Below are 231,246 nucleotides of genomic sequence, written 5' to 3'. Positions count from 1 at the left end.
ATGGAGACTTGACCTTTGTATAAGCTAGGGCTGCAATATAAAGCAATTCAAGTTTATTTCAAATCAAAAACACCTATTTTATAAAAGGGAACTTGTACTATGCTAAGTCAGATTGTAGTCTGATTTCAGTTTATCATGTTGTGTGAACCCAGCCACTGTTCACTATAATTTAAGCCAGTGTTTCTCAACCTTGGCAACTTCAAGCTGTCTGGACTTCAACTCCCAGAATTCCCCAGCCAGCATTTACTTGTTTTAGGTACTGTTTGCTTTGTTTGCCTTTTCTTTCTGGGAAACAGGTGCTATGTAGACTTTAAAAATAAAAATGGAACAAAATGTTTATTTCCTGCTTTCCATCCAACGGTCAGCTGAGATTATGTTTCTCCATCATAATGACCTCCTCAAAGGTGGCACATGTGAATGGAGGGAGAATCTTTTCAGCAATGTCTCCTCACCTTTGGAGGTAAAGTTGCCCCAGAAAGCATAGTCAAAACATCAGAGGCCCACTTAAAGGTTTCGCGGGGGCTGTTAGGCAAAAGCCCTTCTCTTTCCCTAGGCTGTTAAAAAATTACCTCCAGCCTCTTACATGCACTTACCTTCCTTACTTGGACTGAATGCCTCAGTGGGAACATAGTGCTTTTTAAAGAAAACCTACAATACCAGCTTGAAATGTCCCTGCTCACTCTCTGCTGACTAATCAGCAGAATGTGCAAAAGAGTTTTAGCAAGCAGGTAGAAGGAGAAAGTGGGTGCAAGTTATAAAGTTTGTAAGAGCAATAAATCACAAGAACTCTCTTCTGCCAAGCCCAGTGAAATAAACAGGAGCGTGCAACAGCATTGCTGGAGGGAGGCATGTTCAACTGCTGGGTAACAACAGCTCATAAGGGTCTGCGTGGGGAGGTGATAAAACGTGTCATGACGTATCACAAACTCCATGACTTCTTGCATGCTTGCCTGAGACATTGGGATATAAGTACGCTAGAGCAGAGTGTGCAGAAAGTCACTGTTCAAACGTTGTCATTTTAAACGTAATCTTGGTCTGCTGCAAGTACCAATGCAACAGCTACGATGGGTTTGTTCTGGAGACTAAGTCAGAGTTCCATTCAGGGCCACAACTGGGGCAGCAAGCGGGGCATGTGCCCCAGCCGCCGTGCTAGTGGGGGGGCACCAAAATGGGCATGGAATCCGTGTTTGCCCCGGGTGACACAGACCCTAGTGGCAGCCCTGGTTCCACTTACGACTTAGATAACCTTGAGTGGCTTGGGAGCAGATTGACAGAGAGGCCATTTTCTCCCATATAGACTTGCTCAGTTCGTATTTTTATAGCCTTTTTCTCAGTGGCTGCATTTACAGTGCCTTCAGAAGCTCACTAATTTCCTTCCACCAGAAAGGAATTTTTATTTAGTTAAATAAAGTGCTGCCAAATGAAATGGATTTTTTTTTCGTTTGTGCGTTTCAATTTACAGCTTTTCTAGTATGTTTTGAAGGGGAAGATCTGGAGTGTTACTACAGGTAGTTTGTTTTTAAAATGTTGTTATGTGTATTTAAATTGCATTTTTACTGGGATGTTAAATGTAAACAAGGGAGTTATTAATTCAAATAATAATAACAATAATACAGGTTTGGTTCATGGCCAGCTCTTGTTCATTCCAGGAAAATGATCATAGCAATGGAAAATTGGGGTTGAGATTTTGGTTTAAGGAAGTAACAGCATCCTTCTGCACAGTCAAAGGCAGGAGATTCTCTGCTGCTAGAGTCTCTGGCACCCAAGGCAACTGCCTCAAGCTGTCAGGCAGTACAGAGAATCCTGTTAACTCTTCCACGGAAACCAGAGCAGTTCCCCTAGGTTAGTGCTAGTGAATGTGGCCTGCAAAAATCTGGACAGCCACTAGAGGGAAGTAGAATTAGCATTTTCTGGATCTCTTTGCTGCCCTCTAATGGTCATATCAATTTCTGTAGCTTAGATCTGGCAGCCTTAGCTTAGATAACTCTCTCTGATTACCTAATTACTTTTTAAACCCAGTGCTTCCTATTGAATCTCAGTAGGGAATCTGAACAACTGTTTGTAGTGTTATTTTTGTGATTTTTGAAACACTGGAATCTGGCAATATATTCCTTCTCTTCCTTGCTCCTATTTGGATTGCACAATACATAATACACAATCTTTAGCCATCTGGATTTTATCACATTTTATATTTTTATTGTCTATTTATATTTATGTATTCATTCATTTATTCAGTTTCTATAGTTGCCCATCTCAGCAAGTGACTGAGAAATTCAGTACCATTATAAAAATAATATTTATTGTTTTATAATGGTATTGAATTTAAAATTTTGTGCTTGTTGTAAACTGCCCAGAGTCCCTCCTTTGGGGGGGGGGAGATGGGCGGTGATAAAATTCGATAAACAAATAAATCCAAGGCTACGAGATCAGAAGTTCTTGAACTTTACTCTCCCATGGGTCACTGTTTTTAATTTTCTTGCTATTTTCAATCACTTTGATCCATTATTTTACTGGATGGGTAGGGAACCTTTGGCTCTCCAGATATTACTAAAATGCAGTCACCAAACTTCTTCCCCATTGGCCTGGCTGACTGGAGCTGCTGGGAGTTGTATGTGGAAGCCAAGGGTTTCCCATAGGTTTTACAGTATTCCATAGATTTAGTGCAATGTGGAAAGCAAGACTATTTTTTTTTCCTGGCCAACAGACATCTTAGCAACCCAAAAACAATGTACACATTCATTTCCCTGGTACCCCATAATTTAGTACAGAATACAGATACACTGAGTGCAGAAAATCTTCTGAGTTTCCTAGTGTTAATTATGAATACTCCCCAACTAGAACAATAGTCTGCCTGAATCTTAAACTAATTATAGTACTTGACACTGTAGAAAATTTAAAGTGCAAAAGAAAATGATTTTTTTTCCTGTCCAAAATCTCTAACTGAGCTAGAAAAATATCATTTTTTGGACTTCTGGGGAGGAAATGGCAGACTGAAAATATCTCCATGAAAAGCAGAGCTGATGACTGTGGTGGAATGAAGAGGCGGCAAGTAGGCCAGCTCTTCATTAATTCCTCTCTGGACAAGGAGAGGACTTGAGATCACCCACAAGTGCTCCAGACAGTTGCTCCTCGCGAGGAGACCACAAGACAGCAGTCTCTGGTGGGTTTAGAGCTCTGGGAGATGAGGGAATGGCCATCTTGCTCAAACCACAGTCAGCACCTTTGAAAGGACACTAAGTTCACATACTTCCTTTTCTAATCACTTTTGGAAATTGCTTGTTAGCTGCTTTTCAGCTATCAGAAACCTTTGGATCAACAGGTTTTACAGCATCGGGTGAGTTTCCTTCAATCCTTAGCAAAAGAGGTTTTAACTACAAGTTTAAGAACTTAAAAATATTTGGGACAAACAGCAAAAGGGTGATTCAAACTTTAATTTTAGAAAGTTACAAATGGACTAAGGGTCCAGATAAATTTGGAATAAGATTTTGGAATTAACTATAAAGAATCCTTCCCCTGGGAAAATGCTTTTGTTTTGAAGTTTTAAAAAAAACAGATTAAGATAAGAGTTTAAAAATTGGACACTAGAGGGAAGTAAAGATTATACATAAAGGAGAAGAACACTCAAACTTGACTTACAATTACAGAATGAAGCAAAATATTTTAACATAGGACATATTGAAGGATATTTTTGAACAATGGACCCAGAAGTTAATTTAATAGTGTATAGGAACAACAACAACAATAGATAGACTGTGTTTAAAAGATGTTACGGAAGAACAAGTTCTACCTGACAAGATCAAGACTGATTTGAAAGATTTAAAAATAACAGGCGAATGACATGGAAAAAGATGTTACACTGGACATACAAAAGAAACCAGCTGATGTCTGAATAATTAAAAGGGACATACAAATAACAAACCAAGAAAGTGACTTGGATAGTTTTCCTACACTGGATTTACAAAAGAGGCTTGTTAAAGTTTTGAAGAATTTTGTGAGAAGGAACAAGAAAAAATGAAAAGAAATCAAGTTCTAGGACATTATTTGAAGGGACTAAAGATCAAGATGGTTAGAAATAAAAGGAAGGAATATGAAGTCGATTTATTTGATCAAAGTTAAAAGAGATAAAATAGATATGTTATTATCTCTGGTAACCCTTAATGGACTTTTGCTGACATCAGCACTGAAATGACAAGGCTTTATGGATTTGTTTATAGATAAGAGATGGGACCTGGGAAGAAGATATCATTTGTTGTATTTTAAGAGAAGGTGATAAGTTACTAAAATTGTTTATACTTGTTGTGATGAAGGGGAAGTCATTTCTTTATATATTTCTTTTTCTTTACTATATTTCTTTTTTTTCTCTTCCTCTTTTTCTCTTTTTTTTCTTTGCTGAACCTTCTTTTTTTTTTTCTTTTTTGGTTTGTATTAGTTTTTACTGTTCTAATTCTAATCTTTAATAAAATTACTACTAAAAATACAATTTTTGGTTGTATTAAAAGTGCTAAGTTTGTCCTGTTAATCTAAAGAAGCCCATTATTTTTCCCCACTTCAAACTTTGCAAGTGTCTCTTTAAAAAAGTCTGATCGTTTTGGTCATCTAGCTAAGTTCCTTATGGCCAACCTGGCAACTGAGTGCTCCATTGTGCCACAGGTCAGTAATCTTTGTTCCAGCTTCTCTCTTATCTTTATAGCTCTCCTCAAAGCGCCTTCTAAAAAGAATCTCCCAGAGGATCTGACCACGGCAGGGACTGTCAAAAAGTCATGAGTGATGTCTAAGTTACACATTTAGCAGACCTCATTGTTTGCTGTGTCTCCTTGAGATCTTTGGCAGCCTTCTTCTGCTGCTTGTGGTGATTAGGACTTATGTTGTACCATAGTTCTCTTTCAGATGGGAGATGCCAGGCGGTGAGAGAGGGCTTTGAAGGAGGGGAAGAGGGGGCTGTTGGCTTGAGAGCCTGAAGCCTGCAGAGGAAATTCTTGGAACATGGAGAGATTGCTAGAGAATGGGCTCTTTCAAGACTTCTGTCAAATCCTGCAAGCAGTGAAATGAAGGCGGGGCAACTCTCCTGTGGTGTTAACTTTCCCTTTAACCATATTTTCATGCCCTGCAGCTGTTTGCAAAAAGGAAGTTTACTGCTTATTTTCCACTTGAAAGTGACAAGAAATCTGCCTTAAAAGATCAGTAATAAGAAGTTGCAGAGCAGTTGCAGTGTTTCCTATTGCTACTGGACTGGACCATTGAAAATGGAAGGATTTTGTAGAGAAAGGAAAAGAACCTTTTTAAAGAAGGCCTCATAATTTGCCATCATAGACATCAGTTCTGCTTGTACACAGGAATCAGCTCTTATCACTGCCATGTCGACAGGGTTATCACGCAACCCGAGAACAGACTACAGCAATTAACTGCTCAGTCCTAGGTGGAGGTAGACATGCATAAGGTCTCCTTCGAAGTGTGGACTTCAAAGTCAACAAAACTCTGGGTGACTTTATGGGCAATGTCCACGATTTCTTGGCAGAGGTACAGAAATGGATTGCCTTTGTCTCCTTCTGGAATATTTTTTCAACTTCCTGGTCAGACTGTTCTGGTATTCCCCAGAACTTTGTGCTTGATGCTGCATAGGATGAACTGTAAAATGGCAGGAGGAAGGCAGAATCTTCCACTTGAGATAGAGAAAAAAGCTTTAGAAGGTGAAGATGGATGGTGCTCCAGCAACAACATTGTGAAGTGGGAGAAACAATAGAGATTTGCAAAATGTCAGATAATGTGGAAGGCATAACAAGGAAGACATGTCATGCTCCTTTTCAAATCACAAAAACACAGGACCATCCAATGCAGCTTAGCAGCAGCAGGTTCAAAACTTAAAAGAGTATTTAATGCAATGTATAATAAATATATAGAATTTATTTATAAAATGTATGAGTTGTGTTCTCTGCAGAGTAGCATCTAAAAGGTACACATACAAAATATGTAAGTGCACATATAACATCCACCGTTAATATACTCAATAGTAAAGGTAAAGGTTTCCCTTGACGTAAAGTCCAGTCGAGTCCGACTCTAGGGGGCGGTGCTCATCTCCGTTTCTAAGCCTTGGAGCCGGCGTTGTCCATAGGACACTGAGTAGACCTATTGATCTACTCACATTTGCATGTTTTCGAACTGCTAGGTGAGCAGGAGCTGGGATTCCGGAAGTGTCCTATGGACAACGCCGGCTCCAAGGCTTAGAAACGGAGATGAGCACCGCCCCCTAGAGTCGGACTCGACTGGACTTTACGTCAAGGGAAACCTTTACCTTTACTATTGAGTATATTAACGGTGGATGTTATATGTGCACTTACATATTTTGTATGTGTACAATAGTTATGCAGAAAACTTTGAAAACCAAGGTTAAATACAATCTATAAGGTGTTAGCTTAAAAAGAAATTAGCCAAAGTCATGTTTGGCTATTGATTGCTAGTTTATCTCTAAGCAGAGGGCATTTCTGTAAAACCATGGACTATTGAAAAGTTAGAAAAAATATGCAGTCTCCCCATTCCTTGGAAGGCAGGAGAGGAAGTTGTGGCCAGAAAATAAAATGATTTTTCCAGGGGTATTTGCAGGGGTATTTGCAGGGTGTGGTCAAAAAACTCAAGATGGCAGCCACAATGGTGCAATCAAAGCTCCAACTGTTTTTTATGTGTTGCACATTCAACACGTACAATATAAAAACAGGCAGAGCTTCAGTCATACCATCGCTGCTGCCATATTGACTTTTTTTAAAAACCATTCTCTATGGACACCTCTAGATTTTTCCAACAGCTTTGCTTCAGGAATTTAAGTTACTTTTGCCAAGTTCTATGATTTGATTTAGAATTTTAGGTTAGCTTCTGCCTAAAGAGAAACAGGTCCACCTAAGAATCAACTACTGCTTTATATATATAAATGTTTATGTTTGGCTTGATGAGAATTTTGCTGAGAGCCCTACCATCATGGGAATGATATAGTATTATCATGTTTGCTTAACACACTGAACCACAAGATAATCAACCACATCTTCTGTGTAATTAATTTGTGTCAGATGATGGTATTTTTTAATCATAGTAAATGTGCCATGTAAATATAGCTTTGTTCTATTCCTGCCAGTGGATTCCACAAATCTAGTTTCTTGCTCTGAACCTATAGGATGAAATGAAAACAGACAAATCAGGCTACCATGCCCTGGCAACATTTTTTTTTCCTGCCTTGTCAGCATGACATTGCTTTCATCTTGTCCCCAGATTATGAGTGAGACAAGTTTAAGTCATCCTTAACTCTATTAGGATTAAAGTAGTATTTTCCCATTTAATCACCAGAAACTGCAATTTCTATAAAATTTTGTTATTCTTCAACATCCATTATATTAGACACAGTCAGGCGTCCAGTAGCAGGTGGGTTCAGAGAGGTACTTATGGACTGTTTCCAGCTGCGGCAGAAATGTCCCCTTCTCCCTCAGTCTGTGATCATTCTGCCACCATTTTGCTGTTTCTCGAAAGAGTTGGACGCAGAAGCACCATGATAGTTCACCTTTATGGAACAGGGCTGTGTTTTTTAATGAAAGGATTCCTTCTGTATTCCTTTGGCAACCCTGCTTTAAATGCTTGCAAAATGCTTCCCTGACACAAGCACATGTCTTTCCATACAGCCCAATATGGTATGTACATGTTGCCATTATACAAACCTCTATAGTATGATAGAAGGAATTGACAACTGGTACATTAGAAATAGTGATCTTTTAACATTGCGCAATAAAATAGAGGTGGAAAGAACCTTGCCCTTCAATGGCTCTTGGATGAATCTGGCATTTTTTGGATGATTCTGGAATTTTCTGCCTATATAAAGAAAGGGAGAAAAACTGAGTAAAACTGCTTTTTGTGAGTTGGTTCTATTTGTGATTCCAATTTGTTTTGTTTTGTTTTAACTTAACTCAGGGTATGACAGAGTGGGGCAGGAGCAAGGGCACAGGAATGAAGATGAAGATGAACATGTATTAAACATGTGTGCTGCCCAACTCCCAATGACTGGGCAGCTCACAACAATCAAGGACATGACAATAAAATCAATAAAAGATAGAAGTTAGCAAATGAGGCAGACCAGATGGAATGAAGCGCAGGCTCACACTCCCTCACCAAAGGCCTGGGTGAAGAACCAGGTCTTCATGGCTCTTCTGAACAGCAGAGTGGGGGCCACCCAGATCTCAGGGGGAACCTCATTTCAGAGGGCAGGTGCTACTACAGAGAAGGCATGCTTCTGGGTCCCAATAGATGACATTGCAGCACCTCCTTCCTCACAGACGTACTGATGGGAAATGCTTCACTTGTTGCACTTCTATTTATCATACAAGGAAGCATGCTTGTCTTCTAACATTTTGCAATAGAATTAGGGATACATTTTACAAGTCGTACCATTATTTCCACACTGCCTCCTTGTAATTCTATACTGTATTAATTGAAGTTTTCAATAGTTAAGCCAGCAGTGATGTTTGTTCTCTAAGGTGAGTGAGAAAACACACACAACTATCTTCCAATCAGTTATCAAGCTGAGCCTCGCCAACACGTGGCACGACAGGTTGTTCTACAGGGCACCCCGCTACATATGCAAGTCTTTCGTAATACCCGCGTGAATTAACAATGCCTGATCCAGACAAAGGGTCTCAAAATGTTTTCACCGAATGAGTATTTTCCTCCCACTCCAACTTCTCTGCGGTTAGTTACTGCTGAAATAATAAACTAGTGGAAAGAAAAACCCTTGGAAACTTTTTGTTTAGTTTTGTAAAATTGCATTTTTATTTGTTTAGCCACACTGTGCTGCTTTATAACCTTTTTGCTTTGGGAAAACAAAGTATAAGCCCCAAATAAATAATACCCGTCTTCAGAAAACTCTCCTCTGCGCGAGTTGTAGCTTTTAAAGGCGACCGAAAATTTTTCCACCTTAACACTTTCACATTTTCTCACGGCTTCGATAAACGAGCGGATAAAAGGAAAACTACATTACCCACAACCCCTTGCCCTCACGGAAACTTTGAGCATGTAGCTCGGGTTTCCCCAACTTTGTGGTTTCCCTCGCTTGCGAAGATAAGGATTATTTCCGACGCAGCCCAGAAGTGGAGCTTCAGAGCTCCCCGGAGGCGGGATGGCGGCTCGGACCGCGCTGCTCTTTCTCCTGGGGGCGGCGGGAGTGGGTCCAGCCCCCTCCCAAGGCTCGCGGGGGGACCGAGAGCCCGTCTACCGGGACTGCCTGGCTCACTGCGAGAGGCGCAACTGCTCTGAGGCCGGGCTGCGGCACTTCCGCTCTCGCCAGCCGCTCTACATGAGCCTCACAGGTACTGAACGGCCCCGCGGATTCACCCCCGCCGAGGCAGGGCCACGCCCACGCCGGGGATCAAGCGCGGGGGTAATTGGAACGCCTGTTTTGCATATCCCCGCCCACCAGGAATGGCCCCTCCCAGTTCCTCTTAGGCAGGTTGTTCCCTCCGTGGTGCCGCTGGCTTGATTTTGTTAAGGCTGTTTCGGCGCTTTCCCGCTGTTGCTGCCTTCTTGGGTCGCCGTAGTAATGGTGGAGAGGAGACTATCTGGCCGTGTACGTAGCGTGTTCTCACACTGGCAGGAACCATCCCTAGAAGTAGCCTGTATTCATGGGACACGCTGAGCCACGAATGAGCCAATCATATTTTAACCCAGTATTTATTGTGGGAACCCAGCCTCCCTGGTTACTTTATGATTCAGTGGATCCGGTACACTGGGCAGTCCAGTTAATTAAGCTGTGGTTCAGTTAACCAGGGGCAAGTTAGTTGTTCAAAGATAATCACTATGTCCCATGTCACACCTATCCACTTAAGTCTGCAAACTGCAATAATGTGTGCAGAGGACAGCTCTTGCAGATCTCCATCTCTTATTCCCTTGCCTGGAAGAGTAAATAAAGTTCTGGTGAAGCCTCAAAGAAATGGAGTGGATCCATTTTCAGGTAGTTGGGAAGCTTACAACCATCCAGTTGGCTAAAGGCAAATAGGAAAACTAGGTTAAATTCACAAAATGTGGTTGGTGAAAATATGGTTGGCCAATTTGTAGGGGATTTCAGCAGGTGGCAGCACCTGACTAGCTTTTCGCCGCTCTGAAGATAAGCTGAGTTGGGACTGTGTAGACCACAACAGATTGTGGACAGTCCTTAAAAACATGGATGTAGCAGTCCACTTCATTTGTTAGAATGGAATATAGAGTAACTAAATGGTTCAAAATTGGGAAAGGTATGTGTCATCATTGTATACTACTGCCTTATTTAATATAAGCAGAATGTATCATGATAAATGTTTGATTAGAAAAAATAGAATTTGAATTAAAATTGCTTGAAAAAGAATCAGTGACCTCAGGTATGTTGATGGCAATGCCACTTTGATAGCTGGAAATAAGCCTTAACGAATCTTTTGTTGAAGGTGACAGAAGTTGATCTGCTACTTGGTATGAAAGAAGCTAAGAATTTGTCAGTGCCATCCCAATGCAAATAGGCAGAGAAAAAGCTGAAGTACTGTAGTAACATACTTTATCTTCCTAGACTCAAAAATGTACAGGTATGGTAACCATGAAATAAAGAAACATCTACTTGGGAGAAGGTCTATGAAAGATCTAGGCAAAATATTGAAGTGTGGCACTGACCACAAAAGTATGTGTTTTCAAGGCCATGGTTTTCCCAGTCGAAACGTGTCTGTAGCTGGATTATCAGACAAATCAAACAATGAAAAAAATGATGCCTTTGAATTGTGGTGCTGTTATTAATACCCTGGACCCTAGATGGAGTAAAACCAAACTGCTCACTGGAAATACTAATAATGAAGCTAAAGTTTAACTATTTTGGACACACAATGCAAAAATAAGAATCACTGATGACCTTGATGCTTGGAAAAATCAACTGAAAAAGAATAGAAGATGAGGCAGCTAGATACTATCAGTGAAGGCATGAGCAGAAGCTCACAAGAACTCAAAGTAGCATTACTGACAACAATCCAAGCAAAAACTTGTCACTAGGCCACAAAGAATCAGAAGCAACAGAACAACTGCCGAAAAAGAAGTACTAGGATGGGAGACGTCCATTGAATTCCAGAGCTGTAGACTAAACTGGGTTGTCAGAAAAATATCTCCAAAAAAGACAATGGCAAACTACTTCTAAATTTCTTGCTGTCAAGAAATTTACCTGCATATTTAATGTCTGTGTAGTCACTGGAGTCAAGCCCAACCTGAAGGAGATTTTACTTTTCAGTTTTCGTGTAACTGAGTGTGCTACATGAAGATAGCGAGTATAGTTAGTTTATGGTGCAATGTGTTAAGCAAAACTAGCCAACTGGGTTAATATAGTAAGCCATTGTTAAGTAAAGTTTGGATTAGCATACAGTATTATAATCCTGCTTTAATGTTTTTAAAGCTTATCTGAGTAGAACTCCACCTCCCAATTAGCCTTTTTCCCATTGGATTTATTTCTCCCAGGTTTCTTTATGGATTACACTACAGTAGTAAAGTAGCCCATTTTAGAATATATGCAACCTAGTCCTTTGTCAGCCATTAAGTTCATTTGAGGTTATAGTGTTACGTGAGAGGAATCACAGTTCTTTAATCAGTCCTTTGTGAGTAGTATAAAAGGTTTACATGCAATTGGATCCTGTATATATTCATTTAGCAATTTCAGTTTTAAAAAAACAAATAATTGTTCCAAGTAAAAGTATTGTAATGTTTAGAGTGCTAGACTAGAGCTGGGGAGATCTAGTTTCAGATCCTTATTCATTATGAAACTCGCAGAATAACTTCCAGCCTTAATCTAATTCTCAGGGTTGCTGTAAAATAGTAGTAGTAAACTGTGTTATGGTCATTGACCAGTTCAAAAGCAAAAACAAATTCTGAGACAGCAAATAAAAATCAGTGTAAAACTTAATTATAAAACTGATATGGTCAAAGTGTAGCTGTTTTACTTAAAGCAAAACAAAACTTAGCCACATTTAGAGAAATCAAATCACATTCATCAGAGAGTAGCAACAGTAACCTGTGACCTGGAAATCTAACCAGACAGGGAGTTACTAGCTGCAACTAGGCATCTTTGTAAGAAGGGCAATATAGGGAAATATGTGTTCATGTTTCAGCAGCACTTTCACCACAGTAGCAAAGGTTTTGTTCAGATGGGATACCCTGTAATTTCTCCTCAAAAGCTGCTGTTGGAACAGCATTAAATCTTGTCAGAATTAAGGCTCTGTGGAATTTGGGAACTGTTACTTGGTTTAAATACTTTAACTGGCTTGGAAAAAAGCGACTTCCCAAGAACACATCTTTGGGCATGGCAGCCAAATCTGATTGGCCTTCCAAATCCTTGACACCTTGTTTAAGGGCTGCCATTGCATGCTCATATCCCATCATCATGAGTACATTGGCTGAAAAATCATAGTACTGTATTTCAGTTCTCTTGCAGTGTCCTGTTCCAAGATGAAACAAAGTCATCAATTAAATGGGGGTGTCAAGCCTATAGGGGAAAGTAATAACTTTATAGGTAGTCCTCGCTTAACAACCATTTGTTTGGTGATGGTTCAGATTTATGACGGTGCTGGAAAAACCTGACTTATGACTGGTCTTCACACTTACCACCTCTGTAGCATCCCCTCAGTCACATGATCACAATTTGGGCACTTGGCAACCGGTTCGCATTTATGACCATTGCAACATCCTATGGTCATGTGATCGCCATTTTCGACCTTCCCAGCTGGCTTCTGGCAAGCAAAATCAATGGGGCACCGTGTGATTCACTTAATAACCATGTGGTTCACTTAAGGTAGTAAAATTGGGTCGGATTTGCTTAATGACCACTTTGCTTAACAACTGAAATTTTGGTCCCAATTGTCATTAAGTGAGGACTACCTGTAGCCACTAGGAGAGGGTGCATATCCAAATAAGAGTTTCAGTTTTGGTCATACCAACCTCATGGTTCAACAGCACATTAGGCACACTTTGTGGGACTTGAAATAGGTTCCTTTAGAATTTAGATTTGCACACTTTCTAATGAGATGAATGGTCCCAATTGGTCCCCAAATAAAAGTTGTACCTGTCCTCTAACTGACAATACTTTTAGTGCAGCAGATATGAATAATGTACCTCTAGTGTAATAAAAAGATTGCAGGGCTACTGCTGACTTTGTGTGTTTTGGACAATGTACTCCATATGTGTCCTGCATTTATGGGTAGCATGAAACGTTACCACTGAGTAGTTGAACATTTTGACTTGTTTGATTAGGTGCTCTTTCAGTTACCAGGCATGAATTTTAGGGTGCTTAACAAATACTAAAAATATAGTTTTGCGTAGTGAATTTCAAGTGCAGTGTGTGACTAAAGTACACAAGGCTCTCTTTGGACCAATTGGTGTCTAGGATAACAATACAGTATCACCTGGAGGATTGCAGTGTGTCTATCCTTCAGTTCTGGAGAATGACGAACTTGATTATTCATCTTGGCCACAAGAGGATTGATACACAATTTGAACTGTAGTGGCACCAAGATGCATCCTTGCCAAGAATTGTACTCCTTGGAAGAAAAGTGGAGTATAAATGTGATAAATAGCAGCACACTCATGTATTTCACTTAAATTTTAAAACTTGTTTTGCTTCGAACTACTAAGATCTCTTGGCAGTTTACAAATCAAAAATTAAAACTAGAGATATGTTTAAAACTCAGCAATTATAGCCTGTTTTTAAATGTGTGTTTCTAGTCTTCTTTTTTTAAGCCAACACAGAGATGGGGCCCCTCAACTCAACAGTAGGTGCCTTCCAAAAAACTGTGGCAACTACAAGAAAAGCCTTGATTCCGAGTTGCTGAGAAACAAATCTATAGCAACTGTAGACGATCCTCCCCAGATTATCACTGTGTCTTCTGTTGTGTGTATGCATTATAAAGAAAAATGGGGTCCTTTAGGTAGCCTGCACCAAAGCTGTGTGGACTTTAGAAGGTAATAAATATCACTGTATTTCACCCTAAAATATACTTGCTTTCAGCACTGGTATAATGTAGTCTCTCCGAGGTTTTCCAGAGACCAACTCACTGCTGAGTTTGTACTGATTGAAGTTTTTGGACTTGGCACAAAGGCAGCTCCATGTATACAACCAGTTATAAGAGTAAAGTTTGGAGTTACCAGGATATGCACCACCATTTCAAAATAATTTTCTTCCAAGAAGGGATGCAGTAGGCATATCAAAGAAAGCTGATAAAAGTTGCTCCTGTCTCTTGCCTCCAGCCAAAGAGAGGTCCAGGTGCCCAAATATTCCCCAGCTGTATCTGCTCCTTCTGGGAAAATGCAGCCCTATTCAGGACAGGGAGACTTACCACTTCTCTGGAATTGTGATCTTCACAATAAACATCTTCATCTCGTCTGGATTCAGTTTCAATTTATTGTCCCTCATCCAGTTGATTATTGACCTCAGGCAAACATTTGGGATCCCCCATCGTTACCTGATATTAAACAGAAATAGACCTGGGTGTAATCAGCATACTGATAGCACCCTGCTCTAAATTACTGGACAGTCTTTGCTAGATGTGGACAAAAAAAAAAATCTGCCTGACAAACTCTTTGCTGCCATCTTGTGGTAATCTGGATCTTGGCATCCAGATCTGGTCATTTTATTTCTTAGTGCTTTTGTGCAGACACTGAAAAGCATTGGAGTCCTGGGAGTACAAACAAGTACTTCTCACTCACAAACATTTACCCCCTTTTCCTAAATTATATCTCTATATCAGACTCAATTTTTAAATAAGCATTTAATTTTAAGAAATCCACACTGGATATCAGATCATGATTCTAAAATTAATATTAATATTTAATATAGTTAATATATAAAATTAATGTATTTGGATCTTAGTTTCCATTATTCCCAATAACGTAAGACCAGTTTGGAAATGTGTGGTGCAGTCTTAAAAGCAAAAGCAAGAAAATGAGCTGTGTTAGTTTCAGCCACGGGAACTTGGCAAGGACAATATAAAATCAGAGCGAGGCAAATCACTACACCTTAAAAATGATGGTTTTTGATCAAATAAAAATACTTTGCAAATCTGAGTATCTTAATCACGCCTCATTTCTTTACAATTACTGCAGTAATACACTGCTGTGAAGTATTGCCCAAATATATCACTTATCCCAATTTTACCAGGTTTTCCCTCTCTCACATTCTAGGGTGGACCTGCAGAGATGATTGCAAATACGAATGTATGTGGCTGACTGTGGGGCTTTACCTCCAGGAAGGATACAAAGTGCCTCAGTTTCATGGAAAGGTGAGCCATGTTTGTGAAGCCAGGTTGGCTCACCTGTACAGATCGGCTCAACGCTTTGTCCATTTAACTCAATGTCATCTACTTTGGCTGGCAGTTACTTTTCAGGGCTTTTTCAGTAGAGCCTTTACTAGTTCCGTTATGTGAGATCCAGGCCTTGAGTCTGCGGTTTTGAGCAAGCAAAACCTGCATATGCCAGAGAGCAGGGAAATATTTCCTTTTTGGTACACTAGCAAGGGAAGCAGAGAAAGCAACAAGGCAAGCCTCTGCCAAATGGTTCTGGAGTCTGTACCAGCACTTTGGGTATTTCCACCCTCTAAGCACCAACGAGGAGAGTAAACCAGTGAACTAGCTGTGACTATTTCTTGGCAACCACAATGTGCACAGAATACATGGCAACATAAAGAGAGCTTTAGCAACCTCCCAATCATAAGAATGAGAACTTTTTCTCTTCCCAAATCACCTCCCCGAAACTGCATTTCAGGGGAAGCTTCTACCGGCCTGCCCAATTGGCTTGGTCTGGATTGGGAATGTAGCAGGTGACCAAGAGATCCTAAGCTCCTGCTCAGCTATTTACTTATTTCAGAAATCAGCTGTGTAATTGTAAATGAAGTAGTCCTTGGTCAAAAGAAAAAGGCGGAAGCTCTCGGTTACCTTTATTTCTGGGGCCATTGGGGAAAAAACTGAGCTGCAGTTTCTCCTCTTCTCCGCCTACTTTAGGATTGAGTTTAAGCAATCATAGGAAAGTGTGCAGATACTCTCATTTTCAACTGATAACATTCTTTATCATCTCCTCCTCCTCCCCCTACCTCCCCCCATAGTGGCCCTTTTCTCGTTTCCTGTTTTTTCAGGAGCCTGCCTCTGCCTTTGCTTCATTCCTTAATGGTCTTGCCAATTTGGTGATGCTGAACAGATATAAAGCCACTGTCCCTCGTTCTTCTCCTATGTACCATACCTGTATTGCCTTTGCTTGGGTAAGTCATTTTTAACTATGTTTCCAGGTTCAAGAATCCTGGCTTCCTTATCTTCTTCACCAAGTGGAAGAAAGTTATTGTACAAGGTAGCTGGGCTCACATAACATCCCAAGCCATCATGTGACTTGTTTGAGTTAAATTATTGGCTGAGTCCAGCCATCATGATCTATAAACATGGTTTAGTGCAGCCGTTTACAGCATTCTGAGCTAATGATTGTACTTGGCCATTGTTGAGTATGGGAGGGGATATTCCAAAAAGTAAGGGGTGGGGCCAGAAAAAAATCCACATTTAATGTGATGTGGTTTAATTTAAATGTAATTAAAATTAAACACGCTATTTTCTAACATGTACACAGACATCTTTTTTCTTTTTATCATTAAAATGACAATTTGGTAAAAATTTGGAGAACTTTTAGGGCTGTATCCATTGAGAGACCGTTACTAGTGTTGTCTAGAGGTCAAGTTGTTGGAAAGGATGACCATAATACATTTTAACATAACATAACTAGGAAGACTTGGGTTCAAATCCACCCTCAGGCATGGGGTGATTTTTTGCCATTCACACTATCCCAGTCCAAGTTTTCTCACAGGTTTCTTTTGGTGGGAACAAAACAAAGGATATCTCCATGGAAGTTCTTTTACTTCCTGGGGAAAAGGTAGGATATTGTTCTGGCAGATTGTGGTAGTGGTACTTTCTGCAGCTGCTAACTAGTCTGGGCTTCAGATTGTGCACTTTTGGCTCATTGTGTTGTGTGAATTCAAGTAACTGACTTAGTTTATGAATTGTGGCGTAGTGTGATGTATGAAATTTGCAAAAGGAGGCATCTAACAGTTTTAAGACCTAAGTGAAAAGAAAGGAAATTATTTCAAGAAATGCCATTTGAAGGAAGTAAGAAAGAAGGTGTCCACTATGAGGGATGGATTCAAGGCATTCTATCAGTACTTTACAATGAAGATAGGAGTATCTTAGAAAATATTCCTGAATTAGCTGACATCTTTCAATGATGCTTTTAAACTTGTGATCTGTAACAACTAATAGAAAAAATTCTAGAAACTCTGTTGCTAGACCAGTCAGAAAGTGATAGGTGAAAGAAACCATGTGAGATCTTTTTTAGGCTTATTACATAGAGAAAACAACTCCAGCCTTTCTTCCTTCGATACTGGCTCAACCTCTTCAGAGGCATCATAGTCCCAGCCATCTAAAAGCTCCCTGTCCTTCTGTTAAGTCAGGAGTGGACAATCTCTGGCCTTTGTCTGGATCCCCTTGTGCCTCATTTGAAATTAGGGTTACATCTATTTTCATTTAATATATTTAATGGACAGTAGTATTGTTACCACTTGACTGTGAGTGAGAAGCTGAGATTCAGAGAGCATAACCTGTCTAAGCCAACAAGCTAAATAGAAAAAGAAACCTGGGCAAGAAGAAATCTAGTTTTTTAAACTTATCTCCAAACATCAGTGCCTAGGCAAGGAAGAAATAGGGGTTTGAGGAGCAGGTTTCCTCCTTAATCTTCATTTTTCAGCAGCCTATTCAGGCTTGTTGATATAATCAACAATGATATAAATACCATTTGATAGCCATATAGGCACTTAACAGAGTGGGCTATTTCATACATTGCTGTGTTTGAACTGCAGCTTTGTTGACTGGATCTTCTAATAGAAGGTAGTGTGTTCAGGCTAATTCTTTCTTGCACTTCTCCATCAGGTGTCTTTAAATGCCTGGTTCTGGTCTATGGTTTTTCATACTCGAGAAACAAATCTGACTGAGGTGAGCTTCTGTATTGTGATACCATGGATATATTTTTCAGGTGACATATAGCACTGAGCAAGATCTGGCCCACATCTCTAATTCAATTTCTCTTCTCATAGAAAATGGACTATTTCTGTGCATCAGCAGTCATCCTTTACTCAGTGTACTTGTGTTGTGTCAGGTAAGTTGCTGTGTAAGACCAAAGTTCACCTAATCTCTCAGTGGTTGTATCATCATCGTTATTTGATTAAAAATGTCTCTATGCCATTTTAAGATGTCTTGTTACATGGAAAGTGGTGTAGAATCTGACTAATTAATGTAAAAATTAGTCAACTGATGCAGGTTATATATTTTGTTATATCCAATCCTGAATTTCCCTTCTGCTTCTCTAGGGTAAGCCACCCAGAGTCACTTCCATAGTGAGGTGGACAGTGTATATATTTCATAAATAAATAAATAGAGTAGCCTTCCCCCAAGTTGGTGTCTGTTTGGTGTGTACCCATATTCCTGTTCACGTACGTGTAGCAATCTTTGTCTGTGTTGGCTAGGGTTGTTGGAAGAGGAAGCTCCAAAATATTTGAAGGGTCTCAGTTTGAGGAAAAGGAGAAGAACTTAGAGAAAGAAAAGCATAATCTTACCTGTTCAGGAGAGCCTCTTACAATACTTTACCATAGCATACAGTGCAGTCTGTATGAAATGGTGAGACATAAGACAAGAAATGTTTATTAATGAAAGCCCATGTATTTATATGAAGCCAATAGACTGCTCACTTAAGGGAATGATAAGTAAAGGCAAAACTGAAATACTTTGGCCACATAATGAGAAGACAGGACACCCTGGAGAAGATGCTGATGCTAGGGAGAGTGGAAGGCGAAAGGAAGAGGGGCCGACCAAGGGCAAGATGGCAGATGATATTCTAGAGGTGACGGACTCGTCCCTGGGGGAGCTGGGGGTGTTGACAACCGACAGGAAGCTCTGGCGTGGGCTGGTCCATGAAGTCACGAAGAGTCGGAAACGACTGAACGAATAAACAACAACAAAAAATGGGGATACCAAGTCATCTTGTCTGCCTCCTGAAGAATCTGTATAACGACCAAATAGCAACAGTAAGAACAGACCACGGAACAACGGACTGGTTTAAGATTGGGAAAGGAGTACGGCAGGGCTGTATCCTCTCACCCTACCTATTCAACTTGTACGCAGAACACATCATGCGACATGGTGGGCTTGAGGAATCCAAGGCTGGAGTTAAAATTGCTGGAAGAAACATTAACAATCTCAGATATGCAGATGATACCACTTGGATGGCTGAAAGCGAAGAGGAACTGAGGAGCCTTATGATGAAGGTGAAAGAAGAAAGTGCAAAAGCTGGCTTGCAGCTAAACCTCAAAAAAACCAAGATTATGGTAACCAGCTTGATTGATAACTGGCAAATAGAGGGAGAAAATGTAGAAGCAGTGAAAGACTTTGTATTCCTAGGTGCGAAGATTACTGCAGATGCTGACTGCAGTCAGGAAATCAGAAGACGCTTAATCCTTGGGAGAAGAGCAATGACAAATCTCAATAAAATAGTTAAGAGCAGAGATATCACGCTGACAACAAAGGCCCGCATAGTTAAAGCAATGGTGTTCCCCATAGTAACATATGGCTGCGAGAGCTGGACCATAAGGAAGGCTGAGCGAAGGAAGATCGATGCTTTTGAACTGTGGTGTTGGAGGAAAATTCTGAGAGTGCCTTGGACTGCAAGAAGATCAAACCAGTCCATCCTCCAGGAAATAAAGCCAGACTGCTCACTTGAGGGAACAATATTAAAGGCAAAACTGAAATACTTTGGCCACATAATGAGAAGACAGGACACCCTGGAGAAGATGCTGATGCTAGGGAGAGTGGAGGGCAAAAGGAAGAGGGGCCGACCAAGGGCAAGGTGGATGGATGATATTCTAGAGGTGACGGACTCGTCCCTGGGGGAGCTGGGGGTGTTGATGACCGACAGGAAGCTCTGGCGTGGGCTGGTCCATGAAGTCACGAAGAGTCGGAAGCAACTAAACAAATAAAAACAAACAATATACAAGTTACATTTATAGTTTATTTATTTACTGCAACTTGTTTCCTGCTCCAGTCCAAACAGGACTCTGAGCAGCTCGTATTCTTCAGTACAAGAACATTATTATATTGTCAACCCAGTATCCAAGGAACAACCAACCAAATATAGGAATCCCTCACTGGAGGGTTCTCCTCTTAATATATCTTCCCCAAGGCCTGCTGGAATAGTTAGGTTTTAGCGGCTTTCCCAAAAAACAACAGGGCTACAGCTCATTATAGTTCCTGACCCCCACAACTAATTACAATATCAGTTTCTCCAAAGGCCTCCCTAAATAGCAGCTCCCAAATCTCTAACTTCGAAGGGTTAGTTAAGATAAATTTTTCCCAATTTTCCTGAGGGGAAAAAAGGGGATAGTGGCGTCTTGGGGATGGGAAGTTGCCCCAGGCTAGAATACAACCCCTTATTGGAATTAATGTGGAATTTTCTCCTACAGCAGTGACCAATCTGTATGTATTGAGAAAAGTCTCTCTTTTTCTGTTTAGTCAAAACTAGGGGCAGAACATGATCTGTGCAAAATGATGTAGTTCTCTGAAATATCTTCAACTTCCTCTCTTTTCTTGCAGAACTCTAGGACTGAAACGTCCAGCTTTTGCCACTGCCTTGGGGGGTTTCCTGCTCCTTTTCTTGGCCTGCCATGTTTCCTATCTGACCCTTGTACGCTTCGATTATGGTTACAATATGGCTGCCAATGTGGCAATTGGTGAGACCCAAGGAAGCAATACTTTTATTTCATCTGTAAAATAGCGTTAGCCCATTTGTTTCAGTGTTTTTTCTAAAAATTAAATATTCTTACTACTTTATGAGACTTTTTTCTCTTCTGTTTGCCTTTTTACAAAGTTATCCTGTTCTCTTTTTTTCTGTTTCTTTTAGTCCTCTTTGTGCCTTTCTGCTAAAGATGGATGGGATGGGAGAATGACCCTTGGGTACTTTGGATGTTCTCAGCATTTAGTGCTGAGCGGGGAGCAGAATGATCCGGGTTATGGTGCTGTTGGAACCCCCAATGTCTGTTGCGACAAAAGGTTCTTCTTTATGCTGTGGCCAGTGAGTAGTAATCGTGATATTAACATGAAGTATTGTTCTGTACCTTGCAGGCCTCCTCAATCTCTTCTGGTGGCTAGGCTGGTGTATGCGGAACCAGCAACGCCTGCCCTATGTCTGGAAGTGTGTGGCAGTTGTCCTGCTTCTCCAAGCCTTGGCTCTCCTGGAACTCCTGGATTTTCCACCCCTGTTTTGGGTCTTTGATGCCCATGCTATCTGGCACATCAGTACCATCCCTGTCAATATCCTTTTCTACAGGTCAGCCTATCTTGCATGCTTTGTCCTTCTTCATACTTTCTTTGTGTGAGCTCTTCTGCTGGTGGATCTCTGAAAGTACTGTTGCAAAATATGAGAATGGCCCAACATTTGGGGAGAAGGTTGTTGAGATAATGGTGGCTGGCCAGCTTCACAGCACTCTAGATACAGTGGATTATCTAGACCAGGATTTCTCAGCCAGGGTTCTGTGGAACCCTAGGGTTCCGCGAGTGGTCTCTAAGGGTTCCCTGGGAGATCATGATTTATTTAAAAAATTATTTCAAATTTGGGCAACTTCACATTAAAGAGGGAAGTTCCATTCTTTAGTTTTCATTTTAGAACACTGTTAATGCATATATACAGGCCTACGCCTGAAATGAATTAATAATTTTGTAACTTCTGGCCTGTATTTGGGCCTGAATATGCAGGAGTTCCCCGAAGCCTGAAAAATATTCCAAGGGTTCCTCCAGGGTCAAAAAGTTGAGAAAGGCTGATCTCGACATTTTTTTAGCTCATGGCCTGAAAAAAACATGTCCATCCCTGTTCTGAATTTAATTAGCCTTAGTCCATTACTGATCATTCATCCTAGTAACTTTCTTCTTTTCTCTTTACAGTTTCCTTGTTGATGACAGCCTTTATCTTCTGAAGGCTAACTCCGATATTCTTAAAATAGACTAAAGCCTGTGATGGAGGGTAACCTGGAAAAGGCCATGGGCTGCCATCTACAAAAGACACCTATTGCTTTGGTTTCTAGCATCTGAGGAGTATGCTGTTCTAAGCCTACTTTGTTCTGAGAATTTGCTCTCTACTGCTTCTGTTTTTATATTTCAAAAGCATCCCTATCAGGATTCTGTTGCCATAGTGTAATAACCTGGCTGCCTTTTTTTCTTGAATGTATCAAGACATGCCTCTTGTCTCTCTGGGACTTGTTTTGGGCCCTTTCATTTGCCTTCCCCAGTTCTTCCTACACCTCTCTGGAGAGAGCAGGAAAGTTTTGTTTATTCTACTGTTTCTTTTTCCTTTTCAAAAAACTGGTTCTACGGTTTTGGCTGGTCCAATAGACTTTATTGAAAGGACTTTGCATGCCACTTGGGAAAATGGCAGCAGGTGTGGCAAACCACAATCCTTTTTGTGCCGTCGTTGACTTGAAATCTGAACTGTTTCGGACAAGTTGCCCATAAATGTTGCTTCACTGAGAGGCTCCCCATTTTTCAGGAAGCCATAAGCTGCTTAGCACTGTGCTAGCTACTTCCTTGCCAGTCATGAGAAAAGTAGAAAATAGATTCTATACTGCAGTGACTTTTTAAAATATCAATAATATGTGGTGCTGGGTTCAACTGTCTTCTATCTTCAAAGCTTTGTATGTGTATATATCCCATCACAGTAATCCTTACTCCTTGTTGGCATGGACTCTGTGTATGTTCAGTCACATCACTCATTATGTATTATTACTGTTGCTCCAAAAGCCCTGAGAACCACAACAACACCACCAGATTTATTGCTGGACTATCACTCAGAATGAGCTTCCAGCTGGAGGAGGAAAATCTTTGGGATTTACTTAAAAAATCTGTTGGGATTAATGTGTGACATTTTAAACTGTTCCTACCAAGCTGCGGAAGCTGTTTGAGAAATTTCAAGATGGAGTGCAAGCCAGATCTGGAGGAGAAATAAATAGCATTTCTCCTCTTCTCCACATCTGCTCCCTGTTTTTAAAATAGCAATACAGACACTGTAGAGTGGAGTGGGTGTTTTTTTTAATGTATGTGTGAGATAAGACTCACCTTGCCAAAAATTCCATCTTGGCCAGTGTTCTGTTTTTCCTGAACATTTGCTGCTCAGAAGGCCTGGAGGAAGTTTGCTGTCTCATCTTCTCCTTTTGGACTGCTATGGCTATGGCCCATTGCTGGACCAGTCAAGTCCCTCTGTCTTCAAAGGCAGGCCATTCCCGCAGCTTAAAATTCATGTCTTTTGGTGTTCATCCATTTTTTTCCCTTAAATTTGGAAAAGCTTTAAATTAAGGAAGAGAGGTCCATCTGGAGCTGAAGGTGACAAAGTGCCTGGATATTTATGCCAAGAAATGTTGATTGCTTGCAGAGGCAGATGACCTCAGGATTTTGTTGCTCATTAAATTTTCTCATCGCTGAAGCCTTTCAGGGGCATCAGATTCAGCAACACTTACAGCACTTAAAGAACTCGTTACATGTTGATTGTGAACACTTGAGCAATTTTCTGCCTGTGGGAAAATCAGAAAAAGTAACAGGAGGCCAAAGTGCCTTTTGCTTGAAGAGTGCCAAAGGGTTCAGAAATTACCCATGTCCAGAGAAGAATCAGAATAAAAAGTGCAATGGAGCCAGACTGGCTCATGTGGGTACTTTGGCTCTAAACAGCCGCCAGGTGGCAGTGCTTGCCAATTCACCTGTGATTTGGAAGGGGTGTTTAACACATGAGGGTTTGGTTCTATGGTTTTATTGTAATGTGGTGAATTTTAAACAGGGGAGCTGTTAATTTATTTAGATTATTGGCCTGCTGCACAAGAAAATTGGCAATAGCAGCTTGACTTGCCTGAACAACAGTTTGCTTATCCTCTTCCCTTATTCCTTGTAAGACACAGTCATGGGGAATCCCATCCACTCCTGGTTGTGCTGTTCTGCATAACTTGAGGGAGATGCTTTTGCTGGTAACCCCAGTCCTGAGGGATGTGCTTGGTATCTGGGTCAATGTGGAAAGGGTTTAGCAGGAGACTCAAAACCCTTATGTCTACCATATGCATTTTCACTTTCAGTACTGGAGAGAGAAAAAGATCACCTTTTATTATAGCTTTTCCACCCACCTCAGTTTGGTTAAAACTTTTCCACCTGCCTCCAGTTCTGTTAAAACTGGAGCAGAAAAGCTGCTCACCTCTTGATGTTTTGGACTATAATTCCTTTAGTCCTTTGTCATAGGTAATGCTGGTTAGACCTGATGAAAGTTGAAGTCCAGGATAGCTGAAGGGTACCTGGTTGCCTTCTCCTGGCACAAATTCAAGCCTTTCCAAGACTAACAGTGCAATGTTATGCATGTCTACCTACAAAAGAACCTAGTACAGGTAGTCCTTGTTTGGCAACTGCCTCGTTTAGCAACCATCCACAGTTACGACAATGATGAAAAAGTAACTTTATGACCAATTCTTGTACTTACGACCTTTGCAGGTCTGTAAAGCAAAGGAAAGCTGAAGTAAGCACAGTTGTGGTTTCACTTAGTGACTGCTTGGCTTAATGACTGAGTTGCTGATCCCAGTTGTGGTTGCTAAATGAGGATTACCTGTAGATGCATGTAGAATTGCAGTTTAAGGCAAGAGATCACCATCATGGAGTTCCGGATTTCTAGGATCCCCAAAATGAACAATAAAACAATAAAAGATAAAAAAACCCCACAATGCTGCTTTCACAAACGCTTGTGTGAGAATACCAGGTTGAGGTAATTAAAAGCAGATGAACTTTGATGATCTTGGGAGATTTAGATGATGATTATGATTTTAATTGGGAAAATCTGGGCTGTTTTACATGATTGCATAATGACACCTGGAAAAAAATAGCCGATCTTAGATTTAGCCTTAATGTGTGGCAATATCTAGCAGAGTTCCAGGAACGGTAGAGTTTTGTTGCAACCCATTTGGGGAAGAAGTAGGGTGGGGCCTGGTCAATTCTTGGATGGGAGACGTCTGTGGAATACCAGGATCACAGGCCAGATTGGGAAGTTGAAAAAGCATCCCAGCATGCAGTGGCAAGGCACTTCTAACTGAAGCGAATATTTGTAGCTCAGGGTTGAACTATGAACTCCTTGGTGCTCTCTGGACCTTGTTGTTTTCTTGCAGATGTTTCATTGCCAGACTAGGCACTGAAACATCTGCAAGAAAACAACAAGGTCCAGAGAGCACCAAGGACTCCACAAGCCACTTTTGTAATACTGCCAAGGAAACTACATAAAGGTGCCCAAGAATTTCCCCAAGAGTCAAGCTTGACTTGAAGAAGATTTTTATCCTGAAGGTGCTACAAGTCTCTGTTGTGTTTTGCTGCAGTTGGGGTTTTGGTAGCCCCTCCAGAGGCAATCAAACTGAAGCTCAGGAATGATTTCAAGCTGAAATACTAGTGTCGGTCTGGCCTTCTTGTTCTTCTGTATGACTTAGTCAAGCAGGATAAATCAGGCACATGAGATCTACGTACGTTTTTTCCCCAATCATAAACAGGTTGCGAGATACGTTTTGTTGTAGAGTGCAGAGTTCTTAAAATATGAAAGCTTAGCTGACTGAACCATCTGCTGGAAGCCAGCATTGTGTGTGTAATGATGAGGAGCAGGAAAAGCTGCTCAAAGTATAGAATTGAAACACATGAAAGCAGAAATATGAGTCTTAGTGGTCTGACATTGTCCTGGTTGCCTCCTGTCAGTCAGCACTTCTGTTCAAAAGTGTTGCCTCGCAAAATGGTGAGGCTGGACCAGAGATGGCAGGGGGGTCAAAAAAATCAAGATAACTGCCACATGCGATTGAAGGCCTATCCCTTTTTTACAAGCATCATAACATACTTTAAAAGAGGCGGGGCTTTGGTTGCATGGTTGTAGCAACCATGTTGACTTTTTTGACTCCCTTGCAGACACCCCTGAAGTGGGCTGAGCTGGAAAAGGACTCAGCAAGGGGAGTGGCCTGAGGTTCCTCAGAACCATACCTGGGAGAGATGCCTGCTTTTGCTGCCCGGATACAGCAGACACCACTTCTTAAATGCAGGACTGGGTTTTTCCATGCCTAATTTTATACAGTATCCGCCATCAGGTTAGATGCGTGAATTGGATTAACGGTAATCCTCTTGCTACTTTCCAAAAGTCACTTCAATCCCCCATCCTGTTTCTAAAGGGATGTACTTTCCACAAGCATTGCCAATCCTTTTGGCTGGCAGCTTGGAGCCTGGACAGCTGGAGGTGACCTGTTACTGGCTTTTGGGATCTATATTAGGCTGTACCTTAGTTTGGCTAACCCAAGGGAACAAAATGGGGTGTGCGCTTCTGCTTCGCTTTGTCTGTTTCAAGGTGGGTAGCCTGCAGCGTTCCAGATGTTGCTGAATGTTAACTCACTGCAACCTCTACCAGAAAGTTCAGTGTTAACTGACCAGTCCCTGGAGGGCCTCAGGTTGCCCATGCCTTGGAATAGATCAGTGTTTCTCAACCTCAGCAACTTTAAGCTGTGTGGACTTCAACTCCCAGAATTCCCCAGCCAGTATAAATGAAGCAAAAAAGGGGAGCTAAAAACGCTGATTCTGAGGCATGTTAGGCAGGCATTGAAATTCAAGATTGGTGGCTACCAGAATGGTTTCTAGTTGTTCCTAGGCAGAGCAAGCCTGATTGCCCCCCACTCTCCCCAACAGATCTGGTGCTTTAACATATGAAATGAACAGCATTTTTGCTGAAGGCCCAAGAGCTGCTTTCTACAACCTTTTTAGGGGAGGCAGGTGGTAAAGCTCTTTAGTTCCTGAGAGTGGAAAGCAGAAGGGGATAGGAAAAATGTCTGCCGAAGAACTACTACCAGGCTAGATGGACAAATGATTTGCTATCAGGCAGTTTCCAGTCCCTGTGACTAAATCTCATGGGAACAATTGTAATTGGAGCTGGCTGCCTTCTGTTCTAAAGCTGTTCTGGATTCTGTGCTGAGAATGTTCTGTTTTGCAAACAGAAAAAAAATTCCTTCCTTCCGCTTTGTTATGTGAATACAGCCTTTGCAGTTTGTGGACCATGAATACATGCCACATTGTGCAATTAAGCAAATTATAGTTTATTTAGTAAACCCTGAAAAAAACAAACCTTGGCTTAGCATGAACTCAGCCTTAATCTCAGTAGTACCACGCCTGCTCTCCTCACTGTACTCAGAAGGAGTCCTGTGAGACGACGCTGCCAGATCAGCTCATGCTAATTTTTGATTCCTAATGGGTTCTCACCAAGATCATAAGTGCTCTGGTGTCTCAGACTGCAAGCTAAATTGTAATAATGGGGCTTTTTTCATGTTTTCTGCTGCTGCTTTCCCCCCTCTCTTTCCCTTCTAGAAGAGAAATTTGATTACATTTTTTTCTTTGAAAAAGAAAAAGACTATTGGTATAACTTCTCATGTTTTCCCAAGTCTACTGCAGAAACAAGGCCAATAGACAGCTTTCTGAACCCTTCCATCCAGTCCTGTGCAGTTTTCCAGTGGGTGATATCCTTAGTCCCACTTCTGCTGGTCACTCTTGTTTTGGGGTGGAAATTATAGGAGAGGCATAAAAAGCACCCACTGTTTCTTCCGGGAATCTGGTATAAGATGCCTTAAAGGTCATCTCTTTATAAAATGTGATACCAGGATTTAAGTTATCTTAAGCAGCAGCATTTCCCTCCTAAAATCCTGCCTTGCCTTTGCAAAGAATGGTTTAAATAAAGGCAACCCCACTCCCCATCTTTGTTGAGCAGGATAAAGTTGATGGAGCTTCAGCTGTGAAACATCTCTGACTACCCTAAGATCATTGTATATATGTCAGGAAGGAAAAGCACCATTTGATTAAAATATTGCGTAAGAGATAAGTATATTCTGTTTAAACTACATCCATCTGTCCAGGCCTACACCCATCTCCAGGTACTGGGTAATTTTTTATTGTTAGTCCTGCAGGAAGATGGGCAAAAAGAACAGAGACCTGTTAAATTCCAGATAACATACTGGAGGGTCAACTGCATTCCTCTTGATGGGTTACATTGTACAGACTCTTCTGAGGGACACATCCCACTGTAATTGAATTTCTGCTGGTGTTTTGATGTGTGTGCAATTTCCAATAAAAATAATAATTCAATTTAAACACTGAATTCTTGATTACCTTATTTAGCAGTTTGCAACTGCCATGCAAATCCTCCCATCATATTACTATCCCTGTAATCTCCATTTGTCTTTGAAGCTCAGCTCAGTTAAAGGGCAGCTGCTGAAGAGAGCTCAAAGTTTCCCAGTTGGCGAAACACAGACAAGCAAGCCAGTGAACAATCAGGGCAAGCAACTCATCCCTAGAGAGGCAGCCCTTGATTTAGGAAAAAGGCTGCCTGTGGGCAGAAGATAGATCTGTTCCACCAGCTGTGCCAAGGAATGACAGTACCACCCTATGAGTAGCACTCTCACATTAGCCCCTATCTGCTTTCTCAAGTGGTACAACTCAATCACGGATTTGGAAGTGGAAAATTCAGCAGATGTAGCATTTTTAGTAACTCGCTACATTTTGGTTTTAAAAACATTTGGCTGTTAGACATGTTTAATTCCGTGATAATGTCTTTGTGTCAGAACCACCATAATAACACACACACTGGGGTGGGATGGAGTGGGGGGAGTAGATGCTGGAAATGTTGTCTCCAACACCACCATGCCTAGAACATAATCATTGCCAACAGCCTGGTGGTGTTTCTTCAAGGAAAGTACATTATGTAAGATCCTCTGCCTTTAGTGAATTCTCTTCTAATCTGAAAATAACTTTTGAGGGTTAAACCATACAATTTACAGAATAATGTTTACATACTGCTTATGTTTGAGGCTGCTTACAATGTAAGTGAAACCACAACACCTTCCCTGCTATTTGCATTTTATTGTCTTATATTGTTATACAATATATTGTCTTGTATTGTTATACACGCAAAGCCTAACGCCTGGTACTGTGCAGCTAAATTGGGCAAAGGAAAAACCAAGTACATCACCATTAGGTCCTTGGAGAAAAGGTGGAAAATGAAATGAAACAAAATGAAAATATTCTGGCTGAGTTCAACTCACCTTCCAACCAGCTTCTTTGAAAAAGGTTGGCAGTTCCCTCTAAATGATCCCATGGACACATCTTGGCAAACTTCTTTCCATTTAACAGGAGACAGAAAATAAATTTTAAAAACCTACTTGTGAATTCAAATTGGGCTCATACTAATTCCTCCATCAACATAAAGAGGAAAACAAAAAGAAATCTAGTAAGTAGGCAGCACATGGCATGTCCATAAAATGTTGGTTTTTAAATGAAAACCACCAAACAGCTCGCAGTGCGCCCAGACGTTTTTGATAACATATCCTGCAGTATTGATATACCTCTCTCTATATATTGGGGTGGATGCAGTTTTAATCATATTTTATATAGACCCATTGAAATCAATTGCACTTAATTTTTTTGTCCTGCAGTCCTCCTGGATCCTGCATTCCTTCTCCTTCCTGGTTTTCTACTCCTTCCTCTCCCATCAGGTAGTATTCTGTGCCCACTGAGAATGCTCAGTCTTCTGGGACACACAATGCATAATGTGACATATGAATTCAAGCGATGGAGACTTACCTAAACCATACTAAAGCAAATCGTTGCTTAGTACAATATACAAAACACATCAGTAAGTTGCTTATGGTGCACCTCCCTCCTTCTTAGAGGTTTTTCCCTAAAGCTTTTTAGAACTTGTGATAAATGTTCTTGGACTTACTATTTTCTTGTGGCTGTGAGGCTTGATTACTTAGCCAATGGTACTCATGCCTTTATACTGAGAACAGAAGGCACAGCAAAGTGAGATAAGCTTGCTTGGAAAACAGCCTATCTTCCAGTAGCAATTTTCTAATGCAATCAGCAGGGAATGTTGGGAAATCTTCAGTCTGTTCTACAGCACCAAAATTGGGCTCTTCTGCCAACCTCAAAATTAATGGAACAGGAAAAAAAACAACAAACCCACCATGAACCAACCAATTCCCACCTTCTTTTCCTCCAACTGACCACTATGGCAGTACAAACAGCATAATCTAATCTGGGTTGTGTTCATTTTATACTGAATCAGACTACGGTTCCTATTCTGCTGGATGCCAAATCTGAGAGCTTTTAGTTAACAACAGCTAGCTGCATATATACACTTGAAATATGGTTGGCTAGTTTGTGGCTAAATGTGTTATGTGAACCCAAGCATAACACAATCCCAATCATGAGTTAGGATGTGGCATCTGTCTGTCTATCATCTACCTACCTACCTATGTCTATATCAATATCTATATCCATATCTGTATCTATATATCATCCATCTATCTATTTCTGGCATGGATTGCTTCCCCAGCTTTGTTATCCAATATATTTGCAAGCTTCTCCTGCTTGCTGCCCTTCAAATATATTGGGTTCCAAATTCTATATCTGCCAGCCACCATGGTCTTGGAAGTCCTACACATCTGGAGGATACCAAACTGGAGAAAACTGCCCCCCCCCATTTTTTTTATTTTTTACTGCAGATACCAGAGATACAACCTTTGCTCTTCTAGATGGAAAATATGTACTCTGCCCCTGAACTGCACAATGGTGGGGTATAGAATTTGGGCAATGCATTATTTCATTCTTTGGACAGAAAAAGCTGAATAAAATCTGCAAAGGGATTTGGTTCAGATTACCGAAACTATCCCTTTTTGGCAGCAAACTTGAATTTAAATAAGATAAAACCAGAGAATACACAGTTGTAAGCATAGAGGGACTAGCACAAGAGATAATGGGAATAGAGCAAGCTGAGTTTTTATGCAATATAATGTTTCTTTGACAAGAGAAAAAACAGCTTCTAGGCAAACTGGAATCAAGCAAGCTTCTGCGCATGGATGAAGAAGATCCCTTGTACATCATCGACTCCAATCTTCAGGTTTGGTGGCATGTTGTAGGAACGGAAGTCATGGATGCGATAGCTGCTGTTTGCAAACGATTCCTTGATGTCTGCTTCACTCACAGGCACCACTGTCAGCTTTGCTTCTCCCGCTAAGTAGAAAGATTCTTCCAAAGCTCCAATCATGAGAAAATGGCCACCAGGTTTGAGGAGCCTGGTGACATTCTGAAGGGCTCGATCAAAGCTTGGGCGGTCAGGGCTCGCGGCCTCTAGGCAAAAAGTAGAGACCAAAGCATCAGCTGGCTGGCTGAGCAAAGAACCCAGTGGGTTGGGTTGGTGGATGTCAATGGGAAGGATCTTTTTCAGCTTCTTCTTCAGCTTTTGCTCTTTCTCCTTCCATGGTTCCCTATGGTAATCAGGAAAAAAAAAAAAGAATCAGATTTATGGCTGGTATGAGATTGTTTCTAGCTCCTGCCTTTTCCGTAAACCCTTTTTGCCTCCTAGCAGTCTCCAGATCAGCCAAGAATCTTCCTCATGATAGGCGAGACTGGGGCAAAATGGGCAGCAGAAGTTTGGCTAATTGGGCTGCAAACTATTAGCAAATTATACTGAAAAAGGACAGAACACTCCAGCAGGAACAGAGAGGAGGCCAACTGGCACAAATGCAACTGATGATGGAACAGAATGCTCCAGACAATAATCAACTCTTCTTCATTAGAAATCAGTAAACCAAGGTTGGATAGTCCCTCCTCAGGGTACCAGAACAACAGATTTCCAGTACAACTTTGATTATCTGGGTCTAATCTGGCTTGAACTGGGCAGACTGAGCAGACTGCACTATGCATTGTTGATGCTATACATGTGAAAATGGTTTAGTAAAAGATGCTGCATTTAGAGACTGTATAGGAAGTTGTCAGAGGTGGGCTGTTAGTGCTACAGTTTGTTGACCCACTTAAGCTGTACCCTGCTGCAACAAGTGTCCAAAAGAAATAAGGTTGTGGTGGGTGAATAAATGAGATGATCATGCCAACACTGGAAAGTGTAATTCTAATATACAAGTGCTGTAGCATTTGGCAAGTCACTGAGCTACGTGAAAGGACACAAAAATCAGTCTGGTTCCTGGCTCAGCCAGCAGAATTCCAGGTATCCTCCTCCCTTCCTTTCCCCACCCATCATGTTGGGCCCTCCTGACCATTCTCAAGTGGTCATAAATGCCAAGACTATATTTAGCTTCCGCCCCCAATCCAAAAGTGAGGTCCCTCCTTAGTTTCTTACCCTTTGCCCTCAATCTTACAAACATGCTGGATATAAGAGGACCACTCAAAGCCACCTTTTTCTTCACTGTGCACCCAGTTATGAATCACAGCCCGGTTCACTTCCAAGAAGTCAGTGGCCACAATCTCCTCAAAGTAGTCGCAGGCACTGAGGAGCTGGTAGATGGTGGGGCCTGTGCCAATATCGATAAGAGTGTGGCCCCTGATTTTTCCTACAAGGGATTTAGAAAGAAGAAAAACCAAGATATGGTTCATTTTAAACAATTTCACAGAACCAGAGATGTTTATTTAAATATCAGAACTTAGAAAGGTGGCCAACTAGTGGGAGTGGGGTGGAACTGTGTGGGGAAGGAGAAGGGGAAGGGGGAGGGGAAGAAGAAGAAGAAGAAGAAGAAGAGCAGCAGCTACTGCCACTTGGTATGATGGTGCTCAGATACACACTGAGAGACCTCTGTCATGCTTAATCCCACTGACTTCCTAAGTCCTACCAAAGAGCCAGCCAGAAAAAAAATTGTTTTGTTTTTCACCACAGAACTACAGAATCATAGGTGCATGTATGGAGGGAAAATTCTACCATCCTTGGAAAGCAGGGATTTGACACTGCTGAGTGAAGTAGAAGTCTTGGAGAAGTCAAGTGGCTTGTCATGGGATAGACCCTGCCATTTCCAGCCATCTCCCTTGGCCTTGAGCAGCAACAAGGAAAAGTCAAAAGCTTGTCTGCTAGGCCCAGGGCTGCAACTAGAGTCTGTGTCACCCGTGGCAAACATGGATTCCACGCCCATTTTGGTGCCCCCCCCAGTGCGGTGCCCGGGGCACATGCCCCGCTCCCACCCCCCAGTTGTGGCCATGGCTAGGCCTCCATCAGTAAATAACCAATTGCCCCCCTCTGTCCCCGGTCTCTGCAGCGGCCCCCACTCCCTTCTCAGCCCATTCTTCCCTGGCTCTTTCATGGAGATGGTTGCCCAGACCAAACAGTACAACTGCAGCAAGCTTATGATTTGTCTTTCAAGAACGGCTCTCAAATCCCCAGTGATTTTTCCTTTCTTCTCATTTCTTCTCTTGATGGATGGCTCCAAGAGGCTTATTACTGTGGTCCCATGAGAAGCCTCCCCTTTTGGCCCTCCTCTTAGCTTGTGACTGGTCAGCTGGGCTATTTTTGGAATCCAGCCAACAGCTATCCTTTGGCAGACCCAGAAAGAGCCCATCCCATTGTTCTGGATTTACTGGAGATTTTGGAATGCTAAGAATCTTTGTTTTAAATATAATTTCTATTAAAGATTTTCACATATGTAAAAGATAAGCATGAAATGTATATAATTGTGAAATTAAAAAAGTGGAATTAAAAAAGAAAGAAAGAAAAGATAAAAGAAAAAGTAGAAAAGAGTGCAGGAAGAAAAGAAACGAATTCCAACCTTCTTTACAGCAGTTACAAACAAATTCTCTCTTTAAAAGTTATAACATGTTCTCTTCTTCCCAGATTCAACCCCTTTTTCATCAGCAAATCCATGGATCACCAATTTGGTTTTTTTCCCTTTTCAGCAAAAAGTCTATAAGAGGTTTCCAGTCTTTTATACTGTAAAAGTACTTGTCTTACCCCTACTCAAACAGGTCAATTTCGCCATTTCCACAAGCTTCTTCATCTTCATGACCAAGATTTTGCACCTAAGAATCTGATGCTCCCAAAATGTTAGTCTCTAGGGAATGTCATAATATTAAATAGTAGCTGCTATTCCATTTCATTTTGAGGTTCCTCTTTAGCTCTGTACCTCTGCTCAAATGCAGTTATCATAAGAAATTAAGCAGTTGCCTTGACAGAGTTAGAGCACTAGCCCATTTAACATTTCAGGAGGCAGGCAAGTTTCAGGGATTGAATCAAGGACTTTCTGTATGCAAAGTAGGTATTCGGTGGATGTTAACCTACCAACTGTAAACATTGTTAAAGCAATATAACAACCTGAGCTAATAGAGGAAGAAGGGTTTGTATAAGACTTTGTATCTGTGCTGTCCTGCATCATTCATTTAACAGCAACTTGCACATCATCTTTACACCACCCAAAAAGTCAATATATCATCAGAGAGAGTGGAAAAGGTTGCCTCATATTTGCAAATAAATTTTTATTTATAAATAGACATGAAAATTTAGAAATCTTTACTATATTTGAATAGAAACACAATGTATTTGCGGGAAAGATGGGGTACAGTCTACCGTACAAATGTTGAGGGGTCACTTCAATCTGATCACTTCAATCTGGTCACTTCAATCACTTCACCTGATCTCCTTTCATAGCATTTGTAATTTTTACATTGTATGTGGATTTCTTAATCTTCTTTACATGGTGCCTTGAAATATACATCTGTTCTCTAATAGCAATTCAGTTAGATAACTACTTTTCATCAAGAAGAAAAGTGAATATACAGCCACACTAGGTATTCTGGCTGAACAAAATGCTAATGTACAAATAAGATTATTTGTCTTGTAAAACTGACTAGTAGCTGAGCTGTCAGGTAAAAGAGAGTGCTTTGTTCCAACCTGGTTGATTCCTGCCCCAAGTTTCAAAAATCAAACTCTCACTGATTTAGCAAGTGAGCATTTAAAAAAAAAGTGCCATGGATTCTCTGGCAGCAAATTTGGGAGTTCCACTATCTGCAGTTCCATGGATGGAATGAGTGCTAGTTGAAACCAAGTCCTATTATTTGTTCTTCCATGGGGAATATCCATGGTAAGATAGACAAGGATTGTTTGCTCAGATAGTTATTCCAGGAATTGTTGGGGAAAACCTACTCTTCAAAAGGTGTGGCATTACTGAAAACTGGGTAGACGATGATGGTGGTGACAATGATGGTAATGGTGATGCTAAGAGATGTCTCATTTACTTGGTCAGTTTTACCCTTACTTCACTCTGGTGAATTTTTCTAGTTAATTTCAAAAACTGGTATGAATAATTATCTTATCAAAAATCTATCTCAGAAGCAGGTATTTCCATGTCCACTCCCTCTCACTAGCAATAACCTTAATTTACTTAGCTTCTTTATAATAACTCTGCAAGAGAAGGAGAGGCAAGCAGGTCTATTGGCTCAGATTTTGCAATTAAAAAACATAGTTTTGAAAGAGCTAAATTGTTTTGCTATATGCTTTGTTCCAGTTTATCAAGCTTAGCATTTTGAAAGCTTATTAACAATTACACTGTTAACAGGAAGGAAGATAATCTAAGAGGGGAGACCATAGAGTGTTCAAGCCAGAGAAAGAGAAATAATGTTAAGTATCAGGAGCCCCTTCTAACCAATGGAAACCTTGGTAGTCCCCTACCTGTGGCAAAGGCATCTGCCAGGCAACGGAGCTTCCAGGGCACCACAAAATCCTCACTAGTGAAAGTGGCACGTGGTGGCATGTAGTTGTTCTGCAAGTAGGCTGTGGGGTTGAACTTCTGGTAGTTTTCAGCCATAGCTGCAACACCAACGGCATTCATGGCTTAAGAGACACTTAGCTGCATTCAGCTCACCTACTGGGCTTGGGGTGGACAAGTTGTGGTTTTATAGCCCTGTTTGCCCAAGGCACTAGAACAGGTTAATGGACCCAATGCAATTAGTGCCAAGTACTTTGAGCTGATAACATCAGAGATTCCCTGCAGGGTACCTCTAAATTGGAGTCATTTGTCCAACACATATCCACGCCCTTCCCCTTCCGTAGAGTAATTGAGAAGACCTTTCAGAGAGCTTGATGGAGGATCTGGCAAAGCAAATGGGGGAGGCAAGGGAATGGAGTGTTTATCTTGCACTGGATAGTCATTTAATAACTGTATTGAAAGGACACTTTATTGAGGTTGTACATCCAGTATAACAAAATTAGTGTCAGGAACCAGGGAGGGCAACATGGTGTGACAGACACCACTGTCCTTCAGGGAAGGATCTTGTTGGCAAATAATGCATAGCACTTGAATTTAATATATGACCCTCTCTCCCACTTGAGAGGCAGGAAAGAGCAGCTGTAAATCAAACTCCTCCTACATCATCAAATCACCCTAGACACAGTCCAGATGAGACAATGAGTCTCCCCCCGCCCCACCAGAAAGTGTCAATCTTTCATTACTTAGGGCCAGACTACACATTACACAGGAGATTTGCAATCAGAACTCCAAACATTTAAAAACAAAGCAGAATGAAACAAAAAATGAGTATCTTCACTCTCAGCTGCTCTTACCTGGGCAATAGTACTGGGGAAGAAGTGGCGTTTAATTCTGTATTCTTATGTCATGTTTCTGATTAAACTCATCCTCAATTCACAGGGCTGTTTAATTTTTCAGAGTTGGGATAGAAGTAAAAAACCCCATGCACCGTTAATCAGTTGTTAGTACTACTACATCTTCTAGGTGATTTTATGTACCTTTATTTTGATAGGTACAAAGAAAGATCGCTAAGAATGGCAAATTTGGATAGAACAATGAAAATGCTTATTGGCTGACATAATTATGACACCATTTTCTGCTGCCTATCAACGACTGATGAGGCCACTTGCATCTCCTGCTGACACTTTTCAGGTTGCAAAAAGTTATAGCCTTCTCTAAGCAGGTGCATCCAACTGCACTGGGTTACAATCCCATCTTCCTCAGCCAACAGCATTACAGTATGGCCGGTTGAGATGGCAGGAACTGTAATCAGAACATCTGGAGGGTACCAGATTGGGGGAGGCTGTTTTAGACCCAAGTCTGCAATGTCATCCTTAACATGAGTGGAAGATGTAGAACACAGAGGAAACCTTTGTCTCCCTCCCCTCCCCATCACATCTCTGAAAGTCTTAGGAAAGCATGGAAGAGTGGAAAATGAAAAGCTATATCTGAGTGACAGACAGAGCCATGAAGTATGTGGAGCTGAATGTGAATGTCTGAGAATAATCTTTATTGAAAAAGGAAGCCTACTAGATGTTCTGCTCTGAATTCCACAAATCGCCCCATCTTGCAGAATTGGACAGGAGAGAAAATACCACAACTGCTCCCAACTTGCTGACCTCCCCTTGTTGGGAATTCCAGGGACAAGGCAAAAGGTTTGTTGCAAAACAAAGGAAAGGGGTGGGGAGAAAGAGAACTTTGCTGTGACTTGCTTGCTGTGATAGGAAATACCTTATTTGGGGGGGAGGGGAACCAGATTGTTTCTAATAACGAATCAGTGGAACTAAATAAGTAAATGTCTTTTATGGAAGCTAATCTTCAATGCTGTATTTGTTGGCATTTCTTTGTTTTTGCTCGGACCAAACCACTAGGTTACTGTCATGCGCTGCCTACCTCTGAATAACACTCAGACACTGGTTTGCGGATCAGGCTCTGGTTTATTTGCAGGGCAGGTACAGCGTTGGTAGAAAAAAGCTGAGAGTGACAGGAGCGCGCCGGTGCGGGGTTTAAATACCCCGCGCCGGTCAGCGCCCCCTCGCTCACGGTCACGTCACCCCCCTTTGTCCCATGCGTTGCCCTGCCGGTGGGTGAGGGTTTCCGGGATCGCCCATCATCAGGTTTCCATTCCTCTGCTGATTGCTTTCAGCTGGGCGATCCCCGTTGTATTGCCGCTGATGGCTTGGGTGGCTCCGTGATCCGTTTAGCTATTGTTTGTTGGCCGTTAGTCGTTGTGGGTTGATGGCTACTTATCTTGTACCTCTTCCCCTATTTCCTTGTCATTGTCATGTGTGCCATTGCGCTGATGACTTTAGCTCAACGGCACTCATGACATACTGCCCCCTTTTCGAATAGTGTTCTCCCCCGGTTTTCTGGGTTTTCCCCGTGGAGCTGTCAAAAGGCCACATTTTTTTTTTTTTTTTTAAAGTTCCCGCCGGAGTAGTTGTCGCCCCTCCCTTTGCTCCTCCCTCTACCACGTGCCTTCCCAGGGTGTGTCCATGGTGCGCATGCTCGGGTCCTGACCTGGCGTGCGCATGCTCCAGCCACACCCTGTTTGTTTGGCTCAGTTCGGCGAGGCGAGAGGCGTGGCTGGTCGGGTGCTTCTCAGCTCCAGGTAGGGCCCTTCTTTTCTTATTTAAAGTGCGTCGCCTTTGTTGTGTCTCCTGGGCGTTGCTCCCAGGTTGCCCTGTTGACTTGCTTGCCACTCCCCCGCGGCCGGGGGGCGGGGGGAGGGTGCTGGCGAACGTTTGTCACCACCCCGTGGGCCCGGGGTGGGGGGAGTGAGTCCCGGGGGGGGGAGGTCCACCCAAGTCGCGGGCTTGGGGGGGGCCCTTTCCCTTGGGGCACGGGAGGCGGGGGGGGCCTGCGGGGGGGGGGGTTTGGTTTTGCTGACCTTGGTTGCGGTTTGTCGGGGTATGCCCGGTGAAATGCTCTGGTCAGGTCAGGCGCGTTAACGTTGTGCGCCGCCACCCATTCTGGGTGGGGGAAGTGTTTCCACCTGACCAGATAGTGTAGAGTTCCTCGTTGCTTGCGGGAGTCGAGAATGTCCCTTATCTCGAAGTGGTGTTGCCCGTCGATCATCACCGGTGCGGGCTGTGGCGTGCTTGGGTGCCATCGGGAGGTGGTTGCCGGTTTTAGGAGGCTGGTGTGGAACACCGGGTGGAGTCTCCGGAGGTTGTGTGGCAGGTCCAAGCGTATTGCTACCGGGTTCACTATTTGCGTGACTCGGAACGGCCCGATGTACTTAGGCCCCAGTTTTTTCGAGGGTTGGGTTGACTTTAGGAACTTGGTGGATAGATAGGCCATATCCCCCGCCTGGAACGTCGGTTGTTGGCGCCGGTGCTTGTCGGCCTGCTCTTTGTAGGCAGCCTGTGCCTCCTTCAGCGCCGCCGTGATTACTGGCCATGCTTCCGCGATCTTCCGTCCCCAGTCGCTAGCGTCCACCTGGGGTTCCGGGGGTTGAGGTAGCTCCGGTATGGGGACGAAGTCGCGCCCCGAGACTACTTCGAACGGAGTTTTCCCCGTGCTCGTGTGGACGGCGTTGTTGTATGCGACTTCGGCGAACGGGAGCAGTTCAGCCCAGTCGTCTTGGTGGTAGTTAGTATATGATCATATAAATTGCTCTAAGGTGGCATTAAGAACCTCAGTGGCTCCGTCCGTCTGAGGGTGCCAAGCCGTAGATAGGGCCTGTTGGGTCCCCGTCAGCTTCAGGAAGGCCCGCCAGAATTTGGAGGTGAACTGTGTGCCCCTGTCGGTCACCACACGTGCGGGACATCCGTGTAGCCTGTACACGTGGATGAGGAAGAGTTTGGCTAGCTGTTGTGAGGATGGGACCGACGTGCAGGGGATGAAGTGGGCCTGCTTTGAGAAGTAGTCCTTCACCACCCAAATGGCCGTTTTCTTCTGGCTGGGTGGGAGGTCCACTATAAAATCCATAGAGATTTCCTCCCATGGGCGGGAGGGTTCTGCCACCCGTTGCAATAGCCCTGCGGGTTTGCCTGGTGCCCGTTTGGCCCTAGCGCACGTTGGGCAGGACGCCACGTAGGTTTTTACGTCTCGCCTGAGCGCGGGCCACCAGAATTGACGCCGTGTTAGGTGTAGGGTCTTGAGGAACCCAAAGTGTCCCGCTTGCTTGGTGTCGTGTGACCTCTGCAAGATCGCCTGGCGTTGCGAGTCCGGGACGTAGATTCTGCCTTCCCCCCATGCCAGGTCTTGTGCCATCGTTACCTTGTCGGGGTTTGCCAGGAACCAGGGGTCGGTTTTGAGGGCGGCGGCGAGGTCCGTGCGCATTCCCCCTGGTAGTTGCGGTTGGCTTCTTTCCGTCGCCGGTTGTCCCGCCGTCGGCTGCGCCGTAGAGTCGAGCTGCCTCCGTGCGCCGCTTCGGGTGGTCACGGCCATCCCCAGTTGCGAGGCGGATAGGACCGTCCCAATGGTGTCTGGGGCGGGCTCTTCGTCTTGGGGCAGTCGGGAGAGGGCGTCAGCCAGGAAGTTCTTCTTGCCCGGCATGAACTTCAGCTGGAAATCAAAGCGGCTGAAGAATTGGGCCCATCGGACCTGTTTTGGGCTAAGGCGTCTAGGCGTTCGTAGGGCCTCGAGGTTCCGGTGGTCAGTCCAGACCTCGAATGGTTGGGTGGCTCCCTCGAGTAGGTGTCGCCATGTCTCTAGTGCCGATTTCACCGCGAAGGCTTCTTTCTCCCAGACGTGCCATCGCCTCTCTGTCTCAGAGAACTTCCTTGACAGGTAGGCGCATGGTTTCAGGAGTCCCGTGGGGTCTTTCTGTAGCAGGATGGCTCCCAGGGAGAAGTCTGAGGCGTCGGCTTGGACCACGAACGGCCGTTCTGGGTCCGGGTGCGCGAGGATTGGCTCCGTAGTGAACAGCGCTTTCAGCTTGTTGAATGCGGTCTGGCACGCGGGAGTCCAATTCAGCACTGTGCCTGGGTTCTTGGCGCGTCGGGTGTCCCCCACCCCTTTGGTTTTGAGGAGGTCCGTTAAGGGGAGGGCTATCTCAGCGAACCCCCGGGCGAATGACCTGTAGAAATTCGCGAATCCGAGGAAGCTCTGTAGTTGCCGTCTGTTGCGGGGCCGCTCCCAGTTTAGCACCGCTTCGACTTTTGCGGGGTCCATTTCGATGCCGTCCCCGGAGATTCGATACCCCAGGTAGTCTAGGCGCTCTTTGTGAAACTCGCACTTTGTAGGCTTTGCATAGAGCTGCGCCCTTCTGAGCTTGTCGAGGACTTGCCTGACTAGGGTTACATGTTCCTCGTGCGTTTTTGTGTAAATAAGGACGTCGTCGATGTAGACCAGGACCCCTTTGAACAGATGTTCATGCAGTACCTCATTGATGAGCTGCATGAACACCCCAGGGGCCCCCGCGAGTCCGAAGGGCAGTACCTTGTACTGGAAAGCGCCTAGGGGGCAGTTAAACGCCGTCTTCCATTCGTCCCCCTCCCTGATTCGGATGCGATAGTACGCCTCGCGAAGGTCCAATTTGGAAAAGACTTTGCCCGTGGACAGGTGGGCGAGCATGTCCTTCACCAGGGGTAAGGGGTATTTGTTGGACAGGGAAGCCGCGTTTAGGCCCCGGTAGTCGGTGCAGAGCCGTAGGGTCCCGTCTTTCTTCTCCCGGAATAAGACGGGGGCTCCGACCGGTGAGCATGCTGGCTCTATGAATCCCCTGTCTAGGTTTTTATCGATGAACTCCCGGAGGGTTGCCATCTCCTTCGGGGTCATCGAATAGATCTTTGGTCTAGGTAAGGGGACGTCGGGCAGTAGGTCGATCCGGCAATCCGTCTTGCGGTGGGGGGGTAGTTGGTCAGCCTCTGCCTCTCCGAAGACCTCGGAGAAGTCGGCGTATTGTTCTGGTAGGTCTGCTGTGGTAGCGGCGTTGTCTTGTGTGGTCGCCTCCGCTCGTCCTACCGTGGGGTTGCTTCTGCCTGCTGGAACTGGTGCTCGATACTCGCCGTCGCCGAATGTGAAGGTGCGGGTCTCCCAGTTGATCCGCGGGTTGTTTGTCGCGAGCCATGGCATCCCCAGGACTGCAATGGGCCGTCCGATGTGCGTGACTACGAACGATGTGCGCTCGGTGTGAGTGCCCATTTGCAGGGTGACCGGCTCGGTTTGTAGCGTGGCTGGTTTCCCTTCCGCTGTAGAGCCGTCCAGCTGGTGGAATGCCAGCGGCGTGGGGAGGGGGAAGCAGCGGAGGTCGAGTGTGGCGACTAGGTCGGGGTGGATGAGGTTTTTTGAGCACCCCGAGTCCACTAGTGCCGTGGCCGTGGTGGCTCCGTTGCCGGCAGAGAGTTGAATTGCTGCCAATATTACGGGGCTTTCGTCGTTTCGTTGAGGTGGTCCGCGTTGCTGTCCCACCGCCTGCCTCGCCACGCGTCTCAGGGCAAGCGGGGAGCATTTCCCGCCGGCTGGTCGGGGTCTGTATTGTCCTCTTCCCCCCAGTTAGCGTCCCAGCCCTCTTCTGGTGTCGCTGTGGCCACGGTCATTCGGCGGTGAGGGGGCGGCCCCGGGTTGGGTGGTTTGGGGCTAATTTTCGGAGTGGGTTTGGGCGCGCTGGTCGGCGGTCGGTTGGCGAAGCAATCCGCCGTCTTGTGCCCTAATTTGCCACACCTCCCGCAGGGCTCCCGGTTGAACTTCTTTTTTGGGTATATGGGGCCGGCCATCCCCCCGTGTGGTGCGGGTACCTTTTTCCCGGCATAGTTTGTGTCTTCCGTGGTTGTCATGAGGAAGGTGCGGTGCGCATGTTCGGCTTTCCCCGCGAGGTGGATCCACCCGTGTAACGTTTCTGGGTCGTCGCGGTAGAGGGCCCATTGGAGAACGTCGCGGTTGAGCCCCCTTTTGAACATTTCCAGCAGGGTGGTCTCGGACCAGTCGCTGACCTTCCCCGCGAGGGCTTTGAACTCCAGGGCGTAGTCAGGGACCGTGCGTGTGCCCTGTTTAAGTCTTTGGAGTGCGCTTTTCGCCCTTACTTTGGCTAGGGGGTCTTCGAAGTAGTTTTTCATCTCTTTGATGAAAGCAGGGAAGGTGGCGAGGGCGGGGGAGCTGGACTCGTACAGTTGGACGTACCAGTCCGCCGCCCTGTCTTGGAGTTTGATCGCCACGGCGGCGATCTTGTCGGCCTCGGAGTCATAGGAGTGTCCGTGCCTCCCCATGAACTCCCTAGCGTTGGTCACGAAAAACGAGAGTTTTGTGGGGGTCCCATCGAAGAAGATGGGGAAGTCCTTTGGGGCCCGGGCGTTTTGTGCGGCCCCGCCTCTCGCTTCCCGGGGTGTGGTGTCGGCCGCCTGTGCCGTCTGCTGACCCTCCGCTGGCCCGTGTGGGTTCGGTGCTTCGCTCGGGGTGTGGGTGTCATGTTCGCCGTTTCAATGTCTTTGATGCATCGTAACGTTTCGCATGTCATTAATTGGATGCGTGTTTCATCTTTCTCGGGAGGATGGGAACGGTTATCTTTTGGCTTTGCTTTGGAATGTATTTGTATTATCTACTGCGCTCAAGGTTACTTTCCCAGGCTAGCAACTCTGACGATTGCTAGCACCTGTGTCGGGCGGGACTGTTACGAGGGAGGCGGGATACGTTTGCACCAAGGGTTTAAGTTTGTATTTGGCGCGCTTTTGCTCATTCTCAGCTTTCTCTGTATCTGCCTTTAGTACTCTAAATAAATCAGATTTCATTTAGCAGCCTCTTGTGAGTCTGAGTATTTGGGGCTAGGGCAACCATTACATAAAGCTGAGAAAATAAGTTCCTAACTCCGCTGGCCCCTGTCCAGGAAAGACAAGCGTCTAACCCTGTGAGGGAGAGAGCCCGCGATGACTGAACCCGACATCATGATGATGGAGGAAGGGGAACCGGACTCGACCGTGAGGCAGTCCGGCCGACCGTCCCAAGGTGGGGAGCTGTCAGCCATCCGAGAGGAGGCGAGCTCCGAGTCGGAGAGTGAAGCCGGGGGGCTGAAAACGGCCCCAGAGACCACCGTAAATTCTCCGGGCGAGCTGCTCACCTGGGATACGACCCAAGGAGATGCCACGGCAGCGGGGGGTCCCTCCTGGAGGCAGAGATACCCATTGTCCCCCAACGTGGTGCAGGTGCAGCCAACGGAGGGCTCACCCACTCCGGATCGGATCCGAGTGTTGGAGTCCAAAATGGATTCGTTGGAGGCTATATTGAAACAGCTGAGCTTGGATGTGACCTCGTTGCGAGAGGTCCGGGAAGAATCAAGCCAAAGGCATTCAACCCCCTCTTCCCAGGGGCTGTCCCCGGAACGGCGACGGGTGGTGCGGAGGCGCGAAGGGGACCAGTCGGTCCGGATGGAAATCGCAGCATCGCCAGGGCGATCGCCCCGGGGCCCCGTGCCGCCCCAAGCTAGGGGAACACAAGCCGCGGCAGCACCGGTGGTGGGGCGCAGCGCGGCGGGAGGCGGCATGCGAGACTTCCCTGTCAAGTTTGATGGGGACCCGACCAAACTCTCGTTCTTCCTGATGAACGCGAAAGCCTATATGGAAGAATGGGGGGCGTTTTTCCAATCGGAAAAGGCAAGGATCATCACCATTGCCACCAAACTGAAGGGGAGGGCGGCAGACTGGTATGTCCAGATGTGCCAGTCGGAGGCGCCCGAACTGGACAGTCTCGAGGAGTTCCTCTGGGCGTTGAAGCAACACTTCGAGGACCCCTTAGCAAAGGAGAGAGCAAAGCGAGCCCTGAAGGAACTCAAGCAGGGGTTCAGATCAGTGGCCGATTATGCTTTGGAGTTTAAAGCGCTAGCTGGGAAGGTGGATGACTGGTCCCAAGCCACCATTATCGAGCTCTTCAAGGATGGCTTGAATACAGAGGTGCTGCGCTGGTCCCTGGGGAGGGACGACCCATACACGCTGTATGAGTGGATCCTGCTGGCGGGGAGGGCTGAACATGCACAGGAGATCTTTGCCCAGCGGAGGACCGCCAAGTCGGGGCGGGAGGTGAAGCCCAGCCGCCCATCGACCACCGGGGGGAAACCGGGACAACGACCCTGGGACGAGGAGCGGGAGAAGCGGTACGCAAAAGGCTTGTGCCTGAGATGTGGTAAGGAGGGGCATAGAGTGGCAGCATGCCCGAAGGCAAAGGTGGAGGAACGGCCCGGAAAACCGCCAGCAAAGTCCCCTGCATTGCCGAGGAAGCAAAAAGCTGCGGTGGCTGAAACCGAGGGAGACGATGTGATGTTCTTCGAAATTGAGGGGGAGACCGAAATCCCGCAGCCGGCGGGAAACGCCAGCCACCTGCTCTAAAGGGCGCCGCTGGGCAGGTGGTAGAGGATGGGCGCGAGCCTCCATCGCTTACTCAAACCGACTATTCCTTCTGACCGATGGCATCGTCAACCTCCACCTCCCACCCCCATCATGATTGATGGTCAGCAACACTTCGAAGTTAAAGAAATTCTAGACTCTAGACGCCTTCGCAATTCTTTGCAATACTTAGTTCGTTGGAAACATTTCCCTCATCCTGAGTGGGTCGCTGCACCAGATGTGGCTTCCCCTGTTTTGGTAGCCCGCTTCCACTCTGCTTATCCCACAAAACCGGGTCCCTAAGTGTATTTTTAGGAGGGCGGTATGTCATGTTCGCCGTTTCAATGTCTTTGATGCATCGTAACGTTTCGCATGTCATTAATTGGATGCGTGTTTCATCTTTCTCGGGAGGATGGGAACGGTTATCTTTTGGCTTTGCTTTGGAATGTATTTGTATTATCTACTGCGCTCAAGGTTACTTTCCCAGGCTAGCAACTCTGACGATTGCTAGCACCTGTGTCGGGCGGGACTGTTACGAGGGAGGCGGGATACGTTTGCACCAAGGGTTTAAGTTTGTATTTGGCGCGCTTTTGCTCATTCTCAGCTTTCTCTGTATCTGCCTTTAGTACTCTAAATAAATCAGATTTCATTTAGCAGCCTCTTGTGAGTCTGAGTATTTGGGGCTAGGGCAACCATTACAGTGGGCTTGTGCGGGGACGTCGTTGGGTGGCGCGGGGGGCATGAGCGCCTGGAGCATGGTCCGGAGTTCCGTCAGTTGAGCCCGCATGGCCGCGAGTTCAGCTCGTGCCTCCTCGTCCCGCGCCGCCGCTGGGGCCGGTTCCGTTGGCGCGTCCTCGGGGGTGGATTGCCGGCGGGGTTCCTCGTCCCTCTGCCGCGGGTCCGCTTCCTCCGCCGTCTGATGGGTGTCTCCGTCGTCCTCCTCCGTGTTGACCGCCGTGGGGCTGTCGCTCCATGCCCGTTGCTGGGGTGCGATGTGGGGCGCGGGGTCCTCCGCTGGTTTCGGAAGTCGTGCTGCTCCCTCCCGCGGTCGGGTTGCCTCCGTCGCCATCTCCCCTTGGGGTTGGAGCTGAGGCTCGGGTCGGGTGGGGCGGGCGTCCATGGCTCCGGGAGTCCGCGGTGCCTCTGGCCTTGGTCGGTCCTCCTCTGTCTCTTGCCGCGCGGCTCGCCCTCCTTGCTCGCGCCGCTCCGGCCTCATCTTGCTGGTCTTCTCGCCGTCTACTCCTCCCGCGGCTCGTTGTCGTCCGGTGGGGCTCGGCGAGGCTGAGTTTATGACTCTCAGCTTTATGTCATGCGCTGCCTACCTCTGAATAACACTCAGACACTGGTTTGCGGATCAGGCTCTGGTTTATTTGCAGGGCAGGTACAGCGTTGGTAGAAAAAAGCTGAGAGTGACAGGAGCGCGCCGGTGCGGGGTTTAAATACCCCGCGCCGGTCAGCGCCCCCTCGCTCACGGTCACGTCACCCCCCTTTGTCCCATGCGTTGCCCTGCCGGTGGGTGAGGGTTTCCGGGATCGCCCATCATCAGGTTTCCATTCCTCTGCTGATTGCTTTCAGCTGGGCGATCCCCGTTGTATTGCCGCTGATGGCTTGGGTGGCTCCGTGATCCGTTTAGCTATTGTTTGTTGGCCGTTAGTCGTTGTGGGTTGATGGCTACTTATCTTGTACCTCTTCCCCTATTTCCTTGTCATTGTCATGTGTGCCATTGCGCTGATGACTTTAGCTCAACGGCACTCATGACAGTTACCATGGTAATTGAGTACTTCCTTAAGTATCGGCAGGGTGAAGAGGTCGAACTTAATTGTCAGTTTGAGTGTTAATAGCTGCATTGCCTGGGGGAGGGCAGCTTGCCTGGGCTTGTTTAGTTTCACTTTTGTAGCCTGCCAGCCCAGTTGCAGCTCAGTCCTCTCTGAGCGCGTGTGAATGCACAGCTTGTAAAATATGTTTTTGTGCTTTCTGTAAATACATTTATTTTTATAGAAATGCCTGGTGTGTATGATTTTTCTGATCTCTTGAGCCAAAAGCTTTCCAGCATACTCTGACAGTATTGCCTCTTTTCTGTTGACTTGCTTAGCCATTACAACAACATTTCATTATTTAATAATGCAACAGTTAAAATGAAGAGCCTTGTGTGGCACAGAGTGGTAGGCGGCAGCATTGCAACGAAAACTCTCCCCAGGACCCGAGTTCAATCCCAGCAGAAGCTGGATTCTCAGGTAGCCGGCTCAGGTCGACTCAGCCTTCAATCCTTCCCAGGTCGGTAAAATGAGTACCCAGCTTGCAGGGGAAGGCAATGGCAAACCGCCCCGCTATAGTCTGCCAAGAAAGCGTTGCGAAAGCGGCGTCCCCCCAGAGGGTCAGACATGACTCGGTGCTCGCACATGGGACCTTCAACCTTTCACACAAAATGAAGGAAAAGGGCTTACCTTATAAGTCAGCCTAATATGCCCTTTTAAGCATGATCTCTAATCTGGTATAACTTGATGTTATCAAAATCTAGTGAGACTTGCTACTAAGTGTACAATGAATTGTTTGGTATAAAATTCAAGGTTACTGAAGGATTGGGGTTCCAAATTATTCCAGTTATACTATTCTTTTCTTTCTTCTGAGATACGCAGAGGAGAAACTCTGCTCTCTTACCACTCTTTGCTGGATACTTACCTTTGTCTTTGCACTGCTAGTTCTTTGCCCTCCTTTGTTTTGCCCATCCTAGATTGAGAAACGGTTAGAAACTGCATCTATCTGCAACCAGTTGAAAAAGCATTAAGATCAGATCAAGCAGAGCCAGGGGCAGTTACAATCCCCCCCCCCAACTTTCTTTCCCTTTGTAGCTGCCCACTGAAATAATCGTACATCGACTGTGTACAAGCTGGGTGGGGTATGTATGTGCGACTGAAAAAGCTTCAGGTCAAACAAGCTGTTCCAAAGCCATCAAGTCCACATCTGTCTGGGTGTCTGGGACCTGTCTCATATTCCAGTGATAAGGACAGGCTTGGAGGGTACATGACAGACCTGCCAGAAAACTTACTAAGAACAGTTCTGAGGCTGGGAGGAGTGTTTTGTTTGGAGAAATATGGCCTACACCCTTTCTCATTATTATAGTGAGCAAACAGCTGGTTTTAAGGAGTCATCTCATCTGTTTGCACGAGCTGCTATCAACAATCAGTGTCCAGCAACAAAGAACAGCTGATGGGTTTCTATAATCCATGTGCTAAATATCCTATACAATGCAGGATGAATGCCATGACAGGCCTTATTCTCTATTGTTGGAAATGTTACAGAACGATTAAAAAAGGAGTTAATAGGCATGGCTGTCACTTGAGAGCAATCCAATGCATATTGATTCAGATCTAAGCTCCTCTGAGTTCTGTGGGATTTTCTCATAGGTAAGATTGAATTGATACATTCACAAGCCATACCTGGGATTGGTTCACATATTACTTAATCCGAGGAAATAGTTCAAGATTATTTTCCAGCTGTAGAAGAGACTGAATCCCTGACCGATTCATTGCCTGGGTCGCTTGGGACAGGCAAAGCGTATGATGTTTTCATATCAATAGAAGCCAACCATGGAAAGGTTGGTTGAGCTAGAGCTAAATAAGAGAAACCAAGCCTTGTGCACCAGCATGTTTGCTCATCCACAGTAAGCCAATAAATCACATGTGACCATCTCTCATGCTTTTGAACTAATACCATTAGAAGTTCTTGATTCAAGAGCATGCTGATCCTTCTTCCTGGCCTGTGTATTCCTTCCTGCCCCATGTCTTTGCAGCACTGGAGCTTACACATGCTGCAAAAGTCCTGCCTTTTCTACGCCCAGCTCCTCCATGCCACTTGGTAGTGGCTGCTTGCCAAGTCAACATCTCATGTTGCCCCTGACCTGATCTACCCTTCAGGAACATGCAGGACATTTTCTCCCAGTTACACCAAAGTTTTGGCATTGTGTCTCTCTGGAGATGAGAGAACTGAGCATGAACTTGGCTGTCTGTGAGGGAGGACGGTGGTCCTGAAACCCGAGGGGGAGGGAAGGAGGGAGGGAGCAGAAAGGTTTTTCCAGATGACTTCATTCTGCAGACACATCGCACAGCTGTGCTGGCTCAAAGCAGGCCTTTCCCATCTTCCATCAACAAGCTCTGCAAATCTTCCCTCTGTCACAGAATGCTTTCCTGAATTACTGTCCCTTGCTCAAGGCTTCCAGTAGCTGAAATAATAATTTTTTTCAATGTCTGCAAAAGTTAAGGGCTTGAAATGAATTTGAAGTCAGAATCTCTCAGAAGAACTGATTCTGAATACTATCTGCATATACATTTTCTGCACTAATGCCTTCTAGAATAATGAGATCATAGTAGTGTTTGATGGTCAACATTCAATTGTATGTAGTCTGACAATAATGGGTAATATTAGTATTGAAGTGCTTATGAAATTACATATTGTTTGATGATGATGATGATGATGATGATGATAAAGAGGAAGAGGAAATGCCATTAGCTAAAGCTGCCAAATGCTTACTGTACTTTTCACAATTCCTTAATGCTGAGAAAATATTCACATACTGTACAAAATCAGAGGTAATTTTTCAGTCTCTGGGGCTGAGCTAAAGGCATTAAGAAGCAGTCTGTCTCCAAATACCCACTTTCCCTTTGAAAGAGACCTCAAATAAAGTTATGACTTCAGTGGATTTTAATTTGAAATATTAAATTATTTCCAATGTCCATCCAAGTTAAAGGTTATTACACAATGCTGTAGATTTGGAAGCTACGATCTTCCTTTTGATCTTCAGTGGCGAATTAATTGAATTACCAGTCCTTACTTATTGCCAGGAAGTACAGAGTTAAAAGAGCATTTTAAAAAATGTAATGTCACTAATTTGGATTCCAGTAACACATATATCCCAGGAGGACAAAGGGGTGGAGAAGAGGAGAGGTATTCAGTATCGGAATGCTGTAGCAGTGACTCTGCAAGACCAATTTAGCTCCAGCACCATCCCCCGGGAATTAGCACTGCAAAAGCTATATAAACCACTCTGAGCAAGGACAAAACACTAGGCAGAATTAAGATTTCCAGAGCTCAACTTCATTCAAACAGAACTTTAGACGCAAAGATGCACGGCAAGAGTGTGGTCCTCCGCAGCTCCGGAATTCTGTCCGCAGCTGAACTGGCCTGCCAGGTGTCTGAGAAGGATGAGTTCCGGAAGGAATCATTCAATGCTGAATGGAAAGATCTGTCTCTCACCTCAAGGCCTGAAGAAGGGTAAGTGTTTGGCTTTGATTAGGCAAAGATTGTGAAAGACTTGGTCAAGGATGGTGCATTCTGGCATATGGGAGGAAAGAGATTCCCCAGTCCTTTTTTGAAAACTGCAGGATGGTCTGCTGCGACTCCTGTTAGCAAGTCTAAACAAAGTCAAATCATGGTAGATTCATGTAAGAAGTGAAATAATCAGATCTTGGAAGTACTACATGCATTGGGAGATGGGAAACCGACTTTTCAAGAAGTTGATTTAGGAAACATCTTTTCTTTTTCTCAAAGCAATGGCCTGTGGGACTTTCATGGGGTTTGGTTGGGGTGCTGCTGAGGTTATGATTATGTATAGCACCAGAAATATGCCTATATTACACATAAAGGTAGAGAGAAGAGGCAGAAAGTGAAAGCCACACTTAAAGGATGAATATGAACATTTGTCCCCATGTGCTCTAAGCTTGTGTTTAGATTATGGCAATTTAGATGAATAGGTATGTGACATTAATTCACAGCATCAATAATATAGCACTGAAAAGGTAAGTTGGGTTGAAGGGAGAATGGCATGTTCATAGTTGCTGCAGCCAGGGTTTTTAAAAGTGGGTTTTCCTGCTTTTATTCAGTGCATTTCAGTAGATGGACTAGTATACATTGACTGCTTTGTTGGTTCAAAGCCAGGTTGAATGTAGGCAAACAGGACATGATATTGTTGACTGTCTTCTGATGTTTACAAAGATATATTACTTCTGACTGTAAGAGCAGACTTCTTTGACCTTGGCAAAGACCTGTCTACATTGCATCCTGCATCCTGTTTCACCTACAGTGGGCAGGCAGATGCCCATGAGAAAATTACATGGAGGATTCAAGGGCAATTACCCTCTCTCCTGGTTATTCTCCTGCAACTTACAGTAGAGGCATGCTGCTTCCTACTCGAGCAGGCATTGTGACTAATAGCAATTGCAAGGGGAATCTTCCATTAATTTGTCAAAATCCTTTTTGAAGCCATCTAATTTGGTGATAGTGAATGCCATACTTGAGTGATACATGTGCTGAGTCCCCACATCACATTAAATCACAAGTTGTTAACCATAGCTAGTTGGATAACCCCATGTTATTAATCATGGTTAATACCCTGCAATTGCACACAAGCTTAGCAACAAAAACGTACATGAAGGCTTAGTACAACATGTGAATTTTATCACTGAATGAAAGGGACCTCCTTCCCTGGATTTCTCAGATTCATTGAGCATTTCAAGCCCTACTAGCGTGAGACGGAGCAACAAAATTTTCTCTCTATCCTTTTCTATACCATACAGAATGTGATCTATGATGTCACCCTCCATTCTTCCTTTTCTTTCTTTTTTTTTTTTTAAAAATCAAATGTTACAATCTTTCTTTTTTAGGGGAATACAGCTGTAACATGTTCTCCCTTTTAAAGAATGCTGATGACAACTGTTTTACAGTATTCGAAATGCATCGCTGTTACATCACAGATATGTGAAAAGACATGATGCAATATAATTTCAGTCCCTTCCCTAATAATTCCTAGTATTCCTTCTCTTCTTCCTTTCTTCCTTCCACACTTGTCAGTCACACTGCCAGCTTAGACTCCATCTTCATATATATGAAGTTAGGATATTTATTAATCTAATCTGTTTGGAAGGTGGTGTATCTCCCTTTCATTGAGCTATATTTGCCACTGTGTTCTCCATTTACCCAAGTTGGAGAGATTTTTTGGAGTTCTTCACAATTCCATTTGGACCGAATCACTTCACTTCCATTTTGTAGCTGTCACAGCTAAGTATTTGCACTCAGAATGTCCTTCATGAACTTGTCCAATCCTATAAAGCCCCACTTGAATGTTCTCCTCCCAACAAACTGCTATCACATGAGAGAGAGAGCGAGAGAGCAGGAATGACTCTCTTAGGCCAGCTCCTGCATCTTTCCTTTTCACTGGCTTTCTCAATTTGTGGAGACAGATAGAGAACCCTGGAAGATCAGGGTTCTAAACGATGTATGAAGAGGGCCTCCAAGCAGAAATAAACCTCCTCCTAGTGTAGATGTTAGCCTTCTTAGCCCATGGAAGGCAGTAGGATGAAACGGAGAGACCTGAGATTGCATGCTCTTATCACATCACTAATTTCTTCTTTGTGGCAAGTGGAGCACAGACCTCAAACAGAACCACAGAGACTGAGACTATGATCTTGGATGGCAATATTCTTGATGGCTTCATTCTTCCAGATGAAAGAACCCAATCATATTTACCCTGTTTCGGCTAGGGATGGGATGGGGTTGCAATGTACATTGTATGGCTAGTTTCAAGACAGGATTGTTAAAGTATGTTGTAGGGTGGATCTCTAATTCATACTCTGTTCACATCCATATAGCTTTTCTCACTCTGAGGTGGACGATCAGTGCAAAGAAACCTACCACCAACAACAGGAGGCTTGGGCCATAGTTCAGCGATCACCATGGGGCATCCTCCGTCTGGGTCTGCTGGGTGAGCCTCTGGTCTCTTACCATCTGCCTTATCAGCGAGCTCTGCCTTTGCCCATCTTCACACCAGCCAAGCTAAGCACCAAGGCTGAACAGGAGCTGACACCAACTCCATCAGAGTCAGTGGAGTCACTGCCAGTCACAGGTGTCTGCCCTGATAAGAAACCTGTGTTTGAGATCACCAAAGAGTTGCCCCTTGTTGTCCAGCCAACCTGTCCCGACTTCAAAAAAGCGGGCCTGCCCCGCTCACTGTCCCGTTCTATGTCTCAGGAGGCCCAGAGGGGCTGAGGCAACTCAACTACTCTCCCATCTTGAACTGGCTTGGACGCCTTGGGACACTGTGCCTGTTGCTGCATGAGGACAATCTGAAGGGGCCCAGATTATATGTAGAAAAGACTGTAGGATTGAACTCTGGATGGCCTCCTTTTTCTGGGGATGGGGGTGGGGAGGCAAGGATGTTGGGTGTATCTGCTTGTATATATATAATTAGATGTATAATGTTCCATATTTCTATGACCAGTGCTTATTTTCCTGCATTGTTCTTTCTTTCTTCTTCTGCTTTTTTCTTTTTGTGTGTGTGTGCATGTGCGTTTGTTTAATATTACTTCCCTGGAGAAGTAAGGAAGGTCCATATGGATAAAGGAGAAAAAGAAAAACATAGTATCCCATTACGCAAGGTGATTAAGATGGCTGATAGAGATGATAGGATCCACAGTTTCTGGGTTTAGCAAGCGAGAGCTATGCTGGCTTACTCCCAAATTCAGGAAAATAGTGTTTAATGGTTAGTAGCAAGTAAAAGAATTTGGAGGAAATTGCTGGCCTTCTTGGTCTTGTTCCAGGAGGGAACTATGCAGAGTAAGAAGACAATGGGTTTAAGGATAGCAGTTGCCTTCTAGGATCCTATTCTGGTATTCACTCCCTAGTTCTGTGACTTAGGATAGGGAACCCCTAGTTAAACGTCTCAGTTAGTGAACATTTGCCATGAAAGATGGAGAGCAAGTATACCTTGGGAAAGTGATGAAGGGAGGTTGAATCAAAAGGTTTAGAGAAAGGATAGGAAGTGGTTTTAGTTCAGAAAGAACAGACGGAAGCACCAGATTTGGTCTATCACCTCCTTGTCCCCTCTGTCTCCAAGTAGCTGAGGAGGAAGGAAGATTCCACTGTGAATATCCCCAGTGCCTTCTATTTCTTGTCTTGATTTTTTCTTTTAAATAAATGATACATGGCTTTCTCTTGATTGTATTCATAAGGATTAATGAAATAAAATGATGGAATGTGTATCTCTTTCACTTGGATGCTAACACTAACAGCAGAAGTTTGACAAGATATCAAACTTCCTTTCATATTCAATGGGCACATTTTTGAATGCCAACCTCCACTGCAGTGTTTCTCAACCTTAGCAACTCGAAGATGTCTGGACTTTAACTCCCAGAATTCCCCAGCCAGCTATGCTGGGAGTTGAAATCCAGACATCTTCAAGTTGCTGAGGTTGAGAAACACTTCCCCACTGCATACATAAAAAAGAGAAATCTGTTGCTTGACTAAAGAAAGCTATCATAAAGCTGCATGCTAACCCGTGCTACCTCACAGGAAGAGTTTATTTAATACCACAGCCTGCCTTCATTATTTTCAGAAACACAAAACCAAATCAGGTGGGCTCTTCCACTTCCACTTCTATTGTTAAAAGAGGCAAGCTGCCATACTACACATTACCCAGCAAAGCAAAGGGACAGGCAGAACACTTAGAAGAGGAAAAAAGCATACTGGAACTTGATTAAGCAGCCCTTCCCTGTACTGCTTCTCAGGGGTGTTCGTGGGTGGGTGTCAAGATACGTGCTTGAAACCCCACCCTTCTGAATGTGCATTGTGACACACATAAAAGGGGTGGGGCTTCAATCACTTGTTGGTTGGCACCATCTTGACTTTTTGGCCCCCTGCTTCCTTTTCAATATTCAGCTTCTGAAGCTGCTATTCCTTTAAAAAGGGTATTGACTCCATCAAACTGAGTTTGACTCCTGGTCCATGAAGTGTTTTGGGTAGCCAGTATGCAAATGGTTTCTTTTGGTTTTCTTTAGGGATATTTGGGGGGGGGGGTCTCCACCCTGATCTTTCCTGGTGGCTTCCCACCGAATCAGGTCTAACTCTGCTTTGGTTATTGAGAACAGCTAAGCTCTAGGTTCTGCCACTTAGCTGGGCATTTCTTTAAGACTGGTAGGCTAACATTATGAGCACAATCAGGTTAAAGGACCAGAAAGATATTGGCAAGCTAGGCATGAGAATGAGAAGAATCTACTAGTCCTGAACAAAGTACCCAAGGAAAGAGTCATACCTTAACTGCCTCTCTAAAAGCCTGCAGGGTCCAGGTCAAGTGTATGTCGGGGAGGGAGGGAGGGAGGTTGTTCCAAAGGGCAAGGGCCACCACTAAGAAGGCATGCCTTCTGGGTTCCACAAGATGAGATGGTTTCAAAGAAGGGACCTAGAGTGTGCCCTCCCTATTAGAGCATGTGAGATGGGCAGATACCGTTGTGAAAAGGTAGACCCAAAAGTAACCTGGTCCTATGCTGTACAGGCTTTCTAAGTGATAGCCAGTGTCATGAATTGTATCCAGAAGCTTACAGGAAGCTAATACAGATTGTGGAGTAGGGGAAAAAAACATTTGTTAGAGTTTTGATTTATTTCTCAAAATAGTAAGATGCCACAGAGGAATGCTTAAAAAGGAAGAGGGGAAGGGACATTATCACCCCTCCACTTTCCCTTCAAAGTGCACTTGATGGAAGAACATTTGATGGTGGTATTTACAGCAACCCTTCAGCTCCTGATGGTAGTACCTAACCAGCTTTGGGAGCTAACTGTAGCTGAGCCTGATTACTCTTTGGATCAGGACCACTGAAAAGTTAAAAAAAAAGTCTTGAAATAAGAGAGTGTAATTCTTGCAGGATTCCTCGAAATCCTCAAGCTCAGGAGCGTCTGCCTTGTTTAACTGGAAAAAACAGTCAGCAGCCCGCCCTTTTAGTTTGGTGGCAATGGCATTTATCTTAGCCCTCTCGGAACGGAAATACGGTCCGAATTCTTCCATATAACTCCTTGCATTGGTAAGGAAAAATGACAACTTAGTTGGATCCCCGTCAAACTTAACTGCAAAGTCTTTAACCCCTGCCCTCGGCGGCCCCCTCGCCACATCTGGGCAGTCGGTCTTTCTTCTGGACCCTGGGGATCTCCGCTCTCGAGAAGATCCTGAAATTCTCACTCTGTGATATTTTGCCTCAGCCCTGTGCCATCTCCTACCTCTTTCCACCGAAGGAGGAGTGGGGGGAGAAGGGGACGAATACCTGGGGCTTGATTCTCCTCTCCTCCTCTCCTGGGGGCCCCAGTCCATTGACAGTTTCTTTAGCATATATTCCATCGACTCAAATTTGGCCTCCAATAGTCTTATCCTTTCAGGGGTTTGGGAATCCTCTTTCCTTTCCCCTTCCTGCCTCACCACGACTGGGGACATTGGGTACCGCTGCTTCCAGGACGTCTTGGACGTACCTGGTAGGGATCCCTGTGTTTCATCCCAAGTGATCAGCGTGCCTGGCGACTCTCCAGTAGGTTCAGGAGTTCCTTTTCCTCCAACCTCCTCTTCCGCCGGTCTGGAGCTCGAAATCTCCTGTATCTCCGATATTTCCCGAGTAGGAACCCTCTCCGTTCTCCTCACTGTGGAATCGGGTTCCCCATCACTCATGTCCTCGCTTTCCCCGGTTTGGGGTTTTGGTTCAGTCATCGCTAGCACTACTCCCTCACAAGATAACTCTGGAAAGGGGCTAACGGTAAATTTAAAGATTCTCAGCTTTATGTAATGATTGCCTATCCTAAGAGAACCAGACTCACAAGCAGGAACTTAATGAAATCTGATTTATTAAAGAATAGTATGCAAATACAGAGAAAGCTGAGAATGAGCAAAAGCGCGCCAAATACAAACTAAAAACCCTCGGCTCAAACGTAATCCCTCCCCTCGCCCTGCTGTTGCAAACTCCCCCCCCCCCCCAGGTGCTGGTAACCGTTTCTGCTGATGTCCTGGGAAAGGAACCTTGAACACACAAGATAACCCAAACACATTCCAATCCAGCTGCTAACATACAACAATCCCACGAGATGGAGTCCTCCTCCCCTCCCAGCCGAAACACACATCAGCCAAATGACATGCAAAACGTTACGATGCACCTTTAACATTGGAAAGGTGAACATGACAGAGAGTGGCAAATTATTACCATAGGACTGCTGAGAAATGTATATGGGTGTGTCCACAAAGTCACCAAGAGTCAAGCTTGATTTGTGCCACTTCAAATTGACTTCTGTAGTTTTTCACCTGACTGGAGGAGTCAGAGATGTCACTTTCCTGCTAGTACTGTTCTGTCCTCACTTTAACTCTTCTCTCAAAGCTAAGTTGTGCCACCAGGAAAATCACATGTGCTGGGCTGGACTCCTGTAGCTGAAGAATTTTAAGCAACAATTCAACAATAGCTTTATACATGTGCGTATGTTTATCTGTAGGTGTATATGGTAACTGCTGTGACCTTGCTTACTTTCATCACATTCCACTTGTGGAAAGGATTCCACTAGCAGATAAAACACATTTTTAATGCAACCAGCAAGGTTGAAGTTGATTATTACTAGTTCCTAAGTCCTAAAGTGTATGTGTATGATGTACCTACATTCCCAAACAAGTTGTGGACTACCCTAATATTCTCCAAACTGGCAATCTCGAAATATGTTTAACTGCAACTCCATATTTTTCCAGTGTTGGCAAGATTTGCTGGGATTTGGAATTGTAATCCAAAGATATCTGGAATGTGCTAGGTATCCTTTATCATATCCCATATCATGTCCCAGTAATTTGAGATGGTTTCCTTGGAGATCAACGATTGTTCTCTTCAATAAACGTTGTTATTTTCATGCAACACACAAGGCGTCATGACCCCAGGGAACAATTACAGTTTGGGAATTCAAGACATGAACCAAATACACTCACATCTCCAGGACAGTACACAATGAAACACAACATGAATGAGACCAAGCCCAGTTATTTCTTTGCACATGAGGCACAGTCAAGTCTGTCTTATTATGCCAACAGGACATCTAAAACCTAGAATAAAAATAAGGAATGGGGTACAATTAAAAGCCAACTTCAGCTTTGTTTGCACATTCAAATATCCCAGCCTTGCTCTCCTGCACCTTGAGTTAGAACAGGGAAAAGATCTGTTTGAACCCTGAAAGAGCTACTGCTAATCAGGGCAGATCAATCTCTCCCACTGGATGCTTTCCAAAATGTTTGGACTGCAGCTTCAGTCAGACACATCTGGTACATTTAGACCACCATGTTGGTTAGGGATTATGAGAGCTACAGAAGTTCCAGTTCAGGGAAGTGGGGTGTAGGTAAATACTGAGCTACGTAGAGCAGTCTGAATCTATTCGCATCACTACCTAATGAAGTGATGGCTATACTTACTCCATGCAGGGAAGGATAGACCGAGGCCCGTGTTTACTACTGTATCTGCATGAGAAGTAGGCAGGGGGAGGTCTATGCAAAACACAGAGTTATATTGGGCTTCGGTTGTGAGATATATACCAGGACAGCTGTAAAGACCACCAATAAATAGCCTGGGAGGGGGGCACAGGAGAAAATAGCAGAAAAGCAGGGAGATGTTGGAATGGAGCAACATGGTAAATAATAATAATAATAATAATAATAATAATAATAGTTCTTTTACATAATAATCCCTTTCCTCTCCTTGCATAAGCTAGGGGTCAGTTCAACTCTGCCCTGTTAGTTCTCCCTTTTCTACTAAATCCCCAACCCCAAACAAATCCTTGCAAATAACAACCGTTGGACAGATCAAGCCTGCCACAGCCAGTCCTCAAAATAGCTGGAGATGTAGGTTCACGTGTCTCTGCTCGTGTGCAGCCCAGAGCTCTAGGAACAGGACGGTTTGGCTGCTGGGAAGGTGGGCGAGACTTTGGGGAAGGAGGAGGAAGGGACAGCTAATCCAGGCTTTGGACTTGTTCACGATGCCAAAGCAGGGCGAAGGCACCTGGCAACCATTCAAGGTATGGAGTGATCAGTTATATAATTCAAGACAGCAAAGCTGCCAAGGATCTCCTTCCGACAACTAAACGAGGAAGGATCTGGCACACTTGAAGCCAACATTTTTTATACTATTAATAGTTTTAGGGAGGAACAAGGGAGCTACAGAGTCAAAGCAAAAAGTGATATTGTCTGTTTAGGAGTTTTCACCCAGAGTGATTCTATTCTCCTAACTGTGAAGATGAACCGGAGGGCTGCTAGAGGCAGCAACAGAGTAAGAGAGTATAGGTCAGCCTAAGAGGCAGGCTTGAAGTGCCTGTGTCTATACATGTTCCCTGTGAAATTCCCTCTCCCACCCCATTTTAAAAGGGCAGAAACCCCTGAGCAAGCTCAGCTCCTGATTAGGGCATCCATGCAGTTTTCTTGGAAGTGTTATGGAAGTGATTTGCCATCGCCATCTTCCAAGATGGATTTTTTTTACTTCCCAGTCTAGCTACTGGTCCTGAAATTCTCAGATTCTCGAAATAACCTTATTTAGTTTCCAAGTCAGCCAAGGTCACCTGGGTCCTGCTACTGGCTGAGCCCTTGTTTCTTCATTTTAGGTTGTCTTTAAAACTCCAACTATGCTTCCACCTACTTTTGGGGGGTCCCTCATTCCTGAACTATACACTTGCCAAGACCCATCCTCTCCTGGGGATGTCATAGAAGGATCTTGCAATGGCTTACTTCCCACATTAATTAGTGGAAAAGGAGGCAATGTGAGGAATGTTCACCTTGGGAACTTAATTGACCTTAAGAAAGAGCACCAACATTTCATGAAAGTCCACGGAGGTAGGGGAAAACCTCTTTTTGAGAATCTTCACAAATCTGATGGAAACTTTCCATTTCTCTTAAAATTTCCAAGATGTTTGCCTGAGAAGGGACCATTTCAGTTGTGTGAAACAGTCTTGCTTTCTTTTAAACATGGCAGTGCAATCCTTGTAAGATTTGGAGTGTGAAAGGCATGCAGTGAGGACAACTCTGTCTTTGACTATGGTTGGGTTCACACTACACCATAAACCATGGTTAACAAATCACAATGGCTGGGTATATTTATCAAATTTGTATGCCCCCAGTTTCATTTTACTCATGGTGGCTGATGGCATGCTAAGCCAAAACCAGACAAATCACATTATGGCTTAAAATAGTGGCTGGATTCACACAGCACAGTAAGAGTTTAACCATTATGATTTGTAAGTCATGGCTTGGGAAGTTGCAGGAAAATAGACATTGGGTGGCTCAGCCCCACTCCTAATACTTACAGGGTTCTACCATTTCTGGTTTAAAATGGTGGGGGCTTTGGCTTATACGATGGGTTCTTTTAAAAAACCCAGATTCTGTGAACACAGACCTTTAGCTTGTCAGGGACAGGCAATCTCACTTTACTTTTTCTGTGTCAGAGTCTGTTCATTAGTTTTGGGATGGAGGATGCTCACTCTCTCAGGTGAGCACCCACCTGCAGCCCACACAGGAACACAGTCCAGACAGGGGGTGTTTTTATAACCTTGGAGAGGTGGACTCTTCCCACATGCCACCGGGCCCAGAACCCACACACCCCTGCCATCATCAGGGCCATTTGGCCATTCGTTGTAATGAAGAGCCATATATGTCAGTAGCAACATACACAGTGCTGACAGTGTGGATGTTTACCAATATTGAGACCAGAAATTTGGAGCACCCTCACAAGCCCACACTGTTATCATCCCTGCCCTCTTGGATCAAAATGTGCTGCTTGTACTGCTGTAGGGGATTGGATGCTTTCTTTCATCCCTCTTTAAATGGGCTTTGGCTTTAAAAATAGAAGAGGACTTGGCGTGGGATCACCCACATGTGATATGCTGGAGAAGCAAACAGGGCGTGTGGTGTTTGTTTGGGTGCCAGGATAACTCAGGGCGGAGGGGGAGTGGCAGGTCCCAACCACCTCAGAAAACACTATAAAAAGTGAATGCAGACAGATTAACCCGCCTCCTGCCCCAGTGCACAGCCTTATAAGCAACAACACTTTATTTGTGGTTATTTTTAAAAAGCCCATCTCTGCCTAGCTGAACCAGGTCCTAACATATTGGCACAGATCTTCCAACGTGACCAGAGATGTGGCGAGCAAATGAAGCAGAAGGCTTTGGCAGAAAACCAACCCAGCAGGTCTCTTCAACTCATCCGTGCACTCCGTTTACTTCTATACCCAAAGGAGGAGAAAAAAGGCTTTAAATAATCAGGGTAACTGGAAACCAAACTATCTGAAGGAAGACTACCCACTTGGAAATATTGTCAATATATTGGTGTACATGTGTGCATCTGCTGTACAATTCAATATGGGGCCACGGTTCAGGGTCACTTTCAGTATATTGCAGTGCTTCTCAACCTCAGCAAGTTTGAGATGTGTGGACTTCAACTCCCAGAATTCCCCAACCAGAGTTGAAGTTCACACATCTTAAACTTGCTGAGGTTGAGAAACACTGATATACTGAATGACAGGTTCTGAACTCAGAACTCCTTTGTAGTTTATTGATCAAAGCCACAGTAGATGGAAGCACCTAGCTGACCCAGGCTGACCTCAAAATCAGCTGAGTTACCATTTGGGTGGACGCCACAAGGAAATCCTAAGGCTGTAAGGTAGACTTGGAAGTTGAAAACACCTGCTGAATGAAAGGTTGGAAACCTTTTGGTGTTGTTGCCAAGAAAACTATATGGATGTGTCCATTTAGACACCAGGAACTGAGCTTGACTAAGGGAGTATTCTTATATAGTTAGTTATTTTTATCAAAGGAAAGACAACAAGCCTTTAATGAAAGGAGAAGGCTGGTGTCTTGAAGGAGAGTGAGATTATGGAGCTCTCCAAACCTAGACTTATTCTCAATACATTGAATACAAAACAGGTAATGAAAGAGGTGCGGCATTAAAACATGGGATATCTTGTTGTCCTTACAGTTTTGAGGTACAATTTCGTAAGCTCCAGCAGTGTCCATTTACCAGGGATATTTGTCAGCTTCTACATTTGGGAAACAGAAGGAGAGAGAGAGAGAGAGAGAGAGAGAGAGAGAGAGAGAGAGAGAGGGAGAGAGGAATGCTGGGGCAAGGAGCAGAATCTAGTGCAAAGGCCTTCTAATAACTAAGGTGAGGAATTAAACAAAAACAAAACTATGGGAAGTTCCATGCACAGGACAGCACATTACTAAGTAATGCGATTAGCAATGGTTGCCAGTGCAGATGGTTTCAAAGAGGATTGGCCAAATTCATCAAAACTAAGGCAATCCATGGTTACTACTTATGTAAGCTGTCCTATTTCCTCTGAATACCAGTTCGTGGTCATATGAACAGGAGGAGCACTATTGCATCCATGTGCTCCTGGTGGACTTTCCATTGGCATACTGGGAACAGAACACAGATTCTCAATCCAATAAAGCTCATTTTATGCTCAGTGTGCTCAGCACGTCTGAGAAATGATGCCATAAAACCAGCACATTCCCTGTTGCACTGAGGACCTCTCACTTTCTGTGTGCTGTGTCCCTTTGCAGACTTTCCAGGTAATTCCTGCCTGGATAGCCAACAGATCCCATCCATGTATTTAATGTATGAGCAGAGGGAATGTTTTGGTTTCTAAAACTTACACTGCTTGAACTTTTTACATCTTAGCTTGGACACATATGCACATTCCTAAATGTATGTAACAGTCCAGCTTGGTAGACTTTAAGCAACTTCATATCCCAGCTGGTTTACAGCACTGATGTCTGGATGGGGCAAGTGCAAGGAATCACAAGTGGAAGGATGCCTCACTTTTCCCACATCTGCTGATCCTTCCTTCCTGCACGCACCCATGCTGAAAAATAATGGGTTGGAACATTTGCCACGATTAAGTGGAAGCTGTTTGGAGGCAATCTGCATTCCCCTTGTTCTAATCCTTACAGGCTTACAAGCACGTTGCGGTGTAAATGTATACAGTAGTTCTGTTCCCAAGTACCATAATGCACACAGCTGGCTGTTTCATTATGCCACAGCTAGTGATGTTTACTCTCAATCTTATTAAGCAGGATAACAAAATGAATTGAACTATTATTCTGGGAGTGGGGTGGGGATACGTTTAACTATAACTTACCCGAACTTCACTTTTACACTAGTCTCCAATAGTAGCTCTTATCTCAAGCTGTCCAAATGCCTCCTGCTTTCTGAAAGGACTCTTCCTTTGCTGTGCCTTATACGTCTGGACCTGCCTCACAGGATGCCTCCATCCTATCACATCATTTCCTTCCAGATGCTCCTTAAAAATCACATTTTGCTATGAAATTCCCCCTGAAGAGCAATCCCAATATGCTGTTCATTCGAAATAATCTCATTTGATCTTTAAATTAATATTAATGATGTTACCTTGATCCTCTTTTCTTGCCTACTTTCCAATAACTACAACTCCGCCTATCCATTGTAAGCAGTGTTTCTCAACCTTGGCAACTTTAAGAGGTGTGGACTTCAACTTCCCATGGCTGGCTGGGAAATTCTGGGAATTGAAGTCCACACCTCTTAAAGTTGCCAAGGTTGAGAAACACTGATTGTAAGGATCATCAAGCACAAACGTGGAACATCTTGGAGAAAATCACAGGCTGCCTAATTGCATTAAGTTCACAGACTTCTAAAGACATTGCTGGAGTTCTCAGAGCCATGTGTCCTTTCCTCATCCATTCTGGGCGATGCTGTCTTCTGCTCAAGCCCCACAAAGTGCTCAGGTTGAGATCAGTTTGCAAGTGGGTCCTGCAGCCAGGGTAAGGGTGGCTGCTGAAGGCCAACCTCACTTGGCTTGATCTGCCTCCAAAGCCTCTGCCCCTGAAACAGTGGATTAACTGTTTCTTCTTTATTCCCTTTGGGGGAGATCAGCATCATTTACTGCTAGAAACAGGATGCTGGGCTGGATGGAACTTTAGTCTGATTCAGCAGATGCTGTGATGTTTTCAGGTTGGAAGGGACAACAAGGTCATCTATTCTGGTTCCCTATCCAAAAGGCAGGGCTGAAAGCTGACCTTAGGAAAGGTCAACTTTCTGCAACTGGAGCTTCACCGGTGCACTTCCAAAAATCCCAATTGGTGTGACCAAAGGATTTGCTGGCTGGGAATTTTGGGAGTTGTAGTACCAATATTATCTGGAGAGCAACAGAATGAGAAAGCTTGGTCTAAAGCCTTAACAATTTTGTCTTGGCTCTGAGCAAAAGCCAGCGGCCAAGTTTCCTGATATGGCCGTGAGCATATTCTCCTAACCTCCAGATCTGGGTGACAAGTACCTGGACGACCACTACATGGAAGCAAAAATATGCAGAGACCTGTAATTTTGCTGCTATCTAACTGCAGTCCAGATTTGTACAGTCCCAATCTGGTAGCTGTACTACTAGAAACATAAAGAGTTCTAGTGGTCTCCTAGTTCTCTGCCCCCAACAAGTTTTTTTTTAAGAATTTTTATCCTGCCTTTATTATTTTTATAAATAACTCAAGGCGGGGAACATACCTAAATACTCCTCCTTCCTCCTATTTTCCCCACAAGAACAACCCTGTGAGGTTTGTTGGGCTGAGAAAGTGTGACTGGCCCAAGGCCACCCAGCCAGCTTTCGTGCCTAAGGTGGGACTAGAACTCACAGACTCCTGGTTTCTAGCCTGGTACCTTACTCACTACACCAAACTGGCTCTTTGAGTTTGGAGGTAAGCTGCTTCTGAATCCATTGCATGTAACAAATAATCATTATTGATAATTCTGTCCTCTATGAATTTCTTCAAGCCTTTTGAAGCTATCTCAGTCAAAGGCCACCACCACATCTTAGGCCAGTGAGTTCTGTAAGTCATTGTGTGAAGAGGTATTGTTTCTCTGTGCTGAACAGGCTATCAAATAATTCCACTGAGGGACTCTGAATTCTCAGGTTACAATGAATGAAAAGATCAAAGGTTCTCAACAGGAGATCTGCCTATGTCAGGTGGGACTTAGAAATAGTCTAGGTGGGATGCCAGCTAAGTGTTAAATCTTTAAAACTTATTGTAAATAATAAATTTAACAACAGAAATGCCTGTCAACATAATTTTTTTTCTTGGGAAAAATGGGCTTTTTGTTTTGATCATGGTGGGACCTAGGTCCTTTGATAGGGTAGTTTGGGGGACTTAAGAAATTAAAGATAGGGAATCGCTGCTACAGATAATGTGATAGATGTGGCTGACATCTCTCTCTACCTGTGTCTCTTGTTTGGTTCCAATTCTTCAATTGTTCCAATTCTTCTCCCCCTTTTAAAATCTGTCCTAACTATGTAATGTTTGTAGATGGCAGTCTAGAATGGTACACAATGTCTGGTTTGCGCTTAACAATAGATTATGATTAAATATTTCATGCATAAGTTTCTGAGTAAAAATTTAAGTGCTTTTTCTTTCATTCAAGTAAGGAGAAGAACAAACCACAATTCAGTTAATCGTTTCCCAATTTCTAGCGGTCAGTAAAAATATGAGCCAAGAATCATGATTTAAAACAAACACTAGTCAATTGCTACACAAGCCAACTTTAAACACTGTTTTAATAAACTAGAGTATATTTTAAGCCAGAATTTCTTATTCATATTGTTGGAAGAAATTAAGATCCCTTCCTGCCCTCCATGTTGTCTTCCCCCAGAACACTGTCTCCCTGCAATATTGCCTTCTCCTTGAGCAAGGTAATGAGTTTGATGCAAAACCTAATGAGTTTGATGCAAAAAGGAGATGCCAGAGATTAATATTTAAAAGGAAGCCCAACTGTTTAAACAAAGGATTCCCTTCCGATTCAATCAGAAACCTTGGAACACAAAAGGCCACTCCTTCACAGACTTTAGTAGAGCCCATTCAGGTAGACCTTTTTCCCCAGCCAAACAGATCTCCATAATCCAATCACAAAAGATCCCTTCCAAGGTGAACACTCCAAGCTAGGAGACAAAGCCACAGCCCAGCAGGGAACCCAGACGACCAGGACAGGAAACATCAACAGCAGGGGGCCTGACCACAGAGTGACTCCTCTCTGAAATCGGGTAAACTGCACTTTTCTCAAGTTCCTAGGGGGTGAGAACATCTGTCCTGTTCAGACTATGAGATGGCCAGACCGAATTATTATCAAAACTCTTTATTTAAAACAACTATTTACAGTAGTAAAGTCCTGGTGTATAATAAGGCAAGGCAATTCCAATCAAAACCACCCAGGCAATGATGGATGAACAGGCACGGCTGCAGGATCAGACTGTGGCAGAACAGCAAGACAGAATTCAGCTAACTCTCTGATCGAAGCTGTCAGGCTTGGTGAAGCTAGAGTGCATGGCAAAGCAGAAACTGGAGGCAAGGATCTGTGAGCTGGCACACAGATAGGCGAGACTGAACTGGAACCACTGGACAAGGCTTGGCTCTGGAGGCTAAGCTGGGCTGGGCTGGATATTCTAGGCAAGGCTGAGAACTGGAAGCAAGACTACACTGGACTGGAGACTCAAGGCAAGGCTGTGGGCTTGAAGCAAGACTGGACTGGACTGGAGGTCCTAGGTAAGGCTGAGAGCAAGGCTGGGTGTACACCTGGATTGCTTCAAAACATGGCGACGAGGTCCGGAGCTAGACACGAGGCTGTGCTCGGCAGGGATGGCAAGAGGAGGATCCACTGGAGCAGCTTGTGCAGAAGGCGATTCTGCTGAGGTAGAAGAGGCTGGCGCTGGTTCCACCCTGGCTACAGGCAAGGCATCCGATGCAGGTAAGGACTCTTCTGCAATGGCTGTAAGCTCGAAGGATTGGTTGCCTCCGGCAGCTTGTTCTTCACATGTCTGCCTTTTATGTTGATCCTTTCTGCGCCTTTTCTCTCCAGCAGCCAATCGAGCTGCTTTCTGATTCGTGCGCTTCTCAGCTCTCCTGTCTCGTGTGCTGATTGGAGAGTTCAAATCCCCCACCGGAGTTTGTCCAATCCGCGTTTGCAAATTCTCCCGCTCTGCTGAGTCACTTCCTGGTTCAGCTTCTTCAACCCTCTCCTGATCAGTTTTGGTTTCCCCCTCTGACTCAGATAGGTTTTGTTTTTGGAGTCAGATGCGGGCTGAAACCTCACAACACCTTTGCATAGCAACAGCCAAGCTCTCCTATATAAAGGGCTTGTGGGGGAAATACAGGTGTGGCCACCTTCCAACCAGCATACTCTGTACTCTGTACATACTCTTGGGAAATAAACTTCAACCTCTGTTCCAGCAACTGCCTGCGTTTTTTCATTCCTGGCTTGGGACGAACCCTGGTAAGAATTTCTTCTAACAATATAAAAAAAACACACCAAGAGTTTTGTTTCATTCCATCTCCTAGCACTTGAGAGGAAAAGAAGGGAAGCTTGGAACTCAATGCTCAGCTCAGATTGCAGTGATTCCCACAAGTAATGCAAAATCATAAATTTCCATTAAGCCCAAACCAGCCTATTTCAAAGCGACTGCAGTAGACAGTCATATACAAGTGACGTTCACACCAGTTTGATTCTCCCTATCTGTGAGTCCTGAAACCGCAGTGCAACAGCTGATATGCATTATCCTCACCTACACACAGAGAATCCCTTGCAGGAGGTCAAGATTGTTGTGAAAGTGCAAAACCACAAATCCCTTGATCAGGAAGGAAGAAGCCATTGCAGAGCAAGCTGGATAAAAGACTTGTTAACTATGGGTATTAGCTGACAGCTGGCAGCTGACAGAATGGATAGTGAGAGAAGGGGTGGAAGGCTGTGCCAGGAGGGACAAGTCTGAAAGATTCCTTAATTTCTTGTCACTTTTGGCTGACACTTGACCTCCAGGATATGGACGTTAGGAAGCAGCCTGCTTGGCTTTTGAGGGGGAAACAGAGGGGAACAAGGTGCAGGGAGAAAAAGCAGAAGAAGCTAAAGTTGTTGGACCTTTGCTCCCAAGGGACCAGAGGGCCTGCTATTTAGGAACAGGAGCCAGAGGGATTAATGGGAGCAGCCGCAATCCTGTCCCCAGGCTCAGTTTGTGTAACAGGGACAATTTGTACACAGAGATCATGTAAGACATGATGACAGGAGAACAGGTGGCCAGGAAGCAGAAAACTTGGACAGGCAACAACAGATAAAAATTAAATAAACAAATAAGTAAATAAATAAGAGAAAACAGATCCATCTTTCAAAAGACAGAGAAACACTATTTCAGAAGAAAGTATGGCCAAGATGTCAAGTTTGTATTGTAGACTAAAGCTCCCCAAATCATTCCTCTGCTTCATATACAAACATCGTTCTGTGCCAAAAGCTGAATCCTTTGTGCTGTACAGATCCTGCCAATAAACTCAAATGGCATACTTTGCAGGCTTTATTCAGCTTCTATAGGAAGAAATGATCTAAGTATTGTACATAAGACCTGTCTCCTTTCTAGTCAGAGTCTGATCATCTGAATTCATTTTTGAGCTAATCTTTTCCCACCTCCTGGAAGTCAATGGAACTTTCCCCATTAGAAATGTAACAAAAATCCTTTTTTTAAAAATTATATTTATTGAGAACTTTTTACATAAAGTAAAAGACAACTCTAAAGAAAAAGAAAAGAAAGAAAAAAGAAAATGGTGCAAGAAAAGAAAAAAAAGAAAACCAAAGTTATGAAAATAATGACTTCTGACCTTCTCTTCAACAGATATTGACAAACCCATCAGCCCCCCTCTCTCTTATCTCTTCCAGAAATCCCTTCAGCCCATATTAAATTCTCATCTTTTTCAATCATTAAATCCATAGATCATCATTTCACTTTTTTTCTTCTTTTAGCAGAAAGTCCATAAAAAGTTTCCAGTCTTTTTTTAGCACTTGTTGTTTTCTCCCTGACCAAACAGGTCAGTTTTGCCATTTCTACTGACAGTTTTATGATCCATTCCTCCCTTGTGGGAATTTCAGTGTTCTTCCACCTTTGTACATGTAATAATATTCCTGCCAAAGCTAAGAAAGATGCTGACATTTGGGTGCTTATATTCAAATTCCATACTCTGGTATCTGTGCACCATAGCTGCAAAACAAACACCCCCACCCCCACCCCCACCCCCCAATCATTTTTACAATGGTCTGAATATATTTCAGTGCTCAAAGTATTCTGAACAATGCAATGAGAGAAGTGGAATTCAACAGAAATAGGTTGGCAAGCATCTCCTTTGCATTATGTATTTTATTTGACATTCCTGAAGAGGGGCAAGGTGAGGAAATCATGCAGAGCCCGAAATCCTGTGTCTGGCTTCTGAACTTCATCAGGCATTACTATGTATAATGCCTCTTTTTAAATAATCAAAAGAGTAAGAAATGTACTTTTGAAAAGACACATAATAGAAATACATAGAAGCCAGGACCTTGACTTTTAACATACAGCAGGGTTCCTCAACCTTGGCAACTCTAAGCTGTGCGGACTTCAACTCCCAGAATTCCCCAGCCAGCAAAGCTTAGAGTTGCCAAGGTTGAGGAACCCTGATACAGTATGTGAACAAATAATAAAGGCTAAATCCTACAAGATTGTTCCCATGAGAAAATACTTCTGGCTTTGGCTTCTCTTGCATGGCCCACCCCAGGTTTGAAAACACAGCAGTCAATTTTAAAGTTGGTGACAGAACTCCAGGGTCAGGACTACCCTGACTGAAGAGGCACCATGGTGAAAATGTGCAGAATCAAAGCCATAAGCTGCCCCCAAGGTCCATGGTTGGTTTTGCACACTGTGCTCTGTGATGGTTTGTTTAGCAAAGCAGAAGTGTCTGGGCTCACATCCATGCTAAACTAGGTTGGGCAATGTTTTTCCAGGATAGACTGCTTTATTATTTTTTTAAGAGATGGCCTCTTAGGGCCATCGGCTGTGTACAGTTAGACGGTGGGAGGCAAAGCCAAATAGATTAGAATGCTGTGTGAGCCAGTGAATTCTGACTTGTTCAACAAACCATAATGAATTAAATCATGGCTTAGCATGATATTTGAAGCCATTTTTGCATGCAGCTGAAGTATTGTTGTATTACACAAGAAACTCTGATGTGGGCTTATTGTGTTTGGTAAGAAGGGTGAGTGTTGTGATCACTATTTTTGGAGAGTTTTACATTTCTCACCCTCAACCTCTATCATGTGTAAGACATAACCACAAATGAAAAATAAAATGGCTCTGAGCCTTGTAGACCAAAGCACAAAATAAGTTATCAGCACCCAGTAGCAAAGGGCAGTTTTGGGAAGACTAAATTATAGAAAAAGGAAAGATAATTCTGCTTCATTATTTACCCTCAAATGTTTACTACTTCCTTTTTTTTATCATTTAGGAGGGACAGTGACCTACCTATATTATAAACTTCAAACATTACTTTATATGTGCTATAATAACAAAAGAAGGAAATGGGAAAGTATGAGTTTATTCTATGAAAAAGAATTTTTTAAAAGTCCATAATTTAGTTACCTAGATTCAACGGATGGCATCAGTGGGACTCAGAAGCAGGCTAGATGGGACACAGAAGAAGTAGTTGAAATTTCAAGTCTTAGTGCAAATGAACTGTAAATGTACTGCACTTACTGTAAATGATAAATACAGTAACAGATTACTTGTAAACATACAGCTGTCGTTGTCAGCATATGGATTTTTTGTTTCTATTATGTGAGTCCTAATACTTTGGATAGGATGATTGGTAGAATTTAAGGAACGAAGTTTGAGAATCCCTGTTCTAATCCTTCATAGGTCCAGTAACTGATTTGAGTTGGTTCCTCTCCATGGTACTTTCCTCAGATTCTTCAATTTCTTCCTTTTTGCCTCTCCAAAATGTGATTATTCCTCATTTAATTCCCCCCCTCGTCCTCCTCGTCCTCCTTGTCCTCCTCCTCCTCTTGAGTTTCACTATTTAATTGGACTAAGATGGGACCAGGGGTAGGTAGTCCTCCATCACTAGAAGACATGTTGTCTTCTTCTTCCTCTGCAGGATAAAAGTGACGTGCAGCTGACAGGAAATCATCAACCACATCAAGGAGAATAAGCCGGTCCTGAAATTGGAATATGAATAAACGGAAACACAGTAAAGGTGAAAAAATACATCAGAAATATGATAAGAAATGGCTCAAGATAAATCACAACCAACCCCAGTTATCAGTAAATCCTAGATTACATCACATTTCTATCTTATAGAACTGTGTGGTATAGCAAATATGGAAATATTGGAAGAAAGGCAGTAAAGATTTTGAGTAGTCCTGGGGTTACAGGTCTCCCAAATATTTTGTTAAATATTAGTTTCCCCAGCTTTCATTATTTTACTTTTTAAAATACTGTACTCAGTGATCCCTCCACATTTTTGGTGTGAGTGGGGGGGGGACACAAAATGCTTAAAGGAATCCATCTGAGAAAATCCAAAATCCTTCCTAATGCAACTCTAGGAGCAGTTAGAAAATTAATATTTCAGAGGGACTGAAGGACTCCATTTAAGTCTTTCCTAAAGGGAGCACATAAGCAAATTTTATGTGGTCATAAACAGAAGGAGATTAAAAAATGTGGTCTAGTTAGCAGCAGAAGATGATAGACTGATATCTGTGGGGAGGGATTGTGGGGAGTACAGATTACCACTTAACACAATAAAAGCAGAATGACAAGCAATAACAAAGTTAATGCAATTAAGGTGATTTTTTACTGACATAATGTATTACTAAAGAAAGTATTCGGAAATGACAGATCCACATTTTATAGAGGAGAGAGAGGTCATTGAAATGAAACTGAGCTGAAAATGTCCCTCTACCTACCCTTCTGGAGGCCCACGGGCAGGCCTCAGGAAGGCAGAAGACCTTCTCAATGAGTTGTCTAGGGAGAACCAGACAAGTATGGGCAGCCAAGCAGCCTTTGGAGTTTTTAAGAAAATTTGCTGGGCTACTGCTTCAAGTAGCAACAGCCCTATTTCTACCAGTTTCTCAATTCTCTCCCTGTAATGGCTTGCTAGGAATGGCACAACCAAGTAGAGTGTTGTTCCAATGGCATTGTTAGAAAATGAGATTTATTCTCCTCAACAAATAATGCTCACCTAGATGGCAGCAAAGAGATACAGAAAACCCAAACTCTTTGCTGCTCTCTAGTTGTCATCCATAGTTTTGAAGCATAGATGTGGTAGCCTAAGTCCAGGGCCTTCTGTGGGAAAGTGTGTTTTAAAAAGATCAAGATGGAAGCCATGCCCATATAGTCAAACCTGCTCCTTTTTTATGTGTGTTGCTGTAATGGTATGTGGGAATGATCTTGGGAGACAGAAGAAAGAAATGCAGACTGGACAACCAGCACGTAAAAGGTATCTCAGACCACAGAAGGAGGGAGGGCATGGGAAACATTTCAGAAAGGACCCTTCCTAGTTTTTCAGAGAGTAAAAGGAAAGGAGGGGATAAATACTTGCAAGATTCTGTTAATGTACCCTTGCAGTAAAGATAGAGCTAGTACTCCTGATTGGGCTTCTTGTCAGGACTACCTTGGAGGTTTAACAGTTGCACAGGCGATGCATATGAAAAAGGGACCAGGCTTCAGTTGTGGGTCACAGACACCATCTTGGCTTCTTTGACCTCACTCTGGAAACATCCCTACCAATCCCAGCATCTTGAGGGCTGGACAATGGCAGCTGCAAATAGAATAAATTTCAACAATCCTCTCTACCCTATTACCTAATGTTTGTCTCTTTCTTCCTTTTGATATCTCACTGCTTTCCTTTTCTATCAAAAAGGGTACCTAAAATTAGACCTTGGGATTTCCCTTGTTACATTTTGCATCAACCTTCTATAAATACATTATTTGTGTTCCACAGGTAATGATTTCAATTAGGTTGATGATGGCTTAAGGATTAATTCTTACTGTTGTTTATGACCCTCTTGGGGTGACAGAACAGTAGCAAGTCTTATTAAAGTTGCCCCAAACATCTTCTAACACTTGTCCACTTTAAAATGGACTACTTTTGGCTCAGACCACCTTTCGAAAGCTTTTTTCTTTTTCCAGGCAATGCGCCACAAAGTACATTAGAAGCAATCAACTTACATCTGCTCCACAACATTGTGGGAAGACGTACATCAAGTTTCCATTAATTAGGAGGAATTCAGCTGCTGTTCTCACCCTCCAAAATAGTTTCCATGATGCTGTGAATAATATCCACAGCTTCTTCTGATATTGCATTGTGTAGGCAGCATATTCTCCACAGTTTTCTCCCTACTCACCAGGACAAAGAGATATCTCTCTGGTGGACCACCACGGTGATGACCGAAAATGGATGACTGCTCAGCCAGGGTAGCGTGGAGCCTGCGGGCCTCTTGAGGATTGTGGAGAGATTCATATGAAGTACTGGAAGTTACAGTGAGTAGCCCATCTGCTTCAGCTTTGAATCCTATATTGCGGAAATATCATCATTCAGAATAACTCACATTCAGAATAACTCACTAAATCTTCCTCTGTTGTATTTGTATGCACTGCCAGAGAATTCCAGCAGAAACAACATGAAAATACACTTTCAAACAAATATAAAAAGATATTTCACCGAATTTCAGGTTGCTATTTAGACATTCTCGAACATGTAAAAAGCCTTTATCTGACACCAAAGGGTCCTCTGAGGAAGATATTCTATAATCAACATGCTACAAAAGGAAAGGCTTCCATACAGTATAATCACCACCTTACTTTAACTACCATAAAACAAGCCATAGAAAATAATCTTAAAGTTCAGATAGTTCCAGCATACAGCACCAGGACATCAATTGCACCAAAAATGGTGTCTGCCATCCTCCCAACTGTACTGAAATCAAAAATAGTTTTCAGTGGCCTTCCTGAGATTGTGGAAGAGGGAGGTGGCATTTGTGGTTTGGAAAAGTCAGAGAAATCTCTACCTGAACTACTTAGGTTTTCAGTGTCATGATGCACAGACTGAAAGTGCAGGCGATAAAGCCCTGGTAGAAAGTGTCTAGAGCAGCCTTTCTCAACTCTTTGACCCTGAAGGAACCCTTGAAATATTTTCCAGGCCACGGGGAACCCCTGCACATTCAGGCTCAAATATAGGCCAGAGGTTATAAAATTATTATATTTCTTTCATGGGTAGGCCTGTATATATGTATTAACAGTGTTCTTAAACTAAAAATAAAGAATGAAACTTACCTCTTTAATGTGAAGTTGCCCGAATTTGAAATAATTTGATCTCCCTGGGAACCTCTAGTGACCTCTCATGGAACTCTAAGGTTCTACGGAACCCTGGTTGAGAAACCCTGGTTTAGACTAATCCCAGGATATAAATTTACAACCCTGTATAGAAATAATTGAAATTTCTACAACTCCTTCCTCCACATGTACCAAGCCTTACAGTAACCTAAGCACGAGGATACCAAAGATGGATAATTGATCCCCCTAAAGTCAATGGGAGAGCCAGTTTGATGTAATGGTTAGGGCACCAGGCTAGAAACCAGGAGACTGTGAGTTCTGGTCCCACCTTGGGCATGAAGCCAGCTGGGTGACCTTGGGCCAGTCACTTCTCTTAGTCCTAGGAGGAAGGCAATGGCAAACTACTTCCGAAAGACCTTGCCATGAAAACTGCAGGGACTAGTCCAGGCAGTCTCCAGGAGTCAAGACTGATTTCAAGACACAGACACAAGCCAATGGAGGGAAATTCTATAGTAATTCCTGTCAGGCAGCCCAAATTTAAGCATCAGCCTAGAGCCTGAGAAGAAGCAAGAATACTTGAATGTTTTTTTCTAGGCCTAACTACCAGCTTAGTCATTGTTCATTTAGATCAGGGTTTTTTCAAACAGTTTGAACACACACACACACACGAAGTTCACTCGAGCACAGGGACTTTTCTATCACTAGAGCTCTGCCTCCTGATCAGGGGTTCCAAGATTTTTTTTTTAAGTAACAGATTTCGTGGCCTGGAATAGTTTGAAAATCCCTGTTTTAAATTATCAGAAGGCTACTAGACAGTTAATGGCAATACTATATGATAAGGGCAAATTCCATATAATCCACTTAATTCTCTAGATTTTTAAGAACAACTTTTGTTGGATTAAAACCCTTCAGATGGCCAGAGCCCAGAGAAGCCTTTATTTCTAGTTCCCTTTTTCTCCTCATTTGTAGGAACTGCAGAGTCAACCAACTGATGGTTATTTTCAATAGGCAATAGCAAATTTAATTCTTTGCAGCTAGAATACTTGCTAATGTTAGTGACATCCCAACAGTTCAGCCAATGAAAAAACAACTGCCATCTTATTATTAATGTGTACATTACTTTTAACATCTGAAACAACAGAAACAGTATCTGAGATCCTACATTTAAAAATTTCCTTCAGAATAGAAAAGTTCAAGATTATACAAATAGTTAAATAAATTAACTGGATAGAGAGATAGAGAGAGAGATCTAACTAGGACACTTACCTAAGACTTCCAAGATATGTTTCCATCGATCCTTTACCTTTCGACGGATCTGTCGGTGGGCAATGATGTCAAAGCTCAAACGTCGGTATCCCTTTGATAGAATAGATGAATCACGAAAAAAATGAAAAAAAATGAATCACAGAACTATATATATATCAGCTAAATGTGTGATGAACATGAAAAAAATGAACACAGAACTATAACTATCAGCTAAATGTGTGATTTTATGGAGGGCAAGGCACGTCTGTGTGAAGAGCTAGATTTTACAGAGGCACGAATGCAGGGATCTCCAACCTTGTAGGACCAGAGGGCTCATTAACATTTTGAGAATAGATTATGCACACTCAAAATAATAGCTGCTTAGGGTGTATGTCCATTCACAAAATGGATGCCACAGTGGTTGAGGCCAGTCAGAAAACACCAGTTTACCAGAAAGTTAACCAGTGACGTTGATCCCTGCAACCCTCCTAAGTCTCCAAGATTTTGCATCTTTTTACTGGACAGTGAACACATATACAAAGCAAGCATTGGACTAGAGTAATTTTCTATTTTTATTTTTTTAAGAATGGTTATGGACCTATATATAGTCCAAGGACTTTCTGGGAAATATGATTATTCGGAGGCTGGTGCTGTTTTGCAGTATTCCTCCTGCTCCTGCTCCTGCTCCTCCAAAACTATCTTTAACAAAGAAAAAAGTAGAATGGGACCAGGTGAGTACCAAGGGAGGTGCCAAGCTGGGATTACAGCTTTAAATTATTGCCTTGGGCTTCCTATGTGTGTATGTAGGTACAAATGAGATCTCTCCTCCCATCTTTAAAGACTGGGCTACAATTAATCTTTTTACTTATTTCTATAGAAGCAAATGGCAAATGATTGCTATCAGTAGTAATACTAATAATAGTAATAATACTTTTACTTCTAATCTGCCCAATAATTGAAGTTTTCTGGGCAGATCACAAAATTATCAGACACGCTTTTTAAAGAAGAGTAAAAAATCTAATTAATAAGTAATTCATTGATTATATGCCATCAAGCCATTGTTGACTCTTAGCAACCACATAGATTTTCTCCATGATGATCTGTCCCTAACCTGGTCTTTCAGGTCTTCCAATGGTGCACCCATCACCACTGTAACTGAGTCCATCCACCTTGGTGCTGATCATCCTCTTCTTCTCTTCCCTTCCACCTTTCCCAGCATTACAGCCTTCTCCAGAGAGCTGGGTCTTCACATAATGTGTGAAATAGGATAATTTTAGCTTTGTCATTTGTGCCTTGAATGAGAACTCTGGGTTGATTTGTTCAATGATCCATTCATTTGTTTTCTTGGCTGTCCACAGTATTCTCAGGAGTCTTCTCCAACACCAAAGTTTAAAAGCATCAATACTCTTCCTATCCTGCTTCTTCAGAGTACAACTTCACTTCCATAGAGTGTCACAGAGAGTACCATGGCTTGCACAATTCTCATCTTTGTAGGTATTTGAATATATTTTCCAAAGCCTTCATGGCTGCTCTACCAATTGTTAGTCTGTTTTTTTTTCCCTTGACTGCTGGTTCCTTTACTGTTGATGGTTGATCCTAAGACACAGAAGTTATCCACTACTTCAATAACTTCACTGTTAACTCTAAGGCTGGTTGTTCTACTGTTCTCATTAGTTTGGTCTTCTTTATATTTAGTTTTAGTCCCATTTTTTCACTGTGCTCCTTTACTGTTACTACTAGAGCTTGAAGGACCTTTGCATTTTTGGCAATCAGAGTAGTGTCACCAGCATAGAACAGGTTACTGATGTTTTTTCCTCCAATTTTAAAACACACTCATCTTCCAATCCAGCTTTTCTTAATATATATTCAATATACCCAACTTGAGGGGCCCATCATCTGCCATTATATTGTCAATCATTTTATATTTTCTATCCATGTGGTTTTCTTGGTAAAAATATAGGAATGGTTTACCATTGCCTTCTCCCGCAGCATATTAATTGATGCCTTTGCCATTGTCACCAAAGTGATCTTCTGCCTCCAACATCTTCCTATATCGCTGCTGCCCAACACAGGTGCCTGCTTGCTTTTGCTGGGCAGCTGGGATGACCTTCACACCTTGGGTGATCCTGCTGGGAATATATATTCTTGGCATACACCGCCAACGTTCCTTACTTATCCCTCCCAGGAATAGCCCCCCTGCCATGTTGAGGCAGCACAGAAGGATTTGGGAGGAATTAATAAATAGTACAGATATAACCTAAAACATAGAACATCCAATACAGCCACCTTAAAATCTACTATCTCAGTGCACTAAAGCAGGTTTTTAAAATCAAACTGACTATTCTCCTGTACACTCCTTATTGTGAGCATACTCCTTCTCCTTCTTTAAGAGAAATCCCATTAACTCTGGGAAATCTCTAAAGGATCTGTCTTGCTTGCTACCACCACTAAATCTTTTTCTAGTTTATATATTCTTTTGTTTTTCTCCTGTATTTCTTTATCTCTGTAAAATAACATGATTAGGTAGAATGTGGGGAAGATATAGGTCAGCATAGTCATTTACTATTTATAATTAACTTTTATTAAATAACATAAAATGGATTATAATTGGCTCATTTAATACTAAAACATATCTACATCCTTCCTTGTCTTCCCTGGCAGTAAATGTATTAGTAACCTTGTCTATCTGATAGATTGAGGTTTTCCTAGACTAGGACACTGAGTGTCTCTCAGACCTGCCCTTCCACCCATATTTCCCAAATCCATTTCTCCTCCCTGTGGAATATAAAAGGGAAGGTGGTGCTCGTGTTGCCACACTTTGATTGGCAGTTCCACTACCCAACCATCACAATTCCAAAACTATAAAAATGCCCGGGAGAGGAAAATTGTCTTAGCTTGGCTCCAGAAGAACATCAATATGTGCCTTATGCAAACTTCCCTGGGGAGGGCATTATGCAAGAGGGGCCTGCTGCTACAAAGACCTATTTACCCATTTTGCTTCACTTGTTGGAGGCCCCTGGAGTAGCGCCTTCAAAGGTGAGAAAAGTGACCATACTGAAACATAGTGCATCTCTTGTGATACTCTGCTCCCAAACTATTCAGGGTTTCAGATGTCAGCACTGAGATCTTGAACCAGGAGGCCCAGAAAAAGAACGGCAATTAAGGGATGGATCCAGATTTGAGAGACATCATTCATTTTCCCTTCCTGATGGTGTTTTGACAAGCAAAAGTTAGATTTTCCATCCTCCCATCTCCCAGCCAGATTGTTTTCCTAGTGGCTTCAATGAAGGCCATCAAGTACCAGGTCAATGAGACAGGGGTGTCCACAGGGAGGTCATAAAAGTCAAGATGTTGTCCACAACCGTATGACATATGTAAAGTATGCTTTGATTACATGACTGTGGTCAACATCTTTCCTTTTTTTACACACACACACACACCGCTCCCCCCAGATACCTTGCAATGAGACCTCCATAACCTAGGTCTGCCTTGGGCACACTAGAGTATAACGGATCTTGAGCTTGGTTTATAATTTTTTGTTCTATTTTTGGAGAAAATACTTGTCTGTTTAGGTAAAGTTGCAGTTTAATCTCAGGTGAAATCATTTGTAGAAAATTGAGCCCCCACACCCCTGCATATCCTATACATGTAGGACTGCACAGCAGAGTGTTATTTAGTGAAGGCTTCAGTGCCTTGAGGACGACGAGTAATCAGAATCACATTTCTAGTCCTTATGAGCTCAGGAAGGCATGCACAAAGCAGTTCACTGACAACATGGCAAACACAGCGACAACTAGATGTAGCCGCAAGCATTTCCAGAAAGATCTTCAAAAGACCAATTCATACACTTACACCACTCCTTTTTATCTCGGCTCGAGCCAGCAATAACATTCTTGTTTATGAACATTCTTGGCACATACTTCCCTACTTTCACACGGAGGAAACAGCAGAAGAAACCATCTACTGTATCTCCCAATATATCAGGCTACATGTGGCTGAATTCCACATCACTAAATTCGGCTCCATATGAAAGGGCTCCATCTGTACCGGCCACTAACCTTTGACCCGCGGCGCATTTTTGACCTCTCCTCCAGCAGCTTGTAAAGCTCATGATCATCTCTCCGCTCCACATGAGCGTGGTCTGCTGGTTCGTTCCACAAGTTGGCTGCCTCTGACTGCCGCCGTTTCTGTAACTTATTGAAATACTGAAATGTGTCACTGCAACAGAAAATGGAGAAGATTCACTGTTTCGTTTTGGATAGCGGGATGTGGGGAATCCATAGCAATGGATTGCAATGGAGTTTTGGAGAAACAGTCTAGCCTAGCCTGGTCTTCTCCATGGTATATTATTTATCTCATCCAAAAATATTTGAAGGCTACAGCCTTGCACAGACTGACTTTTCAGTAGATTGAGGGCTTTGTGTGTTCTGATATATTCAAAACTATGTCTGGAAATTGGGGCTCAGCCATAGCTGCTGAATTGCCAGTCACAGGCTGTGTGACTTCACACTTGCTGGAGAGTCCATCACCACTCCTTTGGGCAGTATTTTTCAACCTTGGCAAGTTTGAGGTGTGTGGACTTCAACTCCCAGAATTTCCCATGGCTGGCTGGGGAATTCTGGGAGTTGAAGTCCACACGTCTCAAACTTGCCAAGGTTGAAAAACACTGTTCTTTGGAGTTGGATAGCTTTGGCACCAAGAGGGGATGGAAACAGTGGCACTGGGCACTTGATCCTTTCCCCCTTTGCTGAGGGAACCATAGCTTGCATTCTCCTCTGGCTCTGCCGAGATAATTTCCCTTCCTGAAGACCTCTTAGGAAAAGCCAGGGCATATCAAGTTGGGCAGCAGCCTCCTTGGATCAAGCCCCTGCCTGTTTCTACCCACCCAAAAAGGGCAAAGAGAGTGGGAAATACCACTTTCGAGCACCCAATTGGATTGAGTTCCTGAGAGGGGCAAGGAGAGATGAAATGGTGCTGCTTCCCATTTCCCCTCCACTCAGAACCATGGTCCCACAGGGTGAGGCCCAAGCCATTTTTGCAGGAGAGAGATCAAGAGAAGCAAGCAAAAAGAAGCAGCCACTTCACGCTCCTCATCACGCATGACTCAGATCCTCCCTTCAGATAAGGTGAGGACAGCACTATCTCTGGATGAGGAGGAAGACCAGCAGCAGAGGTCTTCAGGAGACCAGGAAGAAGATCCAGCAGGCTCTTCCAAAATCAAACTTCCCTGGGCTTCTTGGGAAAATCAGCAAAAGCGTAGATTTTGCAGAACTACAATCCTCTGCCCTCACAGATACTTCAATGGAATTTTGAGCAGCAGAAGTATTCCCTGTAGCCAGCAATTCCACATTACATTTCTCCTTCCCTGAGGCATTCAAAAAAGAAGTCCTTGAGAAGGAAGGGGAGCTGCTAGGGCAGTGAGGGTGCCAAGCCCTATGAGGTAGACCAGACTAAGAAACCAATGCCATATAGGTCAAGACTTTTATTTGTAACAGCTATGATAATAGAATCTTGCAAGTTTGAAATGTGCTTCCCCCTCCCTCACTTCATCTTTGTGTGAATTAAGGAGGGGCCCATCTGAGATGTTTACTCAAATTAGTTTCTCGGAATGGGCGCAGGTCATACTTGTCTGATCATTGCTTTGCTAGCTTCCTCCTGTCCTTCAAGGCCATTCTCTATTCCCTCTACAAAGGCTGGCTCCTTCCTTTTGCCCATCAAGCTCTAGACTTCCCCTCAGGCTGTCCTAGAATGATTCAGCTCCCAGCACTGGAGGTCCCCATGGCCACACTGGTATCAGAAACCACACTAAATGAAGTCAGGGAAGACACTCTGAAATATCCAAGGGATAGGACAATGGAGGTCCTGCAACACAACCATAGCCACAAGGGTCTCTCTCACTGGCTCAGTCTATGCTGGACCTTTTATCCTGTAGACCAAACAAATCAAACCTCCAGAGCAGAGGACAGCATGACCAGGAGACAGGAGGGCATGTTAAAGTGACACTGGAGGCACCACTCATTGGACAGGTCCTCCAATTTATCACTGGACACTGAATTGCTGTCTGTATGCTTGGTGGTCATGGCTGGATGTTCACTGGGCTTGTGAGAAATGAGGAAATGAAAAGGGAGAGGACATCCAGGGAACCAATGGTGAACTGAAGATGGCTCTGCCAAAAGTGAAGCCGACGACAGAGGAGGAATGAAGAGCTGGTGGGTAGACCGGCTCTTCATAATTCCTCTCCAGACAAGGAGAGGACTGGAGATCACCTACAAGTGCTCCAGACAGTTGCTCCTCATGAGGAAACCACAAGACAGCAGTCTCTGGAAGGTTTAGAGCTCTGGGAGTTGAGGGAAAATCCATCTTGCTCAAATCACAGTCATCACCTTTAAAAGGACACTAAGTTCACATACTTCCTTTTCTAATCATTTTTGGGAATTGCTTATTAACTGCTTTTCAGCTATTAGGAACTTTTGGATTAACAAGTTTTACAGCACTGGGTGAGTTTCCTTCAATCCTTAGCAAAATAAGTTTTAAATACAAGTTTAAGGACTTAAAAAAAATGGGTGGTGGTGGTGAATAAACAGCAAAAGGGTGATTAGAATGTTGATTTTGAAAAGTTACAAATGGACTAGGGATCCAGATGGGTTTGAAATAAGATTTTAGAATTAATTATAAGAATTCTTCCTGTGGGAAAATACTTTTGTTTTGAATTCTTTAAAAAAAACATGATAGGATGCAACTTTGAAGGTTGAACACTAGAGGGAACTAAAGATTACAATTAAAAGAGAAGAATGCTTAAATTCAACTTTCAAATACAGAATGAAGCAAAATAGTTTAACATTGGACATATTGAAGGATATTTTTGAACAATGGACCCAGAAGTTAATTTTAAGAGTATTTGCCTCAATAGATAGACAGTGTTATGGAAGAGGAACAAGTTTTATCTGACAAGATTGAAACTGATCTGAAAGTAGATTTAAAAATGACAGGCTACAAGAATGATATGGAAAAAGATGTTACACCGGACATACAAAAGAAACCAGCTGATGTCTGAATAATTAAAAGTGGGGCTGCAACTGGGGGGGGGAGTGGGGCATGTGCCCCAGGTGCTGCTTTGGGGGGGCGCCAAAATGAGCGCAGAATCCATGTTTGCCCCGGGTGACACAGACCCTAGTTGCAGGCCTGATTAAAAGGGATATACAAATAACAAACCAAGAGAGTGACCTGGATAATTTTCCTATACTGAATTTACAAAAGAGGCTTGTTAAAGCTTTGAAGAATTTTGCGAGAAGGGACAAAGAAAGAATGAAAAGAAATCAAGTTCTAAGACATTATTTGAAGGAACTAAAGATCAAGATTGTTAAAAGGAACGAATATAAAGTTGGAATATTTGATCAAGATAAAATAGATATGCTATTATCTCGGTAACCCTTAATGGACTTTTGCTGACATCAGAAATGAAATGCCGAGGTTTTAAGGATTTGTTTATATATAAGAGATGGGAAATGGGAAGAAGAGATCATTTGTTGTATTTTAAGAGAAGGTGATAAGTTACTAAAATTGTTTATACTGTACTTGTTGTGATGAAGGGGAAGTCATTTCTTTATATATTTCTTTTCTTTTTCTTTACTATATTCTTATTTTTTCTTTTGTTTCTATTTTTATTTCTATTTTTTCTACTATATTAAAAAAAGAAAAGGAAAAGAAAAGAAGGTATAAGGGAAAACAAAACGGCAGGGATAAAGATCTCCCAAGACTGAGGGAGTCCTAGGTGCAGATGACAGGAACATCTGCTCTCTAGAGCAAGGCAGTGCCTAAACTGGGAAATGAAACATCTCCTTCCGCTGGAGGTGACATAACCTGGTCTAACTCTGCCTCTGAAGCAAATGGAAGGGAAAACCCAATCTAAGATGAGAGGAAAAGCAAACTATTTCTCTTGCTGGCAAAGGAATACTTAGGAGATAAATGCTGTACAACCTGAGCTGTTAGATCCATGTAGCAGCTCAGGCTGAATAATTACTTCAGGCTACTCGTTAAAAACACCAAAGTTTCAGAATACGAAGAAAAGCAACAGTGCAGCATTAAGTACTTGTTTTGATCCAATACATTTCCTTTATATGTGGTCTTGGGAGATTTTGTAATTGACAGTTATGTTACCCCCATAATGAAATTAAATGCAAGAGATTAAGAGATCGGACACTGTTGAAAGCAGGGAAGAGAAGTCTCCCTTGAAGCTAAGTAAAAGCACTCACAGACATGGTCCTGTTATACTAATAGCAAGTTGTTACTTTATATAGCTAAAATGGTGGCATCCAGACCTAAGGAGATAGCTTCAGCAGGGTTGGACAAGCTTCCCCAAGGCTGAAGAAGTATTATTTTTATTTATTTTATTTATTAAACAAATCTATATACCAGCCCATCTCCCGAAAGGAACTTTGGGCAGTGTACAAAATAAAAATATAATACATTAAAAACAGTAATTTAAAACAGTAAACTGTGTTGAGGCCCCAGTAAAAAACTTCCATCCATCCATCATCTACCCCATGCCTGGCCCCAACATCCTGGCCCCAGAGCCTGGAGGAAAAGGCAGATTTTCACCGTTTTCCTGAAGGCCAACAGGGTTGGGGCCATCCGTATCTCTAGGTAGAGGCTGCTCCATAAGGCAGGCACCATAGAGCAGGCATGCTTCTGAGGCTCCACTAGGTAACACTGCTTCACCGAGAGCACCCAGAACATGCCCACCCTGCCAGATCTACAGGCAGAGACCATTGGGGGTCTCCCAAGTAACCTGGCCCCATGCAAGTACATTTTTGTCCCTTGCTAAAAACCTAGAAAAGTGCAGGGAAGAGATCAGCCCAAGGAGAACAGAACATGTGGAATACAAAAAGTTGTCCTTCTGTTGGAATTAGAGAGGAGTGACAGAAATTAAGGGGAACAGGCAACAGAATGGACAGTCCTAGAAGAAGACTCTTGGAGGTGGGTCTAGAACAACCAATTTTCCTATATGACTTTGAAAGCAAAACATTTTTACGTGAATTATGCAAATGGGTGCCATTGCTATCATGTTTATAGAATTTTGGGACACTTGTGAAATGCATAGGCATGTCGTTTGCTAAAATACATACCCAATGATCAATGAATTCTTCTCCAATTCATCTTCATCATGGCAACAGCAACAACACACTTGGCCCAAGAAATCCATCTCACTTGCAAACGCCGCAGGTTATAAGATATGCCTATAACTAGCTTATCAGAGTAACTGGGATAGCAGAAACTATGCTTGGAAAAAGGCAAAGAAGTCTGCATTTCTCTTTAAATACTGTCTGACAGTCATAAGCAGAGATCATGTGAATTGCTTCCTTCATAGCTTAAGGCGTTTGAACAAAATGTACGAAATTGAACATACTATATTGTGGTCTTGGTATTTATATGGGATGAAGAGTACGCTTGTTTCTGTTATCCTCCTCAAGACCTATCAGAGCAGTATTAAATAATGAAGAGCCTCTTAGATATGTCTAGAGGCACATATCTAACCTGGTATCAGTTGGAATCCCTGACTTGACTTTGTTGTTTAATCTTTTAATTTTAAAAAATGGAAGAGCTTCCATGAACCTCACATAAACCCCATAATTGAAAAAAGTGGTGGGAGGCTGCAACTCCATGCTTGTCAGGAAGTGTGTCTCACCACCCAAAAGTAAGCAACCATGGTAAACAATTAGCAATTACCACATTAATTTGACTTCTAGTGCATGGGTTTTTTAATGAATGGTCATTCTACAAGATGGCAGCCAGTTTCTGAGAGTGCTCTTGATATACTCTCAGAATTCCCAATGTCCCCCAAAAATCCCTCTAGATCACGGAATTAGAGGCTAGTTGTGAGATACCTCATAATTTCATGAAGACAAAGCACCCAGCACATTTTGAACTCAAGGCAACAGATCCACAGATGGGACTCACTTCGAAACCATCGTATATTATTTTTTATTATTTTTTAGATTTTTTTATCCTGCCTTTATTATTTTTATAAATAACTCAAAGTGAGGAACATACTTAAAACTCCTTCCTCCTCCTACTGTCCTCACAGCAACCACCCTGTGAAGTGAATTGGGCTGAGAGTGACTGGCCCAAAGTCACCCAGCTGGCTTTCATGCCTAAGGTGGGACTAGAACTCTCAGTCTCCTGAGCTTTACTGCTGAGGTCAAACACTGAGTTTGATATCATGCTGGATCTCAGTAGAGGTTCTTACTCCAACAAGAATTCTAAGCTAGGGAATCTTCTGATAGCTTTTCAAAAGGCTTGGAAAGGGAAAAGGAAATGTTTTAGATGTAGCAGACTTTTTCCAGTCTGGCACTTTCCAGATGTTACCTTCCAGTCCTGGCCACTTCATATTGGCCTACAGACATCCAGACATCTGGAGGAGGTCAGGTTGCAATAAAAGATACGTAGCTTCAATAACAAGGTGAGGATTTTGTGGTACATAGGAATGGTTTTTGTTTATTTTTTGCAATCACATTCCTTCACCCAAAATTTTACAACCTGAGAAGCTTGCATCGTATAGGAAATTAAGTCATACTATTTTTTCAAGTGGTCTTTGATAATATCTTTGTGGCATGGCCATAAAGATTTATAATAAAGTAGATAGAAGCTGACTGGATTTTTTTTCTTCTCAACAGAGTCTGTTACATTACTGTATTGATTTGGGATGGTTTTTTTTTTTTTGTCCTAGGCTGTAGCTTATGGTTCATATACAAAACAGCAGCAAACAACTTTGGATCTTACAGTGAAGTTACTCTTTGTTTCATGAATTGCATCCTTAGAATCCTGCATCTTTATAGCTAAAAAGTAGGAATTTAGGAGTTAAAGGAATTCCAATCTTAACATGAGATTAATACAACTGAAATTTCTATTTTACATGTAGTAAATGCTTCAGAGCACTTTTAATAACTGTGGCTACAGATCTCTATTTGAAGGGGGCTAATTTGGGAGTCAGAACCCTTATCTGCTCTAGGTTTGTTCTAATTATTGTTTCATTTCTATCTGAAATTAATAGGATTCTTGTTAGGACTCTACTAGGATCTTTGTTAAAAGAACATGTGTTCTTGTAGGCTACAGTCCCAATGTATTGAAATCTACTCTCATTTCAAGAGCTATGGCTACTTTGAGTATTCAGTATAGCTCAAGCATTACCGATTAGGAGAAATCCTCTACAACAGTGGATACATGATATATGCTGTCAGCTAATTAAAATTGGCTCATTTTTGACAAAGGCAAGAACTCTTTCCACTTTCATCCATTTTAGTCTATATACGATTCTAGAATAATTTTACGTCTCTATTCTCCTTTTCAATGCTATACATATATTTGACACTGGGCTTTAAACTTTAAAAAACGTTTCTTCTTTTATATAATCCTTTAGGACATATGTGTTAAAATGTGGCACTTGTAATTAAAGGTTCCCCTTCCCCAAATGACACCCCCCCCCCCCAATTGTGTAGTAGATAGGGTTGGTAATGTTCTTTCAAAATCGGAGGCAGAGGAGCTCATATGCATTTTTCCTCCTCCTATTTGTTGGACAATTGCCAACAGAAACCAAAAGAAATTACTCATTGCCCCTTTCATGACAGCCCAAATCAGTTAAAATAGTGGCCTCAAATTGCACAGGGTTAATAATTAGCTCCTCGTTCTATGATTCTCTCCATGCCTTGGATCAGTTTCAGTTCTCACTTCTGTATGTTCATATTGCAATCTCAGGCAATTCTGCCTTTTAAATCTGCCAGCATCCAACTTGAATGAAAATCCTTGCTCACAGTGGTGGTTTACTTATACACACAGTGGTTTACTTGTACACACAGAACTACAAACTGCAATCCTACAGAAATTCTGAATTTGGATGTCACATTGTTAAGTAGTTGGTAAGCTCTATATGGAGTCCTTGATGCTTTCTGAGCTTGGTTGTTTGCTTGCAGATGTTTCTTTACCCAACTAGTTGGGTAATGAAATGTCTGCAAGCAAACAACTAAGCTCAGAGAGCATCAAGGACTCCACAGTTCAACCCTGAACTACATATATTCTCTTCTATTCAAGCTCTGTATCTTCAGCAAACAGTTTTGACGTGCAAGCCACAAAATGAGGTACCAAGCACTTAATTATTTTATTTATTTTCTATCCTGCCTTTATTATTTTTATAACTCAAGGTGGTGAACATACCTAGTACTCCTTTCTCCTTCTATTTTCCCAACAACAACCCTGTGAGGTGAGTTGGGCTGAGAGAGAGGGACTGGCCCATGGTCACGCAGCTGGCTTTCACGCCTAAGGCAGGACTAGAACTCTCCGGCTCCTGGTTTTTAGCCCAGCACCTTAACCACTAGACCAAACTCACCGGATAGCCACATTAAACTCCATCTAAAAGGCTAATAATTAAGGCATAGCTTTGTGGCCTGCAGTCCATGAAAACATTAAATCATTTTGGTTTTTTAAGGCAGCACAAGGCTCTTGGTTGTGTCTATCTCACAAGATTGAATAAAGAAAATCATGGGCATGCTTATGAGGGAGAAGCTACAACAGAACACATGTGCACTTATGAGAAAACAAGCTTTAGGTCATGTTTTGTTGTTTATTCGTTTAGTCGCTTCCAACTCTTCGTGACTTCATGGACCAGCCCATGTCAGGGCTTCCTGTTGGTCGTCAACATCCCCAGCAACCCCAGGGATGAATCCATCACCTCTAGAATATCATCCATCCACCTTGCGCTTGGTCGGCCCCTCTTCCTTTTGCCTTCCACTCTCCCTAGCATCAGCATCTTCTCCAGGCTGTCCTGTCTTCTCATTATGTGGCCAAAGTATTTCAGTTTTGCCTTTAATATCATTCCCTCAAGTGAGCAGTCTGGCTTTATTTCCTGGAGTATTTCCTAGGTCATGTTATATATTAAAAAAACCTGCTAATTATATAATACAGAGAAGCAAAAACCTATTTGGAATAATGGGCACAACACTGATAAAGCAGCTGACATCTTACATTAGTGAACTGAACTGTTTCCTTCCTGTTTTGTAGTCTGCCCTAAACCTCATATACTTTGAACATTCACACTAATACAACTCCCATCATGCCCAACAGCCTTAGAGCTGAAAGAAAAAAGATAAATCAGGCTCAAAGGAAATACACAGTGAGACACTGGAGCTTTTATCACTGTACTTTATTTGATTAAGTCACAAATATTTGAAGCAAATGGCATGTTTTTTTATTCAGGTGGCTCTTTAAATGAAGTGTAAAGGCAAAGAAAATAGTTCTCTGTGTTAGATTTACAAAAGAGTACATCTACTTCCCAAGGATGTCCAGAATGCCTACAAATAACTGAAGGCATTTTAATAAGATTAATTACTAATCCTTAGAACTCCTGCATATATCTCATGGTGGTGCAAGTTATTAAAAAAATCAGGGTAAGTATTTTGAAGCAGCTTCTTGTTTGACTTTCCTCATCCCCAGAGATGGAGGACAGTAAGGTTTCACTTCAGTGGATAGGCAAGATATAAGACAGAGAGAACTGCTAGTCCAATTCATATCCTGAAGCCTTCTCGGGACATGCATTTATTAAGGAAGCTTCTCCCATAGAAATGAATTTTGGGGGGAGAAGATGGAACCCAACCATGTACCTTAAGGGTGCACAATCCCCACACTCTGGCCATAGTCCTTGTCTTTGCCCCAAGAAGCTCCATCCCCTATTATGACAAATCCAGCACATGCCTCATGATGTTGCATGGGCAAGGAGAAGAAGCAATGCCCGTCTCTGCCAGCAGATGACAAGATATTTTCAAGTAAGCTTCTCTTGCACTCAATGTACATCCTTGCAGAAAAGGTTTGGAATCTACTTCTCTGGATTAAGAAGTCATTTAGGAATATATAGAATATGAATCTTGGACTTGATTAGCAAGTTCTCCAGCTATTCACAACAGAATGCAAGATGATAACCAAAACTATGAAATGTCAGCCACTGTAGAAGGTTCAGTTCTACAGAGATGGGGCCTTCTTCACATTCTCAGGAAGAAGAAACTAAAAAGAAAGCATGATAGAACTAGAACAGCAGTCCAGAAGGACAGATACCAGCTTGAAGCAAAACTGTAATTCATGTATTCAACAGAGACAGTAGGAATTTCATTTCCTGTAACCATCACCTCTTCAAGGACATAATAGTCGAATTATGGCCAAACCTTTGGGCAATTCAGTCCTCTGTCATGCAGGGGTAGATCGTTCTTTAGGAAAGTGGAGGATCCAGAGTTGATACAGTAGTGAAAACTATCTGATTTATCCTGCTGCACTCCAACCACGTCACTGCATATATAGGATTATCTTCAACCCTGATATGGAAAACACTTGGGTGGGTTTATGAGTTTACAATACTCAGAAATAGTATGACTGTGCCAAGGGAGAAAAGAGGGACAGATAGAAGGTGATGGATTAAGCAACTGGATTTTGCAAGTATGAATTTGGCACATCTTATGGCTCAACTTATAATTGCAGTGTTAGCTTTGATCATCAGCAAGAGATTTGAAGATGCTGTCCCAATCTTTCTCTTCAACATGTTCTGATCTGAACCATCAGCCATCTTATTTTTCCTCTTCCCACATGATCATCTTCCTGAGTCCATTCACTGACATCCTGAAGACACCACCACAGGTTCATTTTTCACCCTTATCTTGAAGGTCAGCTAAATGATATACTTTTTTCCAACTAGTAGGAAGAGGTCTCCACTTCTTTGGGCCTTGATAGGTTCACAGAACATTCAAAAGGCAATATTAAACCAAGTTTTAAGAATTAGATCTTGATGTGACCTCTGTAATTCGTTTGCGCAGGTGGAACACAAATTCTGTCATGGTGGCACCCAAGCTTTGGTTAATTAGATATCGGGGAAGCCGACCCTACAGGACCAAACAAACAAACCAAAACAAATCACCTCAATGTTTACATATATTTTAAAGCTCATTGGTCTAATCTCATTTAGTCAAAATATCAAAAACTTGGTAGCAGTACTGCAGCATCTAAGATAGATCAAGATTTCCCAGTCCTGCCATCCAACATCATTTTTACCTAAGGCATTACTGAGTAAATTGTGCTTAACCACAAACTATGGCTACTCTCTTTTTTAAAGATTAACAAAAATAAAGAATTCAGGAAGTTGTTTTGTATAAATCAAATCATGTCCACGTAGTTTAATTTCATCTACACTAACTACAAAATTGCGGAACTGAGCTATTATTGATTCCACTTAGACTGGTGATGGCTTGTTTACTAGGGAGGCATGATTTTATTAGGACTCTCTCACCATTTTAATTTCTTCTCCCATTTTTTTCTGGCAACAATAGTTTTCTGAAGCCAGGAAATAATTAAAAATGACAGCACTGAGACCACCACCAATTTCTCCCATGAATCTCTGTACTGCAACAAACAAAGCGAACCTGGAACTAAATACTTCCACTGCAGGAAGCTGAATTCAACCCCATATTGATAACTTCATATTTTATATAGCATTTATAATCAAAGTACTTTATGTATATCATAAAATATCTGTACTGTAAATTAGTCCAGACTCATATTACCAGATGGAGTAAAAAGATCAATAGGACATCATTTTGTAAAGTGCCTGATGAGTATGAATGACTCAATCTGTGATATTTATACAATACAGTACTGAGTCTCCTAGAAACTGCAGGAATGTGGAAAAGATATACTAAGAAAACTCTGGGTTGGAACAGAATCCATGTTGTTACACGATCCATGTACAACATTCTGCTCAGTATATACCACTAGCTCCTAGGATCCAAAGACAGTAATAGCCAGCCAATTCTTTTGAAAAATATTAAAGTACAGTAGGAGCACAATGGACCAATTTGTAATTACAAGCCTGTGTTGAATCAAGACCTAGAAAGATAAAATATGCTTTACCTTGAGGTCCGTATTCAGTATCCAGAGTAAGGTACAGAGGTTTGGATTGGTGGGACATTTCAGGGCAACAAAACCTCCTGGGCCATTCTCCGCTCTGAGAAAAGCCAAAAGCATAAATAATGTTGAAAATACACTGGTCTATGACCTTAATAAAGATTTGATTTGAATGTTGACAGAGCAGAAAAAATTAAGATGAAATTTGGTTTAACGGCAGACTGACTATTCACCAGAAAAGTTCAAGGTAATGTACATTTACATTATGAAAACAAATTATGCATTATTATTATTCCCTTTTGTTTCTAATGATGCCCTTTTAGAGTCACTAATTGGTTTAGCTCAACTCCAATCCCACCTCCGGCTACTTAAAACCAGTACAAATAAGCTTCTGGCCTGGAGTTTCCTCAGGAACATTCCATAAATGGAGTGCTAAAGAGGGCACCATCCATTTCAAAGGTACTGACACCCAAAGCACCATTCCATTCACTTCAGATGGGAAAACTGTTGTCAGTTATACTGGGCCCAGGCCATACCATTAAAAACTTTGGAAGTTTATTGACTTTTTTATCTGTACACTGTGTTTCATGGGAAGTTAAAGTGTTAGGAGCAAGCCTCCAACCACAATAACAGTGTCGAGTTGCATCAGCTAAGCCATGCCTGTGCATTTATAAATAAAGCATTGTTACAAAGATTTCCATAAGTCCCCAGGGTCTTCTCAACCAAATGAAACTGGACCCCATGATGTACCTAGAGCAGTGTTTCCTTGCTGGCTGGAGAATTCTGGGAGTTGAAGTCCACACATCTTGAAGTCGCCAAGGTTGAGAAACACTGACTTAGAGCTTCTCACCAAGAAGGATGCCCTCCAAGGATAGGGATACTCCCCAAATTTAAGAACCAAGAAAGAGAAATGGGGGGAAAGATGCCAGCCTCTTATCTGTGTTTGGCATCAGAATTTTGCTATCAGATGCAAAAAATCAACTTTTTTTCTTAAATGAGCATTTTGAATACCAGAAACTCAGCCTCCTTGAACAGGATAAAGATACACAACACTCCATAATGCAGTCTGACATGTGAAATTAACACAGCCTTTCTCATATATCTTCCCAACTGCTACACAGATTCTGAGTTAAAGGCCAATGATGTTTTAATGCTGTTACTCAGAAAAATAAAGGTGGTAAACAAAACCACCCTGACTGGTCACCTGAGGCAGAAGGCATCGACAACAAAGAGGCCCTGTTGGAAAATGCTCAGACTGGAGTTTGCTCGTCATAAGACATCTGGAGGCCAAAGGCAGACTAATTGCTCAGAAAACACTCTATATAGGAAGCTCTGAAATGCCCCACCTTAAGGACTAACATTTCTTGATTGCTGGTCACATTAAAGTAAGAAGGTGTGCATGTCTGTATTCATACAGCCTTCCTTACACACACACAAGAAAAGCGGTATAAACGATTCTGAAGAATGAATGCTATGATCGTTCCATTTGTTTTAGCACAAAGAACTTCTGGATGCTGCCACAAAACTCAAGAATCCCTACTTATACAGGAATTATATATAAACTGCTACCACTCTGCTTACATCTAAGAATGTTCCTAAATTACTTACGATTATTATCGAACTGAACAATAAGTTAGTTCCTCTCCTTGCTGCTGTATGCACTGTGTTGTATTTATTTTCTCTTTGCCAATACAGGGAGCCTTATAATTAAAAAAGAAAAACTTTTCTATCTGTGCCTGCGTATTGGAAAAAGCCTACCAGGATCACGCACCTAGGCACAACAATAAGATTTTCATACCTGACATATTTGGAAGTAGGAGGACGCAAGCTGTGAACTGTTGCCATCCCTGATGAAATGTACCGGTCTCTTCTTCTCTCAATCCGACGCACGTTTACAAAATCTCTGAGAGCACATATAAAACATCATCAATTCACTGAAACAAAATGGATAGTGGAAAATAAAGTCTGAATCAGAACTCACCTAGGAGAAACGACACCACCTGCGGCACCAGCTGCCACATCATAGGATACAGATGTGTTATCATCAATCCGTTGCAAGATCTGGTAAGAAAACAGAACTTTTTCCCCGCTTCTGCGAACACAAGCTAGCCTAGACTACTTCCTTGGCACAGTTTCTTTGTCAAGGAATTTTGGCTTGTGAAAAAGCCAGAAAGATGATTAATTTCAGGCACATTCACCAAATTGACTTCTGGATTTACACAGAAGAGAAACAATAGCACTGACTCTTTTTTGGTACAGTAAATCTTTGTATATTTAATCTGGTACTGGGAGAAATTGTGAGCCAATATATCTGGAGAGCACCAGATTGGGTAAAAGTCATAGGCTTTGTCATTAAATAAGGCAGAAAAAATCTGTCCTTGGCAGAAACCAATGGATACAGAATGAAATCTAAATGCGGAATTCTGGATAACCTTGTAGAACTTCAAAGAGCCTCTTATTTTATAAAGCTGCATTAATCTAGTGGGAAACCTTTGTTTCTGAACCCTTCAATCCTAAGTGTGTAATGCTTGTGCAAGTGGCATCAAACACTTGAAAGCAGCCAAAGTTTATTTAGCAAACAAATGGATGAGTACACTGCAGTTCTAATTCCTAACCATTAGCTTGAGAAGAAAAACCCCACAAGAAACCTAGAAGCCTATGCAGATTCTTTTCACCCTCAATCTCCCCCCACCTCCCCCAATCACTTCCTAAAGATAGCAGTTCACAGCAAGAGCCGTGTACAGGACCTCAGCCTGGGGGATTAGAGAGGTAAGAATAACTGGTGCTACAAACAGTTTTAGGGATAAGTAAAGAATAGCTTTGGGGAACAGGCCCAGTTTGGAAAGACTTACCTGGCATGCTAGCAAAGTTTTATTCCACAGGACTATCTTCTCTGGCTGGAGAATCAGCTCCTGGTACACTATCTCAGCCGGACATTGTAGAACAGCCTGCCAGTGAGGGACACGGGTTACAGTGCAGAGCCTGCTCCCCCAAAAAGGCTTGCCACACAGGGTGAAATTAACCAACGTCAGTTGGAATGGAGGGGTGAGCTCAGACAATTAAACACCCCAAGCCTAGAAGCAATTATTTTCATTTGGCAGCCTATCCTCCACACTCACTAAAGCAACAATTAAAAGAAATATTCATTTGAGGCCCATGTGATCCTCAGAGGCTGTTGGGTTCCAACTCGTATCATCCCATGTCAGCTGGGCCTGATGGGAGTTGAAACCCATCCATGCCCCAATGCAAAGTCTCTCAAAAAACACCACTGGAAGAAGTGCTGGAAGGAGTGAAATGCCAGCTAGATGCAAACAAGAAACACACGTAACACAGGGAGGCAAGCAACCACCTCGCAGTATCTTCTCCTCCAGTTACTCAAAAAGCATCTCTTTCAGAATGTAGGTTGCATCTGCCCATCTCTACTCACTTCACTTTCAACAAAAGGTGTAGGAAAGGAAAGGAAAGAAGAAATGGGAGCTGGATGGAAAGTTCAGAAGGAAGCTGAAAGTCATCAAGGCACCTTACCTTTAGGATGAAAATCTTGCCATAGAACGGCATCTCGAGACAATGAACCGTGTCACCAAACTCCTGCACAAGAGGTATTGAAGGCACATGAGTTCAACATCTTCCCCTTGGCTGTCTCATGAAAACTTCTAGGGTTGGAGCATTCCCCTCACCCACCATTTTTAACTAACTGAGCTGGCCCCAAGGCCTGCCCCATCACAAGTACAAACAGCAGGCAACCCTATGCTAACTCGTCTACCTGATTCACCAACTGCCAGTCTAAACAACAGCAGCTTCCACTGCTTCCAGAAGATATCTAGCCCAGTGAGCATCCAGGAAGATTACTCCAGTTGAGGGTGAAGCCACCAAGAAGCCTCTTTGTATATGCTCTGGCTGGCCTAATTTGACACACAGAATGAGGTACCAAAGACAGCATTCTTGGTTAATCACAGAGGCTGTGATGGACCCTCAGAAGTAAAGAAGACAGAGACTGGGTGCAGCTATTTAAACTATGACTTATCCACAGGGATGTGTGCATTCTGCTCTTCCATCAAGAATCTGGTGCCAGGTGAATCCAGATATACTGTGATAGAGTATATTACATATACCTCTTATTCTTATTTTGCTTTGATAGCTATTGATAGGGAAAGGATATAGGCAGCTATGCTTCAGTTTTATTCCTGAGCAACAGAATGCTGCAAAAGCCTTACATAGCCCACAGGAAACCCTATATTCTTCACAAGCATTTTCTTTCTCTGGTACAACTGTTGTGTCTCCATGGTCCAACTTCTTCTTTATCTCTTCTCAACTTAGGGATGCAGAATGAGCCTCCTGGTGTTGAACAACAACTAAGAAGGAAAATTTGCCTCCCTCAAATTATTCAACCCCATTCCCAATTCAGTAGGTCTTTATTATTGTAATTTTTAATTAGAATTTTTAAATTAAATTTTGGTCTACGGACCTCTCATAAAAACTAAAATCAAAGAGACAGAAGGGTGTAAGACATCAGGTCCTTATTAAAACTTGCTTGAGAGGCCAGGCCAAAAAGCCTCAAAGCAAGAATGACAAAGCATTGATCCTGCACCCTGTGGCTACCAAAGCAGCGCAGGTAGCATCAGCAGTCTCTGGCATTGCTTTGGCTCTGGGTGGAAGGGAGAACACATCGCAAAACTTCAGCACTGCTCTTTGTAAATCAAACAGTGCTGTTCCCTCAAAATAGTGCCTTTATTTCATCAAGAGGGAGAAGCGTCTAAAAGAGCAGCTAAAAAGACCATTCGGATTTTTCATCCCACAGTGAGGTTTTCTATTTTTGATTTTTAAAGAATATTTGTACATAAAAAGATGATTACTAATCTTTTAGTAATAATAAAGATGGCAGCCTGGAAGTGTCGTGTATTATTTTAGTCTGGGCTGTCTGTCTGATTTTATGTTTTTAGCTGTTTTCTTGTTTTTTCTATTTATTGGACTGGGCAGCCAATATATTTAAAATAATAGTAATCATCACCATCACCATCACCATCATCTACTAAACAGCTCCAGCCACTCCATTAGTTCATGGGGATCATAACTTCTGTTTTGTGAAAAGGTGACCTGGCTGGTTCTAGGATTTCTAGCCAGCAGCCTCTCAGAACTGTAAACTTACCGTGCATTTCTCAAATGTCCAGTGTTCCTCTTGGGCTAAGATCTGGTCCACCACCTCCATTGCTTCTTTGCCTTGCCGGACATACTCTCCCTCCTAGGACAAAATATGAAACACAGCTTAGCAACACATAACCCACCTTATACCCAGCGAATGCTGATATCTCAAGTTCAAAAGATCAAGACTTAATTTAATCTATTATACAGGAGGTACTCTTGGCCTACACCCAGCATCAGCCAGACAGACTTTCCTTCCTTTACCACCTGCACTCTGCTCCTGAGGGTCAAAGTGAACAAATTCTACTGGCAAGTGCCATTCCATGAGAGGATGGAAAGATCACACTCTGTTATCCATTGAATAGGTATAAAAACAGCTTTCCTTAAAACAGGGGTTAGGTACTCTTTTAAAAGCCAGAAGTCATCATATTTTTTGACAGACTGAGGGCTGCAATCTGAGCTGTGTGTGTGTTTGTGTGTGTAATGACACACAGTGGAGATGATTTGTCAAACACTTGGATTTCTTCTTTTCTCCTCTGGTTGGGGGAGTTTTGGTTAATGTTATTATTATTTTTTACCTTTGGTGGGGAAGGAACCTTATGTTGAACTTAATCTAAGGTATATATAACAATTTTGTTGCATTTTTCATCTCAAAATAGCCCAATTTTACCCCAAATTCAAACTGAATTTAAGGAAAATCTCTCTTCACCCCCCAAAAAGGTTATCTTGTCTGCCTTATTTTATTCTCAGTGAGTTGAATATTTGTTAATTTTCAGCAATCTTTCCACCAATATTCCGTAGTATTGCCTGAAGAGATCTGAAAGTCTTTAAAACAATTTAATATTTTATGTGGCTTCCAAGCCTCACATTAACATTCTTTCTGGATATTGTGCAAATATATCCAAACGAGTGTCCTGTCATTTTAGGTATTTTAAGTTATTGCAACATCTTTTAAATAAAATTGGGTGTTTTCTTGTAAAACAAAACAAAACAAAAACTCTAACCATCTGATCAGTTTAAATATTACAGCCCTAGTTGTATGGCTTACTTTGAAAGAAAATCAGGTGTCATACTTACTGTTTCAACAGTAAGAATGAATAAGCAAGTCCAGCCTTGTACACATTTTTCAAAAGCTTCCTCTCCCATCTAAACCAGCACCAGCCCACCATCTTTGCTGTTTTATTTCTCCCAAAGCTAACAGAACTATTACTCATTCAAGGAAGCAGGTGCAGATCACTTGTCCATGTCACAGCAGAACTAGCATTGTACTACCAAAAACGCTTCAGCAAAGGATCGTTACCTTGTCGTGGTGCTGGAGCCTGAGCACCTCAATGATGCCATGAGCTAAACCGTGAAGGGCCACCCAAGACGGGAAGGTCATGACAGAGAGGTCAGACTAAATGCGATCCCTGGGGAAGGTAATGGCAACCCACCCCAGTATTCTTGCGGTGAAAACTAAATGGATCAGTACAACCAGAGATATGTCGGTATACCATCGGAAGATGAGACCCCCAGGTCGGAAGATGGTCAAAATGCTACTGGGGAGGAACAGAGGATGAGTTCAACTAGCCCCAGACGTGATGACGCAGCTAGCTCAAAGCCGAAAGGACGGCTAGTGGCCGACGGTGCTGGTGGCAAATGGCGAATCCGATGTTCTAAGGATCAACACACCATTGGAACCTGGAATGTAAGATCTATGAGCCAGGGCAAATTGGATGTGGTTATTGGGGAGATGTCAAGATTAAAGATAGACATTTTGGGCGTCAGTGAACTGAAATGGACTGGAATGGGCCACTTCACATCAAATGACCACCAGATCTACTACTGTGGGCAAGAGGACCACAGAAGAAATGGAGTAGCCTTCATAATTAATAGTAAAGTGGCTAAAGCAGTGCTTGGATACAATCCAAAAAACGATAGAATGATCTCGATTTGGATTCAGGGCAAGCCATCTAACATCACAGTGATCCAAATATACGCCCCAACCACAGATGCTGAAGAAGCTGAAGTAGAGCAGTTCTATGAGGATCTGCAGCACCTACTGGACAACACGCCTAAAAGAGATGTTATTTTCATCACGGGAGACTGGAATGCTAAGGTGGGCAGTCAAATGACACCTGGAATTACAGGTAAGCATGGCCTGGGAGAACAAAACGAAGCAGGACATAGGCTGATAGAATTTTGCCAAGACAACTCGCTCTGCATAACAAACACTCTCTTCCAACAACCTAAGAGACGGCTTTATACATGGACTTCACCAGATGGACAACACCGAAATCAGATTGACTACATCCTTTGCAGCCAAAGGTGGCGGACATCTGTACAGTTGGTAAAAACAAGACCTGGAGCTGAGTGTAGTTCAGATCACGAACTTCTTATTGCACAATTTAGGATCAGACTAAAGAGATTAGGGAAGACCCACAGATCAGCTAAATATGAGCTCACTAATATTCCTAAGGAATATGCAGTGGAGGTGAAGAATAGATTTAAGGGACTGGACTTAGTAGATAGGGTCCTGGAAGAACTATGGACAGAAGTTTGCAACATTGTTCAGGAGGCGGCAACAAAATACATCCCAAAGGAAGAGAAAACCAAGAAGGCAAAATGGCTGTCTGCTGAGACACTAGAAGTAGCCCAAGAAAGAAGGAAAGCAAAAGGCAACAGCGATACGGGGAGATATGCCCAATTCAATGCAAAATTCCAGAGGCTAGCCAGAAGAGATAAGGAATTATTTTTAAACAAGCAATGCACGGAAGTGGAAGAAGACAATAGAATAGGAACGACAAGAGACCTCTTCCAGAAAATTAGAAACATTGGAGGTAAATTCCAGCCAAAATGGATATGATCAAAAACAAAGATGGCAAGGACCTAACAGAAGAAGAAGAGATCAAGAAAAGGTGGCAAGAATATACAGAAGACCTGTATAGGAAGGATAACAATATCAGGGATAGCTTTGACGGTGTGGTCAGTGAGCTAGAGCCAGACATCCTGAAGAGTGAGGTTGAATGGGCCTTAAGAAGCATTGCTAATAACAAGGCAGCAGGAGACAATGGTATCCCAGCTGAATTGTTCAAAATCTTGCGAGATGGTGCTGTCAAGGTAATGCATGCTATATGCCAGCAAATTTGGAAAACATAAGAATGGCCATCAGATTGGAAAAAATCAACTTATATCCCCATACCAAAAAAGGGAAACACTAAAGAATGTTCAAACTATCGAACAGTGGCACTCATTTCACATGCCAGTAAGGTAATGTTCAAGATCCTGCAAGGGAGACTTCAGCAATTCATGGAGCGAGAATTGCCAGATGTACAAGCTGGGTTTAGAAAAGGCAGAGGAATAGGGACCAAATTGCCAATATCCGCTGGATAATGGAAAAAGCCAGGGCATTTCAGAAAAACATCTATTTCTGTTTTATTGACTATTCTAAAGCCTTTGACTATGTGGACCATAACGAATTGTGGCAAGTTCTTAGTGGTATGGGGATACCAAGTCATCTTGTCTGCCTCCTGAAGAATCTGTATAACGACCAAGTAGCAACATTAAGAACAGACCACGGAACAACGGACTGGTTTAAGATTGGGAAAGGAGTACAGCAGGGCTGTATACTCTCACCCTACCTATTCAACTTGTATGCAGAACACATCATGCGACATGCTGGGCTTGAGGAATCCAAGGCTGGAGTTAAAATCGCTGGTAGAAACATTAACAATCTCAGATATGCAGATGATACCTCTTTGATGGCTGAAAGCAAAGAGGAACCTTATGATGAAGGTGAAAGAAGAAAGTGCAAAAGCTGGCTTGCAGCTAAACCTGAAAAAAACCAAGATTATGGCAACCAGCTTGATTGATAACTGGCAAATAGAGGGAGAAAACGTAGAGGCAGTGAAAGACTTTGTATTTCTAGGTGCAAAGATTACTGCGGATGCTGACTGCAGTCAGGAAATCAGAAGACATTTAATCCTTGGGAGAAGAGCAATGACCAATCTCGATAAAATAGTTAAGAGCAGAGACATCACACTGACAACAAAGGTCCGCATAGCTAAAGCAATGGTGTTCCCTGTAGCAACATATGGCTGCGAAAGCTGGACCATGAGGAAGGCTGAGAGAAGGAAGACAGATGCTTTGGAGCTGTGGTGTTGGAGGAAAATTCTGAGAGTGCCTTGGACTGCAAGAAGATCAAATCAGTCCATACTCCAGGAAATAAAGCCAGACTGCTCACTTGAGGGAATGATATTAAAGGCAAAACTGAAATACTTTGGTCACATAATGAGAAGACAGGACACCCTGGAGAAGATGCTGATGCTAGGGAGAGTGGAAGGCAAAGGAGGGACCAAGGGCAAGATGGATAGATGATATTCTAGAGGTGACGGACTCGTCCCTGGGGGAGCTGGGGGTGTTGACGACCGACAGGAAGCTCTGGCGTGGGCTGGTTCATGAAGTCACGAAGAGTCGGAAGCGACTGAACGAATAAACAAGAAAAAACCAAAAACTATGGCTTTATGCGGCTTCTTCAGGAAGTTGGCAGAAAAGATTAGATAGAATAAAGCTGCCCCCTAGTGGATAGCAAGAGACAAGAGCAAGGCACGAGTAAGTGGATTTTTTGGGTAGCCTAGGGTGGGTAGCCTACGGTGGGTAGTGACTGTTGAAATTTCTGCCGGAAAGATTCAATCCCTGATCAACCTTTGATGTTGCGCTTCAGGGAAGCATGTCAGTTAAAAACATGCAAATGTGAGATCAATAGGTACCGCTTTGGCGGGAAGGTAACGGCGTTCCGTGTCGTCATGCTGGCCACACGACCCGGAAAATGTCTACGGACAACGCCGGCTCTAAGGCTTAGAAACGGAGATGAGCACCGCCCCCTAGAGTCGGACACGACTGGACTTTACGTCAAGGGAAACCTTTACCTTTACTAACATAAATAAAATATAATTATAATTTCTGCAGCCACACTCCTACTTATGAACATAATATACTGTTGCATAGACCTACGTGAAGTGGCTGCAAATTTGATTCAAGCCGATACAACATCTGATCACTGCAGTTATTGTGGTAGATCTTCAGAGTATACTGGTTCTTCTAGGCATGACTTTTTGGATTCAGATTGGTGTTTGGGTAAAAATCTTCCTATGGTAAGTGCTTGGATATCTCAGAGTAGAAACCACCAGTACTAAATTTTGGGCACGTGTCCTGCGGAATATTTCCTTGGATATTTTAGAAGCCAATCCCATTTCTAGCTGTGTGTGAAGTAAAACTGAAAAGATGAAGCAAAGGGATTTAAAAAACCCTCGAAGTAGAAAAGATGGATGGGTGGTGGTGGTGGTATTACTAAATGACATCTGATTCTTTTCCATTACTATTATGGGTTGCTGCCCACTACTCTTGACTAATCTCCTTTTATTTTACTACAGTTCCATTGTGCAATTTAGACTGGACACCCAACATAAAAGCAAATAGATTTATTCTAAAGAATAGAATACAGCATGCACTGTATTATGTAAAAAAAAAAACCCAGAAAAATATAATCCAGAATGTGATAATCATGGTAGAACATAAGAAATATAAAGAAAAAAACAAACGGCATATGTACCTTAGTTTAGTGGCACCTTAAAAACTTACTATGCCATGTGATTTCATGGATTATATTTTACTTTGAAAAGTTGTCTCAAGTTATATAAACACATTTAGGGAGGGATGGGGCTCCAATCAGAGGGAACACTGATGATGTTATTAATAATGGCCATTCACTAAAACAGTAAACAATGGTAACAGTAATCAAGAACCTGTTTTTGCAAATAGCTCTATGGAAATCCAATCCCCATTAACTAGATCTTCGCCTTTTTAATCCAGAAGAACCCTTCATGCATCTGCTTAAATGAACTAGAGTCTATAAAACCTCATACCATGTTTGTCATTATAATGCCAACGAAGTCTGTTTTTATTCTAACAGTCTAACCCAGCTGTCTGAATTTTATCTGAATGGTGCTTTCCTCAAGACACAAAATGCTACATATGGTATCAGTACTGATTTCTCATGTGTGAAGACAATATGCCCAAGAATGCATTTTCCAATGAATTCCAACAAACTGCATGATTTAAGAATGTACGTTTTTGCCTCTCATCTTAAAACTCAACACTATGGCCATAGACTGTGTGTGTTTATACACATCCATCATTTGATCCCTTTGCATGATAGAAACCTATACCACTGCATATACCTCCTTCCATGCTAGCTAGCTTTGGAGTCTGACTGGAAACCAACCCAAAAGGGGCCATATTGAGGCTAAGTTCATCCCAAGGCATACCTCATCACTTACTGCTCTTTTTCCCATAAGTTCTTCATCTGACTCATCTGATCCTGCATTGGAAAAAAAAGAAATATTTACAAGTTGAGAGATGAATTTTAGAAATATTGTGTGTAAAGTAGGAAGAAGCATTTCCAGCCTTATAATTCCTTGACCATCCCAACTATTCTGGAAAAAACACAACAAGAAATTCTAGATATTTACTGTTACTCATCAGTTTGGGTTACCCAACGGTGAGTTTGCTTTTAGAACATGTCAGTATGTAAGAATTGCTAACTCCAATCCTTCTTCGTTTCTGCATGAATTAATGGTTTGTCTTACAACGGGAAGGAGGCAGGCCTAGAATGTAATTCACGTAAAGGAAGAGGGCAACCTTGCAGATTGGATAATTCTATGCCAATTTTGCAGCAATATGGATCTAATGTTCCCATAAGGAAACATTACCTACCATCAGGACAGCGCTACAGAGTACCGTATGTCAAAACATCTAGACATCAAAACTGTTTTTTCCTTGTGCCATTGCTCTGGTGAACTCCTAATTAATGTAGCATGATATAATGATTGACAATGTATGGTAAGACATGACTGCTAAGATGTGACCGGTAATGCTCTGTTAAATGTGAACATATGTTAGACAACAGATGCAGTATACTGTCCCTTAATTCTCCCTTAAATATGAGTGTGTGTTAGTTAATAGTTGTAGTATTAATTCCTTCTATTTTTTTTCTTTCTTGATTGTATAGTTTTAGTAAATAACATTATTACTTTACTGTTGTTTATTTTTGATGTTATGTAAATATATTGAGAGCTCTTCCACCGAAGTCAAATTCCTTGTATGTCCAGTCATACTTGGCCAATAAAGTGTTCTAATTCTAATAAATATGCACCAATTTTGAAAGTGGCTGAAACAGATTCTTTTCTTCATAAAAAATGAGGGGATACAGCTCAGGACATACAAACTGTGCCCTTTATGTCTGCTCCTTTGTGATTTCTTTTAATGAACAGAGAAGTGAAAGAGCCTGGTCACATTCATATCAGCTATTAAACCAAAGATTTTGCAGTCCACAAAAGAGAAGCCCTGTGAATGTCATGTGAATTTATAACTTCCATGTTCTTCTGCAGACCAACTCTTAAACTCATCATATAGAAGGCTGATTAGCAAGTTTTTGAGAGGAAGAAAAAGCAGTCACCTGCAACAGATTCTGGAGGGGAGTAGAACTGGCCATCTGAAAGTGCCCCTGAATAAAGGAGTGGTCCTCGAGCCACAGCAGCCTGAGCTGCCAAGTACCCTGAAAAGGAAAAGAGAAAAGGAAAAGAGAAAAAGAAAAGTTAAGTTGGTTGGCTTAATCCTTAATCATGTGGCACTTGTTGCTCAGTCTACACGACCCATCAATGACATGGGAAAGCCTGCTGAATGAAGGGGAAAATGATGTTTGGAAATAGCGAGCCATCTTAGAAATTATGCTATTTCACAAACTGGGATTATAACTGTCACCGAAGCCCAACTGAAACTGAAAGACTCAGGAAGCTTGATCACTGTTCACTGGTAGAAAAGATAAAAACCTATGCCTAATTAGGAGAGACTGGCCTAATTACGGACTGACTTGGCCTTCCTGGAAGATCTATCTGTGTGAAAGTGGAAAGCAAAGCAAAGTGAAAAATGCATTTTAGTTCCTTCAGTTTGGGTTATTAGACACTCAGTGATGAAGAGTTTGTAGGAAAACACAGCAGCCTGGCTGTCTGGATCACTGATCCAGCAACTGAGGTTTCTGTCAGATACTACGAACAAGTGTATTCTACATCCTGTCAAACAATAGTTTGTATGATGACTCTATCATCAGGGTGAAAATTACTATTGATGTGTTCTTCTTTAAGAGCCTCAAAATGACAGACATACCAGTTCACCCTTTTACTTTTCCAACTGTTTTATTCATTTATTTCTCATATTTATATATCAGCAGAATCCAAATACCCCTGGTGGTATTGGATTAGTTAGACTAAGTATTATCTCCAAGGGATAGGCATGGTTTTAAATCCAGGCCTTCCAACTGCTAACTAATACAGACTAGAAATTGTGGCTAGAATACTTTTGGGGTGATAATGGGAAAATATGACAGAATTTGAAAAGATGTGACAAATTTACTGCCCACTCCAACATCCTCGTGCTAAAATCCTTAGTCTTTCTTCCTAAACGCAAGTCTAGATTTCATGATCACGGAACAGTGCTTTAAAAAGTCCCCAGGCCTTTAACCCATCTGCATATCAAACTACTGCAGATTGAGACCTCAACATCAAAGTCATACAAAAGTCTAATTACATCATAGCAGATCACGAATCTGGACATTCTGCTGGACAAACAAGGCAACTCTTTGCAGCATAACAGACACATGTTTGGACCCAGAAAAGCAGACTTATCTTTCTCTTGTATAGGAGCTGGCCAAACTACTGTAACTTTTCAGCTTGGTCTCTCTGCCTGGCACATCTAAAAAGCAATTGTCTAAATCACTAAAGAGCTTTTTTCCTCTAAGCAATCCAGGTTATGTTTCTAGATTAAAAGTGGCATTTTAGTTCTGCCATCTTTAAAAAAAAATTGCAGAATGCCAAAAATAAAGTGAGACAGAAAGAAAAGATTTGTCATGGGTATATTCTAACTTCTTTCTCCTTAAAGGAAAGAAGGAGCTTATTAAATGAATTCAAAGCCTTAGGAGATATTGGTTCTAATATAGCAAATGCTACCTTGAAGTCTATGAGGCAGTCTCCGGTCAGAATGCCTCCCCAAGAAAGCTGTTAACACCATTTTAATGGGTGGAACAGCAGCTTTATTTGATACATCCACCTTCACTTGATAAGCAGACTCACATTGTTCTTCTTCTGTCTCTTGTGGCAAGACTTTGAAATCCAAAAACCATGTTTCTAGCCAGGCAAGGACAAAGGAAACGATGGGCAGAAGGTAGCCAAATGCCCCTTTGTTCAACAGCTGTTGGATAAAGAAAGAAAAAAAAAGAGAAGTTTCAAGGCACATATTGGAAATCACTTAATATTTATTATAGCCTTCCAGTTGGGTTGGACCTATAACCTTCATACATTCCAGACAGAATGGCCACTGACTACAGGTAGACCTTGTTTAGTAACTGCCTTGTTTAGCAACCATCTGCAGTTATGATGGTGATGAAAAAGTAACTTTACGACCAATCCTCGCATTTACTACTTTTGCAGGTCTGTTAAGTTGCTGGTCCCAATTGCAGTCGCTAAACGAGGACTACCTATATGGGAATTACAGCAACACATCTGGAGGGTCTTAGCTTAATGAAGGCAAATATATTCAGTACTCCTTAAAGACTGATATTCACCATCTTGGAAGATCAGCTGTTACAGATAAAGCACTTCATCTGTAAGCACACTTTTGTATCTCCCATTCCATTAGCACCAGTGGAGTTTTAATGATTTTTGCATAATTTTAGTAAAAGTTTTAAAATAAAGAATAGTACAAGCTAAAAGAAAAAAAGATGCAACAAAACAAAATGAAAGAAACCCCCTAAGAAGTGAAGTTTTAATGATGAACTGAATACCCATGGGCTAATTTGAGATATTCTATCCTGCTCCAAGCATTAGAAAGGTGGCCACAAATTTCAGAGTAGAACCCACATTTTTTTTCATGAACTCACATCTGAGAAGATAACTTTCACTATCAGGAAGGTACTGGACACCAATGTAGTGATCTTGGGGATGAAGCAGTGGGAAGGAGGAGAAAGAAAAAGGAAAAACCATGAACAAACAAACAAGAGCTATCTCTTAGGCAGCCACAAAGATATGTAATTAAGTGAATTATGCAAATAGATTTTTCTTACCGCTATAACCCACCAATGACGGAGTCTAAAAACAGCATATCCAAGAAGTAGCACCGAGAACCGGAAAAATGCCAAGAGCTTATAAAAATGAACACACAAAGCATTTATGAACAATGATGAAGTTCTGAGAAATACAATACATCACAATTATTTTTGAGTGAACTAAATTAGTACAAGACTATATAAACTGCTGGTCCTGCAGGAAGCTTTTCAGAGATGGAAAAAGAATTCTATAAAACGCAACTGCTGACATCCTTTAACAGTTACCCATGTGAATTATTTAGCAATAATTTGCCCTGGCCAAAAAAGCTTCTCTTTTTAAAAGACAATTTCAGCAGAATACTTACAAATATGTCAAAAAAGGATGTTTTAAAGTTGTAATGGATGACTTCTTCCTTTAAATTGACTTGGATACTTTTGATAGTCTGAAAGCAAGTAAGGTTAAAGAAAATGACATTAATGAAGTTTGATGGATAAACAAAGGCTAGGGTACTTTTTAATGCAGTGAAGTTCCAGTCAGTTTAAGGAAAGAATCTAGATTTACTTCAGCCTAGCCTTCCCCAATTGGTGCCTCCAGGCATGGTGGGACTACAATTCCCAGAATTCAGAACCAGCATAGCCTCTTATCACGTATAAGGCCACATGTCATGAGTGCCGTTGAGCTAAAGTCATCAGCGCAAGGGCACTCATGACAATGACAAGGAAATAAGTGAAGGGGCACAAGTTAAGTAGCCATCAACCCACAACGACTAACGGCTAACAAACAATAGCTAAACGAATCACGGAGCCACCCAAGCCATCAGCGACAATACAACGGGGATCGCCCAGCTGAAAGCAATCAGCAGAAGAATGGAAACCTGAGGATGGGCGATCCTGGAAACCCTCAACCAATGGCAGGGCAACGCATGGGACAAAGGGGGGTGACGTGACTGTGAGCGAGGGGGCGCTGACCGGCGCGGGGTATTTAAACCCCGCACCGGCGCGCTCCTGTCACTCTCAGCTTTTTTCTACTAACGTTGTACCTAACCTGAAATAAACCAGAACCTGCTTTGCAAACCAGCGTCTGAATGTTATTCAGAGGTAGGCAGCGCATGACATAAAGCTGAGAGTCATAAACTCAGCCTCGCCGAGCCCCACCGGACGACAACGAGCCGCGGGAGGAGTAGACGGCGAGAAGACCAGCAAGATGAGGCCGGAACGGCGCGGGCAAGGAGGGCGAGCCGCGTGGCAAGAGACAGAGGAGGACCGACCGAGGCCAGAGGCACCGCGGACTCCCGGAGCCATGGACGCCCACCCCACCCGACCCGAGCCTCAGCTCCAACCCCAAGGGGAGATGGCGACGGAGGCAACCCGACCGCGGGAGGGAGCAGCACGACTTCCGAAACCAGCGGAGGACCCCGCGCCCCACATCGCACCCCAGCAACGGGCGTGGAGCGACAGCCCCACGGTGCTCAACACGGAGGAGGACGACGGAGACACCCATCAGACGGAGGAGGAAGCGGACCCGCGGCGGAGGGACGATGAACCCCACCGGCAACCCACCCCCGAGGACGCGCCAACGGAACCGGCCCCAGCGGCGGCGCGGGCTGTGGACGAGGAGGCACGAGCTGAACTCGCGGCCATGCGGGCTCAGCTGACGGAACTCCGGACCATGCTCCAGGCGCTTATGCCCCCCACGCCACCCAACGACGTCCCCGCACAAGCCCACACCCCGAGCGAAGCACCGAACCCACACGGGCCAGCGGAGAGCCAGCAGACGGCACAGGCGGCCGACACCACACCCCAGGAAGCGAGAGGCGGGGCCGCACAAAACGCCCGGGCCCCAAAGGACTTCCCCATCTTCTTCGATGGGACCCCCTCAAAGCTCTCGTTTTTCATCACCAACGCTAGGGAGTTCATGGGGAGGCACGGACACTCCTATGACTCCGAGGCCGACAAGATCGCCGCCGTGGCGATCAAACTCCAAGACAGGGCGGCGGACTGGTACGTCCAACTGTACGAGTCCAGCTCCCCCGCCCTCGCCACCTTCCCTGCTTTCATCAAAGAGATGAAAAACTACTTCGAAGACCCCCTAGCTAAAGTACGGGCGAAAAGCGCACTCCAGAGACTTAAACAGGGCACACGCACGGTCCCTGACTACGCCCTGGAGTTCAAAGCCCTCGCGGGAAAGGTCTGCGACTGGTCTGAGACCACCCTGCTGGAAATCTTCAAAAGGGGGCTCAACCGCGACGTTCTCCAATGGGCCCTCTACCGCGACGACCCAGAAACGTTACACGGGTGGATCCACCTCGCGGGGAGAGCCGAACACGCGCACCGCACCTTCCTTATGACAACCACGGAAGACACAAACTATGTCGGGAAAAAGGTACCCGCACCACACGGGGGGATGGCCGGCCCCATATACTCAAAAAAGAGGTTCAACCGGGAGCCCTGCGGGAGGTGTGGCAAATTAGGGCACAAGACGGCGGATTGCTTCGCCAACCGACCGCCGACCAGCGCGCCCAAGCCCGCCCCGAAAATTAGCCCCAAACCACCCAACCCGGGGCCGCCCCCTCACCGCCGAATGACCGTGGCCACAGCGACACCGGAAGAGGGCTGGGACGCGCACTGGGGGGAAGAGGACAATACCGACCCCGACCAGCCGGCGGGAAATGCTCCCCGCCTGCTCTGAGACGCGTGGCAAGGCAGGCGGTGGGACAGCAACGCGGACCACCTCAACGAAACGACAAAAGCTCCGTAATATTGGCAGCAATCCAACTCTCTGCCGGCAACGGAGCCACCACGGCCGCGGCACTAGTGGACTCGGGGTGCTCAAAAAACCTCATCCACCCCGACCTAGTTGCCAAACTCGACCTCCGCTGCTTCCCCCTCCCCACGCCGCTGGCATTCCACCAGCTGGACGGCTCTACTGCGGGAGGGAAACCAGCCACGCTACAAACCGAGCCGGTCACCCTGCAAATGGGCACTCACACCGAGCGCACATCGTTCGTAGTCACGCCCATCGGACGGCCCATTGCAGTCCTGGGGATGCCATGGCTCGCGAAAAACAACCCGCGGATCAACTGGGCGACCCGCACCTTCACATTCGGCGACGGCGAGTATCGAGCACCAGCACCAGCTGGCAAAAGCAACCCCACGGTAGGACGAGCGGAGGCGACCACACAAGACAACGCCGCCACCACAGCAGACCTACCAGAACAATACGCCGACTTCTCCGAGGTCTTCGGAGAGGCAGAGGCAGACCAACTACCCCCCCACCGCAAGACGGATTGCCGGATCGACCTACTGCCCGACGTCCCCCTACCTAGACCAAAGATCTATTCGATGACCCCGAAGGAGATGGCAACCCTCCGGGAGTTCATCGATAAAAACCTAGACAGGGGATTCATAGAGCCAGCATGCTCACCGGTCGGAGCCCCCGTCTTATTCCGGGAGAAGAAAGACGGGACCCTACGGCTCTGCACCGACTACCGGGGCCTAAACGCGGCTTCCCTGTCCAACAAATACCCCTTACCCCTGGTAAAGGACATGCTCGCCCACCTCTCCACGGGCAAAATCTTTTCCAAATTGGACCTTCGCGAGGCGTACTATCGCATCCGAATCAGGGAGGGGGACGAATGGAAGACGGCGTTTAACTGCCCCCTAGGCGCCTTCCAGTACAAGGTACTGCCCTTCGGACTCGCGGGGGCCCCTGGGGTGTTCATGCAGCTCATCAATGAGGTACTGCATGAACATCTGTTTAAAGGGGTCCTGGTCTACATCGACGACGTCCTCATTTACACAAAAACACACGAGGAACACGTAACCTTAGTCAGGCAAGTCCTCGACAAGCTCAGAAGGGCGCAGCTCTACGCAAAGCCTACAAAGTGCGAGTTTCACAAAGAGCGCCTAGACTATTTGGGGTATCGAATCTCCGGGGACGGCATCGAAATGGACCCCGCAAAAGTCGAAGCGGTGCTAAACTGGGAGCGGCCCCGCAACAGACGGCAACTACAGAGCTTCCTGGGATTCGCGAATTTCTACAGGTCCTTCGCCCGGGGGTTCGCTGAGATAGCCCTCCCCTTAACGGACCTCCTCAAAACCAAAGGGGTGGGGGACACCCGACGCGCCAAGAACCCAGGCACAGTGCTGAATTGGACTCCCGCGTGCCAGACCGCATTCGACAAGCTGAAAGCGCTGTTCACGACGGAGCCAATCCTCGCACACCCGGACCCAGAACGGCCGTTCGTGGTCCAAGCCGACGCCTCAGACTTCTCCCTGGGAGCCATCCTGCTACAAAAAGACTCCACGGGGCTCCTGAAACCATGCGCCTACCTGTCAAGGAAGTTCTCCGAGACAGAGAGGCGATGGCACGTCTGGGAGAAAGAAGCCTTCGCGGTGAAATCGGCACTAGAGACATGGCGTCACCTACTCGAGGGAGCCACCCAACCATTCGAGGTCTGGACGGACCACCGGAACCTCGAGGCCCTACGAACGCCTAGACGCCTTAGCCCAAAACAGGTCCGATGGGCCCAATTCTTCAGCCGCTTTGATTTCCAGCTGAAGTTCATGCCGGGCAAGAAGAACTTCCTGGCCGACGCCCTCTCCCGGCTGCCCCAAGACGAAGAGCCCGCCCCAGACACCATTGGGACGGTCCTATCCGCCTCGCAACTGGGAATGGCCGTGACCACCCGAAGCGGCGCACGGAGGCAGCTCGACGCTACGGCGCAGCCGACGGCGGGGCAACCGGCGACGGAAAGAAGCCAACCGCAACTACCAGGGGGAATGCGCACGGACCTCGCCGCCGCCCTCAAAACCGACCCCTGGTTCCTGGCAAACCCCGACAAGGTAACGATGGCGCAAGACCTGGCATGGGGGGAAGGCAGAATCTACGTCCCGGACTCGCAACGCCAGGCGATCTTGCATAGGTCACACGACGCCAAGCAAGCGGGACACTTTGGGTTCCTCAAGACCCTACACCTAACACGGCGCCAATTCTGGTGGCCCGCGCTCAGGCGAGACGTAAAAACCTACGTGGCGTCCTGCCCAACGTGCGCTAGGGCCAAACGGGCACCAGGCAAACCCGCGGGGCTATTGCAACGGGTGGCAGAACCCTCCCGCCCATGGGAGGAAATCTCTATGGATTTTATAGTGGACCTCCCACCCAGCCAGAAGAAAACGGCCATTTGGGTGGTGAAGGACTACTTCTCAAAGCAGGCCCACTTCATCCCCTGCACGTCGGTCCCATCCTCACAACAACTAGCCAAACTCTTCCTCATCCACGTGTACAGGCTACACGGATGTCCCGCACGTGTGGTGACCGACAGGGGCACACAGTTCACCTCCAAATTCTGGCGGGCCTTCCTGAAGCTGACGGGGACCCAACAGGCCCTATCTACGGCTTGGCATCCGCAGACGGACGGAGCCACTGAGGTTCTTAATGCCACCTTAGAGCAATTTATACGATCATATACGAACTACCACCAAGACGACTGGGCTGAACTGCTCCCGTTCGCCGAAGTCGCATACAACAACGCCGTCCACACGAGCACGGGGAAAACCCCGTTCGAAGTGGTCTCGGGGCGCGACTTTGTCCCCATACCGGAGCTACCTCAACCCCCGGAACCCCAGGTGGACGCCAGCGACTGGGGACGGAAGATCGCGGAAGCATGGCCAGTAATCACGGCGGCGCTAAAGGAGGCACAGGCTGCTTACAAAGAGCAGGCCGACAAGCACCGGCGCCAACAACCGCCGTTCCAGGCGGGAGATATGGCCTATCTCTCCACCAAGTTCCTAAAGTCAACCCAACCCTCGAAAAAACTGGGGCCTAAGTACATCGGGCCGTTCCGAGTCACGCAAATAGTGAACCCGGTAGCAATACGCCTGGACCTGCCACACAACCTCCGGAGACTCCACCCGGTGTTCCATACCAGCCTCCTAAAACCGGCAACCACCTCCCGATGGCACCCAAGCACGCCACAGCCCGCACCGCTAATGATCGACGGGCAACACCACTTCGAGGTCAGGGACATCCTCGACTCCCGCAAGCAACGAGGAACTCTACACTATCTGGTCAGGTGGAAACACTTCCCCCACCCGGAATGGGTGGCGGCGCACAACGTTAACGCGCCTGACCTGACCAGAGCATTTCACCGGGCATACCCCGACAAACCGCAACCAAGGTCAGCAAAACCAACCCCCCCCCCGCAGGCCCCCCCCCGCCTCCCGTGCCCCAAGGGAAAGGGCCCCCCCCAAGCCCGCGACTTGGGTGGACCTTCCCCCCCCCGGGACTCACTCCCCCCGCCCCGGGCCCACGGGGTGGTGACAAACGATCGCCAGCACCCTCCCCCCGCCCCCCGGCCGCGGGGGAGTGGCAAGCAAGTCAACAGGGCAACCTGGGGGCAACGCCCAGGAGACACAACAAAGGCGACGCACTCAAAATAAGAAAAGAAGGGCCCTACCTAGAGCTGAGCAGCACCCGACCAGCCACGCCTCTCGCCTCGCCGAACTGAGCCAAACAAACAGGGTGTGGTTGGAGCATGCGCACGCCAGGTCAGAACCCGAGCATGCGCACCATGGACACACCCTGGGAAGGCACGTGGTAGAGGGAGGAGCAAAGGGAGGGGCGACAACTACTCCGGCGGGAACTTTGAAAAAGAAAAAAAAAAAAAAAAAAAAAAATGTGGCGTTTTGACAGCTCCACGGGGAAAACCAAGAAAACCGGGGGAGAACACTATTCGAAAAGGGGGCAGTATGTCATGAGTGCCGTTGAGCTAAAGTCATCAGCGCAAGGGCACTCATGACAATGACAAGGAAATAAGTGAAGGGGCACAAGTTAAGTAGCCATCAACCCACAACGACTAACGGCTAACAAACAATAGCTAAACGAATCACGGAGCCACCCAAGCCATCAGCGACAATACAACGGGGATCGCCCAGCTGAAAGCAATCAGCAGAAGAATGGAAACCTGAGGATGGGCGATCCTGGAAACCCTCAACCAATGGCAGGGCAACGCATGGGACAAAGGGGGGTGACGTGACTGTGAGCGAGGGGGCGCTGACCGGCGCGGGGTATTTAAACCCCGCACCGGCGCGCTCCTGTCACTCTCAGCTTTTTTCTACTAACGTTGTACCTAACCTGAAATAAACCAGAACCTGCTTTGCAAACCAGCGTCTGAATGTTATTCAGAGGTAGGCAGCGCATGACACCACACTTCTGGAGATACTGGAATAGGAAAGCTTTAGGATCATGCACAATTTGTATCTTGAGTGCGAAACTGTTTTAAGTACAAAATCCTCTGTTTCAAGCTCAAAACAGAGTACTTGAAGCATTGTTAATGAGCTTGAAATGTTTCCAAAATTTCTGAAAAAGCATTTCATGCTCAAGAACAGCACTTGAGGTGGGACATTTTCTGAAGTTTTGTGCTTGAAATGGTACAGAACAAAGTATTTTCCACATCCTAGGAAGTTCTTTCTAGGCAATACTGGGTATCTCAACTACATAGAAAAAAGCCAGATTGTTTCAATACACGATTACTGCAGAGAGATTACTGTATAGTATGCACAGAGACGGAAAGATTCGACACTACCCGCTATGGAGGAATGGTTGGTGAAGTTGACGGATTTTGCTGAAATGGATAAGTTGACTTTTTTGATTAGAGAAAAGACACTATCTACATTTACTGGTGACTGGAAGCCTCTTACAGACTTTTTGTGTAAAAATGGGGAAAAAAAGAACTTGTGATTTACGGTTTTGATGATTAGACAGGATAGATTACAGAAAGAAGAGTAACATGTATTGTTAGAGAGGTTATAATATATTGTACTTATAACTGCTGTGAAGGATATTGGAAGCCACTTTCTTATACCTTTTTTCTCTTTCTTTTCTATTTTTCTTAACTTTTTCCTTTTCTTGCACTTTCTGCCTTTTCTTTGATTTCTTTCTTTTTCCTTCTTTCTTACTTTATATTAGTTTGTGTTAGTTTTTATCTTCTTTCAAAGTTTTAGTAAAAATTATATATATATCTCAACTGCAGAATAACATATAGCACTGGGATTAGCTCTAGTCCAGTCTGATTTGGCTCATATTTTCTGTTATACATCATTTAGTTGTGAATTGCTGAGAAAACCGAAGATGGGTTAGCTCCACAAGGAAGGGCAGCAAGTTTAATTTGGAGTGATTGCATCCTTAGATCAGCCTATTTGGGGATTTCATAGATCAACCAGGTTGTAGCTATAATCACTAGTCTGATCCACTGAAATATATGTGAGAGGCATTAGGGAGGAACCTGAATCAACTAGCCCACATAGGAAGACTAATTTATTGGGCCCCCATCACTAGAACTAATTTAAATTTCACATTCAAATTGCACAAGTTCTAGTCCAAGATGAATTGTTGTGGCAGTAATTAAATCTTGAGCCATATATAAGTAGGCTCCAGCAGTACTGCCAAGTTTCCTCCCCTACCTGTTAAGCAACAGGGTGACTGGGTAATACATTGACAGAATTACTATCCTACATTCATGGCCTAATTAGATCTAATCCATACTTGAGACTGGAAGATGGCACTCTTGGCAGAGGGATCGGGTCCTGGACAGTCGGTGTTGCTCCATTCAGTCAGACTACTTTCAGCAACACTTAAGAGATTCAGTGGGTTGCTAGAAGAACCACCAGAGTTCTTGCTGAGCAGAACCGTCTTACACCTTCTCTAATCAGCTACCATCCAAGTATGCCGGACTTCAATGCTCATTATTCTCAGTTGGCCTGGCATTTTCCAGGTTGGGGAAGAGTAGTTCTCTACCATCATATTTTTGCCTGAAATCTGCCTAACAGTGGCAGTTAGACTCCTTTCATCTTTAATGCTAGCTTCTTGGTCTGCACCTTTCAAACACAGTATCAAGCAACAAGTCATAAGAGTTAAAAACAAACATGCAACATGAATGTTAAGAGTGATAAACCAAGCACTAGACATGTAGCATGAATGTAAGAGTCCCCCGTTGGGGGAGATGGGTGGTGATACATATTTAAATAAATAAATAAAGGTGCAGTTTCAGTAAAATTATTCAGACCAATATAAGCTAACAGCAATAACAAGCTATGCTATGAATTATAACTTTTAATAGGCACCAGCAAATAACAAGTATCTTACTCTTAATACATATCAGAGGAAAAGATATCCAAAAAGCCAAACCTGTCCTGAACTAGGTGCTATTCCACCTCTAAATGCTTTCCTCTATAACAGGGTTTTTCCCCAGCCTGACAGCTAGGGAATTCTAGGAGTTGAAGTTCACAAATCTGAAAGTTGCTGAGGTTGAGAAACACTGCTCTACAAGAATCCCTGAGAGGTAGACAATATGGAGCCCTGCAGAATGATTTGGATACTCCTGCGAATGCAGGTCATTGGCCATAGTGGTTGGTGTTTATAGAAACTGTAGCCCAGAACATCTGCAAGATGCCAGATTGCTGAATGCCTTGGTACTATTATCTAAAGGGGATGAAAGTATTATGGAGATTCTCCTCTCTCCACTTGTTCTTATGAATGTGAGGTTCCACTCCCTCCATTCGTTTTTATGTTGTTGAACAGCCGCCTATACAGAATCTTGCTTCTAGCAGGACAAGTTTTCCTTTAATTGTACATTCCTCTGTGGCGAAACTGATTGGCTCATCTGAGCCTATAATTTTACCAGGGAAATCACGTGCCACTTCCTGTGAATATAATATTTAGACTTCTCATTGTTTCCCTTCCTTTCAAAAAAGCCCCTTTTTCTAATGCTTTGAAAGCTAGGAAACAGAGTGAATGGGTGGCCATGTGATGAATCTCTGCTCATTCGCCTGTCAAAGAGGTCGCGGTTTCCAAATCTGCACTATAGTGGCATTCAAGAAGTTTGTAAGTTACTGTACTTGGGCTAGTTTCTCACAATGGTTCCTACTGTGGAATATACTGGTATGTTGCATGTGAATCAGGGTAGAGTGAAGTAACAAAGGCATTCCATTTCCATCACATGGTTCCTTCCATTTAGAACCATTCTGTTCTTGCTGACATGCCATATTGTGAACTGTTTTATTTACTATTAATATTGTTGGAATGCTCCACAGTTACTGCATATTATGTATCTTGAAGTGATTGTTGATGACATTTCTATTCACAGCTTGTAGTATGTCTTTGACAATTAGCCACCCTTTAGACACGATGGACTACAACTTCCATTTCCCCTGGACAAACAGCCAACAGATGTAGAAGGTCCCAGGTTGGAAGAATTGATAAAAGTTGTATGTTCTATAGTACTAACTGCTGCTGGTGAGCAGGACTATAGTATGGGAGTAGTTTTTTCTAATGCATTGAGGAACCAATTGGAACATCATGTTTGCAACCAGGAAAGAATGTTTTTTTTTTAAGTCAAACTGGCTTCTATTCCTATAGCACAATGTGTAGGCTGAATAATTCGCCTGAGTCATTAGCTCACCAGCCTGCAGCACACAATGGCATTGATATGTGTAGGTTTGTTTATAAGTGGAGACATGAAGTTGCCTTCCTTCTTTGCCCAACAATTAAAACAGTTCCAAGAGGTTAGTCATCACTGTTTCTGTCCCAGGCTGGTTTACTAGTTAACTGAATTTAAAAACTTGCAGCCTCTCTTTTGGTTTGTGTTTAAACCTGAAATGACCAGGCAATCAGACCAAAACTCCAATGAAACAGAAGGCCCTTTTTAAAAACCTTCTTCGCTAAGATGAAACAACACGCAAACAAAAATTGGCAACTGACAAGCATCCACACAAGCCCCAGTACTTGGGTGAAGAACTACCTTGAATTGCTAAGTAGCTCTGTTCTTAAGGTGGTCTCTCTAACTGAGCATAACTACTCAGACAGAGACAGGCTGATATCAGCAGAATAGCAGCACATCACGGAGAATGGACTAGCCAAACAGAAGCGAAGCTTCTTCTGAAAGAGTCTGGTGCGCTGCTGTTAGCTTGGGCAACCCTTTAACAAGTACAGGGAAAAGCATTTCCAGCTTATGCATTGTGTTCCACCAACTGAAATAGCTATGTAGAATAGTGACTCTGGGGAAACTTTTATTTCCCTGTTTGTTTGAGCAAAAAGGGAGGAATGGGGGAGGGGGAGAAAATCTGACTTGCAAAACCAGCTCAACTCACATTCAGTTCAATTATCCAGAGGAGTGAGATGAAGAGAAGGTCGAAGGTCACAAAGAGGCAGAAGGTTCGCCGCACATCAGAAATAGTCCTCCTTCTCTCAGGAGAAAAGTAGTAATGTGGAGAAAACACCTGGGTGTGTGAAAGTGAGGAAGCAATGGCGGGAAGACTCTGCTCCAAATCAGTGTTCTGCAAGCCATACAACTTGCTCATCCTCGGAAAGAACAGTGAAGTTGCTGACACTCACGTACAGACGTGTCATCCGTGATCTTGTCAATGGATCATCTGTTTTGAGGAAAAGGGGGAAAGAGAGAACACACAGATGAGGCCTTCTGGATGTTAAAGCTATTCTTTCTGCCAAGGAACTCAAGGCAGCAGATTAGATAGATACCCAAGCATATTCTTCAATAACATATTAACTCAGGTTGATTTGCCATGGTTGTACAGCGAGCTCATGGCAAGGGGAACTCCATCACTAGTGCCTGTTCACACAATGTACATGTGCAAAGAAATTCAGGATCCTAACACAGAGAGGAGGGGGATGCGGAGAAAAGAAAAACACTTGAGCAGAATGACCTGAAAAAAATCTGAGTACAAACAATTCACTTTCAATATTTGCTCTGATTTTCACTCCATCAGGTTGGGACCTAGCCTCTATCCTACTTCTATTCTCCTTTAAGAAGGATAAAACAGGCAACAGTAATGCAGGAAGTCCCCTGAAGGATCTTGAACATGTGATGTTTTGGGAAAAATGAACAACTGGTAAGAAACTGTAAAAGTCACATGCACTTCTCAAATATATCATTTGGTAGGTTCGATGGTAGAATGAAGGCAAGTATGAAAATGCTGGGCCACCCCATTCCAGCTTCTGTCAGTTGATCCATATGGGGGATGAGAAAATTGTGTCCCCCTCCCTAATAACTACAACTGTTGTATCAGATGGTGGTTTGCAGATTTGGAAACAATCAAAGGTCATCTAATCCAACTTTCTACCCAAAGACAGCAGGGCTGGAAGAAGTATTCTGCAATAACTAGACTCTAGCAGCAAATTACATGGGAGGAGGGGGACAGCTCAACTCTCCCCATACCTCATTTACAGTTGCTTGGGATAAGACCAGCCACTTACCCAACCAACCCAGCCAGATCAAGTTATGAAATCAAAATTGCAGTTTCAAAACATCTAACAGCAGAAGAGCTCTGTTCCTGCCATCTCTGGGTGTGTGTGTGGATTTTTGGGAGGAGGGGAGTTCCAGATCTGCAAAAAAGTAAACTGTCCAAATTATGAGTCACATGTTACATCTCCCCAAGTGGCAGCTTTCATTATACAACTTATGCCAGCCACAACCAAGAGGCAATTAGACCTTCCATCTGTGCATTTTGCAAGGAAAAGCTACAATTTACACATGTGTGTGCCCTTTCCATAAAGGTTGCTATGTATGTAGGCATCACACTTGGTTCCCAGGCAACATGCAAACAGTCCCTGCTAAAATGACCTTCAAAGCACTAAGCTTCACTGGACTTGGGGGCGGGTGGGGGGGTGTCACTTTAAATAATTCAGTAAAAATTGGCAGTTTCATTTCTTATTGGAGACAAGAGGCCTAAAGTTCAGCCATTTTACAATTCCCTTATAATATATGACTGTACTTCTGTTGATATCATTGCACAACTTGGAGGCCACTTACATATTTATCATAATATCCATCTCAAAAAAAATAATCATGAATCATAATCAATCCCTCTTCAGTGCATTACTGTATTTCTGGTTAAAAGGAACAAGAATGGAGATTTCTCAGAACAAAACCTGGGGATTTATGAAGAGAAGGAAAACAATACTATGCAACTGGTCACCAAAGTTGGAGGGAAGTGAACATATGCTACCAGTCAGAGGAAAAAACCATTTTATTATAAATAAATAAAAAAATACAAAGAGCCCCAAATGTCTATATAATATCGATTCAGTTACAAAATAAAAAAGTTGCCATTTTAATGAATAAAGTCAGAAAAGTTGCCTGTTTCATCAGATTGTAGAGCCAATTTTGCCACATTAAGCATTTTTAGCAGCTCTTGCTTCACAGGGGGCACAGAAATGGTCCAGATTCATTAGGAAAAAATAATTATTTTCTTGTAACAACCCTCTTTTAAACAATATACTTTTTATGCATCAACAGTCAACCTTACTCTGATCATTTGATAAGTAATCCAAGTCATCTGACTCGGGAAATGTCCCCCAAATATTGTAGGGAGTCCTCCTAGATTCACGGCTGCTGTTGGATGGGCAGGTGGAGGCCATGGTGGGGAGGGCCTGTGGCCAGCTTCAGCTGGTGCGCCAGTTGCAGCCCTACCTGAATCATGAAAATCTTGCAATGGGGACTTAACATCTTCATCGCTTTGCAACTAGATCATTGCAATGTGCTATGCGTGGGATTGCCTTTGAAGACTACTCAGAAATGGCTATTGGTACAAAATGCAGTGCCCCAGTTACTGGTGGGATGTTACCTGCCAAAACATCATGCCTGAACTTCAGGCCCTATGTGGGTTGCCAATGTGTTTCTACGTGCAATTCACAGTGCTGGTTTTGACCTATAAAGCTGCATATGGTTTGGTACCTGCAGGACTGCCTCCTCCTACCTGAATTGGCCTGGCCAGTACATTCGTCCTGGGAGCAGCTCTTGATTATACTTCTGGGAAGAGAATGGAAGCTGGGAGGCATTATTTCCCGTTGCAACCCTGGCCCTGTGGAACAATATCCCCCCAAAATTAAGGCTTGCCCCATCCATTTTAACATTCCAAAAGCTACTCATGATGGAGCTCTTCCACAGAGAGTTTGGTGTTAGTTTCTAGTCACCATCTTCACTATTACGGTTATGAGTATTGTCATTGCTTTATTACTTCTTGTATTGTTACTGTTAATTGGTTAAGCTTGTTTCAGTTATTTTTAGCTTTATTCCATACCTTTACCATGGACATTTCAGATGCTGGATTGAATATTGTGAATGTTTTATTGTTAAATGCTATTCTAAACTGCCATGAGTCCGCAAATGATTTAGCAGCATATAAATGCAATAAATATATACCAAAATAAATGAGTTCAAACAAGTGAAGTCTTAGAAGGATTATTCATCATGGTAACTTGGGAGAATTCTGCTTACTGTGTTGGAAATTTCCTTTTTATTTCTTTATTCTATTATGCATCAACTTCACCTGACAAAGTATTGATTTGACTTTTATCTCACGCTTATTTTTGATCAACTCACAGCAGCATACACATTTAATGCTTCTGTCTTCTGCACAACAACAGCCCCGTGACTTTATGCCAATACACTAATTAAGGTTAATAACCTCATCTTCCAGCTTCTGGTCTGCACTTCAGGTCTAAACAGTGGTGTGCATTTTTTTAGCACGCTAACACAGCAGTTGCTCTGCTTCTCTATTTTCCCATGTCTTTATATGAGATGGGGGAATCCCCTCCTGAAACTGTGTACTTAAAACACATTTCGAAAGCAGGAGGAGGCTATTTCGGATTTTTTTAGTGATCAGGAAGCGATTTTTCTCACACATGCATTATTCCTCAGTTGGATTCTTACTCCCTTGATTATTCTATTGTCTGTTTAAATTCCTAATAATTTACCCTAGATACCCTCAGTTCTAATCCCAAGCAACAGTTAAGTAATTAGCAATATGTCAAAAGCCTTCCTTGCTACCTCCGCTGTTGTCCAACCTTTTATCATCTGTTCCAACCATCAATAAACCAATCTTAAATTGTATAGATTGAGTACATTTTGCTTCATGTTCTGCACATCACTTTTCCTTCTGATATCTCAAAGGCTAGAGAGCTGTTAAAAGATCTTAAGCGACAGGAACTGTTGAAATCTAGGCAAATGCTGCAGAATAACCTTGTAACTAAAAATTAAAGGCATACTGCCTTTAACTTTGTTACGTCCCACAGAAGAAGAGTTGAGAGAAGCTTTGGAAGGCCCTGAACCCATAGATCAAAGGCTGGTGCAAAGACTGGGGAAAAACAGACTCATTTAGGCCCGGGACCTGCTTTTTTAGGTTCCAGTTCGGATGTCCTATGAAACCCCAAACCCAAGGGAGCAGTGCCACCACTGAGTTTAATTTCAGAAGACTGAAAGGTGCAGAATTACCAGATTACTGGGAATATTTTGTAGGAATAATGGTCTCTTAGATGTTGCTGTTACTCTTTAATAGCCCTGCATCCAGCTGGCTAGTGTTTGCAAGTCTTAGATGGAGGCTTGAGACCTGTAGCATTAAGCTTTTCCTTTTAGACCAAGCAAGTACTGAAAACAGTGGGTGTGTTAGTCTTGGCAGAGTGCTGGAAAGCGTTTGGCCCAGAGAGATCAGAAAAATCACACACCAGGTATTTCTATAAAAATGAATTTATTTACAGAAAGCACACAAAAAAACATATTTTACAAGCTTGTGCATTCACACATGCTCAGAGAAGACAGGCAGGAAGGCAGGCAGAAAGGAAACTGAAACTAACAAGCCCAGGCAAGCTGCCCTCCAGGCAATTTTCTTATTTGGTCATTCTTCACCCCCAAATTGAGGATACTTAAGTTTGACCTTCTCAACCTGCCAGAGTGATTTGTTACCATAGTAACCTTAATTTCTGTAGCAGAAAACAATATACCAACACTCCCCTTTTTATGCTACAGAATGAGATGCAGACCAATTTGCTTTGTTAACTCTGTATGTCTTGGTAGAGCAAGAGGTTTGGTTAAAAGGTCAGCCATCGTATCTTTTGATTCACAATATTTTAACATTTCCCTTTTGGCTGTCATATCTTTGATATATTGATATCTAATATCGATATGTTCTGTTCTATTCTTGCAGGCTTCAGATTTTGTCATAGCAATGCAAGCTTGATTATCCTCATAAACAGTTATAGGCTGGTTCACTTCCATGCCTATGTCCTTTAACAACAGTTTAAACCATATAACCTCATTACAGGTTTGTGCTAGTGAATAAAATTCTGCTTCTGCAGTGGAAAGAGGAACAAGTGTTTGCTTTCTAGAATGCCAGCCCAAGCTTGACCCAGCAAATTGAATTAAAATCCTAGAAGTGGATTTCCTGTCACTGACATCTGCTCCCCAGTCAGAATCAGCAAAAGCCTGCAATTTCTCTGTTCCACAGGCATTTAGCTTCAGGCAATAATTCTTTGTTCCTTGCAAATACCTCATTAACCTCTTCAATGCTGCTTTTCCAGTAGATGTAGGCTTCTCTAATTAAAATGGCCACAGAATTTGAGATATCTGGATGAGAGTGATTTGCAATGTACAGTAAACTTCCAATTGCAGATCTATATTTCTCTGCCTGAGTTGAGTTTCTTCTATATCTTTCTGAAAATCTGCTATCATAGGAGTAGAGACTGGTTTACAGTCTTGCATGTTAAAATCCTCTAGGAGCTTTTGAATTTTACTCCGTTGGCTGAACAGAAAGCTACCATCCTTCTCCCTGTGCATTTCCAAGCCTAGGTAATTTGTTACTGTTCCAAGGCTTTTTAATGTGAAATGGCTTTTCATGCAGGCTTCAAAATCAAGCCTTTGTTTTTCTGTTGATGTGAACAGCAGCAAATCATCAACATAAATGCACAGATACATACAGCTTTGTTTGTCTTTCTTCACATATACACATGGATCTGCTTTTCCTTTTTCAAAACCAACATTCTGCAGTTTTTCATCTAATTTTTGGTTCCAGGATCTAGCAGCCTGTTTTAACCCATAGATTGACTTCTGCAGTTCACAGACTAGATTCTCCCCTTTTTCATAGCCAGGGGGTTGCTGCATATATAATTTGTGGTCTAAATCACCATTGAGAAATGTAGTTTGAATGTCATAGTGAACTGATATTCCTTTGAGTGCAGCAATTTTTAACAGTAATCTAATTGATTCACCTTTAGTAACTGGTGCAAAAGTCTTGTCAAAGTCTAAATCTTTCCTTTGAGTGAACCCTTTTGCAACCAACCTTGCTTTATATTTTTGGATTTTGCCATCAGCATCCCTTTTCAGTTTGAAAACCCACCTACAACCTAGACAGCATTCATTGGGAGGTAGATCTACCAGTTTCCATGTTTTATTTTCTTTCAAGGATGCTAATTCTTGTTGCATGGCAGAATGCCAATTGTGTGCAATCTCAGGTGGTAAAGCATTCACTTGTTCTAAGGACTCAGGTTTTGTGAATATGTGAAAAGCCTTTACTGTTTCAGCCTGAAAACGTGATGGAGGAACACTTTTATTGCTCCTCTGAGATCTGCAAGGTAATATAGAGCTTACATTTTGACTCTTATCACTTTCCTGAGAAGCATCTGTCTCATCAGACAGATCTTCAGTTTGCTTTTCTGGCTTAATGTCCTCATCAGGCAAAAGATCACTATCAGCAAGTCCTTGCTGTTCTCTTGTTGTTGTTAGATCAACTGGAGAGCTAGAATTTAATCTCCCCCAGTTTTGCTCAGCAAAAGAAGCGCTTTTGCTAATTATTAATTTCTCTCCCATTATGAACCTGTAGCTCCTCTGGCTTTGTTCATAGCCAACAAAGATGGCTTTCTTTGTTGTGGGGCCTCCTTTCCTTCTGTTGTTTTGGTATATGAACCCAAGCAGTGCTACCAAACACTCTAAGATGGCTTACCTTTGGTTTCACACCATAAAACAAATGGAATGGAGTGTCCTGAATCACAGAGTTATACAGTCTGCTTTGCACATAACAGGCAGTGGACATTGCCTCTCCCCAATACTTAAAAGATAAAGTTGAATCTTTAAGATGCGTTCTATCGCATTTTGCAAAGTTCTGCCCTTTCTTTCAGCAACACCATTCTGCTGAGGGGTGTAAGGGTTAGAAAGAATTTGTTCTATCCCCTTTTCCGCTAGGAACCTTCTGAATTTGTGAGAAAGGTACTCTCCTCCTCTATCACATTGGAGTGCAGATACAGGCCTTGGGAATTTTCCATTTGCCCATGTCACAAAACTTTTAAATTCCTCAAATGCTTCATCTTTATGTTTTAAGACGTAGATAAATGTGTATCTTGAGAAATCATCAATGATGGTCATTGCATACCTTGCTTGTCCAAGACTTGGAGCAAAAGGACCAATAATGTCAGAGTGTACAATTTCCAAAGGTCTAGTTGTAACTCTGTCACTGTGCTTACTCACAGGAGCTTTTAGTGTTTTGCACTCTTTGCAAACTACACAATCTAAGTATTTGTCACAGGGTTTAAGCTTTAGGTCAGCACACAGCTGTGGCATTTGTGCTATATACTTGAAATTAGCATGACCAAATCTCCTATGCATCAGGTGTACACATTGGTCATGATATGGCGTGTTGCCAACTGCAGCCTTGCAGCCTGGCTTCCTTGCATTTTGCACAACGTACAAGGAATTTTAACATACCGGTAGCACACACTTTCCCATTTTTACGTATCTCACAACCATTTTTCTTAAATGTTATGATATACCCTGTTGCAGCTAATTGTGCCACAGATAAAAGGTTTGATTGTAAATTTGGCACATACAACACAGCTTTCACAGTTTCTCCCAAGCAGGATAAATACAAGTCACCTTGTCCCATAATTTTGGTCACAGACCCATCAGCCAAAGATACACTTTGTCTGTTTGTTTCAGACAGTGACACAAAAGAGCTTTTACAATTACATAAATGACAATTGGCCCCAGAATCTAACACCCATACATCAGAATTACCCTTCTCAGCAACCTGTGCAATTTGGGTTGTCTGAAGAGCCTTCTTCTGTGATGCCCTTGTGTCCTTCTTCTCTGTCTTTCTACTCTTGGGTCTCAAGGTACGGTCTTTCTGCAAAAGTCCAGCTGAACCACAACTAAAGCATCACTGGCTGGCTAGCGCTGTAGCCTCAGCTTCTTTTCCCTTCTTTTCTGATGCTGCAGCTTTCCAGAAGAGATGGGGGGGGGATCTTTCCTTTCTCTTCTCCCATTCAGCAAGTAAGCACTGTGTAACGATGGGGTGAGGTCTGCTTCAGGCATAGCCTCCAAGGTACAAATCAGCGTGTCCCACGTTTCATTCAGTGAGGACAGCAGGATATAGGATTTTGTGAGAGGTGTGAATTCCATTCCTCTCCTGCAACTCAACGAACAGCTGCTGAATATAATGCAGGTGCTCAGGAAGGCTATCTCCTTCTGCAAGGTAGGCTTTGTACAGCTTTTTGGTCAGGGTAACTTTACTCCCTGCTGTTGCCTTTACATACAAGTCTCTCAAAGCGTCCCAAAGTTGCTTGGCAGACTGCATGCCTCTCACGTGCACTAGCTGATTGACTTCAACTCCCAGGATAATGGTGGCTCTAGCCCGCTCATCCTGTCTCAGCCATTCAGCACTGGGATTTTGGGGGGTTTGCTCACCAATTGGCAGCCAAAGATTCTCTCTGCGAAGATACATTTCCATCTTCAGGGCCCAATTCAAATAGTTTGTCTCTGGCGCTCCAGAGGCATTGCTGAGGGTTGGGAGGTAGCCACGGCTTCTTCCTTCTTTTGCAAGTCACCTCAGCTGGCTTCTTTGTCCTGCAGACCGGCAGTGGCTGGAAAATCTCCAGGCGGCTCCAAAGAAAAATCTTCACAGGTCTTTGCTACCTGCCTTTAAATTGTGCATGAGGTGTGGAGCTGATCTCTCTGCTCTCTCTGGGGTTTCCCTGGGTTTCTTACTGGGTTTACTGGGCCCATAACCTCTTGGCAGAGCGCTGGAAAGCGTTTGGCCGAGAGAGATCAGAAAAATCACACACCAAGTATTTCTATAAAAATAAATTTATTTACAGAAAGCACAAAAAAAAAACATATTTTACAAGCTTGCCCATTCACACGCACTCAGAGAAGACAGGCAGGAAGGCAGGCAGAAAGGAAACTGAAACTAACAAGCCCAGGCAAGCTGCCCTCCAGGCAATTTCCTTATTTGGTCATTCTTTTCACCCCGAAATTGAGGATACTTAAGTTTGACCTTCTCACCCTGCCAGAGTGATTTGTTACCATAGTAACCTTAATTTCTGTAGCAGAAAACAATATACCAATAGTTAGAAAGCATGCTAAACACTGGTTTACAAATCACAGTGGCTAAGCCAAAACTACATAGAATGTATTTCTTAGTATGACATGTGAATTGAACCATCACATCAAGCCACTGAGTGTGCTTTTATTCATTGTGTGAACACAGTCAATGTCTTTGAACTCTTTGACCTTTTTGATCAGCAGACCTATAACCTGCCCTGTATTGCCTGCCTGCCTTCATGGATTAGAACTTTGAACTCTACTTTTCTTTGTATTCATTAGGACTAGACTTTTGTCATGTTCACCGTTGCGGTGTTTATACATCGTAACGGTTTACTTGCCATGGTGCTGATACGTGTGCTGGCTGGGAGGGTGCTGCTGAGAGCCTTGTACTCAAGACGTGCTGGACTGTGCCAGGGAGGAATGTGTTTGGGCTATCTCTTAAATGTCAAGGTCTTTTTACCCGTTGATCAGCAGAGCTTGTTAGGAGCACCTGGGAATGTGGGGTGGTACTGTATGCGAAGGAGGGGGTGGGCTGATGTTTGAAACGGTGATATTTAGTTTGAGTTTAGGCGCACTTTTCTCATTCTCAGCTTTTTACCTGTTTGCACTCTTTTCTAAACAAACCCAGAACCTGAATTGTGATTTTGAGTCTGAGAGTTTTATTTGGAGTAAGGCAATCATCACAACTTTGATCACTGCTCAACATGTTTTATTAGGTTGTTTATTGGCTTACATGATCCTTATTTTGCTTGTGCTTAGCTGAAGTGCCATTTTAGAGCAGGACACTAGCAGCATGAACTTTTTCATACTGAGGACACCAATCTTCTTAGAACTCCTTCACCCAGTGTAAAAAAGTAAAATATACCTGTGAGATAAAAGTCATTGTGGATAGCCCCACATTACTTCTAGACCTCGAATCATACCTTGCAAATTATACTGTGGAATGCTGATAGATTTTCCCTTCATAGTCCAATCTTTCCCACTGAATTCTTTCCAGAGATATTGGTCTAGAGTTCCCTTCATTCCAGCTAGTATTGCCAAGATGGCAAAAAGTGAAGGTAGTTGCAATCCAGGGCATCTTTAAGGAAAATAAATGCTGCTCTGGTCCTTGTTCCTTTGTGAAGTCTGGAACCCAGGTGGAATTTTTGTACTCCTGCTTTTTGTTAGTGGTGCACTTGAACTGCTTAGCTACTGCCTTGGTATCATGATTCATGGTAATGGAGTGTTTCAAATAAAATATTCAAGACCAAGATGTCTTAAAGAGTATTGACGGCAGTTCATACAGAATTCCAATTTTCAGATAGACATCCTACTTAGAGAATAAATCAACTGTAATGTTCAAGCCTGAGGAAGCAGTTAAAGGTAGAGGGAAATGGGCAATTTCTCTTCTGCCCCCACCCCCTCTCTTACGTAGGAACCGGGAGACAGTGAGTTACAGCCCTTCCTTAGGCACAACAGCTGCCTGGATAACTTTTGGCCAGTGACTCCCAAACAGGGAGCAAACCCCACAGTCACTAGCACTGATGATGTTACCTAGTTGGCTAATGAATTGTCTGCAAGCAAACAACCAAGCTCAGAGAGCACCAAGGACGCCACAAGGATAGCACTGTTTCATTACCTACGTGAAATATTAGTACCTATTCATGTTCACTATTACAAGGTAAAAGTGTGTTGAATCCTGAACTAGTCAAAATTCATAGCAGGATGTTCAGTTCAAACTCTAAGAATTCTCCCTCTGTCCACAAGTAATCAGGGTAAGTACGGTGGTGATGACTAAAAGAAATCGCTGTAGCTGCAACAAATAGTAAGCACATACATTTGGGCAAGTATGTATTTGTTGAGTTTGTAAGTAAAACCTAAATTTGCAGCCTGAAGCAATGGCTGAAGCAAGGCTTAGCTAAAAGGTGGAAGGACAGATAACCAACCAGATCAAACCAACTTAATCAGAGGAGCTAAGTAGTAGCATAATATCTTGCACCTAGGTCATTTATAGTTTGCAAAACCCAACATAGCATTTGAAAACTGATGTGGCAACTCTGAGTTTTAAACGATATCTAATTTGGCAATGTGCTTAAATGTCCAAATGTTACCCAAAGGATATGAGAGAAAACTGTATTGTGCATATTTCAAAACATGCAATTATTTCTACTTCCTAATATGAAAATGTTCTATTCCCCCCAGGGAGAAGACCTCCTTTTACTGAAAGCAGTGCCTCCACTTTCTGCTTATTGGAGCTCACATTACCATGCAAAATAATGACATAAACCACAAAGACAAAGGATATATTTTGCAATTATAAGGCAACAATTGGATACAACCCCTATTATCCCAAAGATCCTTTTTCACTTTACAATCAATAGAGAAAAGACTAGTATTTACCGACTGGAAATATTTTTAATTCTACTTTGCTGCAGTGCTCAATCACCTCTCTTGTGATCCAAAGTGATTAAAAAAAACGCTAAGCAAATTATAAAAAATACAGTTTAATATGAATCCAGTATAAAAAGAACAGGCAAAAAAATATTTGGGCAGTGTGAGAGAGAGTGAGCACAACAAAAGTGGATCTAACTTGTTTTCCTGCCATACAAACTTTAGAAACTGGTAGAATGTGCAAGGCCTTTCCCAGCAACAAGTGACAACAGGTACCTTAATAAGTAGTAGAATAGTATTTTGGACCTACATCATTTACAGCTTGCACTACACAATCCTGTAGAAGTTTATCCAAACAAAATTTAAATAGGACTCACTACAGATTTCCTCCTACAAGGTAACAACCAGCACTGAGAGTCTGGAAACAAAACAAGCCAAGGAGCAAAGTAGCCATCTGTTCTCGATCACTGTTCAAAGACCAACTGCAACTTGTAAAATTTTCAGATAAGATTTCATTTACCATCAATAAACCCTTATCTGCCTAAAGCAGTGTTGCAAGGAGCCAGAAAAGCAGGAAAATTCTAGAATCACTCTCAGACCTGGTCCTTCCTAGCTTCATTACTGTACCTGTTATCACTGAAAGGGGATAAAAACCCTGAGACTCTTAACCACTACACTAGTACCAGCATTTTCACATACATGTGCATTATCTTGCAAGTTGGTATGGCTAGAATATGTTGAAACTTAAATCAAGCAACTTTCCTTCTCCCCTTCTAAACTCCCTAGAACAGTGTTTCTCAATTTTGGCAACTTTAAGATATGTGGACTTCAACTCCCAGAATTCCCTGGCCAGCATGGCTTATAATACAGTATTGATTTCTCTTACTGTTTGTGAAGTCATATGGACACTGTAATATTTTTTTGTTCCTATAACTGCTCTTTCTTTTTCAATGGCTCAAAAGCTTTTGCATATTTTATAAGTCATGTTGCCAGGAAATACTGTTCAGTATTTTGTAATATACTCATGTTGTTTAAAACCCCCCCAGAAACAAACAACAGCAACTTTCCTTCCCCCATTTTACTGTCAATTTTCTTCCTCCTATATAGTATCTCTTGTTATTTGCAAAAGGACATGTACTGAAGTCTAAGATGCCCTCCCTTTAATATAGAAAAAATCATATAAGAAAGACGTATTTCCTATACTTAGGGGCACAATCAACTTTTTAATAACATGACATTACATAAAATGATGATTCAGAAAATCTCAGATTGAAGTTTTATCTTTGCCACAAGTTGGCTGGATGTTAGATAAGCCACTATTCATTCACAAAACCTAAGATCTCAACAATTCAGCTTTAAGATGCCAGAAAATAGAATATCTTTCTGCTACAACACATAAACACAAAGTATTTGGGTATTCTAAAGGTTAAATAAAATATTTTTATTTGAAAAACCGATGTGACAACTGAGTTTTAAGCAATATCTAAATTTGGCTCTAAAGCAACAAATAAAAACTGTATTTATAACTCATCCCTCACTGGGGCACAGCCCAAGTACAAATAAGATTAACATGCTAAAACAGAAGTGAATCATACAAACAGTATAAATCAATATACATCATCATATATTTACCATCACCATAAAAATAACACTTAACAAAACCAAACCCTGTATCTATTACCTGACACTCCCACTTATGAATTTACTAAGAATTTACCCTACCATCTAATTTTACTAACCACCATTTCAATATTTGCTTACACCACTTCCACCAATCAGTCTATATTATTGAACACATAAGCTTTCATACGTCTCTTGAATGAACCAGAGGATGTGTGGGACCAAGATGGAGTAACACACAAAGATGGAATGAAAAGAAGCACCTGTCCTCACAATTGTGTTGTACAAACAGGACTATGCCAAGACAGGAGCTGGAACAAATACTCAAGAACGGTTAATTGCGGGGCTTAAACTCTAGCACAAAAAGCTTAAATTGGGCTCTAGCCCTAATTGGAAGGCAGTGTAAAACCCAACACTGGAAATTCACATGGGATAAATGAGGGAAGTCCAGAACAATGGGCACTGCAAAATTCTGGATCAGGGTTAACAGAGAAGGAAGGATAAAGGAAGACCTACCCCCAGACTTCTGTAATAGTCCATGAGAAATTGAACTTCATGAAAAATGAAGTTACAATCTTTCAATTTGTATCTCACACCCACATAACTTTAGCCAAATTGTATTTTTAGCCTCCACACACCAACACGTATTATCATCATCATCATCATCATCCTCAATCAAGCCACTGCAGGAGGAAGGCCTCTTCATCAAAGGCTATAGAACATAATCTACCACTCTGGTCCAGTACAGTTTGGCAGATAGATGTTTTTCGACTTCCCAGCTGACAGAAGCTCAGTTACTCAGCTGGCTTCCATGCCTAAGGGAGGACTACAATCTGGGTCTCCCTGCTCCTTGTCCAGCCCCTTAACCACTATACCACATTTTGTCATTAAACTCCACTACCCATTATGCCTTCTCTTTTACCAGAAGAAAGTAAAGTAGCGTCTGCAGGTACAGTATCAAAGTATCTCCTGCTGCCCACCAGTTTCCCTGTCCCGCTTGACGGTTACAATTAGAGAAATAAATAGGAGGCTAGCACCAGTGTCTTTAGGGGATGGCAGAAAACACACTGGGTACTTGTTTTCTGCTGGTAAATTTGATTTTGGGACTGGCTATACCAACCATCACAGCCATTTTGTGAATAGGAAATTCTTTTACGGCAGCTCTCAAATGTTCCCATAAGCTCTCAAATCTCTATCCAGCCCCCAAAAGTTGCCTAGCCCTATTTTTTTAAGTGCCTTTGAATCAGTGTTAACTCCTGGCAACTGCCTGGACAAGTCCCTGCAGTTTTAATGGCATGATTTCAGAAGTGGTTTCTCATTGCCTGCTTCTTAGGGCTGAGAGAATGACTGGCCCAGGGTCACTCAGTTGCTTTTATACCTAAAACAGAAATAGAACTCACCGTTTCCTGGTTTATAGCCTGATGCCTTAACCACTACACCAAACTGGCTCTCAGCCCTAACAACGCATACATTTATCTACCAATAGAACATGGTATGACTCTGCAGGCATATCATGCAGTGGGTTCTAGTCACTCTCAGCACAACCTGCCTCATAGGACTGTTGTGGGGAAAAATGGAAGAAGTAACCATTATGGAAACTTCCTTCAGCTCCTGAAAGAAAGGCAGGATATAAATCAAACAGATTAAATCTTTAAAAGGTCACTCCAGTCTTCCCCAATCTACTACCCTTCACATGTGTTACCCCAGTTTTCAACGCTGCTGTCCAAAATATCTGTTAAGGCAATAGATTAGGAAATGTTGATTTATACCGTAATAGACATATCAATCCCTTAAGTGTTATAAGGCAGTTGTTTCAGTCTCTTACCTCCATAACATAACAACAGATAACATAAAGCTAAAAAAGGCTCTACGCTATCACTCACTAAGCCTAGCAAAAACTGCGGCAGATTCTGCCCGCCCAAACCTTGAGCCCCAAATCTGCAATACAAGGAAAACACTAACGTTTCTCATAGGGTTGTTTTAAACCTTCCGACACTAATAAATATTGAATCATTTATTTTGAACAATCTATCTGGCAACACAATATAAAAATACTGCTTTTTATTATTAAAGACTAAATGATGTTAAAGTATTAATCCTTATGATAAAAAAACCCCACTCCGTAAGGCACTCTTTCCTCATGAAGCCCCCATTCTTCGGCGCTGCACCCACTATCTGGGCATTTACCTGGACAGTCGCTGCCTCAATTCCCCACCGACAAGAGGAATCAAGTGAAAAAAAGGCGGAAGTCACCCCATTCGGGTCGCACACCACTTCCGGTCACATGGTTTAAATGTGACCAAGCATGAGCCGGAACACCCCCTACTCTTAGCTTCGATTACTCCGAAAGAGAAACAAAAAGCTGGAGGACAAATATTCTAACCGGGATGAGAGGGTGGGGCATGGAAGACAAAAGGTCATTTCTACTGGCTGAGGCGGATGGGAAGAAGGAAGCCACGCCCATTGGTTGAGAGCAAATCGATTTGATTGGCTAAGGAGAGGAAAAAAGGGGTTTTAGAGCGCGAGGCAAAGCACGCTCGATGTCGGAGGAATTGAGTAGGGAGTGCTATTTGGTTAAAGAGGTGTAAATGACGGGAGAAATTGGTGGAAAGAAAAAGAGAAAGCCCCAAACACCAAATTATCTCGAATGCAAGAGCACCGATTGGTTGTTGCTCCGTAACAGGACGCTGTTTGCTCGAAGCAGAACCATACTAACCGAAGAAGGAAAAACAAACGCAAGAGCGCCGATTGGCTGCTCCTTGTGGAGAGGCGGAGTCATGAACTCTTCCCCGAAAGGTTGAAGTGTGTGGGCATGCGCGTGGAGGTACACCTGGCGCGAGACTTGAATCTTTTGAGTATATTACGTTTAAGATCCCAGCGTTCCACTTTTGTGTCAGCAGACGGTAAATCACCCACAAGAAGGCTGGTTGTTGGTTCTTTGTACATTTGTGTCCTGTCCCCTTTTTATAACTGCCCATGCTTTTTGTCCGTGTCCAGTCTCAGTTCATACAGTATATAACTCAAGGCAGCAGACATACCTAATACTCCTGCCTCCTATTTTCCCCACAACAACAACCCTGTGAGGTGGGTTGAGCTGAGAGAGTGATTGCCTAAAGTCATCCAGCTGGCTTTCAAGCCTAAGGGAGGCCTAGAACTCTGTCTCCTAGTTTTTAGGCCAGCATCTTAGTCACTGCACCAAACTGGCTCTCAGTGCTAATATGCCCAATAGAGTGGAGCGATTACAGTAGTTCCTGTGATTTGCAATTTACTTTGCAGTTACACCACACTGGTGGCTCATATTAAGTTTGCAAGCAGCTAGCAACTATCCCAAATCCTTCAAAGTACTGTTACCAAGCCAGGCATCATCCATATATTTTTTTTAATCTGTTCAGTTGTGTCCGATTCTTGGAGACTGCCTGGACAAGTCCCTGCAGTTTTCTTGGCAAGGTTTTTCAGAAGGGGTTTGCCATTGGCTCCTTTCCAGGGCTGAGAGAGACTGGCCCAAGGTCACCCAGCTGGCTTTGTGCCTAAGGGTGGGACTAGAACTCACAGTCTTCTGGTTTCTAGCCTGATGCCTTAACCACAACCCAAAACTGGCTCTCATCATCCAGATAGAAGTGTGTATTTGATGTTTTCACAGGGTGCAGTTTCTAATTATTCCAGGTGGGGAATTTGCATCCTTTACCAAAGGGTAATGCTTTATAGACACTTTCATTGGGATAGTCGCCAATTATGTTCCTTATTATTCACTGCCAGCTCAGATCCCAATAATCTCTCTTGCTCTCAAGTTGGTTTTTTTTTTATTTGATTATATAGGACTGCATTTGACATTTTCATGTCCAGTTATTTTTCACCAGTCCTCTCATTTTGGGGAAGTTTGCTCTTTCAGAATCAAGTATAATCATGCTGAACTTTTTTTTTAGCAATCATTGAATTGCATGCATTAATTCAGTTAATATAAACTGAAAACCTAACCTTACATGTCTTGTTCTGTTTAATGTTGTAACACATGTCAATCATTCTTTAGATGTTGACAGTTTCCAATTACGTTTTAAAACTGAACTGAATTGCTTGCAGTTTTAGTTATCTAAATTTTATTTTCTTTATTCAATTTCTTTCTGGTATAAACAATAGTAAAGAGTTATTAAATGTGTATCAAAGTATATCAGCAGGAAAGTTTTAAAGCTGTATCCTATTCCTGTGGAATAGAGGCAGTAAGTTACCATTTGTAGAAAACCTTTTGGTTATGTCTGTTAGATTTTCTTAAGAAAGAGGCTCCTTATGTGAGGACCCCCAGCAAAAGGGCCTGTCCTTCATTTCTGCCTAAGGTGTTACTGGAAAATAAACACACAAATCTGCTTCATATCTCACAAAGCCATTTATGATTTGTTTTATTTTTGCTTTACCTGTACCATTTGTGGTTCATTAAACCATGGTTAAGCAAATATTCCCCCTCAAGTCCTGCTCTGCTGCCTCGTTATGGGGGAAGGGGGTTGTTGTTTCTGACAGGGATGAGTGAAGGATTCCAGGTGTTTATGCCAAGAGGACATATTGCCAAAGTGTGAAGGTCATACCAGCTGTCCAGCTAAAGCAGCCTTTCTCAACCTTTTGACCCTGGAGGAACCCTTGAAATATTTTTCAGGCCTCAGGGAACCTCTGCACATTCAGGCTCAAATATAGGCCAGAAGTTGCAAAATTATATTTGTTTCATGTGTAGGCTGTAAATACTGTATGCATTAACAGTGTTCTTAACCTAAAAAGAGCGAATGAAACTTACCTCTTTAATGTGAAGTTGCCCGAATTTGAAATACTTTTTAAAATAAATCCTGATCTCCCAGGGGACCTCTCGCGGAACCCTAGGGTCCCACGGAACCCTGGTTGAGAAACCTTAGCTAATGCAAGCAGGCCCCTATATTGAGCAACAGCCATATAGGAAGATGCTAGAAGCGGTGATCACTTTAGTGACAATGATAAAGGCATCATTTCATACTGCATGGGAGAAGGCAATGGTAAACCACTCTATCATGCTTTATCCCATATTCAGGAGCTGTTTTTTGACAGATGGTTGTGAAGATTTATGTCCACCATGGCTCCTACTACAGTACACTGAACAGGAACAGCATAGAGAGTAATCTTTATGATGATGTTGCTGTTGATACTATGGCAATCTCGCTGCTGTTTCCTCTCTATAAAAAGCGGGTCTAGTACTTCAAAGTCACGTGCACTGCTGCATGGAATGGGAGCAATGATGGAGAATGATTTTCATGGCAGTGTTACTGTCAGTATTCATCTTGCTGTTGCTCCTTCTCCACTCCTCTTTTTTAAAAAGATGTTATTTTAAAAAGAAAAGTGTAGTGCTTTCCTGTAGCATACTCACACAAGAGTGTTGAACATTACTTTGAAAGAGATCTAGCACTGTTTAACAAGAGTGGTGAATTCATGTTAATACGGAGTTTGAGTACAACCTGATTAAGCCCCAGCCTAGCAACATATGGACAATGACACGTGGAAGCCAAGTGTCCTGTTAGTCCGGCAACACAAATCAAAATGGCCTTAGAGGGTAGTGCTCAGCAACTGGAGTGGAGTACAGTACACAGTGTAGCCGAATATGGCCAATAGAAGTTGGGCAGATCTCAGGCTCTAATGGTGTAATCATCATGGTTGCTGATGAAATTCCAAAGCCAGCAATTGGGCAATATTCTGTCTTCAAGATCTTGCCATTTCATCCTACTGCACCCCACACTGACCACATGAAAACAAGCCATCACGAGCTGCACAGCTTTCCTGGACAGAAGGGGCTTGATTAAGAAAAGGCAAGGCTGAAGCAGTGAAGATGCCATGAAAACAGCCCTTGTATCCTCAAGTAGGGTGGGTGCCAAGAGACAGCTGGCTTTACTCGCTTCCTTGTAGAAGGCCAATTGGCTGGTTGCAAGTGGTTTTCTGGCAACAACAATGTTTCTCACTGTAGACATGGTCCCATCTGGGATCTGGTGTAAGAAAACAGTTTCTGTGGTAACACAAAGGTACCTCTCTGAAGAGATCAGACTTTTCCTGTGAACTGAGGGGAGAGTCAAAGAGTGACGGGAAGGATTAGGTAGAGGAAAAGAATCCCCAAACTTTCTATAAGCACACAGCCCCACAAAATCAGCCATTTGAGTGGAGGAAAACAAGGATGTTAGTTTTAAGAGATGTGAAAAAATGTTTCATAACATAGTTGGTGTGCAAATCAAATAAGCAATCTGCTTAGTTAAGTACAGTGCAATGTTTTGCTTCAGGAATTCTGAAAATATGTATTTTTCAACAAAACTGCCCCTTTCTGTTTCAGGAAACCCATTTGTACACCGTTAATAGCTCCTCAGACTGAAAATATTCAGCTACTTAGAATTTCAATCCATTCATGCTAGGAAAGCTAGGAAACCTAGTTTCTAAACACACTAGAGAGAACTGAAGGAGATAAAGAGACGCAAGTATACAACAGGATTAGAAATGTGCATCACAAAGCACATATAATTGGGAAAGGGTGCAGGCAACCTACATTTATTTAGATTATTGGGGTTTTATGTGCTTCAATCCACAGACACTGAAGGGCTAACAAATTCTCACTTTTGGTAATTCAGTTTAATAATAATAATAATAATCAAACCACCACAAAATCAATAGTATAAATGTATCACAGTTATAACTTTTGCCAACTTGGTGCCTCCTCTCAGTCTTAGAACAATCCTTGCATACCCCAAGCCCACTGGAAGAACCAGGTTTTAATAGCACTCTTAAATTCTAACAGACAATGGAATTTTCCCTGTTTCTAGGGCTAAGTTGTTTCAGAGAAGGGGGACTATAATGAAGATGTGAAGTGACAAGGACATGAGTGACCATCTGCAACTGGAACACAAGCTGAACCTATGTAAAAGCTTTCCTGGCCATAACTTCCACCTTCATTTCCAGCAGGACCTCCAGATTGCACATCTATTCTTTATGCAGGTGCACAACCCCATCTAGAGTCAAAGATGGGCTTTCTTGAGAATCTGAAGGCCATAAATTCCCAGCTCTCATAGACAGTCCAGCAGATGCTGACTGCATGGAATTACACAGTGCATTTGAAGGGCACTGAACTGGATCTTAAGACTCTGTATAAAAAAAACTGTCATGCAGAGAGGAGAGGTAGACTGTAACAGCTCTACTAACTGCAGATTAAAGTCATGCAGATTGAAGCAGCATAGAAGTTGAAGTAATATATAAAGGAACATATAAGTAAGCAAACTGTTGATGTGTTAAGCATCCACTTGATTTCTTTACTACAAAAGCACAGCCTTGAATATTTGGCTTGCTGGTTTGCTTGGGCTGCTTTTTGGAAGCCAAAATTAAGATTTTGCTGGAGATAAACATTGGGGGAATCATCATGGATCCATCCTTCCCACTCTCCCAAATTTGTCCTAATGTTCTTACATACCTACTGCCAATGCACTTTGGTTTATGTACTTAGAGGTTATTTGCAGAAAGTCAATTACACAAAGTTGTGAAACTCTTTTCCTTCTGTAGGTGCTGGCTGATGCACTAAGGAAGAACTGGCTTAAACTTTGGTTGGTGGCTGTTCCCTCTATAAAATAATCTTTAAACACAGAATTTATTTACAAAGCTTTAATAGAGCAGAGAAACATGGAAAGGCGTTGCCCAATACACAGGGGGAAAGGTGTGGTGGAGTGGCCAAGAGAGAAGGAAGGAAGGAAGGAAGGAAGGAAGGAAGGAAGGAAGGAAGGAAGGAAGGAAGGAAGGAAGGAAGGAAGGAAGGAAGGAAGGAAGGAAGGAAGGAAGGAAGGAAGGAAGGAAGGAAGGAAGGAAGGAAGGAAGGAAGGAAGGTGGTTCAACTATACAAAGTGATTGAACTGCAGCTTTCTGAGCGTTGAATGGAACACTGGATGTGAGAGACAGAAGTTAAAGATCTCCCATTAGCTTATTCATCTGAATCCAGCTATAAGTGCTAGTTACTGAAATACCTGACATTTTCCGATTTGGTTTTCAGAAATCAAATGGCAATACCTTCCGACAAGAAGTGCTGCCAGACAAGGAATTTATTGTGCAATTGACCTCCTAGATGAAATTTTACATGGTTTACAGAGGACATTGCTTTCCAGTTATAACGTTCTCTTCTGTTTCTCCTTCTCCCCAACACACAATATTTTCGATTTTTTTTAAATAATGAAAAATAACATAGTTATATAATACTTTTTGATTACTAGAACAAGGCGCTATCTGTTCGGAAGCACCCCAGCAATCTGATTTCCTTGGATAAGATAATTATTAATCTTACAAACCATATTCATAAAATCCTCAGATCTGGATGGGTGAGCAGAAACATTAAAAAAAACTCAAGAGTGATCATGCTAGATCCCACCAAATGAGCATCTAGCCCAGTGTTGCAGGTCAGACAGTGACTGCCTGGGTGGCCCCCTCCTTTCCCCCTGCAGAGGAATCTACAGGCAAGGCCCAATAGAAACAGCCACCCTGTCACAGGTCCACCACAACAGGCTGTCAGAGGTATCTTGCCTTTGAACATGATGTTCATTTCTAAACAGCTTTCCATTCACCTTCTCTCCCTTCACCCCTTCTACTGAATAATTCACTGAACATAACCAAACATTGCCAAATAAGATACAAATTCAGAACAGAAAAGATAATAAGAGAGAAAATAGTTGTTAAAGGAAGTAATCCAACTGGTCTTGTGAAAAATGAGAGACTGCCATCAACAGGATATCTCCCAGAACTACACTTCTGGTGCTAGGTGGTAGTGTGGATTGGGGGTGGAGAAGAACGGTTTTCCAGTTTAACAGCGCAGGGAGGTCTCTCTTCCCAACTAGAGTGACTCTGTTCCATGTCATGATCTATGAAGAAAGGGGAAAAAAGATCAGGAAGGGGCAAAATCTGCTTTAAAAAATGTATTTCAAACCAATGTAAACATAAGTTTCCTGTTTGTGAATCCTGGGAATCCAAGTTTTGTAAAGCATGGAAATGTCCTTGTTTTTTTAGAAGGTTACAATTCCCAGGGTTTTTATTTGAGAGTCATGACATCTTAAAAAGGGATTGCATTAATTAAGAAGACAGATCTGAAAAGGAAGCACTTCCAGATGAGCTAAATAATTGAGTCAATTTCCCTGTTAGAAGGAAAAGGCCATATTAATCATATTAAAGGGATGTATGTGTGCTCTTTAGAGCTCAAAAGAATTTAAGCTATTCTCTTTCCAGATTTTTAAAATAATGGATATACGGTGCTAACTGGGTGAGACAAGGTTTTCTGTGTGCCTTTGGGCCAACCTATTTCATGAAAGGTAATTCTAACAACACCAGTTTAGAGTTTGGTAGCAATAGTGTCACAGCCTTGACCTAAGAGGATGATTAGGGGTTTTGTATCTTTAATAGCTCCTCAGAAAAACACTTTTTTCTTATGAGCAGACATGCTCCTAAAGCTAGAAAATTGCACCTGTTTCTCAGTCTCCCTAGCTTCAAGACCCACAAATATAAAGCACTGAGTAATTTATCCTTTCTGCCTTAGTTCTTCCATCAAGCAAAAACTGAAATAACGGGGAGCCCCTTCATGTGAGATGCATGTAGTCAAGTCCTTTACAAAAGAAGAAATGCAACAAATTGTCCACAGGAGAAAAGGCCTAATATTGTATTGTTTAGCAAGCATTGCAGTCCAAGGCCAGCTCCATTACCTGTTAGTGGTGGGTCTCCCTCTTCCAGTTTCACATTTGTCTCCTGTTCTGGGGCATCAGCCCCTTCTGACTTCTCTGATCCAGTAGGGACTTCTTCAACAGATCCTGCAAAGGATACTTTCTGCCCACCTAGAGAGACCAAACTTCATTGTTACAAAAAAGAAGGAAAAATAGCTCCTGCTCCTTCAGAGAGCTCAGGGTTACTTCAATAAATATTTGCACCTCATCCTAGAATTAAACTTCCCATTCTGTTTTGAAGACATGTATGCACTTAAAATGTTTATTCAAATTCCACAAAAGCAAAGCACATAATTTGAGAGGCTCAAAGACTTTTATCTATATTTTGGAAATGTTTATATCAGTCCTTTATTATAGGTGTTATTTAATATAATCTACATATTAGATCTGTTTTATTCTTTATATAGGTAGTCCTCGATTAGCGACTATTTGCAGTTATGACGGTGATGGAAAAGTAATTTCACAACCAATCTTTGCATTTATGAGCTTTGCAGGTGTGTAAAGCAAAGGAAAGTTTAAGTAAAATTGTAAAATCATGTTTCACTTAGCAACTGCTTTGCTTAATGACCAAGTTGCTAGTCCCAGTTGTGGTCGCTAAACAAGGACTACCTGTAGTTGGTTTAGTGATTCAGAAACTACTGGCTCCTAATAGTCCATTGTTGCTATTTCATCATATATGACTCCAAAAGGTAACAGAGATGAGAGAGGACTTCAAGGTGAGGCAGAAGGCTTACAGTGAGTCTGGGCTGTGGTCCACTGATATTTTCAAAACCAACAAATCTCAGCAGAGATGCAAAACACATTGTGGCAACAAGGCAGTGGAGCCAGCTAATGCAAACAGTTGAGTTGTTCTGGCAGCTCTCCTTTTCTCACATGTACTCTCAACACACACAAACATATTTAAATTCATGAACTAGCACTTCACACAACATAGTCTCAGCAGGTCTCCCTTTTCCACCTGTATTTTCTGCAGCCATCTTACCTTGGGGAAGCAGGCTCCATCTGGGAAGCCTCAGTAATGTGCTGAATAATTTGCTCTTTGTTAAGTTGCTGATTAAAGTGGGAACATGGAAATCTTGTAATATGGGATTTACACAACAGATTGTCACCAACAAAAGTGAGAGTAAGACTGCCTGCATTATACTTAATTTTTTAATGTAATGTAAACTGCCAAAAGGAAAACATGTACAGAATGACAAGAATCAGTGAGATGCCTAAACTTGAAAGGGGGGAAAAAATGACTGTTCTCGCCCCCACCCAGGCGATGAATATTCTCCATGTTGAATGTCTTGTCAATATGACAAATCCTTTTGATTTTATAACGAACAGAACTTTCAGACTTTATGCAATAGTAGATCTGTCACAAGTAGGAGCTTGCAGGAGCTCAAAGAAGCAGTTACTGACAGGCAATCCTGGCAAAATGATGTCCCTTGGGTCACAAAGAGTTAGAAGGAATTGAATGACTGAACGACGACTGTATATCTCACTTGCTGTGCTATGGGAGTTTTTTTTTTTTTAAATAATAGTACAGAGATGATTCTGTTTGAATCTCCTATCCTGTTTTTTAATTTGCCTCTGTCTGATGTGATTGCTATTTAGTGCCAGTGGGAATGTTGTTGTTTTTTATGTTGCTAATTGCAGAATAAAGGATTCAGTGAATGTTTAGCTAGAATTGTGATGGAGCAGAAAAGAGCTAAACCTCCTTTTTCTACATACTAGTCCCAGAACAAAGTGGATTCCTTAATGCTTATTATTAAATATTTTATAATGTAATTTAATTTTAATTTTTGTAATGAAATCCTTTTACTTTGTATGATGCTGTAGGAAATACATTTAGCTTTATGTAGTTATGCCCAAAATGTTGATCCTTGGAGATCATCCTTTATTCTCTGTGAAGTTAAATCACAATCTCTGTTTCTCTCTTATGCATTATCTCTAGCACAATATGCATGTGGACAAACACTTAAGCACTATGCAGTTCCTCAGCTTCCCAGCCTGGTGCCCTGCAATGTATTGGGATCACAGCACCCTCAATTACCTGGCAAATATTACTTTTGTAACAAATTGGAGGGGCTTTTGTACATGGTCTGCCATCTGATGTACTGTGGCTGCTGAATTCTGTTGGAATGGTTGGTAACTCAGCAGAAAAAAAGTAACAGTTCCATTATATAATGATGTCTTTAACAAAAAAAAAAGCCTTGTTTCTTGGCCTGGGTGACAGGACTATATGGAGCATAGAGCAAGCTGTCAAAATCCCTCCCCAATAGGAAATAGCGAAGGAAGTGGTACTTGTGATCCATACCATGGAACTACAATATTATGAGCTTCTCCCTATTTTTATGTATAAACTATTGAAGGGTAAGCAGTTGCTCTATTTGGTGCATTGCTTTCTGTGACATTAATCAAAACAGCAGCTGCACTTGCTGACAGTTAAGCCATAAAATGCATTTCAGTGAACCTTATTGCAGTTCAATTGACTCAAATGTTCTCTTTGCAAAAGCCAGAGAATCTGCTGGGTAATGGCATGGTGATTCTGGAAGGTTTCAGGATTACTGCACAGATATTATAGTATACTAATGAAGGATGGAGAACCAGTTTGGTGTAGTGGTTAAGGCACCGGGCTAGAAACCAGGAGACAGTGAGTTCTAGTTCTGCCTTAGGCACAGAGGCAGCTGAGTGGCCTTGGGCCAGTCACTCTCTCTCAGCCCTAGGAAGAAAGTGATGCCAGACCACTTCTGAAATCATGCCAAGGAAACTGCAGGGACTTGTCCAGGCAGTCACCAGGAGTCAAGACAAAAAAAAAAAGGATGGTGAATCCCAGGGTTTCTTCATCTACATATTACATCCTCCCCACACACATATACTGTAGAGCAGTGTTTCTCAACTTTGGCAACTTCAAGATGCGTGGACTTTTGCGAGTTGAAGTTGCCAAGGTTGAGAAACACTGCTGTACAGAGATGACATGTATTGTCCTGTCATATGAATAATACAAACTTCCATAAATTGGTGCCTGTTGGTGTCTGAGGAGATTACGAGAATCAGTCCAACACATCAGGGGGGCACCAGGTTAGGAAAGGCTAACATACATAACTACAAGATGCATGGTGAGAGAGAATATGTTTTCAGAATCCAACACCCAAATAGTTCATATTCTGCAGTGCAGAAGTTGAATTCTATGACCTACTGTATATGAATTATGCAAACCAAGCAATGCTATACATATTTACTTTGCATAATGCTACTTTTGCTTGTCAGGTGGAAGCAGTAAGTATAGTAGCGTCAGAGAATCATCACACGTTCTAGCAGCAAACTCAAGTATCAAGTTCAGACATTTTTTTTTCAAAAAAATGTTTAACCCTTGAGTTCTGACCAGTTTAGAATGGAAACAGATTTGCTCAAAAAACATGTACTAGACTGTGCACACTTGTTAAGATTATGCAGTAAACATACTGGATAAGCCAAGAATTTTAGGTGCCAAAATATACCCCCAAAATTGGGTGCAGCTTATCCACAAGCATATACAGTAATACTTTTTTTAAAATACCTATACATCCTGTATATACTCGCATGTAAGCCATCCATAGATAAGCCGACCCTCAAATTTTTCACTAAAATACCATGAAAAATGAACCACCCATGGATAAGCCAATTGTGAAAATTAAAACACACAAACATTACGAGGGCTTGGCTTATCTGCAGGTGGTGCATTTTTCATGGTACAGTATCTTGGTTAAAAATTTGAAGGTCGGCTTTTCCACAGATGGGCTTGTATGTGAGTATATACAGTAACAATATGCACTTGAAAAATAAATCATGCTTAGCACAGTATGTGAAATCAGCCATATGCATACTGTTCTCCAGTCACAATTATTCTAAAATCCTGTTTTCAGCAGGTAAGAAACTTTTTTCCTTTGTAAGAAAGACATGTCTAAATTAGGGGCAGAAAACTTTTTTTGTGGCTTGGGTTGCATTTTTTAAAAAAAAATGGCTTAGCAGATCAACATGTAAGACCTGCCCTGGCATCTTTGTATAGATGGCTGCTCCTAGAGGCTGTTGTGACAGGCCTTGCTTGCCCTCCAAATATCCTACTCCTTTAGTCTTACTTGTCTGCAGGCTACTGTTTGCAGAGAAGGTTTTCATGATTGTGGACATTAAGTCTTTAGTTGAGGGGAGTCGAGCCACAGAATGGAGACGTTCTTTCTGATCTCTGAAATCACATGCTTGCTTGGAGCCCGCATTGGCATCTTCTTCAGCCAAGGAGAATGTTTTGATGGGAAGTACATACTTGCAGCACAAATTCTTCTGGATGTGGTTCCCACCTGTCCCCTCCATTTCCATTAGATAACCATGTTAGCATAAGTGTTTGGATTCTTCTCAATGAGCAATATTTCTTCTGTTTTCTGCATAGTAGATAAGCTTTCTTCATTTTTCCCTTGTCCCTTCTGGTTCTTATTGTAAACCTTTTATTAAAATCCTTTTACTTTGAATTCCAATGGTGTGACTTTAGAATATTCTTGTAACTATTTTCAAAGTGATGACATGTCAAAGAAAAAAACTCTTTCTCGTTGGACTAGAAGCCTATGGCTTGGTTGTTGGATGCAGGATCTCATCCTTCTGTCGTTTCAGCAAAGAGTAACCCCTGAATGCCACTGGTTTCTCCTAAAGATGTTTCCAGAGATGAGCTAGAATCCAAGGGTTGGCTTCAGGTGGGGAAATCTTACATTCTCTGGTGATTTGGGGTTAGCATAAAGTACCACGGATGTCTCAGTCCTGTTTGTCCAAGATCAAAATCTAACCTAGCTCTCTGGGATCAAGAAACTGCGAATAGCTGACCTGCAAGCAATCCATTTGAAGAAGGCTATCACATTAGATTCTCTTGGTCACAGTGCTAGGACTTAGTTCCTATGGTTTTTAAATACACATACCCCAAACCTAGAAACTCCTTCCTTTGTGATTGTGCCATTCTTTTTACTTTTCTGCTGTGCCTACAACAGCAGGGAGAAATTTCTGCCAGTTCTGAAGATTCCAGATCTAGCCATTCTAAATCTCATTTATATCACCATCAACTCCAGTGCTAAGCCCTATGGTACCAGGAATTCCATGTTATATTTATTGTATTGTCTACTGACCCAGAGTCTCACTAGGCATCTCTCACTATTCTGATGACTCCCCTGCTTGTGAAGACCTTTTGTTACATTGTTGAGATCTGCATGATTATCACTAGGCCTCTGTATTTTCAGATCAAGCTTCCTTTTATCACCCAATCAGGTGGTGATGGATTAGTCAGCTACCTTATATGATCTTTTCTTTCTGGATTTTGAACCATCAACACAGCCTATCAACTTCCTCTCTGAGAATATTACATCCTGCACTGGACAGTTGCTACAACTTCCAGAGATGTTAGGGCCTGTTCACTAAGTGAAATTATCAGTAAATCTATAGATGTAGCTCTGCAGCTACATCTTCCCTTTCTCTATATATTCTCATACTTGGGGATTTTTGGTCTAGGCCTTAAGGGAGGTGGGGCTTATATAGCTTTAGAGGTTATATTATCTACTGACCAGTAGGGGGCACTACACAACCAGTTTTTTTTCCCCTTATTGGGACTCTTCAGGCATTGTATAGTCTGTTCAGTAGCCAGTAACATCTAAATAACTCTGTATTCCAGTTTATCCACACCAACTCTTACGCACTGGTAGCCATCATTATATTACCAGCTTTCCTTCAGTTTCTAAAGAAAAAAAGCATGTGGCAGCTTCCTGATGCTATACAACCAACCTTGAAAAAGTAAGAAAATTTGTATCAGGTCCAAATTTGGGAGCAGGGGAGCTGCCAGTTTTTATTTTCAACAAGCTCTGCAGTTGTGGATATGGCGAAGAACAAGTCTAAGGCTAAACCACACTCTGTCACAGTGGATAGTGAAGGGAGAAAGCTGGATTTCATAGGAAGGAGACCTGCTTAAGACCTGCTTAGCAGTCTATCAACATTTTCCGTGAGATAAACCTACTTGTTTATTTTCTCATCTCCCTTAAGAAAAGTGAAAGGCCAGTTTTTCTTCTCATAGGCATACCAAAACACCAATTCTATAACACTGGGACTGCCAATCTTAAAGCAGATCCGTTGCTTAGTTCCAATTCCTTCAGCAAAGGATCGTTACCTTGTCGTGGTGCTGGAGCCTGAGCACCTCAATGATGTCATGAGCTAAACTGTGAAGGGCCACCCAAGACGGGAAGGTCATGACAGAGAGGTCAGACTAAATGCGATCCCTGGGGAAGGTAACGGAAACCCACCCCAGTATTCTTGCCGTGAAAACTAAATGGATCAGTACAACCAGAGATATGTCGGTATACCATCGGAAGATGAGACCCCCAGGTCGGAAGATGGTCAAAATGCTACTGGGGAGGAACAGAGGATGAGTTCAACTAGCCCCAGACGTGATGACGCAGCTAGCTCAAAGCTGAAAGGACGGCTAGTGGCTGACGGTGCTGGTGGTGAATGGCGAATCCGATGTTCTAAGGATCAACACACCATTGGAACCTGGAATGTAAGATCTATGAGCCAGGGCAAATTGGATGTGGTTATTGGTGAGATGTCAAGATTAAAGATAGACATTCTGGGCATCAGTGAACTGAAATGGACTGGAATGGGCCACTTCACATCAAATGACCACCAGATCTACTACTGTGGACAAGAGGACCACAGAAGAAATGGAGTAGCCTTCATTATTAATAGTAAAGTGGCTAAAGCAGTGCTTGGATACAATCCAAAAAATGATAGAATGATCTCAATTCGAATTCAGGGCAAGCCATGTAACATCACAGTGATCCAAATATACGCCCCAACCACAGATGCTGAAGAAGCTGAAGTAGAGCAGTTCTATGAGGATCTGCAGCACCTACTGGACAACACGCCTAAAAGAGATGTTATTTTCATCACGGGAGACTGGAATGCTAAGGTGGGCAGTCAAATGACACCTGGAATTACAGGTAAGTATGGCCTGAGAGAACAAAACGAAGCAGGACATAGGCTGATAGAATTTTGCCAAGACAACTCAATGTGCATAACAAACACTCTCTTCCAGCAACCTAAGAGATGGCTTTATACATGGACTTCCCCAGATGGACAACACCGAAATCAGATTGACTACATCCTTTGCAGCCAAAGGTGGCGGACATCTGTACAGTTGGTAAAAACAAGACCTGGAGCTGAGTGTAGTTCAGATCACGAACTTCTTATTGCACAATTTAGGATCAGACTAAAGAGATTAGGGAAGACCCACAGATCAGCTAGATATGAGCTCACTAATATTCCTAAGGAATATGCAGTGGAGGTGAAGAATAGATTTAAGGGACTGGACTTAGTAGATAGGGTCCTGGAAGAACTATGGACAGAAGTTTGCAACATTGTTCAGGAGGCGGCAACAAAATACATCCAAAGAAAGAGAAAACCAAGAAGGCAAAATGGCTGTCTGCTGAGACACTAGAAGTAGCCCAAGAAAGAAGGAAAGCAAAAGGCAACAGCAATACAGGGAGATATGCCCAATTCAATGCAAAATTCCAGAGGCTAGCCAGAAGAGATAAGGAATTATTTTTAAACAAGCAATGCGCAGAAGTGGAAGAAGACAATAGAATAGGAAGGACAAGAGACCTCTTCCAGAAAATTAGAAACATTGGAGGTAAATTCCAGGCAAAAATGGATATGATCAAAAACAAAGATGGCAAGGACCTAACAGAAGAAGAAGAGATCAAGAAAAGGTGGCAAGAATATACAGAAGACCTGTATAGGAAGGATAACAATATCGGGGATAGCTTTGACAGTGTGGTCAGGGAGCTAGAGCCAGACATCCTGAAGAGTGAGGTTGAATGGGCCTTAAGAAGCATTGCTAATAACAAGGCAGCAGGAGACGACGGCATCCCAGCTGAACTGTTCAAAATCTTGCAAAATGATGCTGTCAAGGTAATGCATGCTATATGCCAGGAAATTTGGAAAACACAAGAATGGCCATCAGATTGGAAAAAATCAACTTATATCCCCATACCAAAAAAGGGAAACACTAAAGAATGTTCAAACTATCGAACAGTGGCACTCATTTCACATGCCAGTAAGGTAATGCTCAAGATCCTGCAAGGGAGACTTCAGCAATTCATGGAGCAAGAATTGCCAGAGGTACAAGCTGGGTTTAGAAAAGGCAGAGGAACTAGGGACCAAATTGCCAATATCCGCTGGTAATGGAAAAAGCCAGGGTGTTTCAGAAAAACATCTATTTCTGTTTTATTGACTATTCTGAAGCCTTTGACTGTGTGGACCAGAACAAATTGTGGCAAGTTCTTAGTGGTATGGGAATACCAAGTCATCTTGTCTGCCTCCTGAAGAATCTGTATAACGACCAAGTAGCAACAGTAAGAACAGACCACGGAACAATGGACTGGTTTAAGATTGGGAAAGGAGTACGGCAGGGCTGTATACTCTCACCCTACCTATTCAACTTGTATGCAGAACACATCATGCAACATGCTGGGCTTGAGGAATCCAAGGCTGGAGTTAAAATCGCTGGAAGAAACATTAACAATCTCAGATATGCAGATGATACCTCTTTGATGGCTGAAAGCAAAGAGGAACCTTATGATGAAGGTGAAAGAAGAAAGTGCAAAAGCTGGCTTGCAGCTAAACCTCAAAAAAACCAAGATTATGGTAACCAGCTTGATTGATAACTGGCAAATAGAGGGAGAAAATGTAGAAGCAGTGAAAGACTTTGTATTTCTAGATGCGAACATTACTGCGGATGCTGACTGCAGTCAGGAAATCAGAAGACGCTTAATCCTTGGGAGAAGAGCAATGACAAATCTCGATAAAATAGTTAAGAGCAGAGACATCACACTGACAACAAAGGTCCGCATAGCTAAAGCAATGGTGTTCCCTGTAGCAACATATGGCTGCGAGAGCTGGACCATAAGGAAGGCTGAGAGAAGGAAGACAGATGCTTTGGAGCTGTGGTGTTGGAGGAAAATTCTGAGAGTGCCTTGGACTGCAAGAAGATCAAATCAGTCCATACTCCAGGAAATAAAGCCAGACTGCTCACTTGAGGGAATGATATTAAAGGCAAAACTGAAATACTTTGGCCACATAATGAGAAGACAGGACACCCTGGAGAAGATGCTGATGCTAGGGAGAGTGGAAGGCAAAAGGAAGAGGGGCCGACCAAGGGCAAGGTGGATGGATGATATTCTAGAGGTGATGGACCTGTCCCTGGGGGAGCTGGGGGTGTTGACGACCGACAGGAAGCTCTGGCGTGGGCTGGTCCATGAAGTCACGAAGAGGTGGAGGCGACTAAATGAATAAACAACAACAAGTTCCAATTCATATCACAGGAAGTTAGGTCGCATAGAGAGCTCCCTTTTGAGATCAAAGGTTTCTTTAGTTGACAAAGATGACACCTAGAACAAGGTTCAGAGAAATAAGAATATAACTAAATAAGAGTGTTGTTTATAATTCATCTATAAGTCACATCTACCCGTAATAGGCAACTGGTTGATAGCAGCTTGATCTCATTCTGTGCTTCAGAGTTGCTTCTATAAGATGCTTTCCAGGTACCGGATCTTTGAATTTGTGAATATTTATGGACTTCAGTGGCAAGAACTCTGCACTAATGGAGTCTCCAGTTAAATGACCTCTTTTTTGATGTAGTTTTTAAAGGTTAATAAAAGACCTCCAAGCAGCTAACAACAATCTTGCAAAGTAGAAGCGTGAACCAAAAAGAAACTTGCACGTTAAGCTTAATTATATTCAGAAAATAATTCAGTCTTCACACAGTAGTTAGATGAAGAGAGAGAGGAAAAAAAGTAGCTTACATTTATTCAGTAGATCTGGATACAAGTAGATTCATAGTAGAAAGCACTTATTCATCACTGGTTCTTTGTAGACACTTTCTATGGAAATAGAAAGTCTGCGTGCAAGCGAGATGAGAGGAAGAGGGCTGCATTCTGCAGCACCTCCTGCTTGTGTGCCCAAGAGGAAAAAATGGAGATTGTTAATCCCCAAACCCAAGAAGAAGGAGGAAGTGGAAATCCGGTGACCCATGTGACATCCCACAAGCACAATAGAGATGCGTTTACTAGAAAGACCCCCTTATGCTTATGAGACAATGCTGAGTTGACCCCTGATAATTCCAACATTTTTATCAGCAGAGAATGGCCACTGCTGTCAAGTCTGAACAGAATGGGATGGGATCTAGGACCTAGATCTAGGACCTAGATCTAGGCACGTGTTCCTTCTACCTTGAACAGATCTGCTACTGTACATAGTCTTTCCTATTCCATTGCTTATCAGCTAACTTAACCAGCTCTCCAATGGAGACTTGGTGTACATCCTGGTACCACCACCCCCTTGGGGCTTCAACCTGTTTCCAATATCAGGACTCCATATCATTGACTTGCACAGACACCAGACTTTAATATTTGGGAACAGGGTTAAATATTCAACTTTGACCTATCATCAAATAATACTATGGTTTATGTTTACAGGAGGTGATGGGTATTTTGGTTGTAGCCCAAATGGTATCAACTTGCATTTTGATGCAGCCAAATAGCCAATTATTCCACCATGTCTCTGATTTGTGTATGGACCTTGTTAATAGTTTTTTACAACTATTTCCCTGTGTTCCAAGGAATTGGCCTTTTCATACAGGTACATTCAGCAACTCTCTTTTCCCATCTTACTCATATAGATTTTTACTCATTAGTTTGCACCTTCATACAAAATATTTTCTCATGGGATTTTCCAACCAGGATCCCTCATTAGGACAGCTGTAAGAACACAGAGACTAACTTTTATTCTTTCCTGTTTGGCCCATAAATATTAAAACCTTTAGCTATGACTGCCTTGCCTCTCCTCACATTTAAGGTTGCCTTCCTTGGGGTGGCCTTCTGCCATGTGTGTTCATAGAACTGATCACCCCATCTCCTTCTCCATAAAGACAATATGGTTTTATGGCATGACACATTATTTTTATTTATTTATTTATTTATCATATTTTTATCACCGCCCATCTCCCCCACACGGGGGACCCTATATTATATCTTCCCGGGGTTGATTCTGAATCTATTTCATTCAGCCATAGTTTTCTGCACTTTTCACCTATTCTTCATATTCCAGATGTTTGTACAATGTTGGCTTTGTATTTTGGATCATTGTGCCTCCATCCAACACCTCTTTGTTTGCTACCAAGGTCAGAAGAATGCTCTGTTCAGTATTTGGCAAAAACGGTCACTACTACCACTCAGCTCTGTTCCTAGTCCATGTACTGTCATCAGACTTCTGGAACTTGGCTGAACCCTTGACCTTCATTAGAACTGTAGTTCTTTCAGTGGTCACCTGAGTATTCACATAAGCCACTCAGTGCCCGCTCTGGTGCTCTGTTTTCTGAAAGGCTACTAAGGCTGTCTTGGGGAGCTGGTATGAACTATACCCAGAAACATGTGTTCCAGGTGGTGTGCTTTCCACCAAAACTCAATAGTGCTAGAAGAATCCAATATATGCTTTGTATAGGCACATCACTAATTTGTGTAAATGAACAGATGACCATTTGAAAAACCAGTACTATAATAGGTAAGAATGTATCCCTGTGACCTGAGAAAGAAAAGAAAAAAGAATGACAAGGAAGCACCTTATTGAAGGACTTCTTTCGGTCTTTGCCAGCCTGAAGCTTCTTTCAGAAGTGTTGTACTACAACTCCCAGAAGTCACAACCAGCACAGCCAATTGCCACTCCAGCTAAGACTAGTGCACCCGGTGAGCCTTTAGATTGGCTTACCGCATGGTGGAAGGAATTATTTGATTCATGGGGATAGGACGCTTTGGGCGAGAAAACGCTTCTGCCCTGCAGAATTTCCTGTCTTGCTATATAGCAACTTCTGAACTTGAGGTCTGGCAGCCACTCCAGATCGTGAGCTTTTACTGCGATAGCCAGGTTCACATATCACATTAAGCCATTGCTTGTTTTAACCACCAAACAAACAAAACCACGCTTGTGGAGTAATACAATGCATAACTTTGTCTATAGCTTCAACTCCCAGAATTCCCCAGTCCACACATCTTAAAGTTCCTGAGGTTGAGAAACGCTGGTTTATATATACCACAGCAAAAGAGCAGTGAGAAAGGGAAGGAAAAGTTATCTTCTGGAACACCCAAAATGTTTATGTTTATCCCAAGTCCCTTCTTGCCCTCTCAGAACATTCACTGTTATGCCTTCAACTCTGAAGGCAAGCATTGGAGATGGACAACAATTAAAAGCATTGGAAGAGATTGCCTGTAAAGGACGCTGCTGACTCTCTGCAAGTTTTTATTATCTTCCAAAGACCTGTGAAAACTGTTTGGCTATGGATGAGAGAACGAGAGAGAGAACTGCCACTACCAACCTAGTGCCTCTGAATACCTCCTCCAGCAATAAATCCCCCTTAACCCTGTATGGTAACACCCACATTTACCTTTCCGTTTCTGTGATTTGGAGGGAGCTGGGTAGATCGGATGCTCAGATTCCTTGGGCTTGTTTTCCAAGACTTTGTGGGGTGTCATGACAATGATTATGAAAGAAAGCAATAAGAAGAAAAAAAGAATTATCCCTTCAAAGATAAAACAGCAATTTTCTGACATTCTGAGCCAGTTTCTTTCCTTCTTCTCTTATGTTTGGTCTGCCGTCTTTTCCAAAGTCATTGTTTCTTTGTATTGGTCTAAGACTGTAATAAAAATTATGATGATGATAATTTCTCACTGGTTCTCTGACTGCAAATGAATCCACTGATCTACTTTCATTGGTAACTCTAAGCAGACTCCCAGAAGCGTCTTGAATTTATCTGGAAATGGCCAGCAGAATATGCTTTTCTACCTGCTGGAATAATTTCCTGCAGTTTTCATACAGTGTACATCCCTCTTACCTGATGCAATTGTTAATTCTCTTGGTAAATATTTCACCCAAAATTAGCTCCTTCTGAATTCTCCTGGAATTCCCCTGGGCAGGGAAGCCCACGTTTCTGGAGGTCATTCAAGTTGGGACATATAGACTTTATCATGGAAGAATGAGAAAAACAATCCTGCTTGCAAATACAGATAGTCCTCACTTAACAACTATTTGTTTAGTGATGGTTCGGACTTTTACAACGGTGTTGAAAAAAATGACTTCCAACCAGTTCCCACATTTATGACCATCACAGCATCCCATGGTCTCATGGTCGCCATTTTCGACCTTCCTGGTGGGCTTCTGGCGAGCAAACTCAATGGGGAACCACTTAATTTGCTTAACAACCATCTGGTTTGCTTAACACCCACAGTGATTTGCTTAATGACCACTGCAAAAAGGTCATAAAATTGGATCAGATTTGCTTAATGACCACTTCACTTAGCAACCAAAATTCTGGTGTCAATTGTGATTGTTAAGTGAGGACTACTTGTACGTCTTCTGCACTACCACAAGATAAACATGGGAGAACTATCCCTTGCTGCTGTTCAGTTTCAGTGCTGATTATTTTAATTATACAACCACATAGTCACAGTGTAGTACCAGTATGTCATGAGATCTGGCATGAGGAAATGCTGGTTTATCTTACCAGTGCATTGCCTTAGCAGTCTTGCCTTGGAAGCTGGACCCAGCTGTTTCTGCCCCTGGGATGCTGTAACAGACAATAAAGAAATGTGAACCAGAAACACACTGTTGGTGCTTTATGGGGAGGGAAAACCTGTATTACAGGTCTGTGTTGTTGTTTTTTAAGAGAGCAAGCTTCCAATACTGATGATTGCTCAGACTGAGAGTCAGTGGATTTTCACTCACTTTCAGTTACATTTGTCTGACTTCCGGCCACATTCCCATGTTACACTGGAGCAGTTCCACCTCTGTTTTTTCTGCTGATTAAAAGCAGCACCATGCAGCTAGATTTCATGGTGAGAGTCTGAAACCTACAAGTCTGCTTTAGAGCACCAGGCAACCAGTGCAAGTTTCAAACCTTTGCTCTGGGATAGCTAGAAAAAGCAAATATATGGACAGAGGGGCTGGGGGTGGAAGAAAGAGAAATTCCTTCTATAGATTCCACCTCTCCCCTCTTGCAGCTTCCTCCTGCTGAGGAGAAAGCTGGTTTCCTAGGAGACTGGCAGCTCCCCGTAGCCAGGATAAGGAAAAAGTGTGTGGGGGGGAGGGGGAGACAGTTACAGATTTCTCTCTGACAGACAGGTGCTAAATGAAGGGAAATATATTCAGCACATGCAGTATGCCCCTAGTGAGTGGGATCCGTAGGTAACAGCGGGAGAAAACCCTTTAAATAGAAGTGTGTCACTACAGTAACAGCCCACCTGCCTAAAACTGCTTGACCCCAGGAATCAGCCCTGCCCTCTCCCTGTTCCTCACAACACCCTTTGAGGTATCACCCCAGGTTGAAGTGAATGCACTTATTTATTGCATGTGATCGTCTGGTTCAGTTAGGCTTTGAAAGCAGGAAGAAGTGAAAACCCACACACAAATTCAGGCAAGGATTTATTTCTCTTTCAACAGCAAGGAAAACTTCAGAATCTGATGGAACTATTAGGGTCTCCACTAAAAGCATCTAAACTCCTCCCTCCCTCCATATGCTCTCTTAACTGCACAATTGGTTGTTCTAATCAAAGCAGGATCCCCACTAGTGATTTATAGCATCTTCTGGCATCACCCGGCTATTGCTATAAAGCCTGTCCTCACTACTGTTATTTCAGCACCACAAAATAGTTGGATGGCTGTAGAAGACAGTGTAAGTCTCTTGTGGGGATCCTGCCTAAGAACATTATTCCTTTACTGAATCAAACCAAAGCTCTACTGAGTTTCCAGCATTCAGTCTCCATCAGCAGATACGTGCTCCTCTGAGCTCAAACAAACTGTGGTAGTCTGTCCATCTCTTGTTATTTGACTCCAGTATCCAGCGGAGAAATATTGTTTCCAATCTTGGAGGTTCTGCTAGGCTTGTATTTAATGGTCTACTGTTCGTTCAAAAGAGCATGTATATACAATTCCATGTATATACAAAACCCCATGTGAGACATGAGTGGCACTTCCCAGTGTGCTGGTTAGGCCCCTCTATGGAAGCCAGGTCATGGAGGGCAGTGCCCAGTGACTAGAGGGGAGGGGATATGCCATCAGCATCCTCAGGTGGCAACAGAGGCTGGCCAGATCCCAGCCTCTTGCTGCATCATCACCAGCATCATTAGTGAGGCATGTAGATCACTAGTCTGGCAAGTTTTGAGTCAGGAGAAGGTGAGACACTACTTTAAGACCAGAATAGCTAAATACAAATTTAAGCTCCTTTCACTGTGGGTTGGAAATTTGATGAAAGTAAAATCATGAGGGTATGTTCTTTAAAAATAGTTAGCAAGGCCTCTTTGTGACATAGTTTGCAGGAAGTGAGGACAACCCCTTAATTCTGCACAAAAATAAAATAAAATAAAAATTCCTGCATGCTTAATAAATATGTTGGAAGATAGTCAGAATTAATGGTTGGGGAGTTCATGGACATGTTTTTAAATTTGCAACTGTAGAGGACAGATAATTGTTTTTCAGAGTATCAGTACAAATGGCTACTAAGGTATAGGGAAAATGTGAAAAGACAAATAGGATGTTGGGAGGGTTTAATCTCCTGCAACCATTCCAAGGTGGGTAAGTAAGCAGAGGTAGAAATGTATTGGAATGGAAGCTAGGGCACTGAAACCAACACCAATGTCCCAGTGATATGGACACATGACAGAAAGTTGGACTGTATTATTAGATGGTATCCAGGCAGATTGTAAATATCATTTCAACTGTAGTCTTGGAAACCAGGCAGTTACTGTATTACCTGGGCCTCTAAAACTTGCCTCCATAACCCGCTTGTATGCTTCCTGGAGCATTTGGTTAAAACAGAATACTAGACTTTTTCTCTGTATTGCAGAAAAAGCCGGTACAATTCCCCAAAATAACTTTGGATTTTCTGGTTGTGGACTCCAATAGTCCAGTAATCCTAGGCCACCCTTTCTTGCTCAGCCACTCCCCAGATGTGTCAGACTGTAACTCCCACAATTCCCAGAAGACATAGCACATGGGCTGAGAATTCTGGGAGTTACAGTATTTTAAAAGATATTTAGGAATACTGTCATATAACCAAAGAAACCTCCTCTCCCTCTCTTCCAGCACAGGTACCCAGAACAGGCAAAGAGGCTCCATACTATAGCGTGACATGGAGGCAGAGAGGCCACATCAGTAGCAATAAATTATTCCTATCATGTTAATCAAGCAGGGTGAGCATGAAGTCAGTGCTAAGCAGTCAGTAGTGGTACTAGATTGGTTAATAACAAACCTGTAAGAAAAACTTTTGAATAAGAAGCATTTTCAAAATGTTCCTCTCTCGGGAACTCTCTGCTGTCCCCAGCGGATTGCCCTCTTCTTTCATCTGCCTCCTGTCATTGCTTACCTCCTGGTTTATACAGGCCAGTCATCTCCCTTACAGTGTCATCTGAATCCTGAGCTGCTTCCTCCTCCTCCTCCTCTTCCTCCTCCTCTTCCTCTTCCTCCTCTTCCTCAACATCTTCAGCATAGTCTTCCTCCATCCAGGAACTGTTGGATTCCAGATGGCTTTGTGCTAGGCGTTGCACAGCTGTCATTAAAGGAAAAAAAAAGACATCAGTTTGGAAATATTATATGAGAAATGGGAAAAGGGGGACTCGGTTTGCTTTTTAGAGTCATAAAGATTTTTAAAAAGATGCTCCTGGACTCTAATAGCACAAACAACAACAACAAACAACCCAACCCATCTTTAAAGCAGCACTTGTATGATGTTTATGAAAATCCAAAAATCTTTAGGCTTCCTGGTCATAGTGTTTCTAACACCTTACAGTGTTACACTGTGATTCTATCAGCTAGGTAATGTCAGTCCCCACTATTTAAAAGAACTACATTTCTAACTCTAAAAACAGCTGAAAACATCACTAAAATTGTCTTCTTTAAAGCTGCTGTTGCCTGCCCTATTTTCTGAGGATAGCCTGAGACAACTGTGTGTCCTTGTTCCTCCGACCCAGTGTTTCTCAACCTTGGCAACTTTAAGGCATGTGGCTGGGGAATTCTGGGAATTGAAGCCCACACATCTTAACGTTGCCAAGGTTGAGAAAATCTGCTCCAACCATTTTAAATGGCATCAAGAAAAGTCCCGCTACTCTAGAATTTTGAAGTGGATTGTGTGAAACCTGTCACTGATCTTAGAATTCAAAAAAATACATTCTTCCCCCATTTTCTAGGTAGAAAATCCAAATGGGACACCTCTGCATAAGTAGCTCCCTCTCTTTCTACTACATTATAGAGGACAATTTACCACCAAGAAAGTGCAGGCTACTCACTGAAATGGAGTGGATGTACACAAGGGCATGGGGTTGGAGCAAAAGCCCTCCTGCAGCTCCCATTTCAGCAGGATGCACTCAACAGCCACCCTGCTGGACAGGTGCCTCACAGATCAATGCACCTCTCATCTCCCACCTTTAACAGCACCCAAAAGCTGCTGTCTGAAGCAGCTGCCTAACCTCATGTGGTCCCTGCAGCAAAAGGTTGGTAACCATTTCCTTCAAAAGGAAAAAAAGTCCCATTTATCAGGAAACAGACTGATGTCCCCCATGATCCTGACATCAAATATTGGTGGAACCAAAGAGCTGGCCTTTTCCTTCCCAGATATCTTTGCTGCTTCTCTCTGCCACTTCCCCAATGCTGGATTCTTTTCTTCCTTTTGTTCCTAATTCCCACAGCCACTGCCTCTCCTGGCTCTCTCTGCTGGTTGCACTCTTTTCTTCCTTCAATTCTTTGCCTTCAGTCCCTTTAAAAAAAATCTTTATGTGGCTCTTCCCTTTTTTGCAATGCAGCCTTTCCACATGTGGTTCCAAGGCTGCTCTGCCTCTCAGGCCAACAAAAGTTGCACATCCTGGTGTTATGGCTAATAGAGTCTCCCCGGCCAGGACAAGGGAGACGGAGCGTTTTTCCTTATTTGCATCTAACTGCAGACATAACATGCCCTGGCAATCTCTTCCTGTCTGCTGTGTCTGCATGACATTCCCTTTATCTGATCCCCAGTCCATACCAGAGACAGATTTCAGATATCCTAAATCCCACCAGCATTAAACTAGTGTTTTCCTCCTTCTCCCAACACAGGTTTTGCAGTGTATACAATCTAATGCACTTCACTGACATTATGTCCATGGTACAGTCAGACTGGTGGGGTCAGCCTGGCATCTGCTGGCCACTTTAAGCTGGTGCAGGCATGCCCCCCCCCCCACCTCTCTGGTGTCCGGGCACTCTTTCCCAGGGCTAATCAATATTGGGCAGTGAGAATATCTAGTTTCCCCCCCCCCCAAACTGTTCTCTGGCCCCTGTGTTCTTCAGGTCTCCGGGTCGATTCCTAGCCCAGAACTGAGGATCAGCCGAAACAGCAGCTGAGCAATGGTAGTGGGGGGGTGAGGGAGAGGTGCACAGTTAAGCAGAGAGAAAGAGATTGCACAAAGTTGGCTCGCTCCCTGCTGCTTCATGGTACAACCCTCCCTGACTCTGTCTGCTGTTGCTCAGGCTGATTTTGAACATGGGTTTAGTGCTCTCCTGGAATAGTTCTAATATTTCTAATTACTGATAACAACTAACAATGAGGTTCCTGTTAAAGGTCCTCAGATGCCTGCAATAATTCTCTTTGAAACTCCGCACACTCACAGGGAATCTAGGGCTTCACGTGTACGTATTAATTTACAGTAGCTACAGCAAACTAAAAGAGAGCAGCTTTTACCAAGCCAGAGACAAGACGTACAGTATACAGAGACATAATGCAGAGTTAAATCTTGGGTTTCTTTATGCTACCCTAAGAAAAAAGGACTTTTCTTAGGTTTAGCTATTATGTCCATCTGCACAGTGTTTTCATAACAGATTTCTCTGCTTCCAATCTTCCCTCTTCCCATCTTGCTAACTTCAACCCTGACAGCTTCTTCTGAACACACCTGCATAAAATATTTGTGCAAAACCAGAGAGAGTTTTGGCAGATGGCTCAACACACTAGTCTAGCCATCTGTTAAAATTCACTTTCTCTCCAAACTGAGCTATCCCCATCATTAAGGAGGGATTGGTGGATGCTTTTCTGCCAGCTGGCGATGTTTGGTGGGAAGGAAAGCAGACAAAGCTGGGGGAATCAACCTGCCCTATCCTGAACTTGCCCTACATGATGAAAATAAGGACAGCAGCATGTGCTTGCATAATTCCTGTGGCAAAATAGGAATAGGCTGGTGGATTCAGCTTTGTTTCACCCATGGGGTGGGGGGAGCAATTTTTACATTATAGTTTTCTGCTGGTTCAGAGACGAATGGATGGCACTTTTGCTGTGAGGGCGAGTTCTGAGTTCAAATCTCAACCCAACCATGAAGCACACTGGTAGACTATGGCTCAGTGGGCCTGACCTTTTACCAGGTTGTTGTGCGAATAAAAAGCAGAGAGGACAAATATACAGCCTTGAACTCCTGGAGGAAAGATGGGGTATGCATATAATTTTAAAACACTAAAGAAAGGTTTGAAATGAATTTCATTTCTTCTATGCCATCCTTTTGCTGACAAGGCTGCAAAACTAAAGGCTATTAATCCTGAAGGCAATATCTGATAAAACCCATTTGCATGAAAACCTGAGCCTGCCTTTCTTGAGAGCTGAAACCTGTCCTGATGATTTTGAAGATGGGGCCAATGCATCCAGAATCCCCCTACCCTGGGAACCTTGCAGCCTGAACTCAGGGCTTGCAATGCCCGATTTGCTGCAACTACAACATCAAAGAGAGATGGTCTAATAGCTCCAGGCAATCTACATAGTTCCCCAAATTTCACTTCTGGCATTCTAGCAGAATAGTAAAACAAATACAAAAACCTACAACTCTTCCATCATTTGCAATAAGTGTTGCAATGTACTTATTGCAATACATTAAGCAAATAGCCTGTATATCAGATAATATCACTGAAAGTATATCAATATTCTTGATTGAAAGCAGGAGGAGGAAACGTATTCTGCCAGTTAGAACCATAGCGAAAGGAACAAGAAATCCAAATGATGGACAAGACCCATTTGCAAAAGCATTTGCTAACGACTCCTCAATATTATCTTCGTGGCACTAAATCTTGAGCTACTTTGCTTGCTTTGATGGATCCCGTGTCTTATTTGACAGCCTTCAGAAAGCAGCGAAAGTACTCAGAATAACAGCTCATTCTGTCTCCTGATTTTGTCTTGACAATCTTATTGATGTATTAAGTGTGAAAAGAATTTCTTTGTACTCTTAAATCTGTTTAAACATTGGTCACAAGGAACTTGAAGGACAGGTATGTGGAGAAGAAGTAAAATAGGACAGGGAGTGAGCCAATTAATAACTAAAGGCACGAAGGCTGAATTAGCAGCTTTTTCTTGATCAGTGGCTGAAGGCATCCCTCTGAATTTGGCCCCTATCGTGTGCATCCAGCTCCTTTTCCTGACAGGGCACTGCAGCAAGGCCATGACTTACAGACAGAACAAGAAACAGAAAGCCTCCAGATCTTGCAGCTCAGGCCTTACGCTCTGCTGCAGTGGTTCTCAACCTTGGCAACTTTAAGGTGTGTGGACTTAATTCCCCATGCTGGCTGGGGAATTCTGGGAGTTGCCGAGGTTGAGAAACTCTGCTCTACCGTTATCTTGGCTCCTTGCCTTGCCTTGTTGACTTAAAACACTAAGTCATTCTTTCCCTCAATTCTTTTTAGCTTGCCTGAATGACCTCATAAGATGGCAAAGATGATTAGCTATATGTACAGTGACTATATGTCCTTTGTTATAAAAGACAGTCCTTTATTTCAGAAAGCAGTCCTTTAGATTTTTTTTTTTTTTTCAAAAGCTCGCTTTTGTCCTTTATTTTAGCCATTGTACTTTTACCATACAAATGGTTCCACTTAATACGCAGTCTTTCACATTCATGTGAAAAATATGGAAATTGAAAGGTCTTTTTAAAATAAATTTACCTGTACTATTTGATTTTAGATATTTGTTTTAGAATATGCACTTTTGTAAAGTTTTTCTTGGTTTTGCTTTTGAATTTTCCTTTGTAAAGCAAAGTTATAAACAATTAAAGTTCTTTATCCTTATGAACGTCCTTTAGATTTGCTTCTTTTCAGGTTTGTCCTTTATTTTTCTGAGAAAATATGGTCAGTGCAGCTATACAGCCTCATGGCCAGCTTGTCCAGAGAATGAGAGCATGTTCTGACAGAACTCTGGCTTATCCCCCTAAATTTGTAAACCACCTCTCCCATTTTGCTTCTGATGCTTCAGGGATGGCAACCCTCCATTTGAGAACTTTAGGTAAGGGTGACCAGCAAAAAAGAGGGCAAAATAAGACACAGATTTGCATTAAATATGCATATGATAATTTTTTGCAGTGATGTCCGTTTAAAAATAATTTCTAGACAGGTAGTCCTCATTTAACAACTGCAATTGGGATCCGCAACTCTGTTGCTAAGTGATGCAGTCGTTAAGTGAAACATCACCTGACTGCGCCAGACTTACAACCGCAATTCTGCTGTGGTTGTTAAGCAAATCACTGCAGGTTGTTAAACACTATATCATATGACCGCGACATGAAACTTCCTGCCAGTTTCCCCATTGACTTTGCTTGTTGGAAACTGGCAGTGAAGCTTGCAAATGGCGATCACGTGACCACAGGATGCTGTGGCCATTGTAAATGCCTGCCAGTTGGGAACTGCTTAAATGGTGATCATGTGGGGATGCTGCGGCAGCTGCAACTTCCAGGACTGGTCATAAACCTCCTTTCAGCACCATCATAACTTCAAACAGTCACTCAGTGAGGCAGTTAGTAAGTGAGGACTAGCTGTAGTTTAAATACAGATACAGTTTAAATCCTAGACTTAATCGCTGCTCCTCTGCCTACCTGACAACTATTTTCCCCTAGATCCCTATCAAAAGAGCACAGCCACAACTTTTCCTGCCCTTAAACTCTCTACAATATTGTTATCCAACCAAAAAGTTCTTTCATTCTCTCAGATATGATGGTTCATATTACTTTTCTATATCCAACCCAACATTTCAAGTAATTAGAACGCCCCTTAAACCTTTCATGACACTGAAAGTCTGATCAACAAGATTTAAAATTTAACGCAAGACTTTGCAGTTACAGAAACTCTACAGGAAACCAGATTAAATGCACACCTCCCAATAACAACACTAAGATTTGGCAGACAAAACCTCAGTTAACAGGATGAAAGAAACATGAACAAACATTTATTGAAAACAAGAGATTAGCGGCTTTAGAAAATGAAGTGCTCAGGGTAGGGCAGGAATTTTCTCACCACAGAACACAAATCTACTGAAACATTTGCACAAATAGTTTCCTTGTTCAACAGACTTGGCAAGAATCTAGTCCTCAGTGAGAAATGTGTTGTTTGGAAAAGAAAAAGAATCACAAGGCAAAAGGACAAAGTCTTTTGTTATAAGAAACTTTGGGGGGGGCAGGTAGTTTCAATTCTTTCTTTAAGGTCTTCTAGTTCCTTTGCAGACGCACCTTGTTTTGGGTTCCTTTACATAATCCTGCCCCTTTGTCAGTTATGGTTTTGTAGAGTTCATTCAGTATATGAACTCAGCTTGAGAGTTCAAAGCTGACTGCAGATGTTAGCTTTTCTATGATTATTCAGGATTGGGCTGACTATAAAGGCAAAGTGGGCAGCAGCTTTAATGCCTGAGCTAAGCTCCAGAAGCTGGTGCTGTTTTGGAGACCAAGAACCAAATTTGCATGACAGATAGAAACCTGAAAAGTGAGAACCCTTATGGTAGATTGATTGTAATTGGGATATTCCTTTCTCACCTAACCTTGACCTCAGTAAAACCCTTAGTTTTATTCATAATTTCTTTTGTTATCATTTTAGGAGGTCACTGTAGCGCAAAGATTGAAAACTTCTGCTCTAAGCCATAGTTAGCTTACTTCAGTGGTGTCAGCTGGTATTAAACTAGAGCTATCGGGCTGGGCTGCAAATTGTACTTAACCAGGGGTGTCCAACCTGTGGCCCGTGGGCCGCATGCTGCGCTGAACAGCTAGTAATGCAGCCCCAAAACATTATTTTGCCATTTTTTTTCGCGACTTATACCTTGCAATCGGCCTGGCAGATGACAGCAGCCAACGGAAGGTGCGGGGTAGGGCATGCGTGGCGGAGGGCAGATCTGGGCATCAAAGAAAGAGGAGGCCCGGGAAGGGTGGTGGGTGCACTGCAAGCCACATGGTGGAGAAGCGAGCCGCCGATTGGCCAGCCCCGGATTGCCGCTTGGGTGAGTGTGCCATCAGGCATTTGCAGCAATGGGCAAGAAGCACAAGGTGGGCTGCTTTCTTTTCCTGGCAGGACTGGCGAGGCTTAGCCTATAAATGTCTGCACCGGGAAGCCAGGGCGGGGGGCTGCCTGCCCAGCCCTCTCCTCCCAAAGGAGGGGTTTGGGAGACGCAGCGCTGGAGGTATCCTTTGGGGGGAAAGTGTGAAGTATGCATATCAAAGTAGAAAAATGAGGAACTAAGCCACATTGCACTTGACAAATTTATGTTTATCCTCTATGTCCCTGACATCTCATTTGGAGCTAGAAACAGCTTTTGCTGGATTTTTAGCAGTCCAAATCAAGAAGTTTCAAGGGGACCCAATGATGTCAATACTATGGGCCTGATGAAGAAGGACAATTACACAATAAACATTTATCTGAGAGCAGCTGAAGTCTACGATAATGGCAATAGTGTCTGTTTCCTTCAGTTCTCTTCCTGTTTTCCTCTACATTTCTCACCAGGCCTAACCAATTAATAGCTAAGTAATTTATGATTTGGTTGCAACTAATAAATCCAAGATCCATTATGTCATGGATCATCAGGGCCCCTAGACTATGTCCATGGATCTCCAAAATAAAATAGGACATCTATTTTCTTTTTAAAAATATTCTTAAGAGGGAAAAATGCCTCAGAATTCATGAAACTACCAAATCTCACATTTTGTATTCTGATATGGGATTTTTTGAGATCTACCATGGCAGCAGTGAAATATAAATTTACTCCAACACTTTTTTGCGCAGATGATGGTGTTTCAGCTACAACTCGTTTTGATTACTGCAATGTGCTCTACATGGGGCTGCCCTTAAGGACACCCACAAGTTACAACTGGTCCAGAATGCAGTCATGCATGTAATGTTGGGCGCTCCTAAGTTCACCCATTTTACACTCTTATTTGATTACTAAACTTTGCTTTGTTTATTTGCCTAACAATTTACGATGGGCTTGTTGTGTTATTTCTTAAAAAATATATTTATTTATAATTTATATTTATTCCTAAATAAATTTATTCCAGCATGGTTTCAACGTCATTTCAACAGAAAACAGAACCCAAAAAGGAAAAGAAAAATCGCAGATGAAGGAAGAGTATTCAAGGAAAAATGGACAGATGAGTATGTTTTTGTTGAGACAAATACTAAGCACTATGCTTAATTTGTAGGGAAAATGTGTCAGTTTTCAAAGACTACAATTTGAAACGGCATTATCAGGAAAAACATGCTGCCAAATTCGACGCGTATCAAGGAATTTGTCATAAAGATAAATTAGCGGAACTGAAAAAAAGTCAGTCATCTCAATAATTTTTGTAAAAAAAGTCACAACTCAAAAGGACTCTATTATAAGAGCTAGTTATTTGGTAGCAAATCTAATTGCAAAAAATTCAAAACCATTTACTGATGGTGAATTTATTAAGCTATGTATGGAAAGCGTGGCAGATATAATTTGTCCTGATAAAAAAAGCAATTTTTCTAAAGTCAGTTTATCTCACCAGACTATAGCTAGGTGAATTGAAGAAATAGGAAAATCTATCGAAAGAGGTTTGAAGAGTAAAGCTGCTAATTTCAAATTTTATGCTTTGGCGATGGATGGAAGTACTGATGCTACAGATACAGCTCAACTTGCCATTTTTATTAAAGGTATTGATAACGAATATAATGTCACTGAATAAATGGCTTCTTTGGTGCCATTAAAAGACACAACTAAATCTCTTGATTTGTACAAAGCAGTAAAAATGACATTAAAGCGATTTCCTTTAACCATTGTCAACATGTCTGGTATATCTACTGATGGCACCCCGCTGATGGTTGGTAAAAGTGAGAGACTTACAAAATTGATAGAAGACAATGCAACTCATGTTTGATGAAGTATCATACATTTGTTTGATGAAGCATTCTACATCAAGAAAATTTATGCATGAAAGCTTTAAAAATTGGATCATGTCATGCAAATTGTCATCAAAGCAGTGAATTTCATAAGGGCCGAGGGACTGAATCACTGCCAATTCCAGGAGTTCCTTAAAAGTATGGATGCTGATTATGGGGACATCTTTTACTTTTCTGAAGTACGGTGGCTAAGTTGGGGTAAAATGCTGAAAAGATTTTATGATTTGCGAAATGAAATCAAGTCATTTATGGAATCAAAAAGAAAATGTGTGCCAGAACTTGAAGATGAAAAATGGCTCACAGATTTAGCATTTTTGGTGGATTTGTCCGCTCATTTAAATGAGTTAAACGTGCATCTTCAAGGTGAAAACCAACTTATCACTGCAATGTTTCAAACCATAACAGCTTTTGAAATGAAACTTAAAGTATGGCAAGCTCAAGTTATGGAAAATAATTTTATACATTTTAATACGTTGGCTAAACACAATCCTGTGAACAGTGAGAAATATGCAGCCTTGCTTTTTGGTTTGATACAGGAATTTGAGAACAGGTTTCAAGATTTCCAGAAAAATCATCAATATTTTGGTATATTTTCGACTCCATTTTCAGTCAACATAACTACATTACCTCTGAATTTTCAAATGGAATGCATAAAGTTGCAATCAGACGTTCAACTCAAAGAAAAATTTGATCATGTCTCTCTACTGGACTTTTATAAGACCTATCTTCCCGGAGAAAAATATCCCTCGCTTCACAATCACTCCTTATTCATGACACTGCTTTTTGGCAGCACGTACATTTGTGAGCAACTATTTTCAAGGATGAAGCACATGAAGAGTAAAATTAGAATTAAAATTTCTGACAAGCACCTTGAGAACTCACTGAGAATTGTAACCACTTTCATCGAACCAAACATTGACACATTCGTTTCACAAAAACAAAGTCAAATATCCCACTAGTTTTATGTTGCTCTCTTTTTTAAAATTTTATAATAAAAAATATAAAACAATAAATGAAGTTTTATTACTTATATACATTAACTATATTATATATTTTATATGTGGCCCAAGACAATTCCTCTTCACTCAGTGTGGCCCAGGGAAGCCAAAAGGTTGGACACCCCTGTATTTAACCTTTAGATGGCAGCCAAGAGTTACCGAAATATGTAATTCTTTGCTGCCATCTTGTGGTCATCCAAATTTTGCAGATCTGCATACCACACTAGGCCAGTGTTTCTCAAATTTCTCAAACTGGGGTTGTGAATCCTCAGGGAGCCATAATGACAGCTAGCTAGCTAGCTGGCTTTATTTATTTATAGCCAAAGACCACAACTGTTACAGGGTATGAATAAACATACATAAAATATTGCTAGGGAAGAAAATCAATTGGTTAATAACATACATGACAATACTTACAAAATACAATAAATCAAGAACACAATTCTGGTATTAGACCCAAGTCTTCCTTACAGCAATTGCAAAATGTGGCAATCTTCTTAGTTATTTCAGGAAAAAAGTCCAGTCAGCCAGCTAACATGGGGGATGCCAATATCTTTATAAGGACCAATATAACACAACGTGTGGAAACAGCTCTGTTGAACATTTCCAACAGGAGCAGAGATGATCCTGCAGAAGGATGTTAAAATCACTGATGATACAGCGTTGAATCTAGCCACTGAAAACGCTCGTCTCGCCAGAGCAGACAAAATGCCAATAAAATAATTGATGGGCTCATATGATTGTACAGGACTAGACCTCAATACCTCTGTAGATTCATCTCCCCAGAGATGCTTTCTAATAACTTTGTGAAAGCAGAAATTGGACTGAAAAAACAGAGTAACTTAAATCTATAACTTTATCTTTGCTTTTCTTCAAGAGAACATGAACCTGTCTGTGAGAATTAAGGGTATGATAATCTTTCATAAATTTACCTTTAGTCAATATGATAACTGTCAGGTTTGTATATGTGCTTCTGTTGAAGGAAGATCTAGTTAGTTGCATTAGCACATTTGTAACCCAACAAAGTATCTTAAGCATTACTCTTATATATTTGGTCTGAACGACCTCTAATGGTCTTGCAGGCAGAACTGCGCTCTGTAAAGCATTAGGCCTAATACTTTTCCCTTAAAGAGTTTTTCTCCTCCTGGGACCAAATTTTCACCTCTGTGGCTGGCAAACTCAACTGCACTGGATGTTTCCCATCCAAGCATATTGACGTCTTTGATGGTTCTTCCAAGTTAGGGAGAACGGAAAGTAGTTAACATTCTCCACTTGCTCAATGATGATGTTGTTTCTTTCCCCACTTTGCATTCAATTGATATATATCAATTGAATATATATCAATTATATATATATAAGCCAGTTTGGTCTAGTGGTCTAGTAGTTAAGGCAATGGGCTAGAAACCAGGAGACTGAGAGTTCTAGTCCTGCCTCGGGCATGAAAGCTGGCTGGGTGACCCTGGGCCAGTCACTGTCTCTCAGCCCACCTCACAGGGTTGTTGTTGTGGGGAAAATAGAAGGAAGAAGGAGTTCGCTACCTTGAGTTATTTATAAAAATAATAAAGGTGGGATAGAAAATAAATAAATAGATAAATAGATAGATAGATAAATAAATAAATAAATCCCCTACTTGAACCTTTAGGAACAAACGTACAGTCACTCAGGTCATTTGAGGAGGCACACCTGACCTGCATGGAAGGATTTTCATGTAGAAGAATAATTAATTGTAATAATATCTGGTCTCCTGTAGAAGATGCTAATTTGGTCTATCCTTTCTTCCTCAGAATAGAATCAAATGCTGCCTTCAAATCAAAGAAGGTGGTATAAAGAACACCTTGAAGATTCATACAGTATCTCTGCTGGGTGCTGTAAAACTACATACTGGCTGATGCTGGTTCTAAATCCAGCTGAAGCTCCCACCACCCAAAGTTCAGATTTTTCAAAAGGGCTTAGAGTCAGTTTACAGCTTGAAAGCCAGAAAACTTAATTATATGTACTTAGGCTCAAGACACTAGTTAAGGCATCAGGCTACAAACTGGGAGAGTGTGAATTCTAGTCCCACTTTAGGCACAAAGCCAGCTAGGTGACCTTGGGCCAGTCACTCTCTCTTAGCCCTAGGACGGAGGCAGTGGCAAATCACTTCCAAAATCTTGCCAAGAAAACTGCAGGGACTCATCCAGGCAGTTGCCAGGAGTCAATACTGACTTGAAGGCACTCAAAAAAAAAAGGGGGGGAGTCAAGGAAGGAGTAGTGGTGGCAGTTTTGATCCTATGAAATATAGGCTTTTTCTGAGAAAAAACAACAGTTTTTTCTTAGTAGAAACAGTTTATCTACCCCATCAATGTGAAAATGTACCTGCATCTTTGAGCCCACTACTTTTTTTAAAAAGATACCTGTTTATTGGAATCTAAGGAAAAGGTGGAGAACAAAGCTGTAAAGAATTTATTTATTTATTATTCCAATTTATATCACCGCTCATCTCCCCCTAAAAAGGGGGACTCTGGGCGGTTTACAAGAAAATTACAAGAATGCTTGCTTGTGGGATAAAGTAGAATTTTACTGTTCATTTTAGTATTTTTGGATATTAGTATTATTTTGAAGTATAAATTTATGCATCACTTTTCAGCTCCAGAAGTGCCCCAAGGTAACTTACATATTAAAACAATATCATTAATACACTGAAAGAAAGAAAAATGGTTGAAAACAGGAAATGGAATTAAGATAAATTTGAAATCATGCAGAGTTTTAAAAATTGCCTGTTTGTATTAAAATAATCTCTAATTCCTAAGAAGAAGAGCCATAATTGGGGGTGCTACCATGGAAAAGGCCCTGTCCTATTTTCCCACCAACCTAATCTATAGTAATGAGACACGGAGCAGAGAGTTTGGGGCAAATCTTAAATGAAATTGCTGGACACATTCTTCCTGGTTAGTTCTTAGTATAGATAATCTATCAAGGGAATCAATCCTGTATCTATCCAAAGCTGGGTTTGAACTAGAGTTCAAGTTTAAAAGCATCTAAATGACCAGCTTCATCCTCAAAAGCTTAATGTTAGCATGATACCACTAGAATGCAATGAGAAAGAAACACTGAATACTAGGAGAAAATGATCTAGTATAATGAAATTCAGTTATGTTTAGATGCCTGCCTTCCTGCCTGCCTGCCTTCCCTCCTTTCTCTTACAAAGCTCTTGTTCCATGCAGAGTTAAACCTACAGATTCCTTCTTGAGATGTAGTTGCTTGCAATATTCTGAAGCAGAAATCTGTTCACAGGTAACAGTAGTTTTTAAGTAGGATGGAAAACAAGGCTGAGAGAAAGCAGTGGTGCAAGACACAACACAGAGAAATGCCTACCTTTCTTACAACGGGGGGCAAACAGAAATCAAACTATGAAGTTTTCCTAACATGTATGTAAAATTGTATTATTAGCAAGCCTTTTGTTAACTGTTCCTTTTTTTAAAAAAGTGAACAGAAACTGTAAGAGATTCAACAAAATGTTTAGTTACTGAAATGACAAGGGAGATGTAGTGAGCCACATTTGTGGTCATCTCCACGCTACACAAAAATGATGTTCCATGTTTTCATGAATAAAAAAAGTAAAATCATACATGAATAGGCATTGGCTCCTAGTGACTACCTTTCAAGTTGTTTTCTTCTCAAGAGTACAGAAATGGAGTGCCTTTGCCTTCCTCTGGGACATTTTTCCTCTAGTTTACAGCCCTGGAATTTCCTTGTATCTCCCATCCAAGTACTAACCAGTCTTGACCCCACTTAGCTTCTTTGAGATCATCAAAGACCATGCAGTAACAGCCAATGGGGAATCATCATGTAAAAACTGGTAAGCATAGTTTGAGCATGTTTCATTGGGAGTTCTTGGATGGTGAATTCCAAGGTAAGATTTCTATTTCTTAAACATCTTGTCACTACTTATTTCAGGTATGACCCTCCCCATTTTCTTCCATATTATGCCATTTCTTTTCTATCCCTGTAAAATCAAAGGATAAAACGGTTATGCCTTTGAAGAACTGCACTTTGCTACTTGCACACGACCTCCAGATTCTTCCCAATTCTCTCTGGGTGGCACATGCGGTGTATGTCTGTATGCATGACAGAAAGTATCTTTAAAAGCGCACCCATAGAATAAGGTAAAAGCTTCAGGCTTGTGTGGGAAGGCAGTGTGTGCAACTCAGCCTCAGAAGATCAAACAGCTGTAGAGAAAAAAGATCCAGAGAGACAGGTGAGAACAATAGGTGTGGGGGAGTGATGATGAAAGCAAAGGCTGATGGGAAATGGATGAGTGCGGTACGCTGTTCTGAGCAAGTGACAATGAGTGTTTAATGTCAGGAAAAGGAGGAAATGGGCCTCTTTGGTATGCTTGCTGCGGAGGGGGAACCGTTTCTCAACTACTTTGAGACCTACTGCTCAACCTCATCCCAACTGCATCCACCCCAAAGACTGAGACCCACAGCTGTTTCTCTGACAGGGGAATGATGGTCTTTTTCAGCCCCTAGATCAGGATTATATGATTGCATGTATGCGGGTTTCACAAAATACGTGTGTGTTTCCACTGCCAATTTATCACATCTTTTCAACCATGTTTCCAGGCTACCTGAGGTGGTGAGCTTAGGGTCACAGGTCAGGTAGCCCATTCCTTAATGGGTAGATGGGGGGGCATTAAATTTGCAGGGAGAGACTGAGACCAAAATGAAAAACAGCAGTGCCAGGCATGGAGAGATGTGCAGGTACGCACACACACACACACACACACACACAGATCAATCCACTCATTTGCAGATCCCAATTTTAGCACGGGTATCAAGGGCAGTAGCATCTGTCTAGCCATCCAATGACAACTGGGAGTGTCTTCCCAAACCAAGGCTGAAAGTGCCAAGGCAGTTGGAGACAAAACTTGTTTGACAACAAGGTCCTATTTAAAGACCTCTTCTTGCCACGTGTGTTTTCTACAATCTGCTGTTCGGATCATGAATGCTGCCAATGATTACAGTATTTTCTGCCGAATTCTTCCTGTGAAGGGGGGCATTCCAAGGGCAAGAGGCCAGCTACAACAGAATTTTAAACTCAGCTCTTATGATAAAAATTTACATCACTTTTAGAAGGCTGGGTGACAGACTGGTATCTACACTAGGCATCAGAAGGACTTCATCTATTCAAATCTGAGGAGCCAATCTTCCTCCTCCTCCTCCTCCTCCTCCTCTGAAACAAGTCTAAAGATTGCTACAAGGTCCAATTAAGCAAAAGTAGAAAACCTCTGGTCAAGAGCTGAATGAGGTCTGCAATCTCTCTCTCTCTCTTTTTTTTGCAACCCCCAGAACCTCTTCTGATCCTTACTCTAGAAAATTGGCACTGTGGGTTTTTTTTCCAGAAAATACATAAAAACTGTAGTATGACCCATAAAATAGGTTTGACAGCACTCAAAAATAAAGGGAGTGACCAAAACTCTCCCCAGTCCAAGGACTCCCCCCACATTTCAGCCTCAGCAATATTCATGATCAAGCCCTACCCACCTGTTACTGTCACAGCCACAGCTAAAAATAAAGATTCCATTTATGAGAAAAAACATTTCAGTGTGAAATTTTTTTGTTCCTCTTCTAGCAATCTGCTTTGTGAGAGAGAGTGAAAGAAAACAAGAAAGAAATGAGAGAGAAGAAAGTGAAAAAGAAAGGTGACACAAATGCAGATAATAGATAAACATAGCCTCTTTTGGTTCTGGGCACACCCACAGCTTGCTTCAGCTCCGCCCACTTTTGCAATGAGCCCCTTTATAGATTCATCTGAGATCTCTGATAGAGGAAAGATTGCCCACCTTTTTGCTGTGTGGGGATTCATGTGCTCAGCATCATGTATTGTTGGCTCATTCATTAATTGATCAATATATTGATTGAAACTGTTTTATGGTTGCCCAACTCACAAATATTAATTCTGAGCAGCTAACTTAGGGTTAAATGCCTTGGCTCAGGGAAAAAAACTACGGTTTCAAGACCTTATGGAAGGCCAACAGGCTTGGGGACTTCTGAACCTTGCAGCAGGGAGAGAGGAGCAGGGGATGAGCAGTATGCTACTGCAAAGGGAAGGTGCTGTGATAGAAAAGTCACACTTCCTGGTGCAATTGTCTACAGTGGGGAAATCAAACACTTCCATGTCAGCTGAAACCCTCCCTTGTCAGATGGGGACAGTCACATCATTTTGATTCACTTCAAAACTCCATAGGAAGTTGGGAAAATTGTAACCGATATCATATGATCCCTGTACCTTTCACCATTACTAGCCCACCTGCCATGCTGAGCACTACTTTCAATATCTGGAACATTTTTAGGGTTTCATCCATAGCTAAGACAAGGTGCATCTGACTAGCTCTGGGTGCCCTCTTTCTGAAGAGTGCTATTATACTCTAACCCAATCCATACTTTTTAGTTCATGGCGGAACATTCCCAATACCTTCAGTGTCTCTTCATAGGATTTAGTTCCTAGTCCCTTATTCATCATTATTGCTATTGTCTGAACTTGCCCAGTTTCTCTAAATCCTACTTAAAGTATCTGCCCTGAAAAGGACATAATCAAGGCAGGAGCTGATAAAGTTAGAATAAAGGTGATTATTCTTCTGCTGATGCAGCCTAAAACTGCATTTGCTCTTTTTTTTTTTCAGCCACATCACATTGCTGATTCATATTTGGTTGGTAATCAATTACTATTCCAAGCTCTTTTTCACAAGTACAACTGCCAAACCAGACATCCTCCATTCAGTAGCTGTGCATCTGAGTTGTTTCTTAAGTGAAGAATATTGCATTTGTCACTGTTAAATTTAATTCAGTTATTTCCAAACCTATTTATTTATTTAGATTTATATAGCCACCCCAACCCCCCCCCCAATTTGAAAGCATGCAAATGCAAGTAGATAAATAGGTACCGCTTCAGCGGGAAGGTAACAGCATTCCATGACTGTCACGCTGGCCACATGACCGCGGAAATGTCTTTGGACAATGCTGGCTCTTCAGCCATGGAACGGAGATGAGCACCGCCCCCTAGTGTCAGACATAACTAAACGGGAACCTTTACCTTTACCCCCTACCAAAGCGACTCTGAGCAGCAAACCAAATTCCAATATAAAAACCACAATATAAATAATTGGTAAATCTTACGACTCACGGAGAAAATCTATCTGGTCACTAAGAGTTGACAACTTGATGGCACATAATCAATCAATCAAAACAAAAAAAATCATACAAAACACATCCAATTTACCAAGATTATTTTGAGTTTCATTTCTGCTTTCTAGAGTATTAGCTATTCAACTGAATTTTGTGTCACCTACACACTTAATAACTGATCTCTTTTTATCCAGGTCATTAATAAAAATGTTGAAGAAGTCTCAGGACTGAACCTTGAGGTTTCTTACTTGCCAATCACTCCAGCTTAATGAGGAACCATCAGTGAGCACATTCTGAATATGTTTTTGGAGCCTGCAATGTAACACTTGTCATGTCACCCAATGTAATTTAAGTAGATTTCTAATCAGAATGTCATGAAGTACTTTGTCAAGTAATTAAGATATATTAGATCTACAACATTCCCACATCTATTAATGAAATGCCCAATCAAAAAATTCATGCTGACAAATCCATGCTGACTTCTGCTAATTACCACATTGTTATCGATGTGCTTACAGATACATTTCTTTATGGTCTGTTCTAGAATTTTCTCATGAATCAATGTCAGACTGATTGGCCTATGGTTCTTAGGATTCTCCCCCTGCCTTGTGAAGATAGGGACATCACTTGCTTTCTGTAAGGGCTAAAGCTGAAGGTCAGATGGACAGAATCATTATGTAAAATTGGAACAGATGTTCCCATTCTCAATTCTGGGGACAAAATGACTAAAAATATTTTGATTCAAAGTGGTGAGAGGAGAACACCTAGGACTTTGGATTTCATTACATTTTATATTTATTTACTGATATTGATATTTATGGATTAATGATATTATTTATGATTTTATTGAATTTTAAATTGTTTTATTGTGAACCGCCCAGAGTCTCCCGTATGAGGGAGATGGGCGGTGATAAAAATAGATAGATAAATAAATAAATAAATAAATTTAATCCTTGGAGATGATTTTGGCAGATCATCTATATATGACTTCTTTCTTGTCTGCAATGAAGCAACTTATCTAGCCATGTCACATCTATGAAGCTTTTGCTCTTAGTTAGTTACTGAATGTGGGTTGAGTTTCTGGAGAGTCAAGATTTATTGCCATGCCTGGTGTGAAGTCTGACATTTTTCTTCAATCATCTGACATTTTTACAGTTCTCCAGGATTTCTCAAAGGTAATATACTCTGTAAGATTTTAGCCACGTTGCCTTCTCCTGCAGTTCCTCATTTTTTTCCTCATTGGAGTTGTCTACAACTGAACTTTTAGGATCTCTGTTTTTAGGTACTCCCACAAATTTTTAGATTCTTTTCCAATTTGCTTGTCCTGCCATTAAAGCTTACCTATCATTGTTCTGAATTCATTACGACCAAGTCCTACATATACATATACATGTATGCCTGTGTTAGTTTCCTTCAAAATCAAGAACTGCAGTGCTACATGGTCACTTTCCCCTAAATGTTTTTCAGGAACATTTGAGAAGAGTTGTTTTTGTTCAGTTTGTGTGTGTGTGTGTGTGTGTGAATTCAAGTAGCTCATGGTTAAATGTATCCTGGCGCAGCATTATATAGAAACAAATAATCTCTTTTTTCTTCCACTTGTCTGCCTAGCAGGTTGCCTGTACAAAAAAAGGTTGCTCTTGCCAACAGGTCTGAAATGATCATTTGCAGAAAGTTTTTGAAATTGCCCACCACCAAATCAGAGAATGCCAAATGGAATATACCCACTTCCTTCTTTATTCCCCTCCCCAAGGCACCACTCAAACCATTTTTCTTCCACTTTTGGGTTCATGCTTGGTTGTCCTGGGAGTTATAATACTGGAAAAATCTATTGTGAGGTAGACCTGCAGAGTGTTTCCAATGGAAGCAGAGAGGATGTTCTCCTGCAGAATTCAAAGGAAGTTGTGATAAACAGGACAAACGTTTAATTAAGTTTATTTTTAATTTGGATAGTCACTAAATAGATTTTATCCTCCTTGTCTCATCATTTTGCTCACATTTCTCTTGCATGGAGGACAGCCTTGACAACAGTATTTCCAGGGCTGACCCAACCATTAGTCACCATGAAGTTTTTTTATAATGTTGGGTAAGAGATACTGGGAGGTGGAGGGGAGGCTGTGTGTTACAAGACCTGTACTAGACTGCACCCCCGCCTCTCCCCTCAGATGTAATGGAGATGCTCTGCCTTTACAAATGTTGAAGAAAGATTCAACCACCAGACCAATTGACTTTTGGCCATGAAATGATGAGGGATCTCATCAACTTATTTCCTTAAGTCCACAAAATGTTTTGGGTGACCTGGATATTTTCCACTAAATTTAATTATTACAGAGTGTTTTTTCAACTGATTCCCTAGAGACATGGATAATTTTGATGTCATGAAAAAACACCCATTTCAAGAAGATCTATGCTGGCAGTTTGAGCAAATCTCAAGTGACAGTTCATGAGCTGAACCGCATGTATTGTTAATCACATTTATTCCTCTGTCTCCAAGATTTTTATTTTTAGGTTAAAGTAGCTGCTTCATGAAGGCACAGATACAAAGCAAACCCCATATTTCGTTGACAAGCCTATTTATTGATTTTGAAAGATGAATATTGAAATATTTGAAGGAATTACTGACTGTTCTTTATCAGTGAAAATTAAGGTGGTCTTTGTTACTTTTTAAAAAACCTTTTCATTTGAAAAGAAAAAATATTTTAAAATTAAAACAAACAAACAAAAAATAGAAAAGAACTCATAGTTTCAGTTTGTTTTACATATATGCTCATACCATATTATCTTATTAATGCATGTACATTTCAGGTAATCAAGCTTTAAAGGGGGGGAAAACTGAAAGAATATCATGCCAGAGATTAATTAAAAATTGCTAATTAGCCTATTGACTGTGCCCAAGATTGTATTGTAAGTTATTGGAAAAGAAATCATGCCCCTTGTATATTAGACTGGTATTAGAAAATATGACATTCTCAGTAATTAAGCAGGGATAATTGGATTTGCAAGAAATGGATTTGGTTTCTTGCCTTCTGGAATGAAGAATTTCAAGGTGCTATATAATCCTTTTCACACTTCTCTTTGTGGGAACTGTATACTGTAACTTCTGTATAATTTATACACTTAGTGAAAAAGAGAAAGAATCCAGTATATGGGTCAGAATCATCTTAATCCTCTTTCAGGTCCAGGTCTTCCAGTAGTTTGGGCCATGTGAAGAAAAAGATATGGACATTTGTTTCTTTTCTCCCATGATACCAAAAGTAAATATGTTGTGAACTATGAGTAAAATATGCACTAATCTTTCATTAGAGGATGCAACTCAGATAACTAAAAGGGGGAAATAAAAATATTAAGATTCAGTGAGTATGTTCAGGATGGGAGTTGGAGTGCAGCCCTTAGCCAAGTTATGGTTTCATCAGAAGTAATTGTAATACTAGGATGGAAAAGAGATTAAGGTGCTGAACTCATCTGGGAGACCCAGGTTCAAATCTGCCTTCAGTCATGACATAGTCATATGTTTGTGCAGGTCTCATTTAAGAAACGGTATTCCCTTCTAAACTAATGTTATGTAGAGCTGGTGCTTGCAATCAGCTATCTGAATAAGCATTTGCTTAAAACATACATCCTTACATGCACATCTCAGTTCAGTAAGGAGACTTTTTAGTTTATTGTAAGTTTTTCATCTCTGAATGTAACCAATTCACTTAAAGTCTGCAAGTTGAATACTTTTTTTGAACAGACTGTACTTAATTGAGAGTGTTAAAAGAAACTCAGTGTTAAATGTTCCATCCCATTTAAAAATTAGGCAGGTTGAAGGGAAGCATAATCTACACACACACGCGCACACACATGCGCAGAGGTATGAGTCATCCCATCTCCCTAGAACTAGGTCTCTCTATCCAGAATTAATATAGTTAATGCAAACGAATGCAGAGTTCATGCATGTATAACACCCACACGTATTCAGTTCTCCCCACTGCTTTTCCCTGTGCCCCTAAGGTCACCTTCACTTCTGCAGAACAGCTAGTTTTGAAACAGATGGAGTTTAAACATTTTATCAAACATAAAAATTAAAGCTAGGTGCAAGAAGGGTCAGCTATTACATTCAAATTAAGTGCAAGAGAGTCTGTTTCCTTAAAACCACAAGTTCTTCAGTAGCCTGGAAAAGGAATTAGCAGTAGGAGAGTTTTATGCAAGTGTGAAAAAAGCAGTTGATGAAGATGTGAGTATCTGCACTTAACGTTTTCAGAGGGATTGCATACGACTGGAAATTAAGCTGTCCACAAATGTGAACATTAGCTAAATTTCCACTGATGCAAGTCATATTCTGTCATTCCTAAGAGCATTTTAAGAAGTTGTTTTTCATTTCTGCCTTAATTTAGTGTATTTGTGTGTGTGTGTGTGTGTGTGTGCGTGCGTGTGCACACACAGGAGGAACAGGTAAAGCAAATGGGAATTATGAAGTGCTGCAATTTTTTAAAAAATAGAGATTTGAAGATACAGGGCAGCTGCTCAAATTTTATGGGGACCGTGGATGTGGTAACCTCAGTGAGATCCTCTAACCTGGAAGAGACTGTCACACTAGCTCTGACAAGATCATTTAAGGTTACTAATGTTAAAAGTTAGGGTTAGGGTTTATGTATGTATTTGTTTCTTTCTATGCCACTTTGATCCAAACAAGCCACTAAGAAGCTTACAAAATAATAGGAACCTTAAAATAAAACAGTAGTAAAAATAACAGTGCCCCAAGGAACAGCCCACAGCTTCCAAACTCACAGCAGGAGCAGAGGAGCCAAATGAGGAAAGCCTGGATTTCTGTATATCTTCAGATCACCCTCACTGCCTTTCTATTTAAACCAGAGTTATTTTTCCCCCTCTTACAGAAAATGAAACAAAAATGGGATGTTCAATGGCTAAGTCTTGGCAGAAAATTATGTTTTGCCAACACCTGGTATGTAAACTATTTTCTCCCCAATCTTGCTCCTACAGTCTGCCATGAAAGTCAGCCTCTACATGGCCTAAAGGCCACTGTGCTCAAGATACTTCCTAAATGTGTGTTGGTCTGTCATCTGTCTGTCCACCCACCCATGCATCATCTCTTCAAATAGCTCAAATCGAGAGTGCTTACAACTTCCTGCTCTCCTAAAACAAAATCTTGTTTTTGTATAAAGCAACTAGGTTCACATATCATACTAAGTCATCGTATGCTTAATGATGGAATATTGAATAAGCCGTATTTGACTCAGTTCATGCAACCTGTTTAAAACCATAAATAAGGATTTGTAAGCTACAACAGCAAGATTTATGCTCTATGCTATGATAAAACCAAGCAAAGCAATTATGAGTTGGCATATTGTATAAACCAGCCTATCTGTATTTTGAGAAAGATAGATGGGTCACGTACATCTAACCATTTAAAAAAATGGAAATAAATAATATATATAATAAACTACCAAGCATCTATAACTCATCAACTGTCAAGTTTGTAGTTTTCCACCATCTTCAAGTGAAACTATATACTTGAAATAGTCAATCTTTTGAAGCTAGAGGCCTGTTTTGAACTTCTGAGAAACTGTGATTGGTGCACTCCCAATATTACTGTAATGGGAGACTTGCTTAATCACAAAATGGCTGCTATAGTGTGAATGATCAATCAGAAGAGCATATTTAGAAGAGAAGCTAGGCTCTCGGACTGCTTTCTATACCTCTAGTGGGATCTTTCTGGGGCCCAAAGTCATCACCCAAAGAGATATAAAGTTTAGAGCAGTGTTTCTCAACCTTGGCAACTTGAAGATGTGTGGACTTCAGCATGCTGGCTGGGGAATTCTGGGAGTTGAAGTCCACACATCTTCAAGTTGCCAGGGTTGAGAAATGCTGGTTTAGAGGATGGTGCTTAGCTTTGCAGCATTCCAGCTTCATGTTTAATTTCTTTTTCTTAAAATAATATTTTTTAAAAATTCATGTGAGGCAGAAGTTTGGGGACACTAAAAGCAATGTCTAAGGGTACGTTTATGCCTGCAAATACCATTAACCCAACCCTTGCTATGGGATCTATAAAGCAAGTGTATAATGACATTTTCAGGAAGCTCTGCAAATATTTTTCCAGGTGTCAGTTCTTGTCCTATAGCCATTGCTGCTATGCAACACAGAGACTATGGCAGCAAATGTATGGTAGTAGTGAGAAGAATTTAACTGTGTTTGAAGACTTACATTGTAAATAGTGGACAATAGAGAGCTATCTTACCTTTAAGAGAAGGAGGGGTGTAGACACAGGGTGCATTTCTTTTGTTTTTAAGGTGGTAGCCTTCACCCAGAGTTCTCTGGAAAAAACAAGAAAGAGAGGAAATTTGAAGGCAAAACTTTTCTTAAAAGATTATTCCTATGAAACATTTTTTTAATCCATTCAATCGTGTCTGATTCTCAGAGACTGCCTGGACAAGTCCCTGAAGTTTTCTTAGCAAGGTTTTTCAGATGTGGTTTGCCACTGCCTCCTTCCTAGGGCTGAGAGAAAGTGACTGGCCCAGCTGGCTTTGTTCCTAAGGTGGGACTGGAGCTCACGGTCTCCCCATTTCTAGCCTGGTGCCTTAACACTATACCAAACTGGCTCGATGAAACAATACAGGACAACAATTGTAACCAAATGATTAAATTAAGATATTGACTTTGATCCAGAAAGCACTGTATGTGCACACATAGCACTGTATATATGGTTAGGTTGTGTACAGTATAAGTTTTTCACATTATACTTGTTGCTTCGTTTGTTTACCAGCACTGTTCCCTAATACCACAACACTGGGATCACGTTCTGAAACACGCAGAGTTTTGCAGAACTGTAGAAGAAAAGAACTGTAAATTGATTTTTAAATCAATTGTGTACATTGGACCTAATGATTTAATCATGAATTGATGAATTCATAACCCTAGAAGGGCAGTCTCTCGTGTGTTAGAAAAGGGGGAATGCTTCTTCTAAGGGGTCTGTCAACATCTGTGATCTTGATGAGATAACTCCGGGTCCAACCCAAAAAGTTTTTACCTGTTACCCATTTAATTCAGTGATGACCCTTTGGTCAGTTAAAAGCTCGTTGATCTGATTAATCAATCAAATTAATCAATATTACATTCAATGCATTGATTTGTCAACAATGCAACCTTAATTGTATAGAGCAGTAGTTAAGGTCCTGGATTGGAACAGGAGAGACCTTGATCCAAGTCCTCATCTGACTGCAACTCACTGGGTGACTTTGGGCTAGTCTCTCTTACTTCACAGTTGTTGTTGTGGGGATTAAATGATAAATTAAATAATAAAATGTTCTCTTGAGCTCCCAGAGGAAATGGCGGATAAGTGTAATTGCTACTGAAAAGAATTCTAAGCAAACTGTAGCATATATCTCTGAGTATGGGCCATAATTTATTGCTGAGATGAAAAATATAAGAGGGTCCAAAACAAGATGGACCCAAAGCAGGATAATAGTAACACAGATTGTCTCCTACAACAAAAAGCAGATCTGATCTATTGGAAAATCTCTGGGTGATCTGAAATACTGTAACTTGAATGTTTTTTCTGACTCCCAGGAGCAACAAAATAGCAATTTAACAATAGGATTGTCTACACAAAAGTTTAAAAAAGGCAAAATGTAGGGCCAGATTATGCAATAGAAGCCCTGCCCTTTTTAAATGTGTGTTGCCTGGGACAGGACTTCTGTCCCACAATTGTGCCCATCGGTTTGACTTTTCTGACCTCTCCCCACAGACACCCAGGATAGTAGCAGTAACAAATCCACCTCTTCACCATCCAAATTACTCTGCTGAACAGTGAAAGACTATAAGCTCCATTTCCTTCTGATACTCAGAAAAAAAATCTGAATGTGTTCATTATCATCCTGTATCTATGGCATCAGCTTCTGGATGGGAGATCTCGGAGCTCCAACTAAAGGCAAAATAGATCCAGCAAGTCTGAAATCTGTCCGTGTCGTAAAGTATGGATGAACATTCTTGGTTAGATTAAGTCAGTTTATGATAAAGGGAACATAGCAAATTTATGAAGAGAATTATAGCATACCATATAAGAAACTGAGCTGTGCACTAATAATCCTCCATTCAAACATTACTTTTTCCATAAAGTTGTATATTATCTTAGGCAAGCCATGATTTTCTCGTACACCTTGTATGCAATATGGAGGTAGAATTAATTGGATTTCCCAACAACACATGGAACCACCAACAATAACCCTGTTTTAGTCAGCACTGGTAGTGGAATGCCAATCCAGCCCTGTAATTCCTACTGAATTCAGTAACTCTACTTGAAGTATAACTGAGGCTTCTTCTGCAAGAAAGCACCACATTTATGTTTCCGCATCCAAAGTCATATGGGGCTTGCATGCTGCTGGTCTGATTAACTGTCAGTTCCTGCTCCAAAGTGACACGGTGAAACTGGTTGGAGCTGCAAGAGAGACAGTTACTCGGTGGTTCAAATCTCCTGCTCTGTCCTGCCTCCCAGCTCTGGAGAGTTTCTCTCTTCTTCCTGGAGTCAAGGCTCCGTCTGCTTATCTTCCTCCTCAGTTGCTCTGGGCAGTGATTTTGCCACAGCACAGCAGCTGTTTGTTGGGAGGTGGGCAGGGGGAGGAGTCCCCCCTTGCTTTGAAAAGCAAACTGTGAAGGAAAAACACACTCAGGGGGACCCAAAAGTGGAGTGAGGGCCCTTGGGCTGAAGAGTTTCTCAGGGAAAGAAAAAGGTGAACATATAAATAGAACTAGGGGAGGAATTATATCGAAAAATGGCATATTGGTATTTTAACATTCTGGAATTAGAGCGTGAAATTAAGAAAAGAGATACAGGTGTGTGAAGTACATTATGCAGACCACAATTTGGGTATTTAAAGAGGAACAAGAAAGGAGAGGAGAGGAGAGGAAATGGGGGGGAGCAGTGAAGGCAGGGAGCAACTTTAGAGGACTGGTCTTGGTCCTTGGTCTTTTTGCTTGTATGGATTATCCTCATTAAGAGAAAAAAAGGATAAAGGGAAATAAAAGATGAGGTGATGACTAAAGGATTATGGTAATATCTGGATGCCCCTTGAAATTACTGTAAGAAACAATGTCCCGGCCCATGAAAAGGGGCATCTGGAAGTAGCCAGAGGCGGCACAAGAACAGCGTTAAGGCTCGTTTAACACCTTGGTAAGGCTGCAAGCTTTAATCAGTAAATTCAGCAACTGAAGTGTTAGTTGTTTAATTGGTGATTGAAAACTTCAAAAAGTAGAGCTGAGAATGAAATTCACACTTTAATTTTTGAGTCTATTTTTGTTCGTGTGGTGATACTGTAATACAAATAGATTTTATTTACTTATTTATTTATTTTTAAAAAGCTGGCTTTTCCAGCATCAGATTATACATTCTCATACTTTCCGGCCTCTCAGATATTTCAGTAACTTGAAAAAGCCATGATATTTAGCCACTTGGTTAAAAGAAAGATTTTAAGTGAACTAATTATTCTGTTCAGTGGCTGACTACTATAGGCTGACCATATTTCCTTGAGACAAAAACAGGGCATCGGGATGGCAAAACAGGACGGGGTTAAACTTATGTAAACTTATGTAATATTCTGTATTCATGAAAAAGTAAGACAATAAAAAAAGTTTTAAAGAGTTTTTAAGATCCATTTGCTGGTCTTTGCTGGGAAGGTGCAGGAGGGGGAGGTGTGGCAGTGGTTGGGTCTGGAGAGGCTGGTGCAGGGGTGGCGTTGAGTGGAGAGGTTGCAGGAGGGCTGAGGGTGGCAGCAAGCTGGGACAGGAGGACAGGAACAGAGGAACGGTTGTCCCCGACAACTTGTTCCTCTCTGGCACGCCCTTTTATTTTATTTTCTTCCCACTGTTTTGGCCTGAAAGCCAATCGGCTTCTTTTCTGCTGGGCGCGCTTTTCCAACCCTCTTCCAATGCACTGATTGGTGGCAGCGACTCTTCCTCTTGCTCACTGCCGATCAGCTGTTCTTGCAGTTCTGCTCTAGGTTTCCCGCCGGATTGAGAACTATTGCCAATGGGTAAGTCAGCCTCCTTTCCAATTTCAGTTTCAATTTTTTCCCGCTTTTCCCAATAACGGCTCCAACGTTTTTTAAAAAACGGGACAAAATTGACATTTCTATTAAAATGACGGGACAGTCGGGAAATGTTAAAAAAATGGGACTGTCCCGTTCAAAATGGTACGTATGGTCAGCCTAGACTACTATATAAGCCAGGCTTCGTTTATGCTGCTAACTCTTGCTTAGGAAACTTCCGCTGTTTGTCCCCAGATGATGTTTTGGAAAATGTCCACGGTTCCTTTGCTCTCCATTGGGAAATACAGTAGGTGAAAAAGTGACACATTCCACGTGACCTCTGCCAAGGGTTTTAGCTTTGTAAAATAAACTGTGTGGTAGGAGGGGAGGTTGAGCAAACGCAGCAATTAGATGGATAATCTGAAAAAACAGCAGACAAGTCATGGGGTGAGTTTGAAAACCAGCCAGTCTTTTTCAAAGGCACTAAGCTTCTGGCTCCTAACTCTGTCCCCAAAATTTCATTAAAGTAAAGTAGTTTGCCTTGTGTTAAAGCAGGAATTTAATATAACAAGTAAATAAAAAAAGAGGTAGGAGAAGACAAAATACCAAGTATGAAATCCAGAGAAGGTTTAGGAAAAGAGCAGGTGATAGGAGAGGAATTTTGATGGCAGTTGGAGTTCAATTGTTGCTCCCAGGGAAGAAATAAGGACAAATTCTCATTTTTCCTGGGTCTTCCTTTTTGGGCACCATCCATAACACCGGAATGATGCGTTATTGAATTGATACTGCCTGCCTCTGGCTTAGAATCAGGACTCATTCAATTTCTGTGAAATGGATTTAGGATTTTACACACAGATTTAGTTCTGTCTTTTTTTGCCTTTTTTTAACTACTTATCTCAAGAATTATCTAGTCCCCTTAAATTGCCGGAAAGTTTTCTCCTTGTTGCTGTTAATTGCTTGCAACACAAGAGTCCCATTTTCTGTGGATCCAAAAGTGGTCTCTTCCAACCATCTTCAAGTGTTGCTTATGGATTATTCCTATTTATATCTCCAAAAAGATCTGAAGCAGATCCCAGTAACCTCTATCTCATTCACTTCCATTTCTCACCTCTTATAAATACTAACTTCCCCATTTGAATTTAACATATTTTCAAAAGCCCCACCCAGTGTCAGAACCATTTCAAGTAGCTTCTTAGCCTCATACATATTTTCCCTTTGAAATGTAAAAAGACTGAAAATAGTCACAGAATTCTAAAAATGGCTTTGAGGATGGAGTGGCTTTAGTGCTATTTTATATCAAGAATATCCTGGGGGATGACAGTCTGTTACATCAGAAAGTAGAATTGGAACAAAGATATCCAGCTCACCATGATGTTGAAGTGGGTTAGGATGGACACATTTCATGATTTTCTCTATGGAGCCAATTTTGTGTTTAAAGATAATAATCCACCCACATCTTAACCACTTCAAAATTAAATGCTATAGGACACAGATGGCTTGTAGCTCCATCTCTATATGATTTTAGACTTTAGTATCAACCAGGAAAAGTGTCTTGGCATATTCATAATAGAAACAGAACAGCTACATGGTCTGAAATATTAAATGAAGTAATGAAAGTATTATGTCAAACTGTGAATACTGAAGGACTTGATAATCAGCCAGCAGCTGTGAGAATAGGACTGTTGGATTTAGTGGGTATATTCTATATCTTCTGGAGCCTATTCATAAGAACAATGGCACCTTGACAGTATTTAATCATTTTACACATTAACCCAAGGTTTCCTTTTACAGCGATGAAAAAGTGTTGTAAGTTTCTATGAAAATAGTACATTGGAACTGCCAGCTATCATTCCATCAGATCAAGGTCAAGATTTCAAAAATAAATTTATTAAGGCAAATGTTAAATTTATGTTAAATGTTCCCTATCACTAGAGAAATGTTAACTTGTATACCATTTCTTATATCCCCATGGTGATCAGAGAAATTTAACAGAACTTTGTTACATGTATTGGGAGGAATAGAGTCTAAACAGATGAGTCAATGGAGTCTGTATCAGCTTTTTAGTTCGTTGTTATAATTGTGCTAAAATGATGAACTGAATATTTTCTTAAATGCCTTTGAAAGCATTAGGTATATTGGGGAAAACACAGAAAATGATAGGTAGAGTTCTAAAACTATGAAGCCATGCATCAACTTCCCAATCTGCCCATGTGTAAAATCTGGTATGAAAGATGTAAAGAACCTGTTAAAACTGTCTGTGTCAATTATTTATTGCACACAGGATTACTTATAAGGTAATTGATAAAGAAAAACAGAAAGACCTCTTCCATCATCACCTGTGACATAAAAGTAGACTACAGTAAAACCAAAACCAGGACAAAAGCTTATGGGGCCAATAGTTTCAAATGAATCTTAGGAGAGGAGGAGGGGAGGTTGCCTAGTTTATTCCAGACTGACATACAACCAGTGAAACGGTTTGCAATACAATACTACCTGTTCTACAGCAGAAAAGACCTAGGTCACCCACTGCCTAGATTGCTCCTCCAGTTTTGCTCAGTGTTCAAAAACTATGGAAAGGAGGACAAAATCTAAATTGGAAACTCCTTCATTGGATACACATGTGCCACATTGTTCATTGTCAGATATGAATGCAAAAACTTCACTGAAAAAACTGAAATGGAAAAAAAAATAGTGTCAAGAAAACAGGGGGTAGTGTAAACATGCCATGAAACTGATAAGCCTGGCATATCCCTAGATTTAGTAGTGCCAATTATCATTAAGATATCAATTATTGACAGGATGTTAAAATTGCAATTAATGCATTTTTCATTATATGTTGTTCTGTATGCCTAGTGAAGATATGTGAAATTCTATCTCTCTTGAAACATTGTTAAATTTTCCTTGATGAAATCATTCAAGCCTTCAGAAAGACGTAGGAAATTGACTGGGAGTGTGTGGGGGAAAATATATATCAAAATGTTAGAAAACAAAGTATTAAATTCAGAAAACTCTTAGGAAGAAAAGCCAATAGAAGAAGAGAAAAAAGGGGAAAAAAAGGAAGAGAGTGGGAAGAAATCTAAAGGAAAGAGAATAAAAGGGGCAAACAAGAGATACAGAGACTTTCTCCACTCTGAGTTGAAGGGCCATCCATCATCCTTAAGTCAGCAGGAAATGATGCCAGTGTGAAACTTACAGCCCCCATTGTCAATTCTATCCTGCCCCTATTGTGCTAATGCCTAATGGCACTCTTCGGATTATGAGTGTATAGTGTATGATTGCAGAAAGCAACTGGTTGATTCCTCCAGCTTGCCTGCCTGCCTCCCTCTCTCTTCTGCACACCATCAGCTTCCGGGAGCCACATCTGCCAACCACAGCACCGCGGCAGGAATTGCATTTCTTTCTATGTATTTTCTTTACTAAGGCTTATGTGCTATTCCAGTTGCATGACACCAAGCTGCTTACAGTACGATAGTATAAACAGTCACATTATTTAGCAATAAAAGCAGCCAGAACAACAATTGAAACAAACAGTCCTATTGCAGAAGCAATCAGCACTCAAGGTACCTCTCCCAAAGGCCTTCTGGAAAAGCCAGGTTTCAATAGTTTTCAAAACCTTAACAGGATTGGAGCTGATATAATGCCAGGGGGAATGCTATTCCATAGAAATGGGTCACAAACGGAGAAGGCCTACCCACAGTCCCAGATAATAACACTCCGCAGGAATAGCGATCGAGAGGGAGCCTTTCCTTCCAGGACATACCAGATAGGCAGCTGCCACTGGGAACAAGTGGGCCTATAGATACCCATGTCTTGAGTCATGTAGGGCTTTAAGGTGACAACCAGCACCTTGAATTGCACCCAGAAGCAAAGTGGTAACTTCTGCAGCTCTCCAAGAAGCAATGTTATGGGGGCCAACCAGGTAACACCCAGAACTACTCAAGCTATCACATTCTAGACCAGCTGTAGCTTTCTGGTGGTCTTCAAGGGCAGCCCCATGAAAAGTGCATGGCAATAGTTCAATCAAGAGGAGACCCCGCATGAGTGACTATGATCCAGAAATCGGGTGGGTCTGGCTGCAGGACTCTGTTATCTCTATGCTCCTTCCTTTAGCCATCCTCCTACATCCCATTCTGTAGCCACTCAAACAGAATGCAGTTTTAAAAGAAATCACAAAAGGAGGTGAGTCACAAATAGCACTTTTATTTAGAATTTCTCTCCCCTTCCTTTCCATGCTTTATATGGGCAGCAAATGCTGATTTCCAGATTCTTTTGTATTCTGTTGAGCAGGTGGAGGTCCTGTCATTTTAGTACTGAGCTATTTCAACCTGTTACCCCATTTCACTGTCACAGTATTTCAAGTCCAGGCAGTGCTCTTTATGTTTCCCACCCTTCAGTGTCCAGCATTTTAAGGAAAGAACAGCAGAATTGTGGCAAATGAGGCTGATTCAAAGGGGAGGGGGGTGCCTGCCTCTGAAATGCCCAGTAAATCCCTCTCTTGACCCCATCCCCTGATGGTTACCTGACTTTGCTTCTCAGAAAATGGATGGCAAAGCAGAATAGAGTGTTTGCATCTTGTGGGCATAACCAGATGTTGTTGTCTCAAGAGGAAAAGACTGCTTTAACATGGGTACAGCTAAAAATGACTCTGGGTGTTTCACCCACGGGCTGGAGACATGATAAAGGCACCATCATGAGGACATGGCAGAAAAAAGATGTTGCCACGGCAGGTTTTGCTGTGGTTAGGTACAGCTGGGGAAGGCCCACAAGGAAGAAAGAAAGCATTCAACAGCAGCATCTACAGAATGGACTCCATCACAGAATAAACATCAGTTTTTAAAGCCAAGTTTTCTTCAGCCCTTTTAACTGTCCCTACCAACAAACTGAACTCCATTTGTTTTGGAAATCTGCATACTCACTTCTTTTATCAATTCCATTATTTTTATTTGTTGTTTTAAATGTAATTTGTATACAGTGAATGTTTAGCCTCCCCCTCCCCCACCCACACAAACCTCCAAAAAACCACCCAAGAATGAACCCAGCAGTTAAGGAAAACTATACACTCAATAAAGGCTACATTAATGTGATTGAAGATGAAGGGAAGTCATGGAAAAATGCAGGCTGAAATAAATTTGCTCTGCAGGAGGCTCAGGTGGGGGTGGAGGTGGGAGCAAAGCTAGCAAGCTGTGCTTTTACAGCAAGAATTTTCCATTGGAGTAAATTCCAAAGTCTCCTAGGGCAGCAGAGCCCCTGTGCAACCTGTAAAGCCTTTTGTTTGGGAAGGAAATGCAGAGCTGCAAAATTCTCATCTACTAACCTTGACATATTTCCTTCACCGCTGCTTACTACAGTAGACTCTCAGTTAACCGGCACCCATGGGGATTGGTAGATGCCGGATAAATGTAGTTTCTGGTTGCTTGACAGATACTATTAAACCCTAATACCCACTAGATGGCAGCAGAGAGATACAGATTTTTTTTTTTGCCGGTTGCTTGAGAGTGCGGGGGTTTTTTTCTGGATGCTTGAGAGTGCCGGTTTTCTTCTGGTTTGATTTTTGTGCCAGATGCTTGAGAGTGCCGGTTGCTTGAGTTCCAGTCAACTGAGAGCCTACTGTATTACTGAAGGAAATGAAGAGGCCAGAGAAGCCCAAGAGCTGAGAAACAGAAGCTGCTGCTCACACTATAGCCCTTAGTTCTGCTCCTACTTTTCAAAGTCAGCTACAGCACAGTTTGCTCCTCCATCTCCCTGCTAGGGATTGAATTAGTGGGTCTGCATATCATGCTGAACTCTGGATTATTTCTGGAATAAACTGCAGTTGATTAGATTTATATCATACGAGTGATTGTTTTATAAAGTTCAATAGCCTTAGTGTAATGTCTCTAAATTAGATCTACTCCCTTTGTAATCCTCTTGTCCTATTCTCTCTCTCTGCTAGGGTTACCAGATATCTGAACAGGCAAAGGATGACACAGACAATCAGAAAAGAGGACAAATGGGGGGAAAGGAGGACACACTATTTAACTTCCATGGCATCCACAACAAAAATTACAGTGAAAAACTGAAAAAAAATAGTGCTTAGCCCTCCTTGTATAAGTAATTAGTTTTTCCACCTTCAGAAAGACTGGTTTTTCAATCACAGGAAAGTGCTAGAACCAGTTAGGAGGTAAAAGCCTTCAGCATGTAACTGATTAAGGTCTTGTCAAAAAGCCAGACAATATTTGATTTTAAGGCTATGCCTGCAGGAAGGAGGACGTGAGGCCAAAAAGGAGGACGTATCCTCCTTTTTCAGATGTCTGGTGACCCTACTCTCAGCAAACACCTGCAGAAAGATGTTTAGGCCCCAAACTAACACATAGCAGATTGGTAATGTTATAGTGCAGGAATGTGACTTTACTGGTTTTCTCTTTCATGGCAAGTGAAAGTACACACAAAAAAGTAGTAGGCAAAATTTTCCTTGACTGAGGTAAGTGGCAAGAAGGATAGGACGTGGCAAATGTGACCGAGATTGTTTTTAAATGGTGAGAAAAAACTTGCTGTAAAGGTAGAGCAGTGTTTCTCAACCTTGGCCACTTGAGGATGTGTGGACTTCAACTCCCAGAATTCCCCAGACAGCCATGAGGTATTGGTACCAAGGTAGAGGGTTGCTAGGACTCTCTTCTCCCTCTCACCTCTTAACTGAGACAATATGAACTATGATCAGCTCTCACAACTGCTAAACATGGCTTATCTTGAGGCAAATGACTGAAGGCAGGCTGGTAGGCAGCCTCTGTACAAGTGACAAAAGGCTTCTCCATTTTTTGCCTTGCAACTTGGTTGCTGCATGGAATTTGCCTCCCACCAGTGCATTCAAGTAGCATGGTTGAATATATTAAATAGACTGCTCAGTAATTACTTGGTCAAATCTGTTATGCACAGCAAGGGAGCTGCTGTCTTCAGGTTTTGCTATTTAAAATTTGGTCCACTCATGAACAGGGCTATAATTGGACTCAAGGCAATATCCAGCCAAATAGATACTAGGCAACCTTGCTATGTCTGGAACCCTCTGCAAATGTTGGACTACAAGTTGCATAATTCCCAAGATAACCAAACTGGGACCAATTACACACACACACATACACACACACAAGAGAGCAGCTTTTTTGAGACATTGAACTGCATTAGGTCCATGGTGCTGCAGTAGGTGATTTAATCCTCCCTCCATTTGTTCGACTGAAATCACCTCACCCCATCCTCATTGTTACTCAAGACAAAGTCTGAAGGCTAGCTGATACACAATGTTCTGTGGAACTCACAAGGGGCTTCATCCTTCTTTGATTGTGACTCACAAATCTACATTTTCTCTTAATTAAAACAGGAGAAATCTTCAACTGTTCCATCCCAGGTGACAGACTCTGAGAGCACATAGTTTGACATGCCCTTGGAGGCTTCACCACCCCGTATTCTCCAGAATGAATCATGGACTTGAGTAGGCTTCCAAGTTGGAAGGAAATAAACCAAGAGCACTGAGTCATGCACAGGTCTGGCATCAGGGCTTTGCATTTGGGGATAGTTTCTACATCCCCAACTCTTGGAGAGACTTTTGCCTACCATGCTGTTGATCAGAAAAGTGATCCATAGCCTCTCTGAGCCCTATTTATTTATTTAGGTAATTTATAATGCCACTCCTCTCACAACAGTGTTCCTGGACAGTATACAAAGTAAAAAACAATGACAACAACCATCTAACCTGTGACACCTGGGATTAAACCATAAACTTAAATAATAAAAGCTGCATTACCAGCAGAGCTCCCCTAACCTCCTGATCCAAATGCCTGGGGGGACAGCCAGGTCTTGAGAGCCCTACAAAAGGTTAACAGGATCTGGGCATCCAGATTTCAGGAGGAAAGCTGCTCCTCAGAGAAGGTAGATTCCTGGCTTCTATAAGATGGCATTGTTTGATGGAAGAAGCCCTGCGCATGCCCTCCCTGCTAGTTGGAATCATGATATCTTGTGGGTGGCACCTGTCTCTTCAACCCTCTAAGAATTAAATTAGAATGGGTCTTTCCAAAGCAACACTTCACTGGGGTCTCAGAGGAGTTCTAGGGAACAGTGGGCAGTAGCACTATCAGCCAAAACAGTTTTTTCTTCCTTTCTTTTTGTAATTTATTGTTGTAATTTGTGATTAATTCTGATCAGTTGCTCCAGTTTAAGGATGAGGATATTTTAATGATAGAAAGTTAGTGGAGTTAATGGTAGAAAGTATGCATACCATGAACTTCAAGTAGTTCAGAGTCGTGTATGTAATACTCCCCCTCCCAATTTAATATTGACAATAATCACCCTGAGAAATACACTGGGAAAAGAGGTAGGAACCGGCCTGAAGAAATCCAGTGAGTTTCCATGGCTGAAGATGGCCTTGAACCTGGGTCTCCTGTTCCTGCCCAACACCCTAACTATCACATCACGTGAGCGCTGATCATTCAGGCTGGGGGATGATGAGGTCCAGCTGGCTTAGCCTGCACCACCTTACAATAATCCATAGTACTGACCTGATATGGGGATGCTTCATCTTCTGCAGCAAGCAGTATGAAGAGAACAGGGAGGGCAAAAGAGAAAGAGAACATTATGAGTAAAAAGAGAATTGTAAAGCACACCTTTCTTTGATAATGTAGGTCTAAAAGATGAAAATGGTGCTCATGACTATGTTATACCAGTCTTGTGCTACAGCTTAGTTGAGGAGGAGAATCGACATACTTGGGGTTGGCTGGTGCCTTGAAGTGCCCCTCCTCCATGATGGTTGAAGAGATCATAGCCATCTGGATTTTATGAGCTAGGGTAGTTAAGAAATTGTTTTGGTTTTAATGGGATTTTATTGGAATTTTATCGTGCATTTATTTGAGTTTTTATTGTATATTTATTCTGTGTTGTAAACCGCCCAGAGTCCCTCCGGTCGGAGGAGATGGGCAGTGACAAATTTGATAAATAAATAAATAAACAAACAAACAAACAAACAAACAAATAAAGTTTATTTCCACAGCTAAGCAGCTGGGCTGATAGTTTCTTTGAAAGTAACTATTTCAAGGCAACACCACAGGGCAATATTTGTGTGAACACCTCCACATTGGTGGTTACTTTGGGCAGCATTGATGTATACAGTGGACATTCACAGCCAGGAGTATAATTGCCACAGCTGTACCATGAGGAGCCAAGTACACTTTTGACTTGGCTGCTGCATGGAGTTTGCCTCCCACCATTACATTCAAGTAGCATCTACTGAACTGCTTAAATAGGCTGGATGTTAATTTCCCTTTAGTAATTACTTGGTCGAATCCATTCCAGGCAGTATGGCAGCGGCTACCTGTGTTTAGCCACTAAGAATTTGGTCCATTAAGGAACCATTAAGGAACTTTTTACTTTTTTACTCTTGTTTATATTTACTTATTAGAATAATTTTATATTTGTATATTCTATTTTATTGTGCAGTTGTTGTTTTAATTGATTATTGTAAACCGCCCAGAGTCCCCTGATGGGAGGAGATGGGCAGGGACAAATTGAATCAATGAATAAATAAATAAACAAACAAACTAAACCATAAATGGAGTACCCAGCCAAATAAATAAATAAATAAGATTAAATACGCACACACATATATTTAGATATACACACACAGGGTTTGTTTGTTTGTTTTTTGCATTTCTGTCACTGATTTCTGAGCTTTCTCTGGGTGCAAAAAACGGGGATTTTGGAGGCCATGTCTCCTTGAGTAGCCTGGAGCTGTAGGTTGCCAATCTCTGCACAAGAAATAAAAGCACTGTATCACCTACCCCGTAAAAAGCCACACTTTTAATGCCCAACTCTTAAATATGAAACATAGCCAACTGCAAGCAAATTCAGCTGAAATCAAGTAAAAAATAAACTGTTTATTCACGACTCTGACTGTGAAAATCTCCTAGCCAAACAAACTTTGCTGAAGAAAGCATTAAGGAAAGTTCCCTGGGAAGAAGCAGGCTATGGAATAGGTAAGTCCTGTTCTCAACACCAGGCCTTTCCTTGTACAACAGCAGGGCTCTTGTTCGAAGAAGGGCTACGGAAGCAATAAAGCTGGCATAGGGACAAACACACACTTAAACAAATATAAAACCAGGCACATTGGCACAAAAACATCCCAGACTTCACCTATCCAGTAATGGGATCTGAGCTGGCAATGAATAATCAGGACAGGAGTCTTGCAGTTACGGTGGACAGCAAAATGAAAATGTCACTCCGGTGTGGACTGACGTTAAAACAAAGAGAGGCACATTCCATGCTTGGGATGATTGGGAAGGGAGCTTAAATAGACATGCCAATACCATAATGCTGTTATAGAAATCTACAGTGAGCTCCTTGTGTAAAATTCTGATCACCACATCTCAGGTAGGAGATTTTAGAGCTGCAGGTGCAAAAAGGGGCAGTCAAAATGATTATGGGATGGGAGCAGCTCCCTTACGTTGAAAGACTACAGCCATGAGGGCTCTTTAGCCTAGAACAAAGATGGATAAGGAGAGACATGATAGAGGTATATAAAATCATGTATGCCACAGATAATGTGGAAAGAGAAGTTCTCCTGCACAATCCGTACTGGAACTCAGGGTCATCCTCTGCCACTAAATGTTGGGAGATTCAGGATTGACAGAAGGAAATACATATTTACATCGTACATAGTGAAGCTATGGAATAGCTGCCAGCAGCATTGATAATGACGGCCTATTTGTGTGGTTTTGAATAGGGACTGGATGGCTTTGTGGAGTTCCAGGCTGCCAATGGCTGGTAATAGATGTTCAAAGTAGCTGTTCTGGACCAAACAAACTTCACCGGCACAATTGAACGAGAAACTGCCGAACTCACGTGCATCAAAAGGTTTCACGCCATCTCAGAAGATCTTAACAAATACAATGGGCTTGTAACACATTATAATTGATACTTGATAATGTACTTCTAATCTGTCCCACATGTAACGTGCATATGCATAATCATCCTGCCTTCCCCCCTTTATCCCCCCCCACCTCATCCCAATTTAAATCCTACATCAGTTTAGCCACTTGATGCATCTGATGAAGTGAGCTGTGGTTCACAAAAGCTTATGCCTTTCATAAAACTTGTTAGTCTGAAAAGGTACTACCAGACTCCTTCTGATTAATGGCTCCTAGCAGTAATACTGATGGCTGTTTACTACCTCCTGAATTACAGGCAGCATGCCTGAAATACTGGTTGCTGGGAAGCAACATTAGGAGAAAATCATCCCCCGTTCCAAAATGAATCCAGTTGGCAAATACAGTATATGACAAAAAGTGCTGGACAAGGTGACCTATAGCCCAATCCAAGAGGGCTCTTCTTATGCTCTTATGCTGGCTCCTCTATGGCTTGTTAACCAAGTTAGCACATTGCACAAATGCAGGATTCTGGCTTTGCCTGCCTAGAAGAAGCCAGAGAATGAAGCCATTAAAAACTAAATGAAGCCACAGCTTTGTTCCCTGGTTTATTTCAGGCAAACAAAGCCAGACCCCCACATTTCAATTTCACACTAGGCTTTGCTAACCAAGCTGTGTGTACCCACTCACAGGAGAAGCCAGAAACACATCCAAATGTGCCTCCTTCCAAACTAGCCATAGTAAGTGAAAGCAGGGGCACCTCAAATCTCTTTTCATCTGCAACCTACTAAACAGTCTTCAGAAATGCGCAGTTTCCATTTTCTACTACATTATTCCATATGGGACTGAAAGCACTAGCCAACCTTACATAGCAATTGTAAGTGTTGCTGATAAACAAAATGTTCTTAAATGTTCTTTGCAAATGCAGTCATCAAACAATCACAGAAGAAAATATTGAGATCTAGAGCTGAAATCTGAAGGAACTGAATTTAGTTTCTCTCATGAAGATTCTGGAAATAAGCCTTTGATTTAAAAAAGATTTTGACATTTCTTTTCAACGCTGCTCTGCCCCTGGCCTGGGATCTCCTGGTAAAGGATCTCTAGGACCATCGCTGGATAAAAAAGACCTGTGCATAAGCTTCTGGGTGCAAGCCAATCCAGAAGAGACAGGAATCCTCTAGATCATGCTGACTGGGGAATTCTTGAAGTCCACACATCTTAAAGTTGACAAGTTTGAAAAATACTGTTCTAGAAGGGCAAACATTCTGACCTGATTCAGCAGCTCAGCATATGCATCTTCTCGTACCTTTAGCGGGACCCCTCTTTGCTCACCTCCACACCCAAGCCCTCCATTCCCTTTATCTGGGATTGATAAAAGAATAATGACTCACCAGGGGAGGAAGTTTCTGACAGCTGGAAAAGCAAAGCTGGGGTCGGTCTCCGACGACGGATCTAGAAGAGAAATCATATAGAAGTTTCGTTTTACTTCTCACAGTAAGAAGATGGGAGAAATGTGGGGAAGCATCAATGCATGTTTGGGGGCTGCAGTTCTGAGACCCTCTCCATTGCTATTGTTTTTCCATAGAAATGAATACAGGGTGCCCTTGTAGATTGTTTGGAAACTGTGACTGGCAGCACTTTTCTGAACTGGAATCAACTGCCCATCAGTGCCCAAAGATCCTTTAGCCTGTGGGGCACAATTAAGGTGCTGCTTTCAGGATGCCTTTCCATTCCACCAGGGAAGCCCGGCCATCATAGGAAAAGGAGACTGTGCCCACCCCCACCCCCTCGGGCCAAAATTCCATGGGTATATCTCCTTGTGCCACATTCATGTCTTGAACACACAGTCATAGCCTGCAGCCTTAGAGGAGGCACCGAGTGCAGCGTTTCTCGACCTTGGCAACTTTAAGATGTGTGGACTTCACCTCCCAGAAACATGGCTGGCTGGGGAACCCTGGGAGCTGAAGTCCACACAGCTTGAAGTTGCCAAGGTTGAAAAACACTGTCTTAAATAGTGAAATACTTTCATACATACCTAAGCTAGAGATAAAAGATTAAGCTGTCGGGCCTTGAAATATAAAACAGTAAAGCATTTTGGCTTTGTGGGGTCTTTTTGCCCCATTCTTTACAGATTTGCCATCCTTACTCCTACATTCATGTATAAGTGTATTTATCTGTGAAGGATAACACTTTCTTAGCCTTTGTTGATTTGCCTGCAGTTACTTTTCTTTATCATACCTGCCTTTTTTTCACAGCTTCAGCCCCCTCTAACATCCTACTCTCCTCTCTCTCTGTGGAGTTAAAACATCACATTCATCCATAAATTATTTTTTGGGGGGGGAGGGTTAGCTAAACCTGAACCCAGCTACTTTGATTTGTAACCATGGTTTATATTTTAGCACAATGTGTGAACCCAGCCTTAACAAGTAAAGTCAAGCTTAGTGTGACGTTGCAAATACAGTAGATCAATGTGTATACGAAGTTGTTCCATAGATAACATTAGGACTGATACTGTTCACATGATAGCCAATGATAAAGCATGAATGTAACCATGTTCCTAAAAATAAATCTTAGATTGTATTGTTCTTCTAGTATGCAACTTCCACTATTTTATGTCTCATATATACAACCACAGTGTGACAAGTTGTTTATAATTTGCAGAGGAGTAACTATGGTTGCAGACCCATGACCAGGTCAAGAAAACACCTGCTTCTCATGGGGAGGGCCAGGGCCAAAAGAAGAGCCTTCAAAGCTCCAACCTTTGACCCCTGGGCCTTGGTCACAATATATCTTCCTTGGCATCCATATTTCTGATATACAGGTAGTCCTCACTTAACAACCATTCATTTAGTGATGGTTCAGACTTACAGCAGTACTGGAAAACCCGACTTACGATCGGTCCTCACACTTACAACCATTGCAGTGTCCCCCACAGTCACATGATCACGATTTGGGCACTTGGCAACTAATTTGCATTTATGACCATTGCAGCATCCCATGGTCATGTGATCGCCATTTTCAACCTTCTGGGCCAGCTTCTGGCAAGCAAAATCAATGGGGAACCGCATGATTTGCTTAACGACCATGTGGTTTGCTTAACAGCTGCGGTGATTAGCTTAATGGCCGCCACAAAAAAGGTTGTAAATTGGGTTGGATTCACTTAATGATTGTTTCACTTAGCAACCAAAATTTGGGCCCAATTGTGGTCGTTAAACGAGAACTACCTGTAGCAATTTCACGAGAAACCAAATTTCTGATATAGTGATTTCTCCAATGATGACTGGGGTGTGATAGGAATGTAGTCTAATACAGCTGGAGAGCAGCAGGTTGAGGAGCTAGGAATGATGCATTTGTTACAAAAGAGGAGGAGGGCCTACTTTTGCAAGGCATTTTTCTGCACTTGGTGTGAAAATCTATTCAGGAATCATAGAGATCACACGGGCAAGTGTGAAAAGCTGAGAGTCTGCATCAGATGTGAGAATTTGCATATAAGAGGTTTTTAGGTGTATGACAAAGTTTGACCAGGTGCAGACTACAGAAGGCTGACTATGCACAAGTAAGTAAATGTGCCTCTGTGCACCTATGAGGAAGGGTCTTGAGTTTAGCTGTGTACATACATGAGCAATACACATCGATACAGTATGTGTACTTATATGAAAGAAAGGAGTATGTTTTTTTTCCCCTTCTGGGTTTGTGGATGTTTTCTGACACACATTCACAGGTTTGTGGGTCTGTGTCCTTATTTATTCCAGTGCTGTATCGATATAAAGACCTATATGGTATTAAGTAATGAAGTAAGTATTAAGCAATGAATTATTTGTTTACCTGATTACCATTTTCAACCTTATCTCCCCCTGGAAAAAAAAACTTTCCCGAGTGACTTACTAAAAGTTAAAAACGATAATAATAAAACCAATTAGAAAGTAAACAAGAACATTCACAAAGTATGATATAACAGAGAATTAAGCACAGACAGGCATTATTTATAGGAAACGCGCACGGTGTAATAAACGCCTTATATAAACCCTGCCCGTTTGAGAACTCCGATAATTGGGCAGATTGGAAAGACAGTAAATAAATCACACAGGGATGACTTGGAAATAAGTTTAAAGCAGTTACTAGAGGTCTCGTTTCCTCTGGGCGCTTTGGAAATCCACAGTTTGTAACTCTAACTGAAATCCGACGATTTCGGGATGTCTGGCTCTAAGCCTTGCTAAGTCACGACCATCCCAAGACTCAGTGCCAGCCGGTGGCGGGCGCGTGTGAGAGACAAGAGTTTGTGTTAAACAGCACTCAGCGCATTAGACGTACTGCTATGCCTAACAAACTGCAAGACTTCGGAGAAGAAACTCCCCGGAAAAAAGGAAAGGAGAGAGAGGGAAAAAAAGCTAGTGACCGCTGGTACTTTCCCAACTTCGCTCCACGTCTCGAATCCCGCCCGGCCCCCGAGCGCTCCTTCCTTACCATTTCCACTGCACGGGGGTCCAGCTGGCTGGGCGGCGCAGGCACGGAAAACTGGATTTTCTTCCGCTCCTTGGGGTCCATCGCGGAGTCCGGGGTTCAGACAGCCTCCTACTTCCCGCAAGAAAAGCTCCCCACTCTGGGTTCCCTCCCTTTGCCTCTTTTCAGCTGCCCAGGATCCCCTTAGCAGCAGACGCTGCCCGGCGCCAACTTCCCGCGCTGCGAAAGGCAACTGAAGGTGGCAGAGCTCAACCCTCTTTCATGGCTGCATTAGGAAAGGCTGGAGGGGGAGACGGGAGGGCAGGCGAAGAGGAGGCGGCAGGGGTGGAGGAGGGGAGGGGAGGGGAGGGGAGCTTGGCCCCTTGCCAGCCGCCGCCTGAATTATTGAGTCCTCCCGAGGAGGCAGGTAGGCATCAGGGCTCTGGCTCCTAAGAAGCCCTCGGCTGGACGCCTATTAAAACGACGCCACTCAAAAGACGCCGCAGCTGCCCGCCTCAACCCCTTCCGAGGAGCAGCAGAGCGCTGCGAGACGGAAAAGTTCATCACGCGACGGTAGCTTTCTTGGCAACTCTTCATCGAGCTCCATATCTTTCTTCCCCTGTCCTACCCAGCCCAGCCCAGCGCCCCCCGCCCCCCGCTCCCGGTTTTCTTTAGGTCTCAGCCCCAGGAGGTAATAGTTGTCTTGCAAGACTTTTGAAATCATAAACAATCAAGAATTGTAGAGCTGGAAGGACGAGATGAATCCCCTAGTCCAGTGCATCCCACCCGTGGCAACTTTTAAGATGTGTGGAGTTCAATTCCCAGAATTCCCCAGCCAGCATGCTGGCTGGGGAATTCTGGGAGTTGAACTCCATATATCTTATAGTTGCTAAGATTGGAAGGCACTGGACTAGTCCAACCCTCTGTAATGTGCAGGAAAACCAGTTAAACTATCTATGAGAGGTGGCTGTCCAGTCTTTTCTTATAATTCTGCAGGGATGGAGCAGCAACAACCTCCATTGGTAGACTGCTCTACCATTGGACAGATTTTACAGTCAGGAAGTTTTCCCCTAAATTTAAATGAAATCCAGGTAGCTGCAACTTAGACCCCTTATTTCTGATCCTGGTTTCTGTGCCGAGCAGTCTTGTGGCTTCTGCAAGATGAGCAATGGCTTGTATCAGAATCCCTCCACTTGATCACCAGGTTCCTGTTGTGCTGGATCACAGCTCCTGTGACTCCACCCAAATGCAAGCACGCAAATATCCTGAATCCTGCAGGAATGAGAGTAAAGTATGAGCAGTGGAGTCAGAAGAAAACAGCAGTGGCCTTTCGCAGAACAGCTATTAAGTGACAATGCAGATGTGCTTGCATTTCTGAAGTGTGAATAATAGCAATAATCACAATGTCCAAACTGCAGAAGATAAACCTCTTCGTGAACTGAAGGCCATCTCTTTCAAGGAATCAGTGGTTGAAGATCCTTTGTTTAAGAATGGCCACCTTAAGGCTAGTGGCTGACAGTCCTGGAAAGGAGATTGTTTCTCCCTTGGGAGGACTGTTTGTTTCAGTATTGCCATTTCTGATACTTGGTTTGATTGTCTGCAGCAAATTTAGCTTGCTTTACCTAGGAGTTGGCTGGCTGGGGAAGTCTGGGAGTTGAAGTCACACATTGTCAAGCTGCCAAGGTTGAGAAACACTGAATTAGTGTATGAACCCAGAGTATCTCTGAATATTGGTGGCCTTTTTGGTTCTATGGCCTTTTTGATTCAAGAACTTTTAAACAGATTTGAAAACAGGGTCTCTCTTTTTGAAAATTAAGACGGCGCTGCACTGGAGCAGGGTATCATGGGCATTGGCAGTATTTAGGATAGTGGTCAATATGAGCAATTTCATAACTAGCAGAGGTGTATATGGTACAGTTCTTGTAGCCAAGCACCTCACCCTGTTCAAGCTGGAGTTGGACAGGATGTGTTCATAGAATAAACTTCTTAATTTCTTTCATTGTGATTCATTTCTGATGAGAATCTGGTGGAACTTTCTGCCTCAGATTGGCAACTTCCATATTATTAACTGTGAACTGCAGAGAAAGCTCTGAAAGATACCAGTTGGATGAATGACTAATTTGCAAGAGAGAAAACCCACACAAGATGACCTAGTGTCATTCCTGACTCCAATCCCATCCTTCATACCTTGTCTGATACGGATTCAGCTTACAAATTCCCCAGTGAAGTAACTGAGTTAAAACAGAGCAATATAAGAATATTTGTCCAGTAGGACAAAACATGCAGTTCCTAAAAAGCAAATAACACATGGAAAATTTGAGAGAGTTTTCTAGAATGACATCTAAGCTGACTCTGAGTTTCTGAAAACTAATTCTGAACAGGCAGAATTCAATATGGGGTTTGCATTAACTGTCAGAATCAGAGAGAGAGAGAGAGAATATGTTAGGAGATACTAGTATTTGTGGCCATCGATGTCTGTGCATCAAGCTACCCAGATCCTCCTATAATTTTCTCAGCTATAGATTTTTCTCCTTGCTCTGTTTGTTTGTTTGTTTATTTATAATTTTTATCCTGCCTTTATTATTTTTATAAATAACTCAAGGCGGGGAACATACCTAAATGCTCCTTCCTCCTCCTATTTTCCCCACAAGAACAACCCTGTGAGGTGAGTTTGGCTGAGAGAGAGTGACTAGCCCAAAGTCACCCAGCCGGCTTTCATGCCTGAGGTGTGACTAGAACTCACAGACTCCTGGTTTCTAGCCCAGCACCTTAACCACTAGACTTGCAGAGCAAAGGAGAAAACCTTCCTTCTACCTTAACCAAGCAAGGAACACAACAGAAACCACTATTCCACCCAAAATAAGACACAACATTCATTTTCCCTATTACAGACAAATAGGCTGAGTAGTAGCTTGGCACTATACTGTGCTGACACAGGAACCCACAATATCCTGGTCTGGCCACATAGGAAGGTTATCTGAGTTAAATGCTGTCATAATTATTGAAACATATAGAAACTCAAGCCAGAGTGATGGTTTAGCAGTGTGTTTCTCAACCTTGGCAACTTTAAGATTGGACTTCAACTCCCAGAATTTCCCAACCAGCAAATATAGGTACAGGTAGTGAGAAGACATAGGCTTCATCTGTAAATATTTAGAAGTCAGTTCACAGCATTGTTCTCATCCCCTAAAGACCTAAAGTGCTTAGGACCAGATCCTTTGATGCCCCCAAATAGTCTTGCCCATATATTAAGATCTATTTCTCCAAGGTACTTCTCAAGTATTGGTTAGGGTGGCATCTGCAGGAGATCTGATCTTGATGGAGGCACCAAAACTGGAATTCCCTTTCCTCTTTTGTGTTAGTCAACCAGTGGGACCTGAAAACCTCCTTCAGTACTGCCCATGACCTGAAACTGTAATAAGTTGATGAATGCTGTCAAAAGTGGACAAAACTGTACCTGATTGAGGAAGCAGTTGCAGTGGCCTCATGCCTTGCAGTAATTTCTTGCAAGGATTCAAAAACTCCAGTTCATTCTACAACTGTAAAAAAAAAGTGTTTTATTCTTCATGCCGAGAAGAATATATCTTGCTACGCTTGTCCCTATCCTTTGTTTTCTGGAAAACTTCCACATTTAGAGGTAGACTCCCTGCCACATCTCCTGCCTTCCAAGCCATGGATTAAAAATGCCAGGAGGTAAGAATAAGTGAGGCATTGGATGAGTGGGTTAATCTGATTTGTATCCCAACTGGATTGTGGTGCAATATGATTAAGTCTCTGGAAGCAACTCTTAATGCTCCCCATGTATTTGCTAAGTAGCAATATTGGTTTGTTCATTTATTTTGGCCTTTCCTCCTTAATGTACTTGGTTTTGTTAAGGCATAACCATATAAAGCAAGTGTAGGAAAATGTATGTATTTGTATTTGTGTGTGTGTGTATATCTGTATGTATATCTGTGTCCATGCATACATGCCTTAATTAATACAATCGGAATTATTTCCATTTGCACTCTGCAATAGCATATGTAATATAGAGTATAGTATTACTATTTGTGTCCATGGAGCAGAAACAATTCTCACATATCCTGTTAAGAAAAACTGAACACACACTTCTTACATTTTTTAAAAGGTCTGGGGGCAGAGAGGGAAATACTACACATGGAATTGTAGTTTGTAGATGCGTTACTCTGTATCTCCCATCATCCCTAGTCTTCATGGCTGGAAGATTATAGAAACTGCTGTTCAACACTGTGTTCTGTTTGCTGTGTTTTAATTAGCAAGCATACTTATTTGCTGCTTAGTAATTGGATGGGGGACCATCAGGAAATCCTAAGCAATGGCAAATAGGCAGCCCATTTTAGCTGCCTAAATTTGCTTGTTTACACAAAACATTAAAACAAATCAGGGCAATACTCCATGTAAAACATACCAAACCCCCCAAGCAAACAGCAGATAAGATGAAAATTTAAAAGAGAAATGGGTTGCAATCCTATATATACTTCCAAGAGTAACATTTGTTGAAGTCAATGGGATTTATTTTTGAATAGTTATGCACAGGTTTGAGAAGTGAAATATGTACTTAATTAAATCAGGTTTGGAGCAGTAAGATGGAAAAACATTTTTTAAAAAAATAGAACTTAGATCAGCCTTTCTCAACCTTTTGACCCTGGAGGAACCCTTGAAATATTTTTCAGGCCCCGGGGAACCCCTGCACATTCAGGCTCAAAAATAGGCCAGAAGTTACAAAATCATTATGTTTGTTTCATGTGTAGGCCTGTAGATACAGTATTCATTAACAGTGTTCTTAAACTAGAAATAAAGAATGAAACTTACCTCTTTAATGTGAAGTTGCCCAAATTTGAAATAATTTTTTAAATAAATCGTGATCTCCCAGGGGACCGCTAGTGACCTCTCACGGAACCCCGGGGTAGTTGGAACGCTGAATTCTGTGTCTAGTGAAAAAAAATCTAGATTTTTATGGTGTGGCTTCCAAAGCAATACATTTAGCCCTGCTTGCTACCCAACTATTCTCCACTGGCATATCTTTTCTATCCCTTGGCCTATCCATCTGTCTTCTGCCATCACCTCTTTTTTATTACATTTCAGTTCAACCTTCCTTTGGGGAATGGAAACTGTCAGCACATTCCTACTCATATTTATTCAGAAGTAAGCACCATTCAGTGTATGTTTACTTAGTCAGTTATGTACAATGTATGCTTACAGCTATGCATGGGATTGTGCCACTGCTAATGCCAAAAAGACCCTGTGAAATAGTGGTGTTCCCCAGATTGGGGGGAGGGGAGCAGTTAAGGACATGTTGACTTACAGGAAGCAAAATGTACACAGCCGACTGGAAAAATGTTCCTTTTAGAGCTTGCTTCCATAAACAAGTTTAGCAACTTGCAAGCTCCAGGTTAATCCAGGTGGCCCCTTTTACCCAATAGCCACATCATTACATGTTTGGCCTGCATATTTATTCTGGAAGTCTCTGATGGAATAAAATAAGCAGCAGGAATTGGTTGGAACCCAGAAGAAAACTTTCTTTCTGGCAATGAGCAGTTAATGCAATGAAGTTGGTCAATAAATGGGAAGTGTTGCTTTTACAGCCAATTGCTTATTCAAATTTCTTTTGAACAAACAGCCCAGAACAGAGATAAGATCCTGCAATCTAGTTAAACTGTCAAAGTATTAAGGACTGCTGAGTTTACTGGGAAGCCAGAACAGAAAACAAAAATGCACAAAGGATTTGTGGTGGTTTTCAGCTAGAACAAGCTGACAGTCTCAAATATTATAGAATCCACTGAAAGGCAATGCATTATTCCCCAACCAATATATAACCATTATGAATTTCTCATGGGGCCTGGGGGAAAACTCAGTGGACACCCATGGATGAGCTTTACACTGAGACGTATAGAGCTGTGGGATGTCAGTCCTTTTAGAAATCGGCTTCTTAATTATCTTAAGGAGAGAATAATGGTACACCAGTTGCGTTATGATCAGCAGAAACTGACTGGACCTCTATCAAAGCCAGAATACAAAAGAAAATCTGTTCGGCTTTTTTAAACCCAGCATTATCTTGGAGGGAAGTCAGATAATGCAGTGACTAGGAACAGAGGCAGGACAGGGATCAGCAATGGGGAAGGCAAGTGTCAGACCACTGTGGGTTTCTGCTGACTCATGGATGGGTGGAGAGCACCGTGACTTGATAGAGGCAAAAGATTCTCAGCATAATTCAGGCTTCTGTTTAATTTTTTATTCAAATGTCAAGTTCCACTAACTGGGAGCAGGGATGAAAGTGTGGCTCCAGACTGAGCTGCTGAGCTCCAGGTGACCATTAAATGGCAGCAACAAGTCAGAATTTTCCGCATCTCTTGCTCCCATTTAGTGATCATCCAGATGTTTGCAGCCCATAGCTGGTAGCCTTAGGCTAGCAGAAAGAAGGAACTGGCTACTGCTGAATACATGGATCAGGAGAAGAATTTGCTTTAGGTATCTAGAAATGAGCTTACAGTCCGAGCACGCTAGCCTCATTTCAACAGCCTAATTATTTAAATAATTAGCAGCGGCAAAGAACCTTTGTAGATTTTTTGCAAATCCCCCAAAGAACAACCAGACCTGTCCATCCCTACCCTAAGAAATGCCTGCTGGAAAAAATTGCCAAGAAGACTTAGACTTGGTTCACATGGTGTGCTAAACCAGGGGTTCCTAAACATTTTGCCATTCCATCTCCCTTTAGTGTAATCTTAATGTACACACCTCCCCTTAAAATCCAAAAACCAAAATAAACACAAATGAATACTCAATACTCAATAGTTCTTCGTGCCTCCCCTGGACTTCGTCTGCACCTCCCAAAGGGAGGTACACCTCACAGTTTGGGAAACCCTGCTCTAGACCATAACATGGATGCCTGGTTTGGGCTTAGCCTGTTGTATTAACTGACCATTGTGGCTTGTGAATCATGCTTTATAGTTCAAGGTAATGTATTAATCCAGCTAATTGGGGTATATTCAATTAATCATGATCAAGCAACCCATAGTTTAGGGTGATATGTGAACCCATTGGAAAAGTTGGGCAATACAAGTTGGAAGCCTGATGCTTAAATGCTGCCTGCCCACAAGTACCTTAGGCACAGCAGCTTAAGACCTCTAGTTTTCCTCTGTATGGCTCTTTAACCTTGAACCAGCCTTGGGTGGGACAACCTTTAAGAGAGAAGATCTGCCCTCTTGAAATGCATCCGATAAGAAACAGCTATAAGGGCTCAGCTCTTTTGTTCAAATCCAAGCTATTAGTCCGTGATTCTTGTTCTCTCCCCACCTCACCCCCAACACAGACAGACAGACAGACAGACACAGACAGACGGCTAGGCTCCATTTCTCACCCACTCACCTCCAGCTTGCACATATTCAGACAGATTTAAATCCATGTCCTCTTTTGTCTCCATAGTAGTGGCATTTAAGGAGCCACCTTACCTGGATGGTAAGATAGCCTCAGAGGTATTTCTAAGAGGCTTGTGAGTATCTGAGAAAATCCTGGACTTTGCTGGACTCAGTTCAGGATGGCGTATTTTGCCCAGCTCAGAAGAAAAGGACTGAAGTCCTCAGCAATTGAAAATTTTTGAAATTTAAAGGCAACTCATCTGCCTCAGTGGCTTGCTTCCAGAAGCTCTAGCAAGAAGGAAAATATTTACCCTGACAGAATGGCCAGCCAGCAGCTCCATTCTGTCTTATACCTGGATGGTTGACAAAAAGTAAGTTTGTGTGTGGGAATGAATCTGTCTGTTCCCTTCCTCTATATTTTTAGAAAAAGGTAGGCAAGCTCAAGAGGATTCCATACTGTGAATTTTGCTGTGTTATTATTTCTCTGTCTTCTTCCTTTGGATAAGAAAATGCAGCTGCAATTCTAAGTCACTTGCAGTGCAATCCTATAGAGTATGAAGTTCATAGAATAAACTGAAATTCCATCTCTCAGGGCAAAGAAGTAGAAATCCCACCTCACAGGGAGAGTAGATCCAACCTTGGCATTCCCACTTCTCACCTGCAGAAAGATCCACTGCCTTTTCCTTTCTGATCCCACAGCATTAACATTAGAGAGCAAGAACAGGGAGTCGATCAGTGTCCCAAGCCTTCTACTCCCTAGATACTCCCTCAAGAGAGGCAGAAATGTATGGCAGGCTCAAGATCTGAAACACTAACAACTCTTCTTCTCTGTCAAGTTCAGGTTGGCAGGGTTGAAAGTATGATCTTAACAACACTTTGCAGTAGCCATCAAAATTGATCTACTTCTAAGTCATTTTGAGTGGGTCTTTCTAAAGCCAGTGTCCACCAGATGTGCAGGATTATATTTCCCATTGTGCCAGCTGGGAGTGAGTGAAGTTGCCTTTCATATCAGGAAGTCACCAGTTTGGGTAAATCTGTTTTTAACATCCAGAAAAGTTTTTCAAAAGAAAATACATTCAGTTAATATGTATATCTATATAACTTTTCATTTGGAGGTTAGAAAAATACCACAGAGTCATGTAGCTCTGGCATGAAAAACTGAACTGGATTGGAAAAGGAATGGTTTATTGATGATTGAGAAGAAACTGAAAAATGGATGGTCTCACCATACTCTGACTGTAACCATTGAGAAGTTGTTATGAGATACCCCAAATGATAATCAGGATGAACGAGAGTATCCACTCCTATCTTTCTCCAGCACAATGGGATACAAAATATGCTCTGAATGTATCTAGGTGCACAAAATATAAAATGTCAGATGCATGACTTGGCCATCAGTGTCTCACCCGTGTTCCATTTTGGAAGATCTTTAAAGCATTATTACTTGTCCTCCTGTGAAAGGAAGTATCAGAGGAAGGAGCTGAATAAACTTGAACACTGGCTGCAAGAAGCCACAAACAATTATAATGCCATGCCAACCTATGGGGATTCCAATAAATTAATGAAACACAAATTGCTTTTCTCTCAAGTCGAATTTGCCTTGACCTGCATTAAATAGAATGATTGGGAAGGGTGAAAAGTCTGGTAAATTGTTTAGCTTTTGGACCTCAATAGACAGGCAGATGTAGCTCAATTAAAGACACTCAGGGACAGATTCATGTTACTAAGACAGCAATTAATATTCAGTTTGAAAACAGTTCTGCTGAGTTCTTTATTGTGCAGACAACACAACTAATAAGAAGATTCTGCCTTTGGGGACAAAATGAACTCTAATCTTTGGATAACCAGCAGCAATAATTTTTACAGCTTCATTAACTGTGCCTAAAACAGGACCAGAAATTAAATTATGAAAAATGATAAGGTTCTCATTCAGATGGTTGTCTTGTTGAGTAGTTTAGGGCTAAACCATAATGTCTTGCTCATTTTTTTTAATTTTTTCCTTAGAATGAAATTGAGGGAGGGAATCTGGAAAGAGTAAAATGTTTTCTGAAACAGCCATCCCTGGATCATGTTTTTTCACATCTGCCTTCTTCTCATTGCTGACATGTGCTCCTGGATGTCCTGATGCCCCACAGCCACCCATTTCCTGTTCACAGGAAGTTTCTGCTCTCAGCTGCCCTCAGTTGACTTCATGGTGCCAAACAGGGGAGAGGTACAAAAGGTGGTTAAAACCAATGGGGAACTTGAAACCAGAGGTCTCTTTTTGGGAATGGCCACTGATGTTTTCTTATATGTGTATTTATTTGAAAATAAACAGGTTGAGTAGAGCTGGAGGCACAGCTGAAACACTGCAGCGGGTAGTCACATATACTGCTTTCGTACTAGATTTCACGTACAGATCAGATCTCTATAAACACTTTAAAATGCTCAAAAAGCACAACAAAATGACTTCCCCTGCTCCCTCAGTTAAGGATGGGAAATAAAATTAATAATCACCTCCAACCATCGCCCAGTCAGTTTGGAACTTCATAGCTCCTAAAAAAAGACCTCACTACCATTATTCACATTTTTGGCAAGTCAAGTTCGCGGGCCAGGAACAGCCTCAGAGCAACACACACTGAGAAGCATCTCAGAGGTATCTGGTGGGCACTCATAACAGCTCTATCCAGACAGGCAATTATTGGGGAAGATAATGCAAAACTGTCTTTATTTCCTTGGCACTTGGCGTTTGTGTGCATTCAAGCACATGTACTAAAATCAAGATAAATCTGCTTCTTCTTCCCCAGATATCTTGCAAGATCCCTGCTAAGGGGGTCAAAAAGGCAGCTCAGCATATGAATATGTGCATTCGGTGTTGTATAAACATTCCCACCATGTCTTCAAAGGTGCTACCGTGATCGTGGTTTACTTTAATCAGTCTTCAGAATAGATGACATTCTGCCAGGTGAGGCTTGGTGATGAGAACATATTTATTACTTTTGCTGGTGTTTCCAGACCCAGTTCAGGGCATTATTTTAGATCATTAACGTCCTTCAGCAATGTGAAGGACAGACCCTTTCTACATATCTGGACCTTGGATCTTTGGAGGTCCTTCCCTGAGAGCTTCACTAGGGCAGATAGCTGCCTGGTTTTTTTTTTTCAGTGGTGGCCCCCTTGGCTGCAGAATGAAGTCTCACCTGGCCCTGGCGAAGAACTTTTCATTTCCCCGAACCTTTAATTTGTATTAACCATAAGTTGCTTTCACTTTTTCAACTGGTGGTTTTACATGCTTTTCTTTCTTGTTCTGAGCCACCCTAGGAACTTTTTTTATAATTTGGCCTATAAATACTGTTGATATTTTTTAGAAAAAAATTAATAATAATTAAATAAGCAAGACCAACTGCAAAGAACCCAATCTGGACAAAAGCCTCCTCTTTCATCCAAGACCTTGCATCATCTTCTTTTCGATTTAGATACCCTTTCGTCATAACTTACCTTTTCTCGTTCATTTCAGTAGCTCTGCATTTGTTTTTGTTCAGCTCTTTGCTTTTGTTTCAGTCCTCAGATAACTTGCGATAATGGATTCCTTCTCATGCATGGTGCTTGCCTTTGTTAGCTATTTATAGCATCATTAGAATGGCTTCGCAAACCTAATGTTATCCTCTGTCCCCGCATGATTCTGGCTTTATATTGTCCACAAGCCATTATTTAGGTACTTATCCTGTTCTGTTCTGTTTTATAGTGCCAGCTGCAAAATACATAAGAGAGCAAAAGGAATTAGGATGGTGCATAATCATGCGGGCAGCTTTGTCTTCACGGCAAGAACCAGGTTCTGCTAAGAATCTTTGGTGAGGAAAAGGTTACACTTTCTGGAACTGCGGGATCACTTTATGGCCAGTTGAAGCCATATCCCACAGCCTATCATTCTTTCTGTCCTCAATCCTAGGCTCCTGCATTTTTAGTAGCTGACTGGTAGGCATAAATATAGTTGACTTTCAAGATGAATGCCTATCTTTGCTTTCACTGACAAAGGAGATAGCCTTTCCTAACATGATGCCCCCCCACCCCTTGTGTGTTGGGATGAAATTCTCAGGGTTGCAATCTCAACATACCTGGAAGGCAATTTGGGAAGACTGCTTTAAAATGTACTATCTTCATCACCATCTACAACTTAAAACAATTCATGAAAAGCCAGAAAATGAACTATTTCTAGAGTAGAAGTGAGCAACCCAAGGTCTTGAATGCCTTTTGACAACACCTAGAAAGTCCTCTGGTCATCATGACTGAAAACTGGCAGCATAGTTTCTTGCCATTTGTAGGGGGAGGAGGAAACTCATGGAAACTTTAAAAGGAACCTTAAAAAGGGCTTTATATAGTTAAAAAAGAGACCTCCCTTTTAAATCCCCATTCTAATTAAGGAAAACACAGAACATCCAGATTTTGTTCATGTGTATGATTTTGTTCTGTCCACTTGGCATCTTCAACCTGCCCTCTGCAGCCTTGGCACCCCAAAAATGTATGATCCCTGGCCAACCAAAACTTTGCCCATTCCTGCACTAGACTCTAGATCCTTTCTAGAAGGTCTCTGCGTCAGTCTGCACTTACAAAACCAATCCATTAATTACGGCATGATTTTTGAGGATTACACCTATTCCTCCAAGGCACCAAGTATTAGCCCCTATATGTTGTCGTGCTTTGCCTGTTACTTTCTTAGACAATTTCAGATTCTCCCAAGTTATCCAGAGGGATGGGCACCCCAATCTTGCTTGCAAGAGGTGAGTCATGACTTTGCTACAAGGCTGTCTGGAGATGCAGACTTTGCCTGCATGTTGTGCAAGAACTGGTGACAGAAGAAAGAATGCCTGCTGATTATACCTGCCTGATAATACAGTCCTTGAACCTTTGGAGAGAAGTTTGGAAATATGAAGGCAGCAACTTCAAAAATCTTAAGAATCATCCTAGAAGAAAAAGTGTTTTTTTGAGGACCTGCACAGCTTGGTGACTCTTCTTTGTAGGGCTGATCATACGAGGAATTTTTTATTACACTGTATGATGGTTAAACTACAGTAGATTTAGTTAGATTTCCTGTTCTTTCTTTTTCTCTCCTGTCTTTAACTTATTTTGCTTGCTACTTTTCACTCTTTTCCATGCTTTGCTAAACATTGCTTACCCTGGAAGAAAATAGCACAAAGGATATGTATATGCATGCAGAACTCTCTTCCTAGGTATGTCAGGAAAACAAAACTGTGAACAGAGATTATGGCGCCACATGGAGAAAACCTAGCTCAGATAGCCCTCTCAACTTTAGCCTGGTTGCCAGATTTATTTATGCATATACAAAGACACTAATTTTGGACCAACTGCTCATATATTTGAACAAAACTGGGAATTGGGGATTAGAAGTATTTATTTACTATGCCTGGTAGAGTGGTGTGGCTCATACATGAACATTATTATTTTAGCTCTAGCACACCATTTTAACTGATGTTGAGCTCCATTCCTCTGTCCCACTGTCACATGAAAACAGATCCTCTTGAACACAGAGAAGCACAATCACTGGCAGCAACTTAAAATACGAAATGAGATAGGATACTTCCTGATATTGAACCAGATCATTGGTCCCTGTGGCCTATTCTTGACTAATTGGCAGCAGCTGTTTAAGTTCTTAGACCACAATCTTTTCTGGCTCTATTACCTGGTATCAGCTCCTTCAGGTAGGCCAGATCAGGATCCAGACACTGCAACAACTACTCGATCTCTGCTTTATTATTGTGGAGTATAATAAAAGAACCTTGAAAGCCTGTCATAGTTCCCGTCTGCCTCCTCTTATATCAAAGAGAATTAAGGTGAGGTTATCTTGAGTTTCTTTCTCACCCGCTCTTCCTTCCCAGGACTGTGTTAACATTTACTTACCAATTCTTGCATCCTGTTTTCAAGGTTATCTCTGTATTCCTTTACACCTGGTTTCTCCTTTTACATGAAGACACCAGAAGCTCTTGGATGCAGAACAGGTCCACTTGCTGATGAGCTGCATGAAATGCTTTTTACCACTTCCTGGTAGCTAAAAAATAACAGAGTCTTATAGCACTTAAAGGCTAACTCATTTATTATTGTGGAAACAAGGCTGATGTAGTAACCTGATTAACACTGTGCAGTAGATCATTAGTGTATCTGATGACAGGGACATCTCAAAAGTACATGTCATAATAAATGTATCAATCTTTAATGTACTGTAAGATACTGGTTTGGTTCAACAGATTAAGCTCTATTGTTTCCATTGGGTCAGAATCAATAATGGGGGAATAAAAAAGTGTTAGCTATTAGGTCTGCTGTGCCTGGAGCCCACAAACTGCTACTATTTTAGTTTGGAATTAGCAGTTTCACAATAAGAGCAAGCAAAACAGAAAGATCCAAGTTGGGCAGTCTGTAGTCACTTCTACATGGGATGCTGGTGTCGTTTCAGAACAAGTTCCATGCCCATGTGATCTCATGCTATCTGCTATGCTCAGCTGCTCAACTGTGTGTCATGTTCACTGTTCCAATGTTCCTGGTACATCGTAACGTTTCGCACGTCATTTACCTGATACGTGTTTGATCTGGGAAGGGAGGAGGATTCCATCTCGGGGAGTCGTTATCTGTTGGCTGCTGGGTTGGAATGTGTTTGGGTTATCTCATGTCTTCAAGGTTACTTTCCCAGGATCAGTAGAAAATGGTTACCAGCACCTGGGGGGGGGGAGTTTGCTACGGCCGGGCGAGGGGAGGGATTACGTTTTGAGCCGAGGGTTTTTAGTTTGTATTTGGCACGCTTTTATTCATTCTCAGCTTTCTCTGTATTTGCATACTATTCTCACAATAAATCAGATATCATTAAGTACCTGCTTGTGAGTCTGACTCTGTTAGGATAGGCAATCATTACATAAAGCTGAGAATCTAAAAAATTTTTCCGTTAGCCCCTTTCCAGATTTATTTGTGAGGGGACGTGCTAACGATGAGCAAACCAAATCCACAAGCCATGGAAAGCGAGGAGTCGAGCGAGGGGGAACCTGATTCTACGGTGGTAAGAACGGAAAAAGTTCCCCCCAGAGAGACTTCAGAAGTTCGGGAGGGGTCGAGCTTCAGCATCGGGGATGAGGAGGTTGGAGGCAAGAGAGCCCCTGAACCAACCGGCGAGTCGCCAGGCGAGTTGCTCACCTGGGATGAGACACAGGGAGCCCTACCCGGGACGTCAAGAACGTCTTGGAAGCAGCGGTACCCGTTGTCCCCAACTGTGGTGAGGCAAGAGAAAAAGGAGGGATCCCAAACCCCTGAACGTATAAAACTGCTGGAGGCTAAATTGGAGTCCTTAGAATTTATGTTCCAAAAAATGTCCATGGACTGGGGTCCCCGAGAGAGGAGGAGAGAGGAGTCCAGTCATAGGTACTCGACTCCTTCCTCGCCCCCACTTTCCCCAGAGGAAAGGAGTAGGACCCGGCACAGAGAGGAAGTGAGAGCGCCGAGGGTGAGAATTTCAAGGTCCCCTCCTCGAGAGCGGAGATCTTTGGGGGCTACGAGGAAGACCGATCGTCCAGCTGTGGCGAAGGGACTGCCCAGAGTGGGGGTAAAGGACTTTACAGTTAAATTTGATGGAGATCCAACTAAGCTGTCGTTTTTCCTTACCAATGCAAGGAGTGATATGGACGAATGGGAACAGTGTTTCCGCTCAGAAAGAGCCAAGATTAATGCCATTGCCACTAAGCTTAAGGGGCAGGTGGCCGATTGGTACGTGCAGTTGTGTCAATCAGAGGCCCCTGAGTTGGAGGAGTTGGAGGAATTCCTGTGGGCATTAAAATTACACTTTGAAGACCCGTTAGCTAAAGAAAGAGCAAAACGGGCATTGAAGGAGCTGTGCCAAGGGCCACGATCGGTGGCAGACTACGCTCTGGAATTTAAGGCTTTGGCTGGGAAAGTTGAAGATTGGTCCCAATCCACCTTAATAGAACTTTTTAAGGATGGTCTAAATACGGAAGTCCTAAGGTGGTCACTGGGGTGAGATGACCCAGACTCCTTGTATGAGTGGATACAGCTGGCAGGGAAGGCTGAGCATGCCCAAGAAACTTTTGCCCACCGAAGGGTGATGAAATATGCTAAGCTCAGCAAGGGTTCCCACACCGCTGCACCCACTGGGAAGCCTGGGCAACGTGCGTGGGAAGAGGAGAGAGAGCGCCGCTACGCGAAGGGACAATGCCTCCGATGTGGGAAGGAAGGTCACCGAGCAGCGGCGTGCCTGAGAGGAAAGACCGAGGAACGTCCAGGAAGGTCGTTGGGGAAGTCACCCTCTTTACCCAGGAAAATGAAGGCAGCTTTGGCTGAGATCGAGGCAGAGGAAGTCCCTTATTTCGGGGACGAGGGGGAGCCCGAGCTGCTCCAGCCGGTGGGAAACACCAGCCACCTGCTTTAAAAGGCGCCGCTGGGCAGGTGGTGGAGGAAGGGCGTGACCACATTTCGGTGAGTGGCAACTATCCTACACTGACAGTGAAAGTGAAGTTAGGCTCCCGCACAAGAACTGTTGAAGTGTGGGCGTTGATCGATTCAGGGTGTTCACGTTGCTTGATGCACCCTGATGTGGTGGCTGCTCTGGAGTTACCCAGGTTTCCGTTAAAACGTCCCATGATTTTTACCCAGCTGGATGGTTCTATGGCGGGGGGGAAGCCAGTCACCCATTCCACAGGCATGGTGGCGTTGCAAATGGGCAGCCACCGTGAGGGGCTGCCATTTGTAGTGGCGCCTGTGGGGGGTCCTTTGGTCATTCTGGGGATTCTTTGATTGGTCCAGCAAAACCCGTATATAAACTGGGTGCACAGGACTTTGACTTTTGGGGATGGTTTCTACCAAGCCCCTGGAGAGGATGATGCCCCGCAGGTTGCAGTGGGGAGGGCGGCGGCAGCAACCCCGCATTTCGCTGCCACCCCACTGGAGGGCTTACTGGAGCAATACCAGAGTTTTGCAGATGTGTTTGGTGAGAAAGAGGTGGACCAACTCCCACCTCATCGGAAAACTGATTGTGCCATAGAGTTGGTCCCTGATGCATAACTACCCAAGCCAAAAATCTATGCCATGACACAAAAAGAACTGGCGGCGCTGCGGGAGTTTGTGGACAAAAACTTGGCCAGGGGTTTTATTGAACCAGTGAATTCGCCAGTAGGCGCCCCCGTTTTGTTCCGTGCAAAGAAGGATGGGACATTGAGACTTTGTACAGATTACTGCGGATTAAATGCGGTATCAATATTGAACAAATATCCTTTGCCAATAATAAAAGACATGTTAGCACATCTGGCCAAGGGGAAGATCTTCTCTAAGCTGGATTTGAGAGAAGCCTATTTCTGTATACATATACGGGAGGGGGATGAATGGAAGACTGCTTTCAATTGTCCTCTGGGCTCGTTCCAGTACAAGCTTTTGCCGTTTGGTTTGGCGGGGGCACCTGGGGTGTTTATGCAATTGATCAATGAAGTGTTACATGAACATTTGTTCAAAGGAGTACTGGTCTATTTGGATGATGTTTTAATTTATACTGAAACGATGGAGGAACATGAGCGTTTGGTGAAACAGGTGCTTAGCAAACTGAGAAAGGCTGAGCTTTATGCTAAACTATCTAAGTGTGAATTTCACAAGACTCAGCTTGACCATTTGGGGTACAGAATTTCCGACAAGGGTATTGAAATGGACCCTGCAAAAATTCAAGCTATTTTAGAATGGGAGCACCCACGTACTCGCAGGCAGCTCCAGAGTTTTCTTGGCTTTTCCAACTATTATCGCCAGTTCATCCAGGGGTTCGCAGAAATTGCATTGCCTCTCACTGATTTATTATGAACAAAGGGGCTGGGGGACACACGGAAGGTGAAGAACCCGGGAGCGTTGCTCAATTGGACACCTGAGTGCCAGTTGGCATTCGACAAACTTAAGAGCCTGTTCACTGCTGAACCCATTCTCCAACACCCTGATCCCACTAAACCCTTTGTGGTTCAAGTGGATGCTTCCAATTTCTCAATTGGAGCGCTCTTGCTGCAAGCGGATGCTGAAGACTGCCTGAAGCCGTGTGCGTATCTGTCCCAAAAATTTTCCGAGACGGAAAGGCGATGGCATGTTTGGGAGAAAGAGGCTTTTGCAGTCAAGGCTGCTTTGGACGCATGGCGCCACCTCTTAGAGGGGGCCAAATGTCCTTTTGAGGTTTGGACTGACCATAAAAATTTGGAAGCGCTTAGCACGCCCCGTAAGCTCAGCCCTAAGCAAATCTGTTGGGCTCAATTTTTCAGCCACTTTGATTTTAAACTGAAGTTCATTCCAGGAAAGAAAAACTTCCTGGCTGATGCGCTTTCCCGCCTGCCCCAGGATTCGGTACAGGTACCTGACGTGGTGGGGACACTGTGGACTGAACCCCAGTTGGGGTTGCAAGCTGTCACCTGCAGTCAGACTCGTGCGCAGCTGCCCTCAGCTTCAGTTTCACCGGCTGGGGGAACGCCGGCGGTTCCTTCGCAATTGCAACAAAAGTTTCTCTCCGAACTGAAATCTGACATTTGGTTGCAAGCGAATAGAGGCAATGTTACATTTGACCGAGGCTTCGCATGGAAGCAGAACCACCTCTATGTCCCTGACAGTTTGCGAAGAGAGATTTTGAGTAGATCTCATGATGATAAGGTGGCTGGTCATTTTGGCTTTGTGAAAACCTTACACCTGGTGCGCCGGCAATTCTGGTGGCCTACATTAAGACGTGATGTCAAAGACTATGTTGCTTCTTGTCCTGTCTGTGCCATGTCAAAACGGAAGGGGGGCAAACCGCAAGGCTTGCTACAGCCAGTGGCCAGTCCCTCCCGCCCTTGGGAGGAGATCTCCATGGACTTTATTGTCGATTTGCCTCCTAGTCAGAGAAAAACCATGATTTGGGTGGTGAAAGACTACTTCTCTAAACAAGCCCATTTCATTCCATGTGCCTCCATTCTGTCTGCTCAACAATTAGCCTGCCTCTTCCTAATCCACATCTACAGGATCCACGGGAGCCCCTCCCGCTTGGTCACAGATCGTGGGACACAGTTTACTTCCCAGTTTTGGCGGGCATTTTTAAAGCTGGTGGGCACTAAACAGGCGTTGTCCACTGCATCGCATCCTGAGACTGACGGATCTACAGAGGCTCTTAATTCGACCCTTGAGCAATTTCTGTGCGCATTTGTTAACTATCAGCAGGACAATTGGGTTGATCTCCTGCCTTTTGCTGAAGTGGCTTACAACAACGCTGTCCATCAGAGCACAGGGCACACCCCTTTCCGTGCTGTTTTTGGCCGAGATTTTGTGCCCATTCCTGATCTGCCTCAGCCCACTACACCGCCTTGTTCTCCTTTGGATTGGGCTGCACACCTGGCCGATTCCTGGCTGGTGATTCAACAAGCGCTGGCTGATGCCCAATCCGCCTATAAACTGCATGCTGATAAGAGACGAGCACTTCAACCTGCCTTTAAAGTTGGGGATAAGGTCTACCTTTCCACCAAGTTCATTAAGTCTCCTCAACCCTCGAAGAAATTAGCTCCTAAATTTGTTGGTCCTTTTCCCATTGTGGGAGTTGTGAACCCTGTCACATTTAAATTGGATTTACCACACAATCTTAAACATTTACATCCTGTTTTTCATTGCAGCTTGCTCAAGCCTGTCACCCCCTCCGATCGCTGGCATCTCCAGCCTACACCTCCTGCGCCAATCATGATTGACGGGCAACAACATTTTGAGGTGAAGGAGGTCCTGGATTCTCGCCGGCTTTGTGGCACTCTGCAGTACCTAATCCGATGGAAGCATTTCCCCCACCCTGAGTGGGTGGCTGCCCGCGATGTTCACTCTCCTGTTTTAGTTAGACGCTTCCACATTGCTTATCCTATGAAACCTGCTCCTTAGTATTTTTGGGGGGGTGGTATGTCATGTTCACCATTCCAATGTTCCTGGTACATCGTAACGTTTCGCATGTCATTTACCTAATACGTGTTTGATCTGGGAAGGGAGGAGGATTCCATCTCGGGGAGTCGTTATCTGTTGGCTGCTGGGTTGGAATGTGTTTGGGTTATCTCATGTCTTCAAGGTTACTTTCCCAGGATCAGTAGAAAATGGTTACCAGCACCTGGGGGGGGGGGAGTTTGCTACGGCCGGGCGAGGGGAGGGATTACGTTTTGAGCCGAGGGTTTTTAGTTTGTATTTGGCATGCTTTTATTCATTCTCAGCTTTCTCTGTATTTGCATACTATTCTCACAATAAATCAGATATCATTAAGTACCTGCTTGTGAGTCTGACTCTGTTAGGATAGGCAATCATTACACCGTGTTAGTTCGGCCTCAGCTGTAATATTTAATACTGCAGTAAAACTGGTCTTTTCCATAAAGGCTGTGGCCTTGTGGATAGTCCATTTCCCTGTTTGTGAGAACTCCTGCTTCATCCCAGCTCCTGAGCTTCTTCAGCCATCCTAGGAGCTCTTTCAAGGGAAAAGCTGGTTCTCAGTGAAAGGATTTTTTTGGGGGGGGGGGTACAACCAGACAAATGTACACATCATGAAGTAAGGTCATGGGTTATGGCATGCAAGTATTTTTAAAACATCTTCTTTTTGAGTGGAATGGAGGTGAGGGGATTTAAGATCTATGGTAGCTTGGGGCTGAACAATGATTAAATGATATTCTCTATTCATTTGTTCAGATTGGCAGAAGTGAAGATCATTACGGATTGTCTTCAAACTGCTGTGGAGGGTTTGGGAGATAGAAATGGAAGTGCTTACCGGCACCCTTAGTCCATCTGAGATCACAAACCAAATGAAGAGAGGAACCTTTGTTTAGCCTGGCTGAGTGGGATAACTAAGGAGAACTCTGACCTCTAAGCAAACATGGACTTCATTAGACCAAACCCCAGCCTTGGCCTTATAGGCTTCCTGGTTGACGGCACTGGGGATGAGAAGCTAGAGATGCCGGCTTGGACAAAGACAAAATATATGAGGTAAGGATGAATATCACCAAAGATGGATTGAACAGGTCCAAAAACTTTTTCTCCCTACTTTGAATCAAGCTCTTCCTTGAGATGCTTCTTGCCCAGCAGAGACAGAAGAGACTGCATGGTTGTTATAGCAACTAAAGGCGCACATGCACGCACATATGTATTTTAAGGAGTATTAGATAATGTTTCTCTGATTTTTTAAAAATGCAGGAAAACTTCTCTGCTAAGATTACTCCCCCATCTTTGCTTTGACAGAAATTTCTGCTTGACAGGCGTGCAGCATGCCTTCCCACCACTTCTCTTCTATCCCTAAAATGGGAGCTGTGATCATAACGGTTCCCTCAGTATTTTGTTAATTGCCTAGCATCCTCTCAACAATTTCAGTGGAGTTTCTTGGCTCCCACTTTTGCAGTGCAGTCCTATCTACTTGTTGGTTTGTTGGATTTATACCCCACTGTTTCCCCAAGAGCTTGAAGTGATGGACATGGCACTCACTACTCCAAATTTCTCTGCACCAACAGCCCAGTGTGGTAGGTAGGGCTGAAGGACAGCTTCCATGGTGACTGAGAATGGACTTGAACCTGGGTCTCTCTACTCCTAGTTCTACATTTCAGCCATGGCTCCACACCAACTTGTTGGTCATATTTGCACAATAGCAAGATTATCCAAAATTAATTGAATCATGGTGACTGAGTTAACCTAGTTATTCTGGTTTGCACAACACAATGAATTATAAACTTAATACACTGGCTGGGTTCATACCAGAATAAGCCACAAACTGGCAGCTACATTTTAATAAATCTAGCCATTTACTTCAATGGGGTTTCTTTCCCGGCAATGTGGTTTAAAGATTAGAGTCTTCAGGTTCATTGATCACTCACAACTATTTTGAAACCATACCAAATATCTGAACATTAGATTTCCTTCTTTTCAGTTCTATTGTTGCCACTCAAATAGTTACATAATGTAATCATCTTTTTGCAATGTAAAATCTAACTTCTTGTACTTTACAGATAATATTTCTATTTTGTCCTTTGGGGATATTTTAGGGATGCTTCTTTTTAAAAAATTGCTAATGAGTGGTAATGGAGTTGTCATTTTTCAGGCTCAGCTTCTTTCTCTCCAAAACTCCAAATCTCTTGAAACTGACTCTACAACCAGGCCTTCCACCAACATCTGGCATCCTTGGGTAGATACCAAGAGCCAACTGGTGACATGCCCCAAAGTGACATAATGTGAAGGCATTCTGGAAATCTAAAATGGAGGGCATTTTGCAGGTCTCCTCTAGTGCTGCTGCCACCACCTGTGGAGCTTACCTGTGGAGTTAATGTTGGGAGAGTTGGCAGGCACTGGAAGCCCTTGAACCCTGAAACCTTTTGAGGTTGGCTCTTCAAATCTATCTCTAAACCCCTGGGTGTAAATGAATACATTAATGAAGCGTAAACAGACGTATTACACCACACTTTCCAAACTTGGCACCCTCCTGATGTGTTGGACCACAACTCATCATTCTCTGTAAGTGGCAAGATTCATATTATCAGATAATTTTCCAGCAGTGAAGCTGTAGTAATTTAGCATTCATCCCATGAGCAAAGCAAACCATGCATATGAATGATGTCTGCTGGACTGTTGCCTCTCCAGCTGGTCAGTTAGTCAGGGCCTTTCCAAGTGACACCTTGACAGATGTGACCATGTAAGCAGACCAGCCAGCCTGGTCAACCAGGAGCACCCAAGGAGGATTGCTGCTACGGTACTAGGTCAGGAGAATGGGGACAGGTAGAAAGCTTAGGAAGAATGCCTTTGCAGGTTCAGGAAGTATCCAGGCCTCTTTGTGCTATGCTTGTCTAGCTTCAAATAGCAATGCATCTCTCAGGTTTATCTTGAAGTCAAAAATTCAGCCCAAGTTCATATACAATGAAACCCACTCATTGGCAGACTGTATCTGTAGAGGCAGAGAGGAGAGAGGAAATCCAAAGACAAACCAAGTCTATTTTCTAGAACAAAGGTCCTAGCCGTAAAAGCTCTAAAGCAAATGCTGATGAGCCATTCACAGATTGGCAGTGTTCCAGTGAAATACCAAGACCATTCAGGTTGTTTCTTATATACCAGCAGATCCTGACCCCATGCAATCATAGCTGGCTTGGTTTGGGTCCATCTTCATGCAGGTTTTCCTGAATAACCTTGTGAGGTCCATCTGTCCCTCAGCAAAGCCAAGCACTCCTATATTTCTCTGTTTTTGCTTCTCTCTTTTTAGAGGCCAGCATTCTTGAAGCCCCCTGGTCTTGGTCAAAATCTGTTGGGTCCAGCATAGGAATGTTGGGGCCAATTGCTGTCTTAGTGTCATTGCTAGGGAGTAGCAGATACGTCTGTTTTTTGAGATGCCTCCCTTGGTCCTCTTTCTTAACTGAGGAGGGCTCTTAAGACCAAATCATAACTGTCAGCCTTACCAGGTAGACCAGAAACAAAACATGACCAGATGAGCTAATTCTACTTTACTGTAAGGCTACATGAGCAGAAACTTGCCAGTCTGAAAGTACAATTCTCCCCGTCTCTTTTATACACCGAGAAATTAAGGAGAGTCTCTTTTGAGCCTCTTGCCCCGCCCACTATCCAGCTGTGGACTATGCTGTCTCTTATCTGACCATTCCCTTATCTGACCATTCCCTCTCTGGGCCCAGGCTCCCAAGATCATTCCCACATACCAAGGGGCAGTTCTCTCCCTGGCCCTCCATGTCCATTATCTGTGGTAGCCATCTTAATCTGCCTAATGGCTTTGTTCTAAGTCTTTAATTGTTTAAGAGCAAGAAGATTGTGCTATTATGTGGCAGAATGGTAAACCCATACTGAAACAACCACTTCAACTATCACTTCCTAAACTATTTATTCTTCTCCTTTTATTTCACCTCTTTATGGTTCTGATTGACCTCCATCATTGATCCAAATAGCCTCTGGGATATTTGAAGAGCATTTCCCTGCAACTGTGGGAAAAGCTGCATTTTGCCACAATGGCAATTTCCCATGGAGAGAGAGAATGAGAAAGACAGTGCATAAAAATAGAAGAACATTTGCGATAATTACCACTTACAGCCTCACCCTTCTCAAGGAATTAAATTATATTTTATGACTTTAGGTTATTTTGATGGGATGGGACCTAATGTGTTTCCTTTTGTTTCAGAAAAAGTCATCAACTTTGGTGGAAGGAAAGGGGAAATGATGGTGGGGGTGGGGGGAAGCACTGAGAATCAAGGGTAGCCCAACCCATCAAAGCAATATACAAAGAAGGGAATAAAGTATACACTGGGAGGCTGAAGCTTTGCCTTACTAGTTTGCAGATTGTTCTGCTTCTTTCATATTCTTTAGAAGCTGCTTCTGTCCTCTGTTCCTGAGTTTCCTTAAAATGCACTCACAATTTACATAGTGTGGCCTTGGTGATCACTGAGCCTGGCCAATTCCTTATGAACTGGAATGTTCCCCACTGCTAAGACAGACAGAAAGTACATTGTGGTCCACCACTGGACTGGTGGAGGATTTCTAACTGATGTGATCTTCACATTCAGGGACCATGTGGGAACAGGTAGACAGAGAAAGAGAAGAGGACTGCAGAGAGAAGAGGTGGATCTGATCAGGAGATCATAGAGGAAGGAAGGCTGCCATACCATTTACATAACCAGCCAAAGGTTTGATGTTATGCCCCTTTAGTTATGTAGGTGCTGAACTGGGTCTGTTAAAGACCAAGCAGTTGCTGCATTCACGCATGCTAAAGCTGGGTTGTTGTTAATCTTAGGGATTTGGAGAAGAAGGGTGTCTAGCATGTTGTGAACCAGCCCATTTGAATTAAAGATTCAATGAAGTGTGCAACTCTAGACAAAGGGTTAATTTGTTAACCCTGTTAAGCAGGTTGTGGTAATGCAGCTGCTGACATATCCTTTCATTTCTTCATCATTTTTTGTTTCTGATGTCATGTGCGTACCTCTGCTGGAGGAATCAACCTGCACTGAAAGCAAAATAGAGAAGAGATGCTTTGACTGGTCAAAGGAAGGCAAAGGATCTCCATACATAGCACACAGTATCATGGGAAGGCAGAGGAAGAGCACATCTGGCCTCATTCTCTGGCTGATTACAGGAGCCCCTTTGACCATTCTGTTCATAAAATAAATGGTTGGCTATGAATAAAAAATAGGTGATTTGTTAAAGGGACTGGCACACTGTATGTGTGCAAGCCAGCAACTAAGTCTGCATGGGTCACAGACTAGTGGCATGTTGGATCTCAAGACCCTTCTTTATTTATTTATTTGTCATATTTATTTACTGCCTATCTTGTAACAATGACTTCATTCCCAGCCACCAGATCTTCTGGCTGGTTGGAAGGAAATTTTGAAATGAAAATCTGGAGGGTGCTAGAAACATAGCTACAAATTAAAACCCAGAATGGGGTTCTGGAGAGAAGAGATATTTTATTCCCAGTGGTTGGGAACAGGAAATTCACATTAATGTGCCCCTAACCAGCAGTGTTTCCACGTAGGGCACAGCCTCCACAACTATACAAAAGACTAGGTGATAGAATTGTGGCAGAGAGATCCCCCACATGTACGTGCCTCCTTCTTACCCAGTCCTTGTGGCTAGATTGTATATCTCAGTAGAAACCCCAGGAGTGTCATGTTCCCCATTGCAAGGCATAAGTGCATCACAATGGGGAACATGCCCATCAGGAAAGAGGAAGGGATAACCACTATCCTTTAAACACACACATCATCCCTTAAGCACCCAAACTCCTAAAACAATCACCAGGACAATAGAAGGGCACCTCGGACAGGACATGGAAACCATTAACAGATCAGGGGAACTCCCACACATTACCCCGGGGGACGCACCTGCACCGGATGAAGGCAAAGGGACAAAGGAAACCATCGGAGATCACCCGAATCGCCCATCACCAGACCCATACCAATTCAAATCACCCATCCGGACCCGGCTTGGGGAACAATAGGGGGTGGAGGAGGACAAGGTCCACCACCAGGGTATAAACGGGGTACCCTGCTACCACGCCCGCATTCCTGTCTTTTTTCTCCGTATGCATTCTGCTTCAATAAACCCGGAAATCCTTAGACCCTCTAATGAGTCCGTGTCTTATTCGAAGTAAGGCTACCCTGACAAGGAGGTAATGTGAGGAAGGGAAGAACATGTGGAGAACATAGGATCAGGCCTGCAACTAGGGTCTGTGTCACCCAGGGCAAACATGGATTCTGCGCCCATTTTGGTGCCCCCCCCAGCGCTCATTTTGGCACCCCCCAGCGAGGCGCCCGGGCACATGCCCCACTTGCCACCCCCTAGTTGCAGCCCTGCATAGGATCCACATGGTAAATTTCCCAAAGGGTAGCACTCATCACATAAATGGTTCTACTCCAAACAAATTCCTCCTCATGTAAATCATTCAGGTTCTAATGGGAGTCACTTCCAAGTGAGCACTATTTGCATTCAACCAGTCCGTACTTTTTAGAGCAGGGTTTCTCAACTTTAAAATGTGTGGAGTTCAACTCCCAGAATTCCCCAGCCATCACTGCTGTAATATCAAATTGGTCTGCATAATTGGTCTGCATTATATATCACCACAGTGTTGGCTGAATGGCTTTATAAGCTGCTGAAAGGGGCATCTGTGTGTGGTGGGGGGGTGTTAAAAATCAAGATGGCTCCTGCAGTTGTGTAATTGAAGCCCTGCTCCACTGCTACACATATAAAAAGGGGTCAGGGCTCCAGTTGTGTGGTTGCAGCCACTGTCTCAACTTTTTTGACCCCCTTCCCAAAGACACCCCCAATGCCTGATATGGATTGTTCTTACTTCATGAAATAGTTAAATTTTGAAAGTGTTTTTCCTTTGAGCAGCTATGAGAGAAAAGGCAAGCTATTCATCTGAAAAAAAAATAGTGGATCTCTGGTCTCTTTTCTGCTGGTGGTCCATATCATCTCCCTCCCTCCCTCTGCCCTGTGTTCCCACAATAATGTGATCAGCAGAGTTCTCTAGCAGGGGAGGGACTGATTTTGTTCTTAATGGTTCCTATTCACTTCTATGCGACAGAGTAATAAATTACAGTCTTCAGGTGTCAGAGGTTGGAAGGAAAGAAGTCTGCTTTGGGTTTTAGGATCAGCAGAGGTCACCTGTATCTAGTCTCCGGAGCCACATCTCTACTCATTCCCATATCACAGAATTGGGCGGGATCTTAGACAGCCACCGTTCCAACCCATACAGCTGAATGCAAGACCCACCAGGCAACAGCCTCCAGACCCTCTCCAAATGCTCCCAGCCAAGGAGAGCCCACAATCTCTCTGGAGACCCTGCAGTTGGTTCACTCCCCCACTCCACCATTCGTCAAAGATGGTGGGCCTTCAGCTACCACTAAATAAAATGAGCGAACATAAAGGTAAAGGTTTCCCTTGACGTAAAGTCCAGTCGAATCCGACTCTAGGGGGCGGTGCTCATCTCCGTTTCTAAGCCTTGGAGCCGGCGTTGTCATAGACACTTCCGGGTCATGTGGCCAGCATGACTCACGGAACGCCGTTACCTTCCCGCCGAAGCGGTACCTATTGATCTACTCACATTTGCATGTTTTCGAACTGCTAGGTGAGCAGGAGCTGGGACTAGCAACGGGAGCTCACCCCGCCGCGCGGTTTCGAACCACCGACCTTCCGATCGACAGCTCAGCGGTTTAACCCGCGATGGTGGGCCTTCAGCTACCACTAAATAAAATGAGCGAACATACTGAGCCATTAATAAGTGCTTTCTTAAAAATTAATTTAACACTGTTACAATGCAAAACTTTAATCTGTGGCAGGTGCTGACGCAGAAAGCAGCAATGCCAGGACATTCTGAACATTAATTACCAGGTGACATTTTATTTACCCTAGTATGGGATCCAGGGTTTGGACATCTCAGATGGATTAACCAAACAACAGCTGTTAATGGCAAATATTGAATAGGAATTGACTTTGCAACCTAGGAGGCCACTGGTTATTGGCTTTGGTTCATTTCACAACTTTTTGCTTTTCAACAAAACTTTTGTCAAGAGCTTAATTAGAGCCTGATCTTGCTCTTGGGATGTGTGACTTAATGTGACCCAAGTGCCACAAGAGGCTGCTTTGGTAATGCACAGAAGTGCAAGTGGGCACCCAGATGGTTTGTCTCATTTAAGATTTATAAATGCAACATGTCCTTCTGCTTTGTGCACCCATCTAGGGTTTGTGCTTGAAGTAAAACAATATCTGAAGCATAACATTTTACTCCTCTGTTTGCTGAGATTTTTTCACAGACAGCAGAGAAAATATCCTGGACACAACAGGATGTGATTTTTCTTTAGTTTCTGTCTTGCAGGGACAAAGAGCAGAGGTGAGAGAGATACTAAAGGGCACTTCTGGACACATGCAATATGTATTTCCCTGATCTCTCTCTCTCTCTCACACACACACACACACACACACACACACAGATATAAAATCAATGATTAGGTACGGTTGGCTTCTACGTAAGGTGGCCACTTATACATTATCCCACGCACAAAAAGAAGAGGGGAAAAGGAAATACATCTTCAAAATAAAACCCAGAGAGCAAAGGAGATCTGAATAAACAATGTCCATGAGGATTTCTGTACGAAGATGCCAATTCAGAAATAATTGCTCTAATTTAAATAGAAACACATAAGTCTTTCATGTTTTTAAAAAATATTTGGACTAGATAAAATATTCAGATAGGAGATTGTCCCTGTAAAGCATGAAACATAATCTGTATAGTTTCCAGCCAGGAAGAAAATTGCAGCCAAGTTTACCTGTAGTCCTTTCACTTCGGAAACAATCTGATGCCACTGTGCCAAACAGGCTGTGAAACACAGTGTGGGTTAGGAAGGTTTTAGCAGGATTTGAAGGAAAATGCCATTCAGACTGAGTTTGTGCAGCCCACTAAACCCAGGCTTGCTTAACCATGATTTGAATGAATCACAGCTGGATAGATTCCTAACTAGTGGTTTACAATACAGCAAGCTAAACCAAAACTGAACAAAGAAAAGTGTAGCACAGTGTGCAAAGTCAGCCATAATGGGATTCATCCAGCAGGTTTCACATAGTAAGGGAAGACACCATTTTTAGATGTCAAACATTGACTCAATAGGACCTAGCCAGCCTTCCCCAACCTGTACACCACCTCTTTTGTCTTAAGTTTCCAATTTCTAGACCTTACATCCAGAAATTCAACAGTCCCATTCTTTCTCTTCCACACTGGGATTCTAGGAGTTGAAATCCCAACGTGATACAGAGAATCATCTTGGCTGCCATCTCATGATTGCCTTGGATTTTTGCAACCCAGATCTAAAAGCCCTAAACAGCAGCAAATTAAAGTGTTTTACTTAGAATGCAGCTAAGCTGAATCCCTGTATCTTCTAGGAGGGCCAAGTGACCATCCCATCTGTTGAAGGAAAAGGGCTATGCATTATACTACAGGCCCCTGAATTGTTTCATCTTTCCTGGCGACCTTCAATGAGTGTTGTGCTTGTGCAACATATTTACTACAGTTAACTTTACCATGGTTACTCAATTTTCTAAGTTTGCACAATACATTTAAGCCAGCAGCACCACACCAAACCATAATTACAACAAAATTACAAATTACAATATGCATGCAATTATGGTAATACACAAATGCTGCCATTATAATTTGTGTCCCAATGTCTGGCATAAGTATGTAAGTCACAGCATTTGCATGATGATGTTATCATACACATGTTGTCATTTCCCCTTCCTTGCTTCCCACATCCCTCTGTCAATGTCAATGAGTAAAGCACAGACTAACTGCATAGGTTTTGCTTGCACAGTGTGATAGCTAATATATGAGTAGCTAGTTTTTAGTTGTTAGGCCAAAGTATCTCCTAACTGCCAGCGCCGTATGATCAGAGATGCTCTACACAAATGAGGAGCAGCTACATTCGATGGCTTCTTATGACACCACAAAGTCAACTGGGAGGCTATTAGTTCTCATCACTTTTAAAATTAAATTTTCAGAAAAAAGTTAAAAGCCATGTTGATTTGGGTTAGCATATCCCAAGTGAGACTGATTTGGGAGGCTTTTCCACCATGTCTCCTTTTATCCCAAGTCTGGTCTAGTGGTTAAGGCTAGAAACCAGGAGACTGAGAGTTCTAGTCCCGCCTTGGGCACAAAAGCTGACTGGGTGACCTTGGGCCAGTCTCTCTCGCTCAGCCCAACTCATCTCATAGGGTTATGGAGAAAATAGGAGGAGGAAGGGGTATTAGGTATGTTCCCTGCCTTGAGTTATATATAAAAATAATAAAGGCGGGATAGAAAATAAAACGAACAAACAAACCTTGAAGAAATGATGAGGAGAAGGGATTCCTAGAGCAGGCACATTTTTATGAGGCTACTCTAGGACCATCTCTGCCAGCAGAAGAGAAAAAAAGGTTAAGCCTCCATTAATCTTCTCATCCTCATCCTTACAACATGCTTGATAGGACAAAGGTAGCTTAAAACAACCCTGAACTCTTTGGGGTAAAACTAGCCTCCCTAAGTAAGCCCTGTTCTGAGTGGGCTATAGGGTTTGTACAACATGGTAACTTTGCCCATGATTTAGTTCAGTATGCCATGTGGACAGAATCAACAAATGGCTTTTTGTGTGGTTAAGCTAATTTACCCTCCGCTTGAAACTAGAAGATGAATAATTGTGTCTGATTTCCAGCTCTCTGGGCACTTCAGAAGCATCACCTCAGCATAACCGCTCAGAGTCCCCCATTGGGGGAGAGGGGCGGAAATATAAATCTAATATAAATAAATAAATAAATAACCAACCTGTGGGAAATCCCCTTTTATCCAGGACAGCCAGGGGCCATGACACCTCTTCAGCCAACCTTGAAGCTGTTAGCAGGATAACAGAATTTGGTCTTCTGCAGCGCCAAATGCTTTATTTCTAAAGATTAATATCACCTAATCCTTGGCCTGACCGAGACTGAATGCATGTGGAATTCCTTAAGAGCCCAAGAGGTAGGAATTCACCTCCATTCAGGACTAGGTAAGGGTATGAGCTCCTTCAACTCAGTCTTGATTTCTGGTGCTTCATGGATACATCTGTGTAGTTGTTTGGGAAGCAATATGGAAGTAAGTTGCCATCACCTTCTTCTGAATTAAGGGTGTTTTTCAACTTCCCTCCCTAGTCTACAGCTTCTACAGCCCGGAAGTTTCCAAGTCTCCCATCCAAGTCGAATTAGGTTTAACCCTTGTTGTTTATTCATTCAGTCGCTTCCGACTCTTCGTGACTTCATGGACCACCCCACAGCTTCCTGTCGGTCGTCAACACCCCCAGCTCTCCCAGGGACGAGTCCATCACCTCTAGAATATCTCACCAATAACCACATCCAATTTGCCCTGGCTCATGGATCTTACATTCCAGGTTCCAATGGTGTGTTGATCCTTAGAACATCGGATTCGCCGTTCACCACCAGCACCGTCGGCCACTAGCCGTCCTTTCGGCTTTGAGCTAGCTGCGTCATCACGTCTGGGGCTAGTTGAACTCATCCTCTGTTCCTCCCCAGTAGCATTTTGACCATCTTCCGACCTGGGGGTCTCATCTTCCGATGGTATACTGACATATCTCTGGTTGTACTGATCCATTTAGTTTTCACGGCAAGAATACTGGGGTGGGTTGCCATTACCTTCCCCAGGGATCGCATTTAGTCTGACCTCTCTGTCATGACTTTCTCGTCTTGGGTGGCCCTTCACAGTTTAGCTCATGGTATCATTGAGGTGCTCAGGCTCCAGCACCACGACAAGGTAACGATCCTTTGCTGAAGAGGCTTAACCCTACTAGTGTTTTATCATCAACCAAGTTTGATGAGGTACTGAATCAGGAATAGCTCTCTTGACCTCACTGAATTACTTGAGAAATGTCTCCATTAAGAAGAACACATGAGGGACATTAAGATAGTTTCTGGAGTTCTTTCCAACTCCTTTACTAGCAGTGGCTCTCTCCTCATGCTCGTATGTAAGTGTGCAGTGGGAAGCATAGGGTGGGCTGTGTGCTTTCTGCTGTGGGTCATGTGACCAGCAGAGAATTGAGAGGGGGCCTTAGCATGGAGGGGTCAGCACATTCTGGCTAGCTTCCTAACTTCCTGTCCATAGGGAAGGGAAACTTTGGGGGATTTTTTCTATAATTTTTTTCTCTGCAGTCCCAAAACCGTATTTGGCCTATTTTCAAGCTCAGCTCTTTTTTGCTGGTTTCTCTTCCTCCCCCGCCCCCTGAAATTTAATTTAATTTCAGAATGGTCCCATTCTGTTTTGTTTTCAGAGAGTTACCTTGCTGACTACAAACAGACTGCCTGACCAGAGTTCCAAATCCCTTTATATAATAGCTTTCAACATTCCATTGGACTGGAAAGAATCTAAGCGAAATAGTATTTGGACCATGATTGCCCTCTGCTGGTTACATCCTATCTGGCGCAGACTAAAACGTTTGCTTTGTTCTAACCTGGAACAAATCTCAAATTTGAGTTTGAAAAACTGTAGTTCATTCTCATTCTCATTCTAAAAACCAGGCTTTCCCTTTTCACCTTATTTTGATGAGCTTCATATCCAGTTGAAACATAAAAGTAAATTCTCCTAAACAATGCAGTCCTATATGTGTCAAGTTAAGACAGTTTCCATGGATGTCAATTAAACTTTCTCTGAAATGTGAGGTTAGGTTTACACTATTAATCTGTATATACAGGTTTTCAAAGGCTTGATAGAGTGCAGACATTGCTAAGCTCCAACACCCATCAGCCCCAGCTACCAGGGCCAGTGGGGACATGATAATTGCAGTCAACAAGACCTGTGGAGCTGTATGTTCCCCATTCCGCTGATAGAGCCGACTGCTGCATGTGAATACATATGCAATAGTTTTCAGTCCCACTACTATGGGGATTG

General features: G+C 42.6%; 6 protein-coding genes across 9 annotated transcripts; 2 read left to right on the top strand and 4 right to left on the bottom strand.

Annotated features, from left to right (window-relative positions):
* The first annotated feature begins 9,057 nt into the window (after positions 1 to 9,057).
* PGAP3 (post-GPI attachment to proteins phospholipase 3) lies at positions 9,058 to 23,876 on the top strand. Of its 3 annotated transcripts, XM_063300646.1 has the most exons (9): positions 9,058 to 9,335; positions 15,199 to 15,296; positions 16,115 to 16,267; positions 17,973 to 18,028; positions 18,131 to 18,221; positions 18,991 to 18,997; positions 20,708 to 20,821; positions 21,213 to 21,417; positions 22,029 to 23,876. In XM_063300646.1, the coding sequence occupies exons 1-9, from the start codon at positions 9,146 to 9,148 to the stop codon at positions 22,090 to 22,092; spliced, it is 978 nt and encodes a 325-aa protein (XP_063156716.1). In that variant the 5' UTR covers positions 9,058 to 9,145; the 3' UTR covers positions 22,093 to 23,876. The 3 variants fall into 3 exon arrangements, with proteins under 3 accessions (XP_063156716.1, XP_063156714.1, XP_063156713.1); XM_063300644.1 differs by lacking the exon at positions 18,991 to 18,997 and having other exon boundaries at positions 9,063 to 9,335; positions 16,145 to 16,267; positions 17,973 to 18,035; positions 18,137 to 18,198; positions 20,685 to 20,821; XM_063300643.1 differs by lacking the exon at positions 18,991 to 18,997 and having other exon boundaries at positions 9,064 to 9,335; positions 17,973 to 18,035; positions 18,137 to 18,198; positions 20,685 to 20,821.
* A 6,582-nt stretch (positions 23,877 to 30,458) lies between these two features.
* PNMT (phenylethanolamine N-methyltransferase) lies at positions 30,459 to 35,787 on the bottom strand. The gene is made up of 3 exons (XM_063301992.1): positions 35,605 to 35,787; positions 32,299 to 32,509; positions 30,459 to 31,429 (listed from the first exon to the last, which is right to left on the bottom strand). Exons 1-3 carry the CDS (start codon positions 35,762 to 35,764, stop codon positions 31,000 to 31,002), a joined length of 801 nt encoding a protein of 266 aa, XP_063158062.1. The 5' UTR covers positions 35,765 to 35,787; the 3' UTR covers positions 30,459 to 30,999.
* A 14,209-nt stretch (positions 35,788 to 49,996) lies between these two features.
* TCAP (titin-cap) lies at positions 49,997 to 53,061 on the top strand. The gene is made up of 2 exons (XM_063301991.1): positions 49,997 to 50,205; positions 52,578 to 53,061. The coding sequence occupies exons 1-2, from the start codon at positions 50,057 to 50,059 to the stop codon at positions 52,972 to 52,974; spliced, it is 546 nt and encodes a 181-aa protein (XP_063158061.1). The 5' UTR covers positions 49,997 to 50,056; the 3' UTR covers positions 52,975 to 53,061.
* A 17,494-nt stretch (positions 53,062 to 70,555) lies between these two features.
* On the bottom strand, positions 70,556 to 81,196 carry MREG (melanoregulin). Its single transcript, XM_063301839.1, has 5 exons — positions 81,129 to 81,196; positions 79,175 to 79,334; positions 75,138 to 75,228; positions 72,944 to 73,110; positions 70,556 to 70,756 (listed from the first exon to the last, which is right to left on the bottom strand). Exons 1-5 carry the CDS (start codon positions 81,194 to 81,196, stop codon positions 70,556 to 70,558), a joined length of 687 nt encoding a protein of 228 aa, XP_063157909.1.
* Positions 81,197 to 88,290: 7,094 nt separating this feature from the next.
* Positions 88,291 to 132,821, bottom strand: STARD3 (StAR related lipid transfer domain containing 3). Its single transcript, XM_063300642.1, has 15 exons — positions 132,663 to 132,821; positions 117,469 to 117,750; positions 106,686 to 106,763; positions 106,339 to 106,416; positions 106,156 to 106,209; positions 105,350 to 105,467; positions 103,681 to 103,779; positions 102,491 to 102,543; positions 96,193 to 96,285; positions 94,572 to 94,634; positions 93,899 to 93,994; positions 93,028 to 93,107; positions 92,845 to 92,949; positions 91,053 to 91,146; positions 88,291 to 90,028 (listed from the first exon to the last, which is right to left on the bottom strand). Exons 2-15 carry the CDS (start codon positions 117,676 to 117,678, stop codon positions 89,918 to 89,920), a joined length of 1,332 nt encoding a protein of 443 aa, XP_063156712.1. The 5' UTR covers positions 117,679 to 117,750; positions 132,663 to 132,821; the 3' UTR covers positions 88,291 to 89,917.
* A 4,901-nt stretch (positions 132,822 to 137,722) lies between these two features.
* On the bottom strand, positions 137,723 to 199,481 carry PPP1R1B (protein phosphatase 1 regulatory inhibitor subunit 1B). 2 transcript variants are annotated; one of them, XM_063300641.1, is made up of 9 exons: positions 198,979 to 199,481; positions 195,906 to 195,966; positions 192,157 to 192,176; positions 179,851 to 179,926; positions 156,657 to 156,839; positions 153,801 to 153,863; positions 152,685 to 152,756; positions 140,186 to 140,314; positions 137,723 to 139,354 (listed from the first exon to the last, which is right to left on the bottom strand). In XM_063300641.1, exons 1-9 carry the CDS (start codon positions 199,057 to 199,059, stop codon positions 139,251 to 139,253), a joined length of 789 nt encoding a protein of 262 aa, XP_063156711.1. In that variant the 5' UTR covers positions 199,060 to 199,481; the 3' UTR covers positions 137,723 to 139,250. The 2 variants fall into 2 exon arrangements, with proteins under 2 accessions (XP_063156711.1, XP_063156710.1); XM_063300640.1 differs by having other exon boundaries at positions 137,724 to 139,354; positions 192,157 to 192,179; positions 198,979 to 199,479.
* Positions 199,482 to 231,246: the final 31,765 nt, after the last annotated feature.

This window comes from Candoia aspera, chromosome 4 (genome assembly GCF_035149785.1).
Source record: "Candoia aspera isolate rCanAsp1 chromosome 4, rCanAsp1.hap2, whole genome shotgun sequence".
Taxonomy (NCBI): Eukaryota; Metazoa; Chordata; class Lepidosauria; order Squamata; family Boidae; genus Candoia; species Candoia aspera.
Note: the sequence above shows the minus strand (reverse complement) of the source record. Positions and strands in the feature narration are given on the sequence as shown.

Coding starts and splice junctions, on each gene's coding strand:
- PGAP3 (XM_063300646.1), top strand. CDS start 9,146: ATGGCGGCTCGGACCGCGCTGCTCTTTCTCCTGGGGGCGGCGGGAGTG. Junction 18,029..18,130: donor CATACTCGAGAAACAAATCT/GACTGAGGTGAG, acceptor CAATTTCTCTTC/TCATAGAAAATGGACTATTT. Junction 21,418..22,028: donor GTCAATATCCTTTTCTACAG/GTCAGCCTATCT, acceptor TTCTCTTTACAG/TTTCCTTGTTGATGACAGCC.
- PNMT (XM_063301992.1), bottom strand. CDS start 35,764: ATGAATGCCGTTGGTGTTGCAGCTATGGCTGAAAACTACCAGAAGTTC. Junction 32,510..35,604: donor GGCAGATGCCTTTGCCACAG/GTAGGGGACTAC, acceptor AATCCCTTGTAG/GAAAAATCAGGGGCCACACT. Junction 31,430..32,298: donor TGTAAGATTGAGGGCAAAGG/GTAAGAAACTAA, acceptor TGATTACCATAG/GGAACCATGGAAGGAGAAAG.
- TCAP (XM_063301991.1), top strand. CDS start 50,057: ATGCACGGCAAGAGTGTGGTCCTCCGCAGCTCCGGAATTCTGTCCGCA. Junction 50,206..52,577: donor ACCTCAAGGCCTGAAGAAGG/GTAAGTGTTTGG, acceptor ACATCCATATAG/CTTTTCTCACTCTGAGGTGG.
- MREG (XM_063301839.1), bottom strand. CDS start 81,196: ATGACCACCAAGCATACAGACAGCAATTCAGTGTCCAGTGATAAATTG. Junction 73,111..75,137: donor ACATATCTTGGAAGTCTTAG/GTAAGTGTCCTA, acceptor TCCGCAATATAG/GATTCAAAGCTGAAGCAGAT. Junction 70,757..72,943: donor AGAGATATCTCTTTGTCCTG/GTGAGTAGGGAG, acceptor TTCCAATTTCAG/GACCGGCTTATTCTCCTTGA.
- STARD3 (XM_063300642.1), bottom strand. CDS start 117,678: ATGAGCAAGTTGTATGGCTTGCAGAACACTGATTTGGAGCAGAGTCTT. Junction 106,764..117,468: donor TCTGGATAATTGAACTGAAT/GTGAGTTGAGCT, acceptor ACTTGCTTTCAG/ACTATCAAAAGTATCCAAGT. Junction 106,417..106,685: donor CATCCTTTTTTGACATATTT/GTAAGTATTCTG, acceptor CATTTTTATAAG/CTCTTGGCATTTTTCCGGTT.
- PPP1R1B (XM_063300640.1), bottom strand. CDS start 199,059: ATGGACCCCAAGGAGCGGAAGAAAATCCAGTTTTCCGTGCCTGCGCCG. Junction 192,180..195,905: donor GTCAGAAACTTCCTCCCCTG/GTGAGTCATTAT, acceptor TGCTTGCTGCAG/AAGATGAAGCATCCCCATAT. Junction 140,315..152,684: donor CAAATCACAGAAACGGAAAG/GTAAATGTGGGT, acceptor TGGTCTCTCTAG/GTGGGCAGAAAGTATCCTTT.